The following is a 221,626-nucleotide window of genomic DNA, read 5'->3' on the forward strand; positions in this document are numbered from 1 at the left end:
ACCCCGCCCCTCCGAGGGAATAAAAACCCGGGCAGCCCAGCCAGACGCATGCAGGCTGACGGACCCGGCTAGTGCAAGTTAAGGCCTCCGTTTGCCCCTGGCAAGTCCCCTGGAACCCGCCACCATCCTCCTCAGGACGTGCTGCCCAGCGCCTGCAACCATGTGTCGCACCCTGGCCACCTTCCCCACCACCTGTCTGGAGAGGTAAGAGGAGTTTGTCTAGCTACCGGGGGAAGGAGGCCAAGCCCCGCCAACTCTTAGGGAGCAGAGCGACAGGCTTGGGGACTTGGGTGGACGGGGGAATGGGACTCTAGTGACTTGAGTGGCGAGGCAGAGGGCAACTTGATACCACCAACAGGAAGCAGGAAAAGCGAAGGGAAGCCGAGGCCCGTTGTGTGCTGCGTTGCGTTCCCCATTCTCTGACAAAGGGCGGTAAGCCTGCCCAAGATCTCTCTGCTGGAGGACCACGTTGTCGCCTCCAGGCAGCACTGAGCCTGTCCCAGTTTCTTGTACACTCGGTTTTGATTGCACAGCGCAGAGATGGGCGCTGGACTTCTTTTACCTCTGGGAGGGCAGGGAGGTCTTACTCATGTCCCACCAGTTAGGGATGTGTGAACTTCCTAGAGAGCTATTATGCAGCTTCCATGGAATTGGTGTCTCAGGAAGGAAAAGTTAAAGATGAAAGCGGGAATCAATTTCCACGCAGTTCCAGAAATACTCCTGACAAGCTTAGGGGATGCTAAATGGCACAAAGATCTTACTTTTTAAGTAGGAAAAAACTCTATATGCGCAGGACTGTAAACCCAGAAAGTGTTGACCTACCAGGGCACAGTTTGGACATTGCTGCTGTTGCTTCAGGCTTGAAGATACCAAAAAGAGAAGCACAGTTTGGGCCCTGGGAACAGCCAAGCATTTCCAGGAGCTCTTGAGGCTGAGATTTGGTGGCAGAGCTCTTCTGGGACCCCACAAACCTGTCTGTGCTGACTGGGTAAATGGAGAATCCTTTCATGCTCATGATTTGTCTTTCAGAGCCAAAGAATTCAAGACACGTCTGGGAATCTTTCTTCACAAATCAGAGCTGGGCTCTGATTCTGGGAGTGTTGGCAAGTTCGAGTGGGGCAGTAAACACAACAAAGAGAGGTAAGTCCTGCCATCCAGCCCAGGGCCCCTAGCAGGGAGGGACCCTAAGAAGGAGAATACAAGAAGAAACTAGGACATGCTAGGGTGAACCTTGGCAACCCCTCCCTTAAGATATTAATGGGACTTCTTATTGGTCTGGTGGCCACTTGACTCAGGGGAGAGTGGGTTGGTGGCTTTAGGCTTCTAAGTCTACCAACAGTTGACTGCACTCAGGACATGAACAGTTACCAGACGCTCCCTTCTGGGAATTCATGGTACATATAGCTGGGGATAGGACAGGGTCCAGGGCCATTTGAAGTAGTTATTAATGACTCTACTTCCATCAGTGTGCACCTTGCCTAGAAACCCTTTCATACTAACATCAACTGGGCCAGGAGCTGCACTGGGCTCTGGGGTGATACAATTCCTATTTATGAGGCCCTTATTTCCTTGTGGAGGTGTATACAACAAAGCTCTCAGAGTCAGGGAAATGGAAGCAATTTTGGAAGCTAAGAAACAGCCTTAAAGATACTCACTGAGGATTAAAGGGTCCCTGACTTTGGTTTCTGATCACTGAATTGACACCACCATTTATCCTAGCTCTAGCTAAGAGTTTGAGGAGTCAGCTTGATAAATCACTGAGCAAGTTTTTGTGTGAATTATGCAGCTTCTCATCAGGGTTCTGGCTAGGATTTGTGCTATGCTTTTTTTTTGTTGTTGTTGTTTTGCTTTAATTTTAAAATATTGACTTTTTCTTTTCCCTAATAGAAGCTTCTCAGAAGATGTGCTGGGATGGAGAGAGTCCTTTGACTTACTGCTGAGCAGTAAAAGTAAGTAGGACTCTGTTGTGTCTGTTTGTGGATGACACATGTGTACTCATGTGCTTTGGAGCCAGTCCGAGGGATGCTGAAAGCACGGGCGAAATAATAGTAGTAGTAATAATAACATGATCCCCTAGTGTGCCAGCCTCTTTTCAAAATACAAAGGCAGGTCCTTGTTTGAGAAAATTACATTCTAAAAATAGAGCCATTATTGCAATTGATGTCTTTTCTTCTTTTATTCCTCACTGTCCCCAGTCTGACCTGTTTCCTCCTTTCTCCTCTCAACCCCAGATGGAGTGGCTGCTTTTCACGCCTTCCTGAAGACAGAGTTCAGCGAGGAGAACCTGGAGTTCTGGCTGGCCTGCGAGGAGTTCAAGAAGATCCGATCAGCTGCCAAGCTGGCCTCCAGGGCTCACCGCATCTTTGATGAGTTCATTCGCAGCGAAGCCCCTAAAGAGGTCAGTGCCCTGACATGGCCATGGATCCTCCAGACCCTGCCTGCCCCTTCCCCTCTAGAACAAGGAATAGTAGGAGGCCAGTAGGTGAAGGATTGGGTTTTGAATTGGAGAGGTCTTCTTTGTCACTGGAGGAGTGGCTTCTGTGGCCAGAGATGAGAAAAACCAGGCGGTATGCTATTGCTCAGTGCTGCCCCCTTCAGATTCATAACCAGGCAGGATGGGTCAACTGGTTTTTCTGGTTTCTGCCCATGACCACCTTTGTAAATTGATTCTTTTTAGAGCCTCAACACACTTACTAACTGGGGAGACAGAGTCATGAACGAGACCTCGTGTAGCCTGGCTCAGTCCCTGGCTGCCCTGCCTTAGGCCTCCGGCTCTGTGGTCTTTTGCAATTCAGCCTTCCCTTCTGGCTGCTTCTGCATGGTGGCTGCTTTTGATAAAGAACATGGGGCCACCTGGTGGAGAAAGAAGGGATCACATTTTGTATTTTGTGTTCTGACCACTTCTATTTATTCCACATTATGGAACACCAGTTACACGCATGGTACTGACCGTTACAGTCTCAGTGGAGATAGTAGTGAACAAATCACTCCCTACCCTGATGAAATTTATGTTCTAATGGGGAAGATGCCAATAACCAATTAAACAAATATAAGCGAGCGGGTGATTTGTGCTGTGATAGAGACAAAGCAGGCAAGCGGAGAGAGGGAGTGGAGGTATGGAGCAGGGTGAGGGAGGGGAGGTCTTTCAGCTTCATTAAAGGAAGACAGGAGCGGGCTGTTGGAAAAGGTGACACAGGAACAGAGTGTTGAAAGAATTAGGGGAGGAAAGGAAATTCTAGCACAGGAATTAGCGCCATGTGGAGCAGGAAGAGAGAGTCGGACATGAGGACATGAGGTCAGACAGGCGGAGATGGCCAGATGTAGAGTCCCACAAGCTTCCACAAGCACTTTGACTTTCCTCTGAGTGACATGGGAAGTAACAGAAATGCTACCAGACGGAGTGAGTTTTAAAAGGCTCAGTTTAGTTGCCTGGAAGAGTGTAGAAGACAGAGACCAGTTGGGTCCTGTCACTGACCTGGTGGTGATAACTTGAACCAGGGTTGTTACAGAAGAAGGAAACGAAATTAGATTTGCACGATCTTACTATGTCCTCACACTAGTTCTGAGAGATTGGAGGCTAACAGTGGTTCTGATGTGGGCATAGGCCCAGAGCTGAAGAGCTAGCTAGTGGGCAGAACCCAGGTTCCTGATTCAGAATCTGTGCTGCTTCCACCACCCCACTGCCTGTTGGCCCTTCCCCCGCCCACAGGGCCACCCCTGGCCCTTCCCTGCTCTGCCCCCGACTCATTCCACATTACCCTCTTTCCCACAGGTGAACATAGACCATGAGACCCGGGAGCTGACCAGGACAAACCTGCAGGCCACCACCACCATGTGCTTCGAGGTGGCTCAGGGGAAGACACGCACCCTGATGGAGAAGGACTCCTACCCGCGTTTCCTGAAGTCTCCCGCTTACCAAGACCTGGCTGCCCGAGCCTTGGCTGCCTCCGCCTGCACCTCCAGCTGCAGCCTGGCTGAGCCCTCACACACCTGAGCCTTCCGGGCCACAAGGAAACTAGTGGGCAGAGAGGTGGAGTCACCCATCCCCGAGGCGGCCACCCCTGCATGGGAGGCAGGTTCTGCCCAGCAAGTGCAAGAGGACAGTGGAGGTGTCCCAGAGCCCGCATGGGAGCAGCAGGCTGTCCTCCAGAGACTGTGAACTGAGTGCCCTGTGGGAGAGGGCTCCCCGCGCCCAGGAGCTGCGGGGAAGGGCAACATGGGGGCTGTGTGGGGCTCTCTGGGGACAAGATTGGTGGTGTGGCAGGCAGCACTGGCTCTTGGCCTTCCCACAGGGGCAGATGTGGCAGAGTGGCTTGGGCAACTAGAAAAGAGTGCGGGAAGAAGGTAACTGGGTGAGCTATTGGCCAGTGGGCAGTTGACTTCGATCATGTCACAGAAAGAGCCATGGGTATGGAGTCTTCCCACTGTGCGCTCCTCTCCCACCCGGGCTCACCCCAAGGTCCATCCTCACAGTCCTCTCAAGGTCAACATGATTCTTGCCGAGAACGAGATGTTTATACCTCAAAAACTGGTCTTTGAGCCCCTTTGCAGGTCAGTAGCAAGTCCGGAAGAGGCCATCTTGCTCTTGTGCACCCAGCCTGGGTGCTGTTGATGGCCTCTTGCAGGTGGCTGCTGGTCGTGTTTGCAGCAGGCCCACCTGTGAGCCGGGACTTCTGAGGAGCTTCTGAGCCCTATGCTGCCCTTGAAGGTAGGGCCAGGAGGAGGGACGAGGGAGGCCTTAGGGGCAGGTAGCCCAGATGTCATGCCAACAGCGTGGAACAGGGAAGAGAAGGGTAATGAGAAGCTAATCCCTTGGCAGTACCTGAAAGTCCTTCTGAAATCAAGCCACCATCTCCTGTGGGCACAAGATGCACCCCTGGGGTGTTGGGAAAGATGGGGCAGGGACCACCATGGCCACGGGACAGAAGGTGGAAGCTGCAGTAAAGCTGGGGAGCAGGGCTGCTTGGAAAGACAGGACTGGGGAAAATCAGCACTTGCCTGTCACCTCAGGGCCTCACCGAACAAACATTCCATGATGGATTTCCTGTGCCAGAGCCCGGGGTGGGAGGTGAACTCACCAGGGCAGCCCCCTTGTGCCCAGGATCGCCAACACTGTTCTCTCTGCACTTGAGCTCCTCCAGGAGAAAATTTATTTAAGAACGATGTCTTGTGGCGGTGTGCCGATTGTCATAGCATATTATTTTTTGTTACATTGTCGCCGTTGTTATTTATTGTTGTCATTTCAGTTTGTCTGCACTGGAGAATCTCAGCAGCAGCTGCTGCCTGACTGTCCCCTCCTCCACCAGACTCTACCTCTGAGCGTGCTGGGAACCGCTAGGGCCTGTCAGGAACTCCTTATTGTTTAAATATTTATTTATTGTTCACAAAGGGAGCTGGGTTCCTTAATGAGTGATGTATGCAATGCCTGTTTTTCTGTTTCAGCATGTTATATTCTTGTAAAATAAAAATAAAACATAAATGCAACATCCTGTCTATAAGGGCTGTTTGGGAGAAGGAGTGGGAGATGTGTGGAGGTGCTGGGAGCTCGCAGGATGGGGGGGGGGAGGGGGCCCAGGGGAAGACCTCTGTTCACCTGGTAGCTGGCAGACTTGGAGAAAAGCGACAGATGCTGATGGTGGCCACGTCCCTTAGCTGATGGCAGCTCCACTTGGGCTACTTCTGCAGTGGACCAGGTTCAGTCTGCTGTCACTTCACAGTAGGGACTGCTGGGACTCAGCACAAGCCATTCCCACACCTGCCTCTAATAGCACAAGGGTGGGTTAGTAGCTTTAGGTCAAGTAGCTGGACTAATTATCAGGCAGTAACTTTTGTAGCCTGGTCACAGCTGTCCATGTTTAATTTGCATTAGTATTCTTTTATAATTTCATTTAAATTCAAGGAATTTAAATTATTATCTTACACCATCACCAATGTCTGAGATGATGTATGAGAGGCCATTCTGTGTACGAGGCTGTTCCTCTCCATGGGTTGAGGGCATGTGAGGGTTAGGCTGGGCATGAAAGAATTTGGGGGAATTTTGCCAAGTTCAAAATCTGCTCCTCTTCAGCCAATTGCCTACTTGTTTTCCCTTCTCATCCTAGCAATCCTCACTTTTTTTTTTTAACTCCCTGATTACCACTGTTCGAAAAGTTTCTTTTTTCTCTGTTTATGTACAGATCTGAGCCTTATAGTGACTATGATTTCTCCCCTGCTGTTAGTCTGAACAAAGTGGTCAGAGTTCAGACACTTAGGGTAAAACTTCACAGAGTCACACCCGAAGCCCAGAGGGGGCCATCCTCTGGGGGATTCTGATGTTAAGGGCTGAGGAAGGAGCACACTGAGGTGGGCCCTGACCTCATGGAGTCCTGACAACAGCTCTGTGACATGGGTGAGAAACTGAAGTTCCCCCAGGGAGGGACGTGTGGGGCAGCAGGCTGCGCAGGGCATCTGAATTGTTATACAGCGGCGGGGTGGGTGTGAGAGGAGTCTGGCCTGCCTGGGACAAGTGCATGGAAGAGTGACAGGGCACCCAGGGAAGTAGGGACACTCTTTCTTTTCACTACCTTCCTTCCACCTCTTGCCTTTTCACATGCATTTTGAGTGCATCCTGGGTACACCTGGTAGAAAACTAAGAACAGACACTGCACCATCCATCAAAAGCAGGAAGCCTTATTTAATGGCAGGTGAGGGATTCTGGATAAGCCTAGGCAAGGGCCAAGCTGTGTTTCCGAGGGAATGGGTGCTGGTTGGAAAAGAAGAGAGAGATGAACAGGCTGATGGGTGGCTTCTGACAGGGGCAGGTGCTCTCGGCTCCTCTGTCCAGAGAGACCACCCATCCTCTGGGCCTGTTCCCAGGTAACGCACCACTCTGCTCACCCTCCCTCTCACATAGGGTGGTCTTGGGGTGGTCAGGGTATGTCCTGAATGTGGTGGGGGAACATTGGAAATAAGTAAGAAGAACTCTTCACTGACCAGCGTCAGGCTCAAAATAGTCCCATGGTGTTTGGTTTTCAGAGTTTGAGTGACACACTGAAGATCACACAGCTAGCCTGGGATCTCCATCATCTTTAGCCCTGCAAGCTCTGTCCCCTCCCCTTGAGGACCTCAGGCCTTGGCTTAATAGGCAAAGTGCCTCTTGAGCAGGCCCCCGAAGGCCTCTCAGGCCTGCTGTCTTGCTTCTTTCTCACCTGTCCCTTAAAATCAAACCTGCCCTTCCCAGATGCACCCCACTTTTGCATACTGGACCACCTCCCTGCTGGGGCTCCCCACTCTCAACGCTACCTACGCCTCCTCAGTCCGCTTGGGCATGCGTCCTTCATGGGAGCCTCCCCTGGCCTTGGGTCTGGCTGTGGAAACCTCTCCTTCATGTTGTTCTGCTGCTGATGCTCACCCAAGAGGTTCCTTGATGCCTGAAAGGATCATTACCTCCGTTTACAGCCTGCAGACTCCTGGGATTAGGCACGTCCTCTTCTCCAGTTTTCTGCTCCCAAGGCCTAGCACATAATCACTGCTTAGCAAATGGTTCTTAAGTCAAGTGTTAATTTTAAATCCAGGGGGAGGAAAGTTTGATCATGATTCCATCCCAGGAGGACTTCTCTTCCTGGATTCTCCCATGTGCTCGATTCCTACACAAATACATCCAAAGCCTAGGTCATCCTTCTCCTCCTCAGATATCCTCTGCCTTCTGTTCCCCTCACCCTGATACTCAGGCACTGTCCACCAGGTTTAGCCGTCTCCATCTCTTCCCCATCACTTTTAATCCCTATCAAATCCAAGTGGGTGGAGCCAGCGGTTCTTCCCCTGCCTCACGGAGACCTCCTGTCTCTCCTCTCCAATCTGGGCTCTAACAACTGCTTCTCCCACTACTGTCCTTACCCCAGCCCCTCCCTGCTCCGGCTCCTTCTCTGCACTGGGCCATGCACTGGATGCATGAGGCACAGATCTGAGTACTTGGTGGCTACATTAAAGCCTGGCAGTGGCTCACTTTTGACTATGAGATGAAATGCAGCTCTCATATGCCATGCAAAGCTCTGTGGCGTGACTCAAGTCCCTCTCCAGAATTATCTCCTGCCCAGCTGGCCTTGACCCACGCCACAGGCTCTTCCCTTCCTGTTGTTTGTGTTGCTGCACACGCTGTCCCCTCTGCTTGCACTGCCCTCTTTTTCTTCCTCTTTTTTTTTTTTAATTGGGGGTTGGGGGGTGAAGACTTTCAAAATCTAGCAAAAATAGCACCTTCTCAGTGAACCTTTCCCAGATGTCCCCATGGAGAGTTAACTAATGACCCCCACTTCTGTAATCCTAAAATACACTGTTCTTACCCTGGTTGTGTCAAGTATGGCATGGCATTGTGACTAATCTCAGCCCCTTCCCTTCCATGAAGCTGAGCTCTTCAAGGTCAAGGGCCATACTGTTCACCTTGATAAGGTGGGGCACACCAGAGCCCAGGCAGGCAGTGTATAGCCCTGTCTGGGAATTGGAATCTGGCCCGTTCACCTTGGGAAGTTATTTAAGCCTAAGTTTCAGTTCATCTACGAAATGAGCATAACAAGACTGCACCCTGCACAGGGAATACTGAATGGAATAAAAGTGTTTGGCACAATGTTGATGTCATGATAACAATAGCCATGAATATTGGCTATAATTATTTCTTAGCGAAGTGCCTTGTAAGTAGGCCTTAGCTAAGAGGTATTTATTGACTTTGAAATAAATAAAATGGCAGAACAAAGATTCAAACCCAGGATTCTAAATCAAGTTTTCTTTCTAGTACAGTTGCTTCAATTATACAGATACACACACACACACACACACACACACACAAGTAGCTACCATTTTTGGTCTGATGATCTGAGCATCTCCAAATCTCAGATGAGAAAATGTAAAGTTGGAGGCATTAAACCAGCCAGTGTATTACAGGAAACAGGATTCACTCAAACTCAGGTCTGCCAGTGCTTTCCTCAAACAGGCGCCAATGGCTTCTGGGTCTGAAGAAGAAAAGCTCATTGCGCACCCTCTGCTGCCACCCTATGGCCATTCTCGGCAATATAAGCCTTTTCCTTGGAACAGCTTGACCTTCATTATTTAAAAAAAATTTGTTCTTTTTAGCTATACATGAGTGTGTATTTTGACATATTATACATACATGAAGTATAACTTATTCTAATTAGGATCCAGTTATTTTGGTTGTACGTGATGTGGAATTATCCATATGAACGTAGGAAAGTTATGTCTGATTCATACTACTGTCTTTCCTATTCCCATCCTGTCTCCCTCCCTTCCTTCCCCTTTGTCTAATCCAATGACATCTATCATTTTTAAAGTTTGGGTTCTTTCTTCGTAATTATATCTTAGTGGCTATAATTTGTTTCAATGCAGTTTTGTTACTTAATTTTAATTAACACATGAATTTCAATTAAATCAGAATTATTCGCATATCTGCTAATATAGCTCAGTGGGCACAGGAATTAAGCCAACATTTCTTTAGTCCACAGAGCAGAAATTAACTTTAAAAGTTGAAGCTCTTAGGTAAAGAGAAAAGGTGTTCAGGCCTATTAAGTGCCAATCTCCAGGTAATTCACGGTTATTGAATGGTTTAAGTTGGTCCAATAATTCAAATTGCTTTTGGAAAGAAAAGAAAGATTAGAAATTTGAATAACTGAGTTGTGACTAGATAATGGAGTTGGAGTTCACATCATTTAGGGAAGTTATCTCCTGACTTATAGTGTTGCTGACTTCCAAGCTGTGATTATTATATTTGATTTAACACATAATTATTTAATTTAAACTTCAAGCAAAGCAAGAATGTGTGGATTAATCCTTTATTTGTAATGAATTCCCACTGAAGGGATAGTTCTGTGCTGGCAGCATAATCACCTACGCTAATCCCATCTTGTCAGTTCCACAGGGCCATGTCACAGAACAGCATGGTGCAATGATTCAGGCTGCAGCCTCAGAGTTAGGCCACTGAACCCAGCCCCACATCTGCTACTTATCAGCTGAATGATCTTTAGCACATTACTCATTTCTTAGAGCCTCACTTTTTACTATAAAATGTGAATAACAATAGTATCGCCATCGATGTACTTTTGTGAGGAGAATTCACAAAAAGCATTTATCACAGGGCTTGATAGCAAGTACTCAAAAATGGTAGCTATTTGTATGTGACAGGCCCTAAATTTCCCATATATTAATTTCTGTAATCCTCGTAATATCCCTATGAGGTAACTACTACTATTATCACACTCTTTATTTTACAAATGCAGAAACCATGAATCAGAAAGTACATAAATTGCCCTGATTTAAAGAGCTGGTAAGTAGCTGCGTCAGTTAATTACCACTGCATAAAAGCTGTTGGAGACCACACTCACACTGCTGATGTGGGAATAGCAGCATTCTGTTTGATTCAACTTGACTCCACTGTCTTCTCATCAAGATCTGAGAACAAGGCCTTTGGTAGGTTCCATGCAGCTCATTCCCAATCCCTTCAGTCCCAGGGGTCTTTTTTGGTCAAAGGAAGGAAAGATGGAGGACGTTGCTCAATTCTGACATCTTAGGTATGGGAAGAGGGAAGCCAGATGAAGGAAGGAGACATCCCTACATTTCATCTTGGCCTTGTTTTTCTCTCCACATCCCCAGTTTGGGATTCCCATCCACTCCTGGGCCTGCTCATCTCTGTCCTTGGTGATTCTTTCTTTAGAATCTGGACCTCAGAACCCAGCCCAGTGGCTGGGGGGTCTCTTTGTGGACAGGCAGATAGATGTCTCTTCCTGCTGTGGCAGTGGTCAGACTCTGCCTGTCTTGGGCCGCCTCTTCCTTGATTCTCCTGGTTCAAGATGGCCTGGGATTTCCAGGTTCCTACCTCATGCTGGTCCACAGGACTGACGCTTCTCTGTGTCTCCATGTTCCAGCTCCCGCCCTTCCTCAGGAGGGTTAGTTGGTGCCAAGTACCTCTCCTCTCATGCTTGCCTGGGGATCTAACAACAGCACCTACCCCGGGGACCCAGAAAACCAGGTTTCAAACTAATAAATGATGGATTCCTCTGTGAGGGTTACTTTTCACCCTCTGCCTCAACCTTGACCCAGAGTTAAGTTTTGATGAAATGTGATAGTTCTCCTCCTCCATCATTCATTGCATTCCTTACTCTTGTGTAGTAGTCAAGAGTTTTATTGTATCTGTGCTGTTTATTACAATGGGCTCACATCCTTTTCCCCCCATATTTTTTATTGGTACATGATAGTTGTACACAATAGTGGGATTTGCTGATACATATTTGTACATGTGCACAATATAGCAATATAATTTGATCTATATCACTCCCCAGTATTTTCCCTTTCCTTCAATGCATGTCATTTCTTTTTTTTGTTTAATTAGTTATACATGACAGCAGAATGCATTTCAATTCATTGTACACAAGTGGAGCACAACTTTTCATTTCTCTGGTTGTACACAATGTAGAGTTGCACGACATGTGAAGTCATACACAGTATTCCTAGGGTAATGATGTTCATCTCATTCCACCATCCTTCCTGGCCCCATACCCTCTCTCCTCCCTCCTTCCCCTTTGTCCAATCAAAGTTCCTCCATTTTTCCCATGCCCTCCCCCCCATTATGGATCAGCATCCACTTATCAGTGAGAAAATTCGGCCTTTGGTTTTATGGGATTGGCTAACTTCACTTAGCATGATATTCTCCAACTCCATTCATTTACCTGCAAATGCCATGATTTTATTCTCTGTTAATACTGAGTAATATTCCATTGTGTATATGTACCACAGTTCCTTTATCCATTCATCTACTGAAGGGCATCTAGGTTGGTTCCACAATTTAGCTATTGTGAATTGAGCTGCTCTAAACATTGATGTGGCTGTATCAATATAGTATGCTGATTTTAAGTCCTTTGGGTATAGACAGAGGAGTGGGATAGCTGGGTCAAATGGTGGCTCCATTCCAAGTTTTCTAAGGAATCTCCATATTGCTTTCCATAGTGGTTGTACCAATTTTGCAGTGCCACTAGCAATGTATGAGTGTACCTTTTACTCTACATCCTCGCCAACACTTATTATTGCTTGTATTCTTGATAATTGCCATTCTGACTGGAATGAGATGAAATCTTAGAGTAGTTTTGACTTGCATTTCTCTAATTACTAGAGATTACATTTCTCTAATTACATTTTTTCATATATTTGTTGATCAATTGTATATCTTCTTCTGAGAAGGATCTGCTCAGATCCTTAGCCCATTTATTGATTGGGTTATTTATTTTTTTGGTGTTAAGTTTTTTGAGTTTTTTATATATCCTGGAAATTAGTGCTCTATCTGATAAGCATGTAGCATTCTCCAGGAGTCTGTCAAATCTCTTGCCTCTGTAACAAGATGGCGGCTATTAGCACACCTAGCAGGGATACCTCTGGTGTAACCAAGCCTGCAGGGGCCTTGATGATAGTCTTCTGGATCCTGGCTGTTTTCCAGCTGGATGGAAGCGACCATGTTCGTAGTTGGTGGTGGGGTAGTGTCAAACCTGTAAATATCTTGGTGTTAGGGTTCCAGCCACCAGCCAGTGTTCCAAGATAGAAGCTGCCGCAATTAAAGATGGTGTCAGTAGCAGTGGAGATAACCTGAGATGGCATTGGAGATGTCCCAAGATGATGGCTACTACTTTTAGAGATGGGGCTGAGTGGGCAAGCCAAACAATGGCTTTGGGTGACCTGTTTGGAGATACAGCGCTGTGGTATGTGACCGTGGTCCTCAGCATGGTTGGCAGTCCTTTTCTTGTGCCTGGGCCTGGGCGCTGCATTGCATAGTCGGTCAGTACTGGGCCTGCCTGGTCTCTGTGGTGGTCCGCAGGTCCTGGAAGAGGGTTTTTAGAGTCATAGAAAAAGGTCTATTTTTTGAACCAGTGTAGGAGCTTACCTCTTAAAAAGCAGTCAGGCTGGAACGGTGGGGCACGCTTACAATCCCAGCATCTGGGGAGGCTGAGGCAGGAGGAAGGCAAATTCAAAGCCAGTCTCAGCAATTTAGCAAGACCCTAAGCATTTTAGCAAGATCCTGTCTCAAAATATAAAAAGGACTGGGGATATAGCTCAGTGGTTAAGCACCTCTGGATTCATTCCCTGGTACAACAAACAAATAACAACAACAACAACAACAACAAAACCCCAGTCAGAAATATCTACATGGAGTCTGGTAGGGTCATTTAAAACTCTCTTCTGTCATGGTGAAGGAAATAATATTTAATTTTCCAAAATGATCCATTCAGACCGGTTGAGTCTTTTCAAACAGAGCTTATTCCTCATTTTGTAAAATCAAAAAGAATATGTTTTGGAACCATGACTTAACTCTAAAGATGAGAGGAGAGAAAACAAAAATTAGAAAAATGACCCTGGTAGTGGGCAGCTAACAAGTGAGCTGTATGTACCACTTCTGGTGAACATAGTTGTCCCCACAGCATGTCAACAGCAATTGGACCAGGGCATCCCTTGACCTGGAACAAGACAGAAAGAAGGCCACTTCCTAATGAGGGCTGATTGGGAGACAGACAAGGTGGTTGTGCCACTGCAGAAGGAACCGAATGTCCTGCTCTCCAGGCTAGTGCGAGCACCTACAGCTTGTGAATCGATGCCAACCCCACCCGCTCTGTGCACTTTGTTTCCTAGACAATGGTAATTAAGGCAACAAACTGCTCCCACTTCCTGTCAGCACCCAACTGGGAACAGAACCCCAATCACCTGCCGCTGCCCACACCCTGCAACAAGCCCTGCTACCCCCCGCTCTGGCTCAGATGCTCTACGGTTCCTGGGGTGAGTTCTGCCTGGTCGCACAGGTGACTACACCTCAGTGTTCCCACTACGGTGTGCATTCCTGCACACTGGGCTTCAACATCTGTCAACATGAGTAGAAAGGAAAGCATTCTCCAGGAGTCTGTCAACTCTTCTGTTTACAAGAGGCTAATGTCCCCAGGGCCTCTATGCTACTGTTCTGATCTGGGCCACCATTGGCTCTCACTGGGTTATTGCAATAGCCAAAAGAAAAACACCAAATTTAGTGATTTTTTTTTAAATTAAAAAAAATTTTTTTTGGTCCTCCCTCCAAAAAAATTGAACCCAGGGGAACTTTACCATGGAGCCCTTTTTATTTTTTTATTTTGAGACAGGTTCTCACTAAGTTTCTGAGAGCCTTGCTAAGTTGCTGAAGCTGGCCTTGAACTTATGATCCTCCTGTCTCAGCCTCCCAAGTCCCTGGGGTTACAGGCATGCACCACCACACCTAGCAATTTAGCAGAGTTTAATGCAGCAAAGAATGACTCATGAATCAGACAGCCCTCAAAACCAGAATAGGTTTGGAGAACTTGAACCTGCAATGTAATCAGGCAGCGTTTATGGACAGAAAATGGGAAGTAAGGTACAGAGGCAGCTTGATTGGCTATAGCTCAGCCTTTACCTTATTTGAACATGGTCTCATGAGTTGGCCTCCTGTGGTTGACTGAAGCTCAGCTGCTGATTGGCTGACTCAGCTACTTGTTACAAAAGCACACTTCTAAGTTAGGGGTTCAGAGAGTTCACAGTTAGGATGTAGTTCACTATGTAGGACTCACGTAATGGAGTCTGAATTTGGTTTTTAACACCTCCTAACTGTGTAATGCTTGTTGTTATTAGTGTCTTCCTCTTCATCTCAATATTTACCTTTTCTTCCAATTCCCAGTTCTTCTCAGTACAGCACAAAAACAACCCTCTGAAAATTTAATTTAGATTATGTCAACACTCCAGTGGCTGTCATCTTGCTCAGTGTTGAAGCCCAAGTCCTTATCTTGGTCCTCAAGGCCCTACATGATCTGATCCTCCACTTCTCACCTTCCTTCACTCACTCTATTCCAGCCTCAGTGGCCTCTGTGCTGTTCCTTGATCACACCAGGCCTGCTCCTTCCACAGGGCCTTTGCACTCACTGATCCCTTTGATTACTGAGCTTTTGCTGCATGAATGTACATAATGTGCTTCTGCATTTTCCTCAAGTCTGTGCTAAGCTGTCACCTTCTGAATGAGGACCTCCTCAACTCCAAGTAAAATTATGTTCCCTACTCTGCCACTTTTAGCCTCTTGATTCTACTTTATTATTCCCTGTAGTGTTTTCATCATAAAACATACCACATGGTTTACTTATTTTTCTCATTGTCTGATTCTAGTGGGAATGAGGGTGGGTACCTTTCTCTGGGTTGTTCCATGATGTAGCCCAGATCCCTACAACACAGCCAGTGACCCAGCCACTTTATGCCTCAGGGTCCTCATTTGTAAAATGGGACAAAAATAATCAACTGTATCAATTGTATTATCTTTCATAAGTTAATATCTCTAAAGGTAATATCCTGGAACACATGAGAGATCTATGTAATGCTTGCTATTATTAGTGTCTTCCTCTTCATCATTGTTCTTCTTCTTATTGTTCAGGTAGCAAAGCAGCATATACAGAGACATGTGCGTGCCCAGCAGAAAGAAGTTTGGGGGTACTGATGGTAGCAGCCATAATGCCCACCAGGAGTAGGGACTGTATATTTCATAACCTGAAATAAATGTTGGGGTTTTTTCTTTCAATTATTTATGATCTTTTTTTCTACAAAGATGCAAGCCCCATGAAGAACTGCCTGGTTTCTGGGCAAAGCACTGTACCCCAAGCCTTTGCAATAATGACTGGCAGCAGAACCGTTGAGTGACAAACAGTAAGTAAGTGAACAAGGGGGTAGGTGTTTATTTTCCCTTCTTTTCCCCAAAGGGGATTTGCAATAACATGGAAAAGGTACAAAAGTGTTTGCAATAAGATGGAAAAGATACAAAAGTGAAAGAGGGCATGGGGGCAGGAAAGATGGCGGAATGAGATGGACATCATTACCCTAGGTACGAGTATGACTGCACATATGGCGGATGCTACACGGTGTACAACCAGAGAAATGAAAAGTTGTGCTGCAATTGTGTACAACGAACCAAAATGCATTCTGCTGTCATATATACCTAAATAGAATAAATAAATTAATTAAAAAAAAAAAACGCGGATAAACCTCCATATAACAACAACAAGATACAAAAGTGATGGATGAGCTGGTTGCTGCAACCCAACCGGTGGAGAGGCTGAAAGGTGCGCGCCTGGTTCTGGGGATTCTGGGCGTCCACTCAGTCTGCAGCTGTCGGAGAAACGCCCCGCTGGCCAGCTCACCCTCGCCACCTCGCTTCTCATTCCTTTCTTGGCCCCGCCCTGCTGGCTGAGTGACAAGAGGAAATGTTTTCCCGCAGGGGACCAGCCTTCTAGGATCCGTTGCTGCTGAATGAAGGACCGCGAGGATCCTGAGCGTGGAAGGTAAAATGGGCAGAGGGAGGCGAGCTGGGGGTGCTGCGGGGCCTGCGAAGTCGTTCTTTGAAAACTCCTTTGCGCTTTGGGACTGGAGAGGAAAGGGTCTGGGGGAGTGGAAGGAGTGGACACAGCCTGCTGGCCCCCTCTCCAGGAGCCCCGGGGGACCGAGCCCTTTCCTTCCTGCAAGCTGTGACACCCACACACTGTTTACTCAAGTCCTACATTTCTAGGGCTTCCCTGGTCACAGGAGAAAACGAAACTGAAGCAGACTTGACTTCCTGTACTTGAGTGTTTGTGCGGTTTTTTTTTTCTTCCCTTCTCTGCTCCTTTATTTACACCAGCCCGCCTCATATCGGGTTGTAACCAGAACTGTGTGCTGCAAACTTTTCTTCAAAGATTTCATTGCTGGGTGATCGATCATGTTTAAGTTGCACAACTGATTGGACCTCGAAGAGGCTAGCTTGGTGGATGATGTCGCTGGTGCCAATTATTGAAATTTTCAAAAGGGGGGGCTGACTGTTAATTGAATGAGATTTTAGGAGTCCACCTGAGCACAGTTGGATTAAACCCACACGCCCTGACACATCCCGCCTCCCTATTTGTGTAGTATTTATTTATAGGCACATGGGTGGGGAGAATATGTATGATTCATTACATTTTTTTTTCATAAAGAGATGTGATTAGCTCTACAATTCATCGAATGCCTGATAATTTGCTACATGCTGTATTTTAATGCCCTTTACACACGTGACCTTGTTTATTGTTGTCCCCATTTGAGGAAATTGGGACTCAACTATCTCAGATTACACAATCAGGAAGTTACCTTCAAAAGTTATACCACCAGGTCCTCAAATTCAGAGTTCACTGAGGTCAGAATTCAATTCTTTCCTTTCCTACTTTGAGTAGGCATTCAAAGTGGACTTGCACCAACTCAACAAAGGCAGGGACGGGCCTGGCTGGTGATAGAAGAAATGCAAAAGGACCCAAGCCATGAAGTGCACTTTTCCTATTAAATGAGGTTTTTTTTGTTTTGTTTTGTTTTAAGAAATGATTTTTTGTTAGTCAACGCACATATAATGTTGAAAGAGATTTGTTGATGTAGATTGAGAATGCTAAACGCAATCAAAACTTTTGACCAGTCATGTAGTTCTTTGAAATCTATCATAAGATCTATCAAAAGGTAACAAGGTAAAATGAGCTGAATTTGCTGCAACATTCACTCAAAATTATTTTAAAAATCTTGCTTAAAACATTCAGAAAACACTCAGTCATGGAGAAATGAAACAACTGTGGGATGGCCTATTACACACCACTGAAAAGCTTTAAAAAGATTTTGTGATAACAGGAAATTTTGCATAGTATGACATTAAATGGAAGGAACCAGGATACAAAGTTACTTACACATTCTGACTATTGTTTTTTAAAAGCCCATAGAAAAAATACAGTAAAATATTATTCATGACTCTTTCTGGGTAGGGGAACTATAGAATAATAGTGTTCTTATGTTTAATTTAAATATCTTCACAATATTCTGTAAGGTAGAGGTTCTGTAAAGAGTAAGTAGATGTATTCACAACAAGTTGCTAGTAAAACTAATGGATGTGACTCAAATGTGTTTTCCTGTTCTGAAATGACAGAGTGTCCAGGTGGGATGTCAGAAGGCTGACAGTATTGTTCCTCTTGATACTGCTGGCTGCAGCCAGGTAATCCCAACGTACACTCCAAGGCTCTGACCAAGTCCCAAGGAGAAAACCCATCATTTTCTGAAAGAAAACGCAACAAGTTGCAGCCAGTGGCCTGTTATACACCACATCATGAAGACCGATGATCACAAGACCACCCAGGAGGAACCCATGTCCTGCAGCCGTGGGACAGCCACAGTGGAAGACCATTGTAAGTTGATTAAGGCTATTCACAAGGAAGATGTGGATGAAATCCAGCAACTGCTGCTCAGAGGGGCTGATGTCAACTTCCAGGAAGAAGTAGGTGGTTGGACACCTTTGCATAATGCAGTCCAATGTGGCAGGAAGGACATTGTGGAACTTCTGCTCCGTCACGGTGCTGACCCTCACCAGAGGAAGAGGAACGGGGCCACTCCCTTCATCATCGCTGGGATCATGGGACACGTGGAGCTGCTGCAACTTTTCCTTTCCAAAGGGGCCGATGTCAATGAGTGTGACTCCAATGGCTTCACAGCTCTCATGGAAGCTGCTGGGCGGGGTAAGATCGAAGCTCTCAGGTTTCTTTATGAGTGCGGAGCGTCGGTGAATCTGCATCGAAACTCTAAAGAGGAACAAAAGCGGCTTAAGAAAGGAGGGGCCACGGCTCTCATGGACGCTGCTGAAAATGGCCACACAGATGTCCTGAGGATTCTCCTGGATGAGATGGGGGCGGACGTCAACGCCAGGGACAATATGGGCAGGAATGCCTTGATCCAAGCTCTTCTGTCATGCTCTCCTGATAGCAGTGTGGAGGATATTACCCGCCTTCTGCTGGATCACGGGGCTGATGTCAACGTGAGAGGAGAAAGAGGCAAGACACCCCTGATCCTAGCAGTGGAAAAGAAGCATGTTGGTTTGGTACAGATGCTTCTGGAACAAAAGTGCATAGAGATCAATGACACCGACAGCGAGGGCAAGACAGCCCTGCTGGCTGCTGTGGAACTCAAACAGACAAGGATGGCCGAGCTGCTGTGCCAAGAGGGGGCCAGCACGGATTGTGGGCCTCTCGTGAGGACAGCAAAACTGAATTACGACCACTCCCTGGTGAAGCTCCTTCTCTCCTACGGAGCTAGAGTCTGTTTCCAGCCTCCCCCTGAAGACTGGGAGCCCCAGAGTTCACGTTGGGGGTCAGCCCTGAAAAAACTGCACAGAATGTACCGCCCTATGATTGGCAAACTCAAGATATTTATGGATGAAGAATATAAAGTTGCTGAGACTTCTGAAGGGGGCATCTACCTGGGTTTCTATGAGGAGAAAGAGGTGGCTGTGAAGCTATTCCCTGAAGACAGTGCACGAGCAGAAAAGGAAGTCTCCTGTCTGCAGAGCTGCCGAGAGAACAGTAACTTGGTGACACTCTATGGGAGCGAGAGCAACAAGGGCTGTTTATATGTGTGTGTGGCCCTCTGTGAACGGACTCTGGAAGAGCACTTGGATGTGCACAGAGGGGAAGCTGTGGGGAACGAGGAAGATGAGTTTGCTCGAAATGTCCTATTATCTATATTTAAGGCTGTTTATGAGCTGCACTCGTTGCATGAATACACTCATCAGGATTTGCAGCCAAGAAACATCTTAATAGGTGAGTCCCTATCTCAGTCATTTTGTGTGTGTGTGTGTCTGTGTGTGTGTGCTGCTATGACAGAGTGCCACAGATTGGGAAATTTAAAAAGAATAGAGATTTAGTTCGAGGAAGTTCATTGGCATCTGGCAAGGAACTTCTTGCTGTGCTGTCCACCGAGGAAGGCTGAAGGGCAGGAAGGACAAGAGAGAAAGAGGAAGCCAAACTTCTTTTACAGCAAACCCGCTCTGGATAATGGCATTTGTGAAAGCAGATCCCTCATGATGTACTCAGCTCCTGAGAGTCCCACCTCTTGACACCAATTATACACTATAAAACTCCTAGAAGATAACGTAGGAGAAAAATCTAGACACCCTTGGGTTTGGGGATGACTTTTTAGATGAAATATCAAAGACCTGATCTATGGAGGGAAAAAGATGGATAAGCAATAAGAATTAATTGACTTGATTAAAATATAAACATTTCTGCTCTGTAAAAGGCACTTCAATAGATGACAAGCAAGCTATATAGCCTGAGAGAAAAAAATATCTGCAAAAAGACATGTCAGTTAGACAGTTGTTACCAAAAAGAACAAAGGACTCTTAAAACTCTAAAATGGAATAACCTGATATTAGAGAAACGTCACTTAGGCTCCTCAGTAGCTGGGTGAAGGGCAGAACCTAACTGCCCACAAACTGTTTATGATTTAATTGCAGAAACTAAGCCTAAGTGTTTAAAAAAAAATTATAGCATTTTAATATGACCTGTTGAATCTAATAGTAGGAGGTTAAGGCCGAGTGTTAGGAGAACAGCGAAGTGTTCCAGTTAGGCACCTTTGGATTCAAGGGCAGAAATCACAACTCCAAGTGGCTTCAAAAATGAAGGGAAATTATTGGTTCCAGTTACTGAAAACCATCCCTGGATTTCCATGCACACCCTACCTGCCTCTTCAGACTCTTGCAGGCCACTTCCCGACTTCAACCCTGCTCTCTGGACCCTTCTTTCCATCAGATTGGAATTCTCCAGTTTCCTCTCAGCCTTGGGAATTTGTGTCTGGAATTCTACTTTGCATTTTAGTCTAAGTGTTTCTTTCTTAAAGAAGACCGATCCCCACCTCCCCAATCATAGAGCTTTCCTATGGCTGATGAACAACCAACCAACAATGCTCTAAATCCAAGACTGTCTTGGCGTAGTGTTCCACTAAATTAAGCTAACCAGCCACAATCCAGCTGGACGTTTTAGACAGTTATCACAGAGCATCCTGTACTTTGTGCTAGTATTTCCACAATTGCAATGATATCTTTATATTCATTTGTGTATTTATTCCATTGAATATCTGTCTCCTTGTTGGGAGACTCTGATCTTAAACTCTTGGATAGGGTTCTCCTCTCCCCATCATTTTGCCTCTTAACAAACACATTGAATAATTCAATGGATTCATTTTTGTTAGGCTCTGGATTCCCACGGCTTGAATGATGTCTAGTTTGGAATCTAAGGGGTTCTAGAAGCACACCGTTGCACCGGCCTTCACCCTGCTTGGGGTTACCCAGCCTTCCTTCTCAGACTCCTTCAAGCCAGAAGCAGGGACCATATCCTGGGAGGATAAATCACCACCATCCTTTCATAGTGTTCCTGACCCCTCCCATCTATTCATCCCTCTATCTGAGGGCTCAGTGGCTTTCTCCTAGGGAAAAAGAACCTGAGGGGGACGAGGAAGCAGGGACTTATGATAAGCACATCCCTGACCCTGGGAAACTGCCTAACTTGTCGCGGTGGGCAGTGGATGATGGGCTTACTTTATGGATGGCTGTGCCAAGATGGTCTTGCATGTAGAGTCTTGCTGGCTGCTGCTCATTAGTCATGGGATGTCCCCTTAACTCCCTCCAGCAGCTGCTTTGCAAATCTGTGCTGTTTGCCTCAGGAACTGCACAAATGGGGAGCTGATTAAATTTATCTTCATCCTTTCCTACTCTCTGGCCTGGAAAAAATAAAATTATGTCCTGCCCCCGGCAGATACCTAATAAATCAAATGTTAACTGCACAGGACAGTTTTTGAGGAGTGAGTAGCATTTTTATTTACCTTCTTCAGAGATGATGGATTATACATCGTGTTGCATGTTTATTTAAATCAATTGACTGCCGCATTGTGGGGAATGGATATTTTCCATGCCCTTCTCTGCACTCTCCCGTAGATTCCAAGAAGGCTGTTCGCTTGGCAGATTTTGATCAGAGCATCAAGTGGACTGGAGACCCACAGGAAATCAGGAGAGACCTAGAGGTGATTTCTACAATCTGCTGTTTTCTTTTCCTTCTGCTTCCTTGTTTGTTCATTACCTTAGTGCAAATGGCCGATGAGAGGGTGTTTCCTTTTTAACCAGGAAGGAAAGAACTTTGAAGGCTCCTCCGACCCCCACCACTCTGTGTCACTCACTGTCCTCACTCCTCTGTAGACACTGGCGCATTCCTGGGCTTCCTCTCATATCAGAGCTCTTGCAGTGCAGAGGAGAGGTGTCATGGCGGAGTCAGTGAGGCACTGCCTGTCACCTGGTCCCTTTCAGGTCTCTTATTATCGCTTTCTCCCTCCACTAGCTAAATAAGTAAGTAAATTGAACATGTCATTCCTCTTTTCTAAGTAATTCCAGGAGGTATTTCCAGATATCACCAAAATTCCTTCAGGAGATATTTTCTGCCTAAGGATAAGATGAATGAGACTTCTTTTCCCTCACTCTGTTCAAACACATGCCCTCAGCTCCGAAGAAAGTCAGCTACTGAGGCCCCACAAAAACTCCAGGGAGGGGTGGGGTTGATCCTCAACTGGGAAAGAGACAAAACTTGGCCCCAAATTTAATTCCCTGACATAGCTGTTTCTCCTGAAAGGACACAGAGCCTGGCCCTGCAGACCAAAGCCCCTGGCGGATCTGGCTTCTATGGGGGCATTTCTTTCCAGGAGAGAAATGATGGGCAGGAGCTCATCACCCGTGTCTGGCCTCTTGGTTTGGCAGCTGCAGATGTCAGCTCCTCCCCTGGCTGATGGCTAGTGCAGAGTGTCCTATGCTGGCCTCCTTCTCTGCCTCTCCTTCCTGCCGTGGTCTAACTCCTAGGTTACACTGCTGTTTCCCACCTGGACAGTCTCTATCATCTACTGCCCCAGTTCTCAGCCAGTCCCCTGGTATTCACCTTGTTTAGAAACATTCTCCCTTCTCTGATTTCTCTATGTTCCATCAGTGCATTTGACATCCACCTCCAATCTCTCTTTCTGCATGTCACCCCCCCGCCCCCAAAAAAAAAAAAAACCTGTACCCTGGGATTACCTTTTAAACTGTGCGGACCATACAGTACTTTGAAGAATTCTATACATGAATCTGTGTCTTCTCTCCCGAACGAGCCTGCAGGCTCCTAGAGAGTTCTTCTAGCACACACTATCCAAAGTTACCCAAATCGAGAGGTAATTCATAAGCCCCTTTGGCTTGATTTCTGGTTTTATGAAGGCCCTTGGACGGCTGGTCCTCTATGTGGTAAAGAAGGGAGAGACTCCTTTTGGGAAGCTAAAGGCTCAAGGCAATGCCAAGGTGATTGAACTTTCTCCAGATGAGGAAATTAAGGACCTCATTGATCACCTGTTCTGTCCTTTGGAACCTGTGAAGGACCATCTGGGTGACCTTCTGGATCATCCTTTCTTTTGGAGTTGGGAGAAGTAAGTAAACTCAAGTGTGGATCTCAGGCCTCAGAATGGAGAAGGAGGGGTGGTATGGAGAAGGAGGGGTGGTACGGGCCAGGGTCAGGGCTTGTTCTCTCTGCTTGGTATATACTGGATATGTGACCTCGGAGGGGCAGTTTAACCTCCTGGATTCTGGTTTTCTCTTCTGAAGAATGGGTGGGGGGGAGAGAAAGAGACAGCTGCCTCTCCCATCATGCAGAATTTTAAAAGTTTTACTACTTTTATTAAAATCCAAAATCTATCAGTTTTCTCTTCCTGCAAATAGTGGGAAAAATGGAATGACCATGATAATTTTGTCCTTCTCAGACGCTATAGGGCACTTCGGGATGTGGGAAATGAAAATGACATCAAGTGTAGAAAAACTATGAGTGAGATCCTCACACGACTAACACCTGGGTCATCTGAACCTCCCAGAAGTTTTGACTGGTGGACATCTAAGGTATGAACAATTTCTGCTGGTGTAGGCATTATTCTGGGATGAATCCATGTGCTATTTTATGTGAGTTTTTTTTTTTTAATACCAACCAGGAAGTGAAAAGGTGATATTCCCTCCCTCCCTCTCCATCCAAGTCCCTCTTACTACTAGCTCTTCGAGGTCTCTGCTCCCCCAAGAGACCAGCTGTGACAGACTCCTGTTCTGGTTATTCTTAGGATGGCCTTGACCCAGCCCGGGAACCTTTCCCTAAAGCCTGGCCAAGGGCCTATTACCATAGTGACAAGGGTGGCTGCCTGAATAGAGCAGACACTAAACCATGGGGCTGCCTCCTCTGCTTGTGAACAGCTGTGAGCATCCACATAGAGACCTACGTGCTGCCCCCACAAAACACATTCGGGAGACAGGATGATCTCTAAAACTCCCCCTCTTCAAGAAAATCTGCCTGGCTTGAACTAAGTATAGAGGAACCCCAAAGTATTCACCACCATCTCAATCTTGCCTTTGCCATCAGAACTTTCATTAGGATGAATTAACAACATCTATCAAATAGGCCAAGGCAGACCAAGGCTGGGCAGACGAAGCAGAATAGGCACAGTCCTTGTGGTGCTGGACACTTGCAGAAATAATGCTGTGCGACGTGGCCTGGGCGTCCCTCAGACACGTGTCAAGGACTGTGAGAGATTGATACTCTGAGGCCTTCTACTGAAATCAGCAGCTTCCCCACCCCCGGCCTCTGTTTCCCCTGTAGCTCTTTATTTCTGTTTCTCTTTTTGCTCTTCTGCCCTCACTTGTCTCTGGACTACCTCCTGCCCTCGAAATGGCTAGCCTTCTTTACTAGTCTTTGAGTTCCACGATGTCTGCTGTCTCACTGGCATGAAGTAGGTCGACCATGACTCTTTGCTAAATGAACATCTATAAAACTCCAGCTCAACCCTGTGGAAATGGAGACATTTGAATCTAGAGCCAATGACAGGGACAGTCGAGATTATGTAGCTCTTGACTGTTACATGGCGGCCATAGTTCTCAGGACTTGGAGTCCCCCCATTTAATCCTTAGAAGAGCCTCTGTGGTAATCATCTATGCTTTGCAGATAGGTAAGCTGAGGCATAGACAAATAATCTTTCAAAGGCTGAACCAGTATGAGGTGTGAGGTGTAGCAGGATTTGAAGGTGGGAAAAATGGCTGCTGAGGATGTGTGCTCACTGCTGTCCATGAGCTATGATGCCGTCAACTCCAACTCCTATAATCCTGGAGGAAAGTGAGGTCCAGAGATGGTTCCTAAAGTACCTGGGTTGGGGCAGCCAGAGAGTGGCAAAGCTAGAAGGAAACACCTGTTCTTTTGTTCCCCAATGCATTGGTTCTTTCCCCTAAATTTTATTGACTTATATTGAATTTTGATTGAGTTCAAGTCTTACCTTGTCATTCCCGTTTATTTATTTATTTATTGGCACATTGCAGTTATACATAATAGTGGGACTCATGGTTACATATTCCTACATGCACATAACATGATGTGTTCAGTTTCATTCCTGAGTTCCTCCTCTTTCCCTCCCCTTGTCCCTCCCTTTGGTCCCCTTCCTCTATTGGTATCCTTCCTGTTTTCATGAGAGTATCCTCTCATTTTCCCCGCCTTTCCCCCTCTTGCATTCATATAAGATAAAACATGCAACACTTGACCTTCTGAGTCGGCTTATTTCACTTAACATAATGTTCTCCAGTTTCATCTATTTTCCCACAAATGACATAAATTCATTTTTTTTTATGGCTGAGTAAAACTCCATGGTGTATATATGCCACATTTTCTTTATCTGTTCATCTGTTGACAGGTACCTAGCCTGATTCCATTTCTAGTCTTTTGAGGAAATTCCACACTGATTTCCATTGTGGTTGTGGTAATTTATAATACCAGCAAAATTGTATATAAGTGTTCTTCCCCCCCACGTCCTCACCAGCATTTGTTGTTGTTTGGATTCTTGATTTTTGCTATACTGACTGGAGTCAGATGGAATTTCAGTGTAGTTTTGATTTGCGTTTCCCTGATTGCTAAAGATGTTGAACTTCTTTCATACATTTGTTGACCGTTTGTATATCTCCATTTGAAAAGTGTCTGTTTAGTTCTTTGGCCTATTTATTAATTGGGTTTTTATTAATTTTTGGTGTTAAGCTTTTTGAATACTTTATATACTTAATCCTCATATTAGATTGTTTTTCTTGTTGATTTCATGCTCATTTGTGCGGTCACATGGTTGTTTTTGACAGCACAGGTTTAGCACCCAGGTTTTCCTGACTATCTACTGTATGTGGTTCTCAGCCTGACCCATGCCACCACCCACACTCTGCTCTCCATCTGAGCAAGCCTCTTTAAGGAGGAAATGTAATCGAGCATGAATTTGGAAGGGCAGCTACAAGATAAAAATGTGCAATTTATGTTATATGGCAGCAGACCAAAGATTTTTTAAACCACGTTTTAATGTATTTCCTTTCTTATGAAAACAATTCACTTGGAAAATAGAGGCACAAATTTAAAGTTATCTATAATCTCCCATCCAAACAGAACTATATTTAACATTTTGTTGTACAACATTTACTTGTTAGCAATTAGTAATAGGATAGGCACCCTATATTCAATTTTAATTTTGCCTTATGGTATTAAGACGCCATCAGAATTTATTTGTGTGGCCACTGCATTTTTGCGTAATGTTTCATTTTTTAGATTGACAAAGATGTTATGAAAGACATGAATAAGTTCTATGAAAAAAAAGGGGATTTCTACAGGGACACTGTGGGTGATCTGTTAAAGTTCATCCGGAATATGGGAGAACACATTAACGAGGAAAGAAACAAATGGTAAGTTTTGTTTTTATTCTTGTAAATCTTACGTGAAATGAGAGCAACTGCGAGGGGAGGGTCCCACAGCACTCGACGGTGCTGCTGGAGAGCAAGCAGTTCCCAATGGAGCTGACCAGGCTCTTCCAAAGTGTGGGTGGTCGGGCAGCGAGTACCCCCGCCTTGAAGCAGTGTGATGGTCAAACCGAACCCGCACCCAGGAAGGCTTCTGTGGAGGGTGTTGAGCCCTCAGACAACAAGTGTCTGTCAAGAGCAACAGACGGGAAAAAGAGGATCAGCACAGGGGCGAGCTCCAAAGATGTGAATAAGCTTCGGGTGGCTTATTCAAACCTGCTCAGAGCTCACATGGATTGGGCTGAGGACCAGAGACAGAGCAAGAGTAAGAAGAGCAAAGCGGCTGGGCGAAGGGCACTGAATTCCCTGTTTTTACCAAACCACCGAATTACTTATTTTTCCTTTTGCTTACAGTTTCCATAAATCTATGTTTCTGTTTCCATGTGATATTAGGGTCATTTTGGAGAGAAGAAAGGTTGCAGTGTTTACAAGGTAGTTGTGGTGAGAAACTAGTTTATTTCAGATCTGTGATGCATGGTTATATATTCCTAAATTATAGTTTAAAAAAGAGCAATGTATCATGAAACACCTGATTCTCAAAAAAAAAAAAAATCCAATTCTAAATTTATATGTGTATGGAAAGAAGGAAGTTTATTTTGATAAAAGAAATGCAATTCCTCTGCTGTATTTGGAAAAGGGAGATCACTGTGGTCTTTCATCTTCCTTTTAGTTTTTGTTGCACCCCACTGAACAGAAACTCGTGACTTCTTGTGTGACTAACACAGGAGATGGGACAGCTGGACAAAGTGAATGAAGAGTTATGAAGGCCTTGGTTAAATTGGCTTTTTTTTTTTTTTGCCAAAAACATTAGCTGCAAACTCATACACATACACAAAACCTTGCAGGTCAGGGCTCTTTCAGATTTGGGGATTGTCCATAAGGGATTGTGGAATTGTATCCTTTCCATTTGATGAATGCAAAAAATGAGGTTCAGAAAGATCAAGCAGCCAAAGGTTGCACAGTCACTAAGGAGTTAGGAGATGAGCCTGGCTCTGTCACTTTCCCAAGTCCTTCTCCATTAGGCTGTAGAAATAAAAGAGCAGAGCGTGTCCTGGGTCCTATGTTGTGAAGTGCTGGAGAAGATCTGGGGGCAAGCATGTCAAACCACTTGTGTTTCATTTCAGGATGAAGGAGAAAATTGGAGATCCTTCCTGTTATTTTCAGAAGACATTTCCAGATCTGGTCATCTACGTCTATAGGAAGTTACAGAACACGGAATACAGAAAACATTTCCCCCAAACCCACAACCCAACCAAACCTTCGTGTAACAGAGGTGGCCAGGGTGGGAGGCTGGCCAGCCCTGAGTACTGAGTCTTTCAAGTTCAAGGGGCCACTTACTACCTATGTAACTGGCAATCACAACTCTCGGAGCCTCTTAGCTACACCGTTGCTTGTGAGGGATGAGTTAGACAGCAGTGTGTCAGTTTCCAGCACACGCATTCCACACTTTGGTAACAAAGGCAGTGTATGTCCAGATTCCCTGGTCCTTGATAGTGGGCAAGGCTTATTGGCAGGGACTGGGAGAGCATCCTGCTAAGTTTCCTCTTGTCATTTGCAACAAAGGAGGGAATGCCAAGACCTCTCAGGCCACGTGTTTTACAATGATTATCTCATTTAATTCTCTCAATGACCTACATGATAATAACCAGAACTTATTATCCCCATGGAAGAACCTGAGGCTCAGAGAGTTTGAGCTACTTGCCTGAGATCATATAATCTGCACAGAGCAAGGTATAAACGGAAGTTACTGTGATTGTTACCTCTTACTTAGGTACTTTAAAAACTTAATTAGCGGCCCAGGGCTTTTTTGGATGAGACCCAAAAGGAATATGCCAAAAGAGTTCCAGGAAGCTCATTTATGCATTAATATTTGTAAGTCTACACACTAGTTGTATGAATTCCATTCCTATAAGCACTTGCACTGATTTTCCATGACCTTAAGAGAGTAGGTCTCAATTAGGGGCAATTTTGCTCCTCAAGGGGCATTTGTCTGTGTCTGAAGAAGTCTTCGGTGTCACAGCTCTGGGAAAGAATGACAATATTGGTGTTTGTTGGTAGAGGCCAGGGGTTCTGCCAAATACTCTTTGGTGCACAAAACAACCCCCAACACGCAACACCCAGATCAGAACATCAGCGGTACCGAGACAGATAAATCCTGTCTTAAGGGACTGAGACACTTTTGAACTGGCTGGAGGCCCAGGACTGTGGAGCGTGTGGACGACCCCAGAGAGGGGTGACCCGGATTTATTTTCTTGCTGCTGCATCTGTAATGGAGCACTTCCTTCTGCCATCGGCCACTCAGGAAGTTCCCCATCCACCCTCACTTCCCTGCTCCACTCCGGGGGCTCAATACGTGCTTCTCTACACCCTGTAGTTTTTGATTTCCCCACTGGGATTGAAGCCCCTTAAAGCAACGATTATCTGTTTTGGAATTTGTATCTTCACTGCTTAGCCAAATGTTTGTCCTGCCATAATGCTCAATGAGTAACCATTGAATAATTACTATTTATTATTATTCATGTACAAAGAAGAGGCCATCTTTGCACATGAAAAATAATACTACTTTACATTTTTATGGTGCCTTATAATTTATTCATACCTATATATTATCTCATTTCGTTTCCAAAATAATTTTGTCAGGTTGTCATTGAAATCCTTATTTTGCTGATGAGGACATTGAAGTTAGAAATAACTTCGATGTACTCTAGGACATAACCAGGGAGTTGTCACTGTTTTTGAATAGATTTTCTGACACTCAGTCTGGAGTTTTTGCACTTATCATCATGGTGGCTAAGTTAAGATGGAACCTTGGAATGGGAATGTAATATGAAAAGAAGGTGTCTGGTGCTGGATAAATGGTTGTACTGAATAGAGTTAAGACATACTGGAAGAAATAAACTGAAGGGCTTTTTTAAAATGAGGGATCTATTGAGGGGGGATAGTAGAGGATAGGAAAGGCAGCAGAACACAACAGACACTAGTATGGCAATATGTAAATCAATGGATGTGTAACTGATGTGATTCTGCAATCTGTATATGGGGTAAAAATGGGAGTTCATAACCCACTTGAATCAAAGTGTGAAATATGATATATCAAGAAATTTGTAATGTTTTGAACAACCAACAATAAAAAAAATTAAAAAAAAATGAGGGATCTATGAACAGCAAGATTGCTCTAGGTTTCAAAATTAAGTATTGGTTGTCTGATACATAGTGAGTACTTGGAATGTCAATCAGAATGCCCATGTGTGAACAGTACTCGATAAAATTTTGATTTGTCTTATTAAATTTGATTTTCTTTGAGTGACATTTCTACTTTAGAGACTACTAAATAAGCAATTCCAGAATGTTTTAAGGAAGGACATGTTGCTCTTTAAAGGAAAAGTATTAGATCTGCCACTTGCTGAGCACCTTCTCTTTTCTAGTATGAAACTCTTACATGTGATGTCCAGTGGCGTCCCTGATTGCGCTCTGAGATTATTTTCGTTCTATAGAAGACACAACGAATGCTCAGAAAGGCTCTTTAAGATGCTGGAGTAGTAAGTACAGAGGCAGGATGCTAACCCAGGTCCGTGAGTCCAGGGTGTGGTCTTTCTGGATGCCAAAGAGTGAGATGGGGCAGGTGGGAGCAGTCATGGTTCAGAAGTACAAGGGCTTTCATGCGTTCCTCTGCACTGATGTCCGAGAGGTCACATTACCAATGACGTTCACAGTGCCAAACCACTGGGTCACACCCCTGCCTTCAAGAACCTCCCAGCTGCGGCTGAGTCATCAACTATTCCATTTCCCTGGAAACTTCTACAGCAGCCTTAACCCTGCACTCTCTTGTCTTTCCTTCCACTTGGCTGGTCTGCACAGCATCCTCTGCCAGCTCCTTCTCTGTGCAACTGCTAGATATTGAGTGCTCCTTACCTAATCCTCAAGAACTTCACTTTTTGACCTTTGTCCCTAGATGATAAGTTTGAGCGCCATAGCTAACATCATCATAAACAGGCAGGGGAATTCCAGGTTTTGAAATTTCACCTCCCCCTCTTGATGTGACCACCAGTCACCCTTATATGTTCTGTGTCATTTGACTGACACTGAAAATCAGATCAGGTCCCTTCCCTGCTTAAAACCCTCCAACAGCTTCCTATTGTGGTTAGAAGAAAACCCGAACTGTTCACCAGCCAATTGGTAAACGTACTGGCAAAGTCTACAGCTCTGTGCTCCTCACCTGTCGGCTGCTTATCTTGAAGGCTTCACCGTATCTGAGGTGATCTTATCTCTGCTTCCTCTGAGTGCTGGGAGCATGGCCTCCACAGGGGCATTGGTTTGGGGGTTCCCTCTGCCTGTAACTTTTGACTGCCAGGCTCTGCCTGCTAGCTCCTATTTTCTGGGCCTCGACTACAATGTGACTTCCTTAGATAAGACTTCCTTATTCAAAGTTGCTCCCATCAACTTTTTATTTTTTTGATGACATTATAGCTCTAATCACTATCTAAAAATATTAAATTTACATGTTCATGTGTTCTTAAAAATACATCTGTCCCTCGTCAGGGTAAGAACATGAGTTCCATATGGCAGTGATAATGTCTTATCCATTGTCATATCCAACCCCCATTATCTGGTGCAACTTCCAGAACAAAAGAGATTCTGATTGATAAACATTTAGAGTGGGAAGATAAAGGTTTCTATAATTACATCATTGTGTGATAACTACCTAGTTAGAAACCTGTGTTTAAGATATATATTGAAGGTCATGTCATTTTCTCATTCTTTGTGTTTGGCATAATAAAATCCATTGGATGAGTTGACGCCCTATACCTAGGAGTCTCTGGCATATTAACCTGGTATTTTAATGAAAGAAGAGTTTTTTTAAAAATAGTTTTTAGTTGTAGTTGGACACAATACCTTTATTTTATCTGTTTATATGTGGTGCTAAGGATTGAATCCAGGGCCTCGCACATACTAGGTGAGCGCTCTACTGCTGAGCCATGACCCCAGCCCAATGAAGGAAGAGTTTTTAGACCTCAAGAAAAAATATTTGGAAGGTGGACCTCGAGGCATCATGGCGGGAGAAGGGAAGGATATTTGGGTGTTTTCTGGTGATCGTCCACATGATTTCATGGAGGCATCTGCCCATAAGAGCAGCGACTCTTAAGTCCTTTACTCCCCACCCCCTCCCCACCCTGGGGGGCTGTGGAGCCTCCAGGAAGTCCTGTCCAGGCTCCTGGTCTCAGGTTCTTTCCACCAGCCCACCTCCCTCGTACATTTCAGTTTGCAGATGACATTTCTTTCTTTGGATGCCATTGTGCTCTTGGTTTGAGGCAAAAGCTCTTCCTCATGTGCTGCGTTCAGTAGTGATTGGCATTTATACCCATCTCCACAACTGGCTGGGGTGGGCAGAGGTCGTATCCCAATGCCTTGCCAGGTACCTGGTGTGTTCTAAGTGCATAGTGGATGCTTCTTGAATTCCCTGGAATTGAGTAGTATCTTTAAAATTAGAGGTTTGGTGGGTCCTTGCTGGAGCTAGAGCCTAGGAGACAGGTAAGTCTTGGAACTAACTTTGAGGCCAACTCTCCACCCATCACCACTTTAGGAGACTATGGGGCTTCAAGACGTTTTGGGTAAAGTGCAGCAGAACCTCTCTCCAGAGGAGATCCTGGGAAATTCAGCTTTCCTTCTTTTTTTCAATATGGAAATTTTCTCTCAGGATTGTCTGTTAGAACAGTGCCTACTATATTCTAGATACCCAATTTTAGTTGTTGCTGCTCTTAATCACTGCAATGGAGCCAACTGTATCTCACGAAATTTATAGATTGAGGCCCTCACCCCATGGGATGTTATTAGGAGATGGGGCCTTGGAAAGGTTAGGTGTAGTCCTGGGGGTGGGCACCCGTGCTAATGACCTTTTAAAAAGAGGAAAGAGGGCTCTTTTCCGTCTCCCTGCCACATGAGCACATAGCAAAGAGGTAACTGTCCACAAAGAAAATCCTCCATTAGAAACCGAGTGACCAGCTCCTTGATCTTGGACTTACAGCTTTCCAAACTGACTACTAGAATCCACGTGGCTGCTCTCACCCAACAGAAGCCACCAAATCATTTGCTTGATTGCAGGGAGAAAAGGGAAACAGGAAACCAGTGAGGGGGGTCCCAAGGCAAAAGAAAGGGTTTAGGTTTTTATCAGGAGAGATAAGAAACCCCTAGTTGACTGTGGGCAAGGGCTGGCATGGTGTGATTTAAATTTTAAGAGACTCCCTCTGTCTTCTCTGTAAGTAGACTACAGAGGGCAAGAGAGAAAACAAGGGCATGAATTAGGAGATCACCAAACGGTTCATGCAACTGATTTGGTGGCTTCCGTTGGGACAGAGCAGCGAAGTGGATTCCAGGTAGTCAGTTTGCAAGGCTGAAAATCCAAAGTCCTGTTGTTATCGCAGCCCAAACTGACAAAACCAAACACGTGGCACACAATGGTCTTGCAGCAAATGTTTCTGACCTTCCTCTTCTCTTCTTTCCCATCACAGGAAACAGAAACAAACAAACAAACAAACAAACAAAACCACAAAACAACATCAACAACAAAAAAAACATTAAAGAAAAAAAATGGTGCACCTTCTCATCTCCCAGTATTTTTCATTTGCTTGATTTCCAAATTGCCTATGGCCTGTATGTTTAAGAAGAGATGATTCTAACAAGGGGAGGGGGAAAAGGAAAAAAAAGAAAATGGGGAAACTGAACTTTTGAGGCTCTAGGAAACCATTAACAGGATTAGATGAATATATTTACTTTTACATAACATAACATCATGATGTTCTTCACCAGTGTTGGCTGATAAAATCTAACACAAGAATCTTGAAGTGATTTGCTATCCACAGAAGAGGGGAACTCAAAGCCGTGAGCACCATACACACAGAATCTCACCTTTTTTTTTTTCTCCTGAAAATTCTGAGTATTATTAGGTAGGAGGCTTTGTATTTTAGGATTTCTTTTTAGTATATGTTTTGTAAAATTGAAGCAATTGGATGTCATTTTGTTTGTTGTTTTAACAGCAACCCAGTGGTGGTGACTCACTTAGGGCAGAAGGTCTATATTTCTCCTATGTCAAAGTCTCAGCAGCTCAGTGGTTCAGGAAGTAGGGTGTAATACCTGCAAGGCGTCTGGAGAGCAGTGTTTTCCTAACCCCAGTGTTTAAATACTAGAGACACCACCCGCAAACCAGGTCACAGTCCCCCTCCTTAAGAGGCCTGGCCTAGCAGGGGTAATGGAGATAGTGTAGAGATATACCAATAAAGACACAGTACACTAGGTGGGGGTAATATCCAGGGAGAGAGTTAAGCAGAGTAGGGGGTTGGGTAGTCAGCTAATGTGGGTGAATGTAAATATGGTGATCAGTTGGGCCTCATCAAGAAGGAAATAATCAAGCAAAAATTACAGGAAGCAAGAGAGTAAGAAAGCTTCAGAAATATTTGAGGGAATAAGCAGAGAGAACAGTAAGTTAAAGGCCTTGGAGCATGTTCACACCTGACCTGTTTGAGGAATGTAAAAATGTGTATGTCATATATAGAGGGAGCCAGAGAGTGGAGCTCAGAGCCGGGAGAGAGGGGCTTTCCTTTGTCTTGGCCAAGACAAAGGAAAGTGTTAGAATCCTTGAGTTTTAGCCATGTCCCGGGTCACCCAAGTAGAAATTTCATCCCAACCTCCTTTGCAGCTAGGTAGGGTCGTGTAATTAAGCTCTGGCCAGAAGAATGTAAGCAGGAGGGACAGAAGTAATTCCTTGCCTTTCTCTGCCTGTTCCTTCTTTTTCTTTTCTCCCTGCCTTCACTGTCTACATACTCATTTCTCAGCACAAAGCTTTTAACATCATCATTAGCTGATCAACAGATTTATCCCCAGCCAGCCTCTCCCTGGTTTCCTGATGCACATGCTAACCTCACATGATATCTCCATCTAAAGGTCTAATGGGAACATCACATCTAGCACGTCCAAAATGAAACTCCCAGTCTTCCCCCTAAACCTCCGAGAACGCTTCTGTCTTTGTTAGTGGCAGCCTTGTTCCTTCAGTTGCCCAGTTCAGAATGTTTGCCGCTGTCCTGGGTCCCCCCACCCCTTTGTCTCCCACCAGCCCTCCCTCTGTCAGCAAATCTTGTGGGCTCACCCATCAAAACACATCCACTGTCTGACCTGCAATCCACTTCGCTGCTCTCACTCAACAGAAGCCACCAAATCAGTTGCATGAACTGTTCGGTGATGATCTAATTCATGCTCTTGTTTTTACTCTTCCCCTCTGCAGTCTACTCACAGAGAAGACAGAGGGAGTCTCTTAAAATTTAAATCACACCATGCCACCCCTTGCCCACATAAACATTTCACTAAAGAAGATGTACAAACAGTCGACAGGCATGAATAAAAATGCTCACCATGATTATCCATTAAGGAAATGCAAACTAAAACTATAATCAAGTTTCACATCATATTCATAGAATGGGCATTACAAAGAAGACAGAAAATGACAAGTTGTGGTGAGGTTGTAAAAACATCATAACTCTTACACATTGCTGGTGGGAAGGTTAAATTGTACAGTTGCTCTGGAATTCTAGATATGGTGTAATTCAGCAATTCTACTCTTAGATATATATACAAGGAAGATGAAAACGTGCCTCTGTACAAAACTTGTAGATGAGTGTTCACACCATCATTATTCATGATAGTCAAGAAAGTGGGAAGAGTTCAAATGTCCATGAACTGATGAATCCTAGATGGAGTGGTATATCCACACCTGTGAGATACTCTTCAACAATAAAAAGGAATGAAATACTGTTACAACTTACAGAAATATTGTTAAGTAAAGCATTCTGTAAAAGAGAGAAGCCAGTCACAAAAGGTCCTATATCGTGTGATTCCAATTATGTGAAATGTCTAGCATGGGCAAACCTATAGGCCTAAAGTAGTTTAGTGGTTGCATAGAGCTGGGGAGAATAGTGGGAAGAAATAGAGAGCGAATGCCAGTAGGTATTTTTTTTTAAGGAGTAGGCAACAAAAATGTTCTATGTTATATTGTGTTTGTGATATACAACCCTGTGCATATACTATTAAAACATTGGCGATATATTCTAAATGGGTGAATTGTATAGTAGGTTAAATATACTTCAATTAAGTTTGTTAAAAATCTTTAAAAATATAAAAATGTGACATTGCTTACATACTTTAGGGAATACCTGCTACATCCTGTGTGCCCCCCACCCCCTCCTTCCTTCCTTCTTTTCTTTCACTTTTTAAAATAAAGATTGGGGAAAGGTAGGTGAAGTCATAGAAAAAAAATATTTAAATTTACCAGAGATCTTATAATATTCTCCAAGTAAAACGCCACAGAGATTGTGCTAAATGGAGAGACTATATAGGTGTGAGAAAAAGGCACAGACATATACATTGGGAGAAATAAATCACTATGCTTATTTTTAAGAAGTTGGTAAGGTACATTTGTACATTTTTTGTCATACACCTGGAGGGAACTATGGAGTTATGTAATGACTAGGAGGATCGAGGCAAACCGTCACTGTTCTCAATACCATAGAAATGTTGAGTGCATATCAGGAAAGCAACTTTTTACTTTAGTAGCAAAATCTAAAGCTGTCTACTTCCCTCATTCCTGACATAAGCACACAGAGCACTGCGAAGGGCAGAGCCGGGAGCACAACCACCATCATATGGACATTTCTTTTATAGGGACCCAAAGAACTGGAGCCAGCCAGAGAAGGCCGACTAGAGTGACTAGAGGCAAATAAATTTGTGTTTGTCCTCTCCTTCTTCAGCAATAAAATGTATATTACACACCTCAGTGGTTCTCCATCCTGGCTGCACACTAGAAACCCTTGGGTCCCACCCCAGGCCAGGCCAATTAAATCAGAACCTGTGTGGGCCCCAGCTGGCATCATTTAAAAAAACCTTCCAAGGACTTCTGATTTCTGATCCAGCATATAAGGAGCTTAGAAGTGATCACTGCCTCATAATAACAAATAAAGAGTTGAACAAATTGAAAAATCAACAACTCTTCTTAGATCCTGCGTAGGAGTGAGGTTAAATGTCTGCCCCCAAACTAGAGAGAGAGACAGGCAGATACAGAGAACCACAAGTTACAGAAGAAACCCACCTCCGTGGGAACAAGTTCCGGGTGGGAAAAACTAAACTGCAATTGACAAATTGCTAGAGGATCAATGTGGGCAATTCTGAAAGAGAATGATTTCAAGGGGACCCAGTTGTGGGGGAGCCCCCCAATGCTTTGTAAGATTTACCTCCAGGAGCTCTATGGTTCTTACAGTGAAAATCAGAGAAAAAACATCCCATCAGGTTCCTAACATGAGATGGAGACAAGTAACCATTTTGAAATATGCCAGTGCATTCTGCTCTTCTTAAAAAGGGCAGCCCTCAAGAGAATAAACTATCTTTTCAGAATCTAACATGCTAGGGTCTTATCAAAGTTTAATCAACCTGGTCTCCTCAACTGTGGTCTCCTCTAACAATCCTATAAACCTAAGAGGGTGGAAAAGGAAAAACCAAGAAGCACGTGTGAGGTTCACAGAGGCACAGACTTCCTGAAAGCCTAGGACCTAATCTTAGGACACTGGAATGCTTCCTTCCTCCCACACCTATGGCTACATTACTGAAGGCTTATTTACCACATTTTCTTTTATCCAGTAGATCATGTTTAGCTTTCAACAAAAAGTGACAAGGCACAATGAAAGGCAGGGAACACAGTTTAAAGAGACATAAGAAGCATTAGAACCAGACACAGATATGACAGGGATGCTGGAATAATCAGACTGAATTTAAAACTATAACTAAGATGTTGAAGGGTTGAATGGAAAAAGCGGACAATATATGAGAATAAATGGCTAATGGAAGTAGAGAGAAATGTTAGAGATCAAATACTAAAATAAAAATGAAGAATTTCTTGGATGGACCCTATTGGACATAGTGAGGAAAGCCTCTTTGAGTTTGAGGATTTGTCAATAGAAACCTTCAAAACTGAAAAGCGAAGAGGAAAGAGACGGGGGTTGGGTTGGGTGGGTGGGTGGGGAAGAACAGAAAATCCAAAAGGCATAACACACAAATAATGGTAACAACAAATGGAAAAGAAGGAAGGAAGGGGCAAAAGAATGTTTAAAACCATAACAACTGGGAACTTCTCCAAAAATGATATCGAACTGCAAATCCAGAAAGCTCAGAGAATTATCAGACAGAATAAAGGACAAAGATTTTACAGTTATTCACATCTGAATAAAACTGAAGAAAATTAAAGATAAAAAAATCTTGAAGGAAAAATAAATTCTTACTTCAGAGTATCAAAGATAACAAATACATCTGATTTCTCCTGAGAAACCTGGCAAGCAAGAAGAGAGTTAAATACAATGAAGTATTTAAGGCCTCAAGAGAAAAAAACCTCACCCAATAGAGTTCTGTAGCCTGTGACGCTATCCTTCAAAAAGAAGGATAAGTAATTTCTTAGACACACGAAAATTGAGGCAATTGGTTGCCAAGAAATGTTGAAAGAAGTTCTTCAGAGAGAAGGAAAATAATATAGGTCAGAAACTTGGAATTATATAGAAAAGGAGGAGCATCAAAAATGACCAAGTGAAGATAAAAAAATATTTATTTTATCTTATTTTTAATTGCTCTAACAGAAAATATTGTGTTCCAAATATTAGCAACAATGTATTTGATGCATGTAGGTTACGTTTAAGTGAAATGAATGACACCAGTTATATACAAAATGTGAGGGAAATGCTGCGAATATTTTATCACTGTAAGGTATGCTAACACTACCCAGGAAGTGGTACAGTCTTGATCGAAGTATCTTGAGTTAACTGTAAATGTACATTGCAAATGCTAAGTTACTGAAAGAGTAAAAAGAGAAGTAGAATTGCTATGCTAAGAAAGGTGAGAAAATACAACAATATAAAATGCTCAATTAAAACCCACAAAGGCAAAAAAAAGAGTGGAAGACAAAAATGGGACCAAAAAACAAGAAAATGAAGAAAAATCAACAAGACACATGGTAGATATTAATCCAAATATACCAATAATCATATATACTAATGGTCTCAAGATACCAATTGAGAGATTGTCAGAATAGATTAAAAAACAAAAACAGAAACAAGACCCAACTATATTTTGTCTACAAGAAACCCTCTTCAAATACAAAGACATATGTAGTTTAAAGGTAAGATGATGGAGATAGACTCCTAATGCCAATCAAAAGAAAGTGGAGAAGCCCTATTAATTTTAGATAGAGCAGATTTCAGGGAAAATTGATCAGAAATAAAGAGGGGCATTACTTTGTGATACCGAGGTCAGTTCTCCAGGACTTAACTGTTCCTAATGTGTGTGTACCCAGCAGAGTGTTAAAATATGAGGCAAAGTCAAAACTACCTGCAGGGAGATGGAGATGCGTTCACTATTGTAGTGGAGGCCTCAACACCCCTCTATCAGAAATAGATCAAGCAGGCAGAAAATCAGTAAGAACATAGTTGAAATCGACACCACCATAAATCAACTGAATACTCTGACATCGATAGGCCACTGCATGTAACAGTAGTAGAATACACATTCTTTCCAATCACTGAGGTAGACTACATTCTGGGCACATTTTATCAAAATTTGAAGAATAAAAAAAAAATCATATATGGTATGTTTTCAAGAAATTACACTAGAAATAAAAAAGAAAGAGAGCAGGAAAAGCCCCAATGTTTCAAGAATAAGAAACACATTATCTCAAGTTATTCCTCAAATAACCCTAGGAGGTACCTGTTGTCAGCTCCATTTCACACACAAGGGTGACGGGTCTTGATGGGGGTTTAGTAATTCTGAGATCACAGAGTTACTGGGAAGCACAGAGATTTAATTTAAACCCAGCTTGCCTTGAGGAAAACCTTGAGCTCTGAAGGAATGGCAGCAGAGCCTCCTGGCCCCAATGGGGGTCAGGGGACAGTCCAGGTGTCAAAGCCACTGGAGGAAACTGGCCAACCGTGTTCTTGGTCCAGGATGGGAAGTGTAAAGTCCACTAATCTCTTAATTGGAAATGATCCTGGGAGCCCCCTGGGAAGCAACGTATTGTCTTCCCTGACACCTTTTTTCTTAAGAAGAGGATGGCAGGCCCACAGCGTTGAGTGTGGATGTGCTTTATTTTGGCTAGTGACCCACAGTCCTGCTGGAGGTGTAGGGGTGAGGACTGGCACTCTGAAGCACTATAGACATGGGCCACCCCCTCCTCAGGGGTGACACTTGGAACAGTTGGAGGCACTCAAAATGAGGGGCAGATGTTTTGTCTACAGCTGTAGAAAAGGGGGAGATTTCATGTCACTCTGACACAAGTATCTGAAAAGGCTCGTGTGAAGGTGGAGGCAGATCTCTCCATTTCTCTTGTTCTTTCTTCTTTCCTCTCCCTCTTTCTGTCACTCTTTGGTGTGAATGGATTGTTTGTGCTTCCTAAAAAATAAAACAGTTCTTAAGGCATCAAGAATTATTGGAACATTAAAAAGTTTCATTAAGTAAATAGCATCTGATGTTTCTTCTTTCTGGTGCTATCACAATTGTAATTGACTATTGATTTGATTTTCTGGTAATAGCTCTGTCTAAGGTCACCAAAGGCATAAACTTCATATTCTGTTTCTTCTTCTACATTCCCAGCAACTAGTGCAATTCATTTACTTATGCATGCAATATATTTTGAGGGGGAAACGATTACATGCATGTTAAGTACTGTGTTAAGTACTGGAGGTACAAAGAAAAATAGGTCAGTCTCTGCCCTCAAAAGTATATGATCCAAGTCTATAAGGGTGTAAAGATCTAGATCACTATATATCCCCTGCTAATAAAAACTGGATTATTAGCATAAATCACACTTTCTACTCTTTGTTCCCTCCAAATTAAACCAATATTTTATTATTTTCTCCTTTATCATATGTTTCTTATGTAGATAGTCTCAGGCTGAAGAATTAATGCTCAAGGTCTGCATCATGTGATTTAGAAAAAAATCTTATTCTCACTATTCAAGTGATCCTTTATTTCCTTAGTCAAACAATGACATAGATCAATTTTTCTTTTTTCAACTCAAAACTACTTCATGGGTTTGCTTAATTCTACAATGTGGTTTTCCCACTGGAATTAATTTTCATATTGCTAAATACTGACTGATGGCTGATGTCACCAGGATAATGGAAGGGTATTTTAGATACTCTTATTGCTGGAAAGTGGAATGAATGAGAGAGAGAGAGAGAGAGAGAGAGAGAGAGAGAGAGAGAGGTGAGGTGTGGGTGGGGGTGAGACACAGGAAGATATAAACCTGGAAGCTTGTATTAGAGTCACATTATCTATGGCCTGGTGTTTTCTGATAAGGAATGGAAGCTCTGTTCATTCGGGCAAAGAAGGGGGATACATAGTCTTCCACATGGAACAGATCAGAGTTGGTCTTGATGTGTGGGGTGAAGTAGAATGTGTCGGATGTGTGTAGAGGGAGGAGTGAGGAGGCTAAGATTAGGAGGTGACTTCCCAGTGCTGCTGACACAGGATGGGGGCTGACCTAGGCTGTGCCAGTAGGCAGAGGGCAGGACTGGATGGAGAGATGCTTCCAAGACCAAGTCCCGAGGACTTCCTGCTCCCCCAGCTGAAGTGCAGGAGGGGAGGGACGGCTGGAGGAGATGCTTCTGTTTTCTGTCTGGGGTTGAGAAAGGGAGTGAAGGAGCCAAGGCTAGTTTGGGATATATTAAATTTGCAGTGTCCCATTATGTAATTGGAAATTTGGATTCTAAGCTTGGAGGAGAAACTGGGAGCAGGGCATTGCAGTGCATTGCAAGAAGATAAGCTAGAGAGTAGAGCTGTGGGAGCCTGATATTCAAGGAAGAAGCAGGGGAGGAGTCAGGGCGACTGAGAAAGGATAATCAGAAAGACATGGCAAGAAGACAATGGTGCGCCCAAGGTCTAGGAGGCAGGGATGGCCTCGGAGGCCTGGTTCTGAGTTTCCACATTCTTTTCTAGGAAGGTTACTCTCAGGACTGTAGGAGGCAGTCTTTGTTGTGGCCACACCTGATCCCTGGAACCTGTGAAGACGCTATTGTACATGGAGAAAGGAATTTGGGATATGAAATCAAGGTTAGAGAACCTAAAAACAGAGATTATCCTGGATTATCCCGGGGGGCTCTGACAAGGGGATTTGGCAGGCGGAGGAGGGGACTGGAGAGGCGTGATGGTGGGAGAGGCAGAGAAACTCAAAGCATGAGAGGAGCTTGTTTCACCATCGCTAACCCTAACGATGGGGGCGGGGGAAGGAGGCCATGAGCTAAGAAATGCAGGTGGCTTCTGAGAGGCTGAGAATGGCTTCAGCTGCTGCCAGCAAGGGGATCTCATGGCTGCTACTGCAAGGACAGGGTCTTGCCAGCAACCTGAATCAGCAAGGGAGAAGGTTCCACCCTGGGACCTCCAGGAAGGAACACGGCCCTACTGACACCTTGACGTTAGCCCAGGGAGTCCCAGGTTAGGCTTCTCTTTCTTTTTTTCCTTAGTAGAAGGTAGGCTGGTTGGCTGGCCAGAGCTGGCCGTCATGGTCCCCTTAGAGACGTGCTCTCAAGTTTACCACAGTCTCTACCACTCCCTGTTGTCTCTCATGGGCTACTTTACTAATTTACGAAAACCAGCCTGCACTCTCTAGGGGATTGCCTTTGTGACAGCGGCTGAAACTGGCATTAGAACATGTTAGAACTAGAATCTCTCAAGTGAGGGCATGAGAAACCTGAAGGAGCAATCAACACGACTCGATGAAAGAGCAGATTCTTCTCCTATCTGAGTTGGTCCTCGCAAGTGTCACCAGCCCTTTTAAATAACATGCTTGTGTGTTCTTCCATACCTGCATCTGAGTATGCCCAGGATGAATGTGGAGAGGGAGGAAATTAAGAAATGGAAAGACTCGGTTTCATGTGGGCCAGCTAAACTCTTTTTTTCTATCTTAAGTTTAATCTGCCTCCTGTCAACATTGGGTTCAGCCATGCCTGAGCCCCATACCTGAAGGCCTTTAGGCATGTGACGCTGGGTCAGCATTTTACTAGATCAGTCACCTTGTGGCACTAGCCTTACATTCTCTCTGGTCCAATGAGCAGGGCTCTTGACTTGTTCCTTATTTTTTAGCGGGGGTGGGGTGGGGCTGGGGTCCTGGGGGATTGAACTCAGGGGGTGCTTTACCTACCAAGCCCCATCCTCAGCATTTATTTATTTATTTTTTTGAGACACGGTCTCTTTAAGTTGCTGAGGTCTCACTAAATTGCAGAGGCCAGCTTATAGGTTGGCTTTGAACCTGCAACCCTCCTGCCTCAGCTTTTGGAACCTCTGGGATTACAGGTGTATAACACTATGTCTGGTTGACTTATTCCTTTTTGATTGAGCTCTTTCCTGGTACCTCAGTTCCATAACTAGACTCTTCTCCTTTTCTTTCCTAGTTCCTTGTCTAAGTTTTGGCCTGATTTTTAGGTATTCTGTTTCATAACCACTTTTCCTTTGATTAATTGAAGTCCTGCTTTGGAGATCTAACCTCATCACAGAGGAGGGTGAAGAATCTCATTTGCTGCTTCCGGAACTTCCTTCTGGATGCTTGCCGGGCTGGGCCTTCTTCCTGGGCCTGCAAGGCACCCGACAACTTGCTCGCCTACCTCACACCTCTCCTCAGTAGTCATGTCTGCCCACAGTTTTTCTGAACCTCCTGAAATCACAGCCCCACTGGATGATCTCAGTCCTTTTTGGACATCACAATATTTTCCATCCTTTGGAAAAGTCTAGGAAATAAAGGTCATACGCATAGCAGGGCACTTTGGCTGGAAAATTGAAAGGAGTCTCCAAAAAGCTTTCTAGTTCTGCTGAATCCTGCAACCCATAGAGACGTCAAGCCAACCTCTCCTCAGTCATCCCCAGTTCAGAGACTGTTCGGGGAACCCTGTCATTTTACATGTCACTCTTTTTAAAGGACAGAAAATGAGCCTAGTTACTCTAAAATTAAGACTAGTGTTTGAGTCTTTAGGTCAATAACTTTATGAAGAATCTGTTAGTCAGCAAATGAATGGAATTCCAGGGCAGAGCTATTCCTTTTGTGCATGAGAATTTGCATGGATGGCTACCACAGAACAAGAACAGGACAGGGTGTGCAGACTGCCATTTATCACCTAGTGATCTTGGAAAGTCACTCGCCTTCTCCATGCATGTTTGTTCTTCATCTCTGAAAATAAATGATTTCTGACCTGGCTACTCAGAGAGTTGTTGGGATGATTTTCTGAGACAATAGATGCCTCATTGTGAAAATGGGAGATTCTAGCATTAAAAGACCCTGCTGTATTACCTCAGAGAATAACAGTACCTTGCTTCCCACAGTGTTCAATGACACTTCCATCCATATGTCACGGGATTCTTCAACAACCCTGAACCAGAGTTTGCACAGGGCCATGCAGCTACAGAGTGAGCCTCGGAGCCCAGGGACCCAGCTCACTGTGGGAAGACCATCTCCAACAGGACTCCCAGGCTCAGGGAGGCCAGGAACATTCTCTTATGCTCTCTGCCCACATCTTACCCACTACGGTCTTCTCCTGCCATGTCTGAGCTGTTGTCCTAGTCCCTTTTTGATTTTTCTAGGGGCAGATGGCATCAGGGCATTTCATTTCTGACCAGAAAAGGTTCTGACAGCATTGGGAGGCGTCTGAGAGATGATTTGTCTCAGTGGAGCCTGACTTGATTACTTCTTCTTTTTGGGTTGGAGCAATTTTTGTCTAAAAGGAGAGAAAAGAATAGCCTGTTATCACCAGGGCAACAAGGCAACTGGAATTGCTCTGTTTTCTAGTTCACTGTTGTCATTTATTTATTTTATTATTTATTTTTAAGAAATAGCCACGGCCAGACCTAGAACTCCTTGCCTAGGGGACAGGGCTTCCCGAATGCTCATTCTCACCTTCCCACAGTTTTTAACCTCTGAAGCCATATGCATCTCTTTCCCAGTGTAAAGAGATTCAAAGTTACCCGGATGATTCCCAGGCACCACCACTGGCCAATGACACTCAGGAAGCTCCAAGTCCTTACTGGAGCTTAGAAGCTGGTCAGACAAGGTGGAATGGCTGGCAAGAAAACAGGCCTGCCATCCTCGGAGGCTGCTGTCTATAACCTTGAACTTCAAGCAACTCTTTGGCACTCTTCTTTGATTTTGATCGGCTCAAATCCTTTCTGTTCTTATTGCTGATGTCCTGTCAAGAGCACATCTCTGCTTTCTTTCCTACCTTACACATCATACCCTAAAGAGCTAGACCAAGTGGAAAGCTGGTAATGAGGGATCATCTGGAACACTCTTTGTCTCCAACCATAGTGTGTTCTGTTGAAAAGTGAGGCAGGGACTCCATATTCCTAAAAGTGCCTGTCCTAGTTCAAGATGAGCAAGGATCCCTCACAGAGAAATCCCTGCCTAGCTGCCCCTGCCCCAGGTGCCCTCACCCCAGAAAGAAGGGTCAGCCTGGTTCTACATGCTGAACTGTCAGAATGTGGAGCTAGGTCTCTCCCATTGTAATCTTGGACAGAGCCCCTCAGAACTGAGGATTTCCAGCTCATGCCTACCCCAGGAAAGGACCCAGCTGCAAGGAAGATGGTTCAGCTCTCGGTTGGGAAAGGTTTCCAGATGATGCTAGACAAACACAAAGAAAAACTTGATCAGAACTCATGTCTCAAACTCTATCACTTAGGGAATTGTAGTCTGGGGAGGAGGATCCAGGAGAGCTTCCAGGAAACCCTCTGGGGAAGGTGTTGGGAAAGTTCCAGAGATGTTTGAGAGACCTGGTTTGCATGCCGTGTTATTTTCTGTCCCTGCTACATAGACCCAGGGAGGTGAAATAAGGAGGTTAAGCCAGATCAACTCTAGACTCACCAGATCTTAGGGCTGCTTGGACTCAGGGATCATGGCAGTGTTCCACAGTGGCCTCCCCCATTCAGCTACAACAGAACACACATAATGCAGCTCATTCCAGCTGGCATTTCATGACCATGAGAAGCAGAAAATCAGTATCCCCACCTTCTTCTCCGATTAAAAGCTGATACTTGGTATAGGAAGGAAAGGTTTATTGGGAGAGGCCATATGGAAAATAAGTAGGTCTACTGCTTCAGAGTGGGGTTGACTCCTTGTCAGTAAAGCTGGGGGAAAAACATATAATATGCCCCCCCCCAACACAGAAGGCAAGGACCCTGGGGTTTGCTATAGGGATGAGAAGTCAGTAGCAAGAGCCTCCGATAAGAGGACATATAGGATGTAGGCACTGCCCAAGCCAGCAGGAGGTCTCGGTGTGAAGGGGAAGTAGCTGTGGGTGGTCTCTTAAGGCTTGCCTTTCACACCTGAATTGGGCAGAAGAGTTAGCAGAGACAGAGAAAAGCTCAAGGCAGCTGCTTCAAGGGGCTAAAGAAGAATCAAGGCGACACAATTATTCAGGTAATAGCTGTGTATGGAGCCCTCAAAGTAGGCCAGGAAGAATTACTTTTCACCCCATCTCTGCCACTCACAAGCTGTGTGACCTTGAGCAAGTCACTTCCTATTGTGGGGTCTCAGTCTCCTCCTAGTCAGTAAGTGGGCAGGCCAAGCTGCCTTAACCAACCTCTAATTGAGTAGTAGTGGACTCTTGAGAATAGTGGATTTCCAACTCACAATTTTGGATTGAACTTGCATCCCCCCGCTGTTGAGGCCCAAACCACTCCACACCTCTGAGCATGGTGAATCTTAGGACGCCCTCGTCTCCTGGAGAAGGAGGAAAGCAGTGTGTTAAAAACCCTACGACACCTAAGAAGATGAATCTTCCGAAGCAAGCAAAAAGCCCTTCTCTAACATTTCTCACATTGCAGGTGTTAATAAGTGCAGACTTTTGTTATCTTAAATCTGGCAGTGGGTGGAAAGAATGCTCAAGGTCCTTCAGCCCATGTGAGGGCTCTCTGGGGGTCCTTCAGCCCATGTGAGGGCTCTCTGGGCCTGGACCCTGATCCCTTCATTCTGGGCATTCCACTGCCCTCTCCTCTCTTTTAATACCAGAGAAGATTTAGGGATTTACTTCCCTGGAGCTCAGCTACAGGAAATATGCCAGAGGCTGGGACTCTTCGGCTTCCACTATAGAGCACTTCTTCTTCTCGGCCCAGGTATGGATTACTTGCCCCGCCTATCTGCGTCTCTCTCCCTTTTTCCTCCTTTCTATTTCCTTCCTTGTCCTCCATCCACACTCCTGTTACCGCCTAGGGGTGCTGGGTTCTTTGTCTCCATTCAGCAAAGAATTGAAGAACAGGACACAGAGATACAGGCAAGCAGCAGGTTTATTGCAAAAGTGACAGAGACAGATTTCTCCAAAGAGAAGGGGCCCCAGAGCCGGGAATCTGGTGGAGGAGTTTTGGCTTGTTCTTTTTATGGTCTCTGGAATTTCTTCCTTCCCTTATCTCCTCCCCTGTCCATTCTCTCCTCAATGTATTGATAGGTGCCCATCCATCCACACACCTGTTTCAGTTTTTCTATTGGATCCCCACTTAGAGCACAAGAAATGTCTGTCTGATTGAGTCCCCTGCTTGTGTCTGTGAGCTCTTTTTTTTTTTTCTTGGTACTGGGGATTGAATTCAGGGGCTCTCAACCACTAAGCCACATCCCCAGCCCTATTTTATTTAGAGACAGGGTCCCACTGAGTTGCTTAGCACCTTGCTTTTGCTGAGATTGGCTTTGAACTCGAAATCCTCCTGCCTTAGCCTCCTGAGTCGCTGGGATTACAGGCCTGCCCAGCCTGTGAGCACTTTTGTCAACAGGATGTTGACCTCATTAGAAGACTCTTTCCATGCTCCTTTGTTCTGGCTCTGTCCCTAACTTCCTCACTCACCATCTTGCCCTTGCTGCCTAAGTCCTTCTACATCTCCTTACCCCCATCCTAAATAAGCCCTCTTGTCCATAAGGACACTTTGCCCCAAGTACTGGAGAGGTTCCTGATTTCCGGCTGCTGACCTAACATTTTGCAAGGCACAAGGCTGTTGAGTTAATGGTCATCATGCAGCTTCAGCTAGGGAGGTAGGTGATGTACTTCCTAGGGGTGAGATTGAAGGATAATGAAATTGATAAATCCCCAACACAGAGTGTGACCTGGGAGGAGGGAGGGAGAGAGAAGCCAAAGCTTTGATCTTTTCCATAAATCACTTCTCAGTGATATGACAGTGAAACTACACATTGAACTTGTTCCCATGGCAATACAATGACCCCTGGAGGTCAGATGAGCACTGGACTCTGAACCCAGAACCCTCTATCCCTGTCCTGTAAAAATACTGCTTAATTAAAAACTGTGCCCAGAAGGAAACAAGTTCCAGATATTTGCAACCTTTTGTCCATGTCCTGTCACAGTCTTCGAGAATTGAGACACCCCCCAACGTAACCTATATAGACCCATACCTCCCCCGTAATCAGTACCATTTTCCACCCAGAAAGTGAGCCCTCCGCTGCCTGACTTCACTGCTGAATAAAGGCTTTGCTGGATTCATGAGGTGGGCACCCGTCTGGGTCACTTCTGTGCTTACAGAGATTCCTATCAGAGGAGCAGGAGTCAGGCCCTGCAGTGGGCCCAGGGTCGCTTCCCCAGCTGTTCCCAAGGGTCTTTGCTGGCACGCTAAGAAGCGGGTGTTATGTATGACATGAAAGCTGGCATGGGGACAGGGCTGGGTGTCTGGGAAAATGGATGTGAGAATAAGGCAGGTTTCAGCCAGATCAAGAGAATGTTCTGCTCCACCATAGTGCCATGAGTTGCTGTTTTTAATATTCCTCTCCTATCTCTGCTTTTGTTCTGATGCTGGTCTTGTCCTTAAATTCACAGACTCTGATTTCCAGAACTTTCTACTGAGAGTAGACTGACCTGTCCCATGCTCCTCCCTTCATTAAAATTCTCTTGCACTAAAGTACTAATCTTAGTTGTATTTCCATATTAGGAAAGGGACTGGGTTTAATGGCTTTGTGCCAAGAAAATGTGTGTGTGTGTATACACACAATTAAATACATATACAAATTATATATAATATATTTAATATAAATAAGTACACATGTATAAAAAAGGTATAGATATATACTTATTTATTTAAATAATAAATATCTTTTAAATATATACTTAAATAAATATATATACTTAAGTTATGCTTAAGTATAAATAAGCATATGTACTTTAAGTAAAAGTACATATGCTTATTTATATTTTAAATAAACATATTAATAATATATTTTAAATAATGTAATATATTATAATAAATATTAAATGTTATATATCATTTTAAATAGGCATATTAATACACGATTATATGATATATGTAGATTAATAACTATATTAATCCCTCACAATCACACCTCCCAAAGATAACTCAATTGACACTTTTATCTTTATTTCTAAGGTTTTTTCCTATGCTTTTATACAATTATATGTATCTGTAACAAGATACACACACACACACACATATGTATCACATTAAAACTATGCCATTAATCCAATTTTAATTTTTTTTCTCACTTAACTTTTTAAATTAAATGCTTTTCAAGTAGTAGGGTTTAATGGATAGTTGGGGCAGGGAGCCTCTTAAACAGCAGTGAGGCAAGTTACTGCCTCCAGGTGACACCAGGTGGACCGTGGCGCCAGGCCCCGAAGTCTCATGGGAGCCAGTGCTGGGGAGCAGTAATGGAGGAGGTATCCTTTCGATAATGCTGGAAGCCACTGATAAGATGTACTTTATCCTGAGGCCTCCCATTTCTCCAAAGACCAAGTTAAGGAGCTATCTACTGTTCTAGCAAACACCCCCCTGTGCCCTGTGAGTCTGACAGTTGGCCCTCGGGCCCTTGCTCTCTCTTCTCAAGTCTCAGTTGCTGCAGGATGAGGATGAGTGCTTACCTCCACTTGAAGGAGGGTATTTGTATGCAGGTTTAGAAGCACATTTTCTGTCTTTCATCCCCTTTCCCATGTGTTGCAGGTAAGAGCGGGCTGCCTTCCAAGTACAAAACCTGTGGGAAGAAGGGCCTTCAGTCACAGGGAGAAAACCCCCTGTGGAGGGGGCTAGAATAAAGAGGCCAGGGGAAACCGGAGAGGACCAGTCCTCAGAGAGCATGGGTGTCCAACGGAGAAGAGAAGAGCAACATGGCCTCCAGTGTTGCTCTCAGAGGCCCTTCTTCTGAGGTCTCTTTTTTGTCCAGAACTGGCTTCAGCAAGGGCCTGGTCTGGGCAGTACGATGGGACTTTCTTCTGGAGCCACTAGTGAATGGAGCTGGTGAAGAATCTGCTATGCCTGGTCCTGGAGCAGGGATAACTCTTGGGATACTTGCTTTATTTAACCCCAGCTGATGCAGCTGGAATGTCCGCCCGGGTTTCCCTCTGCCCCTTCCTGAGGTCCTGGATCTCCTACCTTCTTCTCAGCAGGCCTTTCTCTGGAATAGCCAGTGGCTCCCAGGCTCCTGAATCACTGTGACCTGAGAACTGTTGCTCCCTAGGGCCCCCCAGCACTCACCGTGGTATCCTCCCTGGCCCCCTAGCTCCTCGCTACCCTCTGCCAGTCCTGGGGTTGGACCCCTTGTTCCGTCTTGGCTAAGACTTTATTTATTCTCTATGCTCCCCTGGCTCTGGTGGTCTTGCCTGCTGCTGTCCTCTCCACTCCCCGAGGGGCAGCTCTTCTATCACCGTTGCTTTGTCCCATCCCACCTGCTGCACAGTGTCCCTCCCCTGACTTTCCAGTATGCCACAGGTGCATTACTTATGCTGGAAAGAGACCAAGAGAACTGGTTTCTAATCCTGGTTTTACCACTTACCAAGTGGCCTTAGGCAAGTCCCTTAACTACTCTGTGCCTCAGTTTCCTCATCTATAAAGCAGGGGTAATAATGCTTTGCACACCCACCTCATAGTGTTGTTGAGGGATTCTTTGAGATAATACACATGAACACAATTTGCACAACATAAATCTCTTTGCAAGTGTATAGGAAATCAAGTAAAGAACCAACTGCATGTGGATTAAGGATCAAAAACCCCCTGAAGCAACTGTAATCTTTCTTAAGACAGACTGGGAAGCAGAGCACTGAGTTGCACCAGGAGAAGCATATTTTTCAGAAGTTTCCCTTAAAAGGTCCCAGGATGAGTTTTCTATTTAGTCCTGGTTAGGAATTCTAAAATTAGTGCCATCAGATAGCAATTGATATTTAAAAGGTTAACTGCTTACAAATTAAGATTTTTGTATTTATGTAAACCTGTTTTAAATAATTTATTATCTTAGGGATTTTAAAATAAAGGTTGGTAAGCAGATTTTATAATTTTATTTTATTAAAGTCACATTTTGGAAGGAAAGAAGGGAAACTGAGGAGACAGAGTCAAATCATGATCCCCGTTAGTCTTGTCTAGGGAAATACCACAGTTGTCCTCTGGTCGCTGCCACATACTATGTGGAAGACATGAAGTAGGACTGTGGCAGAACACAGGGGAACTGGGAGAATGGAGGCCAGTCGGCCAGCCCACTCCTTGGGGCAGGTTAGGAACCAGTGGGCACAGGTTGCCTTTGGTCTGTGGATATTTTGTTCCTTTTCACGTTTTGGCCTTCACAGGCTCCTCACCACATTTTCATTTTGAATTAGTTGCCACATTTGCCACTTTAACCTTGGAAGACGTGTCATAAAGTTCTGAATTTCTACTTCCTCTTGAAAATTGAAATATTTAGCAAATTATCACAGTGGCAATAATTTGGACGCAGCAGTAAAATGCTTCTCTGTGACTCTTTCCACGAGGCTCCCAAGCACAAGCAACTGTGTTAGTCAGCCTCGACACAAGTTCTCCCCAAGGAGCTATATCCACTTCACCCTTAGGTGAGAAAGGCCCAAGAAAACCTCACGCTGTCACTCCAGGCAAACCAGGGAGGGCGGAGCCGAGGAGCCCCTTGTTCTGCCTCCCTGTCTCACTCCTCCTCCATCCTCTGATTCAGCGTTCAGTGTGAGGGACAGAGTGCATCAAGTAGGACAAGAACCGCCATCATATTCCCCACGACAATGGAAATTAGGAACGAGAGGCCCCGAGGAAGGCAGCAGTCTGTCCGGAAAGCTAAATGTGTTTTCCTGGCTTGGCAGTTGCTGGGTAAAGGGAGAGGGTTACCTTTTCCAGAAGTACATAATGACGGGGAAGATGGACATGACAGCCCCGTGGAAGGTGGTCCGATCCAGGTGGCCCTCTGAAACTGCAGCAAGGATAGCCTCCTTCTGGGACTCAGAGATATTCACCTACCCACAGAGTGGAGCCTGTTACCGGCAGAGCTTCCAGGAAAGGCGGGCCATCTCTCCTAGCCCCCGGGACCCTCAAGACCACCCCATTCCAGAAGGCAGAGCTTTCTGTGGGCTTGCTGCTATGTAGGACATTGAGTTGGTCCAAGACTCAGGACATGCCTGGCAATTAGCTTTCAGGGTTTTTATGGGAGAATTACTTCTTGGTGAACGCCAAAGCGGAGTGGGAGTCCTCCTTACCCTCAGCTTTGGAGGGATGTCAGAATTCAGGAAGAGCCTTAGGATAATGTTAATTTTGGCCTGCAGCAGCAGTAGGTCATTCTCAGTGTATGTCCTGTTGACCTGCAGCATTTGAGCTGAACTCACCAAATCATTAAATCTGAAGAAGAGACATGATGCAAGAAATCACAAGGAGAAGATGAGAACAGTGAGTGTAGGGCACCAGACTTATTTCTGGCTTGAAAAAGGCAGGGCCAGCTCTGGGCCAGGTTGTGACTTCATTCAACCATAATTCACTCATTGACAAGTATTAATTGAGCACAGATCACCTGCCAGATGATATGCTAAGTGCTCTTTCAATTGCATTTATTTTTAGGAGATTTTAGAGGAGATTTCTTTTTTTTTTTTTACTGCTTGGTGGGGCTGAATCACTATACTTCTTACACCAAGCCAATCTATGCCGGGAGGTTTTAAGGATGGAAAGTCAGGAGAGGAAGGAAAGGAAGGAGAGATGGGGAACTTACCTCTCAATTTCAGATAAGAAATATAAATCATTAATTGCAAAGTTGACAATGATGACCCTGTGACCATATATACGGCGCTTTAGAAGGGTCATCTCTCCATTCTCTGGGTCTGCACTCCGGATGTTGGTGGACAATGGGATTGGACGTACTGATAAACTGGATGACCCGGGGAAATCTGGGGGAGAGAGGAAGTAATTATAATCTGGTGTGACGAAGTCACTCTTCAGTCTGAAGCTTTCAGCCTGGGCATAACTACAATGAAGAAAGGAGACATGGACCCACCCTCTGAGCCTATTGACATGGTCATTCTCTACCATTAGGCAAACAGCCCCTTAGACTTGAAGGGCTGCTGAAAAATCCATCTGCTCAGATTGTGTGACAAGGCACATACAAAAAAACAAAAACTCAGTTGAGCACCAAAGGATATTTTCATGGTCCTTGTTGGACAGAGAGATAATCACAGTGTAGTTATGCTAAATCCGAAGGTTTCTGCAGAGACTGTGAAAACTGAACCAGCCAACTTGACTTTCTGTTTATCAAGGAAGCAATTTGGAGTAAATGGGGGAAAACAACATAAAGGAAAAGACAAAACAAAGGTTTACTAAAGAAACCGAGGGTAGAGAGCCACAGTAGTAAAGAGGTAAGAATAAATAAAGGGGCGCATAGAAGCTTCTAGAAGATTTGGTTTCTTTCAGAAAGTTTCTAGACTAGAATAAATCCAAAGAGATCCATGCACAGGGATTCATGTCTGAGAAGAGAACAGTTTGAGGCTGGATCTGACAAGCAGATCCTGGTTAGTTACTCGGCTGGGATTAAGAAAATTGTCTATTCCATCTCTAGAGTTCACGCTTCTTTCTGTAAATACTTTATTCTGAGGTCCTTCAGGAGTGACTGATGGGGGTGTGATACAAGCAGGATTCCTTTTGGAATATGTAGGACAGGAGGGTGACTGCAACACCCAGCACTTGTTCTGTCCCAGGTAATGTGCTGGGTCCAAGGGTTACTGCTGCACTGGCTAAGACACCTGTTCCCTGACTTACTATTTTATAATCTCTCTTTATTAGACTTGACTTTAAAGAAAAAGAAAGTCTGGATAACAGTGGGAACTGAGTGAGGATCAGGGGTAGGAGGAAAAGAAGGCACTAATTCCACCCAGGAAACCTAAAAACTGTGTTATGCTTGTAAACTGGCTCTGGTGGTAGAAGGGAGAACTGATTTATGTTATCTGCTGATTTCTATAGCAAATATTACCCCTGTAATTAATTTCAAGCTACTGATGGCATATCAGTTGGCTCAAAAATTCACGAATATTTAATAATTATCTCTCACCCACCGATGTCAGCAGTTCCAACTTGCTGTTACCTGGGAGTCATAGTTGACTGCCTCCTCTTTCCACATCCAATACTCAGTTTACTCTGTTGCTTTCTAAACATATTTCAAATGTACCCACAATTTGTCTTTGTTGCAACTGCATTTTTCCAGCCATCGTCGTTTCGTTATCTTTCAGTTATTGTGAAAACCACTTAACTGAGTTTTCTTAGGGTCCAGACTAGGTAAGGAGACTGAGGTACCCAGAACACAGAACTGAAGGACACACCTTCACTTAATGTGGTACAAGTGTAGAGTCGGCCTTGTGTGACCCTGAGAGTCACAGTCTTCTTAACTTTTATGCCTTATATGGCCACTGGCCTCACCCTAGTCCTAGCCCTGACTGTTCTTCTTCTACTTTGCTTCCTTGTGGTACATTCTTTACATTATAGTCAGGGCAATCATTCTGAAAGACAAATTGTTAAACAGCCTGGAATTTTCTTATAAAGTTAACATACAGTTAACACATGACCCAGCAATTCTGCCCCTAGGTATTCACGTAAGAGAAATGACATATCCACACAAAGACTTCAACTTGAATATTTATAGCAGCTTTATTCATAGCAACCCAAGAGTGGACACAAGCCAAATGTCTATCCATTAGTGAACGGATAAGCAAATTATGGTGCAATGGAATACTACTCAGAGATAAAAAGGAATGGACTACTGAGATACACAGTAGCACAGATGAATCTCAAAAGCCTTATGCTATGTGAAAGAAGCTAGCCTCATTCCATTTATAGCATATTCTAGAAAAGGCTAAACATAGTGAGAGAAAGCAGATCGATGGTTGCCGGACCAGACTGTGGTAGTAGACGGGGGAGGATGCTGACAAAAAGGGGACATGAGGCAATTTTTTGTGATGATGGAAATACTCAATAACATGATGGCAGGAGTAGCTGCATTCGCTAAAGCTCATCCCCATTCACAACTGGTGAATTTTGCTATATGCAAATTGTAGTTTTAAAAAGTGACTTTTTAAAGTAGTCTAAAAATGAATGGGAAGAAAAGAAAAAATAAGTGCAGCCCAAATGCATAATTCTTGAGAGTTTTTCTTCAAAAGGGAAACAGACAAATGTGCTAGATAGCTGGAATGGAATATAGACCAGGGAGAAATTATTATTAATTTTTAGTTGAGAAGTACTATGCCATATTTGGTGCTGAGTAATTCAGAAACAACAACAAAGCAAAGCAAAACCAAAAAACCAAAAACCCCTAAACTTATGCAAGAGAACAAACAAAACTGGCTCAATTAGTGGCCTTGGGAAGACGTGAGTGGGCTCACTGAAGAGGAAGCAAGGCACTTCCTCCCGGTGACAAGAGCATTGAGTGCAGGGGGTGCTGAGCAGGCAATGTGGTGAAAGAAAGCTCCGGAAGTTCTCTTCTGGTTGCTTCTGTTTTCTCGGGCAAAACAAAAAGCACAGAATGACCCAAGACAATCAGTAACAGGAATGGAGTGGAGGTTCCAAAGGGAATCAGAGACTTGTTTTAGTCAATACAGGGAGGGTATGGAAACACATACATTTTAAAAGACAATAATCAAACACTTATGTTCAAGAAAGAGGTTCCGTCTGTGGTGAGTGAAGGCAAGCCCAGAGTGTCATCTGATTTACCCATTTTTCTATTTCTTGGATTGAACAGGAGATATTCAGTTGTTTCTACTGTCACTTGTATGTATCTGTACTTGAAAATAAATGATGTGAACCAGTGGCAGATTGACTACCACCAGGCTCGGCTCTGAGTCTGAGGGGAAGTGGGGCCAGGTAGGCCTCCCGTGGAGTGGAATAGGCACTCTTGTTCCTAGGCCCTCAGACAACGCTGGGAGGTGGGCATGAGGCCTTGAGCTGATTTTCATTTAAAAGAGGAAACAGAAGAGTTAGACTTATTCTTGAATCCTATTTTTTTCTTTTGGTGGTACTAGAGATTGAACTCAGGGCCTTGTGCATGGCAGGCAAGCACTCTACCAACTGAGCTATATCCCCAGCCCCTTGAGTCCCAAACATTTGGTTGTAAAGCAGTTAGTGAAAGATACACACAAAAGTTTTTGCAAATTAAAAAAATAATATTAAAATTTCTATAGGAAAAAAAAGACAAAGAACACATACAAAAAAGTCCAAAAAAGAATACAAATGGTTAATAAATAAAAAGGCTTAACTACTAAAGAAATATAAATAAAAATGGTACATTTATTTTTCATTTACAAGTTGGCAGTTTTCAAAAAAATTTAATATTCCGTACTGGTGAGAATTTGAGGAGTCAAGACACTAGATGATGCTGTTGATGAGAGTATACATTAGTGGTTTTGGAGGGCCAAAATTTAACTGTTTAACCCTGTACCCAGTACTAACATTTTAAGGAATTTATTTCAGAAAAATTCTCTCTCTCTCTCTCTGTGCCTCTCTCTCTTTGGTAATTTTAGGTGCATGTTATAACAACTCAAAAGTCCTTAAGAAACATATAATTTGTCACTGTTGAAACTCTTGAGTCTCATCTCGGGGACTTTCCCCATTGCATTGATCTGGTTCAGCTGGTCTGATTGCAGTTCCTGATTTGCCACCCTCTTTGCACACCTAGCAACCATTGCTTCCATTGTTCCCTCCTACCCAACCTGTCTAGCTTGATCATTCCTGAAAACTCAGCTTTCTGCTGTTTTCTGGGAGAAGTCTTCCCTGAGCACTCCCCCACTCTTCATCAGGGTCTCCCTGTAACTATCACTGGGATCACTCATCAAAATTATGTAATAATAGCAATATTTTGGTTAACCCTTTTAGAGTTCAATGCTATTGCCAATAGTTCTAAGATGCTTTAAATGTATTACCTCGCTTCATTGTCACAACAACCGTATAGGATAGGAATAATTATTCTATCCGATGGATTCTATCCCTCCCATGTATTGAGAAACTGAGGCACAAAGTCACTATCCCAAGTCTTTGCAATAGAAAGTGGTAGATTTAAACCCAGGCAATCCAGCTCCAACATCTCTGGCTCAATTTTTTCTATTTGAAAACTACAGGTGCCTCAAGAGAAGATTCGCTTGGTGCATGTTCACCCATGTGTCCCCAGCACCTGGAGTGTGTGCCAGAGTAAAGTCTCAAAAAGTATGAAAGAATGGATGAATGAAGCAGTTGGATAAATTCATACAAGGGACACTTTATGGCAGTTGAAAACAAGGCAGAGAGATGTATACTGACATCAAATAACATCTAAGATATGATGTTAAGCAAAACAAGCAAGTTATAAAATAGAGAGCACATGGCATTTTGTTGGAAAAATATGTTAAGAGATACATAAAAAATAATCAGGAGGTAGATTTGCGAAGCTTTAACAATGTTACCTCTTGAAGGATTTTAACTTCTATGCTATATATTCCTATAATTTTTTAATTACCTCTTTATTAATATTATGTTAATTTTACAAGCAGAAAAATTTAAAAAAGATTTTTGAAAGATCAAATTAAACAACACCAGGAAATCATCTTATAAACTTTGAGACCTTGTTAGCCATCCTTCATATTCACTGGCTCCCTGAGCAGAGGCTGCTGTCCAAGGAGGCCTGGGTGAGTCTCAGCACTCAGGACCTGGGGCTCTTGCTAGACTCCAGGCTGACATAGTCATGACACAAAGCAATAAGCTCTGTGCTTCTTATCAGGGCTAATTCTAGTGGCTGAAATATGTCCAGGGGGTAAACAGAGAAGTAACTTACTGTCTTTGCTATTGCACATTTCCAAGTGAAGATAGTCTATAAATTCCTGGCGCTTACTGGGATTTGAAATAAATTTGCGGTACTTGCAAAAGCTCTTGATAAAGCTGGTCATTTTCAGCCACCCTTTTTTCTGGGAAAAGAAAGAGAGGATGTTGCATTCATTGGCGTAGCTGTTCACTGAGAGTCTACTGTGTGCCAGAAACTCAACATTCATTATATCTAATCCAACATTTCTTAGGAATAATTTTTAGCACTAACTTACATGTAAGGAAACTCAAGTCAAAGAGCTTGTTTAACCTGTCTCAAATCAAGCAGCTGGTGGGTGGAAGAGTCCAGTTTCCACTAGGTATAGCTGGGGCCATTGCCCATTCTCTTTTTACCAGTCTTTCAACAATGACTCGAGGTGCCACTGGAGAGGGAGCATGAATGCTCAAACAGGAACAAACACGGGACATAGGTAAGAGCAGCTTACAAGAAAGGAATGATGGTTCAGGCAGATTTTGAAATGTTGAAGGAACAAGGAAATGAGCAAAACCATTGCCAAACATTTAAAAGTGAAAACTAAAATTGTATGCACCCACTAATATCTACCCATCACACCCATAAAACTGTACCCATAAATTTTATGTTTCTTCCTCTCTCTCTCCCTCCCTCTCTCTGGTGGCCCATATGGGGAGTGAATCTTCATCTCTTTTTAATAGGTACCTAGTGACCATTATCCAGTTCATTAACTCCTAGGTAAATGGATATTTATAGCCATAAAGAATCTCGCTGATTAACAACTAGCTCAATTGTCTCATTCTACCGAGAGGGGACCTCAGCATAAGCCTGGTTTTAGACAGTCATAGCGAGGTCTGAAAAACACTGGTTTTGGCATTAGAAGCATTGAGTCTGGAGCCTCGCTTCTCCCTAATTATGTAATTTCGTTCAATTCCCTTGACCTGTACCCAACCGTCTCCATATGTAAGACAGAAACAATAGCCTTCAGTGTAGTGATGACGTGATGAAGTAGTTGTGTAGTGATGAAGCTTAGTGGTTATACAGGGAAACCCTAACACAGGGCTTAGAACATGCTGGTTTCCTCTAATCTTAACTAAGAGCAACTGGAAGATCTGAAATGAAAACAAGTGTCCTGGTTCTGAGTACAGAATTCTTTTAAACATCATATGTGATTGTTCACGATGCCCTGACATAAAGGCAATCCAGTTATAGAGAAAATACAAAGGAGAAAGGAGAGATCAACACTTTTTCACCTGTGGAGTTGTGGATCAATGGGCTTTGGCACTATTTCCAGAGATACCTTATTAGCGTGATCTTTGGCATTATACAGTTGGGCTCAAATTTTTATGGTTCTAACCAACGGTGAAACACATTGAGCAAGTAATTATTGAAGGGTTCTATGTCTTTTCTCAAACTGTATGAAGAGATTTTTCTGAGTAGCACTCTATCTAGTCTCTTCTTCCTTTTTTCCTTCCTGCTGTGAGAGATAAATAAGCTAGACAACATGTGTGAGAGAAGGAAATGGGTGCACTGCACTCAGCCCTTGGCATGTGTCTCTGGAAGTTGCTCATCTATTGATCACTTGTGTCAGCCCCACCCCTTGTTATACAGTTTGGGGCTCACCCTGTTAAGTGGAGGCTTAAGTTGTCCTGTTACGCCAGTGACTAAATGTGGAAGTTGGTCTAATGGGGGTTCAGAGAAGATTATAAAACCTCTTGGCTTCAGTTCCTCTAAAACAGCCTTCAGCAGTGAGAAAATGTCCGTTTGGTCCTGTGTGCCCAACTCCTGGGTGCATCAATCAGCTGGTCTTAATCATAGGTGGAGAAGGGAGGGACTTTAGGTTGCCAGTGTAACCATTTCTCTGAGCCTCAGATTCCTCCTTTATAAAGTGGGCCTTTAAGAACCTAGCCCCAGGGGTCATTCTTTTGGTGATTAAATGGGTGAGTGGTGGTAATCATGTGCAGCTGATGATGCCTACACAGTGGCTTTCTTGTGTCCAGTGTCTGCTTTTCACTCTCTTCTCACTGACCTGGGATTCCTGCAGGTACATTGTTATCTTTGAGGGCTTCTTAGGCAGAGCTGGTGCTTCAGACTCCACCTCCGGAGAAGGAGGAGGAAACGGGAATATATCTTGGTAATCCTTAAACCTGCCAGAAGGGAGACCAAGAATATCCAAAAAGGCAAAACCTGGTACATGAAAAATAAACAATTGAGGCAAACCTAGCTCAGCTTTTGGAGGGAGCTGCAGTGGGAGATGGACGGTGAATCACTCAAAAATACCCATCTCGCCAGCATTTCAATCCTTTATGGGTATCAGTCTACCTTTACTGATCAACATTGTTCCTCTTTAAGGCAACAGAGCAGAAACGGTGTGTGTGTGTGTGTGTGTGTGTGTCTGTGTGTGTGTGTGCGCGCGTGCACGCAGGTAGACAGAGGGTTCAAGATAAGCTTGGCTTTTCTTTGCTTGGGAGTCTGGAGCAATGAGTTGTGAGAAGGGATTGTGAGACCCTTGATTAATATGGCTTTGGAAAGCCCACGAATCTTTGCCTTCATACTCACCACTTTTCATCCAGAGATTTCATGACGTGGCTCTGGACCATTAGCAATGTGGTTGTACTGACTTGACTCATTTCAGTGACTTCTTTGATGAGAGGGGCATCGCACTGCAGCATTTCTTCTAAAAAAATGCAAGAAAGAAAAAAAAAATGGCTGTCATCCTCATCTCCCAGTTCTGAGGTAAGGTGTGTTTTCACCTTAGGGACTCACAGTCCCCGATCAATCTGGTTTAACTCTGAGCCTTCTACAATTTGAACATCTTTAAAGCATATTTGGAATGGTACGTGCAAGTGTATTTGTGGATAAAATAGCAGTCCTGCTTTAGTTCCATTCTAATTCAAAGATGAGTGCTTAAGGGAAAATGAATTTTTTTATTTAAATTTTTTTCCCCATATTTTTGGAAAATAAAAATTTAAAGGATTCATTTCTGCAGCTGGTGGGAAGTTTTCAATTTAAGGAGAGCACATACAAGTGAAGGACTAAAGTCTGGCAGGGCAGATGGGGAATCCAGGATTACCAATAGGTAGGTAATGTCAATTGGTGCTCCAGGGATGGGAGACTGTGGTGCTGGTTAATGAGGCTCCAAGATGGATCAAGGACAGGATCTGAGTACTCCTCTTTCCTCTTCTGGTTCATTCAAAGCCATGTATAGAACTCAATATTCTGAGGCTCCACAAATAAGTATTTCTTACAAATAAAGACTTTTACCTCTTTTTCTATTTTTCTGTTTATGCCCTCCTCTTGGTTAACTGAAAACAAAACCTCCCCTAGACCCACTTCTGTTCATCTGTGCTTAAACAGGAAGCTCTGCCTTCATGATTTTTCTATAGATTTGATCACCTCCAGGATAGGAATGTGCTCACCCCCCGAGTCAATATTTTACTTGCAGCCTTTGCTTCTGGCCAAGGTAAATTTACATGGGCCAGGTTTACCCTCCCTGGTACAGCTGGAACAACTGTCTTCCCAATTCCCACGGGTGGGTCCAGGTGGCCCCGGAGGGTAACACTCCAGTGTGGCATACACAGCTTGCCTTGCCTTTGCATCTAACTCCAGCCTAGTTGACTTGATGATCAGATGACTTGATTCTGAACTCAAGTTCTACCTAAACTGGGTTTTCAAACTGGTTTTCATCTTCATGTAGAAAATGCAGCAGATTATCCCTACCTCAGAGGGGTTAAAGGAAAGTCTGCTTTTAGGATTAAATAGAATCAAATGAGAGGATGTATGTGAAAGTATTTTACACTTGACTTCCTTCACTAGTATTACAACTTTGGATTTATTAATTCTTCTCTGCTTTCACTGCCTGTCTTGGTCTTTGTCTCAATTCTGTCCCCCTGTGGCCACTGCTCTGTGGGGCTCTCTCCGGGTTAGGTGAGACAGGCTATTTCTTTGGACATTAAAGGGAGAAGGAAACAGGACGCTGGAGAAAAAGATGCATACCAGGAGGGATTTTGCCATGGAAGAAAGTCTGGATTATGTTTTCCAATGAAGACATGTAAGTCTTCTCATTGGCTTTCGAATTCATCCTCTGTACAGCTATCAGGAATAGTAATGGGTTTTCCGCGTTATGTTCTCTGAGGAACTCCCTGAAGAGCTCCAGGTATTGTGAATTTAGGAGGACTTCTGTCAAGTTCCTGGAAGACAAGAGGAAGGAGCATGGCTTATGGACAAAGGATGATGACCCTGGGTTCTGCTCTAATTAGGGAGGGGGAGGGCATCTCGGGCTGCAGAGCCTCTAGCCATGTGTGAAGAGCATGGCTGACAAATTGGTTAGCGCTGTTTCCTTGGAGGTTAACTTGAATTTTCATCTGCCCTTCTTAAACCTGGTCCAGTTGACAACAGGTTGAAGAGGAGGGGAGGAATTTTGAAGGAAGGTAATTTTGTTTTCCCAAGGGAACTCTGTTTTCACATCATGGATTTAAAGCAACTCCCCACTGGAACAGTCATTTCTGTGAGACAGAGCATGACTGATCAGCAGTTATTGATCCATTATTTCAAAATTCCCTTTACTGATTCCTTCTTTCACTGCTCTTCAAATACAAGTGGCTTTAGTGTTTCATTTGCAGCCCTCTTTCTTTTTGACTTGTAGTTTTTTCTTTTTGTCTTGTAGGGTTTTTTTTTTTCCTTAATAAGACTCCTGTAGCGCAAGAATTAAAATAAAGAATCAATAAATGGGATGGATTCAAACTAAAAAGCTTCTTCTCAGAAAAAAACAACCAGTGAGATGAATAGAGAGCCTACAGAATGAGGCTCACAGCACATCAGATAGAGCATTAATCTCGAGAATATATAAAGCACTCAAAAACCTTAACACCAAAAAAACCAAATAACCCAGTTAATAAATGAGCCAAGGACCTGAACAGACACTTCTCAGAAGAGGATATACCATCAATCAACAAATATATGAAAAAAATGTTCAATATCTCTAGCAATTAGAGAAATGCATATCAAAACTACTCTAAGATTTCATTTCATTCCAGTCGGAATGGCAGCTATCAAGAATACAAACAACGATAAGTGTTGGCGAGGATGTGGGGAAAAAGGTACACTCATATATTGTTGCAAATTGGTGCAGCCAATCTGGAAAGCAATATGGAGATTCCTTGGAAAATTGGGAATGGAACCACCATTTGGCCAGCTATCCCTATCCTTGGTCTATACCCAAAGGACTTAAAAACAGCAAACTATAGGGACACAACCACATCAATGTTTATAGCAGCATAATTCACAATAGCTAAACTGTGAAACCAATCTAGATGCCCTTCAGTAGATGAATGGACAAAGAAAATGTGGCACATATACACAATGGAATATTACTCAGCAATAAAAGGGAATAAAATCATGGCATTTGCAGGTAAATGGATGGAGTTGGAGAATATAATGCTAACTGAAGTTAATCAATCTCAAAAAAACAAATGCCAAATGTTTTCTCTGACATAAGGAGGCTGATTCATAGTGGGGTTGGGAGGAAGAAAGTCTTAGCAGCCTTGGCACTTGGAGAAATTTTATGCATAGGTATCACTTGCTGTAAGAGGAATGAAAGGTGGGTGGGAAGCTCTTAAAGAAAAGACCACAGAATCTTTGCCTAGCAGAAGCTCACTCTCCTATTGATTAGAAAGCGGAAGACATGAAGTAGGGAACCAGTTAGGAAGTTACAACAGTAGTACATAATTCAGAAAAAAAAAATGGGTAAGGATACATGTACAAAGAATGCTTAAAATGGTACTATTTATAGCAATGAAAAATTAAAAACAGTGGAAATGTCTATGTTATGGTTTAGATCTGAAATGTCTCCAGAAAAACTTATGTGTTAGGCATTGCAGCAATGTTCAGAGGCTAAAAGACTGGGTTAGAGCTGGAACCACATCAGTGGATTAATCCATTTGATAGATTAGTAATTTGAATGGACTGGGTGGTAACTACACACAGATGAGGTGTGGCTGGAGGAAGTGGATCACTGGGAGCTTGTGCTTGGATTCTTGGAGACTATATCCTATCCCTGGCTCCCTCCACCCCCACTTCCCAGATGCCATAAGCCAAGCAGCTTTCTGCTGTCACAAACTTCCATCATGATATTCTGCCTTGGAGCTGGGCAACCATGGATTGAACCTCTGAAACCACAAGCCAAAATCAATCTTTCCTCCTCTAAGTGGTTCTGGTGAGGTATTTTTATCATAGTGGTAAAAAAAGCTAACAACAGTCCATAAAAAGAGAATAGTTAAATAAATCACAAAACATCCATAATATGGAAGGATGTAGATCTATACATAGTCACTTAAAAGGATGTCCATGATAGTTTTAAGATAAAAAAAATTAGTGCATGATATATATTGCATGGTGTCATTTTTAGAAAATAAAAATAATAATTTGAAATGCAAAGTGTATTTGTTCATACATGTAAGATACACGGGAAAGGGTCTGGAAACTTACATACAAAGGAAAAGTGGTGCTTGGATATATTACTATAGCCAGATCCTACATCTTACCTGGGTCTCACTGAGGGCTTCCTAGTACCAGATTTTTTGGAGAAGGATATTTTCCTTTGTGGGGCTGTAATTACCTTTGGTTCCTTGACAATTTGCACTTTAAAATCTAAGAAAAATCACAAAGTTGAGTAAAATCGCATTATAAGGAATGAAATAGACTCCTTCTGAAATTAAGGGAATCCCTCTGAAATTAAGGAGAACTTCCTTAGACTGACAATGAAATCTCCAAACTGTTTTTAATTTCTGACTTCCTCACACAGAGAATAGGGAGGCTACCCAAGAGACATTTGCCAAAAGCATTTAAAGGCACAAGCACTGCCCACAGTAATGTGGGTCTAGGAACAGCAGTTGGAACAGAATTAGATCAAAAGTTGAAGCCAAAAAAAGATGAGGGTCAAAGTTGAATCAAAAAGATGAGGTTAGGAAAGAAGATGAACAAGGTAATAAGGGTTGTTAAAACCCCTGCACATACCAGAGACTCAAGAAGCCCATGAACATGTCCAGATTTGGGTGTATGCCAGGAAAAGGCATTCAAAGGCACAACATTTCTGGAAATGCTTTGGAATAATCATAATACAAACTGCTGCGGATGATTGAGAAAGTAATATGATCCAGACATTGTTAAAAACTCCCTCTGTGAGATCTCCTGGAAGCATCACAGAAGGCTAAGAGGGGACTATTACTGAGCTCATAGGAAGAGGAAGCAGGTAGAAATGTTCCATTTATAATCAGTGACTTACCTAGAGAAATCTGTCATCCTCAAAACTTGAGTTTTTTTGGGTCCAAACTAGTGCTTTCCAATAGAAATATAATGTGAGCTACATATATGATTTAAATTTTCCAGTAGTCACATTAAAAAAAAAAAGCTTAAAGGAAAAGAGTGCAATTAATTTTAATACCATATTTTATTCAACACATTTATTTCAGTCACATTTCAAAAACTCAATGACCACATGGGGTAGTGGATCCTGTATATATGGTGTCAGGCTAGAGACTCTGGTTCCCTGCGAGGAAATGTTTCTAGAGGACAGAGCAGGTGTCCGTTCACTTTAAACTCTTCATGTCAAGAGGCCAGCAGGCAACAAAGGAGTCATTATATTGATAGGATATATCCCTAATTATTGAGATCATGAGAATTCACTTATCACCCATGTTACTCTCTAGCTCAATTCTGATAATAAATTGATGAAGGAAGCAGCCACCGCCCAAGAAGTCATGATGACCGGGGGCTCAGAGACATCAGAGATGAGAGCCACCCCCCGCCCCATCCCAAGACTAGTAGAGATACTGGTTGAGCAAAAGGAGAATATAGGATGGGAAGGAGAAGAGAAGTATTAGTATTAGAAACAGTGTAGTAGTATAGGCCATCCTTTCTAGAATAAATTCCCAAGGAAAAGAAACCCACCCAATCCCTGGAGAAGCTGTTCTGGGATGAGGTGAAATTACTATACAAAGAAAGTGGGCAGCAGTAGGAGCTGCTGAGTGCTATCTATATCCTCTCTTTAGGACCAAAGCATTCATTCCTAGCTGCCTGGAGAGCCGGTTGCTGATGGCTCCCAGATGGGGCTGCTTCTGGGAGTTGCCCAGCCAAAGGAAATTGCCTGACCCAAAGTGTGCCCTCCCATCTGGGTCCACGTGGAATTTCAAAGGCCCAGGTCTGTTGCTCCAGTGAGGGACAACTCTGGAGGGTCATCCTAGCTTTGGAGTTTCCTGTGCTATTGCTAAGGCCTGTTGGGACTGCCTCATAGTTGGGCAGTCCACCTTGACCTCTGCCCAGTGCTGTTCTCCTCATTCCTTTAGAGGTGTCCTTCCCAAGAACACCCCTAACAAACATCCTTCCACAATCTCTGACTCCAGGAAGCTTGGCAGAAGATGGATACAAATTGTGTGAAACTCCTACTAGACAGGAAATCAGGAATGAACAATCTTAATGATCTCTATGTTTGATAATTTATAATTACATCTCATTTTCCTAATACTCTTCTATGGCTCTGTAGAAGGCAAAACAACAACAACAACAAAAAAAAACAGACAATCAATTACCTTCTGACTACATCTCCATGACAAACAAGGTATGGTTCCTCTTTGGATTTTTGTCGCCTGAGTTTGGAAATTTTCTCTCAGATTTGAGAAAACCTAATTGCTTTAAATCTACCCCTGAATTTAACACTTGCCCGTGAGAGGTGCTTTCTCACAGTATAACTTGTAGTCTTCACTGATCTTCTTTATGGCCACCTTTGGATACTTAAAGCAGAGTTCCTCAAAAGTCAGGTTGTTTATGTCTGTGAAGTAAAGGAAAACAGAGAGTCTAGTTATCCACTCTAGGTTCAAATATTCACTGACTTTTCTTGGGCATATGGTTTAAAGGGCCACTTAAATAGGACAATAGTGTTTTGGTGGAATGCTTACATAAAGAACATAAGTTTTCTAAGCCAAATTAGAAAGAAAGAAACATAGCCTTTCCTCCCCTCTAGAATGGGAGGATTCTGTCCTCTGGAAGGCTTGACCCATTGAGATTTTCTGCCTGAGGGAGGCTAGTGTACAGATGTATGATGCAGACAGAGCTACTTACTGTTAATGCACATACAAGAAATATCTCTTTCAGAGCCAGACGTGGTGGTGCACGCCTGTAATCCCAGTGGCTCATGAGTCTAAAACAGGAGGATCATGAGTTCAAAGCCAGCCTCAGCAAAAGTGAGGTGCTAAGCAATTCATTGAGACCCCGTCTTTAAATAAAACACAAAATAGGGCTGGAGATATGGCTCAGTGGCAGAGTGTCCTTGACTTCAATCCCCAGTACCCAAAAAATAAAACCCAAATCAACAACAACAAAAAAAGAAGAAATATCTCATTCAAATGACTGGTGATCCATTCAAAGTAATCATCTTTTCTAAGGTGGGGTTAGGAATAAATCTCAGATATTTTGCTATAGCTTCAAAAATGATGAATTTAAGGAAAGTACATGGCAAATAATGTTAGGACCTTTATTGTTCTTGGCTTTGACTTCTGGAATTAATTTCAGAATTGACAGTTCATATATCCAAATAGCATCAATAATGGCAAATCATTGTTCATTGGGGTGGATTTTTTTTTTCCCTAGAAGCAACCACACATGGTTTCTGGTAATGCATGGTGAATTGAGAGGTAGCATCTTCGTATCAAAAATATTGTGGGACAATAAGGCTGAGCTACAAGGGAAATTTTAGAATGTTCTGGGCTATAGAAAACAGAAAAGCAGCACTTTGTCTTCTACCAAGAGGAAAACACTCCTTTGTGTTGATTTGTGGTGTTCACAGTTCATCCAGTTGCACAGAGTTCTTCTGGACCACTCCGTTCAGGCTAGTACTTAATGCCACTGTCCTCCTGTGAGCATCATTGCTGTTATCCTCACCCTCACCACCATCATCTGTCAGTCAGGACCATCCAGTGGTGGGAGCAGCACGTTGTTTCTCAGTGAATCCAGGTTTCTAGGCCTGAGTCAACCCCTCCCTCACCAAGCAACCTTGGAAAAGTCTTTCCGCCTTCCTGGGACCCGGTGTGTCCACATAAAAGGTGAGAGTATTCTAGCTCGGGTGCTCTGTGAGTTTACAGTGCAGTTTATCAGGCCAGACTCGTGCTCCCAAAAGCAGTGGGAAAGGACCTGATGAAGCGCCTGCCGAGGAAGGAGAAGGAAGGAGCTGGGTCTCACTCTTCCTGCCACACCTGGCTCTCCAGGGTCACCCAAGGAATGCCCAGCACCTAGCATGTTCACCAGCCATCCTTTTGTCCACTTTTGTCATTATTTCTGGGGGAAATTTTGGAAAGTTCTGGTTTTAGAGGGAAGGTGGAACCTCTAAGGTAAAAGGAGAGGGCAAGATTTAAATAACCATGCCCAAGCATGGCTCCAAGGGGCAATCATCCAGGGCATCTGTTTTATACAGAGTGTCTGTTGAAGTTTTTAAAGAGTATTACTTTTTTTTTTTTGGTACTGGGGATTGAACTCAGGGGTGCTTAACCACTGAGCCACATCCCCATCCCTTTTTTTATATTTTATTTTGAGACAGGGTCTCACTTAGTTGCTTAGGGCCTCACTAAGTTTCTGAGGCTGGCTTTGAACTCGAAATCCTCCTGCCTCAGCCTTGCGAGTTGCTGGGATTACAGGTGATTGCCACCGTGCCCAACTGAGCACCTGCTTTCTTTTATTACCACTAATATTCTCAATGATCACTAAACCACAGGACTTTATCCCACTTTATAACTGCATAAATGAGGTTCAGAAAGCTGTAGTAACTTGCCCAAGCTCACCTAGTGAGTGGCATTTACAAAAGCCTAAGGGTTCAATGGAATAACAGTGGTGATGCTTGAAGGGGCAGGAGCCTGCCCCACCTTGAGCGCTTTGGCTTCCTCAGATCCACTAGGGGGCGCAGCAGTCTGTCAGAATTCAAATCTGACCTCTGTCAGGGAGGTTGTGACCTTGGGGAGATCATCCTCTCTGGGCCTCAGTTACTTAGTAATTAACTGCCTACGTTATTTTAAAGATCAAATGTGGTAATTTTTGTATCCCACAGTGCTGACCCACAGGAAATAATCACTAAATGTTAAATAATTATAATTTTCCAGTTTCCTAGAAGGGTTAAAAACAAAAACAAAAACAAACACAAACAAACAAACAACAACAACAACAACAAGCCCCAGTGACATATCTTACCTTCCAGAAACACTGGAGACCGCAGTTCTACCTGGAGAGACCCAGCTTGGCGTAGGTTCTCAGTCGCTACGTTTGGCCACTGCATCGAATCCATTTTCTCCATGTTAGCCAAGGCCTGGGTTAACTCCAGAGATTTCTGAATCCTCTTATAAAGAAGAATGTTCTCTTCTTTGCTTATAGATTTTCTTTTATGGCACCGGTTTTTGATGAACCGTGTCTGAGTCTAAGAGAGGGAGCAGAGGGTGGGGAGCAGGCAGCATTTTACACAGGAATTAGACCAGAAGCAGGCGTTTTGTAATAACTCAGTCCTCCTTATCTCCCTGTTACATAGCCTTATGCTGATAGTCTTCAATACATTAAGAGCCAGTGCTCTTTTACACACTAACCCCCACCCTCTTTTAATCAAACCCATTTTTTCCATAGGGAAAAATTTCCAAATGAATGTGACTTCTTCAAAGTCAGCTTTGCACTGAATCTTTTTCCTTGAGTGGCTTATCTTTAGAATATCAGGGACTAAGTCAATCTCCAGTTGCCTCCAGGAATAAATCATAATTTCATTTACTTTAACAAACAAGCCTTCTAAAACCACCTTCTCCTGTTCCTTAACCAAATAAGCCTCCTCTTTCCTCAATCCCACAATTCCTCCCCAACCCAAAGTCCCTCCTACTGTAAAAACAAGAAACCAGTAGTCCTCTTCATTCAGGAACTCATTATAGCAGGGGCTGAGTATCTGAAATCCAAACACAACACAAGTTTTTCTCTGAACATAGCAGCTCTAATTTTAAGTCTCAAAGGATAGCAATAAATATACACTTAAAAAGTGATATAATCATGTAACAGATCTGAGTTCTTGGGGAACTAAAGTATATTCCTGAGCAAACACAGCTCACTTATTAAATCCTGGCAACATATAATGTAATATAATGCCACCGACTAATGAATAAGCTCTAAATATATATTGAATATGAATGGTGAAAGAGCATTGTGAAATGAATACTCTATTAATGATCCTTCCATTTTACAAGATTTCTGAGTATAATAACTAATGACTAAATCATCAAATTGGTTTAAGAAGTTATACTTAATAGAGAATTTTTCATTGAAAAGATAATTATATATCCAGCAAAATAACAGCAATGGTTAATAAATATAATAAATAATAAACACTATTTAAAACCTTATCATTGTTTTTTTTTCTTTCTTTTTTTTTTTTTATGGTACTGGGGATTGAACTCAGGAGCACTTGACCACTGAACCACATCCCTAGCCCTATTTTTTTTATCTTAGAGATAAGTTCTCACTGAATTGCTTAGTGCCTCATTTTTTGCTGAGGCTGGCTTTGAACTCGCCATCCTCCTGTCTCAGCCTCCTGAGGTGCAGGGATTACAGGCGTGTGCCACTGCGCCCAGCTTTATGATTGTTTTTGTTATGATGTATTATAGTTTCTTTCAGATTGAGCTTGTTCATCACTTGATAAACTTTCCTGGCCCCTCCTCAGAGCACTGTGTGATGTGTCAGACCAAGAAGCACTTTTTGTTTCAGGTGTTGTGGGCTCTCTGGTCTCTGTTGGAAGTACTCAGCTCTGCAGTTGTAGCATGTGACAACATGTAAACAAATGGGCATAGTTGTGTTGCCATAAAACTTTATTTGTGGACGCTGAAATATGGTTGTTATATAATATCTGTCTGTCATGTTACATTTCTCTTTCGATATGTTTCAACCATTTAAAATATGTACAACCAATCTTGTAGTTTGCTGGCCATGCAAGTGCAGATGGTAAACTGAACTTGGCTTCTGGGTTACAGTTTGTTAACCTTGCAATAGACTGAGCAGGAGTTTGATCACTGGCCCAGCACTGTCAGTACTTCACAGAGAGGCCTTTGGTCTTGGTCTACTGTCTGTGTATAGTGAAAAGGAGGATGTGAGAACCTCACAAGGCCCTGTCTTGGTCTAAGTTCCTATGGGTCTGAAAAGGGGTTGGAAAAGAATAAATATTTGTGTCCATACTACTTGCTGGACATTGTACACATAGTGTCTTTATTAAAGGGAGTCATATGACCCCTGATGTACTGATGAGGAAATCAAGGATCAGAAGTACACAGCAACCTTCTACCTAAGACCAAATTTCGAAAGTGAAAATGTTACAATTGAAACCTCTGTCTGCCCCTTCTCATTAAGTCTTAGTGTTCTTTGTATCTTTAGGTCTTGATTTCTTTAAAGCTTTTTAAATCATGGTAAAATATACATAACACAAAATTTGCCATATTAACTATTTGAAGTGTATGATTCAGTTACATTAATTATATGTACAATATATGTACAATCATTTCTTTTTCCAAAAATTTTTCATCACCCCTAACAGAAACTCTGTAACCTCTAAGAAGGTACTCCCCATTTTCCTCCTCGAATCTCTTAGTAACCTCTAAATCTTTCTGTTAGATTCTTTTTAAATTTTTTTTAGTTGTAGATGGACACAATACCTTTATTTTGTTTATTACTTTTTTTATGTGGTGCTGAGGATCAAACCCAGTGCCTCACACATGCTAGGCGAGTGCTCTACCACTGAGCCACAACCCCAGCCCAGATTCTCTCTTTATCTAATTAAGAAACTTTTTGTTTAATTACTTGTCATCCTAATTGACTTCTCACATATCTCTGCCAGTGTCTAAGGAACGCCTTACTCTGTTGCTGAGAATGAGAGTTGTTCTAACAAGGGGAGGGAGGAGTGGTGGACTTCTGGATAGATTTTTTTTAAGGCTGAGATAACAGGATTCACCAATCTGTTAGGCTTGGGTGTGAAAGGAGGAAATGGATCAAGGATGATATCAAGATTTTTAGTCTGAGAAACTCTGATAGTTCAACTTACCTATTTACCAATACCTTCAAAATTTTGCAGGTAAGGGGCTTTACAGTGAAAGTCTGCTAATCCAGGAAATGTAGTCCTAAGCTGATCCTCTGACCCTACTCCACAAAAGACAGGGAGGCTTCTAGTGTTTCCTTAACCAAGAACTGGGCTTAGGAAAGCTACAGTTGTGGATCTACTGGACTGCTCTGGCCTGATACTACCTGGCTGTCCATCCCAGGTATATCAGGAAATCAAGAAGGACATAAACACTAAGAACATCTGAGTTCTGATCCTGATTCATCTATCAGCCAGTCATGTACTCATTAGGCTAATTTACTTACGTACTAATAGGCTAATTACTCAGCCTTTCTGAGTCTCAGCTTCCTCATCTGTAGAACAAAGACAACAATACAATGCTGTCTGCCCTTGGAGTTGCTAAGACTCAGAAGGAGACAAGGTACGTGCATGTGACTTATAAGGCAAATGCAGTATAAGCACTAAATAATCACATGTTTATATCCATTTTTGCTTCTCCAGATCTACTTGCTACCCTTTATCCTGCTGTACCTTAGCAGATTAACCTGTATGGATACCAGCAGGCTCTCTTATCCTCTGATTGGGTTCACCTCATGAGGTGTCCTGGCAGGAAATGGGAAAGCAGAAGATTCCCTCTGCGGATCAGTGTGGACGGGCCATGTCCCTTAAGGGATCACTACCTTAAAGGAGACACTGCTGTGTCTCACTCCACACAGTTGTGTCTCAACTCCATCCTGATTCTAGTAACTGCTCCCTCTCCTCAGTTCTTCAGGCCTAGGAATAATAAAGGTGCCCCATCCTTAACAACTCTGTGGAAGGTATTGTGCTGTCTCTGTGGTCTCCCCACCCCATCCACTGCTCTGTAAGCAGACCCTTTTATTTGGCTCTCATCTGTTATCCAACTTGACTTTTCCAATTTGTTTTTTGCCAAGCATCTGATGACACAATAATCATGGGCCTCACTTTTTTTATTCAGGATATTCCTTTGCTTTTTTTTTTTTTTTTTTTTTTTTGGTACTGGGGATTGAACTCAGGGGCACTCAACCACATCTGCAGCCCTTTTTTGTATTTTATTTAGAGATGGGGTCTCACTGAATTGCTTAGTGCCTCGCTTTTGCTGAGGCTGGCTTTGAATTTGCAGTCCTCCTGTCTCAGACTCCTGGGCTTCTGGGATTACAGGTGTGTGCCACCACATCTGGCTATTCCTTTGCTTTTATGTAATGTTTTGGTAATAAGTCATTCCTCCCAATTGGTTATCTCCTTGGTAGCTAGTTTAGGAAAGGAGGATCCCACTTTTAAATATATAATGTGCATAAGAGAGTTAGTAAAACTTATCTTTAAAATATCCTGATTTTCATGGTTTTGGAAGACTGAAAATAAGGAATTGAAGGTGGATACTGACTACTCCCCCTCCCTGTTCCATTCTACTTGAGAGTTTTTTCTGGTTCATGGAAACTTGCAAAACTTGTGCCTTAAGAGGTTAAGCAGCTTTTCAATATATGCAGATTTATGTGGGTAGATATAATTAACTTAGCAAGTATAGATGACCAGGTAGGGAGTTTGGTCAGTCTTGACTTGATCTGCAGAAATCAACTCATTTCTTTGAGGCAAGGCTTACCTTGCAAATTTCCCTCTGGGCTTTGGGAATCCAGGGGGTCACATCCCCGGAAGACAGCAGCTTTTTCAGGCCTTGAATGGTTTGAGATTTGAGTGGTAAGCATGGACCAATCTGCTCATTCAAGTAGAGCTCACAGATCCTGTGACCCAGCATGTGACGAAAGATGGCATTTCCATTATTCCTGTTATTCATCAGAACACGCAGGAAATGGTGTAGGTCCTGCCAAAGGTCCAGGAGTTGTCTCTCCACTTTCAATTTCATCTTCTTTAGGTAGTGCCGGAAGGGACTCCCTGCATGGATGTCAGCACACAGGGCCCAATATGTGTACCCCAAGGGGAAGCTTTTCCTCATGGCCTTATGGATTGTCATCTGTGAAGAATAATTAATGATAGGGGTGGAAGTCCTCATTTGGGTGGAAAACTTTGTCTCAAAGAGGCCCTCCATGAGGAGGTGGCCCTTGGATTTCTTCATAGTGAACTTCTTAGCACAGGGATCATCATTTTCTAAGGAACTGATTATTGACTCCTTTGAAGAAGCCACTGTCAGGGAAGACATCTGTGTCACCATCTTCTGAGAACTCATCTCCTGTGTAGGCATAGTCCTGCTATCCGGCTTGGGACTGGTTTCCAGAAAGCGAGAGTCCGTTTCTGCCATGTGCCATATCCTCCTCCTGGCCTTCTTGCTTGAGTACTGTTTTTGGCAATGGAAACTCTTCCTGATGCTCATGTTCAGAGGGAGTTCCCCCGCGTGGGTGTAGCAAACGCTGTACAGGCGAGTCTCATACTCCTGCATCAGGCCCTGGCATGCCTCCTCACTGGCCATTGCCACCTTGGCGTGGGTGTAGAAGCTGGGGAGCCAGTAGCTCTGGACTTTGAACAGAGCCACTTTCTGCATGTGGCTCAGGGTCTCCCTTCTGGTGGTTGACTGGTTGGGATGCCAGATGGAGAGGTTCAGGAGGGAGTCTGGAAAGAACACAGAGAGAAGAAGGTGAAAATGATGTGGTGGTGATGAGGGAGGTCTTTGTATTTAGCATTACATTAGTTCCTCACAGAATTCTGAAAGCTGGATAGGGAAGACATAGAGTGGACCCATTTTTAGGTTTTTCTCAGTACACAGTGACCTTTTTCTCCGATTATCTTTCTTCTCTCCCATAGAAATGAGGCATACTATGAGATTTCTTGAATAATGTTTAGACTACTGAATGTTACTGTTAAAGAAAAGCAAAAAGTACAAGAAACGATCATTAAGAACAATGATACATATTATCTGAACGTCATTCTTCAGGATCCGAGAGGACCAATGGAAAGGGTTTGGATTGAATAATTTGAAAGAATCAAATCTTTCAAATAATAGCCTTCACTAGCCTGGACATTTTAATGTTATCATTTTTTCAATTATCTAGATGAATAGAAAGAAGTATGGCTAATCCCAAGCAGCAGATCTTCTAGAACACATTGATATTTCAATTTGAAATGCTTTCTTATTTAGCAAACAAATAAACATGGATGGATCTGATGTTCTAAAGAGAAGGTTGACAAACTTTTTATGTAGAGGGCCAGATAGTAAATGTCTTGGGCTTTGTGAACCACATACAGTTTTGGTTGCATAATTGTCTTCTACTTTTTCAAAATCCTTTGAAAATTAAAAACATTCTTTGCCTATTGGCACATATACTTCTCTTTGGCCCATGGGCTGTAATTTGTTCTAGAGAATCCAAGGGAGAGCTGTGCAGGCTCAGAAGATATAGGGACTTTTCAATTATCCTGCTCCAATCCATCTTCACTCCTTCCACCCACCCTGCACTGGCGGGTAATATCTCAGGAAGAGGCAAGCACCAGCCTACCCAAGGACAGCTAGTCTCTTTCAATCTTTCCCCAGTTAAGGGTTGGGGTTCCCACCGCCATTCCTGATACCAAAGCAGATAGAGAGGGTGGTAGTCTGAAAAGCAAAAGACTAGGGGCTCCTAGATACTGGATTGGTTTTTTGTTTCCATCCTCCAAGAATTTCACTTCAAATATGCTTTATAATTCTTACTGATGTTCACGTTGCAGAGCTTTACTACCCTGGACCCCGGCTGCAGATGGTAGGCCTTCAGCATGAGAAGGAGGGACAGGTAGTAGTCTTTCATTTTCAGGTCCATCTCATCTATGCTCAGGATCTTCTCAGCAAGGATCCAGAAATCCACCAGCTCTTCACCTACAGATCAGACAGGATGGGCCTGGAGCTGCCTAATCTTGACCCTTTGGTAGTTGCTTCTGGGTGAAGCCACTTGTACCCCTGGCCCCCCATCAGCCTGTTCGGCTGCATCATTAGTAATTCCTCAGGGTAAGACATCATCTCCAGAAAAGTCCTAGTGTGGGGGAGGATGGGAGCATAGGGAGAAGGGACTTAATGGGTAGTGGTCCTTTGTGACTTCTTGACTTTCTCTTACTAGAAAAACTGTCACTTCGGGGAAACTATGAGACTCTGAGTATGAATCATGAGATAGTTTTGCCCAAAAAAATGAAGATCAGAGGAAAAAGAGCATTTCCTAGATCCTGGACACCGTGAACAGCCTGCAGAAAGATGCTGGGGTCAAAAGTCACCAAAGACCCACATTCCCTATTTTACAACTTTGCAAGAGCCAAACTGATTGGCAAACGGAAAGATATAGCCTGTCTTACTTCTTCTTTACCTGGAGACCCAGGGTTTCACCCTGAAAACTAGGACCTGTTCCTAGTTTAACTTAGCCCTGATGAACTAGAGTGTCTGCCCGAGCAGACATTTCCAGCTTCCCAGCTCCCAGAAATCACCAGACCCCCCAGAAGAGAATGCAGAGGTTTCCCACACATTCACCTTTTGTTCCCCATTTCCCCACCACAGTCACAGTTTTATAAAGCCCCCTGCAGGGCTTGTGTTCATCTTTAAATCCCAATCTACCAGTCCACAGGCTGCCACAAAACAATGCCCAATAAATGAATGAACGCAAGGGACCCTGACTGCTTTTACCTCTACTATGGATCCAAATTGTACTGGATTTTTACCCAAACTGTATTATTAAACACTTTTTATATTTACCATAGACACTCATAGCTGTCAATGGGAGATCCAGGACAACCAGAGAACTATTAAGAATGATCCAAGACAACCCACCTGCGCTGCCCTTGAGGTAGGAGCAGAAGCGCCACATCCCTCTGACTCCGCCAATGCATTTCTCCAGTAGCCACTGGTCTGCCGTCTTCCATTTCATCATCTTGGCTGCCGGAAAAAGTCCATGGTAAGAGGGAGAATGAGCTCTTCCCCTGCCTCTCTCTCTCAGTCTTGCACACAGCAGACGCCCATTTGCTCAGTGTGAGTAAAGAAAAATGGTGGCCAGTTAGGGAGTGGGGTCCTGACAATGGAGTGCTTTTGAAGTTAGGCACCATGCCATCTAGTGACATGGGTCAAGTGACATGTGGTTCCCACAGACAAGCGCACATTCCACCCTCCACCCAAGGCACCTCCCCGTACAGTCTCCACCTGACCATGATCTTGCCCTCAGGGCACATTTTCATCCACCTTTACAAATGTCTATATATAATGAAAGGGTGGTTGAGTAGAGAGGGGGATTTGTTATAATGTTTTCCTCCATGGATGCTGCTGGACCTTAACTTTGTCGTGGTAGCACATCATTAATTTCCTTTGGTTAGTGAGTCAAAATTTACCAGTGTAACCCCAGATGGAAATTTTGTTCATTCATTCCTTCCACAAATATTCATTACAGGCCTGCTAAGTGCCAGATACCATTCTAGGTGATTTAGATACAATAGCACAGAACAAAGATCCCAGGAGCTTATATTCTTGTGAAAGAGACAATAAGCAATAAGCATGATGAGTAAATGCATTCTCTACTGAGATTAAAGGTTACAAGCACCACAGGAAAAAAAGGAAGAGGAGAGCGAGGTAGAGGAGATTGGGAGTTCTGGGGGCGCAGTTGGGATGATGGGAACGAGGTAGTATTACACACGATCTATTGTCAGAGTAGCTTTTATTGAGGGGATAGGATTTGCATGGGCACATGAGGAGGTGACAGGGAGCCATGTGGACATCTGGAGGAGCATCCAGGTAGAGGGAACAGCCAGTGGAAAGGCTTGAAGTGTAATGTGTCCTGCATGTTGGATAAACTGCAAGGAAGTCAATATGGCTGGAATGGAGTGAATGGGGGTGGTGAGAATAGGAGGAGATGCGGTCAGAGAGGAAACGGAGCCAAGCCTCACACCCGGAAGGTCACTGAGACAGGAGCCACTGGTGGTATGTGTGGAGGAAAGTGCAGGCAGAGTGGAGGAGAAACATAATTTGAATTACATTCCCTCCTCCCAATTTTTTATTATAGTAAAATACATCTAACATAAAATTTACCATTTTCACTCTTTTTAAATGTATGGTTCAGTGTTATTAAGTGGATTCATAAAGTTGTGCAACCATCACCACCTCCCATCTACAAAACACTCTTCTTCTTGTAAAACTGAAACTCTGCATCCATTAAACAATAACTCCTCATTTCCTCCTCCTCCCAGCACCTGACAATCATCCTCCTCCTTCCTGTGTCTGATTTTGACTATTGTACGTACTTCATGTAATGGAATCAAACAGTATTTGTCTTTTTGTGATTGGCTTATTTCTCAGCACAATGTCCTCAAATTTCATCCATATTGTAGCATGTGTCAGAATTTTCTTTTTAAGGCAGCACAATATTCCATGCATGTAGCATTTTTGCTTATCTATCTGTTGATGGACACAAAGTTGTTTCCACATTTTTTGCTATGTAGAGAATGCTGCTATGAACATGGGTTTACAAATATCTCTGAGTTGGGCATAGTGGTGCATGCCTATAATCTCAGAGGCTCAGAAGACTGAGGCAGAAGGAAGATTCCCTGGTTCAAAGCCAGCCTCAGCAATTTAATGAGGCCCTAAGCAACTTAGTAAGACCCTGTCTCAAAATCAAAAATAGAAAGGGCTGGGGATGTGGCTCAGTGGTTAAGTGCCCCTGGGTTAATTCACTGGTACCTCACACACAAAAAAAATCTTTGAAACCCTACTTTCAATTCTTTTGAGTTTATACCCAGGAGTTAAATTGCTCAATCATTTGGTTCACTTTTGAAGGACAGTTTTGCCAGACATAGAATTATTGACTACTTGTATTTTTCTTTTGGAAATTTAATATACAAGCTCACTTGCCTTTGGGGCTCCAAAGTTTCTGGATTATAAATCCACTAATAATCATATGAAATCCCCTTATAAATGACAAGTTATTCCTTCCTTGCTGCCTTTAAGATTCTTTGTTTTTGCATTTCAAAATTTTATTATTATGTGTCTAGGTGTGAGTATCTTAGAGTTCATCTTTCTAAAAGTTAACTGAGCTTCTTGATGTTATATTCATGTTTTTCATCAAGTTGGGAAGTTTTCAGCCATTATTCTTTAAATATTATCTCTTCCTTCTTTTCTTGTCTAGAACACCTTAAATGCATATTCTGGTGTGCTAGATTGTGTCCCACAGGTCCCTGGGAGACTGTTCACTTTCTTTAGTATCTTTTCATTTGTTCCTCTGATTTAATAATTTCCTCTGACCTATCTTCAGGTTTACTGATTTTTTCTTAAATCTGTTCTAGTCCATTCTATTCACTGATTCCCTCTACTGAATTTTTCATTTCTGTTTTTCTCTTTGGTTTCATTTTGGCTTTTCTATCTTTTCATTGAAATTTCTGTTTTGTTTACATGTCATTTTCTGAACTTTTTTCTATATTGTTCTTTAGTTCTTGGAGTAGCTTAAAGGCAATTGTTTTAAAGTCTTTGTCTAGTATATCTTTCATTAGATCTTTTTGCAGAACAGTTTCTTTTGTCTTCTTTTTCCATGAAATGGATCATACTTTCCTGTTTCATTGTACGCCTTGTGACTTTTTGTTAAAATTTTGATATTTTAATCTAATAATGTGCAACTCTGGAAATCAGAATCTGCCCCCTGCCTTGCCCAGAGTTTTCTGGTTTTGTTATTTATTTTATTTATTTGAGGAAAAAAAATTAATTGCTGCAAGATATTTCTGTGTCAAGATAAGTTTGAGGTATAAACTTAGGTCTTTGCACATCTTTTTTGAACTAGTGCCTTTCCCTAGGTATCAATTAGTTTCTTTTGAATGTTCTAGTTCTTGATCTCTGATTCCAAAAAGGGGAAAAAATGAAAAATAAAAGAGGGACTAGACCCTCCAAGGCTGAAATTACATCAGTAAATGGCAAAGGGCTTATAGCAAAGGGGAAGTAAAACAGAAATGGCTGCCGGTGTCTGTGGATCTCTGTGATCAGAAGAAGCAAATAGCACACAGATCCTGTCTATTTGGAGGTCTTCTCTGATTTTGCGACCCTCACAACCTGTGTCCAAGCCTCTCTGTGGGCTGAGACTGTGACAGCTGTCAGCCATGGAGCTGGTGCTTGAAGATAGGCAGCTGCTACCATGCTAAGAGCTGTACAATTTACTATCTGAGCCTTCCCCTGAAAGTTGCAAGCCTCAACGGACTCCAGAATAGGAACATCATATAGATTCTGTCAGTGTAATTCTTACCCAGGTATGGGAAGAGATTACCAGTGCTTCCTAATTAGCCATCATCCTACAATCCTCTCACTCTCTTCCCCAAAATTATTCTTTTAAGAGGCTTTCTCTGGTTGCTGTGAGCAGGAGAGCAAGAGTAAAGTTAAGGATATTGAGATGATTTCAGTACCAGTTAAGAAATAATAATGGTGATTTAGAACAAATGATAATAATGAAGGTGGTAAGATGTGTTTGATTCTGTACATATGTTAGGCAATTTTTTCATACTTTATGACCATTGTGTAGTTTCTGGCTACAGTGAGATAAATAGACTATCTCACATGACTCCTGATTATTGCTCCAGGCACAATTTTTCAGCCCAAGATTTCACCTATTGCTACAACATAGGTTGGACCACTCACATATCTACAAGATGTACAAAATGCAGCTGGTATTTTTATCTTACTGATAGGCATAGGATCATTATATAGTATGGTTTTCCATATTTCTACACAATACACATACACACACACACACACACACACACACATTCTGTTTACCTCCTTCTTCAGACTTAATGAAACTGATTAATTCCTGACAGAGAATGTAATTGAAACACAAGTTTGTTTTGCAGAAGAAAGGTAACCGATATTTTTCCAACCAGGTCAATAGTCCTTTGTATTTGGCAATCTAGAGAAAAATCAAAATAGCAACAGAAAGATAAATGAAATTTAACAGTTAAGAAATGCTGCTTAGCAAGTGGTGATAAATAACCTCACACTTGGCAGTATCTGACTGGAAGTAGGGGTGTGTTGATTAAAAATCCTAAGTTCAGTGGAAACACAAGATGAAGCTCCTAAAGAAGTGTATGGACCCGTATGGATTAACAAGTTTGGTCTTTCTTCAAAAATTCTTCCGTATTTCTGGGTGAATTTCTTCCAGAAAAGATCTAAGTCTTGATTTACAGAAAAGAAACAGAAAAGGTCTCAGTTTATGGTGTCAGGTCATAAACTCTAGTTAACTACTCTATTTAACTTGTTTTGTAAACACACATTATTTCTTACAAGCCTCCACTCTTATCAATTGTACAACATGTACAAAAACACATGCAGACCATTTAGAGTACAGAAGGGATCCCTGAGACGTGGAACCGCTGGAGGAGGAAGGACAAATTTTAACAATTTAAGCTTCATAGTTATTTTAGGGAAACCAAATGTAAGAATTGGAGTAGGGTATCTTCTCTTAGTAACTCAGAGGAAAACAAGGCTTATTATGAGCAGGGCTTAGAGTGACTTTTCTGATCCACAAACCACTGGTAATGCACATGGAAGCCACTGGCTGATTTAAGTCTTGGGAAGAAGAAAGGGGAAACAAGGAGAAGAGAAAGACAATCTAGAAGGAAAAGGAAAAGAAATATATGAAAAGAAAAAGGATGAAGAGGAAAAACTTGCCTCTGGAAAAAAACTGCAGATTGGCACCTTACCTTGATCTGTAGCTGATAATGTGTATCTGATCATACCTGTGTGGACTAGAGATGGCCACTTCGTATCCCACCCATGGCAGCCGTTGCCAATCAATTCCTGGGCTCTTTTTGCTTAAATGTGGCTCAAGGTTTTTCTCAGCATAGTATTCCAAACATCTACTACCCCCAAATCACAGTAGACATGAGAGATGAATTCCAATTGCTAATAATGGACTAGAATATAAAGTAAAGAATTCACCAGAAATTGCTTGCCTGAGGTGAGAGTGTAAAATGTTTACCTGGTTTGATGCTGTTTTTTCTACTCACCTGCTTTCTGGTTTCTTACAGTCGTTCTCTAATCTCCTTCTTCCCTTCTCTCTCCCAATCCATGCTTCAAATACAACTCTCTTTTCCTCGGCCCCAAACCCTCTGCCATCCTAGGCTCCTACTCACCAAGTCAGGAGGTATTTCTGGCCACAAGTTCCACTGAGATTTTTCAACAAGATAAAATGGGGTCTGACCAAAGACCTGTAAAAGAAAGCTAGGAAACAGCCAAAGAGCAAGAGCTTCTCTTCCTATTCATGACATGCTCCTGCGGCCACAGAGGAAGAGAGGCTCTGCTGTCTTCCTGTTTGAAGGGACATTAATTCTTAAATTTGCTACACCGGATCAACGTACCCTGCACAAAAAGACTTCGAATAGAGAGAATTGCAATATTCATTCATCTTTTGACTGCATCCTGCCTTGGGCCTAGGGGCTATTGCTTATGTGCAAAGCCAAAAGCCCTTGATATGAGAACACGTTGCATTGTGGGTTGCATCATCCCCTTCCCTCATGAACTTAGAGAGCTCAAGCCAAGTTCTAAAACCTTTTCCTAATGAGAAGTAGCTTTGGATTTACCTAAACTCTTGAACTGGAGAAAGTAGAGAGGACTGAAGATATGAGGAGGACTAGGGGTAAAAATTACATGCTGAGGCTTTGAGAGCATCCCAATTCTAAGCTACTATTCTCTGTTGTCGAGCATGGGGGGGGGATTATCATCTGGGAACTGATGGGAAAAGGCTTCTATGCTTATATCACAGGGAAACTATGGGAATTAAACGGTAGACATGTTGACAGGAGTGTTTGACACGAAACACGACTGTCTCTCCGTACACCACAGCTGCCTAAATGGCCAGGACTTCATCTTACACTCTTGGCTGGAATGCCACCTTCCCACATCATTCTGTTTCTAGAAACTTGTCTTCATAAATTGGGTGATTAATGTGTCTTAAGATTACTTGGTCCCAGCAGCTCCAGAGCCTGGGGCAGGAGGATGGCAAGTTCAAGGCCGGCCTCAGTAACTTAGGCCCTAAGCAACTTAATGAGACCCTGTCTCAAAATAAAAAATAAAAAGGGCTGGGATGTGGCCCAGTGGTTAAGTGCCCCTGGGTTAAAAAAAAAAATTACTCAGGAAAGCTTTAATTAAGACAGTGGCAAAGGCATTAGCGTGTTTGAGGATCACCTGAAAGTCCCACTCATGGAGATCCCTCTTCCTCCTCCCTCCTTTTCAAATCATGTTGGCCGCTGCCATCTTACTTTCTCTCCTCTGTCTGCCTGTGAGGCCTTTTCTTGCTACTCAACCCCCTAGTCTTTCCCCCCACTTCTTTATCCATCCCTCCTGCTCCACCTTCTGCCCCTGGTCAGTTCTCCGATATCCACTCCTAAGATTTGGCTTGGTCAGCTTCTCCTGACTCTTCAGGAAGAATGGCCTCCCTGCTCCATGTACTGCTCTCCCGCTGCCTCCTAAAAGTCTCCATTATGTCACTCGTAACTTAAATACTAGTCTCTCACTTTAGACTGGGAGCTCCTTGAGGACAGGGATGGTGCATTAATATGTACATCCCCCAAACTAATCCCAGTGGCTGGTACAGAGTAACCACTCAGTAACTGAGATAATACAGTGGTTTCTCCGCTTGTCTGAAATTTCACCTTTTAACAGATGACATCCAGTGGGAAAGGGTGTGCAATAAGATGAACCACAATTTATAAGATGCCAGCATTAAAATGTCATCAAAAATTTAATCCAAAAAAGATGTAGGATGAGCCCAGGTTTGGGTTTTGTTGGATTTTGAGGTTTGTCTAAGTTACATAGCCTGAGGATATACACAGTTTGGTTTTAGTCCACAACTTAAAGGCTGCATGCTAAACACCTGGTAAGGGAAGTAGAACAGAATGAATAATCCTTAGTCCTTGTCCTGAGGGAATTCACAATCTCACACTCCAGTGGGACACAGACATGTGTACACATGCAACACAAGACAGCTGCAGATTGCCAAGGGGAACAGAGGCAGGAGAAGTTCCACCAGGAGGTCCCAGCTCTGAGGGCCTAGGAATTCCCTAAGAACAGAATTTAAGCGGAGATTGGAAGAGAGGTTTGGAGGTTGGGGGGATGGCGGGTGCACTCAGCCAGTGTAAAATGGTGGTCACTAGAGCACTGGGTATCAGCAGCTGATGTGAGGGGAGGTGACTCTGGACAGTTAAGAGGCAGTTAAGGAGGCTGAGCCTTGAAAACTTGGTTGTATTAATATTAGGGAGCTCCCGGAGATTGTAGAGGGGGTCCTGGTTCATATTTATTGGCTCAAATTGGAAAAGTTTGCATTTGATAAGGAACTTAGTAAAAAACAAAATAACAAAAGGGCACTTAGCTCAGTGAGGTTTATTATTCAGCTGTCAATAAAACATTTGAACTTAAGTCTGACAATGCTTACCGGGAGAGAAAGAAATGTATTGAAAAAATCAGCAAAGATTTCATCCTCCAGCAGAATTATAAGATTTGTAGAACGGAGTATCTCTATATGGGGGGAGAGAGAAAACAAAACAAAACAAAACCATGACCAGGACTGCATTCAGGTTGGGAAAACGAAGATAATTTCCCATGGCTGAATCTCAGCACGATGACCTCCATTAGGGTCATCCACTCGGCTCCTCCTTCTCCAGGACTCGCCCATGTCACCTGCTTACATACTCCCAGCTGAGGGAGCACACGGCCTCACAGGGCTGCCCATTCCATTTGTGAAGAGAGAAAACATTAGGAAGATTTTCCTTCAGTGAACTGCCTTCTAAATTTTGGGAAATTCTACAATTCATCTAAGTCCTCTTACATGACAGCACTTCCAATATTTATAAAGATACCACAGCCTCAGGCTTACCTTCAGCCTCTCTGCCTGGTCACTAAGTTCTTCAGCCCGTTCCTCCTTATGTGGCCTCCTTTCCATCAGGCTCCTCTCTCACGGGTGGGAATGGCACCCACAACCCAAGCCCTGAAGATGCTTCCCAGGGCAGAGGAGAAGTGAACTATTGCCCATGTGGCATGTTGCATTAGTGTGGCCTGAAACGGAGCCAGCTTGGGAGCTCTCACACTGCACCATTAGCTCCACCATACTTTATTTAATAGAATCACTGTCAGAAACCAGAGGCAGGAGTTTACTTGTGCTGCAGTCAAATTTCAGCTGGTTAGTTTGGGACCAGCGTTACAAGCTGGTAAGAGCTTTCCTGAATCTTGGTTTGGTGGTGCAATGTATTTATTAAATTCTCAGGTTTGATTATTATTTTGTCTAAGTTAGTCAGAGGATATATTGAATGTCAAGAAAAACTAAACATGGAGACCCTAAGTGGACTAGGGACCTAAGTGTATTCCAATTCATTGTCTACACTCTTTAGAGCCCAATGTTCAACTAGTGAGTAATAAGATAATTGTCATCTAAAGGGCCATATCCATCATACCCAAAGTTCATAATAAAAGACTATAAAACCAACAATCGAAATCTGGTACAGTAGACTATCAGTCTAGTTAAGCGTTTGGTGAGGTGAGTGCCACCCCCCACCATCACTACCGTGCAGTTTTGATAACGTGAGAAGACCATTTACCTCCATCACCTTTCCTGATAACACCAAGTGATCAAGGCCTTTGAATAATAGAAATAGAAACCCAGACAATCAAACGCTACTATGAGCAGGGAGCTGGGGCCACTCTTGCTTTCTGTTCTACAGATAGTCTCCCCGCCCCCTTCAGTGCTGTCCACATGTCTGCCTTCCCCATTTCTTCATTCTGTGTTTCCATTTTCTTCTGTTCTGTATTTCACATGAACTTTCTCAGGTCTCTCTCACCAGCTCTCTGCTCTTCTTTTTATGAGCATTCTCTGGCTGATTTATCCTATGACACATAAATTATTCCAAAATTTGAGTTCTTGCCCCAGACTTCTCTTTGGCTCTAGTTGTAAATATCCAATGAGCTGTGGGGACTTCTCTACATACACATCCATAGCAACTCCAAAATGTTCAAAATGTCCAGGTTCCCAACATGCCCCCTTTCCTATATTCCCAGTCTCAGTTACTGTAATCATCACTAATTCAATTATCTACATCCAGAAAACCGAGATTCATCTTTTCTCCTCTCTCTTTCTCTCTTGCTCCATCTCTCTTCTCATTACACCACCACATCCAATGGTGATCTGTTCCATGGTTTCTCCCCTGAATTTATTTCTGGAATCTGGTTCCATAGGGTCATTCTCTTATTTCAGATGTCTATCATCTCTCTCTCAGACTACTGCATCAGTCTTCTAAGTGGTTTCCCTGGTTCCAGTCTCTTCCTTCCTCATCCATGCACTACCACCATAATATGTTGATGTTACCATTTTTAAAACTCTTCAAAGACCCTTCGATGTCTTAAGGTAAAGTCTAAGCGCTGGAGCTTCGCCCTGTCTGGCTGTTGCCTCCTAGGCTCATCTCCCACCACTGCACACCATGCCGCCTCTCTTTTCCAAGCCAAAACCAAGACATCATTATTTCCTGAATATGGTAGGTACTCAAATTTCAAACTCCATGTCTTTGTTCCCGCCTTCCCATTGCCTAAAATGTTCTTTCAACTCCAGCCAGCTTCACAAATGACTAGATACCATCAAGAACTGATTTACATATTATCTTGGTGACCAAGAATGGTAGAATCTACCACAGTGGTGGAACACGATGACAATTGACAAGCCATGTTGTTTCATCCATTGACGTATCTTCTTCCTTTGAGTCTCTGAGAGGAGCGACTTCGTCTTCTCATCCTGCCCTAGGCACTTAAAATGTTCGCACATTATCCAAGTCTGTAAATGCTGAATGAATCATTCTTTCAAGAGCTGATCTTTAATCTTCTGGGATTTGTTTGTTTCTCTGTCATTTATAAAGCCTAATTTGCATTTCCTGAATAAGTAGGTTATTGAGACTGTCTGCAAGCAGAACAGTGGGGTTTGGCAGAAATTTCTCAATGGATGGTTTTCCTTATCTACACACACTCTGGATTCCACGGAGGCTTTGATGGTAGGGCTCACCACTCACAAAGTAGTCTTAACGAGGTAAGGGAACAAGGCTGCCCACATTTGCCTTCCCATTTTCTTCATTCCTTTTTTGCCATTTTCTTCTGTTCTGGATTCAGACTTCCTAATAATTGGAGAAGGGCTTTTGTGCTCATTCCAAATCATAATATTGACTTGGCACGAGAAATCATTGGATGATCCCAAACCCCATGCAATCTGTCTCCCTGGAGGAGGTAAGGCACATGGAGGGCCAAGCTATACTTGACTCTCTCCTCTAGGCTTAGTTGTCTCATGAACAAGGCCCTGTCCTATCCTTAACATCTAGTAGCAGAAGTAGGAAGGGGCAGGAGAGAAAGAGGAGGAAAACAAAGATGCACTCCAATGAACTGGAAAGGCAAGTGGTTTGCCTCGAGGGCTTACAGTCTTGGAGACATCTCTCTCAGACACTCACCAGTGTTGCTCATGTTGCCTTGCTTTTCCTGCCACTGTGATTTGTTAGAAACAGAATTAGCCTGTAGTCAACAGCAACCCACCCCTTGTGAACACACAGTGACACTTTTGAGTTCCAGATTCCATTGGTGGGGGCCTACTTATATCTGATGGAGACCACCATCTGAAGGCAAGTTTTTTTCTTACTTGATTTTCCGGATTCCTTTGAATGTACCAGAGTCATCCTGGACTTGGTCCATGCTCTTTTGTGTGCATTGACAGGTTCTTTCTAAGTGTGTCCAAGCCCTCTTCAGTACTCCATCCTTTCCTACCTTATGGTGATATTTTTGCATGACTCACTTCAGTTCCCACGGACCTATAAACTGTTATACTAGAGGTAATTGTAATAAGGAATGTCTCCTGGATGTTCTGCACCCTTAAGACAACTTTCAAAGGACTTGACCTTCCTTGTCTCTAAAAGGTTTTGAGGCAGATGCTTGATCTTTTCATCCACTCTTTGTTTCTCTGGTCCTCTTCTGATAAAAGTGAAAGACCATCAGCCCTATAAACCCTAATAATTTAGGCAGAAACTTTTTTTTTCTCCCAAACTTTAGAGAATGGAGTTGTTCAATGCTATACTTATGAGAGGACTTAAAGAACTCTAAAGTTCTAGAATTGTTGGGAAGCTTATATAATGTTTAAATCCTTGTTCCATGGGGTGGGGGGAGGGTTGAATAAGATTTTGGAAGTTGAAAGGAATGTTAATAATGAATTGCCAATAAAACATTACTTACATTTGAAAAGTTATTATATTTTCTTTAGTATATATAAAGACCAGATACTGTTAAGTTATTTCAAAAATGAGAAGAGATTCTTCTTGATGTTTTACTTGTTGCAGATGGGCTCATAGTCTACTGTATTTCTTCAATCTATTATCACCTTATCCATTAGTCATTGTAACACAAAGATCTTGAGGGAGTTCAGAGTAAAGCTCTGGTGGTTCTTAATATCAGCTTATTTCTTGGAATATCATCTCCTCTTGGAAAAGGCTCTCACAACCTCAGCAAAAGAAATAAGAGTTGTGGTCTCTTCCAAAATTAATGGCGCACACACAGTAGCGATATGTACTCGTATTCTGTGAGGTGTTGTGCTCTCAGGCTGGTCTTCAATTAAGCTGTGTGAAGCTACTCTCTAGCCCTAAGTGCTGCCCACCACCTTCCCTACAGCTCAAAAAGGCTGACTGTTGGAGACATTAACAACCAAATGATGGTCACACCAACAATGGTAAGGATGAGAAGAGGCTTGAAGTACATAATGATTGCATGTCCCCGTGACCTTTTTAGGACCTTCTAGTTCCCAAAAGAAGAGTACCAGAAGTCTCCCAAATTTGTGTGATAATAAGAATTATGGGGGCACTTGTTAAAAACATAAATTACCAGGTCCTTCCCCTGGAAATTCTGTTGGAAGGACTAGGGTTGAGCTCAGGCGTCTGTCTATGTGTTTCACAAGTACCCCAGATAATTATTGTTATCAGGAAAACATGGGAAACAATGTTTTTAAAATTAGATAGACCTGACTTCACATCTCAGCTGTGAGATTTACTGGGTGTATCAGATTCAGGTTGAAATGATTTCCCAAAATGCTGAGGGTCTTCTTACTCCAGGAGTTACTTTGAAAATGGTAGCAGATCTCTTTGGCAAATATTAGGAGACTAACAATAACACAAAAATATGACTTTTCTTCCTCATGGTAAACATGCTTTCTTTTTGAGGGCTTCTAGGGTCTTGACTCACAACTGCAAAATAGATACTGGACCTGATTCACTGTCACAATGGCTTCTTTCAGTTTCCTATTTGTTAATTAATTCTCTATTTATTGAGCACTTCCCTGTATGACAGAAAATTTTCTAGATGTTTTGGATGTGTCCGTGAGTAAACCAGTCAAAAATACTTACCTTTATAGAGTTACTAAGCGTCCCATTTTCCTCCTCAAGATGAAAAGTTCTGCGTGGAGGGTCTGGTTGCTGGCCCTTACTACCAGGGCCAGGAGGGGGACTATCATACTCCCTGTGGCATCCACAGTAGGAGACAGTTCTTCTTGAAAGTCACACAGTGATTTTTAAAATATCAAATAGAAAGGGTAGTCAGAGAGTGAGTGACCCAGAGGTTTTCACACACACACACACACACACACACACACACACTTCTATCTCATAGATTAAATTCTGTGCTTATTCATGTCTACACATTTGAGCTTAATAGGAAACAGATGCAGGTGATGTTTACTGATTGCTTATGTGCTTTTCCTGCTTTCCTCCCCATCCCTCCATCACTTCCCTTAAATTGATATAATTCAATACCAAATGGAGACAAGTGCCCCTTCCAGTCTCATGTGGAAATAACTCCCTCTGGTGGATGGTGGGAAAGACTACATCTTTCTCTCCAAAAACTACTCTAATTTGGAGACTTTGATTTTTGTTTTTCCCCAAGTTAATCTTCAGCTGGTTTTTCTTTCTCAAGTGTATAGGAATAATTTCCAAGTGCTCATACCTAATTAACACAAAGCACACAGAAAAACCCTTATCGTAAGAACAGTAGGCCCACCTATTCTGCCACTGTATCAGATGTTGGCTATGGTTCTTTGTGGCTTTGAGACCCCTGCTGATACTGCTAATATTTAGCATTTTTCCCTGAAGGTATGTGATTTGAGACATAATAATATTTGGGGGCATCAATTTTCTACAAGCGATGAATTCATCAGTTATTTAAAAGAACTTCAAAAGCACTAAAAATGGGACAGTTCTGCAGCTTCTGTATCCCTTCAACTGTCATCCTTGCAGGGAGATAAAATCTTGAAATACTAACATTATGTCCTTGCTTCTCATCCCTTGTACGTGGCTTTTCTCCTGTTTAGTCAGAGATTTCACTTCATGAAGAGGTTGGGTTGTAATAGCAAGAGTCAATTTTTTAAAGTTTAAAAAATTCCAAAATATGCTCTTAAGATGAGAGAGAGAGGGGGGTGGGGGGAGGGAGGGGGAGGGAGAGACCCCTGAGTGGAGAAGAAAATAGTTTTTGTCATTTCAGTAAGAAAGAAAGAATAGAGGACAAGCAGATCTCCTGTCACCCCAGTTTCAAGGCACCAGAGGAGGATCAAGCAGGCCAGAGAAAGGGAGCTATGAGGCTGGGCCAAGGCCTCGGAGGATGTCCAAGGTGCGGGGGAACAAGGTATGGGAACCAGAGGTGACAACCAGGAAGAGGGCAGAGCCCCATTGGTTCCTAGGATGAGGGGGAAGCATAGAAGCTAACTTATGTTCTATTTCCACACCTGGGTCCTCTGTTAGTCTCCACTGGACAGGAATGTGGTTGCCGGATGATCCCACTGATGCAGGTATGAACCATCCACGGAGCTGGTCACACGCCACATGTCCAGCACATGCTAAGACCTGGCTGAGTCTTATCTAAAGATCCCAGATTCCTTCCCCCTCCACAATTACAGGCTGTTCACAGCCTCCGAAACCACAGGGTGAAGGTCCTTCCCAACAACTCACTCCTTTTGCACCCTGATTTTTGAACAAGAAAATTAACAAGGAAGTGTAGGACCAGAACAAAAGGACACATCTAATTCTCCCAGGAACCAGAACAACAAAGGAAATGGGAAGGATGGTGAATGCTCTGGAATCCCTGACCCAGCCCCACTTTGTCCTGACCAGATGATTTAGACTTAACCACGAGTGAGGAAAACTTGATAAAGTCTTGATAGCCTATGGTTCCCAATAATTTTGGCTCTACCCTTCACAATTCCAGCCTCCCTGACACCCAGCAATGGCATTGTGTGACACAGAAAAATGTCTAGCCTCCTTAAGCTACTTTCTTAACCCTTTTGAGTTTTAGATAATATTCACCTACAAACTTCACTGACAGGAGAGTTGTGAGGATAAAAAAAAAAGCATCAAGAATAAATAAGCCATTGGATTTTATTACATAGGAGAATCACAAAAGAGTGGGTCCTGGCAAATCTACTACTTGGAACTTGATTCCCAAGTGTGCAGAGCAGTGGGTGACATGCCTGGAGGGAGAGTCTGACAGTATTAGAGGAGGCAGTGGGGGGGAGAACCCCTGGAGGCAGTCGAGCCCTTGGAGCCCTCTCTGTGAGTAGGGTGCTGCTCTGTTCTTCTACATCTCACTGAGCAAGAAGCTGCAAAAGGGTCTGACTTTCTGCTTGATAAATCACAAAGTAATCAAAATAAAGAACTCAAAAAGAGTTCTGAATTCTATTTAGTCAAAACATGATTTCATAGTATCATCATGAAAGAGATCCAGAACCAGAAAGAATGGACGTGGTTATTATGTTGGGTAAATTATTATTATGTACTAAATTTGACTGTGGTGGATATTCCATGTGGTGGAGTGAGGGATATTTGTAAAAAGTTTCACAAGCAGGATATAGAAAATTTCTTTAATGTTCTCATGGGAGGGGAGTGGGCGATACAGAGAGGTGCAGGGCAAGCAGGTACCGTAGCTGGAGCTGAGGAGGGAAACGCTTGGGGAGTTGAGAGAGGAGGTCTTAGTGGCAGGACTCTTATTGTGTTCACCTTTCCTCCATGCACTGTTCAAATAAGGCTGAGGGAAGCCAGAAGGGAGAGGGTGCATGTCCATTCCAGCAGAGTCTGCAGTTTCAAGGTAGGACCCCCATGAAGGAAGGACACCAGATTCTGCTTTCCTGGCCGCCCACCTCTCACAACTTCTCATCCAGACATCTTGGAGTGTGAAGGCCACAGGGCACCACCAGGGGGCGCATCCAGGTTCTGTCTTTAATAAAAATGTAGCAATACCACAAAAAAGAGAAGCCATAGATCCAGATCATCAAACTGGCATTGAAGACCACATGCCAGCAGAAGAAAGTGGTGGCAAACATTATGTCATTTTTGTCATCATCCATCCATTTATAGCCAGAGACTGGCTTGAACAACATAAAGCCTATCTGTACCAACCAAGAGCCTGTGATCATGTACAAAAAGGCCTTCATTGTCCATATCAGCATGGCATTGGGAGCCCAGAGCTCTGCAGTCACTACCACCGTTAGCAGGAACATGGCCTGGGTGAGCAGGATGTGAAACTGCAGTTCTACTCCTTCTGTGTCCTGCATGTGAGACACCATCAGGGGCAGAAACAGAAATATGCCCAGGGCTTGGGTGCTTTGCTCCAGAGCCACACACCTCTGGGGCATCAGGTTCTGGCTCACCATATCTGCACACCCCGTCAGGAAGAAGGTCAAATAGAGAGTGAGATGCTGCCACTGTTTGCGGTACATAAAGTCTCTCTGGTGATACATCTTGCTGATAAGAACCAGCTGTCCATGAACGCTGTTCAACTCTTGGGCTACTAAAATGAAGGCACTTAGGATCTTCATCGGGCCAATGTAATATATCTGCCGTAGCTTTGCCCATCTTCCTTTGTCCCAAGGACGACATGGTGGATATTGGACACGGGAGTTGCAGATCAAGGCCCTAGAGACGAGCTGCGCCTGGTAAAGTCCATAGAGGAACAGAGACAGCCCTGGGTACAGATGACCCTCAAAGCCTCCCATGGAACTGAAGGCGGGTGAGCCCAGAGGCAGAAGCCAAATGTTCAGGGATGGCCTTTCTCTCAGGGCCCTGGAGTGTGGAGGGAGCTGGGTGAAGCTTATATTGCCCACCCAGCCCACCACATCCACACACAGAAGGGAAGTGGTTGTGGAGGAGGGCCTAACTGTTGGGGTGGGTGTCTTGGTTTCCGTCCTGGCCTTCTGCTGTGGTTCACTGATAGCCATCTAACCGTTGACAATGAAATGAGCATGTCCTCCAGCACAAAGCCTGGGCCTCTGCATGGTCAAATCCTCTGCAGAAGGGCCCTCCTTCCTCTCCACCCGCTGTCCTTGATCCCAGGGCCACCTTCCTTACTCCTCTCCTCTTAAGTCTGTTCAGGCTACAAAATAATAAATACTATCAATGATACCAGTATCAAAATACCACAAACCGTGTCGCTTATAAACAACAGAAGTTTATTTCTCACATTTCTGGAGGCTGGAAGTCCAAGATCAAGATGCCAGCAGATTTGGTGTCTGGTGAGGACCTGCTCCCCCACGGATGGCTCTTTCTTGCTGTGTCCTCACACTGTAGGAGAGACAAGCTGTTCACTGGGCTCTTTTATGAGGGCACTAATACCATTCAAGGGGGTTCTGCCCTCGTGACCTAATAACCCCCTAAAGGTCCTACTTCCCAATACCATATCTGGGGGTAAGGATTTCAATAAATGAATTTTGGGGAACACAAAATTCTGATCACAGCACCTCCAAATTCACAGGACATAAGGAAGAAACCCAAAGAAGGCATAGCAAACAGAAAATGTAGGGCACAGTCCTTAAGATTCCTTACATATTGTTGTTAGATTATGTATTCTGTGCACGTATGAATGGGTAACAGAAAATCCCAGCAGTATCTACAACTATAATGCACCAATAAAAAAACTGTGGGAAGAATAAAAGATTCTTTACCATATAACCTTGTACAAACATGATGTCCACATGCAGTCCTCTAGATATAGACCTTTGTAAGAGCCACACATGAACCTATGGAGTGCCCAATTATCCTGATGTAATCTCAAAATTGCCAGAAAAATGTTCATTCCTAAGAATGTCTCTTTGCTGATCTCCAGAGAGAACTTGGATGCTACCATCTGAGATTCCTTCCTTTGGATTAAAGCAATGTTTTTCCAAGTTAAAATGCAGGTGGATGGGTTCTACTCAGAACTCTTACTCAGAATTTCTGAGGGTGGTGTTCTGCAATGAGCATTTCAGTAAGCACCTGAAAGTGATTCTTCTGGAGACAACGTGTCCTACACGTCAGACACCACTGGGGACATCTAAATTTTCAGATGCACAGAACAAAATGTTAAGCATTGGTGAGAAAGAAAGCTCATTAAGCTAGTAACTTATTGTGAATTCGTTTTCAAATATTTCTCTTTTGAAATTTGCATTTATTTAGAATGTAATGGTCATATTCTGTTTCATGACAGCCAACCAAGTATAGGGGATATCTCAAATTTTGTTTCACATAGATCTTACATATTTCCATTTTTGTTGGTAAACTATGTTTTTATTTTTGCTGCTGTAGATAGATCTATTTTATTTTATAATTATTATTGATATAAGAACCTATAATTTTGTATTGATCTTCATATTAATCATTTTGTCAGGTTGTCATATTGTTCTAATTTTCAAATAACTTTATATAGTCACATCATCTGCCAAGAAAAACATTATCTCCTTTTAGATATGCTTTTGCCTTTCTTTTGTATTTTCTGTATGATCCTATATATAAAGTTCAAAAACACGCAAAACTAAATAACAAAAAGGGTGGAACTCTAATCAAAATTCAGGAGAATGGTTACTTCTGAGAGGGGAAGAATAAGAAAGACTTGAGAGGGACACAAAAAACATTGAAAATAATGAGAATGTTTTTCTGGTCTTGGAGTTAGTGGTGTACATAGGAGTATTGTGTCACAACTTATATGTGTCCTATAAATGCTATTACACACTCAATATTAAAATTTTAAATAAAGAAATAAGAGAACTACTAAGTAGCACTATGTGGGTGAGTGAGACTCAATATCTAACAAATCTACTTTAAGGTGAAGAGTTTGGAAGATAACTGTAGAGGGGCTTCCTCAAATGCTAAAGTGATTTTTATTTTTATTTTTCTGTACCAGAGATTGAACTCACAGATACTTAACCGTTGAGCCACATCCCCAGCCCTTTTGAATGTTTTATTTAGAGACAGGGTCTCGCTGAGTTGTTTAGGGCCTCACTGAGTTGCTGAGGCTGGCTTTGAACTCACCATCCTCCTGCCTCGGCCTCCAGAGCCAGGGGGATTACAGGCATGCACCACCTTGCCCAGCTAAAATTTTATCTAGATCATCAACTCCTATTATATGTACTATTCTATGACAAGCTTTTCTTTTTTCTCTGTCAGTCATATAATGTGTTGGAGAAAGAATTATTTTGTTACATAGAGGTGTTTTTTATTTAAATTTTTTTCTTTATCCAGATCCTTATTGATAGACATATTAGTCTTTTTCTTCTTAAGGAACATTGGTGCGTGAATTTTCTTCTTAGGGTAGACAGCCATAAGTGACATTTCCAGGTCATGGACTGTGTTAGCTCTCATCACTATAACAAATACCGGAGTCCCACCAACTCCCAATAGTGCCACAGGCTGGGGACTAAGCCTTTAACACAGAGGCCTTGGGGGACACTCCAGATCCAAACTGCAGCATAAACTATTCTGTTTTTGTTTGTTTGAATAGATAGTGACAAATCTCCCCTCACAGTGGGATACTGATTTTTCACTTGCCCTCGTGACCTTTAAATCAATAAGTTCTCTGGATTCTCCTTCCCCAGCAGATCTTCCAGGGGTTCCCTCCACTCCTACCCACTTTCCTTGCTCAGGCATCAGCAATTCGGCCCTACTGAAAGGTCTCACATCCTCCTCTATTCCCACCCTACTGCAGCCAGGTGAGCTTTGGGACAAGGGAGCTAATCATTCCATTGGCTAATTTCAATTCTCCAGTGGAATCCCACTGCCTCAGAGGCAAGATTCGTGCCCTTAGTTTTGTGCTTAGGCCTGGTCTCATTCCAGCCCCTCTCTACATGTAGCAGAAGCTCTAGTTCAGCCTGGAATGGTCTTCCTGTTCCCCATCCATTCTCTACCTGGAAAACTTACTCTTCCTCATTTTTCCTTTGAGCCTCGGTTAAAGATGGCCTCCTCTCCGCTGGGCAGGGTACTTTTCTGTACAAAATAAACACATCTCAGTCATTATATTTTCCAAGCCATGGTTTGTTTGCTAGAAATGTTTAAAGCCAGAGACTATATCTTACTATTTTTTTTTTAAATTTAATCTATCCCTGTGCCTGGCAGTGCTCAATGCCTGTCTGATAGATGCGTGAGTAAATTAGTGCACTATCAGGTGAACACAAGGTCTCTACCATAAAAGACTTTCTAATCTAGTTATGAAGACAAAACAGACACATACAAAAGATGTCAGGTCACTAATGCTAAGTGCTAAGTGACAAACGAGTGGAACAAATGACTAGAGCCATGGGATTAAAAGAGAGATCTCATCCTAACTGTACAAGTCAGGGCAAATATGACCATTCACAGTTAATGGCTGGAGAAACTCTAACATGTAAATTCAGATCTTATCTTTGGCCCCATTGTCCATGGGCACAGAGAGGCAGAATGAAAGGGTGTGGTTGACCTGGCATAATTTTAACTTCTCAGCAGAAATACAGACATTCTTGCATAAACCAATGTTTCTCAACACTTTTTTCGGTTTTTTTTAATTGTTGCATAATAATTGTACAGAATAGTGGATTCCACTGTGGCTTATTCATACACTTATATAACATAACTTGATTAATTGCACTCCTCAATACCTCCCCTTGCCTTCCCCTCCTCCTTTTCCTAGACCCCTTCCTCTACCTAATAGTCACCCTTTTGCTTTTATGATGTCCTTCTGTTACTTGTCCGAGTGTCACTTATTTTGCATAACATGATAATCTCCAGATCCATCCATTTTCCTGCAAATGGTACAATTTTGTTCTTCTTTATGAAGGAATTCAACTCCATTGCATATTTGTGCCACATTTTCTTTATCCAGTCACTTGTAGATGGACACATGGGATAATTCTATAACTTGGAAATGGTGAATTTTGCCATAATAAACATAGACATTTGTATTTATTACTATATGCTGACTTTAATTCTTTTGGATAAATACTGAGGAGTGGTGGAGCTGGGTCATGTGGTAGTTTGATTTTTGGTTTTTTGAAGAAATTCCTTATTGATTTCTGTGGGGCTGTACTAATTTGCATTCACCTCAACAGTGAATGAGTCATCCCCCCATATCCTTGCTAGCATTTGTTATTTGGGGTCTTAATGATTGCTGTTCTGACTAGAGTTAGATGGAATCTCATTGTAGTTGTGATTTCCATTTCCCTGATGCCAAAAGATGAGCACTTTTCCATAAATTGAATTCCATTTGTACTTTTTAAAAGAAGTATCTGCTTAGTTCATTTGCCTATTTATTAAATAGATTATTTGTTTTTCTGATGTTGAATCTGAGTTCTTTTTACATTCAAATATTATTCCTCTGTTGGAAGAGTAGCTGGCAAAGATTTTCTCCCATTCTGAGGGCTGTTTCTTCACAATGTTAATGATTTCCTTTGCTGTGCAGAAGCATTGTAATTTGATGCCATCCTATTTGTTGATTCTTGCTATTTATTTCCTGAGCTATGGGAGTCCTATTCAGAAAGCCAACACTTTTTACTTTTGTCTACTCTAAGGAGCTCTTCCACATGTTTTTCCTTATTAACTTCTCCCTATGAAAACTTAATATCACTCTGCTAATTAGAAGCAAGGAGTTCTACTGATGGAGCCAGATGTATCACTGACATGTAAGATGAGTAAGCGCCAAACTGACTAAGTGATGTTTGGTGACCTACATGTATGCTGCCACCTGAGACAACCTTGCAGGTACCCTTGTGGACACTTACCACTCTCTGGATCACCACAGGGACAGGCCCTGGTGGGCACAGTATTACCTTGTTGAAGATTCTTTGAAAATAGGTTACAAGTCTCACCCAATCCTAGTGAAAATAGTCTCTGGGTTGGGGCCCATGCATCTGCACTGGAATCAAACCTTTCTTCCACAGTGGTGCCTTGATCCAAAACAGGTCATTCTTCACCCTATGCTTGGGAAAGAATGCTCTAGACTATAAACTACCACCCAGTTATCAAGGCACCCCTTCTTCCTGTCATCATCAATCCACAGATTCACCCCAGCAGAGTGGGGCAATGTGTTAGTCAGCTTTTCATTGCTGAAATAAAATACCTGAGACAATCAAGGGGAGGAGAGATTTAATTTGGCTCATGGGTTCAGAGGTTTCAGTCCACGGTTGGCCCAGTCACTTCTGGGTCTGTGGTGAGGCAGTAATATCATGGCCGTGGAAGCATGCAGCGGAGGAGCTGCTCACCTCATGGTTGCCAGGAGGCAAAGGGAGGAAGAGGAAAGGGCCAGGGTCCCCAGGGTACACAAACTAGGGCATGTCCACAATGACCTACTTCCCTCAACTAGGCCACACTCTCCCAACAGCACTATCCTCTGGGGACCAGGCACTCAACACATGAGCTTTGGGGGCCCATTTAGGATCTAGACCACATCTTCATAAAAGCAGATCCCAGCCACGAGAGAGGCTGAGAGAGGCTGGCCCTTGGGTAAGGGGAACTGAGGAGGCAGGAGGCTCAGAGGAGGATGAATAGGGGATGGAGAGAAGGAGAGAGGGAGAAGGCAAGAAAACATGGAAAACTCAGAAAGAACAAAAGAGGGCGAAACAGCTCTGAGAGGAGAGGCAAGGAAGGGGAAGCCAGGGGCTGTGCTCTCCCTTTCAAAGACGGAGGTAAAAGTCCTCTGACTCAGACCGGGGAGACATTACCACTTAGCAATTAAAGAAAAGTTTGATCTGTGTCTGAGGCCTCATTCAATCATTTGCTGAGTGGATGTTTTAAGACAATCTTTATCTTCTTTAAGATGGAATCGCCTTAAAAAAAGACTCAATCTCCTTATATGTAAATGTAGAATTATGGGGATGTCATGGAGCATTGTATTTTAAACCGGGTTATAAATACAAATACTGTTATATCAAATTGTATATTATATTAAATATATTAAACAAACATTACATGATTCTCTGAAGCTCATTTCTTTCAAATCTCCTTCTCTTTTTACAGAAGAAGAAACCGAAGCCCAGAAAAAGTGGCTCACGGGATACCACAGGATTATTGGGCTAGTGACAAAGTACACTCTGCGAGTCTCACAAGCCAATGGTGAACGGGAAGTATAGGGACATCCCAGCTCAGCACCAGGCAAGAATGAAAGCGGACCACAATTGTCCTTGTAGTGCACAAGAGCTGTCCTCCCCAGTGAGTGCTGTGGGCTCTGGTGCCCCAAATTTACAGGACAGCCCAGCCCATAGAATGGCCTGGACCTGGATATCTGTATCTTCAATATCTTCAATCTCACACTGTCCCAATCCTGGCCTCCTCTGATCCTAGAGGACAGGAGAGTCAGCTTTGGAGGAGAGCAGCCATCTCTGCAAAAGTGCCCCACACTGAGACACCAATGCTACACGCCTGCCATTAAGAGGCCCCCTTCAGTGTATCCTCCAGCCTAGAACATAACTGGAAAAAGCTACAGACGGATCAGTTGTTTGGAAGGCAGAAAGGGAGGAGCCGGTCAGTACAGAGTCCAGAAACACAGACGTGAAAGCAAGAATTTACCTGACTTTCCCCAGTGCTACCCAAGGAGAAAGACTTCATTTAAGAGACAGTAAGTACTCTATTCCAGAAGTGAAATCATCTAGAAGAATATATTTAAGGATGTTTTTAAGAATAAAAATATCTCAGCATGTACTTTGTTACCTGCCAGCCAATAACCATGTGATAGCCTGTGAACCACTTTTGTTTTTACTTCAATTTCTTCATCTGTAAAAATGAAGGATTTGAAAGAAATGAGCATCATAGTCTCATACAGCATAAAGATTAATAACTTAAAATATTGATTTATTTAACGTTCTTAAAATATATTTGAGCTTTTCCCTACCTGCTGTATTTTCCCCACAAGTTCATCCAGTTAATCTGAGTTCTCTGTCAGTGTTCAGTGGGAGTATCAATTAAGTCATCCCTAGAGACAGAAGAGAAAATTACAACAAAATCAAAGATGTGAATGGACTTTTATTTGTGGTTTTAGAATCAGGTAGCATCTCACTCTACAAAACTGCTCTGATGAGCTGAGCCGAGGACACTGGCTTTATAGAAAGAAGAGGGCTGAAGACAGCAGAAGCAGAAATCAAAAAGTGGATCTCCTGTCAAAGTTACTTTCCTGGTAAAGAGCAGCAGGGGCCACCCTATCATGTGACAAAAACTGGCCTTCAGAGGGATGTGGCAGTTCTGATTTCTTGGAAGGTCAGATAACAACCTTGTTTCAACTTAGTGGCGGGGAACTTTGGTGTGAGTGAATGTTTCTGTTTGACCTGTTGGGTCTAGTGCAGTAGCTCAGATCAAACCAATGGCCTCCTATAAATTTAACAGTAGCAGCCCTGCAAAGGAGAGAAAAATGTGGCTAGGCATGTGTGGGTGGGTAAGTGCATGGGGTGGGGGTGTCTTCTAAGCAGGCATATATTTCAGCCACCACCATATCCTTTAACGCTAATGAATAAACTAGGCTTCTGTTAACATTTATTTCAGTGTCTCTCAGTCCTTTGGAATCTAAATAGTCAGGTATAATTGAGTTTTTGGATCAGTAAGCTGCTGCCTTGGTTCTTCTCAGGATTCATCCTTGCCTCTGTGAGTCCCCCACACTCCCTCACCCCACTTTCTGCCATCTCAGCTACAAGAATATTCTCATATTGACCAAATCATATATTTGCATTTAATCTTTGACCCACTCCATTTTGATTTATCAAATATATATCAACCATCTATAATCAACCAAATACTGTGCTAAAATCTGGTATTACAAAGATAAATAAGACATGTCGCCTGTCCTTAAGGAACAACACAAAAAGCAATACTTTATCACTTTATCTACCGGCCACCAGTGTTGGCATCACTTGGGAGCTTGAGAGGAACTGTGGAATCTCAGGCCTACTGAATGGGGATCTATATTTTACCAAGATCCCCAGCTGATTTGTGTACATAATACGTTTGAAAAGCACTGGCCTAGTAGGAAATACTCAACTAAGCCACCTTGAGTTGAATTTTATGATAGCATTATAAAGGAAGTCGGTGGGACTGTGGAGAAGAGTGGGGTTACTTCTGATAGGGGAGGGGTCAAGGTAATCCTTACAAAGCAGTGGACATTTACACTGAAATTTTAGTTGAAAGGTTGGACAACATGGAGGGTAGGGAGAAGACGAGGGTGGGAACATTCTGTTGGGGTGGGAAGGAGGCCACCTTGGAAACTAGACTAGGACAGACTACAACAAAGGTCTTTTAAGAGCTCCCAACTCTCACCTGGAATGGCTGGTGCCACCCAGGCAGTAGGTGCCATGTTCTCCTTGGCACTGACCCAGATGACAAGTCCTTCACCACCTGACCTCCACCCTGGGAGCTGATGTGTGTGTGAACAGGGAGAGGCCTCTTCCCAGCTCCTTGCCCTCAGTGACCCCTCAGGGATGAGGGGCTGATGTTTGCAGTTAGCAAAGGATGCCGAATCTCAGATCTCATGCCAGGCCATCTGGCCCCTGGCAGCAACTCTGCAGAGCGACCTTGGTAAGAAGTGGATGCACGAATTCACACAGATTCCTGGCAGCCCAAACCGCCTCTGAGGAGAGCGTTTCCCCCCTTTTGGACTATAAGGGAAGTTGATTCTGGAGAAAGTAGAAAAATAGTGAAAAATAATGGAAAGGGATTGGGGCAGGAGTCCTGTACTGGCCCCTTGCTGTGTGTCATCTCCAGCCCTGATAGAGCCTGTGATTCTGGCACCTTTTAGATAGTTTTAGAAAAGTCCAACACTCCCCCCCTTTTCAAAAATAACCAGGTTCTCTTGGAATTCACTTCCCAGTGTCAAAATAAAGCACTCTTAACCGGGACATGATCTTTACCCAAATCTCAAGAGTGGTGTCTGTTGGGTTGTCCATCAGGGTAACATTTACGGAAAAAACATACTAAGTAATAATGAAATAGTTATTAAACATCTACTGTGCTTTGGAGGGAGGGGGCAGCTGAGTAGGGCACTAAAGAAGCAGAATCTTGAGTTCTGGTCAAAAAGGTTCTCGGACATATATTTAGAGAAACATGACATATTTGTACAGAAGAAAGCAGTATATAATTCCATAATAAAGTGATCCATTAATGATAATTGTTAACAGCTGACAGTGCTAAACACTTTATAGGAATTATTTCATTTATTCCACACAAATCTATGAAGCAGTCATTCAGAAAATTTTGGCAATAAATAATAGAAAACCCTGATGTCATTGGCTTAAACAACAACAAAAAAATATTCTTTCATTTAATGACAATGTTAGAGGAAGTGCAGTGCCTGAGCTGGTTAACTTGGTGGCTAAATGAAGCCATCAAGATCCAGTAATTTCTAGTTTTTCTCTCTGCCATCCTCATTGACCTCATCCTCATGTTAGCAACCAACAGGGTTTCAAGACACCATATCCTCACATGTGCAGACACAGAAAGGAGCTTTATTTTATATGTTTATAGCATATCTATAGGGACCCATAGTACATTTTTTCCTATTGTTCATATTTATGACAGGGGAGGGACTCACCCAGAGATTCTCCTGGAAGCTACCCTTGAGTCTCCCTGACTGAGCCTGGATTTCATACCTGCACCTCAACCCATCACCAGCAAGGGAGCCACAAGGCTGGCTGAGCCCAACCTGCTTCAGTCCTTGCAGCCACAGCTGGTGCTCATGCCCCCGCTCTCTGACGCACCTGAGAGGACGGAGGGTAGATACCAAAATAATAACAAAATAGCTAATTAAAAATGGGGTCTATAAGAATAAAAGGCAGATGGCTATTACGGCCAAATATTCCATTTTAGAGTTTAAGAAACAGATTTGGAGAGTGCAAGTAGTTCAAGGTTACACAACACATAAACAGCATTAAAAGAAAAAATTCTTTCAACCAACAAAATTTAGTAGTTTATTTGAGCAAAGAAAAACAAAGACAAAACAAAATATAAACAAGTCATGAATACTGCAGCCCCTGGAATCAAAACAGGCTCTGACAACTCTGACTAACAATCTGACAGCAGCATTTATAGATTGTGGGAGGGACACACAGAGGCAATTCATGATAGCTTACTTGGTTAACTGGTCACAGAGCCTCCTGTAGTGAGCGAAAGCTCAGTGACTGTGATTAAGCTCTATTTTGGTTTGGTCAGCTGGGCCCAGTGGAGGAGCCTAGACCACATTGATGGCCTCCTACAAATTTTATTTACTATCAGTAGAGTTGGAATTTAAAGCATATCATATTCCCTGGCACACCCCAAATCAGGACCAATGTTGTGTTTCCCGGCAGGCTTCCCTGCCTTCCTGGTCCCTGTCTCCCCACTGTTGCCCACTCTGGGGTCATAGCCTCCCCTGCACCTCGATTCTATAGTGCACATCTTTTATTTGCTCCCCCAGTCTCCTCTAGGGAGGAGTGTCATTCATTGTTCTGTTTCCCTCCCTACACCCTACACTGTGCTTATTTACTTTTTAAATCAATCTCCATTTACCATTCTCACTGGGCTGGATTTTCCTCCTCAGGTCAAAGCATGTCTCCTTTCCTTTGCATCTTCCTCAGCCTTACTAGAACACAGCCCTAACACCCAGGAAATATTCAGAATCAATAAGGGCTCAAACTTTAGGTTCTGACAGGCCAAGGTTTCAGTTCTGCCTTTGCCACATATTAGCCATGCGACTTTAAGCAAATGGCTTATCTAAGCCATAATCTCCTTATATTCAAAACAAGGATATAAATACACAAGAATTGAATGAAATAATGTGGTTGTAGCATAAATGGGAATTATTATTTTTGATTAAAATAAAATGAAAAGTAATGTTAGCGCAGTGCATCAGTTTAAAGCCAAGAGCTTGTCTGAACATTTTCTAGTCTGATCCTCACAACATTAGGTGAAGGACATACCTTCCCTGTGACAGTTGAGGAAGTGAGCAGAGTGAGCTGAGCGCCTTGGCTTTGTCATATTGTTCTATTACATTCTCAGAGAGCTAGTCTCCCCCCTTGTATGTGCCGCCATCGGACCCTCCTAGGGTGTTGTCTCTATTATGGGTTGAATTTACACCCGAAAATTCATGTTAAAGCCTCCAGGACCTCAGAATAAAATCCCATTTGGGAAAAGGGTCACTGCAGATATAATTTCTAAGTTAGGATGAGGTCATACTGGAGCAGGCTGGGCCCCCATCTCAAGTATCTGGTATCCTTATATTAAGAGAGAAAATTTGGTTGCAGACACAAGAAAATCATGATATAAAATGAAGGCAAAGATCTGGGTGATGCCTCTGTACGTCAAAAAATATCAAAGGTCGGCAGCAAACCAATCTAGGACAGAAGCTAGGACAGAGGCATGGACCAGATTCCCCACCCCTCACAGTCCCCAGAGGGAGTCAACCCTGCTGGCACCTTGATCTCAGAATCTGCCTCTAGAACCATGAACAATACATTTCTGCTGTTTAAGCCACTCAGTTTGTGGTACTTTGTCACAGCAGCCCTAGAAAACTAATAACAGTCTCCTTAGGCAAAGGCTATGAATTTGACCATGAACCCACTTCAGTTGGGCTTGCTTTTTCCTTTGGGAGATTCCTTTGCTTCTTCTGGGCGCCCCAAGAGTTTCACTAATCCTGCGATAGATTTTACATTAATATCTTGGTTGGGATTCCTGCATCCCCTGAACCTGAGCAGTGTGGACTGGGAGAGGTCTGGATTGTCACCGGAGCTTCATTTCATTCTCTACCCTGAACTCTCAGCAGAGAGCAGCTTCCTTACTCTTTTCTTTGCTGGTAGAAGTTTCAGGCTTCTTCACATTTAAGGGGCCACACTTACAAATCCAGCCTCTATGCAGGAATCTTGATTTAGTTCCCTAAAACTGTATCTCCTGTCCTCAGCAGCATACATTCCCAACTGTTAGAACCTGTATCTGGGTCCTGTCCCATTCAGTTTGCTTCGGGGTCAACCCATGAGTTTGTTGAATATTGTGGTTTATCACCTGGAGGTTTGGGTTCTCTCCTTAGATCTTGGCCAAACACAAATATAAATTTTCCCGATTCCTCTTATTTATTTTATCCAGCATGCCTTTTCCTGCAGGGGTGGGAGGTCAGAGATTAGATACATCAGTCTGCCGTGTTGCTACAAATGGAAATTCTTGGAGTAAGAAGTTCATCTTCAAGACAGAGCGAGGGTGTCTGTGTTGGGGCAGTTCTCACATCTAGATGGGCACTGGGCTTTTTTCTCAGGACAGCGTTCAGCCAAGCCACTGTGTGCATATGGGTGTCCCACAGTCTCCTCCCATAGGAGGTCCTCGATGGGAACCTTCTTCCTTCCCTGATCCATTCCAATCCGGAAACTTCATTACTCAGGAAAGAGAAAAAAAAAAAAAAAACATTGCTGGACTGAAATTGAGTCCTAGGCCACCTGAAAAGAATCTCTAAATCTCCTCTCCTTGGGAGGAGAGACATAAGGAAGCCAAATACAGATGATCAGGATTGGAGCCATCAGAAAGATCCCAAAAAAACCCATGATCCATGTTAAAGGACATGATTAGTAAGACCTGCCTGCTCTCACTAGCATCATTTCCCTCATGAGATAAAGTCATCAAAACCATCCGAGGCAGTCCAATTTCTCAGGTGGGGTAAACAGTGGTGGAGGGGTCTGTTAGTTTTGGGTCTCCGAGAATCTGAAGTTTCCTAAGCACATCAACAAGATTTGGTATGTAATGCTTCAGCCAACTAGTTACTAAAGATGTACCAGAATGGCCTCGTGTCACACCATACTGAAAATCAGGTCTGGGCCCCCATGTACCTCTCAAAGAGGAAGCTTGAATCATGTGAGAATTCCCATATTACTTGGAGCAAAAATTTCTAGTTATTTAAATCATTCTAAAAGTTGACCCAGGGGCCAGGTACAGTGGTACACTCTCATAATTCCAGTGACTTAGGAGTCTGAGACAGGCCGGTTGCAAGTTCAAGGCCAGCCTTGGCAATTTAGCAAGACTCTAAGCAACTTAGCAAAACTTTGTTTCAAAATAAAAAAAATAAGGACTGGGGGGAGTGTGGCTCAGTGGTTAAGCAACCCTGGATTCAATCCCCAGTACCAAAAAAAATAAAAAATAAAATAAAAGACCACTCAGGGGTATCATAATAGCTCCTATCACTTGAACAGCCATCAGAATCAACAGTGTGGGCTATCTGAACATCAGGCAAGAAAGGACATTTCCCTTTTTCCTGGTTCCCTACCTATGAAGATAAATAGCTTCATGCTCTCTGGACAAAAATAGTGTCACTGACTCCTGAAATGAAAACAACTGGCTTTGTTCACCAGATTGTCAGCAAATGAACCCTTTGTCCTCCACTGCAACCCATTCCCCAACCCCTTCCTCCAAGAAACCCAGAGCTAATAGTTACTGCAGTCCCAGAAAATTTGCTGAATAGCCATTCTCAGAAAAGAAGAAGCATGAATAGTGCATTTGCTGTTGTTGTATCAACAAGCTCCCCCAACCCCACTCACCTCTGCCCCGTGTCCCCCATCTTCCACAATGAACTAACTCCATGTCTCTCTCCTGCTGCAGTCCAGTAAAATGAAGAGGCTACCACGACCCTAGTCTCAGTTCCAGCCAGCAGGGGCTTTTGAAGGAGGAGAGCTCTCTGAGCAGCCAATTCATTCCATGCAACCTCAGACATTACCCAGGCCTGTGTCTCCCATTCAATCCCATCTGCCTCCTGCTGTACCCTGTGAGATTCTATTCCTAATCAAACCCACAGTCTCATGTTCTTTCCAACCCCTGGAATTTCTTCTAGGGCTGGACTGCCATTTACTTTTTAAGCCCTAAAGTCTAAAAGTTCTGTTCTGTCTCATCTTCTTCCTGAGTATCACAGGAAGGGCCTTCACTTTAGAAAAAAAAGAGCTGCGCACACTCCCAGGAGACTAGACAGATCCAGACTTTATGAATATAAAGAATAAAGAGTATAGCCAGGACAATTCTTTCACTCTTTCTTGATGAGTCTCCATCTCCTAAGTAGAGAAAGGAGAACTTTTGTTGCAGCAGGGACACACATACACACACACACACACACACACATTCAAAGTTAGGCAGAGTTCTCTTGATACACTGAAACATGAAATTCAAACTGTTTTTGTTGATTCACTCTATTACACCAGGAAATGAGGAACCATGAGTTTGAGATCTGACCTTTCTGCTAGTTTTCTAAGCTTGACAATGGCCAGGCACATAAGTTGTTTCTTAGTGGCAAGAAACTTCAGTTTATCTGCCATCAAATTGTTCAGGAAACTGGGAGTAGGGTGGTTTTTCTTTTCAGGTTTTAAACTGTTTTACACACAAATATTGCTAAAATGTATTGGAACATCTCTGCCATCTTTTTAAAATTTTTTTTATAGTTGTAGATGGACAGCATGCCTTTATTTTATTTATTTTTTAATGTGGTGCTGAGGATCGAACCCAGTGCCTCACACATGCTAGGCAAGTGCTCTGCCACTGAGCTACAGCCCCAGCCCCAGCCATCTTTAATAAAGTATTCTGAATTTAGTTTAACTTTTATTTTTATGGCTCTCTTACTTGTCCTGTTCTGTTGTACAGGAACACCTAGAGTGACAGGAGTAGGGTGGAGGGTGATTATCTTACGAAACCCCAAATTACTAAGAACTTTCAGGTTTTGTTCTGCTTGTCAGAGTTAATTCTCTTGTCAGGCTGCCATCCAGCTTCTCCTGCCGTCAGTGTCAATTTTCTTCTTCACTTAAGATCTTATAATCTCCCATTACCTAGGGAATGAATTAGTGGGGCCAACTGGTTAACACTGCGTCTTAAGAAAGAGCAAGTTGGCTATGAGAGAGGTGGCTCTCTGCACCACTTTCACTTCTTAAAACATTTGACCACTGAAGTTTTTAAGAGTGACCTGTTCTTTTTTGAACATCTCTATATTCTGGAAGTTTCCTATGTATGATCTTTCAAAGATCAAAGGATAGTGGAGCATAACCATGTATTCTCAGAGATTCTGCTATTTCACACCTAATTCCATGCATGACAGTGTGGATTGGGGCACCCTTTCATTTTTCCTGGGTGCACACCACCTTCCAGGGAACATTGCCTGCCCCTTTCTCTCTAAGCATGTGTGCTTGGCAGTGTTTTGTAATGGATGAATATCAATTTCCAAAGTTGAATTCCTAATTTTTCTTTCTACATAAACGTGCAAAGTGACATGACTGATCTGAACCTCAAAATCATTGTCTATTTTAATCAGATAGCATCATTATTATTAATGTATTTATTTCTGGAATTTGGAATTGAACCTGGGGTCTTGTGCATGGTAGGTGAGTGCTCTACCCCTGAGCCACACTCCAGCCCTTATTATCTATTTTAAAAGAGTGGTAATTCTTCTTAGTTATTAGGGCATTGTTACAATTGAAAATGATAATGCTTATACTAACATTTTCTAGAAATATTGTCATTGCCTCCTTGTTCAGACTGCAGGCTGTGTTTTTAGACTGACTGCACAGAAAGAGGAGGTGGAGAGACCCTACCCTATATACACCTCAGCCCAGTCCCTGTTCCTGGTCTGCACTGAGAATGGGGAGAGCATGGAGTTAAAAAATATATATTATCATTATCCAATGTAACATTTTCACCTGTCCTTATGGAAGAAACTTTTTTTTTAGTTCAATAGTGTTTATTATGAACATTCTGGTTCTAATCCCAGTTGTCATATAAGAACAGCATTATATAGTAAATAGAGGTAATAATTACTTCTTTTTAAAAATTTGTCCTAATTAGTTATACATGATCGTAGAATGCAATTTGACACATCATACATAAATGGAGTATAACTTCTCATTCTTCTGGTTGTACATGATGTAGAGTTACACAGAATGTGTAGTCATATATGCACATAGGGTAATAAGGTCCAATTTATTCTACTATCCTTCCTGCCCCTATACTCCCTCCTCTCCCTTCACTCCCCTCTGCTTAGTCCAAAGTTAACTCATGAAGAAAATTTTTGCACTGCATTGCTAAAACTTATTGAGAGTTACTCTGTATCAGTGAGGCTTTATGTTTTTTCTTATTTAATAATGATAATGCTAATGATTGTCCTCGTTTTTAAAATGACAAAATAGAAACTTAAAAAGGTTAAGTAATTAGCCCAAGTTTATGCAGCTAATAAATGGTAGAGTCAAGGGTTAAGTTTACCTATAACTTCTGTGTTAATCCTCTAACACCATCATTTCTTCTAAAACTAAAAGAAAAGACCCCTAGAAGACTTTCCTGAGTAGCCCCATCCTTATCAATTTATTAGCACCTTTTCAGGAGGCCAACATTTACTGAGCCTCCCATAGCTCATGACACCCCTTTTCCTGACCTTATTGAGCCCTTCCAACATGCTAGGCACTAGTGATTCACATACCACCCTATTTCTCTGCTCCCCTGTGCAGAACATCTCTGCAAAGAAGTTGTTTATACTTCTGTCTCAATTCCTGTCCTCTCATGCTCTTTTGAACCAACTTCAAAGAGACTCTTACCCCACCTTTCCACTGAAATTGTTCTTTTCAAGGTCAGTAATGATTTTTATGCTGTTAATCCAGTGGTCGATTGTCAGTCCTCTTCACTAACCTCTCAACAGTATTTGATACAAACATCTGACTATATTGTAACTTTTTTAACAAAGAAAGTTTATTTAAGAGAGGTAAGGTAATAGTCAAGAAAATATTTTTTCTTCTATTTCACCTTATGAAATAAGCGCTGAATATATATACACATCTATAAATATATGCATAGGAGTATATGTAATTATACACAAAAGTCTTATGATATGAATATGGTGATTTAAACAACTGGTAATGCTGAAATGACAGTAACATCCCCAATCGTTGTGAAAAACAAAAATTTTCACAATGCTCTTTATCAGGGCGACACTGTGTTTGTAAATGATTTTCCATGGATTCCTCATTTCTACATGGCTTGTGAACAGAGACACTGACTGGCTTTCTTCTGGACTATCTTCTTAAGAACATTTGCATCACAAACAACTTTGGACACAGGGACAGCAGCCCCTAAGGAGGGTCAGCATGCTTCTTGTCCATTACAAAGGATTCAGGCTTCCTCAGCCCAGAGTTCCTTTCCCGTATTTCAACACACCGTGTTGCATCTTCCAGCATTCTTCTTGCTGCCTTGGGGGAATTGAGACTCAGGAACTGGGGCAGGAAACTGCAGATGCTCTGGATAGTGCTATTGCTGCAGTAAAATCCTTTATCTCTCCATCTTCATCTCTCACACCCCGGTCCATGCTTCCATTACCTTCCATCTGGATAATTGCCAGGACCTCTCAATTGGTCTCTTGCTTCCTTCTGGACTCCAAAACTTCATTTTCAACATGGTACTGGTACCCACAATAATCTTATTTAATCTTAGTTTTAATTAATTTACTTCTTGGCTCAAAATTCCTTAGTGACTTCCCATCTCAGAGCAAAAAGACAAAGGCCCATGATATTCTTCAAAGTCCTTTGCAATCCAGGCCCCTCTGATGCTCATTGTCTTGGTCTCCCACCAGTATCTCCCTGGCTCACTCTGCCTAAGAACACAGCTTCTTTCTGAACTCTAGACATGCACACACAACTGCCAACAAAACTCCCATTTAGATGTCTAATAGGCACCTTGAACTCAACATATCTAGAATTAGACTCCTGATCATCTCCCTAAACACAGTAAGCATGCTCCTGCCTTAGGGCCCTCATACCTGCTATTCCCTCTTCCTTGACAACTCTTCACATTTATCTTTACAACTCATTAGCTCCCCTTTTTAAGTTTCTGCTCAAATGCCATCATTATCACATAAACCTTCACTGATGACCCTACTTCAAATTAGCAGTTCCCACCCCCTCTTCCTGGCACATGCTGTTCCCTTTCTCTACTTCACTTCTCCCCGCCACCCTTCCTTGGCATGTAATATTATGTATTTGCATATTGCTTATTCTTTATCAGTTACCTTCTCCCACTGAAATATAAACATTTGTTGAGTGAATGGATCAAACAATATAAACTTCATGACATGCCCTTATTACCCCCAAAGTAAAAATTTTGAAAGGTCTCTACCACTAAAATGCTCATAATATGTTTGGGGGAATCCTGACTAGATGCCATTAAATGACTAACAGGTAAAACCTGAAGCCAGGAAGTCTGCGTTCAGATCTTGGTTATGTCACTTTCTAGTTCTATATTTCTGGGTCACATAATAACCACTTATTCCATTTGTTAAACAAGTATCAAGAGGAAATCCCCTGCCCATCCCATGGGTTGTTGCCATTATCAGTGAAACAGAAATATCCAAAAGAGCTTGGCAAACGGTGAACACTGTTTTCTTTGCTCTAATACCAAAATCTCAGCCACTAATATAATAAAGGCCCAGTCAGTAGAGTCATCAAACTATGCTGGGCCCAGGGAAGAGAAGACTGGAGGAAAGGTTAGGTTGTAAATAGGGTAAAATCTCAATATCTTCTAACGCTGGCATGTTTGCCCATGTCCCCTGGGTGATCTGTCTCTGTGGCTTCCTCATGCACGAAGGCAACTCCACGTCCACATCATCCCTTGTTCAGATGGCACCTCTAACTCCTCCTCTCAACCCCTAGGGCGCCTTTCACTCTTCTAGGGAGGGTTCTCTTGGGGGAGATCCCTTGAAGGAGACTCCAGTTCTTCTGACTTCCATGGGGTTCATGTGTGACCCTGCACACAACAGCCTCTGTGCTTCTTCTGACAGTGGGCATAAGACTTTCCTCTTTTGCTCGAGGCAAGAGCAGCTCCAGGACAGCCTCTTGCAACTGGACTCCCCAAGTGAGAGTCAGACAGGGTCCCTTGGAACTCCAATTCTGGAGCACACATATCCTGCTCTCCACACAATACCCTTGAGGCTGGCCCATTGCACTCAGCTGAAGGAGAGGGGAAAGGCATCCTTCACCCTGTCCACTGTCCAATGGGAAGCAGGGTATAGGAAATGCATGGGACACCAGTGCATATCTCTCTGCAGGAAATGCCCACTTCGCATCTCTGAGCAGCTTCAACTTCTAGGCCTGGAGCTGGGTAACGAACAAAGGCCACAACACTGACTCTAGGCCTCCCTTTTAAAAGTCCTGCAGTCTAGACACTAGCACATCCCTCTAGAAGTGACAATCTGACTGTCCCAGGGACAGTTTATTACTAGTCTTTGAAGCCTCTGCTGAAACTCAGACAAGAGGAGGAGTTGCAGTTAGGATCCTGTTTCATTGTTGAACTGAGTACCATAAATGAAAATGCAATGTATGGCTCCAGAGGAGGTCCACCAATCCTGAGAATGTCCACAAAGTCAATGTGGCTACAAACAGAGCACCTGATGGATTCTTAAGCTCCTTGCTGGGAAAGTCTTCAACCAGAAGATTGGGGCAGTAGGGAAGGAACTGTTCAGAGACAGGACATGTGGAAAAGATGACCATGTCACTCTGGAGTTTGTAACAGGGAAGACAACAGTGGGGGCACTCAGAAGGTTTAGTTCAGAACTCATTCTACCCAGGATATTGGGGTCCTTTTATGACAGTAGGGCACTGACCTTGCTGGGGACTACCTGTGGCAATCCTAAACGCCCTTATTGAAATGTCAGCGTTGATCTTCAGCTCCTTATTTTGCACTCAAACTCCACATCCCAGAAGAAATTTGTGGGAACCTGCTTTTTACCAGCTTAGGGACTAGAGAAAGGGGAAAACCAGAAACAGATCTGGGAGAAGCTAACCACCATTATTTGAGAGCATATAATGAACTAGACACCTTAATTATTACAATATGAATCATCTGATCTCCACAATGAATAAAGATAGACCTAGCCTCAATTTGCTTATGGGAAAACTGAGGCTCAAGTTGATTGAGAGATTTCTCTCATCAAAACACAGAATACTGGGTAGGTGCAATTTATTGTTTCCAGAACATTCTCAGAACTTCTCTGCCAGTACTCACTCTCTGTGCTCCACCTAAAAAATACTACACTCCTGTTCAGATCCCACCACTCTTAAAAGGGAAGTTCCCATCTAACTTCCTATATACAGCCATCTCAGTTCTCTCCAAGGTGAGAGGCTCACAGCTTTATTCAATAAACTTTATATCTCTTTCGCGACATATCAGTCCTCCCTCCTACTATGGCTACTTGTGCACATACAATTTCCTGTCCTAGAGTATGAAATTCTCAAGGGCAGAGACAGTGTCTTGTTCACCAGACATTAACCCAAAGCATTTAATCACAGCATTAGGGCAAGCATCTTGCTCACAGCAGATGTTCAACTCGTTTGTTGAATGAGGCACACAGTGTATGCATTGCAAAAGATGGAATCTCAGATATTCTGGTACCACAGCCCCTTGTTTGCATCCCAGATGAACAAGATCTGAGGGTTTGCTGTCATCAAAAAGCAAACGCTGGCTGATCGCCAGAGGGCATCTACCCCCATCCTGGCTTCTGCTTCAAAGTTCCCCGAAGTTCCAGTGGCGGGTCTCTTGATCTTTCCTTGTTTGCTCATTAAAGTTAATTTGGGACATGAAAAGGTCCGGGACTGAATATTTCATTAAGGCCAGTTCTTCCTAATGCAACAACTGAGAATAGGTAAAAAATAGGGCAAAGGTTGCAAGGATGAGACCAGTGACTGTAGCACCTGCTTAAGCCTCAGGCCCCTGTTCACGGGCTGCCATCTTCAATCAGCTCTGGGTTATCAAGGCAAGTGATGTCTCTCTGTAGAGAGTTACGTGCCTTCCAGAAACAAGGCTGTCCTTCTGTAGGGACTAAGGAAACAATAATTTATGTGAAAACAGTCTTGTCTACAGTCCTGTGTGTGGACTAAGATACTTACTATTAATTACTAATAATATCAGCTATCCTTTTCAGAGTCCTTACTCTGTGCCAAGGATCTGCTGTATGATTTTACATAGATTGATCACCTCCTCTAATCCTTGGAGGTGATTCTATTGTCAACCTCACTTAACATTGAGGAAAACAGGACTTGGAGAGGTTATTGAGCTGAGGTCTCATAACTACTAAATGGCAGGAAATGTGACAAAATTGAAATTCCAGTAGCTTCAGGGTATTCCCAGACTCCGTACTCCTAGTCACCTCACCCTGTTGCTTCTTAGGATGTTGCAGAATCTTCTGTTCTTTCTTGGTGGCAGAGAAGACCAACTGGTAACTGCTGTGTTAGACGGCGCTGCTCCAGGGAAGCTCCAGCCAGGAAGTCTTGACTTTCATTAAATCTCAGATATAAAGTTCATTTACTTGAGGAACAAAAAATTAAGAACTAATTACTGGTGTCCTGAGAAGCCAAGAACAAATTTGCCTATGTGACATGTCATGATCTTACGATTCAGGGGGATTGTTTGTAAGGTTTGATACAGTTGGAGCTGCAATGCTAAGGACAGTTGGAGAACATAAAAATGCAGTGATGTGCTACTGACCTCCAGTTCCTCCAGCCTTCTATTCCAACAGACCTAGCTTTGTTTTAGGGGAAATTTTTGTTCTAGTAAATGCTTAAGTTACTCATTTTTATGGAACTTTTTTAAAAGAAAAAACTAGGGTCCAAAATACAATAGTAAGTCCAAATATATCAAGAGTCACAATAAGCTTAAATATCTTAAATCCCCCTATCAAGGTAACACAGATTTCCAGAACAGGTTAAAATTCTAAGTCAAACTACATAGTATCCACAAGACATCTGCTTAAAATGATGGGACATAAAAAGGTTAAAACACAGGCATCTCCACTGGAAAATTAATTTTTAAAAAGCAGATGCTGCTATGCTACTATCAGACAAAAGAAAACTAAAGGTGAGACTCATTAACATAGATGAGGAACAAAGATGTTTTCTTCTTTCTATTATATTCAACTCACCAAGAAGATGTAATAATCATGAAGCTTACGGTATTGATAAGGTAGCATTAAATTTATGCATATATCATTAAACAAAACTTGATAGGAATAAAGAGAAAAATAAACACTCTGAACCAAATAACACTCATCTCAGATATAATCACATCATGTAAAAGATTAATAGGAAGAGAGAAGTTTGAATACCACCTTCAAAGAATGTTTATGATGAAAAATAGAGAGCAGAAATAATATCAACATAAAAAATAGTAAAAGAAAAAAAACAATTTATTTGCAAATTAAAAGAAGCTTTTCCAGATAACATTTGGGTTAAGGAGGGAAAAAAATAGGAATAGAAAAGCTATTCAAAAGTGAAAGATAATAACCTCATATCAAGCCTGGAGGACCCAGCCAGGGTGGGCTCCGAAGACAAAGCAAGTCTCCTCCAAGTTCCCACAGGGGTTATAATGAAGGGGTGTCGGAGCAGGTGGCCCTTATGTTCCTATTCTCCTGAGCTTGCCAACTCCTTTAACTAGAGTAGCACCACCTAATCTAGTAGCTACCAGAAATGTGTTAAATTTAAATTCATTAAAATGATATTAACTTTAAAATCCAGTTTCTTAGTTGCACTGACCACCTTTTTTTAAGTGCCCAAGAGCCACAGATGGCTAGAAGTCTTCATATTGGACAGCATGAATTCTAGAAAATCCCCACTGCTGCAGAAAATTCTATGTGCAAGTGCTTCTCTAGTTTGCCAGGGAAATTCCAGTACGTCAATTTCACTGAACATGGATCATGTTTGAGTCAGGTTTCCAACTGGCTTCCCCAGCACATGATTTATACCACTCCTAAATGTTCAAGTCAACATGTTAAACCCAGTACCTCAGGAAAATAGCCGCATACTGTGATTCAATCGACTCTTCAACTCCACTTTACACCTGGAGCATTAGTTCCCATCCATGCTCACTACGTTCTGGCCAAACCTTATTGGGGAGTACTTATAATAACTTTGGTGTACTGATTTCCTCTCCCACCTTAGACCAGGTCTTGTATATCCTTGCCTGGGCTACACTGGGACCTCCTCTTGTTATGGACCTGGAGGTTATCAGAGTGCTTGGAGTGGGTCCTACAAAGATTGGTGTTCTCTGATAATGGCATCCTTCCAGGTGAAGCTACTGAAAGGGGCACATGCAGATGAAGGCTTTCTCTCTCCAGTGGGAGAAAGAGGTTCTTCAGTCAGTTAAGAGCCTAGGGAACTGGGAAGTTCAAAGTTCTCAACGTCACCTGCTCTCTCTCTCTCAAACACATATATTCAGGGGCCTATTCCTTTCCCCACCTGCACCTTTGATTTAGCACTAGAGACTGGCATGGGAAGGCACTTAATTGGCTCTGGTACTCCCAGAAGATGGGAGGGTAGGGTTATCGTCCTTGCAGCTCTAAGAAATTAAGATTGGCATAAATGCTTCCCCCCTCCATCTTCTGAATTGATCATTTGAAGACTTCAGTATTTTTCTCTCTTCACCCTATAAAACCTCTTGAGTGGCATTCGTCAACACAACTCCATGATGATGAAGTTTCTGTCTATGCTGTCCTACAATATGGCAATCACTAGTCACAAGTGACTACTGAGCACATGAATATGATTAGAGAACCAGATTCCAAATTCTATTTAACTTTAATTTTTATTTTAATGTAAATAGCCACATGTGGTTAATGGTTACCAAACTGGATAGTATAGCTCTCTAGGGCCTCCCAAAGAGTGAGCTGACCCCCATATTTTTAGAATCACTATTGTTATCATGTGATCAACTTCCCAAAGTCATTTTGTCTGCCAACTTTTGCCTTTCACCTGTACTTCAGTCCATGCATTGGATTAGGTAACTGGGATGCTACTCTTGGCTGAAAGTTAAATGACCCCTTTTCCCTAGCAAGGAGGTCTCTCATGCATTTCTCATATATATGAGCAAACTCAATCCCAAATTCCCATCTTGAAGGTCTTTCCTGCCCACTTTTGATATAAGTTACTGTATCATTTACTGACCCAGAATTGCATACTTGAATGGGGTAAAATTATTAAGTCTGTTGATTAAAGGAACTACTTAAAGCAATACTTACAGGAACGCTAAAAACACTCAAGGGTATGTGTCAATCAAACTTTCATCACTATGACTAAAATACCTGACAATAACAACTTAAATGAGGAAAGGTTTGTTTTGGTTCATGGTTTCCGAGGTTTCAGTCCATGGACAATGACTCCATTGCCTTGGGCCTGAGATGAGGCCGAGCATCGTGGTGGAAGGATGTGGTGGGGGAAAACTGCTCAACTCATGGCAGCCAGGAAAATAGAGCAGGGTGAAAGGGGGAACAGGGACAAGTGAATAGTCTCCAAGGGCAAGTCCCCAGTGACCTACTTCCTCCAACCATGCCCCACCTGCAGACAGTCCCCACCTCCTCCCAGTAGTCCATTCAAATGATTAATCTATCAAATGTATGAATCCACTGATGAGGTCAGAGTCCTCATGATCCAATCACTTCCTGACTATCCCACCTCTGGGCATTGCTTCACTGGGGGCCAATTTTTCAACACATAAGCTTTTGAGGGATATTCCAGATCCAAACCATAACAGGTTAATATCAGTGAAGACCTGCTAACCACATCTAGCCCTGAAGGCCCAAGGAAATGTGGTCACCAGACCTGGAGAGCTTTATCTATAGGAGCGGACACAACCAACCTACCACAACCCATTAAAAGAGGGAAGTAAAAAACTAAACACGTTGGACCCACCCTCTTCCTTTTCACCACCTCCTTCCGATGCTGTTCATTAGCAAACCTAACCAGAAGCCACAAGGGAAGAAGATCATTATTGCTGTCCATAAAGCACAGCCTCCTGAGGCATAGAGGAGGACACATAGAGCGGAGAGGGTTCTAGAGTAGCAAACGGACTATCTTTCATATTCCTGTTTGTACTACTAAGAAAAGTCTGGCCAGGTGAGGCTTAGACTGTGGCCTGGTGGTGATTCCCCATAGATATGCCACCTTTGAATCCCTGACTTAGTCCCTGGCCACACAGCTGCTCTCCCCTCTCCTGGAGCCATTTCCCAATGAAACAAGATAAGTTACAAACATTGACAAAGATGAAGATGACAAGGACATAAACAATCAAAAAGAGACAGATTAAAAAGAGCTTCTGAAAGAACCTTACACTCCCCCCACCCACCCACAGTAACCTGCAGCTTAACTAACCAAACACAGCCTCTCCCATGACAACTCTGGCCCTTGAATCCTCTAAACTGCATTCTGTACAACACTCATGACATGTTCTAATTCTAAATAACTCTTTAATTAGTAATGTCTATTTGTATATTTCATGTGTGTATATGTATACTATGCTTTTAGCTTTTTGTAAAAAGGACAAGAGTCTGGCATTGCATTTAAAATTCATTTTTACAGAATTCCAGAGGCGTTTCTTGCTCACTCCAGCAACTCATGATGAACAAATGGCACTGACTATTCCCAGGGACCCTCAGTAATGTGGGGGAGGCAGGTCTGAAGTGGGTGAAGAACCTCCACAGGCTCTTATGGTCAAGCTGAGTTCCCCATGAAATAGCTGTCCCAGTCCTCCCCACCCACGGACTCTGGGGCAGTCTGGCAGTTCTGCTAATCATTCACCACACTTGGCTTCCCTCTCGACTACCGTGGGCTGTGTCTGGTTTGAGACAGGTGATTCCTATCTTTAAAGTCCTGAGATCAGGAAGCTCAGAGTTTAGTGAAGAACACGTAGCCTTGAGGCCTGGCCAAATGCAGCACTGAACATCACAGATGGGATGTTTTGTGGGGCTACTTGTTCTGCGTATGTGCCACTTTCAGCCTTGAACTTCAGGTGTTCCTTTGCTTGCTCTGCCCTCTTCCTCTAACTGTTGACACCCCTGTCCCGCCTCCAGGAATGGTCATGAGCGGAGGTAAATGTGGTGGTCAGGAGATGAGTGGTATCTGTGTCCCTAGATCAGAACCCCAAGGCACTAGAAGTGCCATTACAGAGTGAATAAATGCAGCTCTTCATTATGCCCACAGGTCTATTCGAGGTGGACCTGAGCTACTCAGAAACATGCCCCAGCTGCTGATCATGGGAAATACTCAGTGGAGCCATAGACCACAGCACCACTCTTACTAAAAGCAGCTCAGCCATTTCCCAGAGCAAAGGCAAGAACCCAAGAGAATACCAGGGATTTCTCTTCCTTGGTCTACTCCATTGCTGTCCCACTCACAGCCTCCCTTTGTACCTCTTCTCTCTGGACAGTCAGCCCTTCAGAGTCTTCTCAGTGTTTTGACCACTAACTAAAGAGGAGAATGTGTAATAATATACCCCCTTCCATCTCATCCCTTGCTTAACTCCTCTCTCTCTCTCTCTCTCTCTCTGAGAACACGGATGTCAAAATGCTTTCCTTTCTCTAATAAAGAAACCGAGAGACTGCTAGTTAGGGGAAAAAAATTGGGACTGGAATCCTGCTCTCTCAATTTCCAGTCTTTTTTTTTCTTTCTATTTTTTAGTCACTTTTTTCTATTTTTCTTTTCTTTCTTTCTTTTTTTTTTTTTAACAGCCTTGCCTTCCTAAAGCTGGAATTCTACAACAAATGCTAACAGTGGTTATCATCAGATTATGGTATTTCAAGTACTTAATTTTTTCTCATTTTTTGCTTGTGTATTTGTCTAATTTTTTCTGTAAAGGCTATGTATTATTTTTGCATTAGCATAAAGAAATGAAATGAGATTAATGACATAGGCATTGTGACACAGTGTAAGGGTTACTTGAACACAAACACTGTGATACCATGACAGTCACTCTAATTACTGAGATGGCCACCAAGAGACTAATAGTCAGCTACATATAGTGTAAATACACTGGGCAAAATAATGATTTATATCCTGGGCAGGATAGACCTGATGCCCAAGATTTCATCATGCTACTCAAATTGTATATGTCTTAAAACTAATAAATTGTTTGCTTTTAGAATTTTCCATTCAATATTTTTGGGCCATGATTTAAATCAGGTAATGAAAATTGCAGAAAACAAAATTAAGCATAAAAAGGGATTACTGTATTAAGTAGGTGTAGAAAATACTCAGATGAGATGGGATTAAGTGGGAGATTCTTGCATGAGAGTTAAGATTCACAGGCAGTGAAGACTCTCCTACACTCCAGGAGCACTATCAGCATATCGATTCTGCCTCTTTGCTCCACAGCTTTGCATATATGAGGCAGGCAGATGATTATGCAGAGGCATAAAGTCAGATGGTTCATGTTCTATGAAAAACTTCCTCTTCCCTCAGCACAACTGCTGCACTCAGAGAAACTCCTAAGTACCCTCTGCAACAATCTCATAATCAGTTGTTTACCCGTGGATACCTCACCTCATTCTCTATCATACCCTCTAAATAAAACTGTGTACCTTTTGGCTTTTAACCTTTTGTTGGATATATGATTTGCAAATATTCTTGCCCATTTTGTAGGTTGCCTTTTCATTTTGTCAATTTTTTTTTAATTTTGTGAATAATATTCTTGAATGTAAATGGATTGTTTATCAATTAAAAGTTAGAGAATGACTAGTGGCTTGGGAGGCTGAGGCAGGAGGATAACAAGTTCACAGCCAGCCTCAGCAACTTACAAGACCCCAAGCAACTTAGCAAGACTCTGTCTCAAAATAAAAAACTAAAAAGGCTGGGAACAAGGCTCAGTGATTAAGCACTCTGGATTCAATCCCTGGTAGACACACACACACACACACACACACACACACACACACACACAACTAGACCCAATAATATGCTGCCTATAAGAAACTTACTTCACTAGTAAAGGCACACATTGAACAAGAAACAGAATGAGAAAAAATAAATCATGAAAATGGAAACTAAAACCAGGTAGGGATAGCTATATTTACATTAGATAAAATAGGTATTAAGTAAAAATCTGTAAAATGAGACAAAGAAGGTCACTATATAGCAATAAGGGGATCAATTCAACAAAAGGAAAGAATAATTGCAAATATCTGTGTACCAACACTGGAGCACAAAATCATATAAAGTAAACATATTAGATATAAAAGGGGAGATAGATTATAATAAATAACAATTGGAGACTTCAATGATGTACTTTCATCAATGGACAGCTCATCTAGTCCCCCCCACACACACATTAAAAAAAAAAAAGGCAACAGAGAAACACTTGAGTTAAATTTTGCTATTCACCCAGTAGACCCAACAGGTAATTACAGAATATTTCATTCAACTGCTGCAGAATACACATTTTTCTTATCAGCAAATGAAACATTCTCCAGGATAGACCATATGTTGGGCCACAAAATAAGACTCAAATTAAAAAGAAAAAAAATGAAATCATAACATGCATCTTCTCTCCTCACAACAGAATATAACTAGAAATCAACCACAAAAGAAACTTCCAAAATTGTACAAATACATAAAAATTAAACAAAAATCTCTTGAATTACTGACGGAATCAATGAAGAAATCAAAAGATTTAAAAATTCATTGAAACAAATGAAAGTGAAAACATAGCAGACCAAAGTCTATGTGATGCAGCAAAAATAGTAGTATGAAGGAAGTTTTCAGCAATAAGTGCCTATATTAAAAAAATAGAAGCCAGGTGTGATGGTGCACACCTCCAATTCCAGCTACTTGGGAGAATGAGGAAGAAGGATCACAAGTTCACGGCCAGCCTTGGCAACTTAGTGAGACTCAATATCAATTTTTTTTTAAAGACAGAGAGAGAGAGAGAGAAGAGGAGAGAATTTTTTAATATTTATTTTTTAGTTCTCGGCGGACACAACATCTTTGTATGTGGTGCTGAGGATCCAACCCGGGCCGCACGCATGCCAGGCGTGTGCGCTACCGCTTGAGCCACATCCCCAGCCCCCAATATCAAAATTTTAAAAAATATTTTGAATAAACAACTTAGTGATACAATTCAAAGAACCAGAAGAGTAAAAGCAGACCAAACCCAAAATCAACAAAAGGAAGAAAATAACAAAAATCAGAGTAGAAATAGGAGAAAGAAAGACTAAAACAAAACAAAACAAAAAATCCCAATGAAAAAAAAATAGTTTTTTGAAAAGTTAAAGTTGACAGACTTTTAACTAAACTAACCAAGAAACAAAGAGGTCAGACCCATATAAGTAAAATGAGGTATGAAAACAGACAGTACAACTGATATTATTACCGCTGTTTACCAGTGATGAGTCCTTGCTTCCCCAGTGCTGAAGTATAACACCAGAGAAGCACACCGAGGCAAGTTTAGAGTGGAAAGTTGAAGCTTTATTAAAGAACAGTAGAAAAGACTTATCCCCGAAGAAGGGGACCCAAGAGGTGGAATCCGTGGAAGGGGAAGATCTTCCCTATTTTATAACTAAGGTCTACTTTCAGCTTTCCCACATTCCTGACGCATTCCTGTCCTTAGTTCTGTTATCTTGCAGTGCTGGAATATAGGTGGGGAGGCCCAAAGCGTGGGGGACAGGTGGGCTGAAGGAGTAATCTGGGCAGGAAGGGCTTTTGGATTAGCATCTCCACCTTTGCTGGGAGCTGCTTCATTAACATTTCCTTGGGATGGGCTCCATCTTCCTCTTACTGGATATTAGACCCAATTTACCTAATTACACTAACTACACCTATCTTTAAATCTGGCTTCAATACCACAGCATTAAAAAGGATCTTTAGGGACTATTATGAAAAAAACCATGCCAATAAACCACAAAACCTAGAAGAAATGGATAAATTTCTAGATACACACAAAATTACCAAAATCGACCATGAGGAAATAAACAACATGAGTGGACCAATAACAAGTAATGATATTAAAATCCATAATAAAAAGTCCCCCAACAAAGAAAAGCCCAGGACCAAATGGCTTCACTGCTGAGTTTTGTGGAACTCTTAAAGAATTACCACTAATTCTTCTCAAACTAATCCAAAGAACTGGGAGGCAGGAACACTTCCAAACTCATTCTATGAGGCAAGCAGTATTTTTATGCCAAAGCCAGATAAGGACATAGAAAGAAAGAAAAATACAGGTCAATATGTCTAATAAATTGAGATGCAAAAATTCTCAACAAAATACAAGAAAACTGAATCCAAATGCACCTAAAAATGCACCAAAATACAAGAAAACTGAATCCAACTACACCATGACCAAAGTGGGATTTATACCAGGAACGCAAGGATGGTTCATATAAGCAAACTGATAAACATAGTACATTGATCAATAGAATGAAGTTTGAAACTATATGAACATCCCCATAGATACAGAAAATGCATTTCATAAAATTCCACATCACTTCATGATAAAAACTCTAAACAAATTTAGGTATAGACAGAATATACCTCAACACAATAATATCTGCATATGGAAAATCTGCAACCTATATCATGTTGAATGGATGGGGTAAAACTAAAAATTTTCTTTCTAAGATCAGGAATAAGACAAGGATGTCTATTTTCATCATTTTTATTCAGTACAGAATTGGTGTGCAACTGTAGTCCCAGCTAATCAGGAAGCTGAGTCAGAAGGATTACTAGAGTCTAGGAGTTTGAGAACAGCCTGGATAACACAGTGAGATGCTGTCTTAAAATACACACACACACACACACACATACACATATATACAGACACTATTGTTAGTCTTAGCAACAGCAATAAGACAAGATAAATAAATAAAAAGAATTCAAATAGGAAAGGAGGAGGTCAAACAATACCAGTTTTCAGATGATATAATGTCATGTATGGAAAAATCTGACTTCACCACACAATAGTTAGAACTGATAAACAAATTCAGAAAAGCTGCAGGTAGAAAATAAACATATAAAAATTGTTAAGAAAGATTTTTGTAATAGCTACAAATAGTACTTAGTAATAAATGTAACCAAGCAAGTAAAAATTTCTGCAATGAAAATTACAAATACTGATGAAAGAAATCAAAGAGGACAAATGCACAAGATGGAAGATGTCCCATGTTCCTGGAAAGGAAGAATATTCTCAAAATGTCTGAACCAGGGGCTGGGGATGTGGCTCAAGTGGTAGCGCACTCTCCTGGCATGCGTGCGGCCCGGGTTCGATCCTCAGCACCACATACAAACAAAGATGTTGTGTCCACTGAAAACTAAAAAATAAATATTAAAATTCTCTCTCTCTCTCTTTAAAAAAAAAAATGTCTGAACCAGCCAAAGTAATCTATGGATTTAATGCAATTCCTATCAAAACATCAAAGATATTCTTCATAAGAATAAGAAAAAAACTAGAATGTGTATGAAACCACAAATGACACTGAGTGGTCAATGGAATCCTGAAAGAGGGGGGGAAAAGACTGAAGGCATTATAATATATCACTTTAAAATATACTAAATGGCCATGATAACTAAAACAGTATGATATTGGCATAAAAACAGGCACACAGACCAACAGAAATAGAGAATCCAGAAATAAACCCACATATTTACTACCAACTGATTTTCCAAAAAGGCAGTAAAAAAAAAAAATACATTGAAGAAAATAAAATCTCTTCAACAAACAGCCCAGGTAAACTGGATATCCATATAAAAGAAAGAAATCAGATCCTTATTTCTCACCCTATATGAAAATCAACTCAAAATGGATCAGATTTAAATGTAAGGCATGAAACTACTAGAAGGGAGAAAAAAAAAACGAAGAGAATAATTCAGGATATTTATCTGGGCAGTTTCTTTCTTTCTTTTTTTTTTTTTTTTTTTTTTGATATGACCCCAGAAACACAGGCCTCAAAAGCAAAAATTGATAAATTGTATCCCTTCAAACTAAAAATCTTCTGTATAAAAAAAAGGAAAAAAATCAACAGAATGAGGAGACAACCTACAGAATGGGAGAAAAATATTGAAAACTAAACTCATCTGACAAGGGATTAATTCCCAGAGTATATAAGAAACTCAAACAACTCAACAGTGAAGCCCAAATAATCCAATTTAAAAATGAGCAAATTACCTTTTGTAATTTGTTGAAAGAGGATATATAAATGGCTGGCAAATACATGAAACAATGCTTTCCATTCTTCAGATATATGCAAATGAAAACCACAATGAGATATCATTTCATTGTTATAACTGTTATTAACAAAAAGAAAAAGAATGCTGGTGAGGATATACTATTGGTGAAAATGTAAATTTAGTTCAGCAATTGTGGAAAACAGTGTGAAGTTTCCTTAAAAATCTGGACATAGAACTACCATATGATCCTGTGATTCTACTACTGGGTATATATATCCAAAGGAATTTAAATCAGTGTATCAAAGAGATATCTGCACTCTCTTGTTTATTGCAGCACTATTCATAATAGCCAAAACATAGAATTAACCTAGGTGTCCATGGAAAGATAAATGGAAAATAAAAATATGCACAATGGAATATTATTGAGTCATAGAAAAGAATAAAATCCATTATTTGCAGCAACATGGATGGAACAGAAGAACTTTATGCCAAGGGAAACAAGTCAGACATAGGAAGAAAGACACATTCAGAAGCTAAAAAGCTGATCTTAAAGAAGCACAGAACAGAATAGTGGTTACCAGAGCTTGGTATCAGGGATGGGTGGGTGGAGGGAGGGTGGTTAATGGGTTTAGAGGGTAAACGGGTAAGGTTAGATAAGAATAGCTTCTAGTGTTCTATAGCACTGTAGGATAACTATGATTGACAATATTTAATTGAATATTTCAAAACAGCTAGTATAGAGGATTTTTAAATGTCTGAGCTGATAGATATGCCAATTACCCTGATCTGATCATTATACCTGTATACACGTATTAAAATGGCACATTGTACCCAATGAATGTATACAGTTACTATGTGTCAATTAGAAATAAAAATATATTTAAAAATGAAGTGGGACATTCACAAGGGTGATTAAGTCATGAGGTGTATTTAACCACCTTATAAAAGGACTGGAGGGAATTAGTGTTCCTCTCCTTTTGCACTTCCATCTTTTGCCATGTGAGGATAAAGTAACAAGGCAACTTACCCTGGAAACAGAGAGAGCAGCCCTTACCAGGCAGAGAATCTGCTGGCACCTTGATCTTGGAATTCCTGGCATCCAGATCTGTGAGAAATAAATTTCTATTATTTATGAAAAAAATGGGTAAAGAACCTGCACAGATCTTTTTCCAAAGCAGACATCAAGTAGCCAACAGGTATATGAAAAGGTGCTCAACAGGGAAATGCAAATAAAAATCACAATGAGATATTACCCCCACACATTAGGATGACTCTTATAAAAAAGACAGGTCAAGCATGGTGGTGCACACCTCTAATCTCAGCTACCGGGAAGGATCACAAGTTCAAGGCCAGCCTGGGCAACTTAGCAATACCCTGTCTCAAAAATTTAAAAGGGTGGGGAATGTAGGTCAGTGGTACAGCACCCCTGAGTTCAGTCTCCAGTACAACAAAACAAAGCAATAACAACAAAATAAATAATAAATAAAAAGACAAAAAATAATGAATGTTGGGGGTAATGTAGGAAAGGGAATGACTGTACACTGTTGGTGGAAATGTTGGAGAAACAAGTGTGAAAAACAGTATGAAAGTTTCTCCAAAAGATCAAAAATAGAATTACCATATAACCTAGCAATTCTACTTCTCCATATATATCCAGAACAAAATCAGCAGACAACTTATCTGCACTCCCAGGTTGACTGGCACATTATTTGTAACAGCCAAAATACAGGAGCAACCTGACCATCAACAGAGCCTGGAACAGAAAATTACTACACTGTATTATTCAGCCTTCATACAGGAAATTTTGTCATTTGTGACAACATGGATCAAGGTGAGGGCACTATTGTTAAGTGACATAAGCTTAAAAAGAAAGAAAATACATTGATTGCATGATCTCACTTATGCGTGGACTCTAAAAATTTGAATTTATAGAAGCAGAGAGTAACAAATGGTGATTACCAGAAGCAGAAATCGAAGTTGTGAAAAGAAGGGATCTTGACCAAGAGGTACAAGGTTACAGTCATGTAAAATGAATAAGTTTTAGAGAGCTAATAGATAGCACAATGACTGAGATTAATAATGAGGCATTATATACTTGAAATTTGCAGACAGAATAGATCTTAAATGTTCTCACCACAAAAAAGTAATTATATAAGGTGACAGGTATGTTATGGCTTGACTGTACTCATTTCACAATGTATATGAAAACAATACATTGTGTACCATAATTATAAACAATTTTTATTTTTTAAAAAAATTCTTGCCTTGGATCCATTCCCTCATATGAAGCTGGCTGTTATATAATGCCCAGGACTTTTTACCTCTAAGTATTAGACAAAGAGAATAAAGTTGAGGCATTAATTCACTTTAAAATATAAGCAGTTCACTGGATCTACTTGCCTCACATACCTGTATATGCATTTTAATAATAATTTGCACCATAACACTCTAAAATTGATCTCAGAAGATTTTTTTAGGTTCATTTATTATCCAGTGGAGAGAGACAGGGGGAGAGGCAAGCAGCTTTCTTGGTGGTGTCTAAAATCTCTCTGTTAACAGAAGAATGATAAGACCAAGAAGGAACTCAGTATCTGCATATGGGAACACAAGGCCACATGTTAATAACTTTTATTCCATAAAGAATATATCTGTCTTCAGTATATGACCCAAGATATGAATAAGAGGTCTTGCAGGATGCACAAAATTTGTACATAACCCAATCCTCTGGATAATCTCCATGATCGGGTACCTTTCCCATTATCTGAGAACTGGGCATAAGCAGAAGGAAACAAGCCATGAATTGTCATCAGAAGCTCCTAAAGGGCCCATAGGTAACAATCCTGAGAGTATACATCCCTGCAGGTGCACACTTAGAAATATTCACCTTCCTTCTGTGGCAGAAGTCAGGCCGTTCTCAGTGTTCCAGAATGGAATGGAACAATAAGACTCCTTTTACACAGAGTGTAGGCACCTGTCCAGAACTTTCCATTCTGTGGGAGAGTGCAGTGGGCAGAGGGAGGTAATAAAAGTAGAAAGAAGTTAGCTCTGCATAGCACTAAAAACTTGAGGGGCCCATGAGGGAAAGGAGAACAGAGAAGTCCTGAATTTTCTTCTTACCTCCTTAGTCAAATAGACTAGTAATTCCATGGGGAAATTCCATGGTCATGCTTACCCAGGGCTATTTCTTTTCTGTAATGGATTGTATCAGGCCATAGTGATATTCAGTGACTCACTCCAATCTTTGTGCCCTCCCAAGAAGAAAGGGAGATGGGCCAGGCTGTGGAAACTATCCTATGAAGGTTTGCTGAAGATAGTGGCTGGCTCTCTCTTAGTGGTTTATGTCAACAACTGCATTGAAGGAGGAATAATATTGATGGACAGGGAGCTGCCACCAAGGTTTCTGTACTCCAAAGAATGGCAGCACCTCACCATGTTCACCCTCCTCATACTCATGGGCTGTGTAGATGTCATGAGCAAGAACATGCTCCCTCAGAGGTGTGTGGTCCTAGAAAAAGGTGCCCTGGCCCTGTCCTTCTATGAGCTCCTGCTACTGATGGTGTCACATGCTAAGGGGTCATCAGGGATTGAGCTGCAAGTTCATTCTCTGCTCATCTTGGTGGTGTTACTGCTGTTGCTGGTGTTAACTGTAGAACTCTGGGCTCCTGAGATGTTTCAACCCTGGATGATGGAGACTTTGCTGATTCTGGTCCTGGGCTCCTGGCTGATACAGGCAGGCTTTATTCTGTACAGACCAGTCTCTGGCTACCCATGGGACGATGATGACATGAATGACCTCATGTTTGTCACCACCTTCTTCTGCTGGCACGTGATGTGTGACGCCTTGTGCCTGTTTGGAATCTATGGCTTCTCTTACTTTTGGCATCGTTGTTACTACTCCAGCTTGAAGATGATGGGGTCTAAAGAAGCTCCCTATCACAAGAGCACTCCAGAGCCCCTCTACAGGCTGTTGCAGGAAATAGAGCAGCCAGAGAAGGAAGACCAGGCTCCTCTGCTTGCAAAGAGCTCACCTCGAGATAAGGCCTAGAGTGCCTGGCACATACTTCACCCCATCTTCCCTGCAATGGGTCCTCTCAGCCACATGTATGGCACATTTGTTGCTCCCCAATGAAGGTAATGGCCCCAAAGACCAACGGTTGATCCCAACAATTGCCCTGTCTGTCATTGAGCCTTGTTACTGAGGACATAGGAAGAGAATGGCATGGAGAAGTAACAGATGGGATACTATGAGCGAGGGGAAGAGGAAGAGGAATAAGAGAACTGAGAGCAGGGAAGCATATAAGAAATAACCATGGTAGGAAGAGAACAATGGGAGGCCTCTGAAAAGAGCAGAGCAGAGTGCAGTAGGAATGCCATCACTAGCTGCTTCTCAAGGTTCTAACTAAGGAACAAAGAGCAAATTGGAACTGCAATGATGGGTATTTCGGTTGATCAACTAATTGATTCAAATGCAATGTCATAAGCAGATTCAGCTCAACTCACATCACCTGGAATGAAATTAGCGGAATCATATATGTGTGTATATATGTTCTAATTTGGGTGGATTAGCATGGTTTCAAATTTATACATCAAGTCAGAATTAATACTTTCATATTTGTCTCAAAGTTGCTTTCAAGTTGTCTCAAAGCAAACATTCACTGAATGCCACTTTCTCATTCCTGTCCTCTCATCCAGTCAAAGCAAAGTGCTCAGCTACTTAATTGCCTACCATCAGCCCCACCAGAATAGACTAGATCATTTACTATATCCTGGGCTCAAGTCTGCCAGATAGTACTCTGGACAAAACCCACTGCCAGTCACATTTTCCCTATGCATTGTAATTTCATGCCACCTTAAGTCCCCTTATAGAGCCACCAACAAGAGGTCTACCACCCTGAAAATTCTCACATATTCCTTGAATCTGAATTCATCAGCAATTTCTCCAAATCTGTTGTCATTTTACCCAGGCTGCAAATATCCTTTTTGTCCTGTGTGTCATATTGTTTCTCTTGGGAAGGTCTTGCCTCACTACCTGAGAGTTAGGCTCTCTAAGAGCAAGGCATTTATCTCTAGTTTCCTCTGCAGATTCCAGAATATCAGTTGCCTCTACAAAATGGATTATTAATAAAGTCTTATTTACTTCCAATTAGGTTTCCCTTTCTGTCTCAGGAGTTATCAGCAGTCTAAAGCATGAATCATATAGATAGCATGCCCACTCTCTTTCAGGTCCATGTGTACAATAAACTTCACCAACCTGACTAGAATTCTTATTCTGTACATCACTGCTTACCATAACTTCATGGGGTATGCTATGTTGACTTTCCATTTTACATATGAAAATCCAAAGACTCTAAAGGGGAATTCGACTAAAGACTCATGGCTGGTCAGAGACAGAACAAAGACCTAAGTTTGTAGGTCTGAGAGTCAAAACTCTGCTTTGTTCCCTGGGCTCCAAAGACTTCTCTGCAAAGAATGGGAATGTGACTGATTTAGAAAAAATGGGTAGAATGCAGGGGATGGATACCTGATATGCATGAAGAACAGTGCAATTGTTTCCAGTCCTTCTAAAGAGGGAGTGCCTCACACCTTGATCTGTGCCCTGGGGTGGGATGATGGTTCTCCACACTCCTGACTGCAGCTTACATTGTGAGTGCAAGTCAGAGTGAAACCTGGGACAAAATGCTTCTAATCTTTCTCTCTTCTCCCATGACATGTAGATCCTATGCTCTCCCCCATCATTTTTCATCTGTGATCCCATATTTTTATTGCCATCTTGAATACTGTCATGGGAGTGATGAAGAAACTCAGAATTCACTTCTGGGTTGCTTTAACAAGTAATTTGTACTCTACTTCTAAACTGCTAAATAAGCCTCTGATATTTAGTGAAATTCTTCCAACATAGTATCTCATAAATTTTTCCACAAAACATACTTGCATTTTTCATATAGATGTATATATAATATGCCCATTAAAAATTTCCAATATAATCTTTACAGAATTCAGCAAACCTATTCTAAAATATATCTGAAAAAGAAATATAAAAAAAGAGACCTGGACTTGATTTCTCCCAGAAGGTATTGCACTTCTAGCTTTCACAGTACATTACGAAATTAATTCAAGAATTAAACAGCATGATATAGGATTCAAGCAACTACCATTCACCCCAAACCAACATAGCGTAATATAATCGAAACTCCAGAAAGAGAAATATAGAATATGAGAATGAAGCATGTGTTAAAGACAAACTCTTCAATTAATCTGAGGAATAATGGGTTCCCCACAGAGAAAAAAATAAAAACTTACACAATAAAAAGTGAGCAATGCACAAAATAAATAATAAATGGGTTAAAAGGTTAAAGTGAGCAATATGACTCTAAAATGTTTTGAAAATGATAAATATATTTTATAATGAAGAACATGAAAAGCTTTCTTGAGCAAAAAAAGTTCTGAAAAGATTACACATTTCATTTATGTTTTTTTATATCTAAAAGTCATAATTAAAAGGATAAAAGAGATGTTGTGAAAGAAATATTTTTCCCCATACGTAATAGGCAAAAAAAATCGATATCCAGATATATAGAGGTGTTCAAATATTAACAGGCCAGCAGAAATAAGTCTAACATAAGGACAAAGGCTATAAATAGGTCTTAGAATTCAAGATCTTAAGGTCAAAAATCTCAGCCCATTTTGAAGAAAAGCGGATTTTCATAAAGTAAGATCTCCCATCAGATTATCCAAATTGTCAAAAGCATTTAAAAATAATATCTACTGTGGGACAAGATGTAGAGAAAATGGAATTGTAAATTATAGACAGTGATATAAATTGGTCTACATTGTTTTGCAATCAGTTCAACACTTGTCAAACTTTAGAATGCAAACAATCCCACTTCTTGACCTACAGTGGACATTCTGTCATAAGGGCCTAAAAAATGTCTTGAAAAACATCCTCCCAACATTTTGATCAGGTCCATATTGTCAGGTCCACCTTCCTGGAAGATTTTTATTTTTAAGCCCTAGCTTCCTTTTGCAGATAGCTCGAGTACCAGCATGACAAATTAAACAGGCCAGAAGTCTACACATATACACAAAGGGGTGTGCACCAGAATGGTCACTGTAGCACTGTTTGATGGGAAGTTCAAATGACATATGTTCACTAATCAGGCAGTGTTTAAATAAATTAAAGAGTATTGTGCAGGGTTAAAACAAACAAGGGAGGTCAGTGTGCCTGATGTAAGGATCTCCATGATGAAGGAAAAATAGCTAAATGCAGAAATTATGGGGCATACGATACAGTAAGGTATGTTCCTGTTCAGTGTTTTCAAAAGGTTTGAAGTTGTCTTATACCTGTCAACAATGTCTAGGACCATAGGGCAATCAGGAGAGGTAATTTGTCTGGCTCACCATATCCTACAGAACTTCCACCTCCATTTGAATGAAGATCTACTTGGATGTGGACCTATTACCAAATTGACCCTCTAATTAACCAAGCCTGAGTGAGAATGATAAGGGGCAAAATTAATTCCTTTTAACATGGGAACTGGGACAACAGGTAAAAGCCAAACCTGTTCCAGATAAATGAGGATTTATGTGTACCCTATCTATAACTGAAAAAGAGATGTGCCGTGTATCCTCTGTCCCTCCTAAGCCTCCCCAACAGGCCCGCTCACTCTCTCTCTCTCTCCCAGGAAGCTGACCTTGTCTCTAGCACATCAGTGAGCTACCTGATCCTCTGATTCCTGGCAGGGTGTGGCCAATGATGAACCCCAGTAGGGGCCCAGAGGTGAGGGGAAGAGCAAGGTCAGGGTTTTACTCTGAGCTCCTGGGATGGGGCTCCCAGGCTGTCCATGTACTGTTCTGCCACCATGACACCTGTATTGGTGTCCCAAGGCACCATTTACTATTAACCTAGAGGCCAAAATAATAGAAATGCAGAGCTCCACAGTGCTGGATGCCAGAAGTCTGAAATCAAGGCTCTGAGGGAGAGTCTGCTCCATGTCTCTCTCCTAGCTTCTGGTGGCTGCTAGCCATCTTTGGTATTCCTTGCCTTGTAGATCTGCCTCCATCTTCACATTATCTTCTCCTCTGTGTGTCTTTGGGTCTTAAATTTCCATCAGCCTTTTTTCTTAGGAGGATACCTGTCATTAGATCTAGGGCTTACCCTAAATACAGGATAATCTCATTTTTGAGATGCTTAATTATAACTGCAAAGTTCCTTTTTCTCAATAAGGTTGAATGCACAGAATCTGGGGTTAGGACTTAGACCTATTATGGGGGTTGGGGCACCACTCAACCCACTACATAATCCTTACACATAACAGGAAATTCTTCCATCCCATGTCCCATATCCCTTGGAGCCTGGAGGTAGTAAGGGCACAACTGTTACCCAGCCTATGCCGGTGATGTCTCTATACCTTGCCCCTATCTACATAAGAGGTATCTTTATCAGCTGGAGTTTCCACGTATTTCCCACTGGACCCCTACCTGAAAGAGCACGGAGGCACTGCACAGCTGGCGAGGTCCTTAAACAGATTCACTACCAGAGATCAAAACAATGGCAAGAAAAAAAAAATACGTTTCTCAACTGAGTTTCACAAAAATGAAAACACAATGAAGAAGACTAATATGTAAACATGGCTAATAAATTAAAAGGATCTTCCACATTCAATCCAGACAACCATGGGATTAATTAATCCATTAATAAAAACCCTAAAGAGCTGTTTTCCAGGTGCTATGCAAGGATTGACAGTACCATAATAAGAAAGACACAAAGATGTACAATTATGTTGCAATTTATGATAATGAACACAAAGAAGAAGGGAATGCTGTGGCAAGCAGAACTCCAAGATGAGCTGGAAGATTTTGCCCCAGTACACAGGCCCTGTATGATCCTCTCTCCTTGAGTGCAGGTGGAGCCAGAGAATGTACTAGAATATCACTCCTATGAGTAGTCCCTGATCAGTTGACTTAGAATTGATCCATAGGGAGTTTCCCTGAGTGGGTCTGACTTAGTCAGGTGAACCCTTTAAAAGAAGGTGCATTGTCAAGGATTGGCTCCCATTGGCAGGAGGAAAATAACCTGTCGTATATGGGAATCCATGGCAGGGAACTGACAGCCCCTTCAAGTTGCTTTAGAGAGAAGCTCCCGGCTAACCACCAGTAAGAAAACAAGAGCCTCAGACTTAGAACTGAAAAGAACTCAAATTTTCCACCAGCCAGTGAGACTCAGATGAGCATCAGAGCCCTGACTGACACCTTGAAATCGGTTTGGTGAGTCTGGGCAGAGGACTCAGTTAACCCACATCAAACTGTGACACATGGAACCTGGGATAATACGTGAGTGTTGCCCGAGCTCCTGAATTTGTGTTGATTTATTGCCTGGCAATAGAAAAACCAATATAAGAGACTTTAATTTTCAGGGAAGGCTTATCCTGGTCAGTGACAGGAAACACTGTATCACGTTGAGAAATGAGGCCCTGGGACCTGAACGCGTTATAGGAGTGAAGCAGGGATCCTGATGGAAGGAGAGTCAGTGTTGCTGACTCCTATGCTGTGGGCAGTGAGAGCTCTCAAGGACTGAGAGCAGGCCTATCCCTATATTCATGTCCCTGTAGTTGCTCAGAAAGAAGCCCTTGCTAGTTTAGTTTTCTGGGCTCCAGGAAGCCTTTGCATTAGACAGGGCACCTAGGTATTCCAGATTTGAGAAAGTGAAGGTAAAGGAGAAGATGCAGTGGGATTAGTCAAGCAGTTTGTCAAATCAAAGTTGATGTCCACCTAGAGGAAGTTATACTCCATGTAAATATAATATGTCAAAATACACTCTACTGGCATGTATATAGAAAAAGAACAAATTAAAAACTTTTTAAAAATAATCAAGAAAAAAAAATACAAAGTTGGTGTCCAGGGATTGAATTTTCATGAGCTCCTACTCTCCTCTTAGTATAGGGAGACATAGTGGTCAGCATATAGTAACCGACTTAAAACAGACAAATGCTTAAGCCTTATTGGCTTAACACAGCCCAAGGTCCCATTTCTCCCACATGCTTAAAGTCAAATGCAGGCAACCTGTTTGGCAGGCGCTCCTCCATGTGGTCTTTCAGAAGTCAGACTCCTCCCATCTTTCAGTCCTGCTCTTCTGTAGGGCCTCAAGTTCCCTAACCCGCCAGCAGAAGTTAAACAGGAAAGGTGAGGAATGGGAGGGAAGTTCTTAACGGCCATGTCGTAGGGGGTGTACATCTTCTCTAAACACCTTCTTCTGATGGCCCTAACTCAGCCACCAGGAAGCGGGAGGTGTAGTCCCTGCCTGGGCCCCTCCCTCCCACAAGCACCTCTACACTGTGGGAGTGGAGTGAGCACAGATGTATTTCTCACATGGAATTTGAAATTTGGAGGTGGGTTCCCCAACTACACAATTAAGAATCTCGAGCAAGTTCTGGGGCCTCTTAAGTGGTGGTGAAGCAGGCAATCCAGGATCAGGAAAGGCAGTTTGTTGAGCCAAGTCCGCAGTTTTTAAAGGACTCAATTTGTCTGGTGAAAAAAAAATGCACCAATTCCAGAAGATTGCCATGGAAACAGCAATAGAATCCTCTACAATGGAATTCTCTGACTCCTTTGTGTAACTGATCCAAATCCCTAGTAATGCCATCTTCATTGGTGGCTGAATGCTTTTTGACAGTGTGTGTTTCATTTTGGGGTCTACTGAGCCAGTGATGGCTCTGAGAATCTCACGGAGTAAAAATTTGCCCTTGTATTTTTTGTTTTTCTTTTCCTCCCAAGATATGTGTGTGTGTGTATTTTTTGGGGGGTGGGGGTGGGGATGGGGGTGGGGAGGTATACCAGGGATTAAACTCGGGAGCACTCAACCACTGAGCCATATCCCCAGCCCAATTTTGTATTTTTAAAAATTAGAGACAGGGTCTCACTGAGTTGCTTAGTGCCTCACTATTGCTGAGGCTGGCTTTGAACTTGCTATCCTCCTGTCTCAGCCTCTTGAGCTGCTGGGGGACCTGGGGTTACAGGTGTGCACCTCTGCACCCGGCCAAGATATTTTATATTATTAAATGAAAATAATTTCAAACTTAAACAAAAAGAAAGAATCCTGAAGAAAAGGAACAAAGGATAAATCTTGACGTCCAACTATATATGTGGTTTGGAAAAGAAATAATCTATGGGTGTGAGAAAACATCACAGTCCTAGTGTTGATAGAGGTATAGCGGGGTAGGATGATTACATGTTTCTCTCTTGCCAAAAGCTTCCAGAAGAAAAAGAAACTTGCAGCTGCTGAAATGTGATAGTTGTAAAGAACACGATATCAACAAGGTGAGTGGTGAAATCCAAGTCATGATTTTGCAATGAAGTATAAAGCTTACATTATAGGAAATTTTCATGAGGAAATTTTTGAGCTGATGTGCCAGGAAAGATCAAAGATATATTTCCTTTTGAATTAAGAAATTAGAATGTGTTTCCCATGTGTTGTGAAACTTGTTTTTGTAAGTCAATCCCAAAGTAGCCCCTACTTGAAATATCATGAGGGCTTGGAGCATGGACAGAGGGGATGTCTCTGACCTTGTGCTGTCTCCATGGACCCATTTTCTGTGGGATTCTCGCAAGCCTCTGGCCTCCTCTCTCCGGGGTGCATTTCTGCTTTGCAGGATGGTGAGTTGCAGTCACTTTTTGATGATAATGATGTCCCTCTTGAAGAGAAAGGAGTTAAATTAAATTTTGCTTCTGGAAACCATCATATTAAAATCTCATTGCCATTAAGAAGTTCATAGTGTAGCTCTGGAGGTGCCATTTCCAACCAGATGTCTACATCTGCAGTGGAATATTCCTTTAAGAAAGCTTTACAACATGTAATTCACTCAACACGTCATTCTACACTGTCTAAATCTTTGCAATCCAATGTGATCGCCACTGGTTCCATGTGATTATTGAGTACTTGTGATCTGGCTTGTCTTAATTGATACGTGTACTGGAGTTTGAAGATTTAACATGAGATAAGGAAGTTCACAATTTTATGTGAATTAGTTATTGAAATAACATATTGAAGATATTAAATATGATATATCATTGATTTTGCTTTTTTATTATTTTATGAAGTTGTTAGAAAATATAAAATTAGGGAATTGGGGACGTAGCTCAGCAGAATTCTGTAGCATGTGTGAGGTTTAATCCCCACCACGAAGAAAACATTTAAATTACCTAAGTGACATTTGATATTATGGAGCAGAGGTCTAAACCATTCTCTAGTGTATATGTAGTATGTGTGTTGAGATATGGTGACTTTCACTAAATTTTACCCCCTCTTTGTTATCATGTCCTTCTGTGTATGCCCTGGGGCACTCAGCAGGCTCCGTCACACCAGTGAGTAAATTCATGTTGAATGAATTTCTGGCACCTTCTTACTCACTCTGTCATTTCATGAAGCAGAGAAAATGACACTAGCCATTTGTGGGACCCTCAGGAATGTGGAGACCCTCTGGTAGGGGAGGCAGGTCTGGAGAGTCCACTGTGGAGCAGCCAGGCCATGAAGACCCTCCACAGGTTTCTGTGGTCAAGCCAGCTTCCCCATTAAACACCCATGAAACCACTCGGCAGGTACCTGGTGTCCACAGACTTGCGGGCAGTCTGGCAGTTCTGCTAATCATTCACCCTGCTTGGCTTCCTTCTCCACTACTGTGGGCAGATTCTGCTTTTTGTGGGAGATTCCTATCTTCAAAGTCCTGAGATCAGGATGCTCAGGTGTTAATGAACCACATAACATGTATCCTTGATGCCTGGCCAAGGCAGGGGGGTCCTGAGCATTCCAGAGGGGACCTTGGTGGGTCTACTTGTCTGCACTTGCAACCTCCCATTGCTGTTGGGTCAGCGCTGCTGTTCTCTCTTCCTTTCTGACCACAGATGGCCTGCACATAGTGGACAGGCACAGCTGGGGGAATGATTGTGGGACAGAGGCAGCTCTTTTGCCTGCAAGCCACAGGTTCCCTGGTCTGGACCTGATGATACTTGGATCCTATGATTTTACCAGAGCAAACCCAAGAACCAAGGAGAGCACCTGGGGTTCTCTCCTCCCTGATTAACACAGCAACTGTCACGGGCAGATTTTCCCCTTGAACTGCCTCCCTCTGAGCATTGGACTCTACAGTGCTTTCTAAGGGTTTGGATAATTCACCAAAGGTAGGAAGGAAAAAGATGATCAATGTTTCCCTCTACGTAACAACATCCATGTAAAATCAAGTCCAATATACTTTTTTTTTCTTTGTTTGTTGAGGTAAAGATATGATTTTCAGCAAATCAGGAGAGAAATGGAACTAGAACCCAAATGTATTTTCCACTTCCTCATATCCTTATTAAAACCGTCTTTCTACCTCACTAACAGCAAGGGTCACTGCCAGGCTGTGGGGTAAGAGGTAGTTTTGAGTGTATCTTTTTCCAATATAGTTCACCTGCTTTTCCAACAGTGACTATACATTAAATAGAAACATCTAAAATTTGAAATTTAATGAGCAAAGTAGATCCCTTCAGAAGGCAGAACAAAGCTTTTTTCAGATGTGTTCGAATTCAATTCTCCAGTCCCACCAAATTTCTCAGTGGCAAAGGCAATCTGAATTATTGCCATCCTTAAGGGGAGACAGAGAAGTTTAAGTTTCCTGGCATTAAGCACACTTGAGAAAGAATAGGTGGAGACAGTCCCTGACTATGAAGGTTCAACCCAATACTTTTCAACTTTATAATATTACAAAAGCAACATGCATTTAGTAGAAACTGAATAACAGATACTGTGTTTTGATGGTTCCCTGGGCTACTGACACATATGGTGATTCTGCCTCAGATGCTGGATGGGGCCACAGCTCACAGTCAATTTCACAATCACAAGAGCAAACAATAGAACTCTACAGTACACTTGCTATCATGGTCAGTAGGTAGGCGGTATCAACTGCATTTTCTATTTAATCTGTTTTCATCTCTGATGGGTTCCTTAGGATATAACCCCGTCCTAAATTAAGGAATACTTACACTGGATCGGCTTGAGGGCTCAGGCAGTGTTGGGCATTCTGGTCTGTAAGTACGTACTACAGATGAGTAAACCCTCCTTCTTCCCAATGGGGCGCCCACAGTATGCAGTGCCTCGGCTCTGCCTACAACAGTGCTTGTAGTGAGGATATTGGTTTATGCAGAAGCTTGAAGTCAGCATGGTTCACCATCTGATGGCCTTCCTGTTTCCTCAGGATCCCTACCACTCCCAGACACACTCCTATTCCCTGCACACTCTGCAACAAGCCCAGAACTGTTAAGGTACCCTATGAAGGCTTCACATGCTCTTGTACCAGGTTCTCCACCATCCCTTCTACCTGTGCTCACTGCCGGTTTCCCAATATCCACGACTGTCAGGGGCTAGAAGGAAGTTCTCCTTCAAAGAATAGCCTGACATTTACAAGAAATAGCCCCCTGGGAGACATCCTGCCTGGGAGACACCCTGCAGCCATCTATCTCCCTGAGACATCCTGCGACCACCTATCTTCCTGAAACATCCTGCGGTTATCTCACCTTGTGCAGACATCCAGCAACTGCCGATAAGAGAGCTTCCCCATCCCCAGCATATAAATACCCCTGTGTGAACAATAAAAGTTTGCAGCTTGATCAGAACTCCTGTCTTGCTGTCATCCTTCTGTGTCTCTTGTCCCTTCATTCCTCCCCATCTAGGTTCGCTGCCCTCGTTGATGTGTCCTGCTGGTCGGGACACATGACTATTCCTAGGTGCATTAAACATTAGTCAACTAGAAAAATGAAGCTGATGATGGGTGAGTTCACATTAAAATATCAACAGCCAGTTTCTAGCTACATTGGTATGTACAGTTAAAGAACTATACCTTAATTTCTTGTGTTAGTTAAGGATGAATGGTAGACTATGAAGTGAGTGATACAGCACATAGATGATTTAAGAAAGGTACAGCTGCTTGGCACTGTGCGCACACCTGTAATCCCAGCTACTCGGGAAGCTGAGGCGGATGGATTGCAAATTTGAGACCAGCCTATGAAACTTAGGGAGACACTATCTCCCAATACAACATACAATGAGCTCATCAATAGAGCATCCCTAGGTTCAGTCTCCAGTATTGCAAAAAACGAAACAAACAAACAAACAACCCTCAAAAAAGTAGACCTTCCCTATCTGTGGAAGCTGGTGACAAAGTTTGTGGAAGACTGTTGCTGTGGAAGGTTGAGTGGATTGAGTGGTGGGCCTGACGTCATTTCAAGTGACAACAGTAAGGAAGAATACGACTCTAGGTGTGAAGTATGACAAGCAAGGACAAATGGAAACGTAAGACCAAGACAAACTGGAGCCATCTGTCTCTCACGACCTCAGTGGCAGGCAACCTGCACAAGAATCAGGTGCTCTTCCCGCCAAGGAGAAGCTGGGGGGAGCGATAAGCCTGGGTCCTGCCCACACCTGGAGGCCCCCAGCAGGACCGTTAGAGAATGCATGGGCTACAGTGGTGTCCTGCACTCCCCACCTTAAGGGTGTACTTGTGCTGCTGGCCTCACTTCCACTCCCAGGTTCTCAGGAAAATGTCCCTTGGAGTCAACCCGAACGTGAAGCCCTCCAGGGAAGAGCATTCTGGGAATCATGTTTTAAGTTATGATGACACACTACAAAACCACCAGAGGCCCCCTAAAATCAATTTCAAAGGGTGGCTTTGGAGGTTCATTTACAGGCCAGTACATCTGTTAAAGTGATGAGGGGGCATATCTGAAGGTAAGGAGAGGAGGTGAAGGGAGCATTCATTGTGGTCTGCAAGATGTGGCTGTCACAGAGAATAGAAACGCCAGGGAGAGGCTAAGTATGAACTACATGGCCACATATCCAAATGACTATAAATGTGTCCACAAAAATATCTGACTTTATGTTGGGACAAAAGCCATGTCTCAGAAGTCCTGAAGGATCCTCAGGAGTTGCTGAGTGTCCAGGCTTTCTCTGGATACCCCAACCTGACCCCACTCCATTTCCCTCTGCCCTTCTCCTCTGAGCACCAGGGAGGACAAGAGTAAGGAAGACATGGGAGACAGGAACCCATACCACTAGCAGCTCCTCAAGGGCTGTGGAGAGGAGCCCCTGAATGCCCATTTCACAGCTTCCTTCTTTGGTAGAAGCCAGATTGTTCCCAATGTACCCGAGTGGGATGGAATAATGAGGCCATATTCCGCAAATGTGTAGGTCTGTCTCAAGAAATGTTTCCTCTCTGTGGGGAAGCAGAAGGTGGAATGAGATAATAAAAGCAGGTGGAAGGCACTTCTTTCCAAAGCCCAGGACCTGAAGTGGCCCCACCAGGTGTGGCAGGCCTGAGTTCTGAGTCTGTACCTCAATGGGAACCTTTATTGGTCATGTATGTCCAGGTCTGCTTCTGGTTTTGCATGGACTGTATCAAGCAATAGTGGTCTCCAGAGCTGTGATATTCAACGACTCTCTCCTGTATCCTTTGTGGTCTCCTAAGAATAAAGGGAGATGGGCCAGGCTGTGGAAACTATCCAGCGAAGGTTTGTTGAAGATAATGGCTGGCTCCCTCTTAGTGATTTATGAGATCAGCTGCACTCATGGAGCATTGAAACTGATGAACAGGGAGCTGCCACCAAGGTTTCTGTACCCCAAAGAGTGGCAGCACCTCACCATGTTCACCCTCCTCATACTCAACGGCTGTGTAGATGTCATGAGCAAGAACATGCTCCCTCAGAGGTGTGTGGCCCTAGAAAAAGGTGCCCTGGTCCTGTCTTTTTATGAGCTCCTGCTACTGATGGTGTCACATGTTAAGGAGTCATCGGGGATTGAGCTGCAAGTTCATTATCTGCTCATCTTGGTGGTGTTCCTGCTATTGCTGGTGTTAACTGTAGAACTCTGGGCTCCTGAGATGTTTCAACTCTGGATGATGGAGACTTTGCTGATTCTGATCATGGGCTCCTGGCTGATACAGGCAGGCTTTATTCTGTACAGACCAGTCTCTGGCTACCCATGGGACGATGATGACATGAATGACCTCATGTTTGTCACCACCTTCTTCTGCTGGCACGTGATGTGTGACGCCTTGTGCCTGTTTGGAATCTATGGCTTCTCTTACTTTTGGCATCGTTGTTACTACTCCAGCTTGAAGATGATGGGGTCTAAAAAAGCTCCCTATCACAAGAGCACTCCAGAGCCCCTCTACAGGCTGTTGCAGGAAATAGAGCAGCCAGAGAAGGAAGACCAGGCTCCTCTGCTTGCAAAGAGCTCACCTCGAGACAAAGCCTAGAGTGCCTGGCACATACTTCACCCCATCTCCTCTTCCCCCATGGGTCCTCTCAGCCTCATGTGTGACATCCTTTTTTTGTTCCCCAATAAAGGTAACAGCCATAGAAGACAGCAGTTGATGTATTTGCTGTCTCTGAGATATCACTGCTGAGATAAGGAGAGTCCTAAGAAAGGGATGTTTATGGAATTTGGGGAGAGGGAGGAAGAGGATCAGGGGAATAAATCAGCATGCAAGCAGAGCCTCAAAAGAAGAGAATGCAATAGAAGGGCTTTGAAGGGAGGAGTCTCTGCAGAGGGCGCATTAGAGTCCCCCAGGTATTCCATCGATGCTGCTTCTCCAGGCACCTGTGACTGCTTTTACCTGAGGGAATAAAGATTTCTGATAATTAAAAACTGGAATCATCCAAGCCTCATCCTGTTTCAGTGGGTATTGTGTGTGCTCACCAATGGGATTTATAATGGATGTACACAGTTTGAAATTATGCCCTTTTTGCCTCCCCCCGCTTACACCCAACTTTTAAGGTTTGGTACATTTCAGAATTTTATGCATAAAGTGACTTTAAAAAATAACTTGAATTTGCACAATTCAAGTTTTAATAGCATTTAAATGCTCAGTACTTTCTCGACTTCATTTTTTATTACTCTGTCGTCAAAGCTTATCTCTTTCACCATTGCCACCCTTGTACATGTAATGTATTGGACACAATCTTTAGGTCTTCACAAATTTCCATCCCTTGCATCTCACAGAAAGTTACAGAAAGTCATACCTGGTCACAGTTTTACCATCTGATTAGATATTCAGCATAAACCCCACCTCCACCTCCACCCCTCTGAACATCTCCAAGGCAGCCTTCTCCAAGAACTCTTGAATTCTCAGGCACTTTCATCAAATCCACTTTGCTATTTTCCCCATACATCTGATTCACTTTGTTTTGTTCTGTTTGGGGAAATCATTTCCCTTGGGGAGGTTTTTCCTCACTGACACATGTGTAGGTGCAGAGAGGGTAGAAACTTTGCTATATTTGGGTTACAAAATGTCCTAAAGTTTATGCCAACTATGAGACATAGCGATGCTTACTAAAGGCTAATTTGTTCCAGAACATCCCCCTGTGCCTTCTAGATATGTTACAGACAGGTCAGAGGGTTCGTGAACCTCTGGGCCACACCAGCAGTCCTAAATCTTGAGTCACTGACTTAGTAACGGACTGACTTTCTTCCTGGCTCTTGGGGATAGTAAAATCTAGTAACCTGTTTCCAAACTGTTTACTATGATTGATTTAAAAAAAAATCCTCACAACTGTTTCTATTGATTTGCTCTAGTCTCAGAGCTGCCATAAGGCTGGACAGGAGTTCAAACGCAGGTGTGCTAGACCCAAATCTGTGACTGTGTCCTTCAGGCCATAGTGACTTTGACAAGGGAAATGGAGAAGGAAGTAATCCTCAAAATGAAATAAGGAGGGAGGAAGGAAAGGAAGAAGAAAGGAAGGGTAGGGGGCAGTTCAGCCAGAAGGCCCAGGTGGAGGAAGCAGCACGGTGTATATGCGCTGGACACCCCTGAAGGGGGTGCTTATGTTACACTTGCTGTCCTACCCTCACCACGGCCCCTCGCCTCTGGGAATGAGAATGAATCTGGCCTACTCTCAACCTTTGGCTCAGTGTTAGATCTCTGTGTTCAGATCCAAGTGAGGGCAGAGACCTGTTTGTGACTAAGCCTTCCAGCCATTGCACTTCCCTTTTATTTTCGCTTCCCAGACTCTGATCAACTGCCTTTCTTTGGGGTCCTCCTTTCTCTTCACCTCTCTTACACATTGATGATAGAGGATGAACAAGCACAAATGCTGTTAACCGCCCATTTCCAGGCACTTGAGGTCTCGTTTTGTAAGGATAAACCTCTTATAATCATGCAACAATCCCAACATAATCTCTCTCAAATAGCCACATAAGCAACTGCACTTGCGTATTATTAATTTACCGTATATAAGATGTAACAGAAAAGCCCACCCCTTGGACAGTTAAGAAAAAACTTGCCACTCATGCTTGGGGAACAAGTTTGTAATCCTCACAAAATTCCACCAGAGGGCACTAGGTTCCCATAGCCTGGGGACAAGCAATTCGTTCTTCAATCCCAGTACACAAGTCTCCTAAGAACTTGTTTTAAAAGTGGGAGAGGACCAGGTGCACGGGTCACACCTGTAATCCCAATCACTAGGGAGGCTGAGGCAGGAGGATCCCAAGTTCAAAGGCAGCTTTAGCAATTTAGCAAGGCCCAAAGCAACTTAGTCTTAGTGAGACCCTAATTTAAAATAGAAAATTAAAAAGGCTGGGATGTGTCTCAGTGGTTAAGCACCCCAGGTTCAGTCCCTGGTACCAAAAAAAAAAAAAAAAGTGAGAGGCAGATGGAGGGCAGGAAAAGTACAGAAGCAGACTAAATATTGCCCAAGCATCCAAAAAACACCCTAGGGCTATTTCCCATTAAAATTTGGCACACAAAGGTGAAATAAACAGGGACCCGAATCAATTAATGGGGTTAGGGGTGAGGCAGGAAAAACTGGATCCAGTTGAGGATTTCTTTGGGAAAAATACCAAAGAGCATTCTGACCCAAATAAGTTTTTGATCAGAGTGCCAAATTGTCTAAACATTTTTTTTCTTTTTCTCTTTCCACATTTTTTATGGGTGCATTACAGTTGTACTTAATGATGAGATTTGTTGTTACATATTTGTACATGCACAGACAACAATATAATTGGGCTATAATTTCCTAAACTTTTAAAAAGCTTCAATCAATCTAGAGATCTACATATGCATTGAGAATAGGAAACAAAAACGATCTAGGAAAATCCCAGATTCTTAAAATGAAACTAAGGAAAGATTATTATATGTGACTAATAATCTCCAAAGATTACTTTACCCTACTGACTTGTGTCCGTCCACCTGTGTGTTTGTGTGTGTGTGTGTGTGTGTGTGTGTGTGATGCTGGCAGTGGAAAGCAGGGCCTTGAGCACACTAAGCATGTTCTCTACCACAGAGCTACACTCTAGCCCCTCCAAAGATCCCTTCAAAGAGAACCAGCTACATAGCACCTATTTTCTCATATCTTGGTTATTCACAAAGAAAATGTACACAGAATGGTCACTATACCGAAGTCACTGGGTAAACTGTAATATAAGACTTTCGGGTAAACTGGTCAGTCCCTGTACTCTGTACTTTCTTCAGTAGTTTGGTAGGAATTTCATTATTTTAGAAGTGGTGGCCCAGGAACTCCACCCACAGGCTAAGGACACTGAAAGAAGGGGACCAGAGAAATGTGCTCAAAGGAATGGCACCTTGGAAGTACATTTAGGTTGTGGAATGCTGTCCTAACCTGACTTCAGCAAGTTACAAGTTACCTAGGCCTCAGTTTCTCCTCTTTAGGATAAAAAGGCATGAAAATCTAATGCCAGAACTGTATGGCTGTAATTTTCTCTATAAGACTTATTTCCCATGTTGTGAGGTAAGAAGATGAACTTGACTTTTCCCAATTTTCCAAGCAGCTTCCTAATAAAGACAAGACTTAGAATAGAGCTCAAACAGACCCAAGCCTTCCATCCTAATGCACAGTGTGGCAAGTGGAGTGTTCCCTAAATTGAAATGATTTCAGTGAGTGTTTGACAAAGACTCAAATCAGGCTTAGGAGACATAGCTGAGGTTCAAATCTCAAATTTCCTTTTCTCAATTGAAGAGTATCAAATAATCAAGATACATAAAGAATAATTCTTGTGCTCAGTGGTTGGTTACTAAATTGAAGTATAATCTGGTCCTTCCTTCTGTAATTGTGGAGAGTGAAGTTTGTAAGGTCACCCACCTATACCTTCTTCCCAAAATATGGTTTAAGAGTAATGCTATTAACTTCCAAAGCTGTTCTTCTTTTTTGTCTTATTATTTTCTTTTTATTTATTTATTTATATTATTGGTTGTTCAAAACATTACAGAGCTCTTGACATATCATATTTCATACATTAGATTCAAGTGGGTTATGAACTCCCATTTTTACCCCAAATACAGATTGCAGAATCACATCGGTTACACATCCACATTTTTACATAATGCCATATTAGTGACTGTTGTACTCTGCTACCTTTCCTATCTTCAACTATCCCCCCTCCCCTCCCCTCCCATCTTCTCTCTCTACCCCATCTACTGTAATTCATTTCTCTCCTTGTTTATTTTATTATTTTCTTTTAAGATTCAATTATGGTCTATTCTTTTGAAAAGAATTGATGTTGGTTTATTAAACAAGTAAAGAAAAAGTTGACAATTCAGGTCAGATTTTTAAGGTGTCCCCAATCCTGACTTTCAGTTGTGCCCCCTTTTCACTGATTACCTTTGAAACAACAACACAGGCCCTGGAAAAGCCCTCTCAGAGCACTGGATTAAAGGCTTCAGACCTACAAAGGGAGAAGAGTTCTTTTAAGTGAGAAAGAAGTTGTGAGGAGAATTCAAAGGTAAAGCCCACCCAAGACAAGGCCTTCATTTCAGGCAGTAGAGCAACAATGAAGAAATGTACTTAGTCCTGGGCTATGTCTGCAGATCTGGAATAAAATCTTCTGTAATATTGCTCTCCCACTCCACCCACCCCTGGGACAGAACAACTCAAAGAGAGAGAACCTAGCTTCAAAGCACATGCCCTAAGAACCCCCTTCTTCTCAGCTTTGAAACTGCACCCAGAGACTGAAAAGTTCATGAGTCCAAGAATCCTAATGTTCTTTTTATGGAGGGGTAGAAAATGGGGGCGGTGGCAATTTATGGAAGAAGGGGAAGAAAATCAAAGGGCAGCAGATACAGCGGTCAAAGTGGGTGAAACAGGGTGTTCTACTTTTTTACTTCTCTAAAAAGTACAGTCTGGTTTTCTGGGGGTGAACCAACTGAAGAACTTTCTTTTGCTTTTTCTTCTATCGCACACTCTAAAAAATTCCCTGCTCAGTCCTTGGACTTATCTAGGTTCTAATTTGGTTGATTTAAGCAAGTGTGGGACTGACGTAGGAGGCCTCTTGCTCACTCCTGAAAGAGTCAGTGGTCATGTATTATGTTCCTAACTGCCACAAGGCAGGCCCCTGGTCACAGGAAAGGATCAAAGCAAATCCATTTCCATTCTCGGAAAAGCAGCTCAAAGCACATGTTCTCTTGATGATGCCGCTGTCATTTCTGTGTGGTCAACAAACGTTTACTGAACACTCCCTCTGGACACTACTGGGGGATATGGAGATGACAGAGTTGCTCTTGGAGGTTAACATACATAGCAAGGGAAGTAGACACTCAGAAATGCAGAAATGCCGCAAGATTAGAAAATTACATTTGTGCCTTCCTGTTCCACTTTCCATTATGTTTTCCATCCCCATCTCAGGTGCTAGTAATGCCACAGAAAGCTCTGATTTACGCTTTGGCAGGTTGGCATCTGGAGACCAACATCTTGTAAAACAAGAACATCACTTTTCCCTTCCTCTGCTCCCTTCCTAACCAGTTCTGAAGACTTGGTAGAAAGAGTCAGAATGAGAACAGCTCACTTTGTTACCAGGTCTAAGCCCACCTTCCTTAAACCAAAGATGGAGTATTATACTAAATCAGAAAGTTGATTTAAGTCTCCTTAAATGGGAAAAGAAATACTCTAATCCCTTCACATTATTCTGGCCTATCATATATAATGTTTTCTAAACCTTTATTATGTTCCTGGCCCTAATCTCTTTTGTTAATGCTATCACAATTAATCCCTATAATTTATAGGTAGCTATTATTTTCCCATTTCATAGGCAAGAAAACCCAGGCTCTGTGTGGCTAAGTAACTTGGCCAACACAAAGGTGGTAAGAGGTCAAGTTCAGGTTTGAACCTAGGTTTGTCGGATCTGATGCCCTGCCTTTAACTACCATACCATAATGTTTCAACATGCAGCACTAAAGTCTAACAAGGAATTTGCTATGTGAGGTGCCTTACCCAGTCCAAAATATATCAGAAACCTGTGTTAGAGATGAATACTGCATCTATCACTTGAAAGTGCTACAGTGTTCCACACACTTAAAAGGAAGGGATGGTGACCAAAGAAGCCAAGTAATGTGTGTGTGGTCACAAGCAACATTTCTTTTTCATATTTGTGGTACAAAACATAACCAGAAGAACAAACATTTTCCCTTCCTTTTCCAAGGGCACTGGAAGGATGAATTCTTGGTCTTTAAACAGAAAATCACAGTCTCAAATAGTGGGGCTCCTGAAACACTAAAGACCAGACATGACAGGTGGATTTCAGCCACTAAAAAAGAAGCCACAATTAATTAATTGGAAAGCAAAATCAGGGAGAATTCCTTTAAGGAATCCTAAATTTCTGAAGAATTTTTGACTTCCGAAGGGGGAGCAAAGACTTGGAAGGGGACCTGGGAAGAGCTGGAAAACCCGCGGCTTTCCTTTAGCTGCCCTTGCGGTAGTTTGCACGCAGAAATTTCACATCAGGTGGGTGGCACTAAAGGCCATTCTTGGAACCACTTCATTTTCCAGATCTGGAAACTTGGGCCCAGAGAGGCTGCGACTTGCCCAGGGTCTCACTGAGGCAGTACTGGACAGGTCTCCTTTGTGGAGCCCTCCAGAATCCTCTCTGGAGTACAGAAACACAGCACTTCAGGGGAAAATAGGAAATCACAGGGTTCTGTTCACTTTCCCAAGCCCACGACGGGACCAGGGACGAGTGCTCTTCCAAGCCTTGAGACCAGGTCTCTGCAGGCCGAGGGCCTCCAGCCCTGGCTGGGGCTTGCCCCAGTGCTCCGCGTCCAACTTCACCCGAGCGCGTGCGGAGGGCGGGAGGGAGGCTCTCTCACAACAAAGGGCGAAATTCGGTTTCTGTGAATCTGGGCTCGCGGAACTTGCACGGAGGAGGCAGCCAGGGGGGAGGCCCGGGCGGCCCTCGGGGCTGGCGGGTGGGCAGCGAGGACAGGGTCCNGTGACCGAACAATGGAGGGCCGGGGTCGCGTCGTGGAGAGCGGACATCGCAGTGGAGACACCCGGCCGGCTCGAGGCAACAGCCGCGCACCGTCCCTCCAGCCGACGCAGGCTCGACCCTCCCCGGCCTCTACCCCCGCGGGGCATGGCTGGCTCGGAGAGGCCCTGAGGTCAACGCGGGCCGGAGGGGCGGGGCGCCCATTTTCAGAACCTTAAGTGGGAGGGGGCTGCTCTCAAGGTGGCTTATCCCAACTCCCCCGGGGGCGGGAAGCGGAGATCCACTTCCAGCCGCAAATTCTCAAAGAAGATCACAAATGAAGATGACGATGACCTGGAGTCTCAGGCCTCCGAGACGACCCCCACCAACTCCTACGACTTCGTGGCCTACTCCAAATCCGGGGAGAAACCATGGGTCAAGGCTAAGACCTTAAACCAACTCCACCAGCAGCCTATCTATCCCAATGCCTCCCGGCAGGACCACTCGGTGTCTTTGTCCCTCTCCCCTACTCCATCACCGTCACCCTCACCCAGAAAGCTTCGTTGCTTGGACCCGCGAGAGATCCCCAGTGAAGAGAAGCATGAGCACAACAGTAAAAAAAGGAGGGCTAGAGAGGTCAACCCCAGCAGTCCCCTAGACCTTCTCTGGCAGGGGTGAGTGAGGGGGCAGGGAGGAGGACACTGCGAAGGGGGCATCTGCAGACACCACCCTGAACTTCAGAACCCGTTCTCCCACGTGTACTTGGCACCATGTAGGCACCAGCTGCTGGCATCCAACTGGTCTCACCAAAGAACAGGAGATCTGGAACCTAGGCTTAGAGACAGTGGTCTGATGTTGGAGAGGAAAGCTGAGACTGGGTTGTAGCTTTCAGAAGTTGTCCTAGCCTTCCATGGCAGGGGTGGGAGGTGGGATTTGATGACCTGTCTTGTAGACTCTGTAGGTAAAGATAATGTTGATTCTGTAATACGACTGGACAGGCGAGGTCCTCCTCTTCCCAGGGGAAGGGTGAGGCAGTTGGAGGGAGAAGCAGTTTTCAGCTGGGCAAACATGGACGGTTGCCCATAGAAACTTTGCCACTGTACTTTAGAAAGTTGCCCAAGTCATTGGAGGAGAACAGTGTGTTCCCTTTCCAGCCACCCTGGGCTAGAGAGGAAGGGGGGAACATTTCCTCTTGCATGGAGGCTGGTTTTGTGGCTTCAGAGATGTCTTCTTTTGGAGGCTTTGTGGTCATGGCTTGCAATCATGCCTCGGAGCTTTTTGAAATCCCAGATCTTTTTGATTAGAAATGGAAATTTTCTACTTGTAAAGAATCTTTAGTAAAATCCCCAGAATATTGTCATTCTCACATTTAAATCTGAGGCCTGTCTCCTGAAGTGAGAATTTTACATCACACCAATGAAAAATTACGCAGCATGCACATTGGAGTCTGATTCAGAACAGAAACCACAGCAACCAGGTCTCTAGCTGGATTTTACTTGAACTGGAAGATGGTAAACATTCTGTCTCTGAACTTTTGTATCGTCATTTAAAAAAAAAATAAAATTATTTCTAATTTGTTATATGACAGCAGAATGCATTTCAATTCATAGGACACATATAAAGTACAATGTCTCTAGTAGAGAGTAGAGTCTACCAAGTAGAGTCACATTAGTGTCTTCATACGTGTTCTTGGGGTAATGATATCCATCTCATTCCACCGTCCTTCCTACCCCTTGCCCACTCCCTTCTCCTCCCTCCCCTTTGCCCTATCTAAAGTTCCTCCATTTGTATTATCATTTTTGTTTCCTCCTAGTCACTTATTTCAAAAAGTTACCTACCTTAGCCACACTGAGGGAATAAAACTTTGCACTAGACTAATGGAATTTTAGAATTGAAAGCATAGATTCTAGCTTGGAAGCTTCAGATCCGTAGTATCTGAAACTCTTCAACCTCTGAGCCCCAGGATGCCAAGAGATGTCAGTTAATACCAAGGCCTTGGTCTAGCAAGTTTTTTGTTTTGCTATATAAGTACTGTGTCACTGAGCTTCGTACCCAGCCCCAAGTATCTGCTTTAATTGCTTCAAAAGGTGATGATCAGATTTTTACACCATACTCTTATGTTACTTTTGTGTGATATGAAGTTTTGAACCCTCTGAAGGCAGAGCAAATAATTGTTACTTTAGTTGTGTTGAGTTCTAAAGGGGCGGGCTCTCCACTACCACTCTTAATTCAATTGTGTCCCTTAAGCCATTCCTACAGGGAATCTGTTTGGAGTGGGTGTTGATAAAATTACTTTTTTCTCTTCAGAACATCTTCCATCATGGCCACCTCAGCAAGTTCCCACTTGAACAAAGGCATCAAGCAGGTGTATATGTCCCTGCCTCAGGGTGAGAAAGTCCAAGCTATGTATATCTGGATTGATGGTACTGGAGAAGGACTTCGCTGCAAGACTCGCACCCTGGACTCTGAGCCCAAGAGTGTAGAAGGTGAGATTGGGCAGAAATGGAGTACTTGCCTATGGTGGGGGCAGTGTGGGAGTGGGCAGCAAACACCCAAGGCTTTTCAAACTTCAGTCAGTGTTAAGCTTCTTCATAGCCTCAAAGCATAGCAACAATGGAAGCCTTTATTTAATTGGACTCGTGTGTAAACCAATATATTGAAGAGAGAAGGTTTGAGTGTAATTTGTAGAGGATAAGGGGCTGGAGACTTTCCTGACTTGACCATCCTACTTAACTGGCTCTAAGGCACCCCTGGGAACCCAGTTTGAAAACCACTGCTCTTAACTGAATATGCCAAGTAATTTCCACACTGCTGAAGTCTGTGTTTAGTAGTCATATCACTGGATTTCTGCATGCAAAGTACATCCTCTAAAGTGGTTTATAAATGGGGGGACTCACCATTTGTTTTTTGTTGGAGCCACTTTTAGAAATTTTAAATGATCTGGTTACATGTCCCTTGAGGAGTTACTATATTAGATTTTTGATCTTCATTTTTTTAGTCTAGAACAAGTTGTAGCCCTTGCCCTTCTGGGAATGGGCCAGGGGAAAAACTGTCCTCTCCTGCCTACATTAGAATAGCTTATTCTTCTGCTTATATTCACATTTGGATTGATTGAATGAAGGACCGTAATATGGAGCATATAAAGTGCTATGTGGCAGGTGTTGAACAGGCCTCTGCCATCTGAGAACTCAGTCAATAGGAGAGATGAAGAAACTGACCTCTAAAACAGTGAGAAAAGTGAACTAGTGGTATGGGAGCATCAGTCTGTTTTCTTCATCTGCAAAATAAGGACACAACGTTAGTTAGAACAGTCAGTGAAAGTAGGGGATGAGAGAAGGAAGCAACACAGATGGCCTAATGAAAGAACCAGAATCTTTCCCCTGTCTCTTAAATGACTGATTCACTGATTATAATAACAAAGTACCTCATTGTCTGCTGGTATAGAGTAGACTTATTTAAGTAGGAAATGTCTGTCAACCTTTGGTGGCTCTTGTGACTTAATTCTTTTAAGGAAGTGAGGGTACAGTGATCTTACTTGGAATGCAGGTACACAAGTAGAGATGGTGTTTTACACAAGGATGCATTCATGCCACACTTTCTGGGAATGACAAAGTAAATCTTTAGAAATGGAAAGGTGAATGAGGGGCTGGTTATATTTCTTGCCTGAGAAGCCTTCCTATACATTTTTAATTTTTCCTTCTCTTTTTGATTCAGAGTTGCCTGAGTGGAATTTTGATGGCTCTAGTACTTTTCAGTCTGAAGGCTCCAATAGTGACATGTATCTTGTACCTGCTGCCATGTTTCGGGACCCCTTCCGCAAGGATCCCAACAAGCTAGTGTTCTGTGAAGTTTTCAAGTACAACCGAAAGCCTGCAGGTATGTATAAGATGGGTTTGGATGTCCCAACCTCAGTCCAGCAATTCTGTAAGGGGAGGAGACATTCTGAAATCAGTATTAGGAAGACTAGACTATCAGCACTGTTTAAGAATTTGGAGGATTGGGGGTCTATCTCTTCACCTTCTATGGTCCCCTTTACTAGTTGTGTACAATGATGAATTTTTAATGTTTTTGCTGCTAAGAATCCCCAGTGACAGAGCCACCTGTTTGCCTGGAAATTTTTGAGAATCTGGATTCAGAATCTTGTTTGAATCCTGAACTGCTATTTTGCTGATTTAAAAATTGAGAAAATAATAAAATTCACCTGAAAGTTGGTAAGGTTAAATTATTTAATACATGCAAATCTTTTGGAACAATTGTACATCAAATATTGGTTGCTGTTTCACTAAACAGCATAGTTTATCCACTGACAAACATGAACATCTTGGTTCTCAGATAACATATATTTGCCCTGAGGTTTGCTATAACTGCATCTTAGGGTCCCTATTTGCAGACAGGTCTTTCGCAGTTGTCAGCCAGTGAGACTTAATGACTCTACACTTTCTTTGCCTTTGCACGAGGCATTATTGTTGGTAAAGGGCGTGGGCTCTAAAGCCAAGGCAACCTTGGGTTTCCTGGCTCTGTGCTTGCCCCAAAGTGTGGGCAAGTTATCTAACAACACTTCTGAGCCTCCAAAACTGGGTGCAAAGGCACATGCTTATAATCCCCACAACTCGGGAGGCTGAGGTAGGAAGATCACAAGTTCGAGGTCAACCTCTGCATTTAGTGAGATACCTTGTCTCAACAAAGTACTTCTAATGCCCACCTCAGGGTTGTTATTCAGATGAATATTTTTTGTTTTGAAGTTCTGTCCTAGCTTGGAAATTGTTTCCAGTTGAGCTCATCTCATTTTTGTTTTTCTTTTGCACCAGCCAATGCTATATAATTTAGCACTTAAGCTCACCTGGAATGTAAGCCTCCTACAGAACAAACTATTCTCAATAAAAATTAGACTTGGCTGGGACAGTGGTGCATGCCTGTAATCCCAGCTACTTGGAGAATAAGGCAGAAGGATCACAGCCTGGCAACTTAGTGAGACTCTGTCTCAAAATTTAAAATAAGGGGGCGGGGCCTGGAGATATAGCTCGGTGCAACGCCCTGGATTCCATCCCCAAAACCGTGCAAAAAAATAATTACAGCTTTGGCTCTAAGTGCCTGAGAAATTAGGGGATAAATTTGACAACTAGAAGCAGCTGTCTTGTGAATAGAGGGTGGAAGTGCCTGGCATTTGGTGCTTGCTTGGGAGGTGGCCAGCATGCAGATAAGGTGAACACTTGCTCTGTTCTGAATCCACTGCCATGTGACTTGGTTGTAACTGAGTTTAATTATAACTAACTAAAGTCTTTCAGAGGATCTCCTGCAGATGTGATGTGTAAATGCAGCTTTTCCCATTTTCCTGACTTGGTGATGGGACACAAAGGTTTTCCCTAGGTCAGTTCATGATCATCTCAGCTGTGTAGAGTAGGAAGACTGTTTGCACATCAGCATCCAGGCCCAGTATATGTGTCCCTAATAGCATGTTGACTCTTTCTAGAGACCAATTTAAGGCACACCTGTAAACGGATAATGGAAATGGTGAGCAACCAGCATCCCTGGTTTGGAATGGAACAGGAATACACTCTCATGGGCACAGATGGTCATCCCTTTGGTTGGCCTTCTAATGGCTTTCCTGGTCCCCAAGGTAAGTCCTTTTGGGTAAAAACTAATCCTCCCCCAGGTGCTTAGTCCAGGAAAGCCCCTCTCTCCAGAGATGGGAACAACTCTCAAAAAAAAGTTGAGACCAGCTGAAAATAACAGTAGAGACATGCCTTCTTGTTACCCAAATCCAGAGATGGATGTAAATGTATAAAGTGAGAAGGGGTTGAGGTGGAACCTTTGTGTCCACGAGGCTGTGGCAAAGAGGAACCCCCTAATTTCTTCATTCCCCACCTGTAGGTGAAGACAGGGATTGGGGATTCAGGAGAACAACTAGTCCCAGGACTTGAGATTTCTGATTTGGGGATTTCCCCCACTTTTACCACATTGTCTTGAAACCTACAGGTCCATATTACTGTGGCGTGGGAGCAGACAAAGCCTATGGCAGGGACATTGTGGAAGCTCATTACCGGGCCTGCTTGTATGCTGGAGTCATGATTACGGGGACAAATGCTGAGGTCATGCCTGCCCAGGTAAATGGCTCTCTCTGTCAGCTTCCTGCCCTCTGAAGATGTCGGGGTAGGTAGGCAAATGGGGGCTTGGGCTAGCAAGGGCTGCTGATGCACCAGTCACTAACCCACAATTTCAGAGTGGGTTGGAGTAGAGGTGGGAAGAAAGCAGGCTTGAGCTTGAGTTCAATGAGCAGCTGGCTTTATTGTAAAGGCCAACCTTCTCATTCTTTCTAGTGGGAATTCCAAATAGGACCTTGTGAAGGAATCCACATGGGAGATCATCTCTGGGTGGCCCGTTTCATCTTGCATCGCGTATGTGAAGACTTTGGAGTGATAGCTACCTTTGATCCCAAGCCCATTCCTGGAAACTGGAATGGTGCCGGCTGCCACACCAACTTTAGTACCAAGGCCATGAGGGAGGAGAATGGTCTGAAGTGAGTGCCTGCTGTGGGGGTCATGTTTATTCTCAAGTGAAAAAGGCTTGGGAAGGGAATATCAGTCTCTTTACGTCTCTTTGTGTTTTGCCAAGTGTTTGTATTGGGGACAGGTAAGCTGAACTTCAGGCTACAAATGCCTTAGCTCTTGACAATTGGCTTATTTTTTTCTAATTCTGTCGTTTTGTTCTCATTTAGAAAGTACCAAATAATACTCAAGGAATAGAATTAAAGATGGTGATAGGGAAAGTTTAAAAGTATTTAATAAGAACTAATTTAGTAACAGTACAGGCACATAGATTGGTGCTTATGGGTGGGTGAAAGTCTTTCAGCACATTATGCCTTGGTGCTACATGTCAGGCATTCTGAGCACTGGGGTACATAGTAACAAGGCGGTCACTGGTGTGAGTCTACATGTCAGGCATTCTGAGCACTGGGGTACATAGTAACAAGGCGGTCACTGGTGTGAGTCATGGAGTATTGGTTGTGCTGGCCCTATGCTTTGGTGAATGTCAGTCCTAGATGGCTACCTGTTCTTGTCCTTGAAGGGAGGATTTTTTTGGTGATAAGGTTAACCCTCATCTTGGGTTTTTTTTTTTTTTTTTTAGATACATTGAGGAGGCCATTGAGAAATTAAGCAAGCGGCACCAGTACCACATTCGTGCCTATGATCCCAAGGGGGGCCTGGACAATGCCCGGCGCCTAACTGGATTCCACGAAACCTCCAACATCAACGACTTTTCTGCTGGCGTGGCCAACCGTAGTGCCAGCATCCGCATTCCCCGGACTGTCGGCCAGGAGAGGAGGGGTTACTTTGAAGACCGTCGCCCCTCTGCCAACTGTGACCCCTATTCAGTGACAGAAGCCCTCATCCGCACGTGTCTTCTCAATGAAACCGGAGATGAACCCTTCCAATACAAAAACTAAATGGACTAGACCTCAGCCTTCAAGCCCCTCCTAGTTCTGCCTCCCACTCCAGCTCTTCACCCTCTGTGTTATCCCGCTTGTCCCGATTGTAACTCAAAGGGTGGAATATCAAGGTCTTTTTTTATTCCTCATGCCCAGTTAATCTTGCTTTCTTTGGCCAGGATAGAGGTGTTACGTTTTTAATCTCTTCACCCCCAGCCCCTTTTTCTTGTCAGTGAGGCTTTTTTTTAATGCGCTAGTGGGAAGGGGTGCCTGTCTGTTAGGCATGGCTGTAGGATGCAGCATGTTCTGGGGGAGCAGGGAGGTACATTTTCTTCAAGGTTGCTGAAAGAGGAGGCCTGGTGAGGTTAGGTTAGAATTCCCCCTCGTGTGGAAAGCTCTATTTCGTAAGCTGTAACTATAGAGAAGGTGGGGTGGCAGTCAGCGAGGGAAATGCCCTGGTCTCCTACTGCAGCACTTCCCTTGCTTGGGGCTGCATTCCCTTCCGAGGACACAAAGCTGGGTAAACTGATAGAAAGCCCTGTCTTAAAGAAAAAGATCTTAGTGCTTGGTCCTTCATTTATAACACAAAGCAGAGTAGTATTTTTATATTTAAATATAAAAACAAAAAAATTATGGGTGTGTGGGTATGTGTTTTTCTAAGGGAGGAAACCATCCTGGTCCCTGGGTGCTAAATTTGAGGCAAATACTTTGGTTTAGAAATAAAGGAGATCCTTTGCAGCAGGGGTGGGGAGTGTGGTACTGGGAAAGTTTACTAGGGGCGCTTAGTCTTCATTACCACTTTAGGGTCGCCCTGCCCTGTCCACCCTTCTTAAGGAGGTGGACCCTGGACGGCTGCCAGGTGAATGACATTGCTGGTGGTCACCTGAGCCCAGTGGCGAGGTTTAAGACCCGCATAATTGTCCATGGGTTTCTGGGAGCGAGTTGGCTGGCCCACATGAGAGCGTTCCTGCAGAAGGCCTTGGGTTATTTTTTTGGTGAAACTAGCATGTCACTAAAGCAGGCCTTTTGATACATTGAATTTTTTAAAAGCAAAACAGAAGTTTAGATTTTAATCAAATTTGTAGGATTTCGAAGTCTAATTTTTCAAAATTGTCTGCTTCAACCATCTCTTTCCACTCTCCTCTTGGAGGAGTTGGGGACAGGGCTGGAGTGAAAATACTTGTAATGTTGTATTCTAGTGTCTTTCCTCCCAGTGCAGAATATTCCTTTCTTTGTTAAGATTCCTAAGGAGTTATTCCTTTTTTCTTTTATAATAAACAAGCCCCCTCTCCATTTGCATTTCCCCTACTGTTCCCTGGTTTTTGTGCTGGCCACAGCAGGCCAGCTGTGGTTTTCTCTTGCCATGACAACTTCTAATTGCCGTGTACAGTATGTTAGAGTTAGATAACTTCTTGTTGTAAACAAACTGTAACTGCCCAGAGCAGCGCTTATAAATCAACCTAACATAAGATCTCTTCTGACTTGTTTCTTTGTGATTGTTTAAAAAAAAAAAAAAAAACTTACATGCCATTTCATTTCTGTATTTCCTAACCAAAAAAAAGGGGGAGTATTTTGTTTTTAAAACTGTGGAATCACATTGCTGATGAGCTTTTTCCTTGTGCCTCTAACTTGGGGTATTTGGGATCCCAGGGGTTGTCCTCACTGGGACTGTTGGGTCACACCACTTTGACATTTCCTAGCCTTCCACCTCTCCCCTTTCTGCGAGCCAGAGTTGGGTTTTGACTAGCACTGCTGTGACATGGTTTCCAGCAGTCCTGGCTTATTTTAAAATAACAGCTCAAAGTATGTAATGTGTGATTAACTGGTTATATTAGTCCTGTTCTTCCCGTATTCATTCTCTGCCCAGCTGCCAGTGATTAAATAGCAAACACTGACCATGTTGCTACCCTGGGCAAAATCGTGCAAGGCTGGCATAAACTTGTCCTTAGTTCTTACCCAAGATGCACTCAGCAGGCTCCACGTTGATGCCTCTATGTCCTTGTTCTTGGTCCCTGGAGGTTCCACTTATCCTGGCCTCTTCCTACTTTAGTGTGTTCCTTACTTAGCTGGATCAAAGCAACCTCCTCCTCCCATGGTGCTGAGCATACACCTCTGACAAAAAACAGCTGTCCATCTAACATGAGTTCAAACATGCAATACTGTTGAGATTGGTGGGCAGAGTGATTGTTTTAAAGTGGTTGGTGTGTGCTATCAGTTCGGAGGCAGCTGGGGCCTGTTAAATGGCAGTTGTTAGAGAAGACAATTTTCTTCCTGCAAGTGTCTCTTGTTAGCCTTGTATAACCCTAGGTATGCATGACTTCCTAGAAACATTGACCCATAATGACATAATTTTCAAGTAGCAAACCTAGTGGTTTGCTTAGCATGGTCTTGGTTTACACCTATTGCTCTAGCGTGATTGCATGCCCTCTCAGCACTTTTCCTGTTTGATGTTTGATGTTTATGCAGTTAGTCTCATTTCAACTGAGCCTCTGCTTCTACCTCCCCAGCTGGATTGCTTCCCTTCACTGAGTCACTCCTGCAAGTAGACAGAAGAGGCAATGGCCAGCCCCAGCACAGTGGGTTTTTGTTCATTGTAATCAATTCACAGACAAGATCACATGAAAAGGAAATCTGTTTATGGTAAAAATCAGAATTTAGGTGGAAACATTTTCTTCTTGACTCTCAGCTAGAATTGGTTTTGATCTATAGGTCACAGTGCAATTCCCTTGTGTTTCTAAGCTGTTTCTTATAGCTCATTTAGCAGACACCAAGTTACATGCTAACTTTTATCAGTGATAAATTAAACAGGTTGATGAGACAGATTAAACAACATGGCCCATGCCTTCAGCCTTAAAGATACAGGCCAGTGTTCACCAAAGGTTCTCCATATACCCCATAAACATGAGTTCCCTGAGTTATCTTCCCAATTACAGAATAAGAGCTAATAGAGGAGTCTTAAGGAATTCCTTCGATAGATGCTTTCTAGGGCCATTTTAAAAGATCTATATTATTGCTGACAGAATACTATATTAGTGGTTAAAAGGAGTTCTTGAACCACTGCTTCCTGCTGGGGCTCCAAATAGCTCACTCAGCTTCATAGCTAACTCCAGCTACTGGTCGATCCTTATATCAATAAGGTGCAATGTCTAGAAAGCAGCTTGTTGTCCCAAAGAAAGCAGAAGTCCCATCACTCAACAGGACTTTTCAATTGTAAACCATGAGCCGGGCATGGTGACACACGCCTGTAATCCCAGTAACTATTGAGGCTGAGGCAGGAGGATCACAAGTTAGAAGCCAGCTTCAGCAACTTAGCAAGGCCCTAACCAACTTAATGAGGCCCTGTCTCAAAAAGGGCTAAGGATGTAGCTGGGCTCAATCCGTAAAACCAAAAATAAATAAAAGGCAACTATAATAAACTATGAATTCAGCGATCCTGCTTTTCTTCTTACCACTGTATTCCCACACCTATCTCATTGCCAGCATTACTTGTTTAAAGAGTTGTTTGATTGTTGGTACTGGGGATTGAACTGAGGGGCACTTAAGCACTGAGCCACATCCCCAGTCCTCTTTACTTTTAATTTTGAGCCAGAGTCTTGCTGAGGATGGTCTTGAACCTGTGATCCTCTTGAGTCTCTGGGATTACAGGTGTGCACCACTGAGCTATTAAGCATCAGTTTTCTGAGCTTTAAGCCTACAGCTGTACTTACTAGATGTTGTCAAACCTGTGAAGTCTGGATTGCTATAACTCCAGCAGTGGCACTAAGGTGAAGTTTTTTGTTACTGAGTCTAAAAATAACTGAACCATGTGTTGATTGTTTTTCACTACAAAACACAGCCCCACAAAAGCTTCTGAAGTGTGTAATGGGAAAGAACCAGTGCTTGCTCCGTTAATTCTGTTTGGAATCGGGCTGCCAAGAGCCTCATGTTGCTTTATGTTATAACTAATATAAAGTGGCAATTCATATAACTCCAAAGGCTTCAGACAATTACTCCTGTAAACAAAGTGGGCTGATTAGAGCCTTGCCATTTTATAGCCCTTAGCTCAATCACCAACCGTAAAAATGTGTAAAAGAGTATAATGTATAAAAAATTTCACACTTGAACTGGGGGTGTAGTTCAAGGGATGCCTAACATGAGCAAAGCCCTGGGTTTAATCCCCAGTACTGCAGAAACAAAGTTTTCATTCTTGTTTTCACAATATGCAATATACATATACATGATATAAGCATACATATTGTGACAACGTGCATATGCATATGATTTGAATAAACAATACTGATCTTATGTAGCACTCCCCCACCCCAATATATAATATCTTAAAGAGACAGAGACTATCTTCCAGAAAAAAATACACATGAGATTTTGCTGAGCTGAAAAGGCTGTCGCTGGGTATAGGAAGATGAGATGTGAAAACTATGATCATTCTTAAAGCAGATTCCTGCTGTCAGCTCTTTCTAATGAGCTCCCCCTTCCTCTGTGCTTTATGGACAAGAGTTTTTCAGGTTCTGTCAACCAGTAAGTAGGTTGACAGCACGGAGCCCCGCTAATAAAGGAGAGGAGTGGCCTTGTCCAGTGTTATGGAGGAAGTGTCCAGGCAGTTCCTATTGTTATTCAGTGAATTGCTTTTCAGGGGCCTTGGACCTCAGCAAATTACTTGCATTGTTTTGAAATCTCAACTTGTCTCAGCGTGGTCAGCTCCTCCACCATATGGCACAGTCAGCAGATCTGTTGACTTAACTCTAGTGGGCACTCAACCGCTAAATCTAAATTGTTGAAGCCTTTTTGCACTTGCCTCTCAATAAAGGTTTAGAATAACTCCTCCCTTGTGACTCCGTCATACAACTCTATTGATGTTAAATTGGAGAGACATTCAAGATACTGCCCACAAATTAATAAATAAAATGGAGGCCAAATGGACACAATGTTGGTGTTTTGGTGTGAGCAAATGAATAAGTGCAAGGAAATTCTTCTGTTTCCTCTTCTCTTCTCCGTCTTCATACCCCACCTCCTCTGAAAGCTAATGGGTTTTACTGGCCTTACAAATCGTATGAGATTTCTGGGACTATGCTATGTATGTATATAGGCTTATCCTCAAATGATTTTATGAACTATTTTGATAACTCTACTCAAGTAATGGTATAGAATAAAGCATAGAACCACATTGGTGGAGGGGAGACAGAAGGATGTTTTGGGAGAAGTAAACACTTCTCATCTCTGGAAAGGAACTCTAATTGAGAGCCAAGTTTAGAAAGAATACAGTAGAAGGATCCACTGTCTCAGAACTTCTATTAGAGGAGAGGACCTGTCTCCTCAAGCTACTACCAGATTCATTCCTAGGTGAGTTTAGGATCTAGAAACTGCCAATCTAGTAACATTTTTACATAAACACATCTCTGGCCTAGCTGCTTAGGTAAGCAGACTTTCAATAAATGTTGAATTTAAATGGTCTGAGAGAGGTCACTACCAGAAGAGTGACTAACAAGAGTGGGCAAGTGGGTAGAAGTCAGAAGGCGGCACTTTATCCTTAACTATTAATCTTAGATGTTAATGGTTTGTGTACAAGCTCCTAGAGTTAATCTTCCATCCAAATATCAACCAGGTCTGACCTGCTTAGATTCCAAGATTGGGTGTGGTCCAGGTGATAGGACCAGAGAACCTACAGATAATCGTAGATTATCTGATCCAGAAATATTCTCCTCTCCCTAATCCCAAATGCAGGACCTTTGGGGATGATCATCACAATTTGCTATAATTTGAAGGCAGCTAAATCTTTCAAGCACCTCCCTTCCCATGGGAGGGGAGAATTGGGAACATACTTAGTCTCTCTGTGGTTTTAAATGGTTCACTTGTACAGAAATTGACATCATTCTTACAGAATCAGCCTTAGATAAGCCAGGGACATCCCCTAAATTCCTTCTATATTTCTAATTCTAGCCTGAACCATCAAAGCTGCTCTGGGCTGAATTTGCTATCTTGGAATTCTTGAATTTTTTTTTTTTTTTTTTGAGGGGAGGAGTACCAGGGATTGAACCAACCACTGAGCAACATCCCCAGCCCTATTTTGTATTTCACTGAGTAGCTTAGCACCTCACCATTGCTGAGGCTGGCTTTGAACTCGTGATCATCCTGCCTCAGCCTCCCAAGCCACTGGGATTACAAGTGTGTGCCACTACACCCAGCCTCTTTAAACTTTTGATTAGTTGTTGCACATAAAGGTTCATAGCATGTCTTTTGGGGAAAATTCATGAGACAACATTTAATATTAGTAGTAACAGGAATATTTAACTATAAATATTGTAGTGATATTAGTAATAGGAATATTTAACCACTCCTTTCAGGGAGAACTCTGGAGTTCTAAAGCTGGGTGACAGTCATGCTCAGGTAGTTCAGTCCAACATGCTCCATCCCTGAGGGTTATATACCATTGGAAAAGATCACAGTGTGTTGTCAGCTGCTGCATAACAAATTGCCCCCAAATGTAGCAACTTAAAATAGCAAGTATTTATTATCTCATAGATTTTGCCAAGGGTGGGGAACCTGGGCATGTTTAACTGCATGGTTCTACCTCAGAGTTGCAGTCTTTGAAGATTGACTAGGTTCAGTGCTTTGTCACATGGGTCTCTCCATAGTGTTGCCTGTGAGTGGTATAAGGGAGCAAATGAGAGGGGCTGAATTCCTTCCACTGAAGGGGAAGGGCAAGCTCCACCTCTGCACAGAAGGACTGGTTCAGGTTACAATGTTACCCTGGGGAGAAAGGCCTTCATTGTTTCTGGTTTCCTTTGACTCCTTTAATTCCTTTAGTCTTGTAAATTCTTTAAATTATGCCCTCTTGTCTGTCAGAGAGTGATATTGGGATCTGTAGTTCAGGGGTCGAGGTGTAGAAAGCTTGCCTAAGCATGCCCTGGTTCCATCCCATACTAGGGAAAAAAACAAACAAAGGATTTCCATCAGGGCGTGGTGATGCACAGCCCATAATTCCAGCAACTTGGGAGGCTGAGGCAGGAGAATCACAAATTCAAGCAATTTATTCTTAGCAATTTAGTGAGACTCTCAATAGCTTAGTGGAACCCTGTCTCAAAAATTAAAAAATAAGCAGGACCGTGGGGCAGGGCAGGGGGTGGGGGTGGGGTAGCTCAGTGATAAAGTGCCCCAGATTTCCCTAGGACCCAAAGTAAATAAATACATAAAGGATTTCCTGTTCAGTTTCTGGGGAGAGAAAGGTAGTGTTGATTCTTTCCTTCTCTTTATCCCAAACAGAAGGCGGGCTCTCTCGGAGCCACTCAGGAAACCTGGAACAGCAAAGAAGAAAGAGGCAGTCTCCATAGGGCCATAAAACCTCCAAAATGCTTAGTTTATGTAAACAGTAAAGGGAATTTCTAGACTGGACTCCTGTAGGCCTTCCAAAGCCAGTTGCAATTTCTTCATCCACATTAGCCCCACTGCAAACCCAAACCTGTGTGCTCCTTCCTGAAGCATCTTCCCATCAAAGACTCTTGATTCTTGTAAACATGTTACAACTGAATTAAAATCTTTGGGGAAGACATACAACACAATCTGATCAATTTCCTTTTCACCCTAGGCCAAGTTTTCTTCGGTCCTAAAAAATGACTTTATGGATCAGCTGGATCAGCTCTTCTAGAGTTGGGGGGTGGGGGAGTGCTACATAAGATCAGTATTGTTTATTCAGATCATATGCATATGCACGTTGTCACAATATGTATGCTTATATCATGTATATGTATATTGCATATTGTGAAAACAAGAATGAAAACTTTGTTTCTGCAGTACTGGGGATTAAACCCAGGGCTTTGCTCATGTTAGGCATCCCTTGAACTACACCCCCAGTTCAAGTGTGAAATTTTTTATACATTATACTCTTTTACACATTTTTACGGTTGGTGATTGAGCTAAGGGCTATAAAATGGCAAGGCTCTAATCAGCCCACTTTGTTTACAGGAGTAATTGTCTGAAGCCTTTGGAGTTNGGGGGGGGGGAGACAATTCCTAAGCAAAAAAACACAAAACCGGAAACCCTGAACATACTTTTGTGTTCTTACTGCAGCATCGTCAGAAAGAATCCTGAGGGGGCCTTACTAATATTTCTGTTTTAATAATCAGGATCCAGGAGTCATGGACATCCTTCAGGGAACATAGTTACCATAAGTCATTTCTGGGAACTTGAAATTATTGGTAAGTCCTTTCCATTTTGTCTAGACAACTAATGAAAAAGACCAAGAGGAGCTGGGATTGTGGCTCAGAGCACTTGCCTAGCATGTGTGAGGCACTGAGTTTGATTCTCAGCACCACATAAATAAATAAAGGTCCATCAACAACTAATAAAATGCTTAAAAGAAAAATAGAAAAAGACCAAGACACACTTCCAGAAGCTACTCTAAGCTCACATGGACTCGGCAAATTTTTAGAAGATATGCTGACTGGGAATCTCAGAGCTGGAGACAGAAGATAGAAAGAGTAGAAGACTCTTGACCTGTTCCTTACATTATTTAATCACTGAGTTGGTTTACCACTTTCCCACTCACCCTAAACTCCCTTGTCTCTGACGAACTCTTGCTCTGCCCTTTGAGACTGAAGAGCTCCAAGATCTGGCTGAATTAGTCTCTGGAGAGATTTAAAGTCTGGTGCAGGTGGAACATGTAAGCCCTGTCCGGCTGATTTTCCTTGTAGATAGTCAAAAATAGCCCAGAAGTGCCAAGTGTGGGTGCTTTCTTTTCACCCTGGGTTTCCACCCAGTCTAGCATGGCAGGCAGCAGGTTATTTTGCTTGCATAAGTCATGTTACGTAATGAACATCTTGAACAGTGGCAAGGAGCCAACTGGGAGGTCATAGCAGGAGGAGAAGGGCAAAGAGAATAATAAATAAAATGGAGAGAGAATGAGGAAGGAGAACAAGCAGGGAGAAGAAGAAGGAAGAACAAAATGGGAGTGGAAACAGGGCAAGACTGTTGAATACTTAACTTCCTGCTCTTATATTCTTGGTCCCAGTAACAGGGTGTGCTCCCTGAAGTTCTTCTCCCTGCATTTTAGCTGGGTGTTAGGTCTTCCTTAGCTCATTCTGTGGATGACTGAGCTGAGTGGCAGCAGGAATCACTTCGGGCCCTTCAGCTACCCAATTGGAGGCAGCAGCAGCAGGCTGGCATGGTGTAGTATTGGTGGTTCTTGATGGAAAACAAACAGGCAAGACATTGTCTCCATCCATCCAGGCTCCACCACAATTTTGACTCTCTGAGTCTGGAGGCTAGTGAGCGAGGAACATGAAGTGTCAGAGATGTGAGGCGTTTCTCCTCTCCTGTATTTCAGACTGCAGCCCACTACTTAATATTCCAAACATCTAAGGAGTTGTCTTTTCTCACCAGTCCGTGTCCAATGGAAACTCTATTGACTTGTGCACAAAGATATTGGTGTAGGAATTTGATGCCTAGAATCTCAGAACTGAAAGTCATCCTAATCCTTATTTTGACATTCTGGTGAGGACATAAAAATGAAAATATTTATGAATTTTCTCCCCTTAACTATGCTTTAAATAGAAGCTCTATATGTTCAAAATGTTCCTAAAATTTGGCCCAAGATTCTGGTGAAGAGCCCCTCCCTGAAGGTATTTTTGTCCAGCCTCCCATGTGTAAGAACCCTTTCTAAAGCCTCAATTATAGAGTCACTGAACAAAGGCTCAGACCCTCTGGGGCAGGAAGGTTGTTAAGTCATAAGGAGGCCCTTTCTATTGACAACAGCTTTATGCTTTTCTTTATGATGAAGCAAAATTTGCCTTCTGTGTAGTTTTTTGTGGTATCCTCATTCTGCCTCTTGAAACTACAGGCCAAGGCTAATTTCTCTTTCATACAACAATCTTTGACAGATTTGGACACAGGCTGCACATCTCCACAGAGTCTTTTCTTTTTCATATTCAACATTTTCAGTTACTTCTGTTCCATCATGACTTCTAGATCTTTCATGAGCATGTTCTCATTCTTCTAGAAATCCTCTGGATGGTCATCTGTTCAGTTCTAAAATGCCAATTCTGTAGGAGAGCTCTGATGGGTGTGATTTCAGAATGGTTTCTACTTCTTCCTTCTTCTAGACACCAAATTTCTAATTAACCCCCAAATATTTCATAAACATTTTGAAAGTCTTATACCTGTCATTTTGCTGTCTTAAAATTCTGAGGGACAAGATGTTTCCTAGGCTTGAAGTGTTGAGAGACTGCTGTTGGCCAGTCACAAGGCTAACATGAAATTGTTTTCCCCTTTCTGCACGGTGCTAAAAACTGGATGTGACACTTTGAGTTCATGGGATACATGTTCTGCCTCGGAGCTTTACTTCCATCCTAGTTAAGAGACAACACATATTGCTCTGCACACAATCCAACCCTGCTCAAATACCTTAACACAAAGAATAGGAGAGACAAAAATCCAAGTTTATGACCAGGCCCCAAGTAGGCATGGTGTGGTGATAGAGGACTGAAGAACTGCTCCTGAATATCCACTTCTTACAGCAATAGCAATGTCAGAGAAGCAGCATAGACTATGGACACCATACCTGCAAGGGACATCAGCATGTTAGTTGCTCCCATACTCTTTAAGAATAAATAGTGCTAATATGACTAGAAAGTAGTCACAGAGGTATACCCCATGTACCCCATCAACTGTACTGCCTAAAACACAATCACTTGGTCTGCTAGAAGAGACCCACTCTTGTAAGAGTTTCAGAAAAAATGGGATCCTCAGACCCCAACAGAGTACACAGTTTCAAAGCATACTAGTCACCTCCAAAACAGTTGGGAAACCACACTACAAAACCCATTTGGAAATATATGGTCAACACTTCACAACAACCTTATATCTTGGAACACATCATCCCGAAAAAGATTATGTCCTAAGAAGCCTCATACAAAAGTGGAAGAGAAATTCAACCCAACAGATGTGCAAATATGAAATACTAACAAAAAAGCAGGGGAGACATGATTCCTTCTAGGTTTTATAATCCTCTAGTAACTGACCCCCAAAATACTGAAGTAGATAAAATACCAAGTAAAGAATTCAAAAGAATTATAAAAAAGGTCAATGAATTCCAAGAGGACACAGAAAAACAATTAAGGAAAACAATTAAAAAATTAAGGAAGACAATGTCAGGATACAAATGAGAAATTCAATAAAGAGAGAAAGAGTTCAAAAAAAGCAGCAAACAGAAATCTTGGAAATGAAAAGCTCAATAAGTCAAATAAACCAATGGAAATACTAATCAATAGACTACATCAAGCAGAAGACAGGATTTTAGGGCTTGAAAACAAGGTGGGTGAACTTTAACATTCAGACACTAATAAAGAAATAATTTTTAAAAACTCACTATGAACAGAATATACAAGATCTTTAGGACAGCATTGGAAGACCTAACTGAAGACCCACAGTCTTGAGGAAGGAGTAGAGATACAGACTAGTGGCATAGAAAGCCTCTTCAGAGAAATAATTATAGAGAATTTCCCAGATCTTGGAAATGAGATGGACACTTGGGTACTGGGAGGCACTTAAAACCCCAAATAGACAAGACCAAAAGAGAACATTTCCATGACATATTATTGCTAAAATGCCAAACATTAAGAATAAGGAAAGAATATTAAAAGCTGTAAGAAAGAAATGCCAAGTCACTTGTACTGGAAAATCTTTTAGAATAACAGCAGATTTCTCAACAGAAACTCTAAAGGTCAAGAAGACATGGATTGATGTACTTCAAGGCCTAAAAGAAAACAATTGTCAACATAGATTGCCATATGCAACAAAGCTATCCTTTGGAATAGAAGAAGAAAATAAAGACCTTCCTAAATAAGCGTAAAATGAGGGCATATATGATCCCTCAAAGTATGGTTCAACAAAAGCAAATCACCAAGCTAGCATTATAGAAGATACTTAAAGTAATCCTATATACAGAAGAAAAAGATAAATACGATCACAGGAGCAAAAGAAAGAATACATCTCACTACAGAATACTGAAGAAAGAAACTCAAGAAGACACTAAAGTTGGAAAGACCTCCCACATTCATGGATCAACAGAATTAATATTGTTTAAAAAGCCGTATTACTGAAAGCAATCTACAGATTGAACGCAATCCCCGTGAAAATACCAATAACATTCTTCACAGAACTAGAAAAAACAATTGTAACATTTATATGAAAGCAAAAAAAGACTCCAAATAGCCAAAACAATCCTGACTGGAAAGAGCAATACTGGAGGCATCATGCCACCCACTTTAAAAATACTACAGAGCCATAGTAACGAAAACAGCACAATACTGGCCTTAAGACAGATAATTAGATGGATGGAAGAAAACACAAGGCACAGAGACAAACCCTTGCAGCTGTAGCCATCTGATTCTTGACAAAAGTGCCAAAAACATACATTGGAGAAAAGACAGTCTCTTTAACAAATGGTTCGGGGGAAACTATCCGGATATTCACATGTACAAAATTGAAACTAGATTCTTATCGCTCTGTACAAAAACAAGTCAAAATGGATGAAGACTTAAAGGTAAGACTAAAACTTTGAAACAGATAGAAGAAAACCTAGGGGAAGCAATTCAAGACTTTAGCTCACAGTCAATGACTTACTGACTAGTACTCTGGAAATAACACCAGAAATCGACAAAGGGATGATATCAAACTAGAAAGCTCTTGCACAGCAAGGCAAGCAACTAACTGGGTTTAGAGAGAGTGCACAGCATGGGAGAAAGTCCTTGCCAGCTACTCTTCCTGCAGAGGATTAATATACAGAATATGCAAAAAACACAAGAAACAATGCCAAAGAAACAAGCAATGGATAAATGGGCAGATGAAATGAAGAGAAGTACCTTCATTACAAAAGAAGTACAAATGGCCAATGATTATGTGGAAAACTGTTTCACAATTTTAGCATCAGGGAAATGCACGTCAAAATTACATTGAGATTCTGTCTCACCTGGGTCAGAATGGGCCATCATCAAGAATACATAAAATAAAAAACTAAAACAATAAATGCTGGTGAGGATGTAGGGGGACGGAATCCATATATTCTATTAATGGGATTGTAAATTCATATAGCCACTCTGGAAATCAGTATGGAGCTTCCTCAAAAACCTGAAAACAGAGCTACCATGTGATCCAGCTCTGCCACTCCTCAGTATGAACCTGAAAGAATTAAAGTCAGCATACTATAGAGACACCTGAATGCCAATGCTTCTCACAGGTCAATTCTCAATAGTCAAATTATAGAATAGCCTAGGTATCCATCAGTGATGAATGGGTAAAGAAAATGGTGTACGCACAATGCACTAATTTTACAAAAAGGAATAAATTAAAAGAAACCCGAGAGAGGGGATACATTGCTCTTAAACATAACATAAACGTGTACTCTTTATTTGGGGGCACACTAAAGATACAAATTTTATTTTCACCGCGTTTCATATTGATAACTTTGGTACGACTTTTTCAGGCCATTGAATCTTTTTGAATTTCCCTCTGTTCTCTCAGAGTCACTGATGAAAAATTTAATTGTGCATTATTACACGTTCTTCCAGTAAACATCAAAAAGTGGATTGGGGGAAACGGAGTATTCTGCTGCAAAACTCTGAAAGGTTTCCTTTCCGATTGGAATCCAGCCATCAGTGCTTTATGATATTGATCCTGCCATCAGATACAAATCCAGCTAACTTTCCTTTAAGTCCTGTACATTTTTTTTTCAGTTTGTTTATAACATTTTTTTCCAAATATCTTACTGAAGTCAAGACATAGTATGTAAAGAAAAAAAAAAGGGAGGGGGGAGGGAGTGTTTAACAAAGGAAAGAAGAGAAGAGAAAATGTAAGGAAAGGAAACCTGCCGGGTTGTCACGATATCTCCCTTCATTGACCACTCGTTCAGCTCATCGTGATCAGAATGTTTGATTTTGGATACCACTGGATGCTTGGCTAAAATAATCTTTCTAAAATTTTGTCAATGGTACAAATCTCACCAATCTTATTACCAAACTTTATTTGGATGGCACACACCAAAGGCACTTGGCTACCTTCTGATGTTATGTTTACAAGGTTACTGTAAATGGCCCCAGGATCACGTTGGCAGGTAGCCCTCTCTCCCTGTCCCACAGCTCAGCCCTCCTCCTGAGCCGGTGGTTAGAGAGCTTCTGTTTCTTTGCCTCAGAGGAGGGCTGGGTTGCCGGCTGGAAACTGGAGGCCCCCAGGGAAGCCACAAGTCCAACAGTCCCTGGAGAAAGCTCAAACACTTTGGATCTCAAGGGGAAGGGACAGTGTCCAAGAAAGGGAGCCTCTGAGGGGCTTTGAAGGGGAGCTTTCCCAAGATGGAAAGGACTCTTGTGGTTTTGGGGAGGGGGATGGAAAAAAAATCACAAGACTCCCTAGGGGAGGCTGAAGAGGCTGGACCGGAACACTGGGCAGGCCACCTGCTACCAAGAGGCAGAGAGAACTTTGACAAGACAGTTCCCTCACTTTTTGAGAACCATGTAGATCTCTGACTTTTTTTCCCAGCTCTGAGCAGGGCTAGGGACTCAGTAATGCCAAGGCCGGTAGGATGGAGGCTCACAGCTCAGGGAGAGGTCTGGTTTTTAAAAATACACATGGCAGTGCACAAAGCAAAACCATGGATGAGGGGCACTTCTCCACGTGGGGGTGTAGGCATATGACGACATGTAAGCGTCACGCATATAATACAGATGCTCATGTTCACAGGGGTCCTGGGACATCTGCAATTACTGATAGAAGTGATTTACTTTAGGGAGGGAACTTAGAGGCCGGGGTAGGAAAGAATTGCTTGTTTGTGGTTTTTCTCTATGGAGTGGAGTTTTTAGAATCATGCATGGATGATCATTTCAAGAAATACATTCACCAGATGTGGCACTGGGTTGGTGAAGGAGCACTGCCCAGTCCTCTTCTCTTGGGTAAGTAACCTCGCTGAGATTTGGTTTCATCACCTACGAAGTGGTTATAGTGATATACAACCCTGGGGACTAAGTAAGGCCACCGCAAAGATGTGCCAAAACACTCTGTAGGGGACATAGAAGATGTCTGACAAATGCATGTTGGTCTCCTTTTCTGTCCTTCCCTGCCCCACCCCCAGAGGTGGTAGATCCATTGGTGCGACATCACACATGGCTCTGGTTTCCTTTCTTAGGCCAGGAAAGTTGCAGCAGAGGCTGCAGCTATTTAAATCAACTGACCTTTCTTGCTAAGGCTCCAGGACACCTCTATCTTAGGCTGGTGGTGACGAAGGTTTCTGGTGACGGAGGTTGCTGGGGGTGTGTTGGGAGGTGGGGCAGGGGTGGGGCCCTGCCTTTGGCAGCGCATATGACCCACAAGCTCTCAGGCAAATTTCTCCTGATACAGATGCCTGCTGGCTGATTGGTAATCTTGGAGAGGATAGAAATAGCAGGGCTCTTGGTTCCAAGTCCCTCTGCTCACTGGCCGGAAGTCTTTCTCCAGTGCTGCAGGAGCCATGGCTTCTTTTATCAACCTGGCCACCTTGACCCTCCTCCTGAGGGTCATGGAACCTTGTTAGGTTGGGCTGGCAGGTCTTCCAGAGGACGTGATCTAGAGAAGACAACAAGGACCCTTTGTCATCTCCTTAAGAGGCATTATCAGGCGATCACTATCCCACCTGGATCCTTCAAGTCCAGGCGCACCACTGACAGAGAGGTTTGGGTTCTTTAACCTCCATCTTAATCTCCTCGACTTGACTCAGTCCCATCCCCTCCTACAATTTAAACAACAACAGTGTGCTTGCCCACACATGACCACAGCAGGCTGGACAGCTGAATGGTTTCTACCAGGCTTTGGGAAAGTATTGGTATGATAAGAGAAGCAACTGATACATAGTTTCATTTGCTCTTCATAGATTTTATTTATGAAAAGCTTTTACAAAAATGTGATGGGCAAATTTTATCTATCAATGTGGCTGGGCCATCGTGCCTACACAGTTGAGGAATTGTTTCTCTGGATGTTTCTTTCAGGCTTTATTTTTTTTGGCAGGGGGTGGGGGATGAGATTAACATTTAAATGGGTAAACTTTGAGTAAAGCAGTTTTTCCTCCCTTATGTGGGTGGGCCTCATCTAATCAGTCTTAGAACAAAAAGCTTCCCCTGAGCAAGAAGGAATTCTGCCAGCAATTCTGACCTTGGAGTTGAACCACAAGTCATCTCTGAATCTCCAGCCTGATGGCCTACCCTATCAGATTTTGAACATGCCAAGACTCCACAATTATATGAGCAAGTTCCATTCTCTCTCTCTCTCCCTCTCTCTCTCTCTCACACACACACACACACACACACACACACACACACATAAGCACACATTCATCCTATTGGTTTTGTTTCTCTGGAGAACCCTGACTAATGCACAACGAATTTGCATTATTCTATGATCAAGTAAGAATTGGATTTAAAAAAATCCACTTCTTACTAAAGTGAAAACAAAGAAAAACATGCGTTGATACAGCTAAAAAAAATTAAATGGCAGAACTGATTTTTCCTCTGTTTTCTAAATATTTAATAATGAGAAGGCATTAGTTTACAATGAAAGCATTTAGACTTAATTATTTAATAGGAAGTTTTATAACAAAATAGCATTTTTAAGTAAATAGAAACTTCAAAGTAAATAAGAAAACAGCCACAAAAGTGTGCTTTCTACGCAAATACAACTCAAATCATATCCCCAGACTTTCCTTTCAACCAGCTGCTACCACTAAGATCCTTTGCCTCAGGTTTTGCTGTGGCGCAGCAGCATTGTCTGAGAGCAAGGGCTGCCTGTCTTCCCAGATTCAGAGGTGACCCACAGTCCACCAGGGCTAGCAAGTGCACCTCTCTGGCTAGATGCCCTCACTCTCAGCTGGTTTTCATCTGATTCCTGCATCTCTGACGGGCAGGTTATCCTTACTTAACATATGAAGAAACTCAGGACCTCATCAAGGCTGACTTCCATGGGATCCCAGGAGACTGGGGAAAGGGCAGCGTCAAGAGACTGGTTCATGGTAGATCAGCATTTATCTTGGATGGGGTGCAATGTGAAAAAAAAGCTCATGATCCAAACATTGTGTCCCATTTCCTAGGGCTCATCCTCCCCACCTCACTAAATATTCATGAATCTCACATTATAGTTTCTGCTCAGTCTAAGAGAAAGGGAGGTGTGGCCAGTTTACCCTTGAACTCAACAGAGATTGTTCCTTAGCCCCCTCCTGGTTTCTGTGAGGGTCTCATAGCAATCCCCATCTCCCTTTTGATTTTTTTTTCCCTGTCCTTTGTTCACACCAAAGAAAGCCATCTTTTTTACCTGTTCCCATCAGCGTATAGGAGCAAGGCAGAGACGACCATTGATGCGAAGAGCAGGTGGCTGTGTGGGTGGAGTGGTGAAGCAGGAGGGTAGCTTGGGACAGTGGAGGAAAAGTCGCTGAGCAAATAAGTAGTGGTCAAGAGCACAGGCTCTAAAGTCAGGTGGTGTGGGCTCAAATCTGGCTCTGCCCATGTCCGTGTGACCACCGGTGAATTACTTAGCCTGTCAGAGTGTCTATCTCATAGGGTTGATGTTAAAAATTAAACGAATTAATGATGGCAGTGGTAAAGTTCCTGGCACATGCATTGTGCTTACTTTTATAATCCCCCCAAAAGCTCTGTGAATTGGGCACCTCACTTTCTGATCTTCTGTTTTCTCATTTATAAAGTAATGGGGTTGGAAAATTTTCTTTGCAACTTTTTCAGTTTTGGACTTCTGGCCTCTTAGTGACTGGAAACTACTCTCTAGTTTCTCCTGCGAGCTGCCTTGAAATGGTCACATCATCTGGCCACTGGGTATACACAGTTTAACTTTATGTCTTTGAATATGGTGCACAGTTTCAAATGTTTCAAGAGTGTCCAACTGAAATTCATCTTCTCTGGACCCTAAAACCAAAAAGGATTGAAAGGCACTGAGAGTGAAAAGGAGGCAGCAGGCTCCCAGGGAGGTGAAGGGGCAGAGGGTAGGCTAGGGCTGTCACAACCTAAAATCACCTCTGCATTTGTCCTACCTGGTGTTTTCTTTGCCTGCACTGGCCTTCCTTCCTTCAGTATTTATCTTTACCATTTGTTGCGCTACTTCCATGTTTTTTTCCTCCTGATCACTGCAAGGAAGGCGATAGCCCCACCTACCTCCACCATATGGTCAGCAAGTTTCCATGGCCCTGCCTCTCTCCTAGGGCTTCACACAGCGCCTTCTCCAAATGCTCTTCCTCTCTAGTGCTCGTGACTGGGGCCTCTTGTCTCTTCCTCTGTTTCCATTTGACTTTCAAACAGCCTCTCACTCTAGCCTAGCTGACTGTCAGCCAAGTGCAGGCCTAAAGGGTGGCCCAGGGAAACAATTCAAGTGCAAGGTGGCCCACCTGAACCCCCCAAGATGGCCCTGGGAAAATGGGAGGCATTGCTAGGAACGTAGACATTGCTATTTCATTTCCAGGGTTTGCCCATTTTTCTTTCCTTCTCCAGCTCCATTGAACCACCCACCCACCCGACTCTCCCCTTTCCTTGTTTGCTTTTTAAACAAATGTTTGGGGAGCTGCCACAGCAGGTCCCAACTAGCAGCTGCCAAGAGCACCACTCCCTCCTGCTGCACTTCGGTGCTGTACGTAGAAGGGGATCTGCAGCCCTCCCCGCTGGGGCTCAGTGGCCCACACTCAGCCCTCCAGCGAGCTGCCCTTCTGCCCTGGGCTTCTGCTTAGGGGGATCTGAAACCCCACGGATCCCCAGCTCCATTCCGTGTTTCCCTGTGTGTTTGAGGCTGTGCCCGTGCCTGGGTGTGGCTGGCATATGCTCTGGGCCGGGTGATCCCAGGGGAACTTGGAATAGGGCAACAACTCCTTTCTGTTTTCAAAGCCAGGCGAGGCCAAGGCCTTTCAGGCACCTCTGTGCTTTCCCGAGCAGGGGGCTGTACACGCCCTGGTGTGTTCCTGAAGATGCATTTGTCAATATGATACTCGACCTCACTGCAGGCTTAAGGAAATCAGGTTTTCCCAAGCTTGTGCTCCATCGGTCCCCATGGTGGAGATGGCTTCGCGTCTCCCAGCACCAGGCCAGCATTCTAGGCAAGAAAAAAACCAAAGAATGGTCAGGGGGAAAGGACACAGCTAGCCGTGTTTGCCCCTTTAACCAGCTTTTCTTGAAGCATCCTCTGCATGTTAGGGGCCAGAACCTTGTTACCTGGCTGCCCCTAAATGTACAAGGGACTGAGGTGTTTCTCTTAGGGACTTGGCCACTTAGCACCAAGTCAGGGTTTCTTAGTAATGAGAAAGTTAGCCCTTTCTGCCATAAAGGGGGCTCTTCCCACAGCTCCCCCAACCAAGTGCACAAGTAGTTGCAAGTCCTGACTCCACCGGTGTAGATCATTGATGCTCTCTGTAGTCGGACAATACAGCACTGCAGCGGGCCCAGTCTCTGGAGTTAGAAATACACATGTTCAAATCCCTGTTCTCCCCCCCACCAGCTTCATAGGCTTAATCAAGTCACACGAGGCCTCAGTTTTCATACCTTTAAAGTGGGCATAATAATGGTTCCTACTTGTGAGGGTTGTGGTCAGGATGGAATGATTTAATCAATATTTAGCTCACGGTAGACTAGAAGAACTCAATAAAAGTTAGTCACGATTATTGAATTGCTGTACAAGTCCCGCTGAATTATATCTGAACACTTCTTATTTAAAAGATCAAAAGCTCCTCGAGGGAGGACACCACGCCTTCCTCTCCTCCTTAGCTGCTTCTAAGCATCAAAAACAGCCATTTCCACTAAACAGGTGGCTCACAAATTCACTCACCTTGTGAAGAAGTAGAATCTTCCAGAGAAGGCTGCAGTCCACTTTGACAGCCCTGCGAGGTAAACCTTATTATTGCTTGGTTATCTGTTTTTTTTTCTGTAGGACTTTTCTTATACTTTGTATATATTATATATATGTACCCATGGGGAAAATATGAAGTTTTAAAAATCTTATTTGTATTGTATCATCTGGACCAGCCTTCAACTTCCTTTTTCAAAATTCAACCCTATATTTTTACTACCTATGTTTCATTAAATGTAGCTTTTCCAAATCTTCTTTCCTTCCCCCCCCCCCCCCCCCAATGCTGGGAATGGAATCCAGGGTCTGGGCATGCTGGGCAAACACTCTACCATTGAGCTACATCTCCAGCATCCCCCCAACCCCCCACCATTTTTTTAAATATTTATTTTTTAGTTATAGGTGGACACGATGTCTTTATTTTATTTTTACGTGGTGCTGAGGATCGAACCCAGTGCCTCATGCATGCTAGGCGAGCACTCTACCTCTGAGCCACAACCCCAGCCTTCCCATTGTTTTTAGTTTTATTTTGAGGAAAGATCTCATAACTTTGCCCCGCATGGCTTGAGTTTGCAATCCTCCTGCCTCGGCCTCTAAGTAGCTGGGATTACAGATGTGCACCACTATACCCAGCCCAAGTTTTCTTTAGCTTTTCTAAGACTTGACTTTACTGCCTTTTGATATTTCCTACTATCAAAATGTTAGAGTTTATTTGACTAATCCCCTATTCTTTGGTGTAGAGATCATTTCCAATTTATGCTATTACAAAATAATTGTTCAAGGATTATCCTTACACACGTGCCTCTGTTCCTGATGTAGATACCACAAGATAAAATTTCTAGGTTTGGATGCGAGCATTTTCCAACTTTAAAGATAATGTCAACTAATCCTCCCTTTTCCCCCAGAGACACCTGTCTCTACGAATGTTGTCTGCATTCTGTACTTGGATCTACCTTTGGGTCTAGCACAGTGTAACCTCAGTTACATGTTTGTTACATTGCACAGCCGCCAAGATTTTGTTTGGAGATCATACAGAAAATTCCTACATGCTGAGGCCTCCTTGGACTGTTTTCTGTGTTAGAAAATTCTTTCTGTTGAGTCTAACACTATCTCCCTGTAACGTTACGCTTTGGTCCTTTTCTACCCCTGGGAACCAGGGAGAACAAATCTGATCCTGTTTCACATGGTGTGACCAGCCTAGAACAGACCGAAATGCCTGCTTCCTCCCCCACCTCCCTCATTTTTAATTTTTAAAGTTTTTGTGAAGATAAGGAGTGAAGAACTATCATAAAAAGTTCTTTTCAAGAGTGGAATGTAAGTACAGCAACACTATGTCCCAGTGTTTCAGGGCAGATTAGTTTCTCTATGATATGCTTTCATTTATTTTTTTAATATATAATATTTTCTCATGGTTAAAGCATTTAAAAACACAAAAAGGAATATGTTGAGGGGCTGGGGTTGTGGCTCAGTGGTAGAGCGCTTGCCTAGCATGTTTGAGGCACTGGGTTCTATTCTCAGCCCTGCATATAAATAAATAAATTAAAGGTCCATTGATAACTAAAAAATATTTTTTTAAAGAAGTATACATTGACAAACAATTATATGAAAAAATGGTCATCATTAGGGAAATCAAATCAAAACCATAAAGATATCTCACTCCAGTTAGAACAACTAGTATCATGAAGACAAAAAAATATAAAATGATGACAAGGATACAGAGATAAGTAGAGTTCTTACAAAGGGGAATGTAAATTAGTACAGTCATTATGGTAAACAATATGGAGTTTCTCAAAAAAACAAAAATAGAGCTATCATGTGATCCAGCAATCCCATTATTTATATATCCAAAAGCAATGTAATCACTATGTCAAAGACACATTTGTATTCCATTTTTATTGCAGCTCTATACATGGTAGCCAAGATATGGAAACAACCAAAGTGTCCAATGATGGATGAATGGATAGAGAAAATGTGAACTATATACACAAGGGAATATTATTCAGCCATAAAAAGAATGAAATCCTGACATTTGTGGCAATTGGAATAGAACTAGAGGACATTATACTAAATGAAATAATTCAGGCACTGAAAAATTGACTGCAAATAGAAGGTAAAAAATTGATCTCATAGAAATAGAGAGTAGAATAGTGGGTGAAGAGGGTGGGGGAGATAGAAAAGGGTTAGTATATTTTTGGAACAGAAATATAGTCAGGAGGCTGAAGTTCTAGTGATCTGTGTAGCACAACAGAGGACTATAGTTAACAATATTTGATTAGGTAATTTCAAAACAGAAGCTTGAATAGAGGATTATGTATGTTCTCAATACAAAGAAATGATAAATGAGGTAATGGAAATACTAATTACTCTTACGTGTATCAACATATCACTCTGTGCCTCATACACACATACAGTTATTATCTATTAGTTTTAAAAAGACTGCAAAGTTGAAAAAATTTAAAAAAGGTATACATTGAAAATTCTTGCTTCACATATGGTGCAACTCTACATTGTATACCACCAGAGAAATGAAAGGCTGTGCTCCATGTAGAACTAATTAGAAAAAATGAAATAAAAAGTAAAGTTAAGTCTTGCTTCCACACCTATTCCCTATCCTTTCAGTTCCTGGCTCCTCTACCTGTGCCCAGGAAACCACTTTAGTTAATTTCTGGACTATCAATTTCTTGTTCTTTTTTATATGTTGAGTGAATCTTGAAACTTTATTCTAGTGAAAGTAGCAACACATAACACATTTTGTTATAGTCTGGGAAAGTCAAAATCCTAGAGATAGAAAATCACATCGGTGATCACCAGGGCTGGGGACAGGCGTGGGACATTGACTATGACAAGGTGGAAGAGAGCTTCTGGGGAATAATGACAGTGTTCTATATCTTGATTACAATAGTGTTACACAACTGTGTACATTTGTCACAGATCATTTTAAAAGATGGATTTTACTGTATGTAATTTTACTTTCAATAAATCTGACTTTAAAAATAAACTTTATAGCCTGGCATGGTGTTACAGGGTGCCTGTAGTCTCACCTAATGGGGAGGCTGAGGTGGGAGGGCCACTTGATCCCATGGGCCAGCCTGAGCAACACAGCGAGACCTCATCTCAAAAATAAATAGTAAAGGGGCTGGGGACATAGCTCAGTTGGTAGAGTGCTTGCCTTGCATGCACAAGTCCCTGGGTTCAATCTCCAGCATAAAAAATAAATAAAATAAAATAAATAGTAAAAAAAAAATATGTCCAGACTATGTTCTTCCTCCACAAACCCCTTTCCTCATGAATGGCACCTAGTGTATCCAATCCTGAGGGTCATCCACAAGTCCCCTTGACCTCCTCAATTCCCATTTCCAGTCATTAAACTTCAGATTCAACTACTTAGTACTTTTCCTCTTCTCTCCTGCTCCTTCCTCATTTCTACTCCTTCGTCAAGTCTCACTGGTCTGGCTCTCCCCAGCCCCCCTGCATGTGGTACCCTGCCCTCATCTCCCCCTGTGCACATTCCAAGCCCCTTTGGCTATCATTTTAGAATCTCCTTATTAAGTACTGATATATGAAAATACTTATGCGTTCCACTGAGTTCCACTGCCATTCTGATCCTGGTTTATTTATTTCATATTGTAACTCTAAAGATATTTCCATTTGAGAACAGAAAGCTTACTTATTATTGCTTTTAACTTTTCTATTATGGAAAATTTAAATCTTTATATATATAGGAACGTTGACCCTATCCACCTAGCTTCATCAATTTTCGAGCAGTTTTCAACTTAAAAATCTATTTTTCTTTTCTTTTTTTTTTTTGTGGTGGGGGGGCACTGGGGATTGAACCCAGGAGGTTGACCATCAAGCCACATCCCTAGCCTTTTTTCACTTTTTACACAAAGTCTCACTAAGACACTGAAGATTTCTAAATTGCTGAAGCTGGCCTTGAATTTGCAATCCTCCTGCCTAAGCCTTCCCAAATTGCTGGGATTACAGGCATGGGCCACCATGCCTGGCTATTTTTCTACTTTTGACAGTTGTATTTTGTAGTGTTTCAAAGCAAATTTGACTACATATCACTTCATCAGTAAATCTTTCAATATACTTCTTCTTTCTTTTTTAGAGGATATAGAGGAACTCTGATATAAAGATATATGCCATAATTAATTTTACCAGCTCTCCACTGACAGATCCATAAGTTATTTTCTTTTTTTTTTTTATTCTTTAAAAATTTATTACATAGCATTTTTGTTTTTTTTTTTTTAAATTGGTAATTTCTAGCTAAAGGATTGGAATTTATTTTTATTTTATTTTCTTATTTGAGCTTTTGGGGTGAACAAGGTAATTTTAACTTTAAAAAACTGTGGTAAAATATATATAACATAAATTTGACCATTTTAATTATTGTTATGTGTACAGTTTGGTGGCATTAAGCAAATTGATCCTGTGCAATTATCACCACCATCCATCTCCAGAAATTTTTAATCTCCTAAACCAGAAATTCTATACCTATTAAATAATAATTTCCTTTTCTCCATCAATAATTGGGAATCGCTATAGATGGGTGTACTTACACACATTGTTTTTACCGTTTAAAATGTTTATGCAAATAATTTTACTAATCAGAAAAGGAAATCAAAGTTTCAATTTGGAGTTGATACAATCTAATCTGTATGGGCAGGACAGTAGCAGCCCCTGGGGACTGATCTGGGAAACAAACCACAGCCCCCTTCCCTTGGCTCTTTTCGAATTACTGTAGGAACTTTGATTTGTAGTACCTGACTGTATTAAAACCCTTCTCATGTTTTCATGCTTAAGAACTTTATCGATTTTCTAAATCCTACCTCCTTTCTTCCCTTTGCAAGTTCTTTCTCAACTTACCCAGACTCCATTTCAGGATTCCTGACCTCAGTAATGTTGTCATGTTAGGGCAGATGAGTCTGGGCTCTGGGGAGGTTGGGGCGGTGGGTACTATCCTGGGTCTTGTAGGATGGGTAGCAGCATCTCTGGCCTCCAGCCGCTGGATGCCAGTAGCACTCCCCTTCCCCATGTCCATTTCAACAACCAAAAATTATCCCCGTCCCCACCTTAAGGACTACAGTTGCAAAAGAAGAAAAATAGAAAGTCCTCTTGGTCTTGTAGCCAATATGCAAGCAAGAGGAGCAATCAGACCGAATAAAGGTTCTGTTCCATGTTCCACTCCAGAGCCACAGCTTATTTGTTTATTTAACCAAGAAGTTCTAACTAGTTTAAACAAGGTTAGAGAAGAGAGACGAAAGCAGAAGGACAGCGAATGAATTTGTTAGTTTTCCACTGCAGCCAATGACCTTGGTTGATATTTCTTAGCCGTGACTTATCTGGAGCACTGTTTATCTTTTACCTGTGATAAGTCATCTAGGATGTATGTATTTTGTGACTCAAGACCTTGTTTTCCATTAAATGTCTCAAAGTTCACTTAATGAGGCTGAAACATTTTTATATGTGATGAATTTGTAGCTACATCCTGCATAGTTATTGTATCAAAAGTTCTGTTTTCATCTCAATGACTCCACGTCTGTGTTCAGTTTTAGAATTGGCTTCAGATGAGAAAGTGAAAGAGGAACATGAAGGAGTCTCCTTTGTCCTTTTTGAGGAACAAGTTGTTCTTTTCAGAAGGAACAGTGGAACAGAATTTTCCCAATCTGGAGTATAAACATGCTGACAGGTGCCTGAAAATCCAAGGGCAGTTCATTTGCCTACTTTCCTATGAGGTTCCTGGACCTGCTAAGCAAAACCAGGCTTTCTCATCCTTTCTCTTCTCACAGTGTTTTAAAACCCTGCCTGATATCATGATGAAGCAGGGACACCTGTCCCCCTTTAACTTGGCCCCTCATCTTGCTATGAGGACCCTGTTGGTGTGAACTCATTTATCTGTAATCCCTGATGGAACTTGTCATGTACTGATTGCTAAATAAATGCCATTTTAGTTTGGAGAGGTTCAATGATTGAACCTTTTCTTCCCAAACCTTGTGACTGCTTTTAGAAATACTGTTTATTGTTTATCCTTTGTGGAGTTTGTGGCTTTGGAATATTCCCTCTATGCCTAGGGATTAGCATTGCTGGGTTATATTCAGTAAAAGATGAATTTCATCATCACCATCAATCATTATCACCATTACCAGCATCTTTGTAAGTGTCTCTTATGTGTCAGACACAGCACACATAATTTCATCTGATATTTTGCAGTTATGCCGCAAAGTAGGCATTCTTGAACCTACTTCTCACGTGAGTTAGAAAGTCAATGCTTGGAGAGGTTAAGTAACAAGTGGGTAAGCTAAAATACAAGCTCAGATCTCTGATTTCTAAATGTCTGCTCTTTCCCCTGTATCATCCCACTATACCATACAGGGGAGTCTTGGAGTAAGCTCCAACGTAGACTAAAACTTTCTTTTCTAATAGGGTATTTCAAACCTTGGTGGTGATGGTCTCTTAAATTTCTCCTTGACAGGAGAGAATCCTGGGCCTGAAAGGACTGGAAAGAGAATTAATTTGTTTGCAGCAATAGAGGAACCTATTAGAAAGTTCACCTCAGGCGATAAGAACCCTCCAGCACAGAACACCTTCACTGGCCCTAGTTCTGCAGGTCATAGCTCTGGCATTGTGTAAGGAAAGGTCTGAGTAGTTTGGAAAGGAACATCTGAGGCAAAGCCGAGGAGAAGTTGGGGTGGGGCAAGCCCAGAGAACATCAGGGCTCTTGCCAGGCTTTATTCATGCCGACTGCTGAGTGAGCTCTTGAGCAATTATTTTTGTAGTTTTTTCCACTCTTTTGCTCCTGGTCTATATTGGGAGGGTGACTTCGTAATTTATTGTCCAAACAAATACTTTTTTTGAGACAGGCTTTTACTATGCTGCTCAGCCTGGTCTCCAGCCCATGGTTTCAAATGATTTTCCTGCCTCAGCCTCCTGAGTAGCTGCGACTACTGGGGTGTTCACCGCCCATGCCTGGCTTCAAACTAAGACAGTTTTGAGAACAGGGCATTGATAATGACACTGGGATATTGTATGTCAACCAGAGCTCTCCTAGGGAAACAGGATGCATGGTCTCTTATTGTGGAAGTCCGGTTTCCATGACAACTCGGAAGCTCAGAGAAGGGATGTCTCTGAGGCCCTTGAACACACAGCTGCTATACAGACTGGACAGAAGACTTCACGAGGCAGCAAACATTGGTGGGGTCATTTCCAAGCTGGATGATCTTGGATAACTACCCAACCTCACTGAACTTAGTTTCCTCAGCTATAAGATGGGTACAATGGTATTTATCTCACGGGGTTCCCATGGAACAACTCAGAGAGCCTACATACCACATCTAGAAAGTAATAAATAGTCTCTTTCTCAGGTCTACTGGGCACCGTGGTGGTTGTTGGTGGGAAGTGAGGACCACTAAATATTTAGTTCAGGTTTAGGAAAACTCTAGAAACCTTGAAATTTGATCTGAGTTTCAGGTTCCTGTGAGTCTAGGACTCCTGGCCTTCTCTTATTGGGTGAACATGGGGCCCACTCATTTTGACTGCTCAAGGGATGTCCATTCACCCTCTAGGCATAAGGAGGAGAAAAGAGAAAAGAAGGAAGGACTTCAGTGCGAGCATTTTGCTCTGTCCTGGGTGGGGGCATGAGGAGAGGTGAGGGTGTGGGAACTGACCTGGTGGCTACTCCAATAGAAAGGAACTGAAGGAAAATGCTGAACATCCTAAGCTTAGGATGGAAAACACCTTTAATGTTTCCTTCTACCTGTTTCCCTCAGCCCTGACAGTAGTCTTACAGCCTTCTGGTTGAACAATGGTTCTACAGGTGTCCAAGCTCAAAGAGCGTTTTCCAAGACTAATGAGAATTTAGGAGGGAGTGTTAGGACCACTTTTCTTCTCTTCAATGGCCTCCACCTTCAGCTGCCTGGTCCTGAGGGAAGGGAAAAGGGGGGCCCTGCTTGTCTGGGACTTACTGGGCTTGCTTGGAGGTCAGACTGTTGTTCCTGGTACTCGTGTGGCCTGTCCTGACTTCTAGGACACCTAGCATATGGGCAATGTGACATCTGTTTCTTGAGGCTAAGCTGTGACCACAAAGTAAAATTGGCCATGAAGGAGTCCAGAGGACATGAAGAACTCAGGTTAGAGGCTGTCCATAAGGCCCAGCTCATAGGTGGGCCCGGGTGGCTGCAGGCAAACGTCACATGTCCGTCTTCTCCTGCCCTCCGCCTCTTCCCTGGGCCTCCGGTTGTCTCACTGTGTGGGGCCTTCCAAGCTCCTTGGCAGTTCCAGGGGGATGAGGAACAGATGTGCTCAGACATCAGTGGGCACAGGGCTGGGTGCTATTTCTGGCTTGGGCTGAGTTCAGAAGTCCTAGAAAGAATGTTTCTGACATGTCTTGCCTTCTGGGAATCTGTGAGGCACAGGGACAAACACTGCCTGGGTGTGTCCCACAGTCATTTCAGACCAAGAGGCGGGTCCTGACATCAGAGGGGCCTGGACCGGGGGTGATGGAGTCAGCGACACAGCCCCAGAGGAGCTCCCCCGTGGCTGGCTCAGTGCTGACTGCACCCTCAGCTGCTTCATGTATCCATTCAGGCATTTATCAAACAGTTATACCTGCCAGACATTATTCTGTGTGTTTCAAATCCATTAAAAAAGCCATACTTAATATTCATGCCTTTGTGGATTTTTACGTTCTAGCAAGAGGAAGACAGATAACAACAACCAAAAACAAAGAAACAAAAAAACAAAACAAAAAAATTAAAAAACACCCGTATACATATAAGTGTTTAATTGTTAGAAGGTACTGAATGCTCTGGAAAAAAAGGAGAGCAGAGTAAAAGGCAATCCACATGCTGGAAAGGGTGTTTCCAGTGTTTCCATAAGGTAATCAGACTCAGTGTCACTCAATGTCACTGAGTTTTTTTTTTTTTTTTAAAGGAAGTGAGACAGGGAGGGGAGAGAGAGAGAGAGAATTTTAATATTTATTTATTTATTTTTAGTTCTCGGCGGACACAACATCTTGGTTTGTATGTGGTGCTGAGGATCGAACCCGGGCCGCACGCATGCCAGGCGAGCGCGCTACCGCTTGAGCCACATCCCCAGCCCGTCACTGAGTTTTGAAGACGTGAAGGAAGTGGTTGACTGAGCAGTGCTCACACCTGGGAGGAGGATGATCTAAGCAGGGAAACTGCTGGAGCAAAGGCCCCAAGATGGGAAGATGCCCAGAAATTTCAAGGACAAGCTAGAACAGAGGGAGCCAGGAGGTGTAGCAGAAGAAGGCTCAGAGAAGTGGGAGTTGGGAGGCACTGGCCCCTTGTGCCTTGTCAGCCTTTAAGGATGCTGGCTATTACCTTCAGTGAGATGGGAAGTCCATTCCTGAATTCTGAACAGAAAGCAGCACCATCAGACATTGTTTGGTGAGAGTAGTGATGGCAATATAATTTGGGGTCTCGGAAACTATGAATCCTCATATAAAAACAGGCAGAGATGTTAGAAAGAAAACCACAAGCCCTTGGGAAGCGTTTAGCTCAAAACTAAAAGATGAGGTATTCTCACGCATCCCCAAGCAGAAGTGGACAGAGACAAATCCTGGGGAAACAGGAGACCTGTGCTGAATCAGTGTCTAACCAAGGAAAGGGATGGGGCCTTGGGTGACCTGAGGACAGAAGGGCCACAAGAAAGCCCAAGTTGTTCACTGGAAAGCATGAGAGGCCAGTTTGAGAGGAACGTTCTGGGGGCGGGTGGCGTATGGCCTGTGGTGAGGCCGGCAGGACTGGAGCCCAGCCGTCCCGAGGGACTCTCCAGGCTGGTCACTGCAGATTCCCTTCCTGGACATGGTTTGCTGGAGGAGAAAGTGCTGGGAGTTCAAAGTTAAACAGAATAGGACAGTGGAGACATGGAAAGAAGTTCTAGAGCAACATGGTAAGACAGAACAGACCAAGAAATCTCAGAAAGGAAGTCACTGAGGCCTTGATTTGATTTTTGAGGTGAGAAGCTCTATGAAACCAGGAAAGCTACCTGAATTAAGCCTCCTTATACAGTTCTGTAATATTAATTCCATAAAAAGGAGCAAAAGAAAGGCATTAATTCAAATCCAAACAAATTTTATAAGAAAAACATAACATTCCCATACATCAGGACAGCAGGCCAGGAGGAAATGCCCATAAAACAAACAAACAAACCAAAAAAACCTGATAAAAACTGGAGTCTTCTCCTTTCTTCCAAATGAAATAAAAGGCATAAGAAAATATTTTAAATCAGAATTGGATAAGCTCAGAAGTGAGGTGAAAATAAGAAAATAGAGACAAATGGGGAAAAAATAAAATAATCATCAAACCAGAATGAATACAAAATCTGATAAGCACAACGAATAACAGCGCAACAGAAATAGAAGGCGAAGAGGCAGAAATAATAATCAAACTAATTAAAAAAATTTTTTAAATAACTTGAGATAAAGTGACAGATATTTAAGATAGGCCAAAAGACACCACATAAAGATAAAGGAAGTCCTGAAGAAGAAAACCAAAACAAGGAAGTAGAATGAACACTCATGAAAAGTGTTCCTAAATTGCAAAAAAGAAAAGAAAAAAAAAAGACAAAGATTTAAAGCTACACATTGCAAGAGCAAATAATGTACTTGAGAATAAACATAAACAGATACTCCTGAACTTATGATCAGGTTACTACTCAGTAGACCCATCATAAGTTGAAATATCCTAAGTCAAAAATGCATTTACCACACTTAACCTATGGACCCTCATAGCCTAGCAACACAGGACACCAGGGAGTATCAGTGTTTACCCCAGGATCTCGTGGCTGGCTCTGAGCTGCTGCTGGCTGCTGCTGCCCAGCATCAGGAAAGAGTATGAGATCATGTCTCATTAGCCTGGGAAAAGATCAAAAATCAAAACTGACACAGAGTCTCTTCTGAATGCATATTGCTTTCCCACTCTCAAGAAGTCAAAAAAGTCCCAAGTGGAACAATTGTGAGTTAAGGACCTCTGTCTTGGTAGAATTCTTAAAGAAAATGACAAAAACAGCAGGGTGTGGTGGCACACACGTGTCATCTAAGCTACTTGGGAGACCGAGGCAGGAGGATCACAAGTTCATGGTCAACGTAGGGAGATCCTGTCTCCCAATAAAAAAGTCAGGAGCTGGGGTTGTAGCTCAGTGGTAGAGCGCTTGCTAGCCCATGTGAGGCTCTGGATTTGATCCTCAGCACCACATAAAAATAAATAAATAAAATAAAGGTATTGTGTCCATTTACAACTAAATATATATATATATATATATATATATATATAAAAAGTCAGGGGATGCAGCTCAGTAGTGAGCACCCTGGGTTCAATCCCCAGCACTTAGATAGCTACATAAACAAACAAACAAAAATATTTTTTAAAAAAGAAATGAAAAACAAAACAAATCCTTTGGGCATCTAGTAAAAAGAGCATGCTTCTTGTAAGAGAATGAAAATGATTTTATTATCAGATTTTTCAACAGCAATGCTTTATGACCAATGGAGTAACATATCTAAAGTACTCAAGGAAAGAAAATATGAACTAAATTTTGTATGTGTGTGTGTGCGTGTGTGTGTGTGTGTTTCTTTTTCCTGAGTAGTTGGGACAAATGTCCCAGGCCACCACACCCAACTTGAACTAAGATTTTAAATCTAGCAAAACTTACCTTAAAGTGGAAAGGACACTGAGAACTTTATCAACATGTAAGAGTTCAAGGAATATTGCTCCTGAGAGCCCTTCTGAAGGAATTTACTAAACAGTGCGCCTCAAACAACCAAAATGATTTGAGAAGAATCAGCTTACAGACTGTTGGTGAGAATTGAATCTAGTTGCTTATAGAACTGGCTCAACTGAGAGTTAAAAGGCAGAGGATATAGTATATGGTATAGCTACATGCCCTGGCAATGCAAGTTTAGTATGTCCATCAAAAAATAAAAAGTAAAATTGAGACAGTATAAGCAAATATTTTAAAACTTTTTGATAATCATAACTAACAGTAGCAGCGTTAGTATGGATATCCTGAGACTGTTGTATTTATAATTTAGATAATGCAAATAAGTAACTGGAGGCTATTATAATTCTAATATGCCTAGATTGAGGGAAAGGGAATTCTCAGAATGTGAATTGGGACTATCAGTGCTGAATTTGAGTTGAAAATCTCGTCATGGATTCATGAGATATTTTACCTTCACATATCTGTGTTTTCCCTCTAGTTCTGAAATTGATCAGGAAACATTCCAGGTCTGAGCCACCCAAAGATGAGCCTGGAGCACATTTCATTCCACACGGTGAATTTATCAAGAACTATGGATTAGTTTCCCAGGGCTCCTGTAACAAAATGCCACAAACCATGGTGCTTAAAACAACAGAAATTCATTCTCTCACAATTCTGGAGACTCAAAGTCTGCACTCGCGGTGTTGGCAAGATCGGTTCCTCCGGAGGCTCTGAAGAGGAGTCCAGGGTGTACCTCTCTCCTCACTTCTGGTGGCTACCGACGGTCGGTGGCACTCCTTGGCATACATCAGCACGCCTTGCCTTACAGATGCATCACTTGAAGCTGACTATGCCTCCACAGTCATGTGACATTCTCCCTGAGTGTCCAAATGTCCCTCTTCTTTAATGAACACCAGTCACCTGAATTTGATTACATCGGCAAAGACCCTGTTTCCAGGTAAGTCCTCACTTGCAGGCTCCAGGTGAACGTGGATTTGGGGCACCCTATTCATCTCAGTAGGGACTGCTTGGGTCAGGTCAGAAGAATTCAAGAGCCTTACCAGGTCATCTCTCTGGACAGCTTTCACAGTCCCATTCATTCTTGCCATTTGGAACTCACCTAAACTAGGTCTTATTTTCTTTGGCCCCTGTTTCTTGCTAGTCTACCTGACAGATGATATTAAGTCAGTCGTGTTGGTTTTGGTTTAATAGGAGTTGTTTAGACATGGTCAACCCTTACATTTTCATAAATGTATTTTAAGCCACTAATGGAGAGACAGGCACTCAGCAGAGGCAGAGGGACCACATTACTAACAGAGGAAGCTCAGTTCTCTGCCAAAGAAAAAGCCTCAGATCGTGCTTTAAGAATAAGCTCATGACGAACACCCAGCTGGCAGCAGCAATATTTGCTCTGACCGGACCCTTACCTACACCCTCTCTGGTTCTCTTGACCTGGCAGATTGAGTCAGTCATCTAAGTGCTTGTCATTATGTGTGAGCCACCGAGCCCCAGGAAAGCAGTGCATGATGAGGGAGGACGGGTACTGAGTCCAACTTCTGAAGGACTTTTTTTTAGGATAGAGGCTCAGAAACATGTTTTGGACATCTTTTTAACATCATGGGTCTGATCACTCTTTGCACTTGCTTCGAATCCTTTTGCACCAGATTCAAAGTCACAGGTGTGTTGGTCAAGAGAACTCTCTATGATTTCTGCACCAGTTCCCAGGGAAAGCAGAGGCATTTGGTGATAGAAAATCACCTTAATGTTCTCGGCTCCCTCGTTGCATTCAGCCTCAATTCTCTTAGTCGTGCTGTGGACAGAGCTCAGCTCCTCAGCACCCCTGCCCCGACAGACCCTCCTGTCGGTGGGCAAGAAGGTGAGTCCAGCCAGGGAATCTGGAGCAGGTAGTAATGGACCCTCCCATTCCAGCCTCAACCTTGACTAAGCAGACGATCAATTCCAGTCCCCCAGAGACTTCATCTTCGGTTTTGAGACAAACAAGCAAAAAAGCTACTGGGTATTTGTCCCTTAGTGGTGACCATATTTGTGTCACAATATTTTTCAATGATATCTTCCTTTCTTTCTTTTCTCTAGAGATGCCCAAGCAACTGGCTTGGGAGTTATATGAGTCCATTTACACTGCAAGACTTTTATTTGGAGATTTCTATTCACCTTCAGAGTACCCATGAACCTCTGTGGAATTGTATGAATGTTGGATGAATATGTTAATTTTTTTTTCTGGAAAGTTTGACTATAGTTTTTATTAGGTGTGTGTGTGTGTGTGTGTGTGTGTGTCCAAATTGTGTCAATATATTTTTTTAAAAAAAAACTGTTCTTTTTACTATTGCTATAAGATAGAACATTCTTCTTTTCACTTTATACTACCTGTTATTTTAGTGCTCAGTTGTCATTTATATCTACTAATAAAAAGAACTAGACCGTATGACATGTGCACACCTATAATCCTAGCTATTCTGGAGGCAGAGACAGAAAGATCTCAAATTCGAAGCCAGCCTCAGCATCTCAGCATATCTCAAAAATTAAAAAGACCTGGGGATGCAGCTCAGTGGGAGAGAGTTCCTGGGTTCAATCTCCAGCACCATAAACAGAACAAAACAAAAAGCAACCAATACACTTGCAAATATTTGTGCAGGGCTTTAGAATATCCAAAGTTTTCAATCAAACTTTAGCTTTTACAGACAACCTGTGAGATTAAGTACTATGACCACCCCAAATTTACGCAGGAGGAAACCGAGGCTTAGAAAGGCAGGCAGAGGAAGATGGACCAAGGTGAACTAGGATTCCAATTCAGGTCTCTCTCACTCTAAAGGTCATTCATTTTTCTCTTCACAGAGCTGAAACAGTACAACATTTGTCACCCCATTAATACCAAGAGGCAAGAGAATGTAAGCCTATAATAATTCAACAAAGTGATAGTTTTTTGGTGGGAGAAATGGGCTCATTTTTATCTAGAAGCAACTTTCCTTTGAGTCATTTTCCTAGGGCGCTGGGAGTATAAGGGGCTGCTCAGAAGCTATTGGAGGGCTAGGGTGGGAAAAGATTCTTATGAAGGGGAATGTTCCACCAAATCCCAGAATATGTCCTATCTCCAGTCCCCTCATTTTCATCTGCAAAGGGTCATGACTAGAAGGAGCTTTGCAGAGAAGTCCAAAAAGCTGCCCACTCACATTTTTCTAGCCCACGGACTGTTTCCCTACCCAACAAAAATTGTCACCAGTCCCTCAGCGCTGCCTGTTGTGGGAGTAACAATACCCTGAAGACATAACTGAGTTCAGGAGTTCACATTTCTTTAAGACCCTAATTCATCTGCCACCTGAGATTTTTTATTTGATTTTGATTTTTTTTTGACCTGGCTTATCATTTCCCAAGCCTTGGAGGACAGGGTGCAGGAGAATTTAGTCATATGGATTTAAAGCTGATGTTCTATGTTGTTATTCTCTTTAATTTGTATCTAGAAACCCTAGGAGTTCTGCCATGTCCTGCGCCCTTTCTCTGTCTCCTGGGTCCACTGTGATCCCCAGCATGAAGGATGCTGCCTCAGGGTCCCTGGGACCAGCACCTCCTATCCTCTCCTGCTGCCCCCAGCCTCACCTCTTCCTGTCCCAGTAGCCTGAGCCCAATGGGCAAACACGTGGAACTGTCTGGTTACGTAAGGATCCTGGTGGCTGAGCGGGTGACTCAGCACCAAGGTGGTGCGCCCGCTCTTTCCCAGCCTCGGGCAGCAAACTGGGATGGAAAACAAGCCTAGCTAATGGGGTCCAGCTGACCAGCTTTCATTCCCCATGGAGTCTGGTGCGTCCACTGAGCTCCTGGGAACTGTCCAGGCCGTTGCAAACTAACCCATCAGTGGAATTCTCCATCTCCCTTGCTCATTTCCTGTTTCCTCTCTTTCTCACCTTTGGCTGCACATCACAGGAGGTTCGTATTCAGCTCCCTTTCCCTGGGGGGCTGCTGCCTTCTGGGCTGAAATATTTTTTCTATCTTCACTTCTAGATTATATTTGAAGCCCTAATAACCAGGGTGATGGTTAGGAGGGGGGCCTTTGGAAGGTGACGAGGTTCACATGAGGTCATGAGGGTGGAGCACCCATGATAGGATTAGTGCCCTCGTAAGAAGACAAGAGACAGCGATACAGTGAGAAGGTGGTGTGAGCCAGTACCCTGATCTTGGACTTCCCACCTCCAAAACTGTGGAATAAAAGTCTTGTTCAAGCCACACAGTCTATGGTGTTTTGTTATAGCAGCCTGAGCTTGGAATGTCCCACCCGGAGGCTGTAGTGAGGCCCAGGCAGGAAAGTGACTGGAGCAAGAGGATGAGCTCTTGGGTTGCTGCTCAGTCTGGTCCAAACTCTCCCTCTCCCCATTCCCAGGTCCCCTTGTGGAGAAGGAAATGGTCTGGGAGCACTGTCAATAGAGGGGACAGACTGGCTCATTGTGGTCTCATCTCTGGCTGTTAATCACCTCCCCTTCCTTTCCAGGATGGGGAACAGAGACTGACATCCTGCTGATAATTGGATCAGGAACCAGAAGTCCCTAGAATCTAGTACAGGTTCTGCCACTGTCCAGGGCGAGGCAGCTCACTTTTTGTCCCTGTGTCAGGGACTCAGTCAGGAAAGAGCTTCCAGGGAGACTTAGAAGCTAACAGAAGTAAAAGTGCTGTAGAAAACACACAGTGAAGCACAGAGATCAAGTTTAATGTGAATAAAACAATTGGCTTTGTCCCATTTTCTGATTAGATCCTAGAGCTGGCACTACTTGCTAGCAGCCCAAAGGGACCATAAAAGTCACACAGGAGGCCAACGTTAGGGCTCCTGGTTGGAGGGTGTGGAGGAGAGGAGAGTGGACCAAGAATTCTGTTCTCTTTGAGGACATGACAATACAGTCTACACAGAGAGACTCTCCCCTCACAGCCTGGTGTCCCCAAATTCTTCAGTCTTTTGTCATCCTTCTTTCAATATTCAGTTGGCATTTATGGCACACCTGTTAAGAGACAGGGATCTTCCCCTCCTGAGCTGGAGCTCAGAAAGGAACACCCACTTCCCCTATGTCCCCACCCGCCCGCAGAGGCCACTTCCTCCAGCCTGTTGATCTTGGGCACAAGTTGGCTGCAACCCCTTTTGCTTATTATTTTTCCCTCCAGCTAAATCCCACCTGGAAGCCCGAGGGGCCCTCTAGACAGATGCACAATGTTTCAGCATTGTCTGTCTTGACAGATGTCTGGAGGTGTGCGGAGCAGTCACATAGCACAGCTCCCTCAGGGAATCCCAGTGCAGTGACTCAGTGACTGAGGAGGACAGTAGGTGGGGCACAGTAGGGAGCTGTTTAGATTGTCTCTGGGCACCTTTCTTTAGTCAAGAGTGCTGGACAGGGAGCCACAATCCCAGGTTCCTATCATTAAGCCCGAGGCCTGATCTGAGTCGTGTATCTCTTAGTTGGTTCCTCTGACATTCTGCAGCTGTGCCACTTCAGGGGCTGGGGGTGGTAGGGGCGCCGATGGTGGTCTTCTAACTTCTGTGGGTGTCCGAATCCTCTAAGAGTTTGTGGAAATGCAGATTCACCTACATGTTAGGTCAGCAGAGCAGGAGGTTTGGGTGTAGGAACTTGTACCTCGCTGAGGATCAGATTTAATTCTTCTTCTCAGTTCTCTCTCCCCTCTGGTGCTCCGAGCCTTTTCTCACTGCAGTGGCTTTGACATTGATGTCCAAACCAATTGCTGTCTGAATGCACTTTGTCTGGTTCCTTAAAAAAATGGCTCTCTCTCTTTTCTTCAGGTCTCACCTTAGATGTCCCTGCCTTAGAGAAGCCCTGGCAGACTTTTCTATATAAATCGTCCCCCTCATTTATTGGGCCTGACACTTTAATGATCTTGTTTATGTGTTTGTTTATTGTTTATCATAGATTCCTTCCAGTTAAGGACCTTGCTGCCTTGAACACTATGCTGGCAGGTATTGAGCAAATATTTGCAGGATGAATGAATGTAAAGGAGGATTTCTCAAGACCAGGGCTCTCAAAGCTTTAGGAGGCAATGAAATCACCTGGAAGGCTTTTAAAAACAAGATCGCTCAATCTCATTCCCAGAGTTTCTGATTCTGATTATTTGGGGGAAGAACATTGCTAAATAGTTCCAGGTACTGCTGAGGCTTCTGGTCCAGAGACTGCACTTTGGAAATCACTGTATAAGAGTAAACCCCATCTGTTTATCTCATGTACCACCTAATATGTTGTTCAATGATGGATTGCATATACGATGATAGTCACACAAGCTGAAAATTCCTCTTGCCTAGTGACATTATAGCCATTTGAATGTCGTAAAAAAAATGCACTACCCATGTGTTTGTGGTGCTGCTGGTGTAAACAAGTCTCCTGTGCTGTCAGTCATCTGAAAGTACAGAACTAGCCAGGTGTGGTGGTGCGCACCTGTAATCCCAGCTACTCAAGAGGCTGAGGCAGGAAGAGTGCAAGTTTGAGGCCAGTTTGGGCAACTTGGTGAGATGCTGATCCAAAGTACTGGTTTATGTAATTACCTGCTTTTTATCATCATTTTAGACTAAACTCCTACTTACATGTTAAAAGAGTTTACTGTGAAATGGCTTGTTGTGTCAGGCCAGCAGCAGTCTCGTGCATATTGTTTACTGTGCCTCTGAATCCTGTCATTGTCTTGTGTGTTTGATTTAAAGTCAGGTTGTTTTGATAAGCATGGTCTTAGAAGCAATAGGCTGTTTTACACACACACACACACACACACACACACAGTATTATATGGCCCAGGTGCATAGCAGGCTATAACATCTGGGTTTGAGTAAGTACCTTACCATGTTTGCATTGGCCCATTTACAATCAATTAACAAATATATGAAAAAAATGTTCATCATTTCTAGCAATTAGAGAAATGCAAATCAAAACCACTCTAAGATTTCATCTCACTCCAGTCAGAATGGCAGCTATTATGAAGACAACCAACAATAAGTATTGGCGAGGATGTGGGGGAAAAGGCACACTCATACACTGCTGGTGGGACTGAAAATTGGTGCAGCCAATATGGAAAGCAAAATGGAGATTTCTTGGAAAATTGGGAATGAAACCACCATTTGACCCAGCTATCCCTCTCCTTGGTCTATACCCAAAGGACTTAAAAACAGCATACTACAGGGACACAGCCACATCAATGTTTATAGCAGCACAATTCACAATAGCTAAATTGTGGAACCAACCTAGATGCCCTTCAATCTATGAATGGATAAAAAAAAGTGGCATATATACACAATGGAATATTACTCAGCAATAAAAGAGAATAAAATCACAGCATTTGCAGGTAAATGGATGGAGTTGGAGAAGATAATGCTAAGTGAAGTTAGCCAATCCCAAAAAAACAAATGGCGAATGCTTTCTTTGATATAAGGAGGCTGATTCATAGTGGGGTGGGGAGGGGAAGCATGGGAGGAATAGACGAACTCTAGATAGGGCAGAGGGGTGACATTTGTAGCTGCCTGGGTAGGGACCTGGGACTGCTCTTTAATGGAGCAGTTAGGGTGGGTGGAAGAGGGGCCATGGGGTTATTAATCATGGTGGAATGTGATGATCATTATTATCCAAAGTACATGTATGAAGACACGAATTGGTGTGAATATACTTTGTATACAACCAGAGATATGAAAAATTGTGTTCTATATGTGTAATAAGAATTGTAATGCATTCTGCTGTCATAAATAAATAAAAAGCTTCCCTTAATGGGAAGCTAAGTTGCTCCAGGATAGCACTAAGCACTAAGGCCTCAGAGAACCAGGCTTCAGAGGGTAAGGCTGCTTTCTTCTGAGGAAGCTCTAGTAAGTCAACTGAGTATTCATTCCTTGGCTGGCAGAGCCAAACAATGGCTCTTAGGCTCTGAAACTGAACATCCCACGTGCTCTTGAGTTGCAGTGGTGGACCATGTTTCTAAATCAATCTGTCTTCCACATCCAAAGGGTCTAAATCAGAGGTTAAAAGTGGGAAGAGATTCTAATCTTCATCTGTAGGCAGCTTTTCCTAAAGTGTGTTCTGGATAATATTAATTCCGTGGTCAAATGAAGTTAGGTGACGCTAAGGGCCATGTCCCCTTCTTGGGCATGCACAATGCCCACCTGAAAAGTCTTGTAGTATGAAGATCAGTTCAAGACCAGGTTCAGTGTTTGGAAGTGGAATCAGAGCGCATTTTTGCTTATTACACATATTTGGAGGCTATATTTAGAGAAGCACTGCCATTGGATGTCCTCTCTCTTCAATGAGAGTAATTTAGTTTTGTTCTAGATAAGAAACCGCGTGAAGGCATTTGAAAACTCTGATATGCACACAGTGCCACCTCCAGATCCAATCCCTAGGTTGGCAGTTGGCAGGACTGGAAGCTGGAAGCTATATGTGAAGCTGCCCTGAGGGGTGACATTTGTAGCTGCCTGGGTAGGGACCTGGGACTGCTCTTTAATGGAGCAGTTAGGGTGGGTGAGGAGGAGGAGGAAGAGGAGGAGGAGAAGGAGGTAGAGGAGGAGGAGTAATCATCTCTGTGGGTGAGTGATAGGCAGTCAGGAAAGTGATGTCCTGGGGTCGTGCACGGTGGAATTTTCCCCTGGAAATCTTTTTGAGTGGAAGCAGAATTGAATGTTGCACCCATGCCCCCCTAGATCCCAGGGCTCAGTGACTTCTGTCTTCATTTCCAGTAATGATTAACAGCAACGGCAGTTTGGAGACAGTGTGTTTGTGGGGATGGAAAGGAGCAGGAGGCCCTTCCCCAAGCCCCTCAGCAAAACCTGCATTCCACTTCTGACTTTTGGAGGCTGGAGGAGGGGCTCTGAAGCATTCCAGTGTCAGGGAGGAGAACTCTGCCGTTTCTTAAATCAAACACTACTCAGGATCTTCTTATAGTCTTTGGGCAAAGGAACGATATTTTCATTAATCATCCGAGTGACACCCAGAGGCAGGGTTCTTAGATCAGGAAACAGCCTGAGAGGCCAAGACGTCTTTCTGGGGTAGGAGCAGGAAAGATTGTGGTATCTCAGCGCCTAACCCACTGAAGACCCCATCACGAGGTCCCACACTTTGTCCCACATTTCATGTTGAATAAACAAGTTGGATCTGATAACCAGGTGAGGTTAGAGTCACTGTGGGAATGCCTTGTGTCACTGTCCCCAGCAACCATCTAACTCCGAAAAGCATGTCTGTTTTCGGTTTTAAGTTTTGTCTCCTTCCTTCTTTCTTCTTCCTTCCTGTCCTCTCTTCATTGCTCCTCAAGAAAAAAGGAAAGGATGACCAAATATCACCGCCTTTGCGAGAGGTCACAATAGCAGACCATGGGAATCTGCAGCAGGAGTAAGGAGAGAACCTCCTTATTGACCCAGTGTGCGCCATAGAATGTCAGAACAAAGGGACCTGGGGAATTATCCCCTCCCCCCCTCCTGAGAAGGTGAAGGTTAAGCTCTTGCACAGGATCCTTAATCAAGGCTCCAGCTCTGCCTCTTTCCCCTCCTCCAGACTAGAAGGGAGAGCATTATTTGTTATGAAATTTCCTGAGTACCCCTGGAGCTGCGGTAAGGCCTGGAAGCAGGACTCCAGGGGCCCTTTTGGAATCTTTCACTGGAGCGTCCTCTGGATTGTGAAGGAGATTGCCCTGTTTGTTCTTTTCGTAGGCTGATTGGGTTAAGGTTCGCATGAGATGACTTCAACCTGCAAAGAAAGGCTGCTTATCCTAAAACAGGCTTGAGCTTTTCTGAGCACTTAATCAAAATTAATTGAGAGTTTCTGAGGCTCCGGTGATGGAGAAAGAGCAAACCTGAGCAAGATGTGGTGGAAACCTGTCTACACTCTTGCAACACTTGAAGTCCCTGTAGAACTCCAACTCTCTATTCTATCACTTTATTCTTCATGAGGCAGTGGTTGAGTTTAAATTCTGTGCCTCTCTGCCATGCCATGAAAAGCTGTCTCCTACAAAGGATGGCTACCATGGGATTCAGGACATATGGCTGTGCCTAAACTGCCCATCTTGTTCCTCTTCCAAGGAGATCTACCTGATCCCGGTTCATAATTTTAGGTCATTCAACGCTATGGAGTCATCAATGCAAAATGTGGCAATGACTTTCTAGATACTTTATTCCTTATTCTTGTGACAGAGACATTTTCTATTATATGGATCTTTTTTCCCATTGGAAATATTACCAAGTATCACTTATTTGTTTCTTAAATGTAATATATATTAACAGGAACTGGCCAATTGGACCTGTGACTACAATAACAAAAATTATCTTTCATGTGTAACAGGGATAGAGTGATGGAGAGAGCAGTAGGAAAAAAAATTAGGGAAAGGGAAATGAGGGAGGGAGGGAGGGAGGGGGAGAGAGAGAGAGAGAGAGAGAGAGAGAGAGAGAGAGAGAGAGAGATATCAATCTGTTGATTATGTATATGGCAAATATCTTCTCCCAGTTAGTGTCTTGTCTGGTTTGTTTGTTTGTTTGTTTGTTTGTTTGTTTGTTTGTTTTGGTACTGGGTATTAAACCAAGGGGTACTTTACCACTGAGCTACATTCCCTGTCACTTTTATTTTTTATTTTGAGAGAGTCTCACTAAATTGCTGAGGCTGGCCTTGAACTTGTCAATTCTCCTGCCTTAATCTCCAGAGTTGCTGGGATCACAGGTATGCACCACATGCCCAGTTCCTTTTCATAATGGGATCTTTTGATAAGCAGAATTTCTTCAATTTAGGATAGTCAAGTTAATCAATCTTTTTTCTTTGTAATTATTACTTTGGGTATCTTATTTAGGAAATTCTTCCCTTACTCTGAGGGCACAGAGATGTTCCTTTATAATTTTATTAAAATATGTTTAAATTTTTATTTATTTAAAAAATTTGCATCTAGTCCACCTAGAATTTGTTTGGGTATAATGTGTTGTAGCAATCTCCATTTCATTTCATTTTTCCCATACAAATAACCAATTGTCCCAGCACCACCTAGGGATAGTCCATCATTTCTCAGTGATCACCAATTTTAATATTTCTTTGTGTGACTGTTCCTACTGCTAGATGAAGAACTCCTTTTATCTCTATAGTATCAGAGTCTAGCACATAAGATTTTTCTCTAACCATGGGTACCATCTTGCAAAAATCTGATAATATGAGGTAGGGTCTTGAGCATGAGCAGTTTTTGGTTCATATTCTGAATTTTATCTAAAATAGCTACGGGGTTTACTAAATGAGTTAGTGAGTCCTTTTTCACTGGAATAATAATATGTCCATAGTAACTCAATTGCCACCTTTCACTGAGATTTGACTCAGGTCAGGTAAATCTTTGCTCACAACGTCTCTTCATTCTCACCCTCAGTTGGGAAGAAATGTCAGCAATTTAAAGAAGAAAAGTCTAACTAGAGGTGCTGCACTTTGACTTGCTGGAGGTCACATTGAGCCCAATTCAAGCCAGGCTCTCCAAGGACAACTCAGAAAGCCTCTAGCCACAGAGATTGGCCTCATCATGCCTCAAAAACATTACAAGGCCTAGCTTCCCAGAAAGAAGGCATGGTTCTCTGGTTGGGATGTTTCTATGTAGGAAACTGAAGTCTTTCTAGTCATAAAGGACCCTGGGCAAGAGCTTATGTACAAGAGTTAGTTGGCTTACATTTTAGTTCAACCCAAGAAGAAATTTTCTGCCCTTGAGTTGCTTGATGCTGAACCACTCCTGGTGACTGTAAAAGCTTTAGACCTGTCTTCCTCCAATTGGACTGTGCCAATCCACCACCTTTGAAACAGGTCTTGGCAGAGTAAATAAATACCTCCTCTTCACAAATCTCACTTCCAGGTCTCCATTCTCCAGTTGTCCTAAGCTTCTCCTTTTCACTCTGAGCCCTGTTATCCAAGGGTATTTATATTTAAAGGGTATGTATTGGATACCTAATAGTTGTCATGTACTACGCCAGGTGACGAGGTACAGAAATGAGTAAGACAGACCTCAGGATGGCCTCTTGAGGAAGACAGAGTCATCAGTATGATTCCATTATTATCTGGTCGATGTTAAGATATGCATTGGCTCCCATGGAAGCCCAGAGGAGGGCCCTGAACCAAACATGAGGATTTCTGGAAATGACACTTAAGGAGCTGTATGCCTCTTAAAGGAGGAAGCAGAGATGTGGATCATGCAAAGATGGGGTGGTGATCACCTTCCACTGTGATGGGAGTGGGGGCATGGAGAAGGCTTGCTCTATAATTAAATATCTTTGAATCCTAGCATAGAATCCTTTTCCATTCATCCACCTCTTCCCTTTCCTCATTTCCTGAGGCTTTCTCCAGTCATTTCTCTGGATACAGGGATACTTGTGTTTCTCCCATTCTTTGCAATTCTTATCTTCTTCTCCAGAAAGCTACTTCTCTCCTCAGTCTGTGTTTTAATTCAATTATGGGCTGGGGTCTAAAAGTCTAAAAGATACTTAGAAATAATAACTCAGGAAGAGTAAGCAGAGAAGGCTCCAGATGCGGTGTCCACAGTGCACACGCTTAATGCCACAGTGAGCAGCATTATGTAAACCATGCTTTGTGTCCATTTCTACCTGAGGCATGAGAAGCTCTTTTTTCCACTCAGCTTCTCTCCAGTGGCCAAGAAATGATGGGGAAAGAATTTCCAAGACAGATCTGGACTTTAACTCTGGTTCTACTTCCTAGCTTCTCTATAACAAATTACTTTCCCTTTCTGGGCCTCAGTGTTCTTATCTGTAAATTGATATAGAAATAAGTGTTTTGTGGGTTTTCTCTAGGATTAAACAAGACAAAAAATGGAAAAGACTGTAAGGGAGGTGCTCAGTCAATGTTGTTTTCTTCCAGACTTCTTTGTATGAAGAACCTGCTAGAAGAAAAACGCTTCAAGACAACTGATATTTCTTTCCAAAGCATTAGGAGAAATTGCCAGGAATTTTGCAGTTGAAATCTTATTTATAGCAAAGGCAAACCCAGGGTTTATCCCTAGAAGAAAAGAGTGAGTGGATTTGAGAGGCAATCTGACTTGAGGGTCCCTTTCCAGAAGATACAGTTACATGCCACTAACAGGAATACATTCTGGGAAATGCATCACTAGGCAATTTCTGCCTTTTTCAAATATCCCATCACCAAATATATTTAAACAAACCTAGGTTTGTGCACAGTTTTTCACTTTGTACCATACAGCCTAGGTGTGTGTGTTTGTGGGGGGGGTATGTACGTGCATACGTGTGTTTGTATACCATATACATGGCATAGCCTATTGTTCCTAGGTCCGTGATGAACAAAACATGGGATTTAATGAAACACATGGGAAAACGGTGCCATTAAGAGACACACACAAAATGTATGAGGCCGCAGCCGGCATAACACAACACACTGTTACAGCATAATTTGTTTATCAGTAAATAATGATAAAAAGTATTTATCTAAAATAATGATAAAAAGTATTGCACAGCAAATGCGTAGTTATCTGCCACCATGATCAAGAATGATGAACTGTGCAGAACTGGGGACATGCTGGTAGTACTGAAGTTACGTCCACACCAGCATCACCACAGACGCCAGAGGAACACACTGGCCTGCGTCCTCAGGATGATTGTGACTTCACATGACACAGGGAATTCTTAGCTCCATTATAGTCTCATGGGATCCCTGGTGTGTACAAGGTCACCCACGGACTTCTCAGATCATCTGAGAGGTGCATTGGCATCATCCCAACACCTTCAGAGGGAGTCCACAATCTTGTCCCACCCAGCTCAGTGTCACAGTCCTGATTTCACTAAGAGAGTTTCCTGATGTCTTGCTCAATGCTCCCCTGCTCCAGCTTAGCAAAATCTTCTCTTGCTCCAGCCTAGCAAGGAGGGAGCACTGCTGTTAGAGGGATGTTTGGATGTTTTAATGACCTGGCTGCATCCTGTTGCATCTAAAGTCCTGTTGGCTGCCCCATTTCCTGGTTCACAGTATCTTATGGAGTCAAGTTTGAACTCCAGTTTTCTGAGTTACAAATTGGTTTTGTTTTGTTTCTGTTTTCTTTCACTTGAGGAGGTCCTCTTTCTGGTCACATGACCCAGGTGATCACCCAGGCATCTCTAAGCCAACTTCAGATATCTTACCCTAGGAGTAAGAAGGTCCTTAAGGTTACATTTTTGATCTTACAGAATTTCTCCCCGCCCCAGGAGAATGCACACACAGAGCTTTTCAGGGTGCCAGGGGATTCAGGTTGAAGCAAAACACTTCAACATACATATGATCCCCAACCTGATAGCACTTATATTCTAGTGAGAGAACTAAGTGATAGCAGTAAACAAATAACACACAAAATAACCCCCATGACTGACTGAAAGAACAAGGTGAAGGCCTACAGATGAACTAGCCAGTATTTCTCTCTGGGTTTATGTTGGCACTTCCTTCTCCTGAACTATTAATCTCCTTCAAAACAGACTCCAAGTTCTCATTTGTAGTTGAAAGTTCTTAGATTTTCCTTCACTTCAATAGGGTTGCTTTGTCCACCAGACTATTAAGTAGAGTAACCCTTCTTTCCTCCCTTCCTTGCAGTAGGCAGGATAAATCCAGGTCTGTAGGAAGGAAAAGCAAGTCTGCTAGACCAAATGTGTTTCCCCATTGCCCAGTCTCCCTATAGATTGAGGTCCTGCTTGTGCAGGCCTGCATGCTCTGACAGCTCAGGAACACATACTGCCAAGATGAGTTGGTCAGTTTTAAGTATTGTGAGTCATCAATTAGGATATTCTTCAGAATTTTATTTGAGATTGGGCTTTGTTTATTGCAGTGTGGATTTTCCTGAGTGTATATCTACTGCTTAAAAATGTAAGTGACATATACAACCCCTCATCTCCAATCCTTAAGAAACTCACAGAAAGATGCAGCGTTGTACAATTAGAACTATTCCTAATTCTGAATTGGCAATGTCCTAAACTCACCTTGGGGAGTAAGCAGTGAAAAAAAAGGGGTGACGTTGAAAACCTTACAACTGAATGGCAAAACTTAAACTGAAATCTAGAATGCGTGATTTCGGAGTCTCTGCTCTCTAGGCACGAGATTAGATCTGACAGCCTCACGCAGATTAGATACGGCAGGTGCACACAATATTATCAGAACACTGTGTGGTGCCAGATGATTAGAATTTTCTGATCTTGCTAATTCTAGGAAATATGTCACACCATTGACTGAGCCCTTTGTTTTCAGAGTTGTTTTTATAAATGACATGCACATTGGTTTGCCTTTCTGACTCCTTATTTTGAATGCCACAGTTCTGATTTAGAGAAAAACAGACACTGTCTATTAAAAATGAGGGTGAAGTTGTAGCACTTTGAAACGAAGAGGCTAATAAATAAAAATTAAAAAAAAAATGTTAGGGCCGGGTGTGGTGGTGGCACATGCCTGTAATTCCGGTGGCTCCAGAGGCTGGAACAAGAGGATTGTGAGTTCAAAGCCAACCTCAGCATGGTGAGGCGCTAAGCAACTCAGTGAGACTCTGTCTCTAAATAAAATACAAAATAGGGCTGGGATGTGGCTCTGTGGTTGAGTGCCCATGAGTTCAATCCCTGGGACCAAAAAAAAAAAAATGATGTTGGTGCCAAGCATGATGGTGAATGCCTATAATCCAAGCTATTTGGGAGTCTAAGGCAGGAGGGTCAAAAGTCCCAGGCCACCCTGGGTAACTTAGTGAGACGCTGGAAATAATAGGAAAAATATAGAAAGGACTGGGGATGTAACTTAATTTGTAGAGCACTCCTGGATTCAATGCCCAGAAATGAAAAAAGAAAAAAAAAAAATCTGAAGTCCTGTTGGTTGTCCAAAGGCCGCCTGAATTGGTTTAAATGGCTTCTCTTTTTCATAACCTTTCTTCCACCTCCATCCTTCACTTGGTTATCCCTTCCCTTCTGTTCATACATCTGTCTCCTGGATTTGGTGAAGAGGTGATTTCCTTTTCCTAGAGTCCCTTTGGGGTAGGCTTCAGGTCATGGCATTCCAGTGTTGGGGATGAGTCAGCACTGGGGCCTCCTTAAGAGGACATGCCCTTGGCAGTCCCCCAGCCAAGCCATGGGAAAATGTCAGGAAGGAAATGGGCCTGAACTGGAGGGAAAGTCGGGCTTACTTCCCAGGGAGCCATTAAATATTTATGGGGAGCCAGGGCCAGGAGGATTTATGTCCATTGCTGAGAAGGTTTTGTAGCACAGACAGTAATATGTTAGGCTGTGTCCTTCAATCTCCTAAATCCAGGTAGTGTTGTTTCCTGGGTTAGGCAGAGGCTGTCTCTAGGAGATACTGAAAGCCAAAACCAAACCAGAGACTTCTCTTCTTCTAGTTAACTGGATTCAGCCAATTCCAGGATCTAAACTCAGCCCTATTAAACCTCATATTCTGTTCTTCCGGAAAATGCCATCTGCTAGGGGTACCTATTTCTAGGCAGCAAAAGTCCTATGAATTCTATTTTAGTGTAGTTGCTAAGTGCACGGCTCCTATTACCTCTAACCCTGGGCCCCAGTGGCAAAGGGTGGGATCAGGCATTTGCCACCATTAAATCCACTCTCTTTTTTATATGTTCTGCCTCTGGCCTCAGCTTGCAGCCACACCCTTGCCCTATGCACACACACCAGACCCTCCCTTGGTTTTCAAGGCATTTCATAATTTAAAGGCCTATATGAATTTTCATAGGCAGTCTACTTGTTGTATCAAGTATGCCCTAAGGAGGAGACAAGGAAGTCTTAGGAAATGGGTTCCTTAGGGTCTTGTTTATGTCTTAAGTTGGGCTGGAGCCCTTTGTTGTCAGAGTTGTTTTTATAAATGACATGCACATTGGTTTGCCTTTCTGACTCCTTATTTTCAATACCACATTGCTCAACATCCACCCTTAGAATGAGTTTCTGTCCTTTCTCAGTGGGATGAATCCACATGCCAGTCTAAGCTGGTTCATCTGTTTAGTGCAGGGAGTGACTGAAGCAGGGCCTCCTTTGCAGCAGCGTTTCTTTGGCCCAAATGCACAGAACATTCTTCTCAGGAATGTGACCCTCGCAAGGAAGTTTGTAATTCCTTAGGCATTTCAGGAGTACCTGATCACAGGCAACGGAGAGGGGGAACACACCTGCGGGCTTGAAATTACTGGAGTCAAATTTTTGTCCAAATCCAGGAAAGCTGGCTTTCTGGTTACAGACTCAGGGAAACTGGAAAGGATAAGCAGGGACCAGGCGTGGAGAAGAGGGTAGGGAATCTATATGCTTATGCCAAACACAAAGGTGACTCCTTGATTTCTCTCTCCTTCTCTCTCCTCATAACCAGTCTATCAGCAGGTCCTGTTAGTGCCACCTCCTGAACATGCCCTGTGGCCATTTACCTCGTTCCACCTTCACTGTGGTCACCCCAGACCAGCTTCTGCCATCTCCTACCTGTTAAACCAGAATGCTTTCTCTGACGAATTCTGTGTATTTTTTTCTTGCTGCTTTTTAATTCATTCTTCATGCAGAAGACCAAGAACTCTGTCACAGTTACAAATTAGGTCACATAGCCGTTGCTAGAACCACAAAGCCCCCGTGTTCTGGTTCCTGCTCACCCCTTCAAAGTCTTCTCACTGCACTCCCTGCCATAGTCACTGTGGTCTAGCCACAGGGCCTCCACTCCATTCCTGGTCAAGAGTTTTGGTGCCTGGGGGCTTTTGTGCCTATAGTTCTCTCGGTTCCTCCCTGCTTCTTCATGTGTCTGGTCCATTTTTGTGTTGCAGATGTCACTGAAGTGTCTTCTCCTCTAGAAGGCTTTCTCATCATCTGAAGTAGCAATGCTTCCAGGTGGCATAGACCTCCTGTAAAGTGACTGTATCCTCATCTCTACCTGCTAGATGCCATCCATCACTTCTGAAACTTTTTTTTAGCATTTATATTAATCTAAACCCATTTCATTTATTAATCTGTTTACTTTTTTTTCCAACTCTCACATGGGTGTGAGATGTTGCATTGACCAGTATGGTGGCCACTACAGTCACACGTGACTATTGAGTGCTTGAAATAGGCTATACGAATAAAGCATACACCAAATTTGAAACATAGCATGAAAATAAGAATGAAAAATTTTTAAGAAAATGTTTTAATGTGGCTATTAGGGATTCTAAATTGCATACATTGGCTCACATTATATTTCAATTGGAAAGACTAATCTGGATCATCATAAACTCTCCTTAGTGTGCATTAAAAATTTGCTTACTGGGGCTGGGGATGTGGCTCAAGCAGTACCGCGCTCGCCTGGCATGCGTGCGGCCCGGGTTGGATCCTCAGCACCACATACAAACAAAGATGTTGTGTCCGCCGAAAACTAAAAAATAAATATTAAAAAAAAATTCTCTCTCTCTCTGTCTCTCTCACTCTCTCTTTATAAAATTTTTTTTTTTTTGCTTACTGAATTAATGCTTTATCTGCTTCTCCTTTCTCTTTGAAATTTGTCAAAGGTAAGTGGCTTCTAGAATTGTCAACTGTTCTTCATTTCCTTGTTCTGTCTGTTTTGAATTAGCAGAAAGACAAAGCAAAACTCAATACCACCACCACCAACATCAACCAAAGAAATCCCATCCCTGGGCTGTAGATGTTGCTCAGTTGTAGGGCACTTGCTGGCATATGTGAGGCCCTGGGTTCAATCCCTAGCATTAAAGGAAATAACAAAACATGCTAAATCCCAAAAAACAGAAGAAATCCCCCCTCCAGCAGCAAGACCAGGAAGGGGAGCTGGGGAGGGGAGCCTGTGGGTGCCCCAAGCAAGGGCAGGAGGGAGTCAGCAGGTTTAAAAGGCAGAGGTCTCTCCTTAGGCTGAGGAGGTGACACAGCAACTTTCCCAGGACAATCCTGACACAGCAGTAAATCAAGTAAACAAGCAGATGTCATCAGAACCTGGTCTAGGCTAGTCCTGGTGTGGGACTCCCTTATCATTAGAGCCAAGGATCTAAGGGGAAGTCCCCTCCTTGGCCCTCCCACTTGAGAAGCAAGTCCTCCTGTCTGCACGGAACTGAGGGATTGGCAGAAACTGGATAATCTGCATGTAGTAGGAAGGAAAATAACTGTAGGGACCAAAAAAAGTCCTAATGATTTTTTTCCAGTCCTCCTTTTAAGGGCCTCCAGAGACAGAAAGGGATTAAAACTTCAATCAAGGGAGGAGGAAAAACTCAGCTCACCCATTAGTGGGGTTTATCTAATTAATCCTGAGAATCTGGCTCATAATTCAATACAAGAAAATTTACTGAAGTAAGGAGAGTTTATTAAACTCTGAAGCCAGAGGCCCCACCCCACCCTGGGGTAGGGCAGTGGGTGGGGAGTCAGGAGGAACTAGATAGGGCCTGGCTGACCTGGTCTTAGGACAAAAGAGCCCAGGGTGGAGTAGGCCCAAGACTTTGATCTTTTCCTGATCCTTGTCTTCCATTCTCATTTTTCATTATTTCCCCCTGGTGCTGGGGACGGAACCCAGGGTCTCACATGTGCCACCAGGTACTCCGCTGCTAAGCCACCTGCTCAGCCCTCAGCCCCCAGCCTCACCTTCAGGAGTACCGTTTGCACATCACTCATTCATTCTACAAATATGGCGCGTCACTATGGGTTAGGCCTTGACAGGGCTGCACACTGAGTACAATCTTGATCAAGATATGTAAGATCTCCAACTTCTTAAAACTTACAGTCTAGTAGAAGAGAAAACAACTAAAAAATAAGCAAGGAAACTGTAAACTGAGAAGTTCTGTGAAGCTATTAAAAGGAGTGCCCTGTGAGAAGGATCTCTCTGAAGACGGTATTCTTCAGTGACACAGCCACATCAATGTTTATAGCAGCACAATTCACAATAGCTAAACTGTGGAACCAACCTAGGTGACCATCAACAAATGAATGGATAAAGAAATTGTGGTATGTACACACAATGGAATATTACTCGGCCATTTTTGCTAAGTGAAATAAGCCAATCCCCCAAACCCAAAGGTGGAATATTCTTTATGATATATGGAGTTAACCCACAACAGGGGGGAGGGGAAGAATAGAAATTCAGGGGTTAGACAGAGAGGACTAAAGGGAAGGGAGTAGGGATAGGAATAGGAAAGACAGTGGAATGAATCTGACATAAATTTCCTACGTACATATATGAATACACCACAGTGAATCTCAACATCAAGTACGTCCACAAGACTGGGATGCTAATTAGAATAAGATATATTCTGTGTTGGTATAAATATATCAAAATAGATTCTACTGTCATGTATAACTAAAAGAAGAAATTTTTAAAACTCTAAAAAGAAAAAAAAAAAGAGTGTATTAAAACCACATTATGGAGGGAAGGATTTCTTTTCACACTTTGGAGATCTTATACGTGCATTTGCCATTCGTCCCTATAGTGAGTGAGCACTGTTTGTGGCCAGGCCCTTTGCTGGACACTGTCAAAAATGATTAAGTCAGGGACCCTGCCTTGGAGGAATTTATGGTCAAGTGGGAGAAATCAACCAGATATCAAGAAAGCACTTATGAAGCCTAATGGATACAAGTAAGCTAGGTGATCTCTAAGGTTATTCCTATATCTAAACATTCTGTTGTCTAATAAATTGCTGCTATATGTCTACTGCTTCAGGAATGTTCGTTTTCTCCAAAGATCTTATAGCCAACTGCAGACAGAAGAAATGCATGGATGAAATACTGATAGAAGAAACCAGTACCTGTATTAAGTCATTCCCATCTTCTCAGCTCAGTACCCATCTACTCAGTACCCATCTACTCAAGCTTTAAAAATCTATGAGGTCTGTCTAGCATCTCACCCTTGATTATTTTTTGATTCTGTTCTGTTTATGACAACATGTATGTACTGCTATGGTTTGGATGTTGAGTCCATGTGTCAAAGTTTTGGTCCCCAGGATGGCACTCCTGGGAGGTGGTGGTATATTCATTCAGGAAGTAGGATCTGCTGGGAAGTCCTTAGGTCATTGGGGCTGTGCTCTTGGAAGGTAGTTCTTGTGAGACTTCTTGATAGCTCTTTTGCACCTCCTTGAGTTCTCAGAAATAATTGTTATAAAAGGAACAATCTTGAACCCACCTGCTCTTTCTCTCTGCTACACTTTGAGATGTGACCATTTGCTCCTACATGTGCCCTCCACCATGATGTGTGATCACATGCCTCTTTCACCAGAGGCCAAACCAGTGGGTTTCCACCTTATTTTAGGCTTTGAATATCCAAAACTGTGAACTAAATAAATCCTTTCTCTTTGTAAGTTTCTCTTTGTAAGTTAGCTGCTTTGGGGGATGGGGATATAGGTCAGTGGTAGAGCCCTTGCCTAATGTGCCCAAGGCCCTGGGTTTGATCTCCAGCACTGAAGAAGAAAAAAAAAAAGATTAGCTGAGTGAGGCATTTTGTTTTAGTAACACGAAGTTGATCAATACACACACATCATCTTTTTCTTCAGGGTCTAGTAAGGGGATCTGGAATTAGGGTTCAGATAGTATCCATCTGTTATTTATTTTGAGAAAGACACCTCCTGAATCTCAGCCACTCCATCTGTGGTATTCAACAACATCAAACTAAAGACTATTCTTCTGAGTTGCAGAGAACCCGATGGTCATCACTCTGGAAAATTAGTTAATCTCCTGGAAGCAAAAGAATGAGATTACTCTTGCTGTGGACTTCTGGAGGATCTGACTGTTCCTTGAGGAACTAAAAACATCACCTGCCGCAGTCTGGCTGGGCACAATTCATGAGCCACTTGTCAAGCAGTAACAAACTTTATTTTTTGAACGCAGGCCACACCACGCGAGCTCTCCAGGAATTTCTCCAGAGCCCAACTGCCACCACCGGCTCTTCCGGTGAGCACCTCATCCGGAACTCTTCGGTCAGCTCTTGAGGCAGATTGGCTGGGTTGCGTGGGCGGAGCCAAAAGAGTCCCCCAGTGAGCAGCTCTGTGGTGAAAGGGTGGGGAAACAGCCCAATGAGCATCACCGCAGAGGAGCCAATCAGCTGGAAGTTTGCTGGGGCCTCTTTGGCTGAGGCTCTCAACAATCACCTTAAGATCTTTTTTGGGGGGTGGGTAGGTGGGTACCAGGGATTGAACTCAGGGGCACTCAACCACTGAACCACATCTATAGCCCTTTTTTGTGTTTTATTTAGAGACAAGGTCTCACAGCCTTCAGGAGAAGGCCCCAGTCTCCACACACCTTTGGCTGAGATGCAGGAGTCTGGCTCTGTCCCCTGCAGGTGACCACAGCCATACTGAGCAGTTCACTACCCTAAACTCTGCAGCCTCTGAGGCGTGGGAATTGCTGCCTGGAACACCCAACCCACACCTGGCTTCCCAACCCACAGCTTGGCTTCAGGATGGCTCAGACATCACCTCTTCCAGGAAGTCTGGGTCTCTGGGCTGGACCAAAGACCCTGCTTGGTTTCCAGCAGGTCTCATGGATATTCTGTATCTAGTCTATGCATTTGTTATGACTACTTTCTAATTATGTGGGTTTCCAATCCTGATTTCTATTCTAAGGAAGGTCTAAACTTGATCCTGACTAGGTTATTTAACAACTTGATACCTCAATTCATTCATTTATGGAAGGGGGCAGAATAATATCTTCTTCATAAATGTGCCATGAAGATTAAATATATTAAAAATATTAAAAATATTTTAAGCATATCATTTAATATAATATGTATTATTATATTTTAAGAATTATTTTATATATTTGTTGCAATGCTTTGTATAGTGCATGTATTAAATAAACGAAGCTGTTATTTTGGCCATCTTAACATGGATATGTTATCTTATCCGTACTAGATTATGCGCCCTTTGAGGGCAGTGACTTATTCAATATCCAATATATTGAGTCTATTTTTCTCTCCTTCTTTCTTTCTTTTTTTGGAGGGTGGGCGGGTAATGGGATTGAACTCAGAGAACTCAGGGCACTCGATTACTGAGCCACATCCCCAGCCCTATTTTGTGTTTTATTTAGAGACAGAGTCTCACTGAGTTGCTTAGCTCCTCGCTGTTGCTGAGGCTGGCTTTGAACTTGTGACCCTCCCATCTCAACCTCTGGAGCTGTTGGGATTATAGGCGTGCGCCACCTCGCCTGGCCTCTCCTTTTTTCAATGTTGATTTTGCCACTTTCCGTTTTTTATATTCACAAAATCTTGGTGAAGTTTTAAACTTTGTCTTAATTAAGGTGGAAGAAAAAATAAAAAGATATTTACAGATTTCTCAACCTTGGGCCATGGTCCAGCCCCAGGGGACTGACTGGGAGTTGTTATTTCCGTGATAAGTGAGAGCCTTGGTACCCGCCCTGGTCTTTTCCCACTGGTCGACCTCACCTTGTCCATGCAGAGATTCCTTCCTGCTCTAACCACCTCCTTGCTCCCCTCTTGGGGTCTTTGAAGATTTTTGAAGACTTTCTCACTGCCCGGCAGTTGGTGCTAGGGCCATATCCCACACACTGAAAAATTCAGCTCATCTAGTACAATCACTGTGGTTAATAATGGTTGTTGGCCTATGTGGTTCTGGAGATGGAACTAAATTTTTAGCTGATGAAAGAATTTGAGGGATGGAGGTAGCAAGGCTCACCTTCGTGGCAAAGTCAGGGATCTTCTCTGAAAAGCCAATGGCCACGCTGATGGATCCTCTGGGTAGCAATGCTTTGTTATAGATCTTGGTTCACATTCTCAGGACCTTCATTCACAGAACACAAGAGGTGACTTAATGAGTTGACCCATAGACCAAGCCCACAGGACAGTGTGTGGAGCTGGAAGGCCAATTTGTTACTGGATACCATAAAACTGGGCATTCAGGGGCAGTGACCATATTTCTTTCTATGAAGACTCATGCACTGGGCAAGGACACTCGACTCACCCAGGAGTTGTTTGTGCCTAACCTCAAAACGGTGGGGTTGAGTTGAAGTTTAATGAGGGAGAGGTGGAAACAGGGTGGGCTAGCCAGCTTGTCACTAAAGATAGTAGGTTGTCATCTACAGAGATAGAGACCCCAGGCTTTGCTTTGGTAGTCCCATCCCATCTACAGACATACTTCTGTTGCTTTCCTAGGGTAACTTGAAAAAAAAAAAGATTTTAGAAGAATGCAGTAGTATGGGGGAAGAAGAGTCTGGATGTAGGTTGGGGAAAACAAATTCTCTGAGACATGAAGAAAGATGAGATTGTATACTTTGTTGAAGGGCCTGGAGGCTGGAGCTCTTCTCTGCTTTGGAGCATCCACCTGACCCCTAAGGCAGAGACAGCAATCATTCCTTTTATGTTTTTGTTGGAGCATTTGGAAGTCCTGAGAATAGGGGGTTCATTCATCATCACAAAAGGGCTCAGATGGGTGGGGAGCTAGACTAGATGAAGTAATTATTGCGACTATATTTTCCAAACCTAAATAGGGCACACTATAGCTCAAGAGAATTGCTTTTATTCTGATTTGCAATTTATGGATGTGAAAAGGCATGCAAAGATACAAAGCAATGAAATGGCATTGAAAGAAGTGTCCTTATTAAAGACCGAGTCAAAAGAAACCAAAGTAATAAAAATGTTAGTGCTGGTAATGTTTCACAATAAGGACAGTTTAATTCAAGTCTTTTGCCACTTTTGCACCCATTTGTCTGGTTAAGAGTTCTTTAAAATTTGACTCTGATTACAAATATATTTCTTCATTTAATGGTTTGCTTTTTCATTGTTTTTAATGGTGTCCTTTGTTGAAGAGAACATTTAAAATTTTTCCACATTTTTCTTGGTGCATTATAGTTGTCCATAATGATGGAATTTGTTGCTATATATTCATACATACATACATACAATATAACGATATAATTTGGCCAGTATCACTCCCCAGTGCTCTCTACCTCCCTCTCTGCCTTCCACCCTTGGATCATTTCTTCTACTGATCTGCCTTTGATTTTTAGGAGATCCACCCAAACCTTTGTTCTCTTTTTTCCTCTCTAGCTTCCACAAATGAGAGAAAACATAAAGACCCTTGACCATCTAAGTTTGACTTATTTAACTTAACATGATGGTCCCTGGTTCCAACCATTTTTCTGCAATTGATAAAATTTCATTTCTCTTTATGGCTGAACAAAACTCCATTGTATATATACACCACATTTTCTTTATTCATTCATTTGTTGATGGACACCTAGGCTAACCATTGTTATTGTGAATTGTGCTATTATAAATATAGGTGTGCATGTATTACTGTGTGGTATGATGACTCTAATTCTTCAGTATAAATACTGAGGAGTGGTGTAGGTCATATGGAGGTTCCATGTCTAGCATGCCTTTTGAGGAATCTCCTAAGAGGTTCCTTCTCTGTGGTTGTACTAATTTATAATCCTATCAAGAGTGTAAAAGTGTTCCTATTTCTCCACTCTCTCCTGCAGTTATTATTATTTGTATTCTCGATAACTGCCATTTTGACTGATGTAAGATGAAATCTCAGTGTAATTTTGATTTGAATTTCCCTAATTGCTAATGATGTCGAACATTTTTTCATATATTTGTTGACTATTTGTAAATTTCAAGGGAAGCCTGTGTTATCAATTTTTCTTTTATGTGTTTGTGTGTGTTTTAGAGTCCTGAGACACCTTTCATTCTAGTCTAAAATCTATGACAAATTACCCAGTGTTCTCAAAACAGATGAATACTGTATTGTCACCCATAAAAGACATCTCATGATCCATCCATCTGACATTATTTTTCTGTACTACCAAAGATTTTTGTTCAGAAGTGAAGATGGGACAAACCAGGTTGGGGTCTTGCTGGCATAGTAGTTGCTTTAAATAGATGATTAGAAACAAAAGACAAAAATACAAAATATTTATAGGAAATACCCCTCCACACACCATTTTATAATTCTCTACCTATTATTTGCTGGCAAGATTGACAGATAACCCAAAAATGTTCTTAGATTAAATTCACCAAGTTGACTTTCTGGTAAGATTCTTGAAAAATGCTTTGACTATATGTACCAAGTAAAGTCTCTCAGGAAAATATTTTCTGTACTAAAAGTCAAGACTTAAGTAAATCCACTTTCTTCTGTAAAAACACTCCATTTCATTATTGGTCCAGTTATAAATTAGGGTCGAGGAGAGTAAGGGAGAATTTTTTTTTTTTTTTTTTGGTACTGGGAATTGAACCCAGGAGTCACATCTCTAGCCTGTTTTTATATTTTATTTAGAGATAGGGTCTTGCTGAGTTACTTAGGGCCTCCCTAGGTTGCTGAGACTGGCTTTGAACTCACAATCCTCCTGTCTCAGCCTCCAGAGCTGCTGGGTTTACAGCATGCACCACCATGCCCTTCTGGGAGAATATTATTCTACCTCTATAAAATCAAAGATAGTTGCAAAAATTGTAACCAAGTTACTGTACCTAGATCATTAATTCATTCACTTTTAAAAATATTAAACAACACCTATGTCTTTATGGTAAAAATTATAAAATTATGTATGAATCTGATGTTTTAGTATGCTTTTCTTTTTTTAAAAAATCTTTATATAATGTTTTAATAAAACAAAAACAACAATGTCATTGCATTTTTAGTCATTAAATCTAGGTCAGGTGACATGTTGGGAATGTAAAGATGAGAATCACCCTGTCACATCAAAGATCTGAGTGAACGAGCCACAGAGATATGATGTCACCTGAGTCAAAGTAAAAATCCTTTTTGACAATTAAGTTAGCAGTGACTAAAGAACAAAACAGAAGATACCACTGGTGCTTGCTAAGATGTGATGAAAAGGGCACTTTGTAGATTTCTTTTCTTTTCTTTTTTTTTTTGATGAGTTAACATCAGATTATTTATTTTGCTTACACAAAATAAGGGCAAGGGAACTTCACTATTTCGCCAGTTGAGAATGGCTGCTCTCCCCCTAATCCAGATTTCTCTTGGAGGACCAGATGTGTCAGCTTGGTTTGATTGACTCCATGTTGTTGTTTTCTCCCCTGGAATATTGTCTCTGTTGAAAAACTGGCTTCACAAAGAAGGTGGCAGCAGGACAATTTCAGAATCCAAAGCTTAAAAATAAGTTTTGGGCAGTGTGGGGTTATTTTCTGTCTCTGGGAGGGATCATCCCGTGTCAGGCCTGGAGACAGAGGCAAAGTCCCCAGCTGCCCATCCAGGAGATGTCACTCTCAGTAGTGTCTGGTGTCCTGACCTTTGCTTGCCCAGGATGACAGTGGGTAAGGAGCAGCAGGTCACAGGGGCCCCCTGATCCTCTAGGAGACAGAGCTCTCCCTGGGCAGACCCCGGGGCTGAGGGTCAGCGGCCAGGGGAGAATCATGTCAACGACTCCCCGCCTGTGGTCCCTGAGGTCCTGGGGCAGGGATGTAGGAAGCAGCTAGTGTCATAAGACGTCCCATCCCCAGTCAGGCTGGGTGCCTGGCTAAGGGAGGAGAAAGCCGGTGGCCTGGCCCCTGCGTCTGGTCTCACTTCCTCCCTGGCACCGCCTGGAAGGGGAGGAAGTGACACCCAGGGGAAGGCCGGGAAGTGAGGCCACTGACACATTCAAGTTCAGGGTGCGACAGCTCAGTCTACCCCCCAACAGGCCCCAAACTCAGCTCCCCTTCATGGGCCACGTCCCTTCTGAGAGTCACGCCCTGCCCTTTATAGGCACAAGGACCCAGAAGTTCCAGGGACACGTCCGTGTTTAGGCCCCCGGATCCGGAAGTTGCTCAGACATCCGTGTTTAGGCCCCCGGATCCGGATCCAGAAGTTTCAAAGGTGCACGTCCATGTTTAGGTGCCCGGACCCGGAAGTTCCTCGGGCGCACATCCATGTTTAGGCCGTAGCATCCAGAAGTGCCTCAGGTGCACATCCATATTTAGGCTCTAGGATCCGGAAGTTCCTTAGGTGTCCATATTTAGGCCCACGGATCCGGAGGTTCCTCAGGCGCATGTCCATGTTTAGGCTCCCGGACCCAGAAGTTCCTCAGATGCATGTCCATTTTTAGGCCCCCAGATCCAGAAGTTCCTCAGGTGCACGTCCATCTTTGGGCCCTCAGATCCGGAAGTGCCTCAGGTGTCCATGTTTAGGCTGCAGCATCCAGAAGTTCCTGAGGCGCACGTCCATGTTTAAGAGCCCGGGTCTGGAAGTTCCTCAGCATCCATGTTTAGGCTCTAGGATCCCGAAGTGTCTCAGGCGTCCATGTTTAGGCCCTTGGATCCAGAAGTTCCTCAGGCGCATGTCCATGTTTAAGCCCCCAGATCCGGAAGTTCATCAGTCCTCCATGTTTAGGCCGTAGCAACCAGAAGTTCCTCAGGCACACATCCATGTTTAGGCCCCTGGATACGGAAGTTCCTTAGACATCCATGTTTAGGCCCCCGGATCCGGATCCAGAAGTTTCAAAGGTGCACATCCATGTTTAGGCACCCAGATCCAGAAGATCCTCGAGCGCACATCCATGTTTAAGTCATAGCATCCAGAAGTGCCTCAGGTGCACGTCCATGTTTAGGCTCTAGGATCCGGAAGTTCCTCAGGTGTCCATGTTTAGGCCCCCAGATCCAGAAGTTCCTCAGGCGTCCATATTTAGGCCCACGGATCCGGAGGTTCCTCAGGTGCACGTCCATGTTTAAGCCCCCGGGTCCGAAAGTTCCTCAGCATCCATGTTTAGGCTCTAGGATCCCTTAGTGTGCTTTTCATCATTGTGACCAAAAGACCTGACAAGAACAATTTCGAGGAGGGAAAGATTATTTGGGACTCAGTTTCAGAGGTCTCAGTCTATAGATGACTGACTTCATAGCTCTGGGGTTGAAGCGAGGCAGAACATCATGGCAGAAGGGTGTGGAGGAGGAAAGCAGCTCAGGACATAGCAACAAGGAAGCAAAGAGAGATCTGTTCATCAGATACAAAATATATATCCCAAAGGAACAACTCCAGTGACTTACCTCTTCCAGCCACGTCCTTCCTGCCTGTAGTTACCACCTAGTTAATCCCTAGTTAATCAGCAGATTAATGTACTGATTAAGTTACTGCTCTCATAACTCAATCATGTCACCTCTAAATTCTCTTGCAATGCCTCATGCATAAGATTTTGGAGGATACTTCATAGATAAACTCTTAACACCGACAAAATACATTCCATATTGGAAACATCAACATCACTGACCCTATTTCAGGACTGCACAAAGATGTAAAGTTCTGAAAATCAAGTCCAACAATCATCCAGGAGCTGAAGATTTCTGCAGATGGTACCAAAAATCAAACAGCCCTGCCAAAGTTAAAGCACTAGGTTCTGTTAGCCAGAAATCCCAAAGAGACAGTTCTGTCAAATTCAACAGCTATTTTGTTTCAAAAAATAACTAACTAAATAAATAAGCTCAACATCTTGTGTGAAGTCATGAATAACAATATTGTGCTTTATTATAAGGGCAATAGTTTGTGGAATGTTTTGAGTTTTGTGTTTTTGGAAGTGTTAACTAGATTTGCATTTTTTTCTGCAGAAAACATCCAAATATTTGAATCTTGTCTTATATTTTTCAAGGAGCTTTTCTCTATATTGTTTGCTCTGCTGCTTACATGTTGAATGAACTGATGCATGAATGAATGAGTGAACAAATAAACTCGTGTGTGTGTGTGTGTGTGTGTGTTCCGTATTATGATCATAGCAGTGAAAAGTTAGACCAGCTTTCTGATCTGATGGATGCTTGGTACTCTGGTAGGGAGGCAGACCTTAAACAACTAACACAGGGCATATATATGAGTGCTAGGTGTGATCTAGGGTGGGTAGCCTTGCCTGGGGGATTGCCAAAAGATAAAACAGAGCTGAGTTCAAGGTTGCCAGATAGAGCGGGAAAGTAGAGACTCCTAGGCAGAAAACAGGACGTTCCAAAGCCACAAAGATAGAGGGCAACATGTTGCTTTGGAATATAAAAAAAAAAAGAAGCCAAGTGTTTGGACAAGAGAATTTGAGGAGCTCCAGCAGCTGTTAGAGGTGGAGAGCTATGTTTGCTCTATTAAGGATACTGGACTTCCCTAGGGCAATAGAAAACCACTGGTGGTTTTAAGCAAATGCATTAATCATATTTGTGTTTTAAAAAAGTTAAACTGGAGTAGGAAAAACTCTTTCTTTTTGGAGATTAGAAGTAGAAGAGGATCTAGAACCTAGCTCTCCAGAGACCTGGTTCCTTATCACCCTAAATTCTCTGCTCTTTGTTGGTTTCAAACTCAGTAAAAAAGGGAACTTGATGTAAGAAGTGACTGTAAGAGCACAGCTGTCTCCTTGTCCTTCACTGGCACCACTCCACCCGCTGGAGAGGAGGTCCGCCTTCGTACATGGACTCCTGGCAAACCCTTTACAGAGGATCCAAGGCCGCAGGGCGGACGCCTACAACAAGAATGTTTAATCCTTTCATTAATTTTATCTAGAAACACTTGTTCTGCAAGAGCAAAACCCCCACAAGTCATGGGTTCCCATAAGATGTACCTGGAGTTCTGGGAAAGGGCAAATGTCCCTTGGAGAGTCATCAAAGGGCAAATGTCCCTGGGAGAGTCATATTCTGGCCTATTTCCGGAATATAGCCCCAGTGAACTGAAAGCAGGTAATTTCCAGGACAGACATTGGTATTTGAGAGGGGGTGGGCTGGGGGAGAACAAAAAAAGAAAGTAGGAAAGCAGAAAATAGTAGTGGAAATGCCACTTTTTGAAAGGACACTCTGCTCCCTGTTTCTGATTCTTCAAATCCACCAACTTGCAGATTTTGCTTCTGTTCCTGCTACTCCTGTTTACTGCTCTTGCCTGGGAGACTAGCCTTTGCAAACCCAGTAGCTTGTTTTTGGTGTTCATCAAAACCAGTTGCCTCTGCTCTAAAATCCCTTGGCTTTCCAATTCTCTAACCCTGAGCAGTGTGTTCTGGAAACAGTCAGTGGATTTTTACAGCCCTATCAGGTGACATTTACCCTTTCATAGAATTCCAAGAAGTAGGTCTTATGGCAGCCTAAGTTGTGCAGAGGTTTCACTCTTTGGGGTTTATTCATCTGATTCTTCTCATCAGTGGAGGAGAAACTTTTGAAGTTCTCTTTTGTATTACTTGATTGACACCTTTCATTTTGGGTTTTCTTTTTTCCCCCTCATCTTCAGTTGGTTTCTCTTGCTTCTCGGCCCATTAAATGCTAGCATTCCTTTGGATTCTAGTTGTACTTTTTTTTTCTTCCATACTTGCTGAGTATTATCCTCTACTCCCATGCATCATTTACTTAACTAACATAATAAATGTACATATTCACAGGGTACAGAGTGATATTTCAACACAAGTATACAATGTGCAGCAATCAGAACAGGATAATTAGCATATCCACCACCTCAAGCATTTATCATTTTCTTTTTGTGTTGGCAGCATTCAAAAATTCTCTTTTCTAGTTATTTTGAAATGTACAATGAATTATTGTTAACTATAGTCATTCTACTGTGCTATAGACTGATAGACATTACTGCTTCTATTTTTACTCTAGTTAATGATTCTTATATGTGTATCTCCAGCTCCTCCATCTTCTGGGCTCTAGCCCTAGAGTGTCAGTAATTGCTGATTTCACTTTTTTACCTAGATGACCTAAAATTGTCATATGCTACAAATTCAATAGCAAATTAATTATGCCCAGTATTCTCTTCACCTCAATTGAAATCCCACTCCTCTGTCACTTCCCATCTCAGTTAATGGCACCAATAGATGTCTAGGTTTCCATGCAGAGGCCTGAGGTTCATCCTGGAATTGTTTCCTATCCTTCACCTAACAGTTTAATGTTGTAAAATCCTGTTAACTCTACATCCAGGATTTTTCTTGCTAATACCCGTCTCCATCACCCATGACCTCATTTAAAAAAAAAATAAATCCAAATTTTCTCTGTGCCAGCGCACAGGGGAAGCACTCAAGATGTATATATTTTAATGCTTCCTCTTTTTCATTCTCCTCTCTCTGACCTGTTTCTAGTCAACTGATTAAAGGTGTAGACAAAGTCCAACTCGTATTTTTCCCAGCTGAGCCAGCTTAAATGGACACAGTGGGCCCTGAGAAATAGTAATAAGAAGAAAAGATCAAGGGCTGGGAGAACAAAGAGCACATTGAGTTTTTTCAGCGGGGGTAACTGGAATTGCACCACCCCCAAGTGCTTGCTCAGAAAATAACAGTCAAGCTTTCTAGCCTAATCCCATCTTACACTTTCCTGAGTGTGGGCCAACTGGGGTTAACTGCATTGCAGTGAGGCGAGTGGTGTCCCTGTGTGCTAGTGTGAGCTGAGGAGGGTTTTTTTGGAGAAAGAGGGAGAGGCATTGTTTCTCTTTGGGACTGAGAACAGGACTGGAGTTGCACAGTTGATCCTCTAATGCAGAAAGATAGTATTTTAGGCTTTGTAGGTCCCACGTCTCTGTTGCCCCTACTGAGCTCTGTTGTTACACAAAAGCATCTGTAGACAGTGCGTAAATGAAGGAGGGATTGTGCTCCAGGACAACTTCAGCTGTGGACACTGAGTTTCTTTCCACGTGGCATGAAATGTTCTTCTTCTTTTTGATGTTTTCCCAACTGTTTAAAAGGTAGAAAACACTTTCATTGCTTGGGCTAAGAGGGCAGTAGACAGGATTTGAGTCCCCCCCTGCGCTGATAACCTAGATCAGCTCTACACCACTCAGAGTAGCTGGTTTGGAGTGGAGCATACAGAGGTGCAGAGCTCAGGATGTGATCATAGATGTCCTCACCTACTGAGTGCCAACTGTGTGCCAGGCTCTCTGTTCAGCGCTGGGCATGCACCACCTTGTTATTTCTCACAAAAACCATGCAAGGGAGGAACTAGGGTCCTCCCTCTCTACAGGTGGTCAAACTGTTCCTCCAGTAACTGTCAGAGTCAGGCTTTTGCCAGGTGTCTGTTCTGAGGGGCATGTTCTCACCACTACACCCATCTGCTTTCTTCCCATCCTGGGCAAATTATATGCTATGGGTCATGTTTTTCAAGAATATGGATATTTCTATCATAAAAGGGCTCATCTTTCCAGAAGAAAAATTGGGGACAAGGAAGACCAGAGCATAGATACTGAGGTGCCATCATCACCAGCTGCGGGAAGATGGGCTCAGAACCCACCAATACTTAATATACTTGAATTTTTTACCTAGTTCTTTCGGAGGAAAGCAGATAATCCTCTCACTCGCAAGACTCCACAGTCCCCACTACACTCCCTCTGCCAACACACACACACACACACACACACACTCCTTAGGCCTTTGGTGTGAACATTAGACTCCTCTGAGTAATCTGTTTGGCATCAGTATCTAAAGAACAGATGTCAGTCTGCTGCATCTTCCCCAGGGCCCTGCCAGAGAATGCAAAGGTGGCAACCCACCCCACCCTACCACCATATGAATCACTGCGGATACCCCCACCCCCACCCCACTTCACTGCTTTCTCTCCTTGGACACCCAGCCCCACGGAG

General features: G+C 42.7%; 8 protein-coding genes, 1 long non-coding RNA gene and 1 other non-coding gene across 12 annotated transcripts; 8 read left to right on the forward strand and 2 right to left on the reverse strand.

Moving 5' to 3' along the window:
• The first annotated feature begins 33 nt into the window (after positions 1–33).
• Rgs16 (regulator of G protein signaling 16) lies at positions 34–5,484 on the forward strand. Its single transcript, XM_015491727.2, has 5 exons — positions 34–204; positions 1,030–1,140; positions 1,888–1,949; positions 2,232–2,398; positions 3,773–5,484. The coding sequence occupies exons 1-5, from the start codon at positions 161–163 to the stop codon at positions 3,992–3,994; spliced, it is 606 nt and encodes a 201-aa protein (XP_015347213.1). The 5' UTR covers positions 34–160; the 3' UTR covers positions 3,995–5,484.
• A 10,698-nt stretch (positions 5,485–16,182) lies between these two features.
• Positions 16,183–29,136, forward strand: Rnasel (ribonuclease L). Its single transcript, XM_015491728.2, has 7 exons — positions 16,183–16,337; positions 17,969–19,628; positions 21,800–21,885; positions 23,096–23,301; positions 23,632–23,764; positions 26,475–26,608; positions 27,847–29,136. Exons 2-7 carry the CDS (start codon positions 18,146–18,148, stop codon positions 28,031–28,033), a joined length of 2,229 nt encoding a protein of 742 aa, XP_015347214.1. The 5' UTR covers positions 16,183–16,337; positions 17,969–18,145; the 3' UTR covers positions 28,034–29,136.
• On the forward strand, positions 26,645–27,931 carry LOC107147188 (signal recognition particle 14 kDa protein-like; the record flags this gene model as incomplete). The annotated part of the gene is made up of 1 exon (XM_015491598.2): positions 26,645–27,931. A coding segment is annotated over one exon (441 nt), but the record flags the coding sequence as incomplete, so codon positions are not given.
• Positions 29,137–39,863: 10,727 nt separating the features above from the next.
• Rgsl1 (regulator of G protein signaling like 1) lies at positions 39,864–87,346 on the reverse strand. The gene is made up of 24 exons (XM_048810219.1): positions 87,334–87,346; positions 84,291–84,373; positions 81,994–82,068; positions 80,639–80,768; positions 76,673–76,777; positions 75,575–75,736; positions 73,541–74,502; positions 69,709–69,771; positions 69,042–69,264; positions 66,529–66,636; positions 64,355–64,460; positions 61,809–62,002; positions 60,372–60,489; positions 59,842–59,959; positions 57,813–57,942; positions 52,743–52,917; positions 52,240–52,378; positions 51,875–51,999; positions 49,642–49,751; positions 46,407–46,496; positions 45,639–45,703; positions 45,332–45,398; positions 44,304–44,499; positions 39,864–40,186 (listed from the first exon to the last, which is right to left on the reverse strand). The coding sequence occupies exons 1-21, from the start codon at positions 87,344–87,346 to the stop codon at positions 45,645–45,647; spliced, it is 3,288 nt and encodes a 1,095-aa protein (XP_048666176.1). The 3' UTR covers positions 39,864–40,186; positions 44,304–44,499; positions 45,332–45,398; positions 45,639–45,644.
• A 4,404-nt stretch (positions 87,347–91,750) lies between these two features.
• LOC107147320 (transmembrane epididymal protein 1-like) lies at positions 91,751–136,724 on the reverse strand. Of its 3 annotated transcripts, none has more exons than XM_015491729.2 (8): positions 136,593–136,724; positions 126,061–126,138; positions 100,007–100,087; positions 99,826–99,888; positions 96,829–98,099; positions 96,070–96,135; positions 93,362–93,462; positions 91,751–93,274 (listed from the first exon to the last, which is right to left on the reverse strand). In XM_015491729.2, exon 8 carries the CDS (start codon positions 93,117–93,119, stop codon positions 92,046–92,048), a length of 1,074 nt encoding a protein of 357 aa, XP_015347215.1. In that variant the 5' UTR covers positions 93,120–93,274; positions 93,362–93,462; positions 96,070–96,135; positions 96,829–98,099; positions 99,826–99,888; positions 100,007–100,087; positions 126,061–126,138; positions 136,593–136,724; the 3' UTR covers positions 91,751–92,045. The 3 variants fall into 3 exon arrangements, 1 of the variants encoding a protein (XP_015347215.1); XR_007349973.1 differs by having other exon boundaries at positions 92,715–92,834; XR_007349974.1 differs by having other exon boundaries at positions 92,715–92,834; positions 96,057–96,135.
• LOC125618776 lies at positions 108,603–108,735 on the forward strand. Its single transcript, XR_007350162.1, has one exon. It is a non-coding gene; the product is annotated as a small nucleolar RNA SNORA51 (small nucleolar RNA).
• On the forward strand, positions 127,775–129,426 carry LOC107147545 (transmembrane epididymal protein 1-like). Its single transcript, XM_015492047.2, has one exon. The coding sequence runs from the start codon at positions 128,179–128,181 to the stop codon at positions 129,076–129,078; it is 900 nt and encodes a 299-aa protein (XP_015347533.1). The 5' UTR covers positions 127,775–128,178; the 3' UTR covers positions 129,079–129,426.
• A 4,667-nt stretch (positions 136,725–141,391) lies between the features above and the next one.
• On the forward strand, positions 141,392–142,309 carry Teddm1 (transmembrane epididymal protein 1). Its single transcript, XM_015491730.1, has one exon. The coding sequence runs from the start codon at positions 141,392–141,394 to the stop codon at positions 142,307–142,309; it is 918 nt and encodes a 305-aa protein (XP_015347216.1).
• Positions 142,310–149,433: 7,124 nt separating this feature from the next.
• On the forward strand, positions 149,434–158,141 carry Glul (glutamate-ammonia ligase). Its single transcript, XM_015491731.2, has 7 exons — positions 149,434–149,918; positions 151,552–151,730; positions 152,959–153,120; positions 154,715–154,861; positions 155,221–155,348; positions 155,562–155,761; positions 156,370–158,141. The coding sequence occupies exons 2-7, from the start codon at positions 151,565–151,567 to the stop codon at positions 156,686–156,688; spliced, it is 1,122 nt and encodes a 373-aa protein (XP_015347217.1). The 5' UTR covers positions 149,434–149,918; positions 151,552–151,564; the 3' UTR covers positions 156,689–158,141.
• Positions 158,142–195,677: 37,536 nt separating this feature from the next.
• LOC125618723 lies at positions 195,678–195,920 on the forward strand. The gene is made up of 2 exons (XR_007350135.1): positions 195,678–195,720; positions 195,779–195,920. It is a non-coding gene; the product is annotated as an uncharacterized LOC125618723 (long non-coding RNA).
• The last annotated feature ends 25,706 nt before the right edge of the window (positions 195,921–221,626 follow it).

Source organism: Marmota marmota, unplaced genomic scaffold (assembly GCF_001458135.2).
Source record: "Marmota marmota marmota unplaced genomic scaffold, marMar, whole genome shotgun sequence".
Lineage (NCBI taxonomy): Eukaryota > Metazoa > Chordata > Mammalia > Rodentia > Sciuridae > Marmota > Marmota marmota.

Bases quoted from the DNA above. Each gene is read 5' to 3' on its own strand.
- Teddm1 (XM_015491730.1), top strand. From the start codon at position 141,392: ATGGGAACCTTTATTGGTCATGTATGTCCAGGTCTGCTTCTGGTTTTG.
- Glul (XM_015491731.2), top strand. From the start codon at position 151,565: ATGGCCACCTCAGCAAGTTCCCACTTGAACAAAGGCATCAAGCAGGTG. The intron at 153,121-154,714 runs GTATGTATAAGA...GACTCTTTCTAG, and splicing joins GTACAACCGAAAGCCTGCAG to AGACCAATTTAAGGCACACC. The intron at 155,762-156,369 runs GTGAGTGCCTGC...TTTTTTTTTTAG, and splicing joins AGGGAGGAGAATGGTCTGAA to ATACATTGAGGAGGCCATTG.
- LOC107147320 (XM_015491729.2), bottom strand. From the start codon at position 93,119: ATGGCTATCAGTGAACCACAGCAGAAGGCCAGGACGGAAACCAAGACA.
- Rgsl1 (XM_048810219.1), bottom strand. The intron at 59,960-60,371 runs GTGAGTATGAAG...CCCTTCTGGCAG, and splicing joins AAATCTCTGGATGAAAAGTG to GTTTAAGGATTACCAAGATA. The intron at 52,918-57,812 runs GTAAGTTACTTC...TCTCTCCCCCAG, and splicing joins AATGTGCAATAGCAAAGACA to ATTTCCCCGGGTCATCCAGT.
- Rgs16 (XM_015491727.2), top strand. From the start codon at position 161: ATGTGTCGCACCCTGGCCACCTTCCCCACCACCTGTCTGGAGAG. The intron at 205-1,029 runs GTAAGAGGAGTT...TTTGTCTTTCAG, and splicing joins CCCACCACCTGTCTGGAGAG to AGCCAAAGAATTCAAGACAC. The intron at 1,141-1,887 runs GTAAGTCCTGCC...TTTCCCTAATAG, and splicing joins AGTAAACACAACAAAGAGAG to AAGCTTCTCAGAAGATGTGC.
- LOC107147545 (XM_015492047.2), top strand. From the start codon at position 128,179: ATGGGGAAATTCCATGGTCATGCTTACCCAGGGCTATTTCTTTTCTGT.
- Rnasel (XM_015491728.2), top strand. From the start codon at position 18,146: ATGAAGACCGATGATCACAAGACCACCCAGGAGGAACCCATGTCCTGC. The intron at 19,629-21,799 runs GTGAGTCCCTAT...ACTCTCCCGTAG, and splicing joins GCCAAGAAACATCTTAATAG to ATTCCAAGAAGGCTGTTCGC. The intron at 23,765-26,474 runs GTATGAACAATT...TTCATTTTTTAG, and splicing joins TTGACTGGTGGACATCTAAG to ATTGACAAAGATGTTATGAA.